The sequence below is a fragment of the Ranitomeya variabilis genome, chromosome 2, assembly GCF_051348905.1.
Source record: "Ranitomeya variabilis isolate aRanVar5 chromosome 2, aRanVar5.hap1, whole genome shotgun sequence".
Lineage (NCBI taxonomy): Eukaryota > Metazoa > Chordata > Amphibia > Anura > Dendrobatidae > Ranitomeya > Ranitomeya variabilis.
This window is the reverse complement of record NC_135233.1, coordinates 615,828,308-616,116,665: the sequence shown is the minus strand read 5'-3', so window position 1 is coordinate 616,116,665 and position 288,358 is coordinate 615,828,308. Positions and strand designations below refer to the sequence as shown.

Genomic DNA, 288,358 nt, shown 5'->3' with positions numbered 1-288,358 from the left:
CTGTGCTTTATTGAGAGGATTGTGTATTGCCGCTTGCCGCCAGAAGTTCCCGCCAAAAAACGCCGCCATTGCTACACTAAAGAAGAAGGAGGGCGTGCCATGGGAGGAGACTACTAAAGTGGCGCCAGAAGCGGCGACCGCCCCCTGCGCCTCTTGCTGCAAAGCGAAGACCTGCCTCAAAGCAGAGGACCACCCCTTGATTTGCAACGGCGGGAATCGGGTGACAGAGAAGCTCGACCCCGGAGAAATGGCGGAGCCAGATGCATGCACTGCCACCGACTATCAGACAGCGATGATGAACAGCAAGTGCCTGAACGAGGAAGGAGCAATCCTGGCTTGCCCTCATCCACCAGAGGCGGACCTACGTCCACCGCAGCAGAAGGACCTGAATTCCTTGGAGCCGGCAGCGGAGCTGAGCCTACCCATCCCGACCTCGGAGCCGCATCCGGAGTCCGCATCGGAGGAGCCGCGGTCCGGGCTGCAGCCGACTCCAGCGTCCTCGTTAGTGGACCGGATCGACATCGGTGGAATCACATCAGGCGCAGGTATGGAAGACGCCCCTGCTCCCCCGCTCGATCCCGCTCCCGCGACCGACCCTCACCCCAGTAAAAGCCGCCTCCTCTCGGCAGAGCTAGTGGTGTTACCCCCCGACGCAATGGGGAAGCTGGTACCACCGCTGCCGACCAGGATGGGAGAACCCATAGACGTGGGCCCAGACGGGGTGATTCTCCAGTGGGAAACCCCCCGGATGGGGCCAGATGGAGCTCGGGAGGAAGGCTTCACCCTTGCTGTGCTTACCTGGGAACAATACAAACAATGTTTGATCCTACATTGGAAAAGACAAAAAGAGGCAGAACTAACTGACCCACCGAGAGTACAACAACCACCTCTGGCGCGTGGTAGGAAGGACGTGGTAAAGCGGGGAACTGTGTTGGCCTTCCACCCGAAGAGGGGATGGGGCTCCATACAGGAACCGGGGCTACCAACTGACGTCTTCGTTACTAGTCACAACGTGAAAACTCCCTGCTGCAGCCGAGATGGTGACCCGTTGCAGAAGGGGGATCAGGTGACCTACACCCGTCATCGGAATGCACAAGGATGGTACGCTCGGAACGTTCACCGATGTGAGCCTGAGGGGGCGTCATCTGTTACTCCAACTAGGATTGAACCAGACGTGACAGACCTTACTACTATTGCCGCCGTACGTCTTATTGCAGCAACTGAGCTGGCGGCTAGAGTCCGCCTTCAAATCCAGACATCAGGTGGTCTGACTGCACCCGAGGGACCAACTATTGACACTGGCACCGCATCAGTCGTGGACCAGGGGCCTGCGCAGTCAGGAGGTGTCCACTTTCGGCTGATGTCGTGCACCCTACTATGAGGATAAACCTCGATACCATGAGAATGTAAATAGTTACTGTTCTACTGTTTTGCTGCTAAACCCGTTCAGGGTTAACTTTTAAAGGGATCCCCTTGTTGACCCGGGATCCCTATTGTTTCTTATTTTTGTTTATTTTATATGTTTCTTCCTCATTATCAAGAACTGCCGCAATCATGAACAGTGCATGATACAAACTGCTTGTAAATAGTTTGCACCTTCTTAAAGGTGCTCCCTACTGGTTTTACTTAAAGAGAGACTCTTTGCGAAGATACCGCACCGGAGCCTTTATTGTGTACGGACTGGTAGCTTGAGAAGATGTGCTACCTCATAAAGACTTGGTCCCCTCTTAAAGGGGATGTTCACTTGTTGCACTTAAAGAATGGTATTGCTTAAGACTGATAGATAGCAATAATGTCTTGACAAAAAGAAAGTGATGATGATGCCTACATGTAAAAGTTATATGTATCCAACTAGTTGATTGTAAGAAATGATTGATAATGTTGATAGAAGAATGAGGACAGAGAGTGGACCCGTACGGGGTTAGTCAGCGAGTCCTCTTAGGAGCCATGAAGGATGGCTCAGTGATTTCAAACTGAAAGTAAATGTTATGTTCTATACTGTGTATAGAAGTTGAAAAGGCAGAAGGCCCGGGCTGAAGGGGGCGGTCCTGTAAAGAAAGGAGAGGCAGTAGGCCTGGAGCAGTTAGGACAGGCGGTCCTGCAGATTTAACGAAGGAGAATGAAAGAGAAACAGTTAATTAATATTATAATGTTCAGCATAAGTCTTTAGTGGATAGGAAGTGTACGTCCTTAAAGGCAATGTTAACTTATTATTCAAAAGTTTGCACTAAGTAGAATACCCGGTTGGGTAACAGGAGTTGTTTATAGCCTGTAATTTATAATGTTTAACCATGTTTGTAATGTTCAAGTGTCCTCACCTCCCATAAAGGGAAGCTCTGTTCAAGCTTACTTATTGTTATTGCATTTTCAAAATTGTATGTCTTTTTGCTAACCTGTATTGTTGTTTTCTTCCCAGTCCAGGAGTACTGGATTTAACCGGGGGGGAGTGCAGCGCCCCAGAGTCCTGGTCGTTGCAGTACTGTGGCTCCGCCACTAAGGGGAGCTATGGTACGTCTGATGGCACTGAAGGAGTTCATCTGACCAGGTATCACAGACACCAATACATTTCACAGCCGGGCCTCCAGGGGGAGCTAAGGGTTCTATTCATTAGGCCACTCCTCACATACTGGTAAAACTGGGGGTCAGGCAGGAAGTTAGAGAGAAAGCTGACTGGGTTGGAACCAGGCAACACCTTGTGGCAGAGGGTGTTGTGGGAGAAGATTCGGTAGGGTCCCTGTCAGGGGTGGGATCCTGACAGAGGCCTGGCAACTTGAGAGAACGTAACGGGACCGTGCCTGCTCAGTATAGCGGCGGTACCCAAGGAAGGATTAGAGGCGAGATAGATTGTGCTGAGTGAGAAACGAGATCAAAGCAACAAGGAGAATGCCAGTAGGAGTCGTGCTGTGAGACCGAGGCAACATCCTACTGAGGCGCACAACCGGTGGCCGGAACGCCGAGGGAGTATTACAATATTCAGCTTCAGGCAATACTCTAAACCAACGGCAGGACAGTCAGTCTAAGGCGGGCTGTCTCACCTAAATCACCTATGCAGTCTTGGGGGGCAACTTGTGGAGAGGGGCGACTCTAGGGTCCCGGAAGAGCTCCGAGCCTACCCGTCATACGGGTGCCGTCCTAACCGTAACATCAGGGAGGGACGGAGGATTAGCAGAACATCATCTAATCGAGTTGTGAGGGAACTTAAGAAACGGACACAACAGTTGTGGGGACTTTCCGTAAGCACAGCAGGGAAGGACCGCAACACCTAGCGCTAGAAGGGAGGCACAGATTTCCACCTGCTAAGAGAACTCTGGAGGTGCCATTGGACCGATCGGACTTGCGCAGCCTGGTTATCCGGATTCCGGACTGAGGACCCAGAGATCTTCAGTAAAGAGGTAAAGAGACTGCAACCTGGTGTCCTCGTTATTTACCCGCGTCCGGCACCGCACCACCATCATCCACATCCATCATATCATTTACTGCGCGCCCCTCGGCAGGGTCACGGACCGGGGCCTAGCCACCGTGACAACCCCAGAGCAGAGACTCAGAGGCCCGGTACCGGGTACCCCTCGGCCCTGCGGCGGTGGGGGCGCTGCAATAATCCAGTACTGGATTGGAAATCAATGTCTGTGTCTAGTTGGGGTTGTCAAGGGATACATACTGATGTTCCTTTGATGTCAATTTCTTCTTCCACTCCTTCTGAAATTCCTGAGGTTTTGTCGGATTACCAGGATGTATTTGATGAGCCCAAGTCCAGTGCCCTACCTCCTCATAGGGACTGTGATTGCGCTATTAATTTGATTCCTGGTAGTAAGTTCCCTAAGGGCCGACTGTTTAATTTATCTGGGCCAGAACATGCCGCTATGCGGAGTTATGTAAAGGAGTCCTTGGAGAAAGGACATATTCGCCCGTCTTCGTCACCGTTGGGAGCAGGGTTCTTTTTTGTGGCCAAGAAGGATGGCTCTCTGAGACCCTGTATAGATTACCGCCTTCTCAATAAAATCACGGTCAAATTTCAGTACCCTTTGCCTCTGTTGTCTGATTTGTTTGCTCGGATTAAGGGGGCTAGTTGGTTTACCAAGATTGACCTTCGAGGGGTGTATAATCTTGTGCGTATTAAACAGGGCGATGAATGGAAAACAGCATTTAATATGCCCGAGGGCCATTTTGAGTACCTGGTGATGCCATTCGGGCTTTCTAATGCCCCATCTGTGTTTCAGTCCTTTATGCACGACATCTTCCGGAAGTATCTGTATAGGTTCATGATTGTATATTTGGATGATATTTTGATCTTTTCGGATGATTGGGAGTCTCATGTAAGGCAGGTCAGGATGGTGTTCCAGGTCCTTCGTGCTAATGCGTTGTTTGTGAAGGGGTCTAAATGCCTCTTTGGAGTTCAGAAGGTTTCCTTTTTGGGCTTCATTTTTTCCCCTTCTACTATCAAGATGGACCCTGTTAAAGTTCAGGCCATTTATGATTGGACTCAACCTACATCTGTGAAGAGTCTTCAGAAGTTCCTGGGCTTTGCTCATTTTTACCGTCGCTTCATCGCTAATTTTTCTAGTGTGGTTAAGCCTTTGACTGATTTGACGAAGAAAGGCGCTGATGTGGTGAACTGGTCCCCTGCGGCTGTTGAGGCTTTTCAGGTGCTTAAACGTCACTTTACTTCGGCCCCTGTGTTGCATCAGCCAGATGTTTTGCTCCCTTTTCAGGTCGAGGTTGATGCTTCTGAGATTGGGGCAGGGGCTGTTTTGTCTCAGAGAAGTTCTGATGGCTCTTTGATGAAGCAGTGTGCTTTCTTTTCTAGAAAGTTTTCGCCTGCTGAGCGTAATTATGATGTCGGTAATCGGGAGTTGTTGGCTATGAAGTGGGCATTCGAGGAGTGGCGACATTGGCTTGAGGGAGCCAAACATCGCGTGGTGGTCTTGACTGATCACAAGAATCTGACTTACCTCGAGTCCGCCAAGAGGTTGAATCCTAGACAGGCTCGATGGTCAATGTTTTTCTCCCGTTTTGATTTTGTGGTCTCATGCCTTCCGGGATCTAAGAATGTGAAGGCTGATGCCCTTTCTAGGAGTTTTTTGCCTGATTCTCCGGGAGTCTCTGAGCCGGCTGGTATTCTCAAAGAGGGAGTGATTTTGTCTGTCATCTCCCCTGATTTGCGGCGGGTGCTGCAGGAGTTTCAGGCTGATAGACCTGACCGCTGTCCAGTGGAGAAACTGTTTGTCCCTGATAGATGGACTAGTAGGGTTATTTCTGAGGTTCATTGTTCAGTATTGGCTGGACATCCTGGGATTTTTGGTACCAGAGATTTGGTTGCTAGGTCCTTTTGGTGGCCTTCCTTGTCACGGGATGTGCGTTCTTTTGTGCAGTCCTGTGGGACTTGTGCTCGGGCCAAACCTTGCTGTTCTCGTGCCAGTGGGTTGCTTTTGCCTTTGCCTGTCCCGAAGAGGCCCTGGACGCATATTTCCATGGATTTCATTTCTGATCTTCCTGTCTCTCAAAGGATGTCTGTCATCTGGGTGGTTTGTGATCGGTTTTCTAAGATGGTCCATTTGGTACCCTTGCCTAAATTGCCTTCCTCCTCTGATTTGGTTCCATTATTTTTTCAGCATGTGGTTCGTTTACATGGCATTCCGGAGAACATTGTGTCGGACAGAGGTTCCCAGTTTGTTTCTAGGTTTTGGCGGTCCTTTTGTGCTAAGATGGGCATTGATATGTCTTTTTCTTCAGCGTTCCATCCTCAGACAAATGGCCAAACCGAACGAACTAATCAGACCTTGGAGACCTATCTGAGATGCTTTGTCTCTGCTGATCAGGATGATTGGGTGACCTTCTTGCCATTGGCCGAGTTCGCCCTTAATAATCGGGCTAGTTCTGCTACTTTGGTTTCGCCTTTTTTTTGTAATTCTGGTTTTCATCCTCGTTTTTCTTCAGGGCAGGTTGAGCCTTCTGACTGTCCTGGTGTGGATTCTGTAGTGGACAGGTTGCAGCAAATTTGGACTCACGTGGTGGACAATTTGACGTTGTCTCAGGAGAAGGCGCAACGTTTTGCTAACCGCCGTCGCTGTGTTGGTCCCCGACTTCGAGTTGGGGATTTGGTTTGGTTGTCTTCTCGTTTTGTTCCTATGAAGGTTTCTTCTCCTAAGTTCAAGCCTCGTTTCATTGGTCCTTATAAGATTTCTGAAATTATCAATCCTGTGTCGTTTCGTTTGGCCCTTCCAGCTTCTTTTGCCATCCATAATGTGTTCCATAGGTCGTTGTTGCGGAGATATGTGGCGCCTATGGTTCCTTCCGTTGATCCTCCTGCTCCGGTGTTGGTTGAGGGGGAGTTGGAGTATGTGGTGGAGAAGATTTTAGATTCTCGTATTTCGAGACGGAAGCTTCAGTACCTGGTTAAATGGAAGGGCTATGGTCAGGAGGATAATTCCTGGGTTGTTGCCTCCGATGTCCATGCTGCCGATTTGGTTCGTGCCTTTCATTTGGCTCGTCCTGATCGGCCTGGGGGCTCTGGTGAGGGTTCGGTGACCCCTCCTCAAGGGGGGGTACTGTTGTGAATTCCGTTCTCGGGCTCCCTCCTGTGGTCGTGAATGGTACTTTGGTGAGTTCTGTCCTTGGACACCCTCTGGTGGCTTTAAGTGGAACTGCTGATCTTTGAGGTTGGCTTTCTCAGCTGTCCTCGTTTATTGCTGCTTCTGGCTTCCCTATTTAATTCTGCCCAGGTCGTTAGTTCATGCCAGCTGTCAATGTCTCAGTACTGGTTCAGATCTCTCTTGGATTTCTCAGATGACCTGTCTACTCCAGCAGAAGCTAAGTCCTCACTAGTTCATTTGCTGTTCATTGGTTTTTTGAATATATTTCTTAGTACATGCTATGTTTCAGTCCAGCCTGCTATTATGATATTTCCTTGCTAGCTGGAAGCTCTGGGGGTGCAGAGCTGCACCTCCACACCGTGAGTCGGTGTGGAGGTCTTTTTGCACACTCTGCATGGTTTTTGTAGTTTTTAATACTGACCGCATAGTTCCCTTTCCTATCCTCTGTCTGTCTAGAGAAGATTCGGCCTCCTTTGCTAAAATCTGTTTCATTCCTGTGTTTGTTACTTCCTCTTAACTCACAGTCAATATTTGTGGGGGGCTACCTTTACTTTGGGGAATTTCTCTGAGGCAAGGTAGGCTGCTATTTCTATCTTTAGGGGTAGTTAGCTCTTAGGCTGTGAAGAGGCGTCTAGGGAGAGTTAGGTACGCTCCACGGCTATTTCTAGTGTGTGTGATAGGATTAGGGATTGCGGTCAGTAGAGTTACCACTTCCTCAGAGCTTGTCCCAGGTTTTTCCATTTTAACCATCAGGTCATTTCGGGTGCTCCTAACCACCAGGTCCATAACAGTGTAGGCTCCTTCAAAGGCTTGCTGTGGTGCATAAACCTACTATTCAGCCATCCTTACACAGTGTTCACAAGGAGAAATAGTTCTATTGGGCCCACACATACATGAAGACTAATTTCCAAACAGTCTTGTTTACTGATAAGTGTTGAGCAACCCTGGATGGTCCAGATGGATGGAGTAGTGGATGGTTGGTGGATGGCCACCATGTCCCAACAAGGCTGCAATGTCAGCGAGGAGGTGGAGGAGTCATGTTTTGGGCCAGAATCATGGGAAACAGCTGGTAAGGCCCTTTAAGGTTCCTGAAGGTTTAGAGGATCATCAATCAAAAGATCTATGAGGGTGGGAGGAAGTTCACATCCAAACAGCAGCTCTGGGAGGCTATTCCAACTTCATGCAAAGAAATACAAGCAGAAACTCTCCAAAAACTCACAAGTTCAATGGATGCAAGAATTGTGAAGGTGACATCAAAGAAAGGTCCTATGTTAACATGTAACTTGGCCTGTTGGGATATTTTGGCGTTAAATAGCTTTTTTGTTCAGTGAATGTGACCTCCTAATGCTGCAAATTCCACAAATGAGCATTTTCAGTTCTTTAAAACATATCAAATGTTTAGAAATTCTACTGTGCATAATAATTTGGAACAGTACATTTTGAGTTTTTATTCATTCTGGAGATTATACTGTTATCATTGGGAGGTTTCTTCAATAAAATTCGATGTATAATCTAACGGGTGATGACTTTTATTAGACAGACTGTCATTTGCACCGACCATTTAGGAAAATCTGATAAAAATGTAATTTGCATAATAATTTGGAACATAGTGTAGTATATAACACAGACAGCCACGTAGTATATAACACAGACAGCCACGTAAAGTAGTATATAGCACAGCCACGTAGTATATAGCAGCCACATAGTATATAGCAGCCACATGGTGTATAGCAGCCATGCAGTATGTAACACAGCCCACGTAGTATACAAAAACAGCCCACGTAGTATAGAGCACAGCCACGTAGTATATAGCAGTGTGGGCACCATATCCCTGTTAAAAAAAGTATTAAAATAAAAAATAGTTATATAATCAGCACCGCCCCACACAGGGAGAGGCAGGCATGCGCCCCACACAGGGAGACGCCGGCACGCACCCACCCTACACAGGGAGACGCAGGCACGCACCCACCCCACACAGGGAGATGCAGGCACGCGCCTCACACAGGGAGACGCAGGCACGCGTCCCACACAGGGAGACGCAGGCATGCGTCCCACATAGGGAGACACACCACACAGGGAGACGCAGGCAAGCGCCACACACAGGGAGACGCAGGCACGCGCCCCACACAGGGAGACGCAGGTACGCGCCCCACACAGGGAGAGGCAGGCATGCGCCCCACACAGGGAGACGCAGGCACGCACCCACCCCACACAGGGAGACGCAGGCACGCGTCCCACATAGGGAGACACACCACACAGGGAGACACAGGCACGTACCCCATACAGGGAGACACAGGCACGCGCCCCACACAGGGAGACGCAGGCACGCGCCCCACACAGGGAGACGCAGGCACATGGCGCACACCCCACACAGGGAGACGCAGGTACACACCCACTCCACATGGAGACGCAGGCACGCACCCACCCCACACAGGGAGACGCAGGCACGCACCCACCCCACACAGGGAGACACAGGCACGCACCCACCCCACACAGGGAGACGCAGGCACGCGCCCCACACAGGGAGATGCAGGCACGCGCTCCACACAGGGAGACGCAGGCACGCGCCCTACACGGGGAGACGCAGGCTCGCGCCCTACACAGGGAGACGCAGGCACGTGCCCCACACAGGGAGATGCAGGCAAGCGCCCCACGCAGGAATGCGCACCACACAGGCAGGAGATGCAGGCACGCACCCCACACCGGGAGCAAACGCCGCACCACACCGGGAGGAGACGCCGCTCCACACAGGGAGATGCTGCCCATACAGGGAGACGCAGGCACGCACCGCACACAGGGAGTCATCAATGGCGGCACTTGACAGCAGCGGAGGACAATGAATGATTACAGCCATAAAGACATGGTCAGCATGTCATCACTAACGGAAAGTTAAAGGGAGGGGGCAGTGACTGGGGGAGAGTAGGGAGGGGCCAATTCACGGCCGGACTAAGCCTGGCGCTGATTGGTTGCGGCCGGCCGCAACCAATCAGCGACACGGGATTTCCTTGACAGACAGACAGAAGTGTACCTTAGACGATTATATAGATAGATGAGATCATCATTAATTGATCAGGTGATTTTCCATCAGAAGTGAACTGTGAATAGGTGTTTAATATTGTAATGTCCCAAAATCAATGTAATTATCCTCACCCTAGGGCCATGTGCACACGTAGGTTTGGGTCCCTGCGGGTTCTCCCGCAGCGGATTTGATAAATCTGCAGGGCAAAACCGCTGCGGTTATCCCTGCAGATTTATCACGTTTAGTCTTGCGGTTTCCGCTGCGGGTTTACTCCTATACTATTGATGCTGCATATGCAGCAATATGCAGCATCAATAGTAATGTTAAAAATAATAAAACATGGTTATATACTCACCCTTTGACGTCCCGATCTCCTCGGCGCTGCACGCGGCGGTCCGGTTCCAAAGATGCTGTGCGAGAAGGACCTTCGTGACGTCACGGTCATGTGACCGCGACGTCACAGTCATGTGACCGCGACGTCACCGCAGGTCCTGCTCGCACAGCAACTGAGACTGGACGGCCGCGTGTAGCGCTGAGAGGTGAGTATAGCATTATTTTTTATTTTAATTCTTTTTTTTTTACCACAAATATGGTTCCCAGGGCCTGGAGGAGAGTCTCCTATCCTCCACCCCGGGTACCATCTGCACATTATCCGCTTACTTCCCGCATCGTGGGCACAGCCCCATGCTGGAAGTTAGCGGATCAATGCATTCCTATGTGTGCAGAATCGCTGCGATTCTGCACAAAGAAGTGACATGCTGCGGGTTGTAAACCGCTGCGTTTCTGCGCGGTTCTTCCCGCAGCATGTGCACAGCGTTTTGCGGTTTCCATAGGGTTTACATGTAAATGTAAACGCAATGGAAACTGCAGCGGACCCGCAGCTGCAGAAACGCTGCGGGTCCGCGGTAAAACCCGCAAAGTGTGAACATGGCCTTATACAGTTTACAACCCGTTATCTGGCTAAATAGGTATCACCACCCATCACTAGCTTCCTCATATCAATATAACTTTCAGGCGTAGTAATGTCAGCCGCTCTAATCATAGGTCAGAATGACATAGGAAAGCTAGACATGTCTGAACATGCCTTGTTACAATTAGAAATATATATATAATTTAAGGAATATGTTAAGGTGGTCCCTGATTTCCCTATCAGTAGTTTGCATTAAAGGGATTCTTTGGTTAAAACACACTGATTCATGGGCTCCACAGAATAGGTGATGATAACTTATTGATCGGTGGTATCCAACTATTGGAAACTGCACCAATTGGAAGAATGGGGAACTTTTATCCCTGACAGGACACTTTTATCCTCATTTTAAAATGGAGCAGCAGGTGGGATGTCTAGTATTTAATCACTAATGGAAATAATCTTCTAATTAATATCAGAGAGAAGAAATGACCGCCATACATAGCACAATCCACTATACCAAGAACAATAATACCACATACAAGGGAGAAATACTGTTACCAAACCACATATTACCAGAATAGTGATCAAATAATTCCACATACAAGACAGAACTATCGCCACACAGTGCCCAGACCACATAGTGATTGAATAATGACACATACAAGGGAAGAGATACCACCACACCATGACTGGACTACATATTACCACCATACAGTGACTTAATAATACTGCATACTGTACAAGGGAGAATTAGCGCCACACTATGACCACCTGCCCCGTGTGATTGTAGGGTAAAGCATAGTGTATACTTACCGCCGGCTCCGTGTGATTATAGGGTTATACATGGCGTATACTGACCGTCCACTCCGTGTGGTGTAGGGTCATACATGGTGTATACTGACCGCCAGCACGATGTGAATGTAGGGTCATACATGGCGTATACTGACAACCTACTCCCTTTGATTGTAGGGTCATACATGGCGTATACTGACCGCCCGCTCTGTGTGATTGTAGGGTCATACATGGCGTATACTGACCGCTCGCTCCGTGTGGTGTAGGGTCATACATGGTGCATACTGACCGCCTGCTCCATGTGATTGTAGGGCCATACATGGTGCATATACTGCCTGCCCTCTCCGTGTGATTGTAGGGTCATTGTTAGCCGGAGTATTACCACAGCAGCGCGTGTTACTTCATATAAGCAGCAGAATCCAACGTAAGGCAAACTGTGTTTAATATATGCAGCTTGAACTGGAACAAAATAAGAAAGCTTTGACAGTAACTACTGATATAATCTAGTCCATGTAACACATGTCTCTCTGTGAAGGAAACAGCAGCAGACTGATGCAATCAGTGAGTGTCCTCTGACCCTTTTTTTTTTTTTTTACAAACTTTAACAATCACAGCATAGCTGACAAATGAACACTCATAGACATTCAATGCAGACTACAACAGGAATGGAGTTGTTGCATTTAAACTTATTCCAACACCCCCACTCAACAACTGCTTATCCTGTTAGTCCCATTGCAGTTCTGAATTCTTCAAACTTGGCTCTTGACAATGGCTTTGTCAAAACATCTGCTAACATCTTGTCAGATTCACAGTAAACAAACTTTAGAACTTCACGCTCTACTAAGTCACGCAAGTGATGATGTTTAACATCAATGTGCTTTGTTCTTGCACTTATCCTTTCACTGCTGGCGAGCTTGATACATCCTTGGTTGTCCTCATAGATAACAGTTGGTTCAGCTAGTGGTTTGCCGAATTCTTCCAAAAGTTGCTTCAACCAAATTAACTCTTGACTTGCATGAGCAGCTGATGTATATTCTGCTTCTGTAGAAGACAATGCAACTGACACTTGTTTTCTACTCGACCATGAGATTGAAGTGTGTCCTAACTTGAACAAGTAACCACTTGTTGATCTTCGATCACTTGAGTCTCCAGCCCAATCTGCATCTACATATCCTCTGAGAATTAGATCTCCTGATGCAGAAATCTTTAGACTTAACTCTTGGGTTGCCTTAAGATACTGAAGAAGTCTCTTAATTGCATTCCAATCTCTTTGGCGTGGCTTGCTTACACGTCGGCAGAGAATTCCCACTGTGGCTGAGATATCTGGACGGGTTGTGGTTGCTATGTATAGAAGTGCCCCCACTGCTTGTCTGTAACTGTCATTTGTGGGTAGCAGATCTTCTTCTCCTTCCAATTTTAGGTAAGATGGATCCATTGGAGTTGATATGCCTTTGGCTTCTGACATTCCAAACTGGTTTAGAACTGTGGAGATTTTAGAATTTTGATTAAGAAGAAAACTTCCATCTTCCTCTCTCTGGATTTGGATTCCCAAATAGTATGTCACATCTCCAAGGTCCTTGGTCTCGAAATGCTTGTTCAGAATTTGACCTAGTTTTGAAATTTCTCTCTCTTCTTGATGCGCTATTATTACATCATCCACATATAGAATAACATACATCCAATCTTGTGATACACTTTTTGTATACAAACATGGATCCGCTTGAGACCTTTTAAATCCTTCGTCGATTAACACTTTGTTCATCTTAGTGTTCCATGCTCTTGCTGATTGCTTAAGGCCATAGAGAGATTTTTGCATTCTGCAAACAAGGTTCTCTTTACCCCTTTTAACATAGCCTTCTGGTTGAGTCATGTACAGCTCTTCTTCAATGTCTCCATGTAGAAAGGCTGTTTTGATGTCAAAATGTCTTACTTTCATCTGCTGAACAGCAGCTATGGATAATAAAGTTCTGAATGTAGTTTGCTTGGCAACTGGAGCAAAAGTAGCATCATAATCTTCACCATATTTTTGTGAATATCCTTTTGCGACCAATCTTGCTTTAAAACGGTGAATATTACCTTCGGAGTCATATTTGTTCTTAAAGACCCACTTACATCCAATTGCTTTCTTGCCTTGAGGTAGCTCTGTGAGCTCCCATGTTTTGAGCTTATGAAGGGATTCCATTTCTTCATCAGCAGCTTTTATCCATTTTTGCTTCTTATGAATAGGCAGTTTTTGCATTTCCTGCCATGACTGTGGCTCTTCTTCTGGAATTGATCTGACCATATAAGAAAGGCGTTTAGCTGGAATTCCTTTATTTGATCTTTCTGATCTTCTGATCTCCTGAGGTTGGCTTGGTTCTTCTGTTTCTTTTTCAGTACTTTCAGAGCATATCCAGACTTCAGTATTTTCTTTGAGATTCTCTTCAATGTCTGGAATCACTGACTGAAATTCTTGTTCCTTAGGTTGAATTATTTGCGTAACCTCATGAAATTTGAGCGATACTGAGTTTTCATCAATCACTACATCTCTGCTGATTGTTACTGTGTTGGTCTGTGGATGCAGGATTCTGTATCCTTTCTGAGTTTCACTGTACCCCACAAGAACTCCTTCCTTTGCATGAGATTCCCACTTAGAACGTTTTTCTTTGGGAACATGCACAAAAGTTTTGCTTCCGAATATCCTGAGATGCTTCAGGTTGGGCTTCTCACAGTTCCATAGCTCATATGGAGTTTTACTTGTAGCTTTACTTGGCAGTCGATTTTGAAGATAGGTAGCAGTCATGATGGCTTCTCCCCAATATGTTGTAGGTAGGTTTCCATCAAATAGCATACTTCTTCCACTTTCACAAAGAGTTCGGTTCTTTCTCTCTGCTGTGCCATTCTGCTCTGGGTTGTATGGAACGGTTGTCTGGAACACGATTCCATTCTTTTTCAGGATGGTTTGCACTTTACCACTTGTATATTCAGTTCCATTATCTGCTCGCAGTACCTTTGGTATTCTTCCAAATTTGTTAAGAACTGCAGCAAGATATTCTTCAAGTTTCTGTGGAACTTCATCTTTACTTTGAAGTAGGTAAGTAACAGTATATCTGGAATAATCATCAATGAATGTGAGAAAATATCTCTTCTTGCTGGGAGTAAGAACACTCATTGGACCACACACATCTGTATGTATCAAATCCAGTATCTGTGCAGATTTAGTAGTGCTTACTTTAGGAAACGATTTTCTGGACATTTTCCCTTTTAGGCAACTTGTGCACTTCATTGTTTGATTACACTGGTTGATTGCAATACCATTTGCAAGTTGAGCTAGTTTCTTTACTGCTTCTGGATCTCTGTGGCCTAGGCGTCTGTGCCACACATGAATACAGTCCTTATGAAAATCTTGTCTAGCACTGTAAACAGTTTCATTGCATTTCAGCTGATAAAGTTCATCTTTGATTTTTCCTTCGGCAAGGGTATGACCCTTCTTTGAAATGATGCATCTGTCATCCTTAAATGTAACTATATTTCCTTGTTGTGCAAGCTTCTTTACAGATAAAAGGTTACTTTCAAGTTTGGGAACATACAGCACGTCTTTAACTGGGATTTTTCTGACTTGTGCTGAGGATTGAACTTGACAATGGAAATAACCATCTCCTATTCCTTCTGATGTCATATAGTGACCATTAGCTAAAATTACCTTTTCAGACTTGCTTTCATCTAGATTAATGAAGAAATCCTTATCACGTGTCATGTGAGCAGTCGCTCCAGAGTCAATACACCAAACATGGTTTGCATATGGGCTTGTGCTGACCCCAAATGCAGTCGCAATACATGCATCTTCCTTCTTTACAGCTGTTTTAACCTTTTGATGACTGTCCTGCTTTTTAAACTGATTCATTCTTGCTTTCCACACTCTGCAGTCTGCTTTAAGGTGACCAGGCTTTTTACAGACAAAACATTCACGAGTTTCCTTTAAATGACTCTGAGCTTTAGAAAAGTACTGTGTCTTTAATGCTGTTTCTGCTTTGCATATATTATTGCTAATAGTCTCTGACTTTCTCTTGTATTCATCTGCAAGTTTCCCTTTCACATATTCTAGTGTGAGTTCATCATCTGGTCTGGCATCTAATGCAGTCACAAGCGTGTCATAACTTTCTGGAAGACCACTTAATAGTAATGCAGCAACATGAAAATCTTTAATTTCTTCACCAATACCCCTTAGGCGCTCCACAATCTCTAGGGTGTTTCTGATATAGTCCTGCATATGCTGGCCATCACTTAATTTAGACTGATACAGCTTTCTCATAAGATATAGCTTATTGCTGAGATTTGACCTTTCATGCACTTTCTGTAATTCTTCCCACATTTTCTTTGCAGTATCACATTTGCATACATGTACAATCTGGTTATCATCTATGCTGAGGGAAATAGTGCTTTGTGCTTTCTGATCAGTCTCTAGCCAATCACCCGGTACTGGGTCAGGCACAGGCTGTTCAATACATTTCCATGTACCCTCTCTTATAAGTAACATCTTTACCTTGAATTTCCAGGAGCTGTAATTGTGATTTGTGAGACTTGGCACTGTGTACTTCACTGCATTCCTTTCTGTAGACATTCTTGTCTCTTGTACCTCTTTTTTTTTGTTTGTTACTGGCCCTTTAAGCTGCGCTGTCCGGTGCTCTGTACACTGCGGTACCTTTGCGTTCCGGTGTCCTTGTATTCCGGGGGTTCCTCTGTGCTGTCTGCGCTTGGCTCGCTGCTTATTCCGGTGACTGGGCTTTTTACCATTTACTTTCCGGTGGCTGGGCCCATAACCTGTTAGCCGGAGTATTACCACAGCAGCGCGTGTTACTTCATATAAGCAGCAGAATCCAACGTAAGGCAAACTGTGTTTAATATATGCAGCTTGAACTGGAACAAAATAAGAAAGCTTTGACAGTAACTACTGATATAATCTAGTCCATGTAACACATGTCTCTCTGTGAAGGAAACAGCAGCAGACTGATGCAATCAGTGAGTGTCCTCTGACCCTTTTTTTTTTTTTTTACAAACTTTAACAATCACAGCATAGCTGACAAATGAACACTCATAGACATTCAATGCAGACTACAACAGGAATGGAGTTGTTGCATTTAAACTTATTCCAACAGTCATACATGGTGTATTGTTATGACCCCAATGGCGAGGGTCTCAGAGGAACGTGGAAGTCTGCAGAATACAAAAATCCAGCTCATAGGGCAGTGGTAACTGGGTTGACCATATATCTACTCCTAACGCCAACACTAGAAGTAGCCGGGGATCATTCCTACGTTGATTCTAGATGACACGCGCCAGCCGGAGAATCTAGCTACCCCTAGTAGAGGAAAACAAAGACCTTTCTTGCCTCCAGAGAAGGGGACCCCAAAGCTGGATAGAAGCCCCCCACAAATAATAACGGTGAGGTAAGAGGAAATGACAAACACAGAAATGAACCAGGTTTAGCACAGAGAGGCCCGCTTACTGATAGCAGAATAAAGAAAGGTAACTTATATGGTCAACAAAAACCCTATCAAAATCCACACTGGAAATTCAAGAACCCCCGAACCGTCTAACGGTCCGGGGGGAGAACACCAGCCCCCTAGAGCTTCCAGCAAAGGTCAGGATACAGATTTGGAACAAGCTGGACAAAAATACAAAACCAAAACAAATAGCAAAAAGCAAAAAGCGGACTTAGCTGATATAACTGGAACAGGATCAGTAGACAAGAGCACAGCAGACTAGCTCTGATAACTTCGTTGCCAGGCATTGAACTGAAGGTCCAAGGAGCTTATATAGCAACACCCCTAACTAACGACCCAGGTGCGGATAAAAGGAATGACAGAAAAACCAGAGTCAAAAAACTAGTAACCACTAGAGGGAGCAAAAAGCAAATTCACAACAGTACCCCCCCCTTAGTGAGGGGTCACCGAACCCTCACCACGACCACCAGGGCGATCAGGATGAGCGGCATGAAAGGCACGAACTAAATCAGCCGCATGAACATCAGAGGCGACCACCCAGGAATTATCCTCCTGACCATAGCCCTTCCACTTGACCAGGTACTGAAGCCTCCGCCTGGAGAGGCGAGAATCCAAGATCTTCTCCACCACGTACTCCAACTCGCCCTCAACCAACACCGGAGCAGGAGGCTCAGCAGAAGGAACTACAGGCACAATGTACCGCCGCAACAAGGACCTATGAAATACATTGTGAATAGCAAACGACACAGGAAGATCCAGACGAAAAGATACAGGATTAAGGATTTCCAATATCTTGTAAGGCCCAATAAAACGAGGTTTAAATTTGGGAGAGGAGACCTTCATAGGAACAAAGCGGGAAGAAAGCCATACCAAATCCCCAACGCGTAGTCGGGGACCCACACCGCGGCGGCGGTTGGCAAAGCGCTGAGCCTTCTCCTGTGACAACTTCAAGTTGTCCACCACATGATTCCAGATCCGCTGCAACCTATCCACCACAGAATCCACCCCAGGACAGTCAGAAGGCTCCACATGACCCGAAGAAAAGCGAGGATGGAAACCAGAGTTGCAGAAAAAAGGCGAAACCAAGGTGGCGGAACTAGCCCGATTATTAAGGGCAAACTCAGCCAACGGCAAGAATGTCACCCAATCGTCCTGATCAACAGAGACAAAACACCTCAAATAAGCCTCCAAAGTCTGATTGGTTCGCTCCGTCTGTCCATTAGTCTGAGGATGGAAAGCAGACGAAAACGACAAATCAATGCCCATCCTACTACAAAAGGATCGCCAGAACCTGGAAACGAACTGGGATCCTCTGTCTGACACAATATTCTCAGGGATGCCGTGCAAACGAACCACGTTCTGGAAAAACACAGGAACCAGATCGGAAGAGGAAGGCAGCTTAGGCAAAGGAACCAAATGGACCATCTTGGAGAAGCGATCACATATCACCCAGATAACGGACATGCCCTGAGATAGCGGAAGATCAGAAATGAAATCCATGGAGATATGTGTCCAAGGTCTCTTCGGGACAGGCAAGGGCAAGAGCAAACCGCTGGCACGAGAACAGCAAGGCTTAGCTCGAGCACAAGTCCCACAGGACTGCACAAATGACCGCACATCCCTTGACAAGGAAGGCCACCAAAAGGACCTGGCCACCAGATCTCTGGTGCCAAAAATTCCCGGGTGACCTGCCAACACCGAGGAATGAACCTCGGAAATGACTCTGCTGGTCCACTTATCCGGGACAAACAGTCTGTCAAGTGGACAAGACTCAGGCCTATCAGCCTGAAATCTCTGCAACACACGTCGCAGATCCGGAGAAATAGCTGACAAGATAACTCCATCTTTAAGAATACCAACAGGATCAGCGACTCCAGGAGCATCAGGCACAAAGCTCCTAGAAAGAGCATCGGCCTTCACATTCTTTGAACCTGGTAAATACGAGACAACAAAATCAAAGCGGGAGAAAAACAATGACCAGCGGGCCTGTCTCGGATTAAGGCGTTTAGCAGACTCGAGATACATCAGATTTTTGTGATCAGTCAAGACCACCACACGATGCTTAGCACCCTCGAGCCAATGACGCCACTCCTCAAATGCCCATTTCATGGCCAACAACTCCCGATTGCCCACATCATAATTTCGCTCGGCAGGCGAAAACTTCCTAGAGAAAAAGGCACAAGGTTTCATAACAGAGCAACCAGGGCCTCTCTGCGACAAAACGGCCCCTGCTCCAATCTCTGAAGCATCCACCTCAACCTGAAAGGGAAGTGAGACATCGGGCTGGCACAAAACAGGCGCCGAAGTAAACCGGCGTTTCAACTCCTGGAAAGCCTCCACGGCAGCAGGAGCCCAGTTAGCCACATCGGAGCCCTTCTTGGTCATATCCGTCAAAGGTTTCACAATGCTAGAAAAATTAGCGATAAAACGACGGTAGAAGTTAGCGAAGCCCAAGAACTTCTGAAGACTCTTAACTGACGAGGGCTGAGTCCAATCAAGAATAGCTCGGACCTTGACTGGGTCCATCTCCACAGCAGAAGGGGAAAAAATGAACCCCAAAAAGGGAACCTTCTGTACACCAAAGAGACACTTTGAACCCTTGACAAACACAGAATTTTCACGCAAAATTTTAAAGACCAACCTGACCTGCTCCACATGCGAATCCCAATTATCAGAAAAAACCAAAATATCATCCAGATAAACAATCAAAAATTTATCCAGATACTTCCGGAAAATGTCATGCATAAAGGACTGAAAAACTGAAGGCGCATTGGAGAGCCCAAAAGGCATCACCAAGTACTCAAAATGACCTTCGGGCGTATTGAATGCGGTTTTCCATTCATCACCTTGCTTAATGCGCACAAGGTTGTACGCACCACGAAGGTCTATCTTGGTAAACCACTTGGCACCTTTAATCCGGGCAAACAAGTCAGACAACAGCGGTAAAGGATACTGAAATTTGACAGTGATCTTATTTAAAAGCCGATAATCAATACAAGGTCTCAAAGATCCGTCCTTTTTTGCCACAAAAAAGAATCCCGCACCAAGAGGGGAAGAAGACGGACGAATATGTCCTTTCTCCAGAGACTCCTTGATATATGAACGCATAGCGGTATGTTCAGGTACCGACAGATTAAACAGTCTTCCCTTAGGAAATTTACTGCCTGGGATCAAATCTATAGCACAGTCACAGTCCCTATGAGGAGGCAGTGCACTGGACTCAGACTCACTGAAGACATCCTGATAATCAGACAAATACTCCGGAACTTCCGAAGGCGTAGAAGAAGCAATAGACACAGGCAGGGAATCCCCATGAATACCACGACAGCCCCAACTTGAGACTGACATAGCCTTCCAGTCCAGGACTGGATTATGGGTCTGTAACCATGGCAGCCCTAAAACAACCAAATCATGCATTTTATGTAAAACCAGGAAACGTATCACCTCGCGGTGTTCAGGAGTCATGCACATGGTAACCTGTGTCCAATACTGCGGTTTATTTGCTGCCAATGGCGTAGCATCAATACCCCTAAGAGGAATAGGATTTTCTAATGGTTCAAGAGTAAAACCACAGCGCTTAGCAAATGAGAGATCCATAAGACTCAGGGCAGCACCTGAATCTACAAACGCCATGACAGGATAAGATGACAGTGAGCAAATCAAAGTTACAGACAGAATAAATTTAGGTTGCAAATTACCAACGGTGACAGGACTAACAACCTTAGCTATACGTTTAGAGCATGCTGAGATAACATGTGTAGAATCACCACAGTAGTAGCACAAGCCATTCCGGCGTCTATGAATTTTCCGCTCATTTCTAGTCAGGATTCTATCACATTGCATTAAATCAGGTGTCTGTTCAGACAACACCATGAGGGAATTTGCGGTTTTTCTATCACATTGCACCGAATTAGGTGTCTGTTCTGACAACACCATGAGGGAATTTGCGGTTTTGCGCTCCCGCAACCGCCGGTCAATTTGAATAGCCAGTGCCATAGTATCATTCAGACCTGTGGGAATGGGAAAACCCACCATAACATTCTTAGTGGCTTCAGAAAGGCCATTTCTAAAATTAGCGGCCAGTGCACACTCGTTCCAATGTGTCAGCACGGACCATTTCCGAAATTTTTGGCAATACACTTCAGCCTCGTCCTGCCCCTGAGACATAGCCAGCAAGGCCTTTTCTGCCTGAATCTCAAGATTGGGTTCCTCATAAAGTAAACCGAGCGCCAGAAAAAACGCATCAATATCAGCCAATGCCGGATCTCCTGGCGCCAGCGAAAAAGCCCAATCCTGAGGGTCGCCCCGTAAGAACGAAATAACAATTTTTACTTGCTGAGCAGAGTCTCCAGATGAACAGGGTCTCAGGGACAAAAACAATTTACAATTATTCACGAAATTCCTAAACTTAAACCTGTCTCCGGAAAACAGTTCAGGAATCGGTATTTTAGGTTCTGACCTAGGATTTCTGATAACATAGTCTTGTATGCCCTGCACACGAGTAGCCAGCTGGTCCACACTTGTAATCAAGGTCTGGACATTCATGTCTGCAGCAAGCATAGCCACTCTGAGGTAAAGGGGAAGAAGGAAAAAAAAAAAAAAAAACTCAGAATCTTCTTTCTTATAATCCCTCTTCTGCAATGCATTAAACATTTAATACTGGCCTGGCAAACTGTTATGACCCCAATGGCGAGGGTCTCAGAGGAACGTGGAAGTCTGCAGAATACAAAAATCCAGCTCATAGGGCAGTGGTAACTGGGTTGACCATATATCTACTCCTAACGCCAACACTAGAAGTAGCCGGGGATCATTCCTACGTTGATTCTAGATGACACGCGCCAGCCGGAGAATCTAGCTACCCCTAGTAGAGGAAAACAAAGACCTTTCTTGCCTCCAGAGAAGGGGACCCCAAAGCTGGATAGAAGCCCCCCACAAATAATAACGGTGAGGTAAGAGGAAATGACAAACACAGAAATGAACCAGGTTTAGCACAGAGAGGCCCGCTTACTGATAGCAGAATAAAGAAAGGTAACTTATATGGTCAACAAAAACCCTATCAAAATCCACACTGGAAATTCAAGAACCCCCGAACCGTCTAACGGTCCGGGGGGAGAACACCAGCCCCCTAGAGCTTCCAGCAAAGGTCAGGATACAGATTTGGAACAAGCTGGACAAAAATACAAAACCAAAACAAATAGCAAAAAGCAAAAAGCGGACTTAGCTGATATAACTGGAACAGGATCAGTAGACAAGAGCACAGCAGACTAGCTCTGATAACTTCGTTGCCAGGCATTGAACTGAAGGTCCAAGGAGCTTATATAGCAACACCCCTAACTAACGACCCAGGTGCGGATAAAAGGAATGACAGAAAAACCAGAGTCAAAAAACTAGTAACCACTAGAGGGAGCAAAAAGCAAATTCACAACAGTGTATACTGACCGCCTGCTCCGTGTGATTTGTAGGGTCATACATGGTGTATACTGACCGCTCGCTCCTTGTGATTGTAGGGTCATAAATGGCATATACTGACCGCCCGTTCCGTGTGATTGTAGGGTCATACATGGTGTATACTGACTGCTCGTTCCGTGTTATTGTAGGGCCATACATGGTGTATACTGACCGCCCGCTCTGTGTGATTGTAGGGTCAAACATGTTGTATACTGATCGCCCGCTTCTTGTGATTGTAGGGTCACACATGGTGTATACTGACCGCCACCTTTGTGTGATTGTAGGGTCATACATGGTGTATTCTGACCACCCTCCCCGTGTGATTGTAGGGTCATACATGGTGTATACCGACTGCCCTCTCCGTGTGATTGTAGGGTCCTACTGTCAGGACTCTGAACATTTTTTACCTTTTGTGCATTACTGCCCTTTTCCAAGATGGCGTCTTTGGTCTCATGTGCATTGTGTCTTCCTGCTATAAAACTCCACCCCAGCCTTCAGTCTGTGCTAGAGTATTCTGCCTTGCATCCAGCTCCTGACCTCTGATTACTCCCTGGCTATACACCTGCTCCTGTGAACCGTGTGGTGATCCTGCTACTCTGCTCTGAGTTCCTGCTGCATACACAAGTTTCCAGTAATCCTCCATCATCTGCTGTTCGTGTTTACTTCCATCTGCATTTTCTGGACATGTAAGCTGTTTCTGCTTTTCAATAACCTAAGACTATTAACCAGACCTCCCTGGTTGAGCTAAGATATGATTTGAACTGCCTAATAAGCACATCTATCTGTGCCTGGACTAAGACAAGGATTTATTCATGTCAAGTATCCACGCAAAGAGTCTCCTGAGTTATCCCCTATAATTATTACAGGATACTCTAGCCTAAAAAAAAAGGAGACTGCTGGAACAGTGACTGCAGAAAGCAAATTAGAGCAGGTGTTTTCCATAATTAGATCACTGCAGAAAGATGTGGAAGGTCTGCAAAAGAAGTTTGGAAGCTTTGAACACAATCAACAAGTGTTTGGACAAACTTTGCAGGACTTGAGCAACCGCATGGCAGCCCAGGAAAACAAACTTGCTGGCATAGAATCCCAGTATGGACGGGCTTTTCAGGACATAAGCACGCAAATAGCTGCACAAGTGACTTTACCCTCTGGGCAACCGCCACCAGCTGGCCCACCTAAGTTGCCCCCATTCAGATTTAATGGTGATCGCGACAAATTTCTTGGCTTTGTGAATCAATGTATGCTATATTTTGATGTGCATGCTGACTGTTTTCCTACTGATAGATCCAAAGTATAGTGTGTAATAATGCTACTGACCTCACGAGCGCTTGCCTGGGTGAATCCGATGATTGAGTCTCGTGACCCACGATTAAATGACTTGGATGATTTCTTGGCCGCTATGGCATTAATGTTTGATGACCCTAATCGCCGTGCAACCGCTGAATCTGCTTTGTTGTCTTTACGCCAGGCTAAACGTTCTGTTATTGAGTATGCCATTGAATTCAGGAGATTGGCAGTAGATTCCAATTGGGACAGTTATTGTTATGACCTGGTGGTTAAGAGGCCGCACTGATATGACCTGGTGGCTAAAACGCAACATGGGACGAGCTCTGAGAAGGTGGTATCTCTACTGACCGTAGTCCCTAATCCTAACAACAACACTAGTAATAGCCGTGGGATGTTCCTGACTCCCCTAGACACCTCTTCACAGCCTAAGAACTAACTACCCCTAAAGAAGGAAATAGAAAGCTATCTTGCCTCAGAGAAAACCCCAAAAGGAAAGATAGCCCCCCACAAATATTGACTGTGAGTGGAGAGGCAAATGACGTACACAGAAATGAAATCAGGTTTCAGCAAAGGAGGCCAATACTAAACTTGATAGACAGAGAGAAAAGGATACTGTGCGGTCAGTATTAAAAACTACAAAATCCACGCAGAGTTTACAAAAATGAACTCCACACCGACTCACGGTGTGGAGGGGCAAATCTGCTTTCCCAGAGCTTCCAGCTAGCCTAAATATGACATAGTGACAAGCTGGACAAAAAGAGACATATTTGCAGAGCAATAAAGTCCAAAACAAATGGACAAACAAGGACTAGCAAAAACTTATCTTTTGCTGACAAGGACAGGCCATATGAGAAATCCAGGGAGACAACCAAATCCAACCAAGAACATTGACAGCTGGCATGAACTAAAGCCCAGAGCAGGTTTAAATAACAAACCCAGGCAAGGCGATTAGTGAAGGCAGCTGCTACAGCCACCTAAAGGAGCAGCAGTTCCACTCGAAACCACCAGAGGGAGCCCAAGGGCAGAACTCACAAAAATACCATTAGCAACCACAGGAGGAAGCTCCAGAACGGAATTCACAACAAGTTTTGCACAATTGCCTATTTTTAAAAGGGGTCTGTCTAGTATTGTAAAAGATGAACTAGCCCGCTCTGAGTCACTACAAGAGCTAGAGACATTTATACAGCATTGTGTGCGCATAGACATTCGCCTTACTTTGCGTAGGCAGGAGAAATTTTGCGGCATATAACCGTGTTTCTAACTTTTCCCTTCCTTCCAAAGAGCCTGCGGGTAAAACCTCTCGGGAGGTGGAGGAGGTGCCCATGCAAATTGATTCTGTTCAGAGGCGCGAGATCAATGAGCGCCGGGAGTATCGCCTTCGTGAAAGTCTATGTTTCTACTGCGGCCAGTCTGACCACTTCTTGATCAATTGTCCTAAGTGTCCTAGACGGCCTAACAAGGTGCTAGCAGAAATAGGGGAGTATGACAACTGTGATGATGAATCTGACATCTCTGAATGTAGCCTGCCTTTAACGCCTTTCTGCCATTGGACGTACTATTCCGTCCATGTGGGGTGGGCCCTAATTCCCAAGGACGGAATAGTACGTCCAGCGCGATCGGCCACGCTCACGGGGGGAGCGCGGCCGATTGCGGCCGGGTGTCATCTGCCTATCGCAGCTGACATCCGGCACAATGTGCCAGGAGCGGTCACGGACCGCCCCCGGCACATTAACCCCCGGCACACCGCGATCAAACATGATCGCGGTGTGCCGGCGGTACAGGGAAGCATCGCGCAGGGAGGGGGCTCCCTGCGGGCTTCCCTGAGACCCCCGGAGCAACACGATGTGATCGCGTTGCTGCGAGGTTCTCTTACCTCCTATCCCTGCAGGCCCTGGATCCAAAATGGCCACGGGGCTGCATCCGGGTCCTGCAGGGATTACTTCCGGGTGCAGACCAGGCTCTGGTAAGCCTGCAGCGCTGGAACTGAGATCGGTGATCTGACAGAGTGCTGTGCAAACTGTAAGGTCAGCGATCTGTGATGTACCCCCCTGGGACAAAGTAAAAAAGTAAAAAAAAAAATTTCCACGTGTAAAAAAAAAAATTAAAAAAAAATCCTAAATAAAGAAAAAAAATAAAATTATTCCCATAAATACATTTCTTTATCTAAATAAAAAAAAATCACACAATAAAAGTACACATATTTAGTATCGCCGCGTCCGTAACGACCCCACCTATAAAACTATATCACTAGTTAACCCCTTCAGTGAACACCGTATAAAAAAAAAAAAAAAAACCGAGGCAAAAAAACAACGCTTTATTCTCATACCGCCAAACAAAAAGTGGAATAACACGCGATCAAAAAGCCGGATATAAATAACCATGGTACCACTGAAAACATCAACTTGTCCCGCAAAAAACGAGCTGCCATACAGTATCATCAGTGAAAAAATAAAAAAGTTATAGTCCTCAGAATAAAGCGATGACAAAATAATTATTTTTTCTATAAAATAGTTTTTATCGTATAAAAGCGCCAAAACATAAAAAAATTATATAAATGAGGTATCGCAGTCATCATACTGACCCGAAGAATAATACTGCTTTATCAATTTTACCAATCGCGGAACGGTATAAACGCCTGCCCCAAAAGAAATTCATGAATAGCTGGTTTTTGGTCATTCTGCCTCACAAAAATCGGAATAAAAAGCGATCAAAAAATCTCCCGTGCCCGAACATGTTACCAATAAAAACGTCAATGCGTCCCGCAAAAAACAAGACCTCACATGACTCTGTGGACTCAAATATGGAAAAATTATAGCTCTCAAAATGTAACGCAAAAAATATTTTTTGCAATAAAAAGCGTCTTTCAGTGTGTGACAGCTGCCAATCATAAAAATCCGCTAAAAACCCCACTATAAAAGTAAACCAAACCCCCCTTCATAACCCGCTTAGTTAGGGAAAAATTAAAAAAATTAAAAAAATGTATTTATTTCCATTTTCCCATTAGGGTTAGGGTTAGGGCTAGGGTTAGGGCTAGGGTTAGGGTTGGGGCTAGGGTTAAGGCTACAGTTAGGGTTGGGGCTAAAGTTAGGGTTAGGGTTGGGGCTAAAGTTAGGGTTAGGATTACATTTACGGTTGGGAATAGGGTTGGGATTAGGGTTAGGGGTGTGTCTGGGTTAGAGGTGTGGTTAGGGTTACCATTGGGATTAGGGTTAGGGGTGTGTTTGGATTAGGGTTTCAGTTATAATTGGGGGGTTTCCACTGTTTAGGCACATCAGGGGCTCGCCAATGCGACATGGCGTCCGATCTCAATTCCAGCCAATTCTGCGTTGAAAAATTAAAACAGTGCTCCTTCCCTTCCGAGCTCTCCCGTGCGCCCAAACAGGGGTTTACCCCAACATATGGGGTATCACCGTACTCGGAACACATTGGAGAACAACTTTTGGAGTCCAATTTCTTCTCTTACCCTTGGGAAAATAAAAAATTGGGGGCGAAAAGATAATTTTTGTGGAAAAATATGATTTTTTATTTTTACGGTTCTGCATTATAAACTTCTGTGAAGCACTTAGTGGGTCACAGTACTCACTACACCTCTAGATAAGTTCCTTAGGGGGTCTACTTTCCAAAATGGTGTCACTTGTGGGGGGTTTCAATATTTAGGCACATCAGGGGCTCTCCAAACGCAACATGGCGTCCCATCTCAATTCCAGTCAATTTTGCATTGAAAAGTCAAATGGCGCTCCTTCGCTTCCGAGCTTTGTCATGCGCCCAAACAGTGGTTTACCCCCACCTATGGGGTATCGGCGTACTGAGGACAAATTGTACAACATCTTTTGGCGTCCATTTTCTCCTGTTACCCTTGGTAAAATAAAACAAATTGGAACTGAAGTAAATTTTGTGTGAAAAAAAGTTAAATGTTCATTTTTATTTAAACATTCCAAAAATTCCTGTGAAACACCTGAAGGGTTAATAAACGTCTTGAATGTGGTTTTGAGCACCTTGAGGGGTGCAGTTTTTAGAATGGTGTCACAGTTGGGTATTTTCTATCATATAGACCCCTCAAAATGACTTCAAATGAGATGTGGTCCCTAAAAAAAAATGGTGTTGTAAAAATGAGAAATTGCTGGTCAACTTTTAACCCTTATAACTCCCTAACAAAAGAGAATTTTGGTTCCAAAATTGTGCTGATGTAAAGTAGACATGAGGGAAATGTTACTTATTAAGTATTTTGTGTGACATATCACTGTGATTTAATTGCATAAAAATTCAAAGTTGGAAAATTGCAAAATTTTCAAAATTTCCGTTTTTTTCACAAATAAACGCAGGTAATATCAAAGAAATTTTACCACTATCATGAAGTACAATATGTCACGAGAAAACAATGTCAGAATCATCAAGATCCGTTGAAGCGTTCCAGAGTTATAACCTCATAAAGGGACAGTGGTCAGAATTGTAAAAATTGGCCTGGTCATTAACGTGCAAACCACCCTTGGGGGTGAAGGGTTTAAACGCTGTATTCCATTCACTTTCTATGACTTCACCCCCCAAGGAGCTGAAGGAAAAGAACTCTCACTGTTCTCTCCCTATTAAGATCCTGTGTTCAGGACAGTGGATTTCCAGTTCAGCAATGATTGACTCTGGTGCAGGTGGCAATTTCATGGATATCTCATTTGCCAAGGAACATGGTATTAAAATTCAGCAAAGAGCCTCTCCAATTACCATGGAAACAGTGGATGGGTCACCTTTAATCTCTGGGCCTGTGGATCAGGAGACCGTACCCCTTGAAATTTTGTTGGAGCCTAATCATCAGGAGCAACTTTCTTTCTTGCTAATTTCTTCTCCTCATTTTCCTGTGATTTTAGGCATTCCTTGGTTGCGTTCTCAGAACCCAATTATCAACTGGGAGACCAAGGAGATTATCTTTCCAACAAGGAGCAACTCAGCGTTAACAGAAGCTGTTTCTGAGTCCACAGCTACGGAACCACATGTACAGGTATTTTCTTTACCTCCAGCTTATAAAGAGTTCTCTGACATCTGTGGCAAGAAGAATGCAGATTAGCTTCCTCCACACAGGCATTATGACTGTCCCATTGAGCTGCTTCCCGGGGCAGCCATTCCTTTTTCGTAACATATACAGTAACCTTTGGCGGCACCTGAGCTTCAAGCCTTAAAAGAGTATATTGATGAAAATCTGGCCAAAGGCTTCATACGTCCTTCTTCCTCACCAGCAGGGGCACCTATCTTTTTTGTAAAGAAGAAGGATGGGACCCTGAGACCCTGTGTTGACTATCGAGAACTCAATAAGGTAACCGTACGAAACCGTTACCCTTTGCCTCTGATTCCTGAATTAGTGGAAAGAGTCCGCCATGCTAAGGTGTTCTCTAAACTGGATCTTCGTGGGGCTTATAAGTTGGTGCGTATTCGTCCAGGGGATGAGTGGAAGACAGCATTCAGATGCCGGTATGGACACTTTGAATCTCTTGTTGTGCCCTTCGGGCTTTGTAACGCCCCTGCAACATTTCAACACCTTGCTAATGACATTTTCAGAGATTTGTTGGACCAGTTTGTAGTGATCTATTTGGACGATATACTAATCTTTTCTGTATCTCTACAGGAACATGAAGAACATGTCAAAACTGTTTTAAGACGTCTGAAAGAGAACCATCTGTATATTAAGCGAGTTCCATCGTTCTGAGATACAGTTCTTAGGTTACATCATCTCTCCCCAGGGGCTGAACATGGAATCTGGTAAGATTCAGGCTATCCTTGACTGGCCGGTACCCAAGAATGTTAAGGAGGTCCAACGTTTTATTGGTTTTGCAAATTTCTACAGACACTTAATTCGAAATTTTTCTGATATTGTCCGTCCCATTACTTCCTTGACAAAGAAGGAAAAGCCCTTTAAGTGGTCATAACAGGCTCAAGAAGCTTTTGATCGGCTTAAGATCTGTTTCACATCAGCACCGCTGTTGATACACCCAGATCCAACACTTCCTTTCATTGTGGAGGTGGACGCTTCTGATAATGCTTTGGGGGCTATTCTCTCCCAAAGAACTGGAGAGAAGGGTCTGCTACATCCTTGTGCTTTCTTTTCCCGTAGACTAACCTCAGCAGAGAAGAATTACGACGTGGGAGACAAGGAATTGCTGGCTATTATTGCGGCTTTCAAAGAATGGAGGCATCATCTGCAAGGAGCTGCACAACAGATCATAGTGCTAACTGACCATCGCAATCTAGAGTTCCTTAGATCCGCTAGATGTCTTTCTCCTCGTCAGGCTCGTTGGGACTTATTTTTAAATCAATTTAACTTTGTTATCTCGTACCGTCCAGGTTCTCGCAATGGGAAGGCTGATGCTTTATCCCGAATCCATGCTGCGGATTCCGTCCCTGGAGCCCCGTCCAAGACCATTCTATCTGATGCCAATTTCATCGGAGTTATCCACGATCAGGACTTGTGGAAAGGGTGCAGGGAGGCCTATGAAGGTGATGTATTTCTGGCCAACCCACCTGTGGATATTAATCTTGTCTTTAAGGGTGGCATGTGGTTCAGAGATTGACGTCCCGGAGATCGTCCGTTTGCAGATCAAGTTGGTGCATGACTTCAAGTTGGCTGGTCACAGGGGGGTACAGAAGACACAAGAGTTCCTGAGCCGATTCTTCTGGTGGCCAACTTGCCTGAAGGATACCAAGGACTATGTTCTCTCTTGCGAGGTATGTGCTCATTACAAGACTCCTCATGTGGCACCTACGGGTCTTCTACAACCATTACCTGTTCCGTCCCGCCCTTGGGGGTCTATATCAATGGACTTTATTGTGGAGCTGCCTACATCGGGGGGCATGAATACAATCATGGTGGTAGTTGATCGCCTGACTAAAGCTGCTCATTTTGTTCCGTGCACTGGCCTCCCCTCAGCTAAAGATACAGTGAACTTGGTTATACAGAATGTCTTTCGGTTGCACGGGGTTCCGGATGAGATCATCTCTGACCGTGGAGTACACTTCACTTCAAGATTCTGGAAGGGGTTTTGCTCTGCACTCAATATTAATGTCTGTCTCTCTTCTGCTTACCATCCCCAGACAAATGGTCAGACTGAGCGTACCAACCAGACGCTGGAACAATATCTAAGATGTTATGTCAGCCATTGCCAAGATGATTGGTTGGAGTTGTTGCCGTTAGCCGAATTTTCATATAATAATTCTCAGAGCGCCTCCAATAAATTTACACCTTTCTTTGCCAATCTGGGTTATCATCCGTGTATTTTACCTAGGTCTCCAATTAATTCTCCAGTTCCGGCAGTGAAGGAAAGGCTGACTGCGATGAGACAAAATCTGGAGGTTCTGAAGTAATCCCTGACCACAGCTCAAGAACGTTATAAGAGATTGGCTGATAGATTCCGTAAACCTGCACCCATGTTCAAGGTAGGAGATTCCGTGTGGTTAGCAACTAAGAATCTGAAGTTAAACGTTCCTTCACAAAAACAGAAATTCATTGGCCCTTTCAAGATCAACAGTATTGTGAGCTCTGTGGCCTGCCGGCTGAAGCTGCCTAGGACAATGAAGGTACACCCAGTTTTTCATGTATCTTTACTAAAGCCTGTATCTCCTAATACCTTCCAGGGACGTGTTGTGCCACCTCTGCAGCCTGTGGTGATTGATGGGCAAGAACAATTCGTGGTGGAGGAAATTATTGATTCCAGGATTCGCAGGAATCAGCTCCAATATCTGATAAGATGGCAGGGATATCCGCCTGAGGAAGACTCTTGGGAACCTGTGGAAAACATCAATGCCCAACAGAAGATTTCTTGTTTTTATCAGAGATTCCCTGATAAACCAGGTCCAGGATCGTCCTGAGGCCGCTTCTAAGGAGGGAGTAATGTCAGGACTCTGAACATTTTTTACCTTTTGTGCATTACTGCCCTTTTCCAAGATGGCGTCTTTGGTCTCATGTGCACTGTGTCTTCCTGCTGTAAAACTCCACCCCAGCCTTCAGTCTGTGCTAGAGTATTCTGCCTTGCATCCAGCTCCTGACCTCTGATTACTCCCTGGCTATACACCTGCTCCTGTGAACCGTGTGGTGATCCTGCTACTCTGCTCTGAGTTCCTGCTGCATACACAAGTTTCCAGTAATCCTCCTTCATCTGCTGTTCGTGTTTACTTCCATCTGCATTTGCTGGACATGTAAGCTGTTTCTGCTTTGCAATAACCTGAGACTATTAACCAGGCCTCCCTGGTTGAGCTAAGATATGATTTGAACTGCCTAATAACCATATCTATCTGTGCCTGGACTAAGACAAGGATTTATTCGTGTCAAGTATCCTCAAGAATAACTGTGCTTCATAGAATTTCTGCTTGATTGCATTTTCCTCTGAAGTTTCCTATAGACTGCTAAGCTGCGTTTATTATTTACACCAAGTGTTGTGGACTTGAGTTTCTCTCTGCACCTGTTTGAATCACCGTGTGATAATATAGACTTTACCATTTTTAAAACTGTGTCCTGTAGTTGTCTTGTTCCACGCAAAGAGTCTCCTGAGTTATCCCCTATAAATATTACACCTACATGGCGTATACTGACCGCCCGCTCAGGGTGATTGTAGAGTCATACATGGCGTATATACTGACGGCCCGCTCCATATGATTGTAGGGTCATACATGGTGTATACTGATGGCCCGCTCTCTGTGATTGTAGGGTCATACATGGTGTATACTGCCTGCCCTCTCTGTGTGATTGTAGGGTCATACATGGCGTATACTGACCACCCACTCCCTCTGATTGTAGGGTCATACATGGTGTATACTGACCGCCCGCTCTGTGTGATTGTAGGGTCATACATGGCGCATACTGACCGCTCGCTCCGTGTGGTGTAGGGTCATACATGGTGTATACTGACTGCCTGCTCCATGTGATTGTAGGGCCATACATGGTGTATACTGCCTGCCCTCTCTGTGTGATTGTAGGGTCATACATGGTGTATACTGACCGCCACTGCGTGTTATTGTAGGGTCATATATGGTGTATACTGACCGCCCGCTCTCTGTGATTGTAGGGTCATACATGGTGTTTACTGACCGCCCGCTCCGTGTGATTTGTAGGTTCATACATGGTGTATACTGACCGCTCGCTCCGTGTGATTGTAGGGTCATACATGACATATACTGGCCGCCCGCTCCGTGTGATTGTAGGTTCATACATGGCGTATACTGACCGCTCGTTCCGTGTTATTGTAGGGCCATACATGGTGTATACTGACCGCCCGCTCTGTGTGATTGTAGGGTCACACATGGTGTATTCTGACCACCCTCCCCATGTGATTGTAGGGTCATACATGGTGTATACGACCTCCCTCTCCGTTGTGATTGTAGGGTCCTACATGGCGTATACTGACCGCCCGCTCCGGGTGATTGTAGAGTCATACATGGCGTATATACTGACCACCCGCTCCATATGATTGTAGGGTCATACATGTTGTATACTGACCGCCCGCTCTCTGTGATTGTAGGGTCATACATGGTGTATACTGACCACCCGCTCTCTGTGATTGTAGGGTCATACATGGTGTATATTGACTGCCTGCTCCATGGGCTTTGAAGGGTCATACATGGTGTATACTGACCGCCCGCTCTCTGAGATTGTAGGGTCATACATGGTGTATACTGACCGCCTGATCCGTGTGATTTAGGGTCATACATAGCGTATACTGACTTCCCGCTCTGTGTAATTGTAGGGTCATACATGGCGTATACTGGCTGCCCTCTACATGTGATTGTAGGGTCATACATGGCGTATACTGACTGCCCGTTCCGTGTGATTGTAGGGTCAAACATGGTGTATACTGACCGCCCGCGCTCTGTGATTGTAGGGTCATACATGGTGTATACTGACCGCCAGCTCCGTGTGATTGTAGGGTCATACTTGGCGTATATACTGACTGCCAGCTCTGTGCGATTGTAAGGTCATACATGGTGAATACTGACTGCCCGTTCCGTGTGATTGTAGGGTCATACATGGTGTATACAGTCTGCCCTCTCCATATGATTGTAGGGTCATACATGGTGTATACTGACCGATAGCTCCGTGTGATTGTAGGGTCATACATGGTGTATACTGACTGCCCGCTCCTTGTGATTGTAGGGTCATACATGGTGTATACTGACCACCTGCTCCATGTGATTGTAGGGCCATACATGTTGTATACAGCCTGCCCTCTCCGTGTAATTGTAGGGTCATACATGGTGTATACTGACCGCCCGCTCCGTGTGATTGTAGGGTCATACATGGTGTATACTGACCGCCCGCTCTGTGATTGTAGGGTCATACATGGTGTATACTGACCGCCCGCTCCGTGTGATTTGTAGGGTCATACATGGTGTATACTGACCGCTCGCTCCGTGTGATTGTAGGGTTATAAATGGCATATACTGACCGCCCGCTCCGTGTGATTGTAGGGTCATACATGGCGTATACTGACCGCTCGTTCCGTGTTATTGTAGGGCCATACATGGTGTATACTGACCGCCCGCTCTGTGTGATTGTAGGGTCAAACATGTTGTATACTGATCGCCCGCTTCTTGTGATTGTAGGGTCACACATGGTGTATACTGACCACCCACTTTGTGTGATTGTAGGGTCATACATGATGTATTCTGACCACCCTCCCCGTGTGATTGTAGGGTCATACATGATGCATACCGACCGCCCTCTCCGTGTGATTGCAGGGTCCTACATGGCGTATACTGACCGCCCGCTCCGGGTGATTGTAGAGTCATACATGGTGTAAACTGACGGCCCACTCTGTGATTGTAGGGTCATACATGGTGTATACTGACCGCCCGCTCTGTGTGATTGTAGGGTCATACATGGCGTATACTGACCGCTCGCTCCGTGTGGTGTAGGGTCATACATGGTGTATACTGACTGCCTGCTCCATGTGATTGTAGGGCCATACATGGTGTATACTGCCTGTCCTCTCCGTGTGATTGTAGGGTCATACATGGTGTATACTGACCGCTGCTCCGTGTGATTGTAGGGTCATACATGGTGTATACTGACCACCCGCTCTCTGTGATTGTAGGGTCATACATGGTGTATACTGACTGCCCGCTCCGTGTGATTTGTAGGGTCATACATGGTGTATACTGACCGCTCGCTCCGTGTGATTGTAGGGTCATAAATGACATATACTGACCGCTCGCTCCGTGTGATTGTAGGTTCATACATGGCGTATACTGACCGCTCGTTCCGTGTTATTGTAGGGTCATACATGGCGTATACTGACCCCCGCTCTGTGTGATTGTAGGGTCATACATGGCGTATACTGACCGCTCGCTCCGTGTGGTGTAGGGTCATACATGGTGTATACTGACTGCCTGCTCCATGTGATTGTAGGGCCATACATGGTGTATACTGCCTGTCCTCTCCGTGTGATTGTAGGGTCATACATGGTGTATACTGACCTCCGCTCCGTGTGATTGTAGGGTCATACATGGTGTATACTGACCACCTGCTCTCTGTGATTGTAGGGTCATACATGGTGTATACTGACCGCCCGCTCCGTGTGATTTGTAGGGTCATACATGGTGTATACTGTTGTGAATTCTGCTCTTGGGCTCCCTCCGGTGGTTGTTGGTGGTAGTGCAGTTGTCTTGGGGTTGTAATCCAGGGCAGGTGTTTCTGCTGATTGCAGCTTTATTAGGTATTTAGGTGTGCAGGATCCATGAGTCAATGCCAGTTGCCCATTGTACTTGGAGGGATTGCATCTCTCTCTGGCTCCTCATGCCCTGCTGCCAATTCAACTAAGATAAGTGTCTGGTTTTTTGTCTCTGTGCACACATGCAGTGTGCTTTGAAATTCAGTCCTATTCATTGTGTTTTTGTCCAGCTTAGACTTTGTTTGGATTTTTCTGTCATGCTGGATTTTCAGGAGATGCAGATATACTTTCTATGTCTTTAGTTAGATGTGGTATATTTGTATTATCTGCTGTGGATATTTTTAGGATTTTAATACTGACCGCTTAGAATTCTGTCCTATCCTTTTCTGTTTAGCTAGAAGTGCCTCTTTTGCTAAATCCTGTTTTTCTGCCTGCGTGTGTTTTTCCTCTTATACTCACAGTCAATATTTGTGGGGGGCTGCCTATCCCCTGGGGTTCTGCTCTGAGGCAAGATAGAATTCCCATTTCCATCTATAGGGGTATTTAGTCCTCCGGCTGTGTCGAGGTGTCTAGGACGTGTTAGGTACATCCCACGGCTACTTCTAGTTGCGGTGTTAGTTTAGGGTTTGCGGTCAGTACAGGTACCACCTACTCCTGAGAAAGTCTCTCATGCGGCTCCAAGGTCACCGGATCATAACAGTATACTGACCGCCCGCTCCGTGTGATTTGTAGGGTCATACATGGTGTATACTGTTGTGAATTCTGCTCTTGGGCTCCCTCCGGTGGTTGTTGGTGGTAGTGCAGTTGTCTTGGGGTTGTAATCCAGGGCAGGTGTTTCTGCTGATTGCAGCTTTATTAGGTATTTAGGTGTGCAGGATCCATGAGTCAATGCCAGTTGCCCATTGTACTTGGAGGGATTGCATCTCTCTCTGGCTCCTCATGCCCTGCTGCCAATTCAACTAAGATAAGTGTCTGGTTTTTTGTCTCTGTGCACACATGCAGTGTGCTTTGAAATTCAGTCCTATTCATTGTGTTTTTGTCCAGCTTAGACTTTGTTTGGATTTTTCTGTCATGCTGGATTTTCAGGAGATGCAGATATACTTTCTATGTCTTTAGTTAGATGTAGTATATTTGTATTATCTGCTGTGGATATTTTTAGGATTTTAATACTCGCTCGCTCCGTGTGATTGTAGGGTCATACATGGTGTATACTGACCGCCCGCTCTCTGTGATTGTAGGGTCATACATGGTGTATACTGATCGCCCGCTCCGTGTGATTTGTAGGGTCATACAGGGTGTATACTGACCGCTCGCTCCGTGTGATTGTAGGGTCATAAATGACATATACTGACCGCTCGCTCCGTGTGATTGTAGGTTCATACATGGCGTATACTGACCGCTCGTTCCGTGTTATTGTAGGGCCATACATGGTGTATACTGACCGCTCGCTCTGTGTGATTGTAGGGTCATACATGGTGTATACTGACCGCCCGCTCTCTGTGATTGTAGGGTCATACATGGTGTATACTGACCGCCCGCTCCGTGTGATTTGTAGGGTCATACATGGTGTATACTGACCGCTCGTTCCATGTTATTGTAGGGCCATACATGGTGTATACTGACCGCCCGCTCTGTGTGATTGTAGGGTCAAACATGTTGTATACTGATCGCCCGCTTCTTGTGATTGTAGGGTCACACATGGTGTATACTGACCGCCCACTTTGTGTGATTGTAGGGTCATACATGGTGTATTCTGACCACCCTCCCCGTGTGATTGTAGGGTCATACATGGTGTATACCGACCGCCCTCTCCGGGTGATTGTAGAGTCATACATGGCGTATACTGACCGCCCGCTCCATATGATTGTAGGGTCATACATGGTGTAAACTGATGGCCCACTCTGTGATTGTAGGGTCATAAATGGTGTATACTGCCTGCCCTCTCTGTGTGATTGTAGGGTCATACGTGGCGTATACTAACCACCCACTCCCTCTGATTGTAGGGTCATACATGGTGTATACTGACCGCCCGCTCTGTGTGATTGTAGGGTCATACATGGCGTATACTGACCGCTCGCTCCGTGTGGTGTAGGGTCATACATGGTGTATACTGACCGCCTGCTCCATGTGATTGTAGGGCCATACATGGTGTATACTGCCTGTCCTCTCCGTGTGATTGTAGGGTCATACATGGTGTATACTGACCGCCGCTCCGTGTGATTGTAGGGTCATACATGGTGTATACTGGTAGCCCTCTCCATATGATTGTAGGGTCATACATGTTGTATACTGACCGCCCGCTCTCTGTGATTGTAGGGTCATACATGGTGTATACTGACCACCCGCTCTCTGTGATTGTAGGGTCATACATGGTGTATATTGACTGCCTGCTCCATGGGCTTTGAAGGGTCATACATGGTGTATACTGACCGCCCGCTCTCTGAGATTGTAGGGTCATACATGGTGTATACTGACCGCCTGATCCGTGTGATTTAGGGTCATACATAGCGTATACTGACTTCCCGCTCTGTGTAATTGTAGGGTCATACATGGCGTATACTGGCTGCCCTCTACATGTGATTGTAGGGTCATACATGGCGTATACTGACTGCCCGTTCCGTGTGATTGTAGGGTCAAACATGGTGTATACTGACCGCCCGCTCTCTGTGATTGTAGGGTCATACATGGTGTATACTGACCGCCAGCTCCGTGTGATTGTAGGGTCATACTTGGCGTATATACTGACTGCCAGCTCTGTGCGATTGTAAGGTCATACATGGTGAATACTGACTGCCCGTTCCGTGTGATTGTAGGGTCATACATGGTGTATACAGTCTGCCCTCTCCATATGATTGTAGGGTCATACATGGTGTATACTGACCGATAGCTCCGTGTGATTGTAGGGTCATACATGGTGTATACTGACTGCCCGCTCCTTGTGATTGTAGGGTCATACATGGTGTATACTGACCACCTGCTCCATGTGATTGTAGGGCCATACATGTTGTATACAGCCTGCCCTCTCCGTGTAATTGTAGGGTCATACATGGTGTATACTGACCGCCCGCTCCGTGTGATTGTAGGGTCATACATGGTGTATACTGACCGCCCGCTCTCTGTGATTGTAGGGTCATACATGGTGTATACTGACCGCCCGCTCCGTGTGATTTGTAGGGTCTTACATGGTGTATACTGACCGCTCGCTCCGTGTGATTGTAGGGTTATAAATGGCATATACTGACCGCCCGCTCCGTGTGATTGTAGGGTCATACATGGCGTATACTGACCGCTCGTTCCGTGTTATTGTAGGGCCATACATGGTGTATACTGACCGCCCGCTCTGTGTGATTGTAGGGTCAAACATGTTGTATACTGATCGCCCGCTTCTTGTGATTGTAGGGTCACACATGGTGTATACTGACCACCCACTTTGTGTGATTGTAGGGTCATACATGATGTATTCTGACCACCCTCCCCGTGTGATTGTAGGGTCATACATGATGCATACCGACCGCCCTCTCCGTGTGATTGCAGGGTCCTACATGGCGTATACTGACCGCCCGCTCCGGGTGATTGTAGAGTCATACATGGTGTAAACTGACGGCCCACTCTGTGATTGTAGGGTCATACATGGTGTATACTGACCGCCCGCTCTGTGTGATTGTAGGGTCATACATGGCGTATACTGACCGCTCGCTCCGTGTGGTGTAGGGTCATACATGGTGTATACTGACCGCCTGCTCCATGTGATTGTAGGGCCATACATGGTGTATACTGCCTGTCCTCTCCGTGTGATTGTAGGGTCATACATGGTGTATACTGACCGCTGCTCCGTGTGATTGTAGGGTCATACATGGTGTATACTGACCACCCGCTCTCTGTGATTGTAGGGTCATACATGGTGTATACTGACTGCCCGCTCCGTGTGATTTGTAGGGTCATACATGGTGTATACTGACCGCTCGCTCCGTGTGATTGTAGGGTCATAAATGACATATACTGACCGCTCGCTCCGTGTGATTGTAGGTTCATACATGGCGTATACTGACCGCTCGTTCCGTGTTATTGTAGGGCCATACATGGTGTATACTGACCGCTCGCTCTGTGTGATTGTAGGGTCATACATGGTGTATACTGACCGCCCGCTCTCTGTGATTGTAGGGTCATACATGGTGTATACTGACCGCCCGCTCCGTGTGATTTGTAGGGTCATACATGGTGTATACTGACCGCTCGTTCCATGTTATTGTAGGGCCATACATGGTGTATACTGACCGCCCGCTCTGTGTGATTGTAGGGTCAAACATGTTGTATACTGATCGCCCGCTTCTTGTGATTGTAGGGTCACACATGGTGTATACTGACCGCCCACTTTGTGTGATTGTAGGGTCATACATGGTGTATTCTGACCACCCTCCCCGTGTGATTGTAGGGTCATACATGGTGTATACCGACCGCCCTCTCCGGGTGATTGTAGAGTCATACATGGCGTATACTGACCGCCCGCTCCATATGATTGTAGGGTCATACATGGTGTAAACTGATGGCCCACTCTGTGATTGTAGGGTCATAAATGGTGTATACTGCCTGCCCTCTCTGTGTGATTGTAGGGTCATACGTGGCGTATACTAACCACCCACTCCCTCTGATTGTAGGGTCATACATGGTGTATACTGACCGCCCGCTCTGTGTGATTGTAGGGTCATACATGGCGTATACTGACCGCTCGCTCCGTGTGGTGTAGGGTCATACATGGTGTATACTGACCGCCTGCTCCATGTGATTGTAGGGCCATACATGGTGTATACTGCCTGTCCTCTCCGTGTGATTGTAGGGTCATACATGGTGTATACTGACCGCCGCTCCGTGTGATTGTAGGGTCATACATGGTGTATACTGGTAGCCCTCTCCATATGATTGTAGGGTCATACATGTTGTATACTGACCGCCCGCTCTCTGTGATTGTAGGGTCATACATGGTGTATACTGACCACCCGCTCTCTGTGATTGTAGGGTCATACATGGTGTATATTGACTGCCTGCTCCATGGGCTTTGAAGGGTCATACATGGTGTATACTGACCGCCCGCTCTCTGAGATTGTAGGGTCATACATGGTGTATACTGACCGCCTGATCCGTGTGATTTAGGGTCATACATAGCGTATACTGACTTCCCGCTCTGTGTAATTGTAGGGTCATACATGGCGTATACTGGCTGCCCTCTACATGTGATTGTAGGGTCATACATGGCGTATACTGACTGCCCGTTCCGTGTGATTGTAGGGTCAAACATGGTGTATACTGACCGCCCGCTCTCTGTGATTGTAGGGTCATACATGGTGTATACTGACCGCCAGCTCCGTGTGATTGTAGGGTCATACTTGGCGTATATACTGACTGCCAGCTCTGTGCGATTGTAAGGTCATACATGGTGAATACTGACTGCCCGTTCCGTGTGATTGTAGGGTCATACATGGTGTATACAGTCTGCCCTCTCCATATGATTGTAGGGTCATACATGGTGTATACTGACCGATAGCTCCGTGTGATTGTAGGGTCATACATGGTGTATACTGACTGCCCGCTCCTTGTGATTGTAGGGTCATACATGGTGTATACTGACCACCTGCTCCATGTGATTGTAGGGCCATACATGTTGTATACAGCCTGCCCTCTCCGTGTAATTGTAGGGTCATACATGGTGTATACTGACCGCCCGCTCCGTGTGATTGTAGGGTCATACATGGTGTATACTGACCGCCCGCTCTCTGTGATTGTAGGGTCATACATGGTGTATACTGACCGCCCGCTCCGTGTGATTTGTAGGGTCTTACATGGTGTATACTGACCGCTCGCTCCGTGTGATTGTAGGGTTATAAATGGCATATACTGACCGCCCGCTCCGTGTGATTGTAGGGTCATACATGGCGTATACTGACCGCTCGTTCCGTGTTATTGTAGGGCCATACATGGTGTATACTGACCGCCCGCTCTGTGTGATTGTAGGGTCAAACATGTTGTATACTGATCGCCCGCTTCTTGTGATTGTAGGGTCACACATGGTGTATACTGACCACCCACTTTGTGTGATTGTAGGGTCATACATGATGTATTCTGACCACCCTCCCCGTGTGATTGTAGGGTCATACATGATGCATACCGACCGCCCTCTCCGTGTGATTGCAGGGTCCTACATGGCGTATACTGACCGCCCGCTCCGGGTGATTGTAGAGTCATACATGGTGTAAACTGACGGCCCACTCTGTGATTGTAGGGTCATACATGGTGTATACTGACCGCCCGCTCTGTGTGATTGTAGGGTCATACATGGCGTATACTGACCGCTCGCTCCGTGTGGTGTAGGGTCATACATGGTGTATACTGACCGCCTGCTCCATGTGATTGTAGGGCCATACATGGTGTATACTGCCTGTCCTCTCCGTGTGATTGTAGGGTCATACATGGTGTATACTGACCGCTGCTCCGTGTGATTGTAGGGTCATACATGGTGTATACTGACCACCCGCTCTCTGTGATTGTAGGGTCATACATGGTGTATACTGACTGCCCGCTCCGTGTGATTTGTAGGGTCATACATGGTGTATACTGACCGCTCGCTCCGTGTGATTGTAGGGTCATAAATGACATATACTGACCGCTCGCTCCGTGTGATTGTAGGTTCATACATGGCGTATACTGACCGCTCGTTCCGTGTTATTGTAGGGTCATACATGGCGTATACTGACCCCCGCTCTGTGTGATTGTAGGGTCATACATGGCGTATACTGACCGCTCGCTCCGTGTGGTGTAGGGTCATACATGGTGTATACTGACTGCCTGCTCCATGTGATTGTAGGGCCATACATGGTGTATACTGCCTGTCCTCTCCGTGTGATTGTAGGGTCATACATGGTGTATACTGACCTCCGCTCCGTGTGATTGTAGGGTCATACATGGTGTATACTGACCACTTGCTCTCTGTGATTGTAGGGTCATACATGGTGTATACTGACCGCCCGCTCCGTGTGATTTGTAGGGTCATACATGGTGTATACTGTTGTGAATTCTGCTCTTGGGCTCCCTCCGGTGGTTGTTGGTGGTAGTGCAGTTGTCTTGGGGTTGTAATCCAGGGCAGGTGTTTCTGCTGATTGCAGCTTTATTAGGTATTTAGGTGTGCAGGATCCATGAGTCAATGCCAGTTGCCCATTGTACTTGGAGGGATTGCATCTCTCTCTGGCTCCTCATGCCCTGCTGCCAATTCAACTAAGATAAGTGTCTGGTTTTTGTCTCTGTGCACACATGCAGTGTGCTTTGAAATTCAGTCCTATTCATTGTGTTTTTGTCCAGCTTAGACTTTGTTTGGATTTTTCTGTCATGCTGGATTTTCAGGAGATGCAGATATACTTTCTATGTCTTTAGTTAGATGTGGTATATTTGTATTATCTGCTGTGGATATTTTTAGGATTTTAATACTGACCGCTTAGAATTCTGTCCTATCCTTTTCTGTTTAGCTAGAAGTGCCTCTTTTGCTAAATCCTGTTTTTCTGCCTGCGTGTGTTTTTCCTCTTATACTCACAGTCAACATTTGTGGGGGGCTGCCTATCCTCTGGGGTTCTGCTCTGAGGCAAGATAGAATTCCCATTTCCATCTATAGGGGTATTTAGTCCTCCGGCTGTGTCGAGGTGTCTAGGATGTGTTAGGTACATCCCACGGCTACTTCTAGTTGCGGTGTTAGTTTAGGGTTTGCGGTCAGTACAGGTACCACCTACTCCTGAGAAAGTCTCTCATGCGGCTCCAAGGTCACCGGATCATAACAGTATACTGACCGCCCGCTCCGTGTGATTTGTAGGGTCATACATGGTGTATACTGTTGTGAATTCTGCTCTTGGGCTCCCTCCGGTGGTTGTTGGTGGTAGTGCAGTTGTCTTGGGGTTGTAATCCAGGGCAGGTGTTTCTGCTGATTGCAGCTTTATTAGGTATTTAGGTGTGCAGGATCCATGAGTCAATGCCAGTTGCCCATTGTACTTGGAGGGATTGCATCTCTCTCTGGCTCCTCATGCCCTGCTGCCAATTCAACTAAGATAAGTGTCTGGTTTTTTGTCTCTGTGCACACATGCAGTGTGCTTTGAAATTCAGTCCTATTCATTGTGTTTTTGTCCAGCTTAGACTTTGTTTGGATTTTTCTGTCATGCTGGATTTTCAGGAGATGCAGATATACTTTCTCTGTCTTTAGTTAGATGTAGTATATTTGTATTATCTGCTGTGGATATTTTTAGGATTTTAATACTCGCTCGCTCCGTGTGATTGTAGGGTCATACATGGTGTATACTGACCGCCCGCTCTCTGTGATTGTAGGGTCATACATGGTGTATACTGATCGCCCGCTCCGTGTGATTTGTAGGGTCATACATGGTGTATACTGACCGCTCGCTCCGTGTGATTGTAGGGTCATAAATGACATATACTGACCGCTCGCTCCGTGTGATTGTAGGTTCATACATGGCGTATACTGACCGCTCGTTCCGTGTTATTGTAGGGCCATACATGGTGTATACTGACCGCTCGCTCTGTGTGATTGTAGGGTCATACATGGTGTATACTGACCGCCCGCTCTCTGTGATTGTAGGGTCATACATGGTGTATACTGACCGCCCGCTCCGTGTGATTTGTAGGGTCATACATGGTGTATACTGACCGCTCGTTCCATGTTATTGTAGGGCCATACATGGTGTATACTGACCGCCCGCTCTGTGTGATTGTAGGGTCAAACATGTTGTATACTGATCGCCCGCTTCTTGTGATTGTAGGGTCACACATGGTGTATACTGACCGCCCACTTTGTGTGATTGTAGGGTCATACATGGTGTATTCTGACCACCCTCCCCGTGTGATTGTAGGGTCATACATGGTGTATACCGACCGCCCTCTCCGGGTGATTGTAGAGTCATACATGGCGTATACTGACCGCCCGCTCCATATGATTGTAGGGTCATACATGGTGTAAACTGATGGCCCACTCTGTGATTGTAGGGTCATAAATGGTGTATACTGCCTGCCCTCTCTGTGTGATTGTAGGGTCATACGTGGCGTATACTAACCACCCACTCCCTCTGATTGTAGGGTCATACATGGTGTATACTGACCGCCCGCTCTGTGTGATTGTAGGGTCATACATGGCGTATACTGACCGCTCGCTCCGTGTGGTGTAGGGTCATACATGGTGTATACTGACCGCCTGCTCCATGTGATTGTAGGGCCATACATGGTGTATACTGCCTGTCCTCTCCGTGTGATTGTAGGGTCATACATGGTGTATACTGACCGCCGCTCCGTGTGATTGTAGGGTCATACATGGTGTATACTGGTAGCCCTCTCCATGTGATTGTAGGGTCATACATGGTGTATGCTTCCGCCCGCTCCGTGTGATTGTAGGGTCATACATGGCGTATACTGACTGCCCGTTCCGTGTGATTGTAGGGTCATACATGGTGTATACTGACCGCCAGCTCCGTGTGATTGTAGGGTCATACTTGTTAAATAAAGGACCGTATGCACTATCAAGTGAGGGTGCTCGGGTAGGATCCCACACCATTAACAGTAAAAATAAACCCGGCACTCAACTTGGGGTGAATTTCATAGGATTTAATAAAGAAACGTTTCGGCCTATCTGGCCTTCTTCAGTCAACGTGTAGCCTAAAAGGCTAGAAGAAAATTGGGGCAATATGTATTGCCAATGCTGGATATCCTGGAATGTCACTGTGAGTGAACTCGCTGCGTCCGGCTCAATAGAGCAAAGTATAGGTAAACAGCGGCCTTTGGAAGAAGGAGCGGTGTAGAAGCGAGTCCAGGCGACGCGGTATCCACCGCTTGTGGATACCGCGTCGCCTGGACTCGCTTCTACACCGCTCGCAGCGGACGCAGCGAGTTCACTCATAGTGACATTCCAGGATATCCAGCATTGGCAATACATATTGCCCCAATTTTCTTCTAGCCTTTTAGGCTACACGTTGACTGAAGAAGGCCAGATAGGCCGAAACGTTTCTTTATTAAATCCTATGAAATTCACCCCAAGTTGAGTGCCGGGTTTATTTTTACTGTAGGGTCATACTTGGCGTGTATACTGACTGCCAGCTCTGTGCGATTGTAGGGTCATACATGGTGTATACTGACCGCCCTCTCCGTGTGATTGTAGGGTCATACATGGTGTATACTGACCGCCCTCTCCGTGTGATTGTAGGGTCATACATGGTGTATACTGACCGCCCTCTCCGTGTGATTGTAGGGTCATACATGGTGTATACTGACCGCCCTCTCCGTGTGATTGTAGGGTCATACATGGTGTATACTGATCGCCCGCTCCGTGTGATTGTAGGGTCATACATGGTGTATACTGATCGCCCGCTCCGTGTGATTGTAGGGTCATACATGGCGTATACTGATCGCCCGCTCCGTGTGATTGTAGGGTCATACATGGTGTATACTGACCGCCCGCTCCGTGTGATTGTAGGGTCATACATGGCGTATACTGATCGCCCGCTCCGTGTGATTGTAGGGTCATACATGGTGTATACTGATCGCCTGCTCTGTGTGACTGTAGGGTCATACATGGTGTATACTGACCGCCCGCTCCGTTTGAATGTAGGGTCATGCATGGTGTATATTGCTTTCCCTTTCCGTGTGACTGTAGGGTCATACATGGTGTATACTGACCACCCGCTCCGTGTGATTGTAGTATCATACATGGTGTATACTGACCGCTGGTCCATGTGATTGTGTGGCCTCCTAGTTAAGTCACATAGTTACCCTAGCTTTGCTATCACTGGGTTCTTGCGCATCTTCACAATGTCAGCTATTCGCACACCCAGCTCTGCTATATCAATGCAGCTGTCTGCTAGCCTGGTTGTGGTCCTCCATGCTGTTAGTCTGCACATCCTCTGTCACAGTTCTAAGTGGCTTCCACCATCTCCAGCTCTACTGTTCCTCCTTCCCGTGCATCTCACCCTGACCTATGGCTTAGAGAATCGACCTCACCTGGTGAGCCATGAAATAGCCGGAAATACCGAGCGCTGGCACTGCCATACAGCTGGCTCCCTTGCACTGGTGAAGAGATCGGTCGTGCCTGCAGATATCATCCTATAAAAATCAAATAAGTGAATGAGAAATTACTAAACTTTTACTCTATGAAACAAATTAAATCCTGCTCAAGGGTTAAAGAGACACTGCATCCACCCTATAGTGTATGGGTACGAATCGGAAATGACATTGTGCACAGTGCACACAAAACACGGAAGAACATTATCCTCCGGGTGACTGCAGTGCACGGGACATGGAGAGTCTGCGGCATATTCTGCTTCTTACCCCCTTGTTTCTAACTGCAATCGGAACAGGTGAGAACCCGGGAGCAGGATGCTATAACATAGGAATGAAGGAGGAATACAGAGAAAGCAAATAACAATGTGCATACACGTGCAAACCCAGAATTTCTAATTGTCATTAATGATATTCTTTGTTTTTGCAATATACTGTATGTATTAATCTTTACTATAGACAGTTATAGTCTTGTACATTGGTGCTGTATTATAGTAGTTATATTTTTGTACATAGGGGCGGTATTATAGTAGTTATATTATTGTACATAGGAGCAGTATTATAGTAGTTATATTCTTGTACATAAGGGGCAGTATTACAGTAGGTATATTCTTGTACATATGAGCAGTATTATAGTAGTTATATTCTTGTACATAGGGGCAGTATTATAGTAGTTATATTCTTGTACATAGGAGCAGTATTATAGTAGTTATATTCTTGTACATAGGGGCAGTATTATAGTAGTTATATTCTTGTACATAGGAGCAGTATTATAGTAGCTATATTCTTGTACATAGGGGCAGTATTATAGTAGTTATATTCTTGTACATAGGGGCAGTATTATAGTAGTTATATTCTTGTACGTAGGGGGCAGTATTATAGTAGTTATATTCTTGTACATAGAGGCAGTATTATAGTAGTTATATTCTTGTACATAAGGGCAGTATTATAGTAGCTATATTCTTGTACGTAGGAGCAGTATTATAGTAGATATATTCTTGTACATTGGAGCAGTATTATAGTAGCTATATTCTTGTACATAGGGGCAGTATTATAGTAGTTATATTCTTGTACATAGGAGCAGTATTATAGTAGTTATATTCTTGTACATAGGGGGCGGTATTATAGTAATTATATTCTTGTACATAGGAGCAGTATTATAGTAGTTATATTCATGTACATAGGGGGGCACTATTATAGTGTTATAGAAATTTGTTTAGATAAAGCTATCCTGGTGTGTGCTGCGTCTGTTCCAAATTAGGCTGAGTTTTCGTGCTCGGACAAATGACACCGCACACCAAGGTGATAGAATAATATTTTCTCAACACCATACTTTATTATGGTAACATATGCTTTCATAGTTGCCTATAGAAGGGAGGTTAATTAATGATTATATGGTCAAGCTTCTCTGTTATTGGCTATCTAAATATATGAAATATTGAGGTTAAGGCATAGGAACAGGCTGATTAGGCAAATAACATGTAACTGTCACTTTTTCTGTAATCTGGCCAAAGTTCAAATATCTTGAGTTCCTCTTCATCTCTGGAAAGTCCAAGGCATTGTCTGGTCTGCAGCGGCCATTTTAAGCAATTTATTATAATCTATATTTTACCTGTTAGTTTAATGCATATATGCAAGTGAATCTATATATTTTATATATTTCCATCACAATAGTAGTTATATTCTTGTACATGGGGATCAGTATTATAGTAGTTATATTCTTGTACATAGGGGCAGTATTATAGTAGTTATATTCTTGTACACATGAGTAGTATTATAGTAGTTATATTCTTGTGCACAGGAGCAGTATTATAGTAGTTATATTCTTGTACATAGGGGCAGTATTATAGTAATTATATACTTGTACATAGGAGCAGTATTATAGTAGTTATATTCTTGTACATAGGAGGCAGTATTATAGTAGTTATATTCTTGTGCATACGAGCAGTATTATAGTAGTTATATTCTTGTACATAGGGGGCTGTATTATAGTAGTTATGCTCTTGTACTCAGGGGCAGTAATATAGTAATTATATTTTTGTACATAATGGCAGTATAATAGTAGTTATATTCTTGTATATAGGAGCGGTATTATAGTAATTATATTCTTGTACATAGAGGCAGTATTATAGTAGTTATATTCTTGTACATAGGAGGCAGTATTATAGTAGTTATATACTTGTGCATAGGGACAGTATTATAGTAGTTATATTCTTGTACATAGGGGCAGTATTATAGTAATTATATTTTTGTACATAATGGCAGTATTATAGTAGTTATATTCTTGTATATAGGAGCAGTATTATAGTAATTTTATTCTTGTACATAGAGGCAGTATTATAGTAGTCATATTCTTGTACATAGGGGGCAGTATTATAGTAGTTATATTCTTGTACATAGGGACAGTATTATAGTAGTGTAACAAAACACTCCGGGATCGCCTTTGCTGGGGTCAAAGGTCACGTGGTTTGTGCATTAAACTCTGAGGCGACAGCAGGTTTCCAAGTAGACTGACCTCGGGTCAGATTTATTAAAGTGAAAGCAAATACAGAAAACAAATCATAAAAAGAAATCCTTGCCTGTCCGGCGCTAACTATACAGATACGTTCCTATCTAACAACTGGGGGGGCTACTCCCACCCAGCAAACATAACACAGATCATGAGCACAGCTCTTACTCACATTGTCTCACACAGACAGGCGTTCTGTGTGCCCCAGGCTGACACCTGAAACCTCCAGCTGGTCAGCCTTTATTCCTGCAGTTATTAACCCCTCGGTATCCTGAAGATACTGAGCGGCCTAATTCACATAGGACAAATACCTGGGCGAGATATACCTGCCCCCGACTACCAGGCCGACATGACTCTTACATATCCTCCCCCCCTGCTCAGACCACTCCGGTCGAGCAAAGACACTCCTGAAACAGTGCACTCGGGACAGGGCATCAGCATTCCCCATCTGTACCCCGGGGCGGTGCTCCACCGTGAACGAGTAAGCCTGCAGGGCAAGGAACCACCGGGTTACCCGACTATTATGGTCCTTGTGGAGGTGCATCCATTTGAGAGGGGCATGGTCCGTGACCAGCCTAAACTTCCTACCTGCCAGGTAATATTTGAGGGAGTCGAGAGCCCATTTGATGGCTAGGCACTCTTTTTCAACCACGGCATACCTCTGCTCATGCACATTCAGTTTCCGACTGAGGTAGAGGACCGGGTGTTCGACTCCGTCCCTGACCTGGGAAAGTACAGCTCCAACACCAGTATCAGAAGCATCCGTTTGCACCACAAACTCGCTGCTGAAATCAGGAGTCACTAGTACGGGCTGAGAGCACAAAGCCCGTTTCAGGCTGTGGAAGGCCTCTTCAGCCGCTGAGGTCCATTTTACCATGACGGAATCCCTCCCTTTGGTAAGATCCGTCAAGGGGGTAGCCATGGCCGCAAAGTTGGGTATAAACCGGCGATAATAGCCGGCAATGCCCAGGAAAGCTTGAACTTGTTTCTTGTTCACTGGTTGCGGCCAGCCCTGAATTGCCTGTATTTTGTCGATCTGGGGTTTAACCAATCCTCTGCCAATCACATAGCCCAAGTATCGGGCTTCTTCAAGGCCGATGTGACATTTCTTGGGATTCGCCGTTAAGCCTGCATCTCTCAGGTCATCAATCACCGCCTGTACCTTCCGGAGGTGAGTTTCCCAGTCCACGCTGTAAATTATGATGTCGTCTAGGTAGGCAGAGGCGTACTGCCTGTGGGGCCTCAAGACTCGATCCATCAATCTCTGGAACGTTGCTGGTGCTCCGTGAAGTCCAAACGGCATGTAGATATACTGGAACAGCCCTTCCGGTGTAGCAAATGCCGTCTTCTCTCTGGCCGCCTCGGCCAGAGGGATCTGCCAGTACCCCTTTGTTAGATCCAGGGTCGTAATATATCGGGCTTTACCCAGCCGATCGATCAACTCATCGACCCGGGGCATAGGGTAGGCATCAAATTTAGAAACCGCATTCAGTTTTCGAAAGTCATTGCAAAACCGTATAGAGCCATGCGGCTTAGGTATCAACACGATTGGACTGGACCAGGCGCTGTGCGACTCTTCAATGACTCCTAAGTCCAACATGGCCTTCACCTCCCGGGAGACGGCTTCACGGCGTGCTTCCGGAATCCGGTATGGCTTCACATGAACTGTGACACCAGGCTCTGTGACAATCTCATGTTTCACTAGCCTAGTCTGGCCAGGTTTTTCCGAGAAAAACTGTTGGTTCTGTAACAAAAACTGCTTAACCTCAGATTTTTGTCGTTCAGACAGAGTCTCGGCAATCTGCACCTCCGGTATGGTAGGTGAGCAAACCGGACGGGGCAGATCCGCTGTTAGGGCAGCGCGGTCTTTCCAGGGTTTTATCAGATTCACATGATAAATCTGCTCTGGTTTTCTCTTACCAGGCTGGTGCACTTTATAGTTCACTTCTCCAACTCGTTCCATGACCTCAAAGGGGCCCTGCCATTTTGCCAGAAATTTACTATCCACCGTAGGGATTAGGACCAACACCCTATCCCCGGGTGCAAACGTACGGACCTTGGCGCCTCTATCATAACTTTGCCTCTGGGCTCCCTGGGCCTGTAACATATGTTCCCTAACAAGGGGCATGACAGCAGCAATCCGGTCCTGCATTTGTGTTACATGGTCTATTACCGTTTTAAAGGGAGTGACTTGACCTTCCCAGGTTTCTTTTGCGACGTCCAACAGTCCACGGGGACGACGGGCATATAATAGCTCGAAAGGCGAGAATCCTGTGGAAGACTGGGGAACTTCCCTAATGGCAAACAGCAAATAGGGTAACAAGCAATCCCAGTTCTTCCCATCTTTGTCTATCGCCTTCCGGAGCATCTGTTTTAAGGTTTTATTGAACCGCTCAACCAGGCCATCTGTTTGAGGGTGATAGACAGACGTACGCAACTGGTCTATTTGTAAGAGCCTGCAGAGCTCCTTCATCACCCTTGACATAAAGGGAGTCCCCTGGTCGGTGAGTATCTGTTTTGGAATTCCCACCCGACTAAACACGTGTACCAACTCTTTGGCGATCGTTTTGGTAGCAGTGTTACGCAAAGGGATGGCTTCGGGATAACGAGTGGCATAGTCCATGATGACGAGGATATGTTGATGCCCACGTGCGGACCGGGGAAGGGGCCCAACCAAATCCATCCCAATTCTCTCAAACGGGACCCCAATAACAGGGAGGGGTACCAAAGGGCTACGGAACCGAGGTTTAGGTGCCGAGATTTGGCACTCTGGACAGGACTCACAATAGTTACGCACATCATTGTGTATTCCGGGCCACACAAAACAATGCAATATCCTTTCTATGATTTTTTGTACCCCCAGGTGTCCCCCCATTATATGTCCGTGGGCCAGGTCCAGTACCTTCCGCCGATAAGTTTTGGGTACCACTAACTGTTGCACAGTGTCTTCCCCTTTTTTCTCTACCTGGTAGAGTAAATCATTCTCAAGAACCATGTACGGGTACGCTAGCCTAGTGTCAGGTTCCACGGGTACGCTATCTATCACTTTTACATTTTTCCTAGCCTGAGTCAGGGTAGGATCTTTCATTTGTTCGCTGTGGAAGTCATCCAACTGAACTCCCAAATCGGGTAGGCAGGGTGCTGGATGACTGTCTGCCTCCGCCTCTCGCTGAGTTTCCTCAGTTTCCCCCGCCATAACTGAGAAGGGGAACTGAAGGTTAGATTCAATAACCTCCCCAGCAACATCTTCCTGTGGGGTCTCGTCTAGGAACTCGGGACCTCCAGATGGCATGGGGGAAGATTCACGGTTACAGCTACCGTGAAGGAGCAACTGATTCTCCCACAACTGCCAGAAATGAGGAAAATCCCTGCCCAGGATTATATCATGTAACAGTGCGGGAACGAGTCCCACTTTGTGTTGCACAGACCCATAGGGAGTGGAAATCAGTATGACCGCTGTTAGGTACGAGCAGGTGTCACCATGCACACACGTTACAGAGAATTTGTCAGACGAACCAGACGGAAGTGCCACCAGACTAGCTTTCACCAGAGTCACCACACTTCCAGAGTCTAGTAACGCCACAACACTTTTCCCATCAACAGATAATTCACACAGATGTTTCGCTGCATCATTTTGACCCGCATTCACACTCACTAGCCGTGTAACCAAAGACATGCGTTTTTTAGAGTCTGTAACATCGCATTGCATGGGTTCAGCGGTAACAGGACAGTTCGCAGAAACATGGCCCTTCTCATGGCAGCGGAAACACCTAACAGGCCCCCTATTGAGACCATAGTCCGACACTCTCGGTCTTGGAGCGCGAGCAGTCCCGGGTACCTCCCCCACAGTTTTAGGTAATTTTCCTTCACCCGCAGTCCCTGGAACAGTCTTACCGGTTCCACGAGGAGGAGGCACAGACCGGGTGGTGGAGGTATCGTCAGGAAGTCCTTCCGCCACGGAATAACGCTCCACCAATTCCACAAGTTGATCCGCTGTCGCGGGATTTCCTTGGCTCACCCACTTTTTCAGCGCCGGTGGTAATACTCTCAGGTACTTGTCCAGAACGATCCGCTGGATTATCTCTGGAGTTGTCAGTACCTCGGGTTGCAGCCATTTCTTTATCAAGTAGATCAGGTCAAACATCTGCGATCGCGGCGGTTTATCAGGCTGATAGGTCCACTGATGTACCCTCTGTGCACGGACAGCCGTCGTCACACCCAGCCGGGCCAGGACCTCAGCTTTCAGCCTCTCAAAGTCCTGAGCGACTTCCGGGTCTAAGTCATGGTAAGCTTTTTGGGCCTCACCGGAGAGAAACGGAGCAATTAGATCGGCCCATCGTTCCTTCGGCCACTTCTCTCTCAACGCTGTCCGCTCAAACGTTGTCAGGTACGCCTCGACGTCATCTTCTGCAGTCAGCTTTTGCCAGTACCGACTCACATGGATTCTCCTGGACTCTGCTTCCGGGTTAGCCTCAGGCATGCTCACCAAGCGCTGCGCCACCTGTTGGAGAAGCTGGCGGTCTGCAGTCGTCACGTCTACCAACTCCTTCAGCTGTGCAGCCATCAAGCGGTTAGCTTCCTGCTGTGCGGCAGTGGCCTGCTGCTGTATGGCAGTGGACTGTACTAGGGCTTTCACCACGTCTTCCATACTGTCGCCTGTGCCACGGAATGCCCGCGTTCTCCACCACAATGTAACAAAACACTCCGGGATCGCCTTTGCTGGGGTCAAAGGTCACGTGGTTTGTGCATTAAACTCTGAGGCGACAGCAGGTTTCCAAGTAGACTGACCTCGGGTCAGATTTATTAAAGTGAAAGCAAATACAGAAAACAAATCATAAAAAGAAATCCTTGCCTGTCCGGCGCTAACTATACAGATACGTTCCTATCTAACAACTGGGGGGGCTACTCCCACCCAGCAAACATAACACAGATCATGAGCACAGCTCTTACTCACATTGTCTCACACAGACAGGCGTTCTGTGTGCCCCAGGCTGACACCTGAAACCTCCAGCTGGTCAGCCTTTATTCCTGCAGTTATTAACCCCTCGGTATCCTGAAGATACTGAGCGGCCTAATTCACATAGGACAAATACCTGGGCGAGATATACCTGCCCCCGACTACCAGGCCGACATGACTCTTACAGTAGTTATATTCTTGCACATAGGGGCAGTATTATAGTAATAATATTTTTGTACATAGGAGCAGTATTATAGTAGTTATATTCTTGCACATAGGGACAGTATTATAGTAGTTATATTCTTGTACATAGGAGCAGTATTATAGTAGTTATATTCTTGTATATAGGAGCAGTATTATAGTAATTATATTCTTGTACATAGGGGCAGTATTATAGTAGTTATGTTCTTGTACATAGGGAGCAGTATTGTAGTAGATATATTCCCGTACATAGGGACAGTATTATAGTAGTTATATTCTTGTAATAAGAGCAATATTATAGTAGTAGTTATTCGCTGAGCCACAGGTGTTAGTATTATAGCAGTTCTTGTCTGGGGTAGTGGGGGGTGCAGTAATTATAATCATTAATACTTGTACAGTAAAGATTAGCAAATATATATCAGTAGTACAAGGTGTAATAGCAGGAGAAGCCACTAATGAGAATATAAAACATTAATACTATCATTAATTATCCCCTATAATACCTTTGAGTTTAGATGTGAAAGTTGAAAGACCATTGGTAACCACTAAGTATGGAGACCTACGGGGCATGTCGGTGCCAGTGAAGGAAACATCTAGGGTCATAGATGCATTTTTTGGAGTTCCTTTTGCGAAACCTCCTGTGGGACCACTGAGATTTGGTAACCCCGAACCACCGGAGCCTTGGAAATCTGTCAGAGATGCCTCCTATCCTCCTCCCATGTGAGTGTCATGTATTTGTGATGAGGCTGTAGTGACATATTGTGTGTCCATATTTACTGTATGTATGTATAGAATTTCACGTTATCAGGTAGGCCTTAGGTAGCTTTCCCACAGGCAGTGGATTCTTGTGTCAAAACAATGTGACGTTTATTTCCGTAGGTTGCACAGCACCGAAATAAAACCATAACCACAAAATCCCTAGCCTTGTCCAGGCGCCATGGCTGTGATTTTTATTATATTTCTGACTTGAAAAAAGCCTGTTAGGGCCAAAATGTTGCATAGTCTACCTCATTTTTGTAATTTCACCATGCGTTTTAAAGGATGGAATCAAATCTACATTTTATCCAAACTTTCTATGGTGCTGTGGAGACACAGGGGTCAGTGGGTGCTCTAGTCCACTATCACATACCACTTAACACTTAGGGTACTGTCACACAGTGCAATTTTGATCGCTACGACGGTACGATTCGTGACGTTCTAGCGATATCGTTACGATATCGCAGTGTCTGACACGCAGCAGCGATCAGGGACCCTGCTGAGAATCGTACGTCGTAGCAGATCGTTTGGAACTTTCTTTCGTCGCTTGATCACCCGCTGACATCGCTGGATCGTTGTGTGTGACAGCGATCCAGCGATGTGTCCGCTTGTAACCAGGGTAAACATCGGGTAACTAAGCGCAGGGCCGCGCTTAGTAACCCGATGTTTACCCTGGTTACCAGCGTAAACGTAAAAAAACAAACAGTACATACTTACATTCCGGTGTCTGTCCCCCGGCGTCTCAGCTTCTCTGCACTGTGAGCGCCGGCCAGCCAGAAAGCGAGCACAGCGGTGACGCGGTGACGTCACCGCTGCGCTTTCCGGCTATGGTGCTTACACAGCGGAGAGAAGCAGAACGCCGGGGGACAGACACCGGAATGTAAGTATGTACTGTTTGTTTTTTTTACGTTTACGCTGGTAACCAGGGTAAACATCGGGTTACTAAGCGCGGCCCTGCGCTTAGTAACCCGATGTTTACCCTGGTTACCCGGGGACTTCGGCATCGCTCCAGCGCCGTGATTGCAACGTGTGACCGCAGTCTACGACGCTGGAGCGATAATCATACGATCGCTGCGACGTCACGGATCGTGCCGTCGTAGCGATCAAAATTGCACTGTGTGACAGTACCCTTACTCTCTCTTCCCGTGGGCAGAACACTACTCAGACAACTCAGGGTGTGGCAATAATTTATTGAACCACCAACAAACAATAGCATGTAGAACAGTCCCAGCAAAACAGCCAAGGTGGTGTAAATTACAGAGTCTCTCCCTTTCGCCAGGATTAGAGCTGCTTTCAGGGCCGATTACTCCCACCAGTGACACCCTGCTTTTTGTGGGCCCCCCACAGAGAGTAGGTAACGACACGCTTAGGAAGATAAACAAGATCAGTGAGATATATACCAGGTGGCCTGATTGTCCCAACCTGGATTCTTCGAGACATCCCTGGGGATCAGTGATGGTCAATAAAGCAGATCTGTGTTCTTCCAGCTGGGGCCGTGGTCTCCTAAGCTAACATTCTGTAGACTCCCCTGGAACAGAGGCACAATCTCGTTATATAGTTCACAACTTTCCTTCCTTAGATTATTTATAGTTTATCCTTGAATGTTTGCAAGTCAACAAACTGCATGGACCATTACAATGTGTAAATGACATAAAAGCAAACATCATTGTTCAGTGACTCTGCATCCCTTTTTTGCAAAGATAACAGTACAATAAACTGTAGGAGCTGATAAAAGAGGTAAATATTCATCCATTTACAAATTCGTTAATACACAAATATTAATTCAACCTACAAACAGAGTCAAAACTTCAGACAACAGTTTATGATTTGGGGCCTACTGAATTATGTCTGGCATAATTAATTAGAAATGCTGTGTCGTCACAGGTGCCTTGGAATCTTAGCAACCCCATAGGTACCTGCCACTGGGTTAGGAACTTGTGCTCTCCTGTCGGCTCTATCACAAGTCCCTGATCCCCAGGCTTACATATTCTCCCGTGAGCTTACTGATTATACCTCCTGGATTTTTCCTTTTGCGCCTTGAAGGAGGCACTTTTTTACCTTTCCCATAAAACATCAGATCATCATACCTGGCAAATTTTGGAAAGCGATTATCGGCTCCCAACTCCTGAGGAACACCATTTAACACGCATTTTCAAAACTATCTTCTACCTTTAATTACCTGAGCAGTTGTGCTGGGACTCCTCCAGGTCAGGGATATTAGTTTCATGGGATACTTCTTCATCCTCCTTTCTAGCCTGTAGAATGAACAGAAATTCACCTTTACATCATGTGCCTTTGTTACCATAGCCGACTACTGGCGGCATTCTGGACCACTGGGTGCTACCGCTTCAGCCCATGAGTCTCAGAACAAAGGAAAATCTCGACTGATAACAGTAGCATGCAACAAGTCCTTGACCGATCCCACTTGTTGAGACACGGAACCGCAGGATCTGAATATGTCAACTTGGGCAATGGGATAGTTCTTAGCGTCTCTGTGGACTCACCTTACCCCCACCCTCTTCCCAGAGAATAGCACATGCAGAACTGTGGACCTTGTCAGGGTCCTCCAGCTCCCTGAGTCCAGAAGTCTTGTCACTTGGACACAGTTCACACTCACCTGGCACTCTTGAGGCATTGGCAGGCAGGGTAGATAAAGTAGAAGTAGCTCCAGCCACAGACAATTAGCTGATATTTACTTCGGGGCACGACACCTCTAACAGATAATGACGCGAGGTTTACCCTTTGAAAACCCAGCTCTGACCCGTCCTGGGTCTTTCGGCATCCCACCAGACGTGGTCTTGGGCCCTTTGTTTTCTGTATCCCAGAACAGTAACCTCAAGCTCCCTTGACTACACAGGGTGTTCTTCATGGCCAAGTATCTTTCCACAAGGCTCACAAAGTCATCTGCATTCTGGGGATCTCCTTGGGCAAAACCAGCTTTGCATGGATTTAGGTAGTGAGTTGAAAAATCGGTCCACCACCATTGTGCCGGAGAGCAGGTCTCAGGCTGCAATCAATTTTGCTCCATATGTAACAGATCGAACAGCTGAGAACACGGAGGTTTGTCCAATTAGTAGCACCAGAGGTGCACCCGTTGCACCCAAACTGCCAGGGTGACACCCCAACCTGCCATAATCTCCACCTTTAGCTTGCTGAAGTCCTTGGCGTACTGCAGAGCATGGCCATAGTCTGCTTTCTGCTGTTTTCGGATAAGATAAGGAGCTAGAGCCTCTGCCCTTTGCTCTGGGGACAGTTTCTCCCTGTCTGCCACTATTTCAAAGACAGTAAGAAAAGCCTTAACCACATCCTCCAGAGTCATTTTCTACAAGGCCTCCCGTACAGTTCCCCTTACACAGATACCTTCACTTTGGTTGGGGTGAGGTGCTATCTCCCTGGCCTGGACAGTTTCTGCCAAGAGAGTCATCTGCTGCTGCTGCAGCTGCTGCTGAAACTGTTACTGCTGCTGTTGATACTGTTGGATCAGGAGTTTGTTGGTTTCTTGTTGGTCCTGCTGCTTCTGCAGCATATTAGCCTGGGCCAGTTGCTTAACAAGCTCCTCCATGGTTTCAGACTGTGTTTTCAATGCTGTAACCGCCTTAACCCAGGATATTTACTGTACTCTTTTGGACTCTGTTGTGCATTCAAACACCAATTTTAGGGATTCAAGCTCTCGGGTAGGTATTAGATAGCGTTCACTCACGAACTGGATTCTTGTGTCAAAGCAATGTGATGATTATTTCCACAGGATGTATAGCACCAAAATAAACAAAAAAACATAAACTCAAAATCCCTAGCCTTAGCCATGTGCAGACGCTAACTAAACAAATTAGACTTTGGCTACTCACAGCCGGCTGAGCTAGTCCCAGTTCAGTCAAACAAAACAGCTATCATCCATAGCAGCCACTGATACTTGCAGATTGGTGCACACAGTCTGTGCAGACTCTTCTTAAGGCCCCGTCTCACTTAGCGACGCTAAAGCGATCCCGACAACGATACGACCTGTCAGGGATCGTTGCTGCGTCGCTATGTGGTCGCTGGTGAGATTTCAAACAGTGAGATCTTCCAATGATCGCTGCTGCGATCTCACTGTTTGACATCTCACCAGCGACCTGTAGCGACCTGTACAACGATGTCACATGGGAGCTATTATGACGATTCAGTGTCTGAGTCGTCAACGAGGTCGTTGGTAAGGTGTCAAACACAGCGATGTGTGCTACCCAGCGGGACCTCAACGATCAAAAAAAGGTCCAGGCCATTCCGACACGACCAGCGATCTCACAGCAGGGGCCTGGTCGCTGCTACGTGTCTCACTAAGCGAGATCGCTACTGAGGTCGCTGTTGCGTCACAAAACTTGTGACTCAGCAGCGATCTCGCTAGCGATCTCGCTTAGTGAGACGGGGGCTTTAGAGAGAGACTCAGCTTATCTCTCTTCAGCTCCAACACAAATCCACTCTGGTCAGCTTCCCCCAGCTTACACTAAGCAGAACATAGAACATCTAGCATGCAGTTATGTCAGTGATTTTTTTTTCTACTATGGATTCTGTATATTTCAGGTGTTTACAGTTAGAAGACCATCGGGTAGAAGTAAATTACCCATCCTCTTCACGGCTGCCCCGTTCCTCAGAAGATTGCCTGTACCTGAATGTGTTCACTCCGGCCGACAGAGACAAGAAGTCTAAGTTACCTGTAAGTATCTGCAGTGTTTAAGTATACTAATGCCCCTAGCGTGTCCTCACATCTGTGTGCGCCCTGCTGGGAGTGTCAGTATGTTGTAAGTTTGTTCTTAATTATATGTTGTGAAACTTTGTTGATGTTAAATATTAGAGTTTCGTTCTGTGCTTTTCTATTAGTTTCCCACTTTTCTTCTTTGTTACATATTTTTAAATCAAATTAGTTTTTAATTTCAATTCTGCATTGATAAATTGCTTTACCCTCATGTCAGGTTTAGCTGACATTCCATGTGTTAAATCTGTACACTTACCTCAGGGTAGATGGGTATATATAGCCACATGACACACAAGGAGACAGGAGGACACTTTTCACTTTACACTACCAGGCAGAGAGTCTGGACGCTGAGCAGCTGACTTTTAAGCTAACCCGTTCCTATCCCTGCAACATCTTCAGCCATGATATTGACACAGACAGACGCAAGCTTCCATTCTGGATCCCAGGAAAGATGGAGAACAAACTTTGATATGGACAAATGGACAATCTCTTTGTAACTATTTCACCTATTTTATGTTTTGCTTCAATGATTCTTTTTGCTGGAGAATCCAATAAACCACCACATTTTTTTATAAGAAAGATTGTGACGTTTTCTTTGGAGTATCGCATCTGGTAAACAGTCCTGAATACATAAATATACAAATAAAATAAATATACGAAATAAGTATATTTAACAAATTTCTCCTGTAATATTAAGTATATGAGCGATATCTACTGCACTATATAACACTGTACTGTTTTCTGAGGAGGTTACTAGTGGTAGGCCTGGAAGAACAATGACTTTTCCCATAAATTTTATTCTGTTCCCCTTACCCCTAGGTAATGGTTTTCATACATGGTGGGAGGCTGCTGTTCGGGCTCGCCTGCATGTTTGATGGCTCCGCACTTAGTGCCTATGAGAACGTAGTGGTGGTGAGCATCCAGTACAGGCTGGGGATCCTGGGGTTCTTCAGGTAAAGATATTTCCAGTTATATCCTCCATTATTTATCATTTACCATCAGTACAAGATGAGTAATGTAATGTATGTACACAGTGATTGCACCAGCAGAATAGTGAGTGCAGCTCTGGGGTATAATACAGGATGTAACTCAGGATCAGTAATGTATGTACACAGTGTCATGATATGTACTTTTTTTTTTTCTCTGTCCTGTATTTTGTATAATATGTCATGATGTGGTGCGACTTCTCTTTGGTTGTATTTACTGTACACTTTGCAGTGTCATGGGATGTACTTGCAGCCCTGAGCTATAATGTAATTAAGCTTTGTCAACACCACTAGTGAAGGAATAGCCATTCTTCCTCACAGCAGGTGGCTAGTCAAATGCACAGACTGGATAGACTAAAGGTACCGTCACACTAAGCGACGCTGCAGCGATAGCGACAGCGATGCCGATCGCTGCAGCGTCGCTGTTTGGTCGCTGGAGAGCTGTCACACAGACCGCTCTCCAGCGACCAACGATGCCGAGGTCCCCGGGTAACCAGGGTAAACATCGGGTTGCTAAGCGCAGGGCCGCGCTTAGTAACCCGATGTTTACCCTGGTTACCAGCGTAAAATGTAAGTACATACTTACATGCGTCCCCCGGCGTCCGCTTCCTGTAATGACTGAGCGCCGGCAGTAGCAGGGCACAGCGGTGACGTCACCGCTGTGCTGTGCTTTCACTTTCAATTTGCGGCGCTCAGTCAGTGTGGGAAGCGGACGCCGGGGGAAGCATGTGAGTATGTGCTGTTTGTTTTTTTTTTACATTTTACGCTGGTAACCAGGGTAAACATCGGGTTACTAAGCGCGGCCCTGCGCTTAGTAACCCGATGTTTACCCTGGTTACCAGCGTAAAATGTCGCTGGTATGGTTGCTTTTGCTGTCAAACACGGCGATACACGGCGACCTAGCGACCAAATAATGTGCAGACCTTCTAGCAGCGACCAGCAATTTCACAGCGGGATTCTGATCGCTGCTGCGTGTCAAATACAGCGATATCGCTCCCTAGGACGCTGCAACGTCACAGATCGCTGGCGACGTTGCTTAGTGTGACGGTACCTTAAAGGTACCGTCACATTAAGCGACGCTGCAGCGATATAGACAATGATGCCGATCGCTGCAGCGTCGCTGTTTCGTCGTTGTGTGGTCGCTGGAGAGCTGTCACACAGACAGCTCTCCAGCGACCACCGATGCCGAAGTCCCCGGGTAACCAGGGTAAACATCGGGTTACTAAGCGCAGGGCCGCGCTTAGTAACCCGATGTTTACCCTGGTTACCAGTGTAAATGTAAAAAAAAACAAACACTACATACTTACATTGCCGTGTCTGTTGGGTCCCCCAGCGTCCGCTTCCCTGCACTGTGTAAGCGCCGGCCCTAAAGCAGAGCGGTGACGTCACCGCTGTGCTTTGCTTTACGGCCGGCACTGACACATTCAGTGCAGGAAGCTCTGAGCAGCAGCGTGGACGCCGGGGGACGTGACAGACATCAGAAGGTGAGTATGTAGTGTTTTTTTTTACTTTTACAATGGTAACCAGGGTAAATATCGGGTTACTAAGCGCGGCCCTGCGCTTAGTAGCCCGATATTTACCCTGGTTACCATTGTAAAACATTGCTGGCATCGTTGCTTTTGCTGTCAAACACAACGATACACGCCAATCTGACGACCAAATAAAGTTCTGGACTTCTAGCTCCGACCAGCGATATCACAGCAGGATCCAGATCGCTGCTGCGTGTCAAACACAACGATATCGCTATCCAGGACGCTGCAACGTCACGGATCGCTATCATTATCGTTGTTAAGTTGTTCAGTGTGAAGGTACCTTAAGCGGAGCAGACCAGTCTAGAATCTTCTGGTGGACCCAACCATTAAATAGAAGGTGTGACCCCTACCCCCTTCATGGGCGGATCCCAGGAGCTCAGACAATCCATTCTTATTTTGAGATCAGATGTGAGTTGACCCTTGAAGGAGAAGGAATGGGGATTCTTAGCCGAGGCAAGACCCCACGTCCATCTGTGACTGCGGAAGCGAGCGGGGCGAGACTTGAGCTGAGGACATATCTCGTCGTTCGTAAGATTGTTTTGGGATCCCTTGGACTCGTGTGGACTATTGCTTTGTTAGCTGGCACAAGGATTATTGGGAGGTGCCCCCGAATCTGTTCCGTTGGACTAATTGTGGATTCTGTAGATCTACCTGCATGTGCTGTTCCAGCGTTCTTGATAATAAATCTGTTGAATCATCCCTCGGCCTGTTGTCCCTTCTTGCTCTGCCGTACACCCCGTCACAAAAAGGTGGCAGCAGTGGGATCAGAGCAGAAGGAATGGAGGACAAAGGCCCATCAACATCGGGAACCAGCACCGCGGAGTACAAGAACTGGACTGCGGTGAACTGTCATGAATCCCAATGGCTAGGGATAGCACTGGACAAGCAAAGTACAAATAAATAACGGACGAGCTCTAGGGTGATGGAACCTGGGCTGACCGCTGCCCTACGCCTGACAAACGCAACTAGAGATAGCCAGGGAGCGTGCCTACGTTGGTTCTAGACGCCACGCACCAGCCTAAGAGCTAACTAGCACTGCAGAGAAAATAAAGACCTCACTTGCCTCCAGAGGAATGAACCCCAAAAGGTATAGTTGCCCCCCACATGTATTGACGGTGAAATGAGAGGAAGGCACACACATAGAGATGATATATAGGTTCAGCAAATTGAGGCCCGCTGTAACTAGAAAGCAGAAGGATACAAAAGGGGTCTGAGCGGTCAGCAAAAAACCCTAATCAAAAAACCATCCTGAGATTACAAGAACCCATGTGCCAACTCATGGCACATGGGGAGAACCTCAGTCCACTAGAGCTACCAGCTAGCATAGAGACATAATTAGCAAGCTGGACAAAAAAACCAAACAACTGAAAATCAGCACTTAGCTTATCCTGAAAGATCTGGGAGCAGGTAGTCAGGAACCAAACTGAGCACATCTGAATACATTGATAGCCGGCAAGGAAATGACAGAAAGGCCAGGCTAAATAGGAAACACCCAGCCTCAGATGGACAGGTGGAAACCAGAGACCGCAACCCACCAAAGTCACCCAGTACCAGCCGTAACCACCAGAGGGAGCCCACAAACAGAATCCACAACAGTACCCCCCCCTTGAGGAGGGGTCACCGAACCCTCACGAGAACCCCCAGGGCGATCAGGATGAGCTCTATGGAAGGCGCGGACCAAATCAGTCGCATGAACATCAGAGGCGACCACCCAGGAATTATCCTCCTGACCATAACCCTTCCACTTAACCAAATACTGGAGTTTACGTCTGGAAAAACGAGAATCCAAGATCTTCTCAACAACATACTCCAATTCTCCCTCCACCAGCACCGGAGCAGGAGGTTCAACCGAAGGAACAACGGGCACCTCATACCTCCGCAATAACGACCGATGGAACACATTATGGATAGCAAACGATGCTGGGAGATCCAAACGAAAAGACACAGGGTTAAGAATCTCCGAGATCCTATAAGGACCGATGAACCGAGGCTTGAACTTAGGAGAAGAAACCTTCATAGGGACAAAACGAGAAGACAACCACACCAAGTCCCCAACAAGAAGTCGGGGACCCGCGCGGCGACGGCGATTAGCAAACTGCTGAGTCTTCTCCTGAGATAACTTCAAATTGTCCACCACCTGATTCCAAATGTGATGCAGCCTGTCCACCACCACGTCCACTCCAGGACAATCCGAAGACTCCACCTGACCAGAAGAAAAACGAGGATGAAACCCCGAATTACAAAAAAAAGGAGAGACTAAAGTAGCAGAACTAGCCCGATTATTCAGGGCAAATTCGGCCAGTGGCAAAAAGGCAACCCAGTCATCTTGATCAGCAGAAACAAAACACCTCAAATAAGTTTCCAAGGTCTGATTAGTTCGCTCCGTCTGGCCATTCGTCTGAGGATGGAATGCAGACGAGAAAGACAAATCAATGCCCATTTTAGCACAGAACGTCCGCCAAAATCTAGACACAAACTGGGATCCCCTGTCAGAAACGATATTCTCCGGAATCCCATGCAAACGAACCACGTTCTGAAAAAATAAAGGGACCAACTCAGAGGAAGAAGGCAACTTAGGCAAGGGCACCAAATGAACCATCTTAGAAAAGCGGTCACACACAACCCAGATAACGGACATTTTCTGTGAAACAGGGAGATCAGAAATAAAATCCATGGAAATGTGCGTCCAAGGCCTCTTCGGGATGGGCAAGGACAACAACAACCCACTGGCTCGAGAACAGCAAGGCTTAGCCCGAGCACACACCTCACAAGACTGCACAAAGGTGCGCACATCCCTTGACAAGGAAGGCCACCAAAAAGACCTGGCCACCAAGTCTCTAGTACCAAATATTCCAGGATGACCAGCCAACACAGAAGAATGGACCTCGGAGATGACTCTACTGGTCCAATCATCCGGAACAAACAGTCTTTCTGGTGGACAACAATCAGGTTTATCCGCCTGAAACTCCTGCAATGCACGTCGCAAGTCTGGGGATACGGCGGACAATATTACCCCATCCCTAAGGATACCAGTAGGCCCAGAGTCTCCAGGAGAGTCAGGCACAAAACTCCTGGAAAGAGCATCTGCCTTCACATTCTTTGAACCTGGCAGGTATGAAACCACAAAATTGAAACGAGAAAAAAACAACGACCAACGAGCCTGTCTAGGATTCAGACGCCTGGCAGACTCAAGGTAAATGAGATTCTTGTGATCAGTCAAGACCACCACACGATGTCTAGCACCCTCAAGCCAATGACGCCACTCCTCAAATGCCCACTTCATGGCCAAAAGCTCCCGATTACCCACATCATAATTGCGCTCGGCGGGCGAGAATTTTCTAGAGAAGAATGCACATGGCTTCATCACCGAGCCATTGGAACTTCTCTGTGACAAAACCGCCCCCGCTCCAATCTCGGAAGCATCAACCTCAACCTGAAAAGGAAGTGAAACATCTGGTTGACACAACACAGGAGCAGAAGAAAACCGGCGCTTAAGTTCCTGAAAGGCCTCCACAGCCGCAGGAGACCAATCAGCAACATCAGCACCCTTTTTAGTCAAATCAGTCAAAGGTTTAACAATACTGGAAAAATTAGCAATGAACCGACGATAAAAATTAGCAAACCCCAAGAACTTCTGAAGACTCTTAACAGATGTAGGTTGTGTCCAGCCACAAATCGCCTGAACCTTGACGGGATCCATCTCAATAGTAGAAGGAGAAAAAATGTATCCCAAAAAAGAAATCTTCTGGACTCCAAAGAGACACTTTGAGCCCTTTACAAACAGAGAATTGGCCCGCAGAACCTGAAACACCTTCCTGACCTGTAGAACATGAGACTCCCAGTCATCAGAAAACACCAAAATATCATCCAAATACACAATCATAAATTTATCCAGATATTCACGGAAAATATTGTGCATAAAGGACTGAAAGACTGACGGAGCATTGGAGAGTCCAAAAGGCATTACCAAATACTCAAAATGGCCCTCAGGCGTATTAAATGTGGTTTTCCACTCATCACCCTGTTTTATCCGCACAAGATTATACGCACCGCGAAGATCTATCTTAGTGAACCACCTAGCTCCCTTAATGCGAGCAAACAAATCAGTCAATAATGGCAATGGATACTGATATTTGATTGTAATCTTATTCAGAAGGCGATAATCTATACAAGGCCTCAGGGAACCATCTTTTTTTGCCACGAAAAAAAAACCTGCTCCCAGAGGGGACGAAGATGGACGAATATGTCCCTTTTCCAAGGACTCCTTAATATAATTCCGCATAGCAGTATGCTCTGGCACTGACAAATTAAATAAACAACCCTTAGGGAACTTACTGCCAGGAATCAATTCTATAGCACAGTCACAATCCCTATGAGGAGGGAGCGAATTGAGCTTAGGCTCCTCAAAAACATCCCGATAGTCCGACAAAAACGCAGGGATCTCAGAAGGAGTAGATGAAGCGATTGAAATCAGAGGTGCATTATCATGAACCCCCTGACATCCCCAGCTTAACACAGACATTGTTTTCCAATCCAGGACAGGATTATGAGTTTGTAACCATGGCAGACCAAGCACTAGTACATCATGTAAATTATACAGTACAAGGAAGCGAATCACCTCCTGATGAACGGGAGTCATGCGCATGGTCACTTGTGTCCAATACTGCGGTTTATTCATAGCCAATGGTGTAGAGTCAATTCCCCTCAGAGGAATAGGAACTTCCAGAGGCTCCAGACTAAAACCGCAGCGTTTGGCAAATGACCAATCCATCAGACTCAGGGCAGCGCCCGAATCCACATAAGCATCGACGGAAATGGAAGACAGTGAACAAATCAGAGTCACAGACAAAATGAACTTAGGCTGCAGAGTACCAATGGCAAAAGATTTATCAACCTTTTTTGTGCGTTTAGAGCATGCTGATATAACATGAGCTGAATCGCCACAATAAAAACACAATCCATTTTTCCGCCTATAATTTTGCCGTTCACTTCTGGACTGAATTCTATCACATTGCATAGTCTCAGGTGCCTGTTCAGAAGACACCGCCAACTGGTGCACAGGTTTGCGCTCCCGTAAACGCCGATCAATCTGAATGGCCATAGCCATAGACTCATTCAGACCTGTAGGCGCAGGGAACCCCACCATAATATCCTTAATGGCCTCAGAAAGACCATTTCTGAAGTTAGCAGCCAGGGCGCACTCATTCCACTGAGTAAGCACCGACCATTTCCGAAATTTTTGACAATATATTTCTGCTTCATCATGCCCCTGAGAGAGGGCTAATAAAGCCTTTTCAGCCTGAATCTCCAGGTTAGGTTCCTCATACAGCAATCCCAGTGCCAGAAAAAACGCATCCACACTGAGCAATGCAGGATCCCCTGGTGCCAATGCAAATGCCCAATTCTGAGGGTCTCCCCGCAGGAAAGATATAACAATCTTGACCTGTTGAGCAGGGTCTCCAGAGGAGCGAGATTTTAAAGAAAGAAACAATTTACAATTGTTCCTGAAATTCAGGAAGGTAGATCTATCTCCAGAGAAGAACTCTGGAATAGGAATTCTAGGTTCAGACATGGGAGTGTGAACAACGAAATCCTGTATGTTTTGAACCTTTACAGCGAGATTACTCAGGCTGGAAGCCAAACTCTGGACATCCATATTAAACAGCTAAGGTCAGAGCCATTCAAGGGTTAAGAGGAGGTAAGAAGCAGCTAGACAGCAATTAAGGGCTAGGCAGCAAAACCTCTAAAGGAGAAAAAAAAAAAAAAAAAAATTTTCCCCAGAACACTTCTTTTTCTCCTGCTTCAGCCCAAACAATTAACACTTTGTGGGCTGGCTATTGTTATGACCCCAATGGCGAGGGTCTCAGAGGAACGTGGAAGTCTGCAGAATACAAAAATCCAGCTCATAGGGCAGTGGTAACTGGGTTGACCATATATCTACTCCTAACGCCAACACTAGAAGTAGCCGGGGATCATTCCTACGTTGATTCTAGATGACACGCGCCAGCCGGAGAATCTAGCTACCCCTAGTAGAGAAAAACAAAGACCTTTCTTGCCTCCAGAGAAGGGGACCCCAAAGCTGGATAGAAGCCCCCCACAAATAATGACGGTGAGGTAAGAGGAAATGACAAACATAGAAATGAACCAGGTTTAGCACAGAGAGGCCCGCTTACTAATAGCAGAATAAAGAAAGGTAACTTATATGGTCAACAAATCCCTATCAAAATCCACACTGGAAATTCAAGAACCCCCGAACCGTCTAACGGTCCGGGGGGAGAACACCAGCTCCCTAGAGCTTCCAGCAAAGGTCAGGATATAGATTTGCAACAAGCTGGACAAAAATACAAAACCAAAACAAATAGCAAAAAGCAAAGGGCAGACTTAGCTGATATAACTGGAACCAGGATCAGTAGACAAGAGCACAGCAGACTAGCTCTGATAACTACGTTGCCAGGCATTGAACTGAAGGTCCAGGGAGCTTATATAGCAACACCCCTAACTAACGACCCAGGTGCGGATAAAAGGAATGACAGAAAAACCAGAGTCAAAAAACTAGTAACCACTAGAGGGAGCAAAAAGCAAATTCACAACAGTACCCCCCCCCCTTAGTGAGGGGTCACCGAACCCTCACCACGACCACCAGGGCGATCAGGATGAGCGGCATGAAAGGCACGAACTAAATCGGCCGCATGAACATCAGAGGCGACCACCCAGGAATTATCCTCCTGACCATAGCCCTTCCACTTGACCAGGTACTGAAGCCTCCGCCTGGAGAGGCGAGAATCCAAGATCTTCTCCACCACGTACTCCAACTCGCCCTCAACCAACACCGGAGCAGGAGGCTCAGCAGAAGGAACTACAGGCACAATGTACCGCCGCAACAAGGACCTATGAAATACATTGTGAATAGCAAACGACACAGGAAGATCCAGACGAAAAGATACAGGATTAAGGATTTCCAATATCTTGTAAGGCCCAATAAAACGAGGTTTAAATTTGGGAGAGGAGACCTTCATAGGAACAAAGCGGGAAGAAAGCCACACCAAATCCCCAACGCGTAGTCGGGGACCCACACCGCGGCGGCGGTTGGCAAAGCGCTGAGCCTTCTCCTGTGACAACTTCAAGTTGTCCACCACATGATTCCAGATCTGCTGCAACCTATCCACCACAGAATCCACCCCAGGACAGTCAGAAGGCTCCACATGACCCGAAGAAAAGCGAGGATGGAAACCAGAGTTGCAGAAAAAAGGCGAAACCAAGGTGGCGGAACTAGCCCGATTATTAAGGGCAAACTCAGCCAACGGCAAGAATGTCACCCAATCGTCCTGATCAGCAGAGACAAAACACCTCAAATAAGCCTCCAAAGTCTGATTGGTTCGCTCCGTCTGTCCATTAGTCTGAGGATGGAAAGCAGACGAAAACGACAAATCAATGCCCATCCTACTACAAAAGGATCGCCAGAACCTGGAAACGAACTGGGATCCTCTGTCTGACACAATATTCTCAGGGATGCCGTGCAAACGAACCACGTTCTGGAAAAACACAGGAACCAGATCGGAAGAGGAAGGCAGCTTAGGCAAAGGAACCAAATGGACCATCTTGGAGAAGCGATCACATATCACCCAGATAACGGACATGCCCTGAGATAGCGGAAGATCAGAAATGAAATCCATGGAGATATGTGTCCAAGGTCTCTTCGGGACAGGCAAGGGCAAGAGCAAACCGCTGGCACGAGAACAGCAAGGCTTAGCTCGAGCACAAGTCCCACAGGACTGCACAAATGACCGCACATCCCTTGACAAGGAAGGCCACCAAAAGGACCTGGCCACCAGATCTCTGGTGCCAAAAATTCCCGGGTGACCTGCCAACACCGAGGAATGAACCTCGGAAATGACTCTGCTGGTCCACTTATCCGGGACAAACAGTCTGTCAGGTGGACAAGACTCAGGCCTATCAGCCTGAAATCTCTGCAACACACGTCGCAGATCCGGAGAAATGGCTGACAAGATAACTCCATCTTTAAGAATACCAACAGGATCAGCGACTCCAGGAGCATCAGGCACAAAGCTCCTAGAAAGAGCATCGGCCTTCACATTCTTTGAACCTGGTAAATACGAGACAACAAAATCAAAGCGGGAGAAAAACAATGACCAGCGGGCCTGTCTCGGATTAAGGCGTTTAGCAGACTCGAGATACATCAGATTTTTGTGATCAGTCAAGACCACCACACGATGCTTAGCACCCTCGAGCCAATGACGCCACTCCTCAAATGCCCATTTCATGGCCAACAACTCCCGATTGCCCACATCATAATTTCGCTCGGCAGGCGAAAACTTCCTAGAGAAAAAGGCACAAGGTTTCATAACAGAGCAACCAGGGCCTCTCTGCGACAAAACGGCCCCTGCCCCAATTTCCGAAGCATCCACCTCAACCTGAAAGGGAAGTGAGACGTCAGGCTGGCACAAAACAGGCGCCGAAGTAAACTGGCGTTTCAACTCCTGGAAAGCCTCCACGGCAGCAGGAGCCCAGTTAGCTACATCGGAGCCCTTCTTGGTCATATCCGTCAAAGGTTTCACAATGCTAGAAAAATTAGCGATAAAACGACGGTAGAAGTTAGCGAAGCCCAAGAACTTCTGAAGACTCTTAACTGACGAGGGCTGAGTCCAATCAAGAATAGCTCGGACCTTGACTGGGTCCATCTCCACAGCAGAAGGGGAAAAAATGAACCCCAAAAAGGGAACCTTCTGTACACCAAAGAGACACTTAGAGCCCTTGACAAACAAAGAATTTTCACGCAAAATTTTAAAGACCAACCTGACCTGCTCCACATGTGAATCCCAATTATCAGAAAAAACCAAAATATCATCCAGATAAACAATCAAAAATTTATCCAGATACTTCCGGAAAATGTCATGCATAAAGGACTGAAAAACTGAAGGCGCATTGGAGAGCCCAAAAGGCATCACCAAGTACTCAAAATGACCTTCGGGCGTATTGAATGCGGTTTTCCATTCATCACCTTGCTTAATGCGCACAAGGTTGTACGCACCACGAAGGTCTATCTTGGTGAACCACTTGGCACCCTTAATCCGGGCAAACAAGTCAGACAACAGCGGTAAAGGATACTGAAATTTGACAGTGATCTTATTTAAAAGCCGATAATCAATACAAGGTCTCAAAGATCCGTCCTTTTTTGCCACAAAAAAGAATCCCGCACCAAGAGGGGAAGAAGACGGACGAATATGTCCTTTTTCCAGAGACTCCTTGATATATGAACGCATAGCGGTATGTTCAGGTACCGACAGATTAAACAGTCTTCCCTTAGGAAATTTACTGCCTGGGATCAAATCTATAGCACAGTCACAGTCCCTATGAGGAGGCAGTGCACTGGACTCAGACTCACTGAAGACATCCTGATAATCAGACAAATACTCCGGAACTTCCGAAGGCGTAGAAGAAGCAATAGACACAGGCAGGGAATCCTCATGAATACCACGACAGCCCCAACTTGAGACTGACATAGCCTTCCAGTCCAGGACTGGATTATGGGTCTGTAACCATGGCAGCCCTAAAACGACCAAATCATGCATTTTATGTAAAACCAGGAAACGTATCACCTCGCGGTGTTCAGGAGTCATGCACATGGTAACCTGAGTCCAATACTGCGGTTTATTTGCTGCCAATGGTGTAGCATCAATACCCCTAAGAGGAATAGGATTTTCTAATGGTTCAAGAGTAAATCCACAGCGCTTAGCAAATGAGAGATCCATGAGACTCAGGGCAGCACCTGAATCTACAAACGCCATGACAGGATAAGATGACAGTGAGCAAATCAAAGTTACAGACAGAATAAATTTAGGTTGCAAATTACCAACGGTGACAGGACTAACAACCTTAGCTATACGTTTAGAGCATGCTGAGATAACATGTGTAGAATCACCACAGTAGTAGCACAAGCCATTCCGGCGTCTATGAATTTTCCGCTCATTTCTAGTCAGGATTCTATCACATTGCATTAAATCAGGTGTCTGTTCAGACAACACCATGAGGGAATTTGCGGTTTTTCTATCACATTGCACCGAATTAGGTGTCTGTTCAGACAACACCATGAGGGAATTTGCGGTTTTGCGCTCCCGCAACCGCCGGTCAATTTGAATAGCCAGTGCCATAGTATCATTCAGACCTGTGGGAATGGGAAAACCCACCATAACATTCTTAATGGCTTCAGAAAGGCCATTTCTAAAATTAGCGGCCAGTGCACACTCGTTCCAATGTGTCAGCACGGACCATTTCCGAAATTTTTGGCAATACACTTCAGCCTCGTCCTGCCCCTGAGACATAGACAGCAAGGCCTTTTCTGCCTGAATCTCAAGATTGGGTTCCTCATAAAGTAAACCGAGCGCCAGAAAAAACGCATCAAGATCAGCCAATGCCGGATCTCCTGGCGCCAGCGAAAAAGCCCAATCCTGAGGGTCGCCCCGTAAGAACGAAATAACAATTTTTACTTGCTGAGCAGAATCTCCTGATGAACAGGGTCTCAGGGACAAAAACAATTTACAATTATTCACGAAATTCCTAAACTTAAACCTGTCTCCGGAAAACAGTTCAGGAATCGGTATTTTAGGTTCTGACCTAGGATTTCTGATAACATAGTCTTGTATGCCCTGCACACGAGTAGCCAGCTGGTCCACACTTGTAATCAAGGTCTGGACATTCATGTCTGCAGCAAGCATAGCCACTCTGAGGTAAAGGGGAAGAAGAAAAAAAAAAAAAAAACTCAGAATCTTCTTTCTTATAATCCCTCTTCTGCAATGCATTAAACATTTAATACTGGCCTGGCAAACTGTTATGACCCCAATGGCGAGGGTCTCAGAGGAACGTGGAAGTCTGCAGAATACAAAAATCCAGCTCATAGGGCAGTGGTAACTGGGTTGACCATATATCTACTCCTAACGCCAACACTAGAAGTAGCCGGGGATCATTCCTACGTTGATTCTAGATGACACGCGCCAGCCGGAGAATCTAGCTACCCCTAGTAGAGAAAAACAAAGACCTTTCTTGCCTCCAGAGAAGGGGACCCCAAAGCTGGATAGAAGCCCCCCACAAATAATGACGGTGAGGTAAGAGGAAATGACAAACATAGAAATGAACCAGGTTTAGCACAGAGAGGCCCGCTTACTAATAGCAGAATAAAGAAAGGTAACTTATATGGTCAACAAAAACCCTATCAAAATCCACACTGGAAATTCAAGAACCCCCGAACCGTCTAACGGTCCGGGGGGAGAACACCAGCTCCCTAGAGCTTCCAGCAAAGGTCAGGATATAGATTTGCAACAAGCTGGACAAAAATACAAAACCAAAACAAATAGCAAAAAGCAAAGGGCAGACTTAGCTGATATAACTGGAACCAGGATCAGTAGACAAGAGCACAGCAGACTAGCTCTGATAACTACGTTGCCAGGCATTGAACTGAAGGTCCAGGGAGCTTATATAGCAACACCCCTAACTAACGACCCAGGTGCAGATAAAAGGAATGACAGAAAAACCAGAGTCAAAAAACTAGTAACCACTAGAGGGAGCAAAAAGCAAATTCACAACAGGCTATACTGTCATGAATCCCAATGGCTAGGGATAGCACTGGACAAGCAAAGTACAAATAAATAACGGACGAGCTCTAGGGTGATGGAACCTGGGCTGACCGCTGCCCTACGCCTGACAAACGCAACTAGAGATAGCCAGGGAGCGTGCCTACGTTGGTTCTAGACGCCACGCACCAGCCTAAGAGCTAACTAGCACTGGAGAGAAAATAAAGACCTCACTTGCCTCCAGAGGAATGAACCCCAAAAGGTATAGTTGCCCCCCACATGTATTGACGGTGAAATGAGAGGAAGGCACACACATAGAGATGATATATAGGTTCAGCAAATTGAGGCCCGCTGTAACTAGAAAGCAGAAGGATACAAAAGGGGTCTGAGCGGTCAGCAAAAAACCCTAATCAAAAAACCATCCTGAGATTACAAGAACCCATGTGCCAACTCATGGCACATGGGGAGAACCTCAGTCCACTAGAGCTACCAGCTAGCATAGAGACATAATTAGCAAGCTGGACAAAAAAACCAAACAACTGAAAATCAGCACTTAGCTTATCCTGAAAGATCTGGGAGCAGGTAGTCAGGAACCAAACTGAGCACATCTGAATACATTGATAGCCGGCAAGGAAATGACAGAAAGGCCAGGCTAAATAGGAAACACCCAGCCTCAGATGGACAGGTGGAAACCAGAGACCGCAACCCACCAAAGTCACCCAGTACCAGCCGTAACCACCAGAGGGAGCCCACAAACAGAATCCACAACAGTGAACCTACAAACAAAGGCACGTGAACTGGGAGTCAGCTACAAGGGACTCTCCAAGGAGCAGCTAATTGAGGCTTTGGAAGGAGTTCGCATGCAAGATTATGCTGAGGAAGGATCCCCACAGCAAACGGAGGAAAGACGGCAGCCGGAGGTAAATACCCAAAAAAGTCAGTGGGTTGTGTGGTACGAGGAGGAGTTGGCATTGCTGGGAGAAGAGGCCACCATAGACGATAAGAGGGAGGCCATTCTCAGAGCTCAGGAGATGGCATTGCTGGAGAGGCAGATCGCTTTGGAAGCAGCTAGAAGCTCCAGACAGACTGTAACCCCAGCACCCACCATGAGGGAACTCCCCAGAGTGTCCCGCAAAGACTTCAAGCCGTTTAATGAGGCTGCAGGTGACATTGAGGGCTTCTTCCAGGACTTTGAGCATCAGTGTCGATTAATGGAAGTCCCGGAAAGGGAGCGAGTCCGACATCTGGTGCGGCTCTTAGAGGGTGGAGCTGCCGCAGCCTATAGAGCTATGGTCCCTCGGGGGAACTGTGAGTATGCGGAGATTAAACAGACTATTCTAGAACATTATGCCGTTACCCCAGACACTTACAGGACTCAGTTCCGTACTTTTGCCTGTGATGAGGAAGTGTCTTTCAAGATGTATGCCCACAGACTCAAACAAATATGTCATCGCTGGCTGGAGGCAGAGGAGGCCTTAACCTGGGAGACCTTCCTCCAGGTTATCCTAAAAGAGCAGTTCTACTTCAAGTGCCCTGCTGAGATCCAGGAATGGGTGCGTGAGAAGAGACCAGCGACAGTGGAGCAAGCTGCTGCTTTAGCTGATGAGGTTCTCACTATCAAGCCTCATTGGAAAAATTTACTCGTGGATGGAGTAAAAAATACCAACACCCCACCACCAGTGGTCTCTTGTCCTTCAGTCCCCAAAAGTTTGCTGTCCCACTAGACCACCACCTCATGTTGATACCCATGTGACTCACCTTCCAGCTAGTCCTACCCCTTCCTCTGAAATGCTACAAGGAGAGAAAGTAGTAGAGCGCAGGTGTTATGGATGTGGGCATCTGCAGGCCACCTGCCCAGCTATACAGTGGAGAAATCGGTCTCAACCCCAACAACCACCGCATGCACCGTCACATAGATATCAGCCTCCAGGTTCTCTTACCTCCGTCCCCAGAGTGCACATGGGAAGGAGTGCGATACAGCGCAGATGTTACCGATGTGGGCAGGCTGGGCATCTGCAAGACGCCTTCACTCAGGGTCAATTGAGGAATGACCCTGCACCAAATCGGCCTATCAATTATTTACAGCCAAATACAATGGGGGAAGAGGTGCCACCGCTACAAATTGATTTGCCTAATAGCTCAGAAACCCATGTTCGACCATTAGGGGTTTATGGGGTGTGGGTTACAGCCACGAGTTCCTTTAATCCTCAAAGAAAGCATGTACAGGAGGTCATGCTGGACGGTCAGAGAGTTCTTGGTTTTTGTGACTCTGGGGCATTTCTCACCATAGCTGATCCCAGAGTGGTTCGGCCAGAGGCAATACAGCATGGACCTGGGATTACTATTGAATTAGCTGGAGGCCAATGGAAAAATATCCCAAAAGCAAGCGTAGAACTGGACTTTGGCTTTGGGGTCAAGCAATGCGTGGTTGGGTTGATGAGGGGCCAGCCTGCATATATTGTCTTAGGAAATGATGTGGGAGAGCTACAATTTCGAATTGTGGGTGCCGGTAGCAGAGCTTAAGTCAAAGAGGATGTACTGTAAAATGGAACCCGCCTTTAAGTCTACAGATGCACCATACAGTATAGAAGAGGCAGCCAACACCAAAATGCAGATGGACTGTCCAGGCAAGAGGAGCCCTGAGTCCGGTCAGCCATGCTTGTGTGTCCTTAACCAGCGACCTGTAGAGGTCCCTAGTACGTACACAAATTGGGAGGGGAAGGGATTGTCATGATATGTTCTTTTTTTTTTCTCTGTCCTGTATTTTGTAGATGTCATGATGTGGTGTGACTTCTCTTTGGTTGTATTTACTGTACACTTTGCAACGTCATGGGATGTATGTAACTTAACCTGTCTCCTTCCCCCAATACTTGCAGCCGTGAGCTATAATATAATTAAGCTTTGTCAACACCACTAGTGAAGGAATAGCCATTCTTCCTCACAGCAGGTGGCTAGTCAAATGCACAGACTGGATAGACTAAGCGGAGCAGACCAGTCTAGAATCTTCTGGTGGACCCAACCATTGAATAGAAGGTGTGACCCCTACCCCCTTCATGGGCGGATCCCAGGAGCTCAGACAATCCATTCTTATTTTGAGATCAGATGTGAGTTGACCCTTGAAGGAGAAGGAGTGGGGATTCTTAGCCGAGGCAAGACCCCACGTCGATCTGTGACTACGGAAGCGAACGGGGCGAGACTTGAGCTGAGGACATATCTCGTCGTTCGTGAGATTGTTTTGGGATCCCTTGGACTCGTGTGGACTATTGCTTTGTTAGCTGGCACAAGGATTATCGGGAGGTGCCCCCGAATCTGTTCCGTTGGACTAATTGTGGACTCTGTAGATCTACCTGCATGTGCTGTTCCAGCGTTCTTGATAATAAATCTGTTGAATCATCCCTCGGCCTGTTGTCCCTTCTTGCTCTGCCGTACACCCCGTCACACACAGTGACTGCACCAGCAGAATAGTGAGCGCAGCTCTGGAGTATAATATAGGATGTTACTCAGGATCAGTAATGTAATGTATGTACACGGTGACTGCACCAGCAGAAAAGTGAGTGCAGCTCTGGAGTATAATACAGGATGTAACTCAGGATCAGTAATGTAATGTATGTACACAGTGACTGCACCAGCAGAATAGTGAGTGCAGCTCTGGAGTATAATACAGGATGTACCCCAGTTTAGGTAATTTTTATGTAGATTTATTTGATGTATTCTGTAGGGATAGATATTACTTTCGGGCTTTATTTTCCTATCAGATTTATGTCATTCTTTTTTTCAGTACTGGAGACAACCGATTACGTGGCAATTATGGGTTTCTGGACCAAGTTGCTGCCCTCCAATGGGTACAGGAAAATATTGCAGATTTTGGGGGTGATCCCTCCTCTGTCACTATATTCGGTGAATCTGCTGGAGGAATCAGCGTTTCCGCTCTCGTAAGTTCTGTCCAATAATTGAGAACTTATCATCACTGGGATAATCTTCTATGTCTGCTCATTGACTTCATGAACTGATCTTTTTTTATTCTTACAAATGCATGAGAAAATGCTTATAGAGTTATTAACTTTTAGTTCACTCATTTTTTTTTCCATGATAGTAGTTAATAAAGGACAGGTCGATGTGCAAAAACTGTGCAAGAAAAATCAGAACAAAGAATAACAAATATGTCTAATCCATGGGATAAAAAAAACAATAACCTGGATTGTCTTCTCTTCTAGCTGGCATCTCCTTTAGCAAAAGGTCTGTTCCACCGTGCCATCTCCGAGAATGGAATCGTATCTACGTCAGGCTTTGTGGTCAGCACGTCTGAAGAGCTCATCTACTTCCAAAATGTAATTATTGCCCCGCTATATACGCCAATAGATATAACACCGGTGTCTGAGCAGTTACATATTAATAAAAGTTGGCGAGGAGAGTGCGACTGAATAAACTTTTTTTTGTATGCGATATCTGACTATAAGACCATTTTCCTCTGCAGATCATATCGGAGTTATCGGGCTGTGATCTCGACTCCATAGACTACTGTCTGATGAAGAAATCAGAGGAAGAAATTTACATGATTACCCAGAGAATGGTAGGTGCCGTGTCACACTACAGCAGTACCGCCGCACGGGAAACTACTTGGACAATGTTTAAGATCTAAATTCCTTTAATTGATCAATTTCTTTTAGTTTTCTGTTTCTTTTTCTGCGTATTAATGTTTTTTTTCCACAGACTAGTCAGCCCTCTTTACACATTACATAATTTGCACTAGCCGGCTTCATCACTAAGTCATGCAAATCTTGTGCATGCGCTGCTCATTTAGGCAGCATCACTGCACCTCTGTAGCCGGACGTACGCTTCACGGCTTCGGAGGAGCACTGCACATGATGGGAAGCCATCTTCTGATCTCCCGGTCATGTGCAGTGTGTATCTGTGACACTGCCGAAAAGAGCGGCGCATGCGCGAGATTTGCATGAGCGGCAATGTCGCCAAATCATGTTATCACGCACACAGGGGCTAACATGGAAAGAGGGCTGACTAGTCTGGGGAAACTAACACCCCATCGACTAGTCATACCCCTCATTAGCATAGGAAACGGGGACAATATAAATTCTTTTTTAAAAACATTTATTTAACTGAATAACATTATACAGGGCTGGTTAGGCAGGGCGTTTAGTAATACATATGTGAATGCTGCTAGATTGGAGAGCATGGGGGACCAAACGGCTTCCCATTAATAAAATTGTGTTGGTTACGGCAAATGCAAAGGCTGAGATTTTATAAAAAACGATCTACGAATTTCTTCACAGAAATTATGCATTAAATTGTTAATCCAGCACCATTATGGCCATACCTTTAGTTTAATATGTATAACCCTGATGACAGGTTCTCTTTAAATTGGTGGTGGAACCTGTTAATATCGGATGCGATTCACGTACAGAACGCCAGGGAGCAATTGAATTCTTAGTAAAACCGAGTGTTACCCCACAAGGGTGCTAAGGGGAGAAAATTTGAAATATTAGTAGAATTATATTTTAGGTCATCCTATATTTTAGGTGAGTGGGACACTTATGGGGAGAAGCAGATCTAGCTCAGATCGAGTGTGGTCCAGGTCTCGGTAAATTAAGGAGGATAGGGAGTTTGCCAACTGAGACTCAAGAGATAGCCCCTTTGTGATGGTGTGATATGCTATGTTGGTATCATTTTTGTGTATATTTCTATTTTACTTATTTTCATGGTGTTCTCTCGTAGAAGGAGTTATTTGCTAATTGCTGAATGGCTGTTGCTGCCATCTGATATCAGCCCCCACAGTACTGTATTGTTTGCTAATATGCTAATGACATGTTGACCTAGCTTGTTGAAACAATGAGCCTCTGAGACCCCCTCCCCTCCTGACCTGTGAATGAGGAGGGGGACTTTTGAGATGTCAGGGAGATGAGACACAGATCAGTCCTGTGTGGAATGATGATGTGTTCACAGCATCTCAGAGAGAAAGAAGAGTATATGGACTATGCTATCCTCTGTCTGCTGGATTGTTGGACTTTTATCCTATTAATGAACTGCAATCGTGTTCTGGACTATTTTAATCTTTGTGTGGTGGATCGTATATGGACCTTTCGTATTTTTGCCTAAATAAAGGTCTTGGAATTGTTTACTATACTCTAGCTCTGTTGATTGTGTGGTACCGGATAGGACCCCGTGACACCCTTACTTTCCAGATCTGTATTCTTGGTAAACGGGTGTTTTTTCTTATGAGCAACTTTCTTCTCATGACTGTATGTGCTTCTTAAAGGTAGATTGTGACGTTGCAGATTTTTTTTTTCAGAGAAAAGTATTTATTTATCTGATTGCCCAATCTCTGAAAGATTTCTGGGTAGGAGAGCAAAGAGTCGTCAAGAGCCCAGTTGCAAGACTATGGCGTGCGTGCAACGAGGAGCCGGATAATTGGATAGGAGGATGGTCCGACCAGGGAATGGTTTGAATAGAAATGAAAGAGATGTTTGGTGGACAAATATGTGATCAATCCTCATAAATACAGATTGGTGCACAGAGAAATAAGTATAATCTTTAACTGTTGGTTTTACTTCTCTCCAAGCATTAGAGAAGGAGAAGAGCATTAGAGAAGGAGGAAGAGTCAAAAGGAAAAGGTGTGAGGGAGGTATCTGATTGGTGGTTAGAGGACATGTCTAGTTTTAGGTTGAGTGTACAAATGGAGTTTCCGCAAAGTATCGTGATCCCTTGTGCATGTGCTGCTATTAGTTAAGTGAATAAGGATGATTCATGTGTATTTGGGGCATAGTATGATACAATTGAGATTGTCTTGTTTAAGATTGAGCCTATGACTAACATATAACGGCCATCTTTGTTGGTGAAAGGGAATGACTTTTTAAAACAAATGCCCACACCTTTATTTTGTTAGAGGCTTTCGCAGTATAGAAGAGTGGGTAAGAGGAGGCCAGGAAACGTGGGTATGTGGCTTTAGAAAAATGCATCTCTTGGAGGCAAACTACATCAGTTTGTAGACTTCTATAATAGCAAAACGTTTTTTGTACATTTATGCGGGGAGATAAGACCTCCCACATTGTGCAATATATTGATAACAGAGAAAGTTCTACCATTAATAAGAAACATTTGGTTGGGGCACAGTCAGGGCCTGTGAATGTCAAACTGATTTGGCAATGAGATAAGTCACCTCTTGGTCTAGGGGAAAGGTGTCACATGAGGCAGAACAAGGAGGTGAACTCTATGGGAAGGAAGGTCATAAAGAGCCAGAGGGGAGGGACAAGAAAAAAGGCAAGGCTGAGAGAAGATGCAGCTATTGCATCTGTAGACCTGAATGACCTTAAGCAGGGAACCATATAGTGGTAAATAGCATGGCTTGGTTAGAGCGGTCTTCTAGTTTAGTTAAAGACTCAGAAGGTAAAACTGGTGGGTTAGTTAGTCCAGACTCAGCTTTAAAGGTAAAACCTAAAGGTGCAGTATCATGAAGAAATCTAAGAAGTGTAGTAGTGAACACGAAGAGAGTCATTTGTTTTTTGGAGTTTGTTGGAACATTGTGAAGGTGGGAAGTTGGCTGGAGAAGTAGACTGTTCCAAAAATCGTCGTCTGGTCTGGTCTGGTGAGGCAATGCTTGGTGCCCTCAGGTGATAGGACTATGTGGACCACGTCCATGTATGAGAAGACTAGCCTGAATTGGAATCCCTAGCGGTATTTGATGTTTTTAGAACAAAGGACTTCCAAGAACAGTTTCATGGCTTGCCTCTTCGCATTTGTGATAGTAGCCAGGTTCGGGAACAATTCATATGAGTGTCATTGGACTTCCAGGTGTGAAAGTGTCCTTGGAGCATCGGGTGTGCGAGTGGCCTTGTAGTGTCAGGTGTGTGAGTGGCCTTGGAGCATCAGGTGTGTGAGTGGCCTTGTAGTGTCAGGTGTGTGAGTTGCCTTGGACTGTCAGGTGTGTGAGTGGCCTTGTAGTGTCAGGTGTGTGAATGGCCTTGTAGTGTCAGGTGTGTGAGTGGCCTTGTAGCGTCAGGTGTGTGAGTGGCCTTGGACTGTCAGGTGTGTGAGTGGCCTTGGAGTGTCGGGTGTGTGAGTGCCTTGGACTGTCAGGTGTGTGAGTGGCCTTGTAGTGTCAGGTGTGTGAGTGGCCTTGGACTGTCAGGTGTGCGAGTGGCCTTGTACAGTCAGGTGTGTGAAAAAAAAAAAAATCTGAATCAAAATGACATTGGCAGCTGCGCCTGTGCAGTAGCATCTATCATGTTCTGATAGATATTACTGCACAGGCGCCGCCAGCGCCATTTTAGCTGAGAAAAAAAAAATTATGCTTCATCAAGATGGCGGTGCCTGCACAGTAGCATCTATCGGAATGCGATAGATGCTACTGCGCAGTTGCGGACATCGGTGCAATTTTGATTACAAATTTTTTTTTTTTTTTTTTCAAACAAAAATATATGTCTAAATAAAATGAAAATATGCATATTATTTACCATATCATGCTACAGCGAAGGCGACGCCACAGGCGCCTGCCAACTGAATGTAATTTTATGTAATATTGTAATATTAATGTAATATTATATTCAGTATGTAAAACGGGGCAGGTCAGTAAGGGATCAGTGACCTGTCATAAGCCATAAGGATGAATATGTAAGCAGAGCACCACATGAAGACCCTGCACAGCCCCCACACTGGCAGCCCTGGATCACAAGAATTTCATTAGCTAAAAACTAAACTACAAATAAAGATTTAGCAACAACCACAAGATGGATTTCATCACCAGGTCTCATGTTAATCAGTATAATGGCACCAACCTGACAGTGTCTGTAGTTTACTCAGCAAAATCCTGCTGACAAGTTCACTTTAAACTACACAGTGTAACTCCAAGTCAATCACACTTATGTGAAATTAACCTGTCCAGTTATGAAGTAACACTGAATGTGAATCAATTTCTCCTTCTGTTGTGCAAATGGAACAGATAACAGGTAGAAATGATCGGCAATTAGCAAGACAACCCCTATAAAGGAGTGGTTCTACGGGGGAGACCACAGACCATTTCACTGTTCTTTTCCTTTTTGGCTGTTGTTTTGGCCACTTTTGCATTTTGTCATTGCTCTCATTCCTAGAGGTACAATAGCATGAGCTGGTGTCTACAACCCACAGAAGTTGCTCGGGTAGTGCAGTTCATCCAGGATGGCACATCAATGCTAGCTGTGACAAGAAGGGTAGCTGTGTCTGTCAGCACAGTGTCCAGAGCATGGAGCAGATACCAGGAGGCAGGCCAGTACACCAGGAGATGTGGAGGGGGCCGTAGGAGGGCAACAACCCAGCAGCAGGACCGCTACCTCCCCAGCAAGTGCCAGAACCCTGCAAAATTACCTCCAGCAGGCCACTAATATCCATGTGTCTTCTCAAACTGTGAGAAACTGACTTCATGAGGGTGGTATGAGGGCTCGATGTCCGCAAGTGGGATTTGTGTTTACAGCCCAACTCCTTGCCCGAGTGATTGTGTCACAAGAGTATCACGTCCCCCTGGAAGACCTGGAGTTAGATGGTTACATTGGGTAATGAATCGCAGGTCTTCTTTAGAGATGGTGTGATTTGTGTCCCATATTGAAGGCAGAATCACGTTATCAGGTCATTTCTACCGAACCGTGAAAACACAATAAAAACAACAACGGAATTTTGGGGGGTTTTTTACACCACACTTTAAGCTTTTTTTCCTCATTTTTCTTTATATGATAAAATGAATGGTGCCATTCAAAGCTACAATTTGTCTGGCAAAAAAATGAGCCCTCATACGGCTATGGGGGTAGAAAAATAAAATAATAAGGCTCTTGGAAGACAAGGAAGAAAAAGCAAAAGCACAATATCTTCAGGAGTGTAGGCGGTTATTTCTATATTCTTACATTGGTGGAAGTCGGACCTCAGTGTCAGGCAATGGAAGAGAAATATTCTGTTCTGCTTTCATATAACCAGTATTTATCAGTCGTATATCGGGGTGCACATACCCACTGATCCATCACAATATTCCGTCTCTGTAGGGCATGCTGTTTCTTCCTGGTTTTGTGGACGGTGTTTTTCTACCAAAACCAGTAGTGACGATGTTTGCTAACAAGGAAAGTAACAAGGTCCCGTTCCTCCTGGGAATGAGCAATCAGGAGTTGATCCTGACAACTCTATCGGTAGGTGGCAGCTCATTCATGAACGTTTCTGGTGGCGTTTTGAAAGCGATTTCCATGTTATGATAAACGATATATCTTTGTATTTAGCGATTAGACTTCTCAAATGTAACAACCGGAATGACGCGGGAGTCTTTGGTGATGAAGCTTCAAAATCTTCCTATACTGGTGAGATAAGATGACTGCGGCGCTTTTATGTTCTTATTACCAATTAGTTTTCTCTGAAAAATTATTTCTATGTTTTTGTCAATTTTTTAGTCTGTGAGCCCAGAAGAAATTCCTCACATCATGGACGAGTATTTTGCTTACATTACGGATCCAGCGGAGATTCGTGACCTCTACCGGGATTTGTGCCGCGATCTTGTGTTCGTTATACCGACTCTAGGAATTGCAAAATACCATCGAGGTACAAGCCGCTCACATTGTAGCTTGTTTTCTGCTAAGACATGCTGGGACTTGTAGTCTTAATATATTGCTAATGTTGTTAAAAGGAATCTGTCAGCTATATTCCTTCCACCAAACTATTTATATGCTCATGTAGCTCTCTAAGACAAGTCCAGCAATACACATTGTTCCCCGGTTACTGAGAAATAAGGGTTTCAATTGATATGCAAGTGAGAATGAACAGATATTTGTTGATCTGAAGCCTCCGTTGCACCAGCTCTATTCCCCGTCCAGCGCCGCCTCCTCCTATTTGATTGACGGCTCCTTTGCCTGAAGTCATACAGCATAGAGGAGCTGAATAAAGTTGAAGAACTATTTGTAGATCTGAAGCCTCAGTCACTCCAGCTCTATTCCTGGCCCTCTGTGGCTGTTTAACTTCAGACAAAGGAGTCGTCAGTCAAGCAGCAAAATTAAATTACTTACTATTTGTGTCACTTTTTAAAAGATAAGGACACTTTAAGGGTTTTCCCCCTTAATCCATATCTGAGCTTATTCTGCCGAGAGAGTTTTTAACTTTTATTTTCGTTTTTTTTTATGAGCTGTTCTCAGAATTAACTCAATCAACTCATTTTGCAGCTAACAAATAAGTGCATGTAAGTAAATAAATACATAATAAAATGACCAGAAAGGTGTCCATATAATTTAATAACAATAGGGGTGTACTAAACACCCCTACACCGTACCAGCAGCTGAGGACGCCCACAGATACCTCCCATTTTGCTCACTGCCTCAACAACTTCAAGATACCCAGTAGATGACTGTCCCAGTCTCATACAAGCACAGCAGCAGCAGCCCGTGGATGAGCATTATCCTTAGTAACATCTCAGACTGTACAATGTCATGGTGCGGACACACGACTCTTGATCTTCTTATTTCTCGATAGATATGGGGCTCCCTGTGTATCTGTATGAGTTCCAGCACTCGCCAAGCTTTTTAGAACACGTAAGACCACATCTTGTGAATTCCGCTCACGGCGACGAGCTATTTTTTGTGTCCGGGGGACCCTTCCTGAGATATGGTGTCTTAAACTCTGGTGAGTCAATGAAAATAAGTACATTGCATTTCTGCCCTTGATACAATGTATACGTGGGAAAAAAACCCAAAGTGACATGATTATAATAATAATCTTTATTTTTATATTTCGCTAAGATATTTCGCAGCGCTTTACAGTTTTGCACACATTATCATTGCTGTTGGGGCTCACAATCTAAATTCCCTATCAGTATGTCTTTGGAATGTGGGAGGAAACTGGAGAACCCGGAGGAAACCCACGCAAACACGGGGAGAACATACAGACTCCTTGCAGATGTTGTCCCTGATGGGATTTGAACCCAGGACTCCAGCACTGCAAGGCTATCCACTGAGCCACCGTGCTGCTTATTATTGTTTCCATAAGCCCCCCAATAACCAGACGGGTGTCTGCATGCGGTTTATTCCACTAGATAAGGAATCACAACAGCTTTCCTAGACAGAGAACCCATGCAAAAATGGTATGATGCTCTTATATATTTTTTTTTTTTTCCCATCATGACCCTATGGTGGTCCAAGGCCACAGTGTCCACCAAGTCAGCCCCACTATCAGATGTATCCCGGCTGGACCCACTGTTATATTTTTGGGGCCAGTGTGTGTGGATGAAGTCTTTATTCCCTCATGGCCCCGGTCTCTTTCACTGATTCTGTTTTCTTTCTCAGGTCCTGCAACCCAGGAAGAGAAACACCTGGCCAGAACCACAATGAAATACTGGGCAAACTTTGCTCGCACTGGGTAAGACCATGCTCCATACAAGAATGACAGCACATTCGCTGCTCTGGTGTCACCTAATTATCCTGCCCAATAATAATAATAATGCCACGTTGTTTACTGCAGGAACCCCAATGGTCCTGGTCTGACAACGTGGCCGGAGTATGGCGCAGATGAGCGCTATCTGGAGATCAATTTGAAGCAGAAATCGTCTTCGACGCTGAAAGAGGAGAAATTCAAATTCTGGACCGAGATCCTTCCAAAGAAAAAGAGCACAAAGATCTTTAATATCAGCAATCGCATAGAGCTATAAAATCTTACAAAGAAGTTTCTACAAGTGAGAAGAAAACGCACAATTTGAGGAGGCCGAGGTGCAGTATACCCAGAAATCAAAACCACACAGTCGTTGATTTCACTTTTTTACAAAATTCTATTTTTATTGAAAGGTTAAATCATTTTCAATCACTCTTTTTAATAAATTTTACTGTTATCAAACTTTACATCTTTTTATGTATTTATTTTTTGCACAATTAGCCTCTGTCCTCTAGATTATAATTGTCTGAGTCGACAGATGAGCTGTCCACAAATCTCACTATCCCTCCAGCTGCCTAATGGCTCAGCCTCCTGCCTCTTGGCTTGGTTGGTGGTTGACAGCTTTCCATGCCTGTCACTTTGGCTGACTATGGTTGGAGCTTCCTGCCTTAAGTTACAGTAGCAGTGAAAGCTCTGGAGCGCAAACCTTTCCAGTAAATGAAATGTTATGAACATATATAAGAACTTAGGAACATGCCTCTTGATGTGGCCTTGGCCTCCTACCTCTTGCAACAAGAACCCAAAAACGGATGATACTAGATCCAAGCTTAGAATATAAAAATTAATACTTTATTGTTAAAAGATTGACAACAGGTGAATTGGAGTGATGTCAAGAGCAGTATCTCAAGAAAGTGCTGTACAACAATTGGCAGGAGGCGTGTACACAGGAGGTCACAGAATTACCACATTATCATACAAGATCAATGACTATTAAAGTTAGATTGCACTGATGCCCGGTCCAATACAATATGGGATTAGGTTCAACTACCCTCAATAATCACTCTATGGTCACTTTAGTTATGGGGTAACAAGAATACATTGCATCATAACCATTAGTGTTACTGCATATAGCGGCCATTAGCCGAGGACACAGACCTTAAAGGGAACCTGTCACCCCGTTTTTTTCGTATGAGATAAAAATACTGTTAAATAGGGCCTGAGCTGTGCATTGCAATAGTGTATTTTGTGGACCCCGATTCCCCACCTATGCTGCCGAAATACGTTACCAAAGTAGTCGTTTTCGCCTGTCAATCAGGCTGGTCTGGTCAGATGGGCGTGGTGTCTTCCCCCAGATCTTGCTTAGTTTTCCGTTGGTGGCGGAGTGGTGTGCGCATGTCCAAGGTCCCGAATCCACTGCACAGGGGAGTGAAAAGAGCGCGATGTGCACTATTTCATTGGTGATCGGTGGGGGCGGCCATCTTCCTTTGGCCGCGTGTGCGCAGAAGCGGCGCTCTGATGGAGATCGCGGCGGCCATTTTCCTGAAGCAGAGTTCGCATCTGGAAGCAAAGGAAGATGGCCGCCCCCACCGATCACCAATGAAATAGTGCACATCGCGCTCTTTTCACTCCCCTGTGCAGTGGATTCGGGACCTTGGACATGCGCACACCACTACGCCACCAACGGAAAACTAAGCAAGATCTGGGGGAAGACACCACGCCCATCTGACCAGACCAGCCTGATTGACAGGCGAAAACGACTACTTTGGTAACGTATTTCGGCAGCATAGGTGGGGAAACGGGGTCCACAAAATACACTATTGCAATGCACAGCTCAGGCCCTATTTAACAGTATTTTTATCTCATACGGAAAAAACGGGGTGACAGGTGCCCTTTAATCATGATAATAATCGCAGTGCGCCGTCAGAGCAATTGTCCATATTTACCCAGCGCAGTGCAAGCAGACACCACCTGGAACGCGCCTCCACCCCAACGCGCGTTTCGGGAACAACCTTCGTCAGGGGCATTGTCCTCCTTCCCCTTGTCTTGGCGGTAGCTTCCTGTCCCTTAGCTTGGCTGTGGCCTACTGCCCCTTGGCATGGCTGTGGCTTCCTGCCCCTTGGCATGGCTGTGACCTCCTGCCTCTTGGCTTGGCTGTGGCCTACAGCCTACCATTTTGGGGCTTGGCATACTAACTTAGGGCTTGGGAGAGGGACCCAGCAAACCTATACCCTTTGATATAAGATTGAGTTCTCATTGGATCAGAAGATCTGTTCATTTGTACTTTCTAGAGCTCGCCTGTCCCTGACAGTCTTCTTGTGTGGACGGTATACTGCTCACTGTCTTGGGTATGTGCTGGTGCTAGGGCTGCAGCTCTTCCATGTAGGAAGTCTCAGTGTAAACTAGCAGGGTTTCTCAGTCTGTGAAAACCAGCAGGGTGTCCCACCAATGGCGCAGGTGATGAAGTTGCCGCTTATGCCTTGATGAATCAAACGTCCTTGTTAGGAAGTAGAAGGTTATGCTAAGTGAGACGAATACCCTTTTGGAAAGACCGAGGTAAGACTGTTCTGATTGTTACACAGGAACAGTATGAGGGGTCCATGAGATGACCTCCCTGTTGCTGCCTATGACATCTTGGAGTAAGTAAACTTTAATTTTTTTCACTTTCATGTTCTCGGATGTACTGGCGGACACAGACAGAAAAGGGCCCCTGTGCAAGAACAATATATAAACCCTTTGCTGCCCAAGGACTCCTAAAAATGCAAAATTGCACCTGCTTTGGAGGTTGAAATGGGCCCCCTTACCCCTTGGGCCCCTGTGCGGTGGCACAGGTTGCACCAATGATATGTCCACCCCTGCTCGGATGGTTCCAGAGGTTTTGCAAGCCACTTGTTGGAATCTGTCAACCCCCAGGCGAAATTTGTTAATGCACCACTATTAGATCTTATAGTATAGCCTATGTATAAATGGATATATCTACCATTGCCTGTTGGCTGTGTGAGACTGTTAACCAGGATTAAACAGTGTATATACTGTACCCTCTGTACCATTAAAGCTAAGATACAAATTAGAGTTAATGTGGTGCATAGTGGCCAAGCTTTCTCAGTCTATTTGTAACGTAGCGCGGGGGCAGTAGCCATGGGCGAGGTACTGTGAGGGCTCTACGCCCGTGCAGGCTGCATATAATCGATGAAGCTGATTTTTCAGGACCAGATGTTTCACAGTTCAATGAGGAAGACCACCATTCAAAAATAAACTTATTCCTGAACGGGAAATTGGCAATGAACATTTATGGGAGATACCGGGTAGACAACCTTATGAATGTTTCCTTCACAACTCGGAGCATTTTTCACACAGTTTCAATTCCTTCCTCTTTTTTTTTTCTCTCTTCTCACTGTTCCTCACTACGTCACCACATCCCAGCCTGATACTGTAGTTCTGGTTATCAAGAGTCCTTTACTCAACCCACGGTTCTGTGTTGTGAATTCTGCTCTTGGGCTCCCTCCGGTGGTTATAAGTGGTAGCGCTGCTGTCTTTGGATCGCTGCATTCATCAGGTGTGTCCACTTATTGCAATTCGGACTGGGCTATTTAGTCTTGCTTGACCCTTTAGTCAGTGCCAGTTGTCCATTGTTCCTGGAGGATTCACATCCCTGCCTGGTCTCTCCTGCTTTGCTGTTCATTTCAACAAAGATAAGTTCTGGCTTTGTTTTTTGCAGTCCACATGCTGTGGGCTTTATTGTTCAGTTCTTTTCCATGTTTTTGTCTTGTCCAGCTTGGTCTGCATAAGGATTTGTACAGCCAAGCTGGTATCTCTGGAGATGCAGATATACCCTCCATATCTTTAGTTAGATGTGGAGATTTTGTATTTTCTGTGGTGGATATTTTCTAGTGTTTTAATACCGACTGCATAGTACTCTGTCCTATCCTTTCTATTTAGCTAGAGTGGCCTCCTTTGCTAAATCCTGAATCAGTTTGCATATGTTTTTCCCTCTCCTCTCACAGTCAATATTTGTGGGGGGCTGTCTATCCTTTGGGGATTTTCTCTGAGGCAAGATAGTTTTCCCTTTTCTATCTCTAGGGGTATTTAGTCCTCCGGCTGTGTCGAGATGTCTAGGGAGTGTTAGGTACATTCCACGGCTACTTCTAGTTGCGGTGTTAAGTTCAGGGTCTGCGGTCAGTACAGGTACCACCTTCTCCAGAGTACGTCTCATGCTGCTCCTAGGCCACCAGATCATAACAGTTCTGCGTCTTCTCTCCCCTTAGGAAAGCTATAGTGCCATTTTGGCCGGTCCTTATCTTCTCTAATGTTGATGCTCTGGAACGCTCGCCCAGGACACTCTATTCATCTCACTCTCCGAGTCCTGTCTACGCCCATTACCTCTTGGAGTTATAAACTCTGGGCCTTTCTGCCAGATGTCCACTCCCAGGACAAGTCTCCAAAAAATAACTACGTCTCCCAGTCACTTCTGTTTCAGATCTCACTATCTCGTCCTTTTGGTCTCCTCTCTCTTTGGACACCCCATAATGTGATACTGATCATATTGGACCTTGGGTCTTTTCTCTTTGCACTCCATGCCCTATCTTTCTCCTTGACAGGAAATAGTCACATTCCCTTCAAGTTAGCCCCTCCCACTCAGGGCTAGGCCCAAACATTAACTCTCACTATCCCTAAGGTCAAACTACACTGATTGTCATCATTATTAACACAAGTCACAATTCACATTACACATTAGAACAATATAATTGTTCCTTCAAGGGAGAGTGTGGGCAGAATGTCCATTACCTTTAAACATTCTAAAAAAAAATAAAAAACATTTGGTCACTACTCCTAGTAGTGATGTATGATAGAATGTCATCTTGTACGCTAGTCAGGGTTCTATTCTTTCACGCCAATAAGAATCCCATTTATATACGCTTAGGTGGAGTTGTATGATGGATAAAATAGTAAGAATGGCAATCAGTGTCGGACTGGGGTGTCTGGTGCTCATGGGAGGAATTGACCCTAGGGACCCACCCTGCAGCTATATGCAAATACCTGTTAGCCGTTATCCCCGTTATAGTGCTGCATCAGCTGTAAGACACAGGTGGCTCCTGCACATCTACTGTGTGCCAGCATAACTGGGATGTACAATTACGGTAATTTGCATTAAAGGGTTATTTAGTTAAAACACACCGATTCACAGGTTAGGTAGGTGACAACTTATTGATCGGTGGTATCCGACCATTGGAAACCGCACCAATAGGAAGAATGGAGAACTTTTATCCCTGACAGGACCTATGTCCATTTTAAAATGGGATGCAGATGGGATGTCTAGTATTTAATTGCTAATGAAAATAAAGAATCTTCTAAGTAATATCAGAAAACAAATGACCGGCATACACAGCGCAATTCACTATACCAAGACCAATAATACCACTAACAAAGGAGTAATACAGCCACATTGTGACCAGACCAAATATTTCCAGCATAAAGCTACCTAATTATTCCAGATACAAGAGAGAACTACCGCTACATCGTGACCAGACCACATGGTAACTGAATAATACCACATACAGGGATAAATACCACTACACCGTGACCGGACTACATATTACGGCATAGTGACTGAATATATTACAATACTACTCATTAATAAAAACCATAATACTAACAACACTATTATCACCACTGGTCATATTATACACAGGAGCTCTATATATAGTGTACTTGTAATACAGTGATCATCAGCGACATTATACACAGGAGCTCTGTATATAGTGTACATGTAATACACTGACTCTAATACACTGACTCACCCGTGACATTTCTAGTTGAAGTCCTTCATCTTTTTTTTCTTCATCTAGGGCAGATCACCATCACTGCTTCTGGTTAGAACTCGTCTTTGCTGAAAATATACAGGAGCTCTGAATATAGTGTCAGTGTACAGGTAATACAGTGATCACCAGTGACATTATACACAGGAGCTCTGTATATAGTGTACAGGTAATACAGTAATCACCTGTGACATTATACACAGGAGGTCTGTATATAGGGGTCAGTGTACAGGTAATGGAGTGATTACCAGTGACATTATACACAGGAGCTCTGTATACAGTATATAGTGTACAGTTATACAGTGATCGCCAGTGGTATTATGAACAGGAGCTTTATGTATAATGTAAGTGTACAGGTAATACACCGACTCACCGGTGACATTTCTTGTTGAAGTCCTTCACCTTTCTTCATCCAGCACTGACCAACATCACTGCTTCCGGCCAGAACTAGTCTTTGCAGAAAATACACAGGAGCTCTGAATATAGTGTCAGTGTACATGTAATACAGTAATCACGAGTGACATTACACACAGGAGTTCTGTATATAGTGTACAGGTAATACAGTGATCACCAGTGATATTATACACAGGAGCTCTGTATATAGTGTCAGTGTACAGGTAATACAGGGACAAGTGACCTTATACACAGGAGCTCTGTACATAGTGTCAGTATACAGATAATACAGTGATCACCAGTGATATTATACACAGGAGCTATGTATATAGAGTCAGTGTATAGGTTGTACAGTGATCACCAGTGACATTATAAACAGGAGCTCTGTATATAGTGTATAGTGTACAGGTAATACAGTGATCACTAGTGACATTATACTCAGGAACTCTGTATATTGTGTATACAGTAGTAGAAATAAAGAAAATAAGGAGTACCAGGTAAAATTAGGTAAAATCAGATACAAATTATATTAACCCCTTTCTAACATATGACGTACTATCCCGTCGAGGTGGTATGGGCCCGTATGACCACCGATGGGATAGTACGTCATCACCAATTAGCCGCGCTCATGGGGGGAGCGCGGCCGATCGGGGCCGGGTGTCGGCTCATCGCAGCTGACATCCGGCACTATGTGCCAGGAGCAGTCACAGACCGCTCCTGGCACATTAACCCCTGGAACACTGCAAACATGTAAGAAAAAAAATATTTACACGTGTAAAAAAAGAAAAATCCTAAATAAAGAAAAAAAAAATATTGTTCCAATAAATACATTTCTTTATCTAAATTTAAAAAAACAATAAAAGTACACATATTTAGTATCGCCACATCCGTAACGACCTGACCTATACAACTGTCCCAGAAGTTAACCCCTTCAGTGAACGCCGTAAAAAAAAACCGAGACAAAAAACGCTTTATTATCATACTGCTGAACAAAATGTGGAATAACATGTGATAAAAAAAAAGGATATAAAAAAAATGGTACCGCTGAAAACATCATCTTGTCCCGCAAAAAAGGAGCCACTATACAGCATCATCAGCAAAAAAATAAAAACGTTATAGTCCTCAGAATAAATTGATGCAAAAATAATTATTTTTTATATAAAATAGTTTTTATCGTATAAAAGCACCAAAACATAAAAAAATGATATAAATGAGGTATCGCTCTAATCGTACTGACCCGAAAAATAAAACTGCTTTATCAATTTTACCAAACGTGGAACGGTATAAACGCCCCCCCCCCTGTTGTGAACTCTATTTTTAGGCTCCCTCTAGTGGTCACAAGCGGTACTGTGTAGTGTTTTTCTGCAGGTTGGCTGCATCAGCTGGTTCGTTATCCTTGGTTGGTTTCCTATTTAGCTCACCTGGATACTCAGTTCCTTGCCTGCTATCAATGTATTCAGTGCTCTTCAGATTCCTTGTGATTACCTTGCTCCCAGCCTCTCCAAGACAAGCTAAGTTTTTGTCCGTTCATTTTTTGATTATCAGCATCATCATGTTTCTTGTCCAGCTTGCTAAGATGTGATCTCCTCGCTTGCTGGTTGCTCTAGGGGACTGAGTTTCTCCCCCCACACCGTTAGTTGGTGCGGGGGTTCTTGAAATCTCAGTGTGGATATTTTGTAAGGGTTTTTTACTGACCGCACAGACCCCTTTACTATTTTCTGCTATCTAGTATTAGTGGGCCTCATTTGCTGAATCTGTTTTCACCCCTGTGTATGTGCCTTCCTCTTACCTCACCGTTATTATTTGTTGGGGGCTTCTATATCTTTGGGGATTATTTCTCTGGAGGCAAGAGAGGTCTTTCTTTCTCTCTAGGGGTAGTTAGTTCCTCAGGCTGGCTCGAGACGTCTAGGATTTTTAGGCACGTTCACCGGCTACTTCTAGTGTGTTTGGATAGGTTCAGATTTGCGGTCAGTCCAGTTTGCCACCTCCCTAGAGCTTGTCCTATGTTTGTTACTTAGCTGGAGTAATTCGTGATCCTCAACCACTAAGGATCATAACACCCCCCCCCCCAAAAAAAAAAAAGAAATTAATGAATTGATGGTTTTTGGTCATTGTGCCTCACAAAAATCGAAATAAAAAGCGATCAAAAAATGTCACATGCCCGAAAATGGTGCCAATGAAAACGTCAACTTGTGCCGCAGAAAACAAGACCTCACATGACTCTGTGGACCAAAATATGGAAAAATTATAGCTCTCAAAATGTGGAGACGCAAAAACAATTTTTTGCAATTAAAAGCGACTTTTAGTGTGTGACAGCTGCCAATCATAAAAATCCGCAAAAAAGACGCTATAAATAGTAAATCAAACCCCCCTTCATCACCCCCTTAGTAAGGGAAAAATAATAAAATTAAAAAAAGTAGTTATTTCCATTTTCCCATTAGGGTTAGGGTTAGGGTTGGGGCTAAAGTTAGGGTTAGGGTTAAAGTTAGGGTTGGGGCTAAAAGCAAGAGAAAAAAAGTGATCAGCACTCACCATTCCCGATGCTATAAAAAGTCTTTATTAGGACATGGACACGGACAGGGAGATCATGGTGTGCAGGGATGACAGCTGTTTCGCGCTACATGCGCTTCCACAGATCCCGAGGGTTGGGGCTAAAGTTAGGGATAGTGTTTGGAATACATTTACGGTTGGGATTAGGGGTGTGTCAGGGTTAGGGGTGTTGTTAGGGTTATGGTTGGGATTAGGGTTAGGGGTGTGCTGGGGTTAGGGGTATGGTTGGGATTAGGGTTAGGGGCATGTTCGTGTTAGGAGTGTGGTTAGGGTTATGGTTAGGGTTGGGATTAGGGTTAGGGGTGTGTTTGGGTTAGGGTTTCAGTTAGAATTGTGGGGTTTCCACTGTTTAGGCACATCAGGGGCTCTGTAAACGTGACATGACGTCCGATCTGAATTCCAGACAATTTTGCATTGAAAAGTCAAACGGCGCTCCTTCCCTTCCGAGCTCTGCCATGCGCCCAAACAGTTGTTTACCCCACATATGGGGTATCAGCGTACTCAGGACAAATTGCACAACAACTTTTGGGGTCCAATTTCTTCTGTTACCCTTGGGAAAATAAAAAATTGGGGGCGAAAAGATCATTTTTGTGAAAAAATATGATTTTTTATTTTTACGGCTCTACATTATAAACTTCTGTAAAGCACTTGGTGGGTCAAAGTGCTCACCACACAACTAGATAAGTTCCTTAGGGAGTCTACTTTCCAAAATGGTGTCACTTGTGGGGGGGTTCCACTGTTTAGGCACATCAGGGGCTCTCCAAACGCGACATGGCATCCGATCTCAATTCCAGCCAATTCTGCGTTGAAAAAGTAAATCAGTGCTCCTTCTCTTCCAAGCTCTCCCGTGCGCCCAAACAGTGGTTTACCCCCACATATGGGGTATCAGCGTACTCAGGACAAATTGGACAACAACCTTTGGGGTCCAATTTCTCCTGTTACCCTTGGCAAAATAAAACAAAGTAAATTTTTTGTGAAGAAAAGTTAAATGTTAATTTTTTTTAAACATTCCAAAAATTCCCGTGAAACACCTGAAATCTAATAAAGTTAATAAAGTTCTTGAATGTGGTTTTGAGCACCTTGAGGGGTGCAGTTTTTAGAATGGTGTCACACTTGGGCATTTTTCATCATATAGACCCCTCAAAGTGACTTCAAATGTGATGTGGTCCCTAAAAAAAAATGGTGTTGTAAAAATGAGAAATTGCTGGTCAACTTTTAACCCTTATAACTCCCTAACAAAAAAAAAATTGTTTCCAAATTTGTGCTGATATAAAGTAGACATGTGGGAAATGTTATTTTGTGTAATATATCTCTGTGATTTAAAGACATAAAAATTCTAAGTTGGAAAATTGCAAAATTTTCAAAATTTTCGCCAAATTTCCGTTTTTTTTCACAAATAAACACAGGCAATATCAAAGAAATTTTTCCACTATCATAAAGTACAATATGTCACGAGAAAATAATGCCAGAATCATCAGGATCCATTGAAGAGTTCCAGAGTTATAACCTCATAAAGGGACAGTGGTCAGAATTGTAAAAATTGGCCCAGTCATTAACGTGCAAACCACCCTTGGGGGTAAAGGGGTTAAATATCATATAAAAATTCTAAATTCATACAGTACAGTGACAGAACACCAAGACAGTACAATTGATCCAGGGTCACCCCATAAGGGTGATAAAATAGAATGTTATATATATGCACATAGCACAGCCAAAAGAATCACAAACCAGGTGGTGAGCCCAAATGGAGAAAATCCCAACATAGTAAAAAAGACATATGACAGTCAGTAACGCAGTATGGGATAATACCCAAGGGTAGAGCTTACCAACAGTGTGAGAGTGGCCCTGAACCGGATGTCTCGACATCTGATTATGTCCCTCCACACTGCCCTTCTCCATAATGTCTCCCCCACACTGCCCTTCTCCATAATGTCTCCCCCACACTGCCCTTCTCCATAATTTCTCCCCCACACTGCTGTTCTCCATAATTGTTTGGGTTATAATAGTCAAAACCAGAAAATTCTCAGTTGTGGTTGTATAATGGTGAAAATCACTGTCAGACACAGACAGAAGAGGCCCCTGTGCAAAAATAAAGTATGGGCCTTTGTAGTCAAAAAGATCATCATAATACACAATTCCACAATGGGCCCCTTTACATGTGGGGCCCCGGGGCGGCTGCCTAGGTTGCACCAATAATAATTCCACCCTTGGTCAAACTAGTACAGTCCGGGATTAGAATAGTAACCTCAATTAATGCTCCTCCTAACTTCAGTTTTGTTATGGTCAAATTGGTTAAATCTCAGTCACATTTTTAGTTGGGGTAGCATGATTTTACAATTGCTAAATGCTCCTCATTGGAGATATTTTCGGGAGAAAATAGAGAAATTGTAGTTATGCTTCTTGGTGGAGACAGAGCATGGTGAAAACTCTTAGAAAAAGTAGTACGGCAGTCATGTGAAAAAAGCGAATTTTTCGCCATACCTGGCCTTGTCTCTTAAGGGGACTGCAGAGGCGTTTGTGTTAGCCATATTGTTACCACTATTTGGGCGCTAGGAGGAAAGTTTGTTCTCTGGATGTAGGATGTCCTATGTATTTATGTATGGATAGGAGAATTCTGTCATCAGACTGAGAAATTTCATTTCTGTGGCTTGGAGGATTGAGATGTCTTTTCCCGGAGCTTAAATTTTGGTAAATAAATAAGGTTCTTCCTCCCGGTATTCCAGGTTCCGTCCTCCAGGAACTTCGGATGCTATTATTATTATACATTTTTTCCATTTATTCCATGGCGCTTTACATGTGAACGGGGGAAATATAGACACGTACAATAAACATGAGTAAAACAAGGCACACACAAGTACAGGAGGAGAGAGGACCCTGACCGCGAGGACTCACAGTCTACAGGGGATGGGTGAGGATACACTAGGAGAAGGTAGAGCTGGTCAGGCGGCGGTTCAGTAGACTGGGGATCACTGCAGGTTGTAGGCTTGTCGGAAGAGGTGGGTCTTCAGTTTCCTTTTGAAGGTTTCCGTGGTAGGCGAGAGCCTGATGTGTTGGGGTAGAGAGTTCCAGAGTATAGGGAAAGCACGGGAGAAGTATTGGATGTGGTTGTGGTAGGAAGAGATGAGAGAGGAGTAGAGAAGGAGATCATGAGACGATCGAAGGTTGCGTGTAGGTAGGTACCAGGAGACCATTTCACAGATGTTTGGAGCAGTCAGGTTGTGAATGGCTTTGTATGTCATTGTTAGTAAAGAAGCATTGGTCTGTGTTGAATGAACTGATCTCTCTGCTATTCAATCTTCAACCTGAGCTTTTCCCTAACTATCAGGGAATGAACTTCAGATTTTCACTGATCTCTCTGTTATTCAATCTTCAACCTGAGCTTTTCCCTAAATATCAGGGGGTGAACTTCAGATTTTTAGAGTTTTCCCTTTTGAGGAAATTATCACAACTGGTGGTCTTTCATTTGGGGTCATCTCTATTCTAATCTCTCATGGGTGAAGGAAAGAAAGGGAAACTTGACTTATAGTCATGTTGTTTTCTAGAACCCATTAGGGCGCCCTTCCAATTCCCTCCCTTTGGCTTGGGAACTGTTTAGCATTTCTGTAAACCTCTTAAGGAGATGGTGGGTGTAGCCTTTTACTTTTTGCTCTGGGCTTCCTAACCAGCTGAGGGCACAGACTCCTCTGTTATGGGTTCTGGAAAATAACATTACCGTAAGTAATTTTACATTTTAATTATAAAAACATTTCTTATGTGGTGTCTAATAATGGTAAATTAAATCCTGCCGTGAATTCAACCCAAAAGGCTGTCTTGTTTGTAACACAAAAATCCAAGGAGCTTCCCTGCTCAGTAATAGCGTCCTACCATCTCCCTATCTTACACCTTCATTAACCTTTTCTATCCCAATGGCCCTAAGATCGTCCATTTTCCCTGTGTGAAATTGGGCAGAGAGTCCGGAAACCGCAGAAATGTTTTTCCATAATATTTTTTCACAGTCAGGTAATATGTCTACGTAGCTTCTTTTTTTTAGGAAACAACTCATATACAACTTACTGAATATATCACAATATCGCTACTACAGTTAATATATGTTTCAATGCATAGGTAAAACCTGTTTTTATAAATGTGAATAACATAAAAGCTATCAAATATAGCTTTAATTTGCCAATATTTTGGCCATATTTATGATACAGCCTTTAATGTCAAGCAATAAATTATTCCCTCAGTCTTGACTACTAAAGAAACTTGGAAACAGATTCTGCTACAAGTTAAGAGCTTTTTCTGGCAGACATTGAAAAATATATTTGTTTTATTTCTTTGAACTCCAAACAATAGCATTATAATTTTTTATCAAAATTATTCTCTCCTTATTGCAACACATCAGAGCTATTTTTTTGTTAAACTTTCCTAATTGCTTTATCTACAGGCCAATTTGTTTCTTTAACCTCTTGCACACCTTGCTGCGTTCATTGTCCAAATCTTTACGATTGAAACAATTCCTTTTTGTCCATGTCATTTGGATGGCGAGACGATGCATGCAGATGTTTCTTATAATTTGATCAATCATTATGATTAGATCCAAAAATAATATTTATTCACAGGCTAATTCCATAGTGAAATTCCAATTGACTCCTTATTAATAAAATATTTCTATACATTTGGTACACTGCCTGACCAAATTATAATAATATCACCGATGTATCGGCCGTACCTGAACATGCCTCCCAAAAGGGCATAGCCAGAAAGAAAAACATAATGAAACTTAAACCTTAAATATATTTGTCATGGATGATGATATCTTATACCTAATTAAAGTGCCAGTCTTCTGCATTTAAACTGTTGGTCAAATATAATAAAATGATGGGTTAATAGAAATTCTAAGGTTGGAGGATCCAACATAACGATTATGCTAAGAAAAAGAATAGCGGATGTGCAGCTCAGCATCAAGGTGTCTTAGTGTAAAGATTATTATGCACTTAATTCTTAATGTATTTTTCCCGCAGTCTTGCCCTGTCTCTAGCCTCACAGCACAAGCATACCATATGCCTTCCTTACATTTTATCCTTTAATGCCTAAACACTCCCAGACACAGCAAGGCTGTTTCTTTTCATCCCTGCCAATATATATTTGCTTTGGGCCACCTGACAGCATTTTATGAATTGTAAGGGTATGTGTCCATTATCCTGAATTTCAGCATTTTGTAAATCCTGTTCCCACTGTGCTTTTGTTTGACACTGCATAAACTCGCCTATGGTGCAGATTTACTTGCAGCATGTTAATTATCTGCAGTGCAGACACTAGTCTCACCCATAGCCATTCACTAGATGTGGTAAATCCGCACAGTTCACTGAAAACATGTGGATTTACCTGCGTGATTAGAACACAGCGGTTTATATACAGCCAAAATATGCTGCATCCAAAACTGTTATGATCCGGTGACCTTGGAGCCGCATGAGACTTTCTCTGGAGTAGGTGGTACCTGTACTGACCGCAAACCCTAAACTGACACCGCAACTAGAAGTAGCCGTGGGGTGTACCTAACACGTCCTAGACACCTCGACACAGCCGGAGGACAAAATACCCCTATAGATGGAAATTGGAATTCTATCTTGCCTCAGAGCAGAACCCCAAAGGATAGGCAGCCCCCCACAAATATTGACTGTGAGTATAAGAGGAAAGACACACGCAGGCAGAAAACAGGATTTAGCAAAAGAGGCACTTCTAGCTAAATAGAAAAGGATAGGACAGAATTCTAAGCGGTCAGTATAAAACCCTAAAAATATCCACAGCAGATAATACAAAAATTCTACATCTAACTAAAGACATAGAATGTATATCTGCCTCTCCAGAGAATCCAGCATGACTGAAAAATCCAAACAAAGTCTAAGCTGGACAAAAACACAATGAATTGCACTGAATTGTAAAGCACACTGCATGTGTGCTGCAGAGACAAAAAACCAGACACTTATCTTAGCTGAATTGACAGCAGGGCATGAGGAGCCAGACAGAGATGCAATCCCTCCAAGAACAATGGACAACTGGCAAGGACTAATGGATCCTGCACACCTAAATACCTAGTAGAGCTGCAATCAGCAGAAACACCTGCCCTGGATTACAACCCCGAGACAACTGCACTACCACCAACAACCACCGGAGGGAGCCCAAGAGCAGAATTCACAACAGTACCCCCCCTTGAAGAGGGGTCACCGAACCCTCACCAGAGCCCCCAGGCCGATCAGGACGAGCCAGATGAAAGGCACGGACCAAATCAGCAGCATGGACATCAGAGGCAAAAACCCAAGAATTATCCTCCTGGCCATAACCCTTCCATTTGACAAGGTACTGAAGCTTCCGCCTCGAAAAACGAGAATCCAAAATCTTCTCAACCACATACTCCAACTCCCCATCAACCAACACAGGGGCAGGAGGATCAACAGAGGGAACAATGGGCACCACATATTTCCGCAATAAAGATCTATGGAAAACATTATGGATGGCAAAAGAGGCCGGAAGGGCCAAACGAAAAGACACCGGATTGATAATCTCAGAAATCCTATAAGGACCAATAAACCGAGGCTTAAACTTAGGGGAAGAAACCTTCATAGGAACATGACGGGAAGACAACCAGATCAAATCCCCAACCCGAAGCCGGGAACCAACACACCGACGACGGTTAGCAAAACGCTGAGCCTCCTCCTGAGACAACACCAAATTGTCCACCACATGAGCCCAAATCTGCTGCAACCTGTCAACCACAGAATCCACACCAGGACAATCAGAAGGCTCAACCTGCCCCGAAGAAAAACGAGGATGAAAACCAAAATTACAAAAGAAGGGCGAAACCAAGGTAGCCGAACTAGCCCGATTATTAAGGGCAAACTCGGCCAATGGCAAGAAAGCCACCCAATCATCCTGATCAGCAGACACAAAGCATCTCAAATAAGTTTCCAAAGTCTGATTAGTTCGCTCGGTCTGGCCATTTGTCTGAGGATGAAATGCGGAGGAAAAAGACAAATCAATGCCCAGCCTAGCACAAAAGGCCCGCCAAAACCTAGAAACAAACTGGGAACCTCTGTCGGACACAATATTCTCCGGAATACCATGCAAACGAACCACATGCTGAAAAAACAACGGAACCAAATCAGAAGAGGAAGGCAATTTAGGCAAAGGCACCAAATGAACAATCTTAGAGAACCGGTCACAAACCACCCAGATAACCGACATCCTCTGGGAAACCGGAAGATCTGAAATAAAATCCATAGAAATGTGCGTCCAGGGCCTCTCAGGAACCGGCAAAGGCAAAAGCAACCCACTAGCACGGGAACAACAAGGCTTGGCCCGCGCACAAGTCCCACAGGACTGCACAAAAGAATGCACATCACGCAACAAAGAAGGCCACCAAAAGGACCTACCAACCAAATCTCTGGTACCAAAAATACCAGGATGGCCAGCCAACACAGAACAATGAACCTCAGAAATCACTCTACTAGTCCATCTATCAGGAACAAACAGTTTCCCCACTGGACAGCGGTCAGGTTTGTCAGCCTGAAATTCCTGAAGAACCCGTCGTAAATCAGGGGAAATGGCAAAAAGGACCACCCCTTCCTTCAGAATGCCGACCGGTTCAAGGACCTCAGGAGAATCAGGCAAAAAACTCCTAGAGAGGGCATCAGCCTTAATATTCTTAGAACCCGGAAGATACGAGACCACGAAATCAAAACGGGAGAAAAACAGGGACCATCGAGCCTGTCTAGGATTCAGCCGTTTGGCAGACTCGAGGTAAATCAGATTTTTATGATCGGTCAAGACGACAATACGGTGCTTGGCTCCCTCAAGCCAATGTCGCCATTCCTCAAACGCCCACTTCATAGCCAACAACTCCCGATTGCCAACATCATAATTGCGTTCAGCAGGCAAAAACTTACGGGAAAAGAAGGCACATGGTTTCATCAAGGAACCATCAGAATTCCTCTGAGACAAAACGGCCCCTGCCCCAATCTCAGAAGCGTCAACCTCAACCTGAAACGGAAGAGAAACATCCGGCTGACGCAACACCGGGGCAGAAGTAAATCGGCATTTAAGCTCCTGAAAGGCAGAGACAGCCGCAGAGGACCAATTCGTCACATCAGCGCCTTTCTTCGTCAAATCGGTCAGGGGTTTAACCACACTGGAGAAGTTAGCAATGAAACGGCGATAAAAATTAGCAAAGCCCAAAAATTTCTGAAGGCTCTTCACGGATGTGGGCTGAATCCAATCATGAATGGCCTGAACCTTAACCGGATCCATCTCTATAGATGAGGGAGAAAAAATGAAGCCCAAAAAAGAAACCTTCTGCACTCCAAAGAGACACTTAGACCCCTTCACAAACAAAGCATTATCTCGAAGGATCTGAAATACTATCCTGACCTGTTTCACATGAGACTCCCAATCATCGGAAAAAATTAAAATGTCATCCAAATATACAATCATGAATTTATCAAGATAATTCCGGAAGATATCATGCATGAAGGACTGAAAAACAGATGGAGCATTAGAGAGCCCGAATGGCATCACAAGGTATTCAAAATGGCCTTCGGGCGTATTAAACGCAGTTTTCCATTCATCACCCTGCTTAATACGAACAAGATTATATGCCCCCCGAAGGTCAATCTTAGTAAACCAACTAGCCCCCTTAATCCTAGCAAACAAATCGGAAAGCAAAGGCAAAGGGTATTGAAACTTGACCGTGATCTTATTCAAGAGGCGATAATCAATACAGGGTCTCAAGGAGCCATCCTTCTTAGCAACAAAAAAAAATCCCGCTCCCAACGGTGAAGAAGATGGCCGAATATGCCCTTTCTCCAAAGACTCCTTAACATAACTCCACATGGCGGTATGTTCAGGCACAGACAGGTTGAAAAGTCGTCCCTTAGGAAACTTACAGCCTGGAATCAAGTCAATAGCACAATCACAGTCCCTATGCGGTGGAAGGGAACTGGACTTGGGCTCATCGAATACATCATGAAAATCAGACAAAAACTCTGGAATTTCAGAAGAGGAGGAAGAGGAGATTGACATCAAAGGAACGTCATTATGAACCCCCTGACAACCCCAACTAGTCACAGACATAGACTTCCAATCCAACACCGGATTATGTACCTGCAACCATGGAAAACCCAGCACAATAGCATCATGCAAATTATGCAACACCAGAAAACGACAATCTTCCTGATGGGCTGGCGCCATGCACATGGTCACCTGTGTCCAAAACTGGGGTTTATTTTTAGCCAAAGGTGTAGCATCAATGCCCCTTAAAGGAATAGGGTTCTGCAAAGACTGCAAGGGGAAACCACAACGCCTGGCAAATTCAAAGTCCATTAAGTTCAAAGCGGCGCCTGAATCCACAAACGCCATGACAGAAAATGATGACAATGAGCAGATCAAGGTCACAGATAACAGAAATTTAGGTTGTACAGTACTGATGGTAACTGAACTAGCGATTCTCTTTGTACGCTTAGGGCAGACTGAAATGACATGAGAAGCATCGCCACAATAAAAACACAACCTATTCTGACGTCTGAATCCTTGTTGTTCCGTTCTAGACAGAATCCTATCACACTGCATAGGCTCAGGCATCTGCTCTGAGGACAACGCCACAGCGCGCACAGTTCTGCGCTCCCGCAAGCGCCGATCAATCTGAATGGCCAGAGACATAGAATCACTCAGACCAACAGGCATGGGAAACCCCACTATAACATCTTTAACAGATTCAGAAAGACCCTTTCTGAAAATTGCCGCCAAAGCATCCTCATTCCATTTAGTCAGCACAGACCATTTTCTAAATTTCTGACAATACAATTCTGCCTCTTCTTGACCCTGAGACAGGGTCAACAAGGTCTTCTCCGCTTGATCCACAGAATTTGGTTCATCATATAATAATCCTAGAGCCTGAAAAAAGGCGTCTACATTAAGCAAGGCCGGATTCCCAGATTCCAGGGAAAATGCCCAATCCTGAGGATCACCACGCAGCAGGGAGATGACAATTTTAACCTGCTGAATGGAATCACCAGAGGAACGAGGTTTCAGAGCAAAAAACAGTTTACAGTTTTTAAAACTCAAAAAGTTGGACCTGTCCCCAAAAAAACAAATCAGGAGTAGGAATCCTAGGCTCTAAAACCGGAGTCTGAACAATATAATCAGAAATACCCTGTACCCTAGCAGCAAGCTGGTCTACACGAGAAGCTAATCCCTGAACATTCATGCTAGCACAAGACTCCTCAGTCACCCAGAGGAAAAGAGGGAAGGAAAGACAAAACATGCTACAGAAAAAAAATGGCTCAACACCTTTCTTCCCTTCTTCTGAGATGCATTTAACTCATTGTCGGCCAGTTGTACTGTTATGATCCGGTGACCTTGGAGCCGCATGAGACTTTCTCTGGAGTAGGTGGTACCTGTACTGACCGCAAACCCTAAACTGACACCGCAACTAGAAGTAGCCGTGGGGTGTACCTAACACGTCCTAGACACCTCGACACAGCCGGAGGACAAAATACCCCTATAGATGGAAATGGGAATTCTATCTTGCCTCAGAGCAGAACCCCAAAGGATAGGCAGCCCCCCCACAAATATTGACTGTGAGTATAAGAGGAAAGACACACGCAGGCAGAAAACAGGATTTAGCAAAAGAGGCACTTCTAGCTAAATAGAAAAGGATAGGACAGAATTCTAAGCGGTCAGTATAAAACCCTAAAAATATCCACAGCAGATAATACAAAAATTCTACATCTAACTAAAGACATAGAATGTATATCTGCCTCTCCAGAGAATCCAGCATGACTGAAAAATCCAAACAAAGTCTAAGCTGGACAAAAACACAATGAATTGCACTGAATTGTAAAGCACACTGCATGTGTGCTGCAGAGACAAAAAAACAGTCACTTATCTTAGCTGAATTGACAGCAGGGCATGAGGAGCCAGACAGAGATGCAATCCCTCCAAGAACAATGGACAACTGGCAAGGACTAATGGATCCTGCACACCTAAATACCTAGTAGAGCTGCAATCAGGAGAAACACCTGCCCTGGATTACAACCCAGAGACAACTGCACTACCACAAACAACCACCGGAGGGAGCCCAAGAGCAGAATTCACAACACAAAACACTGCTATATCTGATATGTATCATGGGGTATACTGACCACCCGCTCAGTGTGATTGTAGGGTCATACATGGTGTATACTGACCGCTCACTCCGTGTGATTGTAGGGTCATACATGGGGTATACTGACCGCTCACTCCGTGTGATTGTAGGGTCATACATGGGGTATACTGACCACCCGCTCAGTGTGATTGTAGGGTCATACATGGTGTTTACTGACCACCCGCTCAGTGTGATTGTAGGGTCATACATGGTGTATACTGATCGCCCATTCTGTGTTATTGTAGGGTCATACATGGCGTATACTGACTGCCCGCTCCGTGTGATTGTAGGGTCATACATGGCATATACTGACCGCCTGCTCTGTAAGATTGTAGGGTCATACATGGCATATACTGGCCGCCCGCTCCGTGTGATTGTATGGTCATACATCGTGTATACTGACCGCCTGCTCTGTAAGATTGTAGGGTCATACATGGTGTATACTGACCCCTGGCACTGTGATTGTGCGGTCTCCTTGTTAAGGCACATAGTTACCCTAGCTTTGCTATCACTGGATTCTTACTCCATTTTCACAATGTGTGCCTACTGACACATACATCTCTGCTGTTCCATGGTGCTGTCCACACACTCATCTTTGCTTTATCAAGATGCCTGTTTGCAATCTGACCCTGCTGTTCCCACAATCTGCTCTACTTCATGTAGATGCAGGGGCGGACATACCGCCGGTTCAACCGGTGCAGCCGCACCGGGGCCCAGAGCGGGGAGGGGGCCCGACCCGACGGACATGCACGGCACGTCGGCAATCGACAATTGTTGTGACTCAGTGTGCTGCTGCACTGCAGCCTGCCTGCCGCTGCGACGCGTGGATCATCATTCCTGAATTTCCTGCTCAGCTTGCTGTAATGAGCGCCGGGCCGGCGCCGCGGTACCCAGCGAGTGACATGACCGCTGGAGCAGCCTCAGAAGCTGCCGTGCCCAGCGCCCGCCACTGCCCGGAGTCTGCGGAGACCATGATCTGTCCACAGTCCGGGTCTGGGAGAAGGAGCCAGGAGCAGGAGGTGAGTATATTTACCTGTCCACTATCCACGCGCCGCTCCATCTTCCAATCCCGTCCCGTCTCTGCGCTCTGACTGTTCAGGTCAGAGGGCACGCGGATGACGTATAGTGTGCGCGCCGCCCTCTGCCTGATCAGTCAGTGCGGAGAGACGGGACGGTGAGGACCAGCGGGCGGGCAGAGACGAGAGTCGAGCCGAGGTGACTGAGTATGTCTTTTTTTTTTTATTGCAGCATTTATATGTGGCGCCGGCGGCACAGGCGTTATATATGGACGGAGCAGCATCACTCACTCAGCATCTATCTATGGGGCCCTGGGGGCCGGGCCCGGGGCCATAATGAATTGAGCGGCACAGGCGTTATATATGGAGCATCAGACACTCAGCATCTATCTATGGGGGCCATAATGAATTGGAGCATTATATCTGGCGGCACAGCTTTATAGGGAGGGAGTCCATATAAAGCTGTGCCGCCACATATAATGCTCCATTACTCATTATGGCCCCATAGATGCTCCATCCATATTATGGATGGAGCATCTATGGGGTAATAATGAATTGTATGGAGCATTATATGTGGCGGCACAGCATTATATGAAGCATCTGGGCTGGGCCATAATGAATTGTATGGACTATGGAGCATTATATGTGGCGGCACAGGCACAGCGTTATATGGAGCATCTATGGGGCCATAATGAATTGTATGGACTATGGAGCATTATATGTGGCGGCACAGGCACAGCGTTATATGGAGCATCTATGGGGCCATAATGAATTGTATGGACTATGGAGCATTATATGTGGCGGCACAGGCACAGCGTTATATGGAGCATCTATGGGGCCATAATGAATTGTATGGAGCATTACATGTGGCGCCACAGGCACAGCGTTATATGGAGCATCTATGGGGCCATAATGAATTGTATGGACTATGGAGCATTATATGTGGCGGCACAGGCACAGCGTTATATGGAGCATCTATGGGGCCATAATGAATTGTATGGACTATGGAGCATTATATGTGGCGGCACAGGCACAGCGTTATATGGAGCATCTATGGGGCCATAATGAATTGTATGGACTATGGAGCATTATATGTGGCGGCACAGGCACAGCGTTATATGGAGCATCTATGGGGCCATAATGAATTGTATGGAGCATTACATGTGGCGCCACAGGCACAGCGTTATATGGAGCATCTATGGGGCCATAATGAATTGTATGGAGCATTATATGTGGCGGCACAGGCACAGCGTTATATGGAGCATCTATGGGGCCATAATGAATTGTATGGAGCATTATATGTGGCGGCACAGGCACAGCGTTATATGGAGCATCTATGGGGCCATAATGAATTGTATGGAGCATTATATGTGGCGGCACAGGCACAGCGTTATATGGAGCATCTATGGGGCCATAATGAATTGTATGGAGCATTATATGTGGCGCCACAGGCACAGCGTTATATGGAGCATCTATGGGGCCATAATGAATTGTATGGAGCATTATATGTGGCGGCACAGGCACAGCGTTATATGGAGCATCTATGGGGCCATAATGAATTGTATGGAGCATTATATGTGGCGCCACAGGCACAGCGTTATATGGAGCATCTATGGGGCCATAATGAATTGTATGGAGCATTATATGTGGCGGCACAGGCACAGCGTTATATGGAGCATCTATGGGGCCATAATGAATTGTATGGAGCATTATATGTGGCGCCACAGGCACAGCGTTATATGGAGCATCTATGGGGCCATAATGAATTGTATGGAGCATTATATGTGGCGGCACAGGCACAGCGTTATATGGAGCATCTATGTTTACATAACTTTGTTGCAGTATGGGGGGGGGGGCCCAGGAAAATTTCTTGCACAGGGGCCCTCTGCAGTCTGTGTCCGCCCCTGTGTAGATGCCTATCTGCTGTTCGCACACCCAGTCCTGCTATATCAATGCGGCTATCTGCTAGCCTGGTTCTGGTCCTCCATGCTGTTAGTCTGCACATCCTCTGTCACAGTTCTAAGTGGCTTCCACCATCTCCAGCTCTACTGTTCCTCCTTCCCGTGCATCTCACCCTGACCTATGGCTTAGAGAATCCACCTCACCTGGTGAGCCATGAAATAGCCGGAAATACCGAGCGCTGGCACTGCCATACAGCTGGCTCCCCTGCACTGGTGAAGAGATCGGTCGTGCCTGCAGATATCATCCTATAAAAATGAAATAGGTGAATGAGAAATAACTAAACTTTTACTCTATGAAACAAATTAATTCCTGCTCAAGGGTTAAAGCGCCGCTGCATCCACCCTATAGTGTATACGGGCAGGTGCTCACACGTTGGATTATAGACATATTTGGTGTAGCTCCGTTACTGGCTATTATTGGCACTGGTGACTGATCAGAAATTATACTGTGATTTGTTAAACAGTAACAAGAACATTATCATCGTCTGTGACCTGAGATCACACTGCGAGGAAACACAGAACATTATCCACCGGGTGACTGCAGCGCACGGAACATGGAAAGTCTGCGGCATATTCTGCTTCTTACCCCCTTGTTTCTAACTGCAATCGGAACAGGTGAGAATCGGGGAGCACGGTGTTATGTTAGTTATATTCTTGTACATAGGGGGCAGTATTATAGCAGTTATATTCTTGTACATAGGGGGCAGTATTATAGTAGTCATATTCCTGTACATAGATGCAGTATTATAGTAGTTATATTGTTGTACATATGGGGCAGTATTATAGTAGATATATTCTTGTGCATACGAGCAGTATTATAGTAGTTATATTCTTGTAGATAGGGGACAGTATTATAGTAGTTATATTCTTGTACATAGAGGGCTGAATTATAGTAGTTATATTCTTGGACATATGGGGCAGTATTGTAGTAATATTCTTGTACATAGGGGCAGTATTATAGTAGTTATATTCTTGTACATAGGAGCAGTATTATAGTAGTTATATTCTTGTATATAGGGGCAGTATTATAGTAGTTATATTCTTGTACATTGGGGCAGTATTATAGTAGTTATATTCTTGTACATATGGCGCAGTATTATAGTAGTTATATTCTTGTACATAGGGGGCAGTATTATAGTAGTTATATTCCTGTACATAGGAGCAGTATTATAGTAGCTATATTCCTACACATACTCATTTAGGATAGCTGGCGCACTACTATAGTAAACAAAATCATCAATGGGGGTGCAAAAATGATGGCTGATATATGAAATCACAAAAGCACAAGAAGCAAGAGCCACCATAAATATCTGCACACCACCAGGATTAAAGTGAGAATAATATAAGCTTTATTGAAAACATCATTAAAAACAATTAAAACCATCTATAATACCCTCTGTACATCTGTACCTGTGGACCCTGTGTGCTGTACAACAACTCACATATAATAATGGAGCATGCACAAATGATGTAAACAGCTCTCAATACATTGCATTCAATATTAGCAATATAACTATCAGCAGTCCAGTTAATGCTGAAAAAGGCTATCACAAGCAATATACTGTAGCAGCATGCAAGCACACAATGAATCGTGTTAGAAACCCAATACCATGCGGCACCCCACCATAATATAACCTCCAACAGGATACCTATAGGTGAGAAGGAGCTGGTGACACATAATGCCCCAAAAACCAACAAGGGGGGAAGAAAAGATGAACAATATCTATATAATAGGCAAACAAGCCCTGCATAATTACCCTCCAAGTTGGTATGGTGGCAAAAAAGGTGCTATAAGGAGCACCAAAGAACCGTGCCAGCTGAAGGGGGCTGTGAGGCTGGGTCAACACAGGACAAATGCAACTGGAGGGAGAGCCCAACGCGTGTCGCTGTTCAAGGACAGCTTCGTCAGGGGAAGTGCTTCAAATATCAACAATGCAGCTTTTAAATACCTTATAATTACATGTGTGGTCTGCTCCGGTGTGTGGCTGGCAAGGAACGGAAGCCGGGGAACCGGAAATGACGTCAGGAAGAAGGGCAATGAAAGGAGTACTGAATAGAAAGGTGCGCATGCGCTGGTAAGAAGGTCAAAACAGCGCAAATGAATGCGAACAGCAATGTAAGAAAAAGGTGGGTATAACGGCTGTGCAGTTCCCGGGATTGGATCAGATGACAGTTCTGCATAGCACAACTGTCAGCGTATCCAGGGCACAAAGAGGAAAGTATGGCTCAGGTGGGCACAAGATTGAGGCAGAATACAGGGCCACAAGGATGGGAAATAATAAACCAACCACATAAGGTGAAAATATGACTGGACAATGATATCCCAAATGCTGCAAAAAAAGAGTTTTTATGAGGTTAAGGCACATCAAAGAAAACAAAATAAATATACGTATAGTTGGTAATGTACCAATGAAAATGCAATATATGATACTCATTACTGCAATGAACCTGTGACAAAAACTGTACATATATAATAATTTGTACCAATACACCACAGAAAAAAAATATATATATATTAATGAAAATTGTAAAACAAAAAAACTTTTTTCAATATACAAGAAAATGTCACAACAATGTATTGTAGGGATTCACTCGCTCAGGTGCGTTGGAGGAAACAGGAGGCACGTTCTCTTTAAAAGTTCACAGGTTTATTTGCACCATAAACCATACAGCAAAACAGAAAACAAATGGCCTTCAGCTCAGGAAAGGAAAATACAAGAGTCCAGTCCTTCAGGCTCAGTCCTGTGGAGGCTTTCTCCGCCACACACACAGACTCCTGTCTGTAGTGTCCCGCCTGGACACAGGGATCTCTGTCCACCATGACAGATTCCCACACTCCCTCTGGAGGCTAGCATTAGGCTTTCTTTAATAGGTCTAACCACACCCAGAACCCATCACATGATCAGACATGTGGTTGTGACCTCACCAAAGGTCCTGCAACAAGCATAGACAGGCATGGTAATGCCCCTTACCCAGGGGTGAGGTATATGGGTAGCCAGACCCTCCCATCTCTCATAGCTACCCGTAACCCAGACCCAAATATACTAAGCAACTCCTTATTGCTTTATGTGGAAACAGAAAACACTCCGGGTTACATCACAGCGACAAGCCTTCTCTGTGATACATACCTCCCGTCGATTAGACACCCTTTAGCCATGCTACAGTATGTACATCGATTTGGTATCACACGGGATTCACGGTGCAGGCTCAGTGCACATGCACTTTCAAAGTTCCATCATATGACATCACAGTCCAATCTCCATATGGAACAAAGGTCCAGCCAAGAAAGGTCCCATGTCATATTCCGTATAGAATCCAGAATGTTTCCTCCTCCCCAAAGTCTCAAAATGAAGAATTTGAAGAATTTCATCCAGTCTCCACACCCCCGTCTTGGAGACTTGTTGTCGGCCCATGTGACGTTCCGGAGAAAGGAGATGACCCAATGGTCAAAATGCCAAGAAAAGGTCCTGAGGAAGCGAAGACCAATTATCTCAGAAAACCTGTGAAGAGGAGATCCTCATTAATTCTATGGGGTGCCATAGAGTGGAGCAGGTAGATCCAACGGGATTCTACCTGTAACAACTTCCTGTGCAGTGTACCACCCCTGTCAGAGATCTTTAAATGTTCCAAACCAATCACCCTTGTGTTAGCGTAACTCCCAGCATGATGGGTCAAATAGTGTGCTGCCACCGTTGTTAGGGTCTTACCCTTATGCCTGTCAGCTGCCGCTGTATTGATTGTCGAAAAATGTCCCTGAATCCTTCGGCGCAGCTCCTGCGAGGTCTGGCCTACATAGATGCGAGGGCAAGTACAGATAATGGCGTAAATGACATTAGATGTTCTACAGTTAATATATGATTTCAGTCTATGTGACATCTGATCAGTGGGATTAATAAAAGGGTCACGCGTAGGGTGCATGTATGCACACACCGTACAGTTTGCACACGGAAAGGAGCCTTTCAGGACAATACCACGATTAAGTTTATACGTGGGCCTAGAGTAATGGCTCCTCGTGAGTATGTCCCTAAAATTAGGGGCCCTTTTAGCGGTCACTAAGGGTCGTGGACTGACTACCCGTGCTGTTTGTGTGTCAGTAGTCATGATTCTCCAATGATTGCTCAGGATATCTGTGGATTCTATACGGAATATGACATGGGACCTTTCTTGGCTGGACCTTTGTTCCATATGGAGATCCCTAAATTGGACTGTGATGTCATATGATGGAACTTTGAAAGTGCATGTGCACTGAGCCTGCACTGTGAATCCCGCGTGATACCAAATCGATGTACATACATTGTTGTGACATTTTCTGATATATTGAAAAAAGTTTTTTTGTTTTACAATTTTCATTAATATATATATATATTTTTTTTCTGTGGTGTATTGGTACAAATTATTATATATGTACAGTTTTTGTCACAGGTTCATTGCAGTAATGAGTATCATATATTGCATTTTCATTGGTACATTACCAACTATACGTATATTTATTTTGTTTTCTTTGATGTGCCTTAACCTCATAAAAACTCTTTTTTTGCAGCATTTGGGACATCATTGTCCAGTCATATTTTCACCTTATGTGGTTGGTTTATTATTTCCCATCTGCCTCAATCTTGTGCCCACCTGAGCCATACTTTCCTCTTTGTGCCCTGGATACGCTGACAGTTGTGCAATGCAGAACTGTCATCTGATCCAATCCCGGTGTAACAGGCCAAAGTAACCCCGTCCCAGATTAACCCCGGGTATAATTTGGCCTAGGCCAGAGTATACCCCGGGGTATAAACTGGCCTAGGCCAAACTATACCCAGGCATAAAATGGCCTAGGCCAAACTATACCCCGGGGTGTAAAATAGCCTAGGCCAAACTATACCCCTCCAGGCCACATTATACCCCCCAGGGTTAAAGTGGCCTAGGCTACATTTAACCCTGGGTATATTTTGGCCTAGGCCAAACTATACCTAAGGATGTAAAACAGCCTAGGCCAAACTATAACAGGCCACACTATACCCTCAGGCCAGACTATAGCCTTTTACTGGTTGCTATGGGATTTTACATGGCCACTTTATCCTAGCAACGCCCTGGATACGGTTGGAAAAGGGGTTTATCTACCTTGGGGGCACCCTCACAGCACTGCGGGGAAGCCGGGGAACCCTTTTACTGGTTGCTATGGGATTTTACATGACCAATTTATCCTAGCAACGCCTTGTATACGCTTGGAAAAGGGGTTAATCTACCTTGGGGGCACCCTCACAGCACTGCGGGGTGGGTGGGGATCCCTTTTACTGGTTGCTATGGGATTTTACATGGCCACTTTATCCTAGCAACGCCCTGGATACGGTTGGAAAAGGGGTTTATCTACCTTGGGGGCACCCTCACAGCACTGCGGGGAAGCCGGGGAACCCTTTTACTGGTTGCTATGGGATTTTACATGACCAATTTATCCTAGCAACGCCTTGTATACGCTTGGAAAAGGGGTTAATCTACCTTGGGGGCACCCTCACAGCACTGCGGGGTGGGTGGGGATCCCTTTTACTGGTTGCTATGGGATTTTACATGGCCACTTTATCCTAGCAACGCCCTGGATACGGTTGGAAAAGGGGTTTATCTACCTTGGGGGCACCCTCACAGCACTGCGGGGAAGCCGGGGAACCCTTTTACTGGTTGCTATGGGATTTTACATGACCAATTTATCCTAGCAACGCCTTGTATACGCTTGGAAAAGGGGTTAATCTACCTTGGGGGCACCCTCACAGCACTGCGGGGTGGGTGGGGATCCCTTTTACTGGTTGCTATGGGACTTTACATGGCCACTTTATCCTAGCAACGCCCTGGATACGGTTGGAAAAGGGGTTTATCTACCTTGGGGGCACCCTCACAGCACTGCGGGGAAGCCGGGGAACCCTTTTACTGGTTGCTATGGGATTTTACATGGCCACTTTATCCTAGCAACGCCTTGGATACGCTTGGAAAAGGGGCTTATCTACCTTGGGGGCACTGTCGCAGCATTGCATGGAGGCTGGGGAACTCTTTTCCTGGTTGCTAAGCGATTTCAAATGATCAATCTAAGGTACTTACACCATGTAAAACCCTATAGCAAGCAGGGTGCCCCCAAGGTAGATAAACCCCTTTTCCAAGCATATACAAGGCATTGCTAGGATAAAGTGGTCATGTAAAATCCCATAGCAACCAGTAAAAGGGTTCCTCGGTGTAACAGGCCAAAGTAACCCTGTCCCAGATTAACCCCGGGTATAATTTGGTCTATGCCAGAGTATACCCGGGCATAAACTGGCCTAGGCCAAACTATACCCCGGGGTGTAAAATAGCCTAGGCCAAACTATACCCCTCCAGGCCAGATTATGTAACTAATCTGGGGTTAAAGTTGCCTAGCCCAATTTATACCTCTCAGCTCATATTATACCCCAATGAAATCATTTGCATTGAGTGATATACACAAGAATTACTTAATGCTTCAACATTTTATTGAGAAACCAAACTGACAATTCTTAAAGAGTACCTCCCACTATACAAAACTTTTGCCCATGGCAAAAGTAGTTGTAAAGGGGGGTATTTGTAATGCATATGCATTACAAATACCCCCCCATTTTATAGTTACCTTAGGGGGGCTGCCCGATTACCCCCCCTCGCTAACCGCCGCTGCCCGTCTCCTGGTAGACGGGGTCCCCCTCCTGCCGCTAGGTGGCGCTGCCTCTCCATGCGCCGACGTCACAGCCAGGCGCCATAGAGGAGAGCGGCACCTGGCTAGTGCCGTTGGAGCTTGTAGAAGCAGAGCCAGCACCACCTAGCGGTGGGAGGGGGGGCAATAATTTCTCATTAGCTATAAGTCACTTATCATGCAATGCAATTATCTGGGGCAACAAATCGCCCAACAGTCATTCTGTGTATTATGACATTTAGTCTAGCATGTCCTTGCTACCAAATTAACGTTTAAAGCTAAACACTGATAACAACATTGAAATGATCGTGCTTATTTTCAAGATACAGTGCATGTTCAGTTGTTGACTGCAGATTGAAGCTTGCAGGATATGTCAACCAATCCATGGAGTCACCGACGTTTGTGTAGATTATTATGTCGCAACTCAACAGATTCGCCATGGTCATGATCTCTGCATCAGTTGCCCAGACTCCATCACGAGAGATTCCAGAGATGTTCACATATTCATTCACATTTTGGTTCAAGTAGTCCTGTAGTTTTTTTGTCAAGTCAGTTTTCATATGGTGGATGACTTTATCTCTGAGAAGGGAATGGTTGTCCTCTGTTCCTGTCAAGATGTAGCTGATGGCCCGGAAGAAGCAGTTTCCATCACCTTTGGTTTTATATGTACGCCGTGGTTGTTCAAGGTCTCGTCTGCATCCACAGTATACAACCTTACTAAACGTAAGGCCAAGAGTGGTGCTAAGATACTTCCTTCTTGAACTTGGTAGTAGGTTGAAAGCCTTAGTTTGCTTATTTTTCTGTGTGGCAGAGTCACTGGAATAATCATCATCGGATGGTGGAGAAGCCTCTTTATCCTGGTAAATCTTTAGGTTGCTGGTGTGGTATGTGTTGCTTAATATCTTGCCAGTTTTGTTGTTCTTAAGTTTTACTCGTCCCTTGGTCAAGGATTCCACAACTAAATAAGGTCCAATCCAGCGTGGTTCCATCTTTGAACCTATGCGTTGAATACGGCGCTGATTCTTGATATAAACTATGGTACCAGCAGTCATTTTTCATTCCCTTCCAGTAAAACCGGTCAGAGATTTTGGCTAAAGTTTTATCTCTGCCAAAATGGCCCCCAGATATTGGGTTGTCATGACAGGCCTTCAGGATATTTGGCAGTCGACTTTTAGTAAGAACCTCCTTTTCCCTATGATAAACAATTCCTCCTTGGGCTCGATATGGCTTTGCTGTTTGTCTAAACTGGGACTTGGCATTTGCACGTTTCTCAGGAGGTAGATCGTAGGTATACTGAGGGTACCTTTGTTCTGTTGCAGTGTAGAATCTCAAAAGCTGGTCATACAATTGATCTTCCATGGTTGTCAAAATTGGAAAAGATTTGGTGTCATAGAGAGCAGAGAGGTGTCATAGAGAACATACAAAACAAGTTATCATTAACTATGCACTGACAGGACAGCGCCATCTACTGTCAGTTCAGATCTGCACACTTTTCAACAAATAAGCAATAGGGTGAGAAAAACAGTGAAGTGATAACATTATGGCCTAGAGAAATACTATAAAAACTATTTTATACCCCCTGGTATAAAGTTTATCCCCCGGGGGTATACTATGGCCTAAGTCAGCTTTTGAATTTTTGTGCTGTTTCCTTCCTCAGTAAAAGGGTTCCCCGGCTTCCCCGCAGTGCTGCGAGGGTGCCCCCATGGTAGATAAACCCATTTTTTAAGCGTATCCAAGGCGTTGCTAGGATAGAATGGCCATGTAAAATCCCATAGCAACCAGTAAAAGGGTTCCCCACCCACCCCGCAGTGCTGTGAGGGTGCCCCCAAGGTAGATAAACCCCTTTTCCAAGCGTATACAAGCCGTTGCTAGGATAAAGTGGTCATGTAAAATCCCATAGCAACCACCTAAGGGGTTAACCACCTATCCTTAAGTGCTGCGAGAGTGCCCCCAAGGTAGATAAACCCCTTTTTCAAGCGTATTCAAGGCGTTGCTAGGATAGAGTGATCATGTAAAATCCCATAGCAACCAGTAAAAGGTTTCCCCACCCACCCGCAGTGCTGCAATGGTGCCCCCAAGATAGATAAACCCCTTTTCCAAGCGTATCCAAGGTGTTGCTAGGATAGAGTGATCATGCTATATCCCATAGCAACCAGTAAAGGGGTTCCCCACCCACCCCTCAGTGCTCGTCAGTGCCCCCTAGGTATACAAAGCCCTTTTCCAAGCATATCCAAGGCGCCAAGACAACGAGCTGGCACGAGCAGGGCTGAAGATTTCATGTCACATGTGACTATAGGGAGGGGGTGGGGCTTAGAAAGGGAGATCCCTGGCGTCACCAGAGGTGGAGGAGCTTGAAAAGGAGCAGTGCCCGATGGGAGGGGGAGCTGTGACCTAGAAGAATGAGCAGCTTTCCCTCAGCTTACCCTGGGGGGTATAATCTGGCCTGGAGGGGTATACTTTGGCCTAGGCTATTTTATACCCCGGGGTATAGTTTGGCCTAGGCCAAAGTATACCCGGGGTATAATCTAGCCTAGGCCACTTTAACCCCGGGTATAGTCTGGCCTGGGGGTATAATCTGGCCTGTTACACCGGGATCTGCACAGCCGTTATACCCACCTTTTTCTTACATTGCTGTTCGCATTCATTTGCGCTGTTTTGACCTTCTTACCAGCGCATGCGCACCTTTCTATTCAGTACTCCTTTCATTGCCCTTCTTCCTGACGTCATTTCCGGTTCCCCGGCTTCCGTTCCTTGCCAGCCACACACCGGAGCAGACCACACATGTAATTATAAGGTATTTAAAAGCTGCATTGTTGATATTGAAGCACTTCCCCTGACGAAGCTGTCCTTGAACAGCGACACGCTTTGGGCTCTCCCTCCGGTTGCATTTGTCCTGTGTTGACCCAGCCTCACAGCCCCCTTCAGCTGGCACGGTTCTTTGGTGCTCCTTATAGCACCTTTTTTGCCACCATACCAACTTGGAGGGTAATTATGCAGGGCTTGTTTGCCTATTATATAGATATTGTTCATCTTTTCTTCCCCCCTTGTTGGTTTTTGGGGCATTATGTGTCACCAGCTCCTTCTCACCTATAGGTATCCTGTTGGAGGTTATATTATGGTGGGGTGCCGCATGGTATTGGGTTTCTAACACGATTCATTGTGTGCTTGCATGCTGCTACACTATATTGCTTGTGATAGCCTTGTTCAGCATTAACTGGACTGCTGATAGTTATATTGCTAATATTGAATGCAATGTATTGAGAGCTGTTTACATCATTTGTGCATGCTCCATTATTATATGTGAGTTGTTGTACAGCACACAGGGTCCACAGGTACAGATGTACAGAGGGTATTATAGATGGTTTTAATTGTTTTTAATGATGTTTTCAATAAAGCTTATATTATTCTCACTTTAATCCTGGTGGTGTGCAGATATTTATGGTGGCTCTTGCTTCTTGTGCTTTTGATATTCCTGTACATAGGTGCAGTATTATAGTAGTTATATTCTTGTACATATGGGGCAGTATTATAGTAGTTATATTCTTGTACATAGGGGGCAGTATTATAGTAGTTATATTCTTGTACATAGGGGGCAGTATTATAGTAGTTATATTCTTGTACATATGGGGCAGTATTATAGTAGTTATATTCTTGTACATAGGGGGCAGTATTATAGTAGTTATATTCTTGTACATAGGGGGCAGTATTATAGTAGTTATATTCTTGTACATAGGGGCAATTTTTATTATAAATCCAAACATAAATACAATTATAATAAAAACAAAAATCACCCAGAATTACAAAACACAATTCACTTTGGTTATATATACACAAGTACTAAATAATCAGATCATATTCATACATAAATTAAAGTGTCCACACCTGGAGGTAGAAGAAAATGAAGCAAAAAAAACCCCAAAACCTAATTTCCTAACTGAATTTTACATTCCTCCATAACTTAATATTTCTCGGACTCCTCCCAACTTCTAGTGATTTTATCCACCGGAGTTCTGACATAACCTGACCAGCCGCAGCGTTGTGATCGAACAGCTCATTGTGCAGTGACACCCGGGTTCTCATGTGCCAATTATAGTATTTAATTACACTTATTATAATGTACATCGTCTCTCTGTCGATGTTACAGTGGAGGGGACACCATAGATTATGTCAGGATACTTTAGGGTCCGCAGTCTGGGGATTTTTAGATTATATGTGATTGCTGGGGAGGGAGGAAGATCTGGGAGGAAGTGTCAGATAAAGTGCTCCATAGTGTCCTCCTGCTGACAACCAAGGAGACAATTCCGATCAGAGACACTCAGATGTTTCAGGTTCCCCCTGACAAAAAGCCGACTATGCAGTGAAAGCCAAGTGACATCAAACAGTTTAGGAGGAAGTCGTTTCCTGTTTAGGAATCTAAGGCTTTCCTGCAGGGTGGTGGTGACCCAATCTCTCAGGGCCAGTGGAGAGTAGAAGGAAGTCCTACATACATGAGCATATAGGTCTCTTCTCGTACTGCTCTCAATGTAAGACTTATCCAGTCCCCACCTCCTAACACACTTCAGACCGTAGTCCAGATACTGGGGGAGGTGGTCACCTGTCCATCTCCTCCTCTTGAGACTGCCGCCTCTCACCCAAGATTCTGCAAAAGGAAATATCCAGTACCTGATACTATTTACCCACAGGGAGCTACTGATTGAGTCCATGTCCCCAAAATTTACCTTTAGAAACAAGGAGTCAAAGAAAACCCTTGGATTCAACATATCCAGCCCACCCTCTCTCCGCCGTAGGTACGTTATTTCCCTCTTTATTAGGTTCAACCTATTCCCCCAAAAGAGCTGGAAGAACAGGCTGAAGAGCCTCGCTGAGAAAGATTCTGGCAAAGGGAAAACGACAGAGACATACAAGAAAACAGGGACCAGGTAAGTCTTCAACATTGCGACCCCTTCCCTGTAGGTCAGCCTCCAGTTCTTCCATCGCTGAACCTTTGCATTTCCGGTTTCCAATTTCTCCTCCCAATTTAGCGTGGCATTATCATCCCTCCCAAATATAACCCCTAGGATCTTAATATGGGTGGAGGCTTTGGCAAACTGCCGCAGATCAAAGCTGGGATCAGTATCTAATGTCCACAGAGCTTCTCAAGGTTGACCAGAGACCCGGAGGCCTCTGAGTAACTTCTGATAGACGCAGATAACATCTGCACCTCTCCAGGATTAGAGATCACCAACTTCACATCATCCGCATAGGCAACAACATTCAGAGGCAGGCATTGGGGGATCGGCACCCCCTGAAAATCGCACTCCTGCAGTGACCTCAGAAACGGGTCTAGGGCAAAAACATACAGGAGCGGACTCAGTGGGCAACCCTGTCTCACCCCTGCCCCAACTCCAAAAGTGTCACCCTGCCAACCATTAATCAGAGGAAAGCTCACCGCCTCTCTGTACAATGTCTTCAGCCAATCCACAAATTGTCCCGGAATACCGTACTTTGACAAAGTGGTCCACAGATAGTCATGATCAACCCTGTCAAAGGCTTTAGCCTGGTCCAGACTAGCAATATATTTCCCACACCGCAGAGCTTTACATCTCTCAAACATCTCCCGTATCGAGATGACTGCTCCAGAGATGTTCCGCCCTTTTACTGTGCCAAACTGAGAGCCTGCCAACAGTGCTGGGGACAAACAGACTAATCTAGAAAACAGGATATTTGCTAGAATCTTCCTGTCCACATTCAAGAGGGCAATCGGCCTCCAGTTCTTGATGTCGCTCGGCTCTTTACCTTTAGACAGCAGAATCATCGAGGACACTCTCATGGATGGAGGCATCAGGTGATTTTCTAGACAACTTTTATACACATCCACGAGGATTGGAGCCAGGAGGTCTCTGAATTTCCTATAAAACTCTGCTGTTATGCCATCTAGACCTGGTGCCTTCTTCAGATGTAATTTATCAATAGCCTCCTTAACTTCCTCCACCGTTAACTCTGCTGTCAAAGGAGAAAAGTCCAGATCATTAGTATCAGGCGCCGGAGTTGCCTCCAAGAATTGAGCCATCTTATCTTTATCCAAAACTTTCCTCTGAAACAAGTCAGCATAGTAAGATCTCACCACCTCCAGGATACCCTCCCGTGAATCCTGCAATACACCCTGGAAGTCATTGAGACCCGTGGCCACTTTTTTTTGACTACCCTCTCCCTGCAATTCTCAAAGGGATCAGGGGCCCCTAAGGACCCATAATCCCGTTCAAGAACTAGGGGAGGTATACCTACTATACTGATACTGCCTTATCTCAGATTTCAGTCGGTCAATCTTCACTTTAAGAGGGATCTGATATCCTCCTTGACGTCCTCCCACCAGTCGGTCATGTTGTCATAGAAGTCAACCCTATCTACTGCTCCTGTTGGAACATGAATACGTGAATTTTGGCTGTCGACCTCCCTGTGCGAAAACGTCAGTTAGTCCAGCCTGCATTATAATGCTATGTAGGACCTTACCGTCCCTGGTCACTGTCCTGCCCAAGGAACTGTCACCTGATGTCAGTATGGCTTTAAAGTCCCCTGCCATCACCACCGGAAGAGAAGTGAAGAGGTAAGGCTTAACGTTATTAAATAGCTGAATCCTGTCAGTCACTGTCTGTGGCCCATAGATGTTAATAAGCCGGAGTCACCTCCCATGAATAGTGACTTCCAGGACCAAACATCTTCCCATGACCACCTCCGTCATCCTATGCACAGTCACATCATTGATGTTAAACAGGACAGCGACTCCGGCTTAAGGCTCCACAGCCAGTGACCAGAAAGAAGGACCGCACCGCCATTCCCTCTCAGCCTCTCTCATAAGCCCCAGAGATGTCAGTCGTGTCTCCTGCAGGAAAATGACATCGGTGTCCAGATGTGTGAGATGTTCATACACCACATGTCTCGTCCTCCTTGCCTTAATACTATTGACATTACTTGAGGTTTGTGTTAATGAGAACCCTGCCATCACAACACAATAGAGAAGGAGCAAAGTAACTGCCATCATCATGAGTCAGGGATGTTCTGCCCACCACCGGTGTCCATGTCAGACTCTACCTGAGAGTCTACAGATAAAGGCTTCCGCTTTGATGGAGGGTGGTCCTCTACGTCCCCGTCACACTCTGCATCAACTTTCCTCAACTCTTTTTCATAATCGTCATCATTAGACTCAGATAAAACTCCATACTTGTTGGACACAACCATCACTCCTGCAGAATTCTGAACCTTCCTAGTAGCACTCTGACCGGTGTCATATTCTGCCTCAGGTTTACGGGAGGACGTGCTCTTTTTCTTCCTTTTATGATGATTAACGCTCCAGTCATCAGATACAGACTGTGATGCTGAAGGGGGGGGGGCTACCTGAGGCTGCTGGACCTCCATGTTCCCCTCTGCACCCTCTATACCCTGCTTCTCTGGTGTTACATGAGTGGACTCCTGTTGGGCATCTGGGCTGGTCAACATCTCTCCTGACATTACATCCTCCCCCTCATGTGCCCCTGCCACCACATCCTTCTGAGCCTCTGCTCCTGCCAGTACAGCCTCATCAGGAATGACTCCGCAGATATTATGCCAGGCGTTTGGACAGTCCCTGTGAGGGTGGCCGATCTTACCGCAGAGGTTGCACCTAACATCCCGGCAATCTGCAGCGAGCGACATGGCCGATATCCCCACACAAGCTGCACTTCACCACAGTACAGGCATTAGCCAAATGACCTTTCCCACCACATTTGAAGCACTTTCTGGGCTGCCCGGGGTAATAACATCTTCCCTTCTCCCTCCCAATGAAGAAGGAGTTGGGTAAGTGGGCAGTAATGTTATTAAATTGCCGCAGTTTCACCACAGCTTTCCACCCCATTGTCCAAATATCATCCTCATCTCTGACCTTGGAGAGTCCAGAGGCGAGGTCACAGTGTCTCCGGAGCCACACCTCGATGTCCTGTGGTGGAACAGCTTCATTCCAGAAGGTGATATTTACCGTGACTGTGTCCGGCCTGGAGATAGGAACCAATATAAATTTATTCCAGCCTTCAGTGTCTCTGAACCTGGGGTAATTGGCCCAGAACCTGTCCAGGTCACACTGTAAAAACCAAAAAGAAAACAAGGATCCCTAAAATATAACTTTTAATAGAACCAGTATAAAAACTTTATTTAACATGATCATCAAAATTAAAAAAGTGAGAAGGTATTCAATGTACCTAAACAACCCTAGGTCGCACTACAGTGAGGACTGCCTGACAGTGGAGGTTGGCACCCTACTTTTTCTCGGTCTGCGCCCCCACTCTTCGACGGCTCACCCTTTTGTACCCTAGAAAATACCTATAATAAAGGAAAGAACTGGTGAACCCTAAAAATACTGTACCTATACTGCCACCTGCCTGGCAGTGGAGGTAGACACCCTAATTTACTGCGGTAGGTGCCCCCACTCAACGAAGACTACCCCTAGGGTCCCTCACAATCCCTACAGTAACAGATAGACAAAGGATAATGTCCCATATACACCTCTGATACCCAAAAGAAAAAAGAAAAACAAGGAAAAAATCAATAAGAAAAAATGAACAAAACAAAAATAATAAGTATAAGTTCAGTTTGATATTAGTACCCACAAGGGAATACCATCAAGTGCAATGACCTGAACCATACAAATATACGGGTACACAGAGTGCGGCAAATGTGTGTTTGTCCAGATACAATTTTTACAAAAGCACAGAAGTGCCTACAGAAATGCAGATAACAAATTTCAAACATGCACTCCTCTATCCAATAAATGAGTCCCATCTTGTCTTGCTATATGATGTCTTATAATATAAGAGTACTCAAAATGAGAGATTAGTTACTCAACGATAACCAGATATATACACCCATATGTCCACTATGATCTAATAATCAGCAGAATAATAACCGACATCCATTTTGCCACTACAAGATGTGAGCAGACCAAAAAATAGGTCCTCTGGGTAGTAAGGACATAATCACAGCCAATTATAGGCAAAAAATAAATAAAGGAGAACTCTCTGTCACAGCAAACAAGGAACACAATCGTCCTGCTAATACAAATAAATAAAGAGTATATAATACCACCGCTATACTCATCTATTTGCTGTGGTCTCCCAACCTATTTGTCCAACTCGACCCAGAAGTGCGGATAATTCAGATGTACGTAATCAACATCCGTTAGAAAGTCCCCAGACAATGCCCATAGGTTTTATGCCTCCCATCTGGTTGTTTGTGCCACAATGAATTACGTTTTACCAAACAGCAGCTGTATGGATTGGTAGTATATGACGCGCTGGAAGCAGAAGCGGGCAGCCTGTAACACAGCAATTTACTACGTCACTGGGCAATTTACTACGTCACTGGGCAATATACTATGTCACTGGGCAATATACTATGTCACTGGGCAATATACTACGTGGACATACATATTCTAGAATAGCCGATGCGTTAGAATCGGGCCACCACCTAGCAGTAGTTATATTCTTGTACATAGGAGCAGTATTATAGTAGTTACATTCTTGTACACAGGGGCAGTATTATATTAGTTATATTCTTGTACATAGGGGCAGTATTATAGTAGTTATATTCTTGTACATAGGAGGCAGTATTATAGTAGTTATATTCTTGTACATAGGAGCAGTATTATAGTACTTATATTCTTGTACATAGGGGCAGTATTATAGTAGCTATATTCTTGTACATAGAGGGCAGAATTATAGTAGTTATATTCTTGGACATAGGGGGCAGAATTATAGTAGTAATATTCTTGTACATAGGGGCAGTATTATAGTAGTTATATTCTTGTACATAGAGGGCAGAATTATAATAGTTATATTCTTGTACATATGGGGCAGTATTATAGTAGTTATATTCCTGTGCATAGGGGCAGTATTATAGTAGTTATAGTCTTGTACATAGGAGCAGTATTATAGTAGTTATATTGTTGTACATAGGGGGCAGTATTATAATAGTTATATTCTTGTACATAGGGGACAGTATTATAGTAGTTATATTCTTGTACATAGGGGCAGTATTATAAAGTAAACACATAACCCAAGCCCATTTTCCTATGCTGAGGATGGGCACCACTTCACTAGATATATGAACATAGTAATCAAAAGTTGGTTATTAAATCATATTCAATCAAGAAGTGTTTCTCTCTTTTTTTATTAATAAAATTGCACCTTTATTTAAACATGTTAAAATAAACACAAAGTTAAAAAACACCCTTATGTTGCCATATAAAATGTTCACACTGACGTTTTGTATCCTATTTACACCCAAATTTTTCTGGATCAATATGGGAATTCCCTTTAAAATGATCTAAAGTCCAAGGTATACAAATCACTTCATACCGCACTGAACTGCGCCAAAGTGGTTAATTCAGAAGGGAAATCCACAACATTAAGACTAGCGCTGCATGCGTCTATAACACAAGTGCATATCGCATTGATTCATGTGGCTAACAATTGGGCCACTTAGGAGGCATACGCTGGATCCCTTATCAAATGCATCCTAGTTCATACAAAATACTTCCTAAAGTTAGTGACATTCAGGGTTTGCAAAATCTAATAGGCACATATTACCTGGTTTCGTATGCTGCTTCCCAAACACTACTGCCGAGTGGCACGCTGTACCTCAAGAGACCCCGACGCGCGTTTCCCGATTGCTTCTTCCTGGGGGCGTGTCTATGGCTGGGCGTCATAAGATTTTATAGTATGAAGTGGCCAATAAGGTTGCAACGGGGCGGCGCTAATAGCGGTGTGTCATGAAAGAAAGCGTTTAGACCGCATTCTAAATAGGTATTCTAAGCTAGCCAATAAGGTACCAGAGCTGAACTCCGACCACCAATGAGGTTGTAGCAGGGCAGGACTATTAGTAGCATGTCACAAGAGGAAAATGCATATGCCGAACAGATATACCAAAACAAGCCTTAAAGGGAACCTGTCACCCCGTTTTTTCCGTATGAGATAAAAATACCGTTAAATAGGGCCTGAGCTGTGCGTTACAATAGTGAATTTTGTGTACCCTGATTCCCCACCTATGCTGCCGAAATACGTTACCAAAGTCGCCGCGGCCATTTTTCTGAAGCCGAGTTCGCATCTCGGCTTCAGGAAAATGGCCACCGCGATCTCCATCTGCGCACGCGCGGCATCCCGCGGTCATTTTCCTGAAGCCCCGGGCAGCAGAGCGCTCCATCTGCGTACGCGCGGCCTCAGGAAGATGGCCGCCCCCACCGATCACCAGGGGAATAGCGCAGATCGCACTCTCTTTCCTCACCTGTGCAGTGGATTCGGCAGTTAGGCTTGCGCAAACCACTACGCCACCAACGGAAAAATAAGCAAGATCTGGGGGAAGAAACAGCGATGTTACCACGCCCATTTGACCAGACCAGCCTGATTGACAGGCGAACACGGCGACTTTGGTAACGTATTTCTGCAGCATAGGTGGGGAATCAGGGTACACAAAATACACTATTGTAACGCACAGCTCAGGTCCTATTTAACGGTATTTTTATCTCATACGGAAAAAACGGGGTGACAGGTTCCCTTTAATATTGTAACGGCACAGAACTGCTGACAGCGCGTCATATACTACCAATCCATACAGCTGCTGTTTGGTAAAACGTAATTCATTGCGGCACAAACAACCAGATGGGAGGCATAAAACCTATGCTACTAATAAGACGCAAATTATTAAAAGGGTAAATTTTGCTTTTTTATATCTTTAAAAGGTGAACACACATAAGGTGAGTGCCAAGCGTCCATACTTATTGCATAAATAGTGTCACTGATATTTATAAATCTCCATACTGAAGCCAAAGATAACATTGGAGACGTGGGAAGTGAAACATCACATTGTATATCTAATATATAAAGCTGAATGTGTGTATATATGTGTGTGTGTATGTATGTCCGGGATTGGCATCTGAACCGTCGCAGCTACAGCCACAAAATTTTGCACAGTCACACGTCTGGACCCCGAGAGCGTCATAGGCTATGTTGTGAGGTGAAATTTTAACCCTATCTACATAATGAGGAAAAAGTGAAAGGAAAAGTGTTGGAGGCGTCGCAGCTACAGGAACAAAATTTTGCACAGTCACACACAGTCTGGACCCTGAGAGCGTCAAAGCTATGTTGTGAGGTGAAATTTTAAACCCGTGCTTTCCAATTCACCAAACAATTTTGCCCCTATCTACATAATGGGGAAAAAATGAAAGGAAAAGTGTTGGAGGCAAATTAACAGCTGCCAGATGTGAACAAGGGGGACTTAAAGAATGAGAGCGATGGCGCCTAAGAGTATATACTGTACAGTTGCTAAGGTGGGCCCCCGACATGGGATAATCACCACACCACCACGGGGATATGAACACACACACAAAATGCGCCACACACTACCACCACATATACCACCCTCAGCGCACATTTCACCACATATACACCAACCTCGCCACATAAAAGTTGAAACACAAAAGTCGCCGCTCAAAACTCGCCACGCGCAAAACTCTCCACATGCAAAACTCGCCACACGTGCAAAACTCACCTCATGGAAAACTCGCCACACGCAAAACTTGCACACGCGGAAAAATTGCCACATGCACAAAAGTTGCAACACATGCAAAAGTTGCCTCACACAAAACTTGCACATACTCAAAAGGCACCACACATAAAACTCGCCATGCGCAAAACTCGCCATGCGCAAAACTTGCTGCACACAACTTGCTACACTAACCTGTCACATGCAACTCGACACACAAAAAGTTGCTACACGCATGTCGCCACACAACTCATCTCACAAAAGTCGCTACATGCATGTCGCCACACACAACTCAACACACACAACTTGACACACGAAACTCGCCCTAAAACACACACAAGTCTGGTATTATCCTTCAAAAATAAAATCTCATTAATAAGCAGACAAACTACAAGAGCAACAAATGTACCATATAGGAATCCGGCAGCTGTCAGTCACATGACCAGTCTATTATGTGTATGTGTGAGCTAATATATACTGCCAGGGGGTGGGCTTACTGTTGGCTGGGGATTTATCAGGCTGCCAATTTAGCTTACAAATACTGAGGTAAAAATACTGACCAAATAACGTGTGAACGAGGTCTAATACAGGAGGAGATGACATACAGATATATACTATATACAGGAGGAGATGACACACAGGTATATACTATTTACAGGGGAGATGACACACAGGTATATACTATATACAGGAGAGATGACACACAGGTATATACTATATAGAGGAGGAGATGACATACAGGTACATACTACATACAGCAGGAGATGACATACAGGTATATACTATATACAGAAGGAGATGACACACAGGTATATACTATATACAGGAGCAGATTACCTACAGGTATATAGTATAAACAGGAGGAGATGACATACAGGTATATGCTATGTATAGGAGGAGATGACATACAGGTATATACTATATACAGGAGGAGATGACACACAGATATATACTATATATAGGTGAGATGACACACAGGTATATACTATATACAGGAGGAGATTACATACAGGTATATACTATATATAGGAGGAGATGACATACAGGTATATACTATATACAGGGGAGATGACACAGCAGGTATATACTATATACAGGGGAGATGACATACAGGTATATACTATATACAGGAGATGACATACAGGTGTATACTATATATAAGGGAGATGACAAACATGTATATACAGGTCCTTCTCAAAAAATTAGCATATAGTGTTAAATTTCATTATTTACCATAATGTAATGATTACAATTAAACTTCATATACTATAGATTCATTATCCACCAACTGAAATTTGTCAGGTCTTTTATTGTTTTAATACTGATGATTTTGGCATACAACTCCTGATAACCCAAAAAACCTGTCTCAATAAATTAGCATATCAAGAAAAGGTTCTCTAAATGACCTATTACCCTAATCTTCTGAATCAACTAATTAACTCTAAACACATGCAAAAGATACCTGAGGCTTTTAAAAACTCCCTGCCTGGTTCATTACTCAAAACCCCCATCATGGGTAAGACTAGCGACCTGACAGATGTCAAGAAGGCCATCATTGACACCCTCAAGCAAGAGGGTAAGGCCATGTGCACACGTTAAGTATTTTTCGCGTTTTTTTCGCGTTTTTTCGCTATAAAAACGTGATAAAAACGCGAAAAAAACGCTTACATATGCCTCCCATTATTTTAAGTGTATTCCGCATTTTTTGTGCAAATGTAGCCTTTTTTTCCGTGAAAAAATCGCATCGCGGAAAAAAAAGCAACATGTTCATTAAAATGCGGAATTGCAGGGGATTCCGCACACCTAGGGGTCCATTGATCTGCTTACTTCCCGCACGGGGCTGTGCCCACCATGCGGGAAGTAAGCAGATTATGTGCGGTTGGTACCCAGGGTGGAGGAGAGGAGACTCTCCTCCACGCACTGGGCACCATATAAGTGGTCAAAAAATAAGAATTAAAATAAAAAATAGCGATATACTCACCCTCGATGTCTTCCCGCCTCCACTGCACGCTGTCGCTTCGGTTCCTGTAGCTGATGTGCGGCGAAGGACCTTGCCGATGACGTCACTGTCCTGTGATTGGTCGTGAGCGGTCATGTGACCGCTCACGTGACCGTGACGTCACGGAAGGTCCTGTGCGCACAGACCAGCTATAGGAAGACGAACGGACGCCGCTGATGAGATGTCTGGGTGAATATAAGCATTTTTTTATTTTTTTTATTATTTTTAAACATTCTATCTTTTACTATAGATGCTGCATAAGCTGCATCTATAGTAAAAAGTTGGTCACACTTGTCAAACACTATGTTTGACAAGTGTGACCAACCTGTCAGTCAGTTTTCCAAGCGATGCTACAGATCGCTTGGAAAACTTTAGCATTCTGCAAGCTAATTACGCTTGCAGAATGCTAAAAAAACGCGAAAAAAACGGAAAAAAAACGCAAAAAAAAAATGCGGATTTCTTGCAGAAAATTTCCGGTTTTCTTCAGGAAATTTCTGCAAGAAATCCGCAACGTGTGCACATACCCTAAGACCCAGAAAGAAATTTCTCAACAAATAGGCTGTTCCCAGAGTGCTGTATCAAGGCACCTCAATTGTAAGTCTGTTGGAAGGAAACAATGTGGCAGAAAACGCTGTACAACGAGAAGAGGTGACCGGACCCTGAGGAAGATTGTGGAGAAGGACCGATTCCAGACCTTGGGGAACCTGAGGAAGCAGTGGACTGAGTCTGGTGTGGAAACATCCAGAGCCACCGTGCACAGGCGTGTGCAGGAAATGGGCTACAGGTGCCGCATTCCCCAGGTAAAGCCACTTTTGAACCATAAACAGCGGCAGAAGCGCCTGACCTGGGCTACAGAGAAGCAGCACTGGACTGTTGCTAAGTGGTCCCAAGTACTTTTTTCTGATGAAAGCAAATTTTGCATGTCATTCGGAAATCAAGGTGCCAGAGTCTGGAGGAAGACTGGGGAGAAGGAAATGCCAAAATGCCTGAAGTCCAGTGTCAAGTACCCACAGTCAGTGATGGTGTGGGGTGCCATGTCAGCTGCTGGTGTTGGTCCACTGTGTTTCATCAAGGGCAGGGTCAATGCAGCTAGCTATCAGGAGATTTTGGAGCACTTCATGCTTCCATCGGCTGAAATGCTTTATGGAGATGAAGATTTCATTTTTCAGCACGACCTGGCACCTGCTCACAGTGCCAAAACCACTGGTAAATGGTTTACTGACCATGGTATTACTGTGCTCAATTGGCCTGCCAACTCTCCTGACCTGAACCCCATAGAGAATCTGTGGGATATTGTGAAGATAAAGTTGAGAGACGCAAGACCCAACACTCTGGATGAGCTTAAGGCCGCTATTGAAGCATCCTGGGCCTCCATAACATCTCAGCAGTGTCACAGGCTGATTGCCTCCATGCCACGCCGCATTGAAGCAGTCATTTCTGCCAAAGGATTCCCGACCAAGTATTGAGTGCATAACTGAACATTATTATTTGATGGTTTTTTTGTTTGGTATTAAAAAACACTTTTATTTGATTGGTCGGGTGAAATATGCTAATTTATTGAGACAGGTTTTTTGGGTTATCAGGAGTTGTATGCCAAAATCATCAGTATTAAAACAATAAAAGACCTGACAAATTTCAGTTGGTGGATAATGAATCTATAGTATATGAAAGTTTAATTGTAATCATTACATTATGGTAAATAATGAAATTTAACACTATATGCTAATTTTTTGAGAAGGACCTGTACTGAGGTGAAAATGAGAGGTGTGAGGTGAAAATGAAAAGGTGTGAGTGCAAAATGAGAGGAGTGAGGGAAAATAGTGGAGTGATCGGAAAATGACAGATGTGAGGTCGAAATGACAAGTGTTAGGGGGGAATGAGAGGAGTGAGGGGGAAAATAAGAGGAGTGAGGGGGAAAATGAGAGGTGTGAGGGAGAAAATGAGAGATGAGAGGGGGAAAATGAAAGATGTGATGGGGAAAATGAGAGGCGTGATGGGAAAATAAGAGAAGTGAGGTGCTATAACTAACCACAGATATTTACTATGCCCAGGCAACGCCGGGCTCTTCAGCTAGCTTAGATTTACAATCTCCATGCTTTTCTCATGGTCAACTTTATGTGGCCTGTTCAAGAGTTGGAACAGCCAAAAATCTGTTTGTCTTTGCACCTGAAGGAAAAACTAAGAATGTCGTTTATCAAAAGGCTCTCTAATAAGTAGTAGAAGATTAATTCACATTACTTGGCCAATTTAGTTAAATCTGTGTGGAATATCTCTGGTGTTGAAATATATGTTGTAAAATGCTTCTATTAGCTTAGTTTTTGCCTTTTAATAATTACATTTCTATCTATTTGTTTTGTGGTTTTTTTGTGCAGAATAAATTTTTGTTAACACATTCTATTTTGCTAACAGCAGTTATTACCCCGGGCGAAGCCGGGTAGTACAGCTAGTAGAATAATAAAAAAGTAAAGAAATTAGAGAGGGTGAGATGAAATGACCTAAAAATGAAATGATTAAGTAAATAGGTACTAATGTGAAATAACAATAATTAATATGTGATTATATATGTACTAGATGGTGGCCCGATTCTAACGCATCGGGTATTCTAGAATATGCATGTCCACGTAGTATATTGCCCAGCCACGTAGTATATTGCCCAGTGATGTAGTATATTGCCCAGCCACGTAGTATATTGCCCAGCCACGTAGTATATTGCCCAGTGATGTAGTATATTGCCCAGCCACGTAATATACAGCACAGAGCCACGTAGTATATTGCACAGCGACGTTGTGAGGATTAGACGTGGAATCTATGAGGTGAACCCACTGGACCGTGACAACGAACCCCCCACGGGCGAGCTGGCCATGTGCACCACCCCCTATACAGGGAGCGTTAGGGGCAGGCCCGAGGGAGACTATCGCCACGGCAGCTGGTAGAAAGGACTGACGGGTAGACAGAAACAGGGAGAGCGTGGGTTAGCGGAGAGGATGGAGGAGACGAACAATAGGACTAACCACGAGAGCAAGGACCGGAGGAGGGACACGGAAGACAGGCTGGAGACTGGAACACGGATAGGAGAACGCCGGAGAACAAACTGGCAGGCAGGCAGGGAAACTGGAACGCAGGTTGGAAGGAAGACACAGGAGGAAATGCTGGCAGGAACACAGGAACTAGGAGGAAACAAGGAGAAGACCCAGATTAGATACGGAAGTGAGCGGTGAGCAACCAGGCAGGGTAGAACACCGAGCAGCCGGAATCACTTGACAGAGGCAAATGACAATCAGGCACCGCCGATAGGAAGAGGCGGCCTGATAAGGAGAGTACAGGCATACCTTCCAGGTCAGAGTGCAAAAGGCAGCACAGAGGACACGGCCAGGCTTCAACGAAAGCGGTGTGCGCGTGCGCCGACGAATCCAGAGCGCGCGCGCGCACCCGAGGAGGAGTGGGAGCCGAGCGCGCAGGGAGCAAGGACCGGAAGCAAGCAGGGACCCGCCGGGACACCGCAACGAGGTGAGTATGAGGTACATGCGGCGAGGAAGGCGGGACTGTGACAGACGTAGTATACAGCACAGAGCCACGTAGTATATTGCCCAGCCACGTAGTATATTGGCCAGTCACGTAGTATATTGCCCAGCCACATAGTATATTGCCCAGTGACGTAGTATATTGCGCAGCCACGTAGTATATTGCGAAGCCACGTAGTATATTGCCCAGTGACATAGTATATTGCCCAGCTATGTAGTATACAGCACAGAGCCACGTAGTATATTGCCCAGCCATGTAGTATATTGCCCAGTCATGTAGTATATTGCCCAGCCACGTATGTCACAAGTTAAAAAATAAAAAATAAACATATACTCACCTTCTGAGGGCCCCTTGTAGTTCTGTCGCCTGTGTGCGTGCAGGCGGCAGCTTCCGGTCCCAGGGTGTGATGACGTCACGGTCACATGACCGTGACGTCATGGCAGGTCCTTCGCGCATACCATCCTTGCCACCGGAACCTGCTGCTTGCATGGAGCGGTCACCGGAGCGTCGCGAGGAGCGGGAAATGCAGCGGAAGGTGAGTATATAATGATTTTTTTTATTTTTTTTATTATTTTTAACATTATATGTTTTTACTATTGATGCTGCATAGGCAGCATCAATAGTAAAAACTTGGTCACACAGGGTTAATAGCGGCGGTAACGGAGTGAGTTGCCTGCGGCATAACGCGGTCCGTTACCACTGGCATTAACCCTGTGTGAGCGGTGACTGCGGGGAGTATGGAGCGGGCGCCGGGCACTGACTGCAGGGGAGTAGGGAGGGACTAATCGGACTGTGCCCGTCGCTGATTGGTCGCGGCAGCCATGACAGGCAGCTGGCGAGACCAATCAGCGACTTGGATTCCATGACAGACAGAGGCCGCGACCAATGAATATCCTTGACAGACAGAAAGACAGACAGACAGACAGAAGGACAGACAGAAAGACGGAAGTACCCCTTAGACAATTATATAGTAGATATGTTTTTTATAATAATAATTGTATTAATTATATGTGATAACGAATAACTAAGAAAGAAAATAAAAATAATCGCTACCGACACCAGATCAAAACCCAATAGCGAGGAGCAACCACTACCTCCCCTGCAGGATGGAGGCAGATGGCCGCCACCATCACTCCTTGTATGATCCACAGTTGTATTGCTATTAGAAGCTATAGAAAAGAATCCATACACCAAGATACCAGAAAGTGCACACTATTTAATTATAATTATTAAATGTGTCTATGCAAGGCTCTAATGTGTTTGTACTTATATACGTCAGATACCTTACAGCGGTTCTTGGTATATGTTAAAGTGAACAAGCAGTACTCATATCCCATGTACTAGACCGCAATCCTTAACCTACCCAGAACTTGTCACCAGATGGTTGGTTGCCATCACTATACAAAGCCACCCTATTCTGGCACCGATCATATGTTCAATCTTGTCTTTGAGTCCTGCATTTAACCCCCAGTACTACAGTCCATATATTTTCAAGTGTTGGCATCATTCACAAGGCCTATGTCTTCAAATATTGACATCAACTCCTGGATCCTATGATTTTCACTCTAGAAAGGAGTCCAGCCGCGGAATCCCCACCACCGCTCCAACCCATTAGCACCCACCGATGTCCAAATCACTGATGGGATCTTTCTTGATGACCACAATGTCACGTGATTGTAAACAATATAATATCCTATGAAGAACAAACAAAAATTAAAATCTGAAAGGACAAAAAGAATTAAAACCGTGAAAGAACCCACTTTTACAAGACACATTAAAAACTGATGAAACAAATGCAGAGAAAGCAACAATATCTAATAGTTACAGAAAAGCTCCAAAGCCTAGACAGTTTCAACGATGCCGAAGTCGTTCCCTTGATTGTTGGTCGCTGGAGAGAGCTGTCTGTGTGACAGCTCCCCAGCGACCACACAACGACTTACCAACGATCACGGCCAGGTCGTATCGCTGGTCGTGGTCGTTGGTAAGTCGTTTAGTGCGACTCCAGCTTAAGTTTTCATTAAGGCCTTGGGGGACCAGAGTGCCTAGCTGGTAAATCCAGTGGTTCCCAACTTGAGCTAAACCTTTTCCTACATCCCCTCCTCTAGGGCCTACATTCACCATATCTGTACCCGTTACCGTCATAAGATGAGGATTGCAGTTGTGAAATTTCTTATAGTGTCTCGGAATTGTCTTCAAGCTGCTGATATCATCCACTGTTTTGGCTTTCTCAATGTCCAATAAATGTTTGCGGACACGTACCTTTAACTCCCTTGTGATGAGGCCTATGTATACTTTGCCACATGGACTCCATACTGTATAATGATCTCACATGATGCTCAATACTGTATAATGGCCACACATGATGCTCCATACTGTATAACGGCCACACATGATGCTCCATACTGTATAATGGCCATTGGCCACACATGATGCTCCATACTGTATAATGTCCACACATGATGCTCCATACTGTATAACGGCCACACATGATGCTCAATACTGTATAATGGCCACACACAGTTGTCCATACTGTATAATGATCCCACATGATGCTCAATACTGTATAATGACCCCCCCTCCTGTATGCATGGCTCATCTCCCTCCCATCCCATATGCATGGCCCATATCCCCCCTGTATGCATGGCTCATATTCCCCCCCTGTATGCATGGCTCATATTCCCCCCCTGTATGCATGGTTCATATCCCCCCCTGTATGCATGGATTATCTCTCCACCCCCCCCCGCCACCCCGATCCCATCTTGCATGGTGCGCCGGCTTATGTCCTCTTTCCTCCCCCCTCCCCTGTCCCCCGTCTCCCCGTCCTTCATACTCACCTGTCCCTCACCGCGTGGCCACGCCGACATCCCTCTGGCTCTGTCCCGACTCCCGACGCAGCACCTTCTTCCTGTGTGAGCGGTCATGTGGTACCGCTCATTAAGGTCATGAATATGCGCATATTCATGACCTTTAATGAGAGGAACCACGTGACCGCTCATTCAGGACGAGCTCCAGATGCCGAGACCAGGCATCACTGGAGCAGGGTGAGTATCGTCTTCAAGGAGGTTGAGTGGGAGGCGGGCGGGAGGTCGGTCGGTTGGGAGGTGACTAGTGTTGAGCGATACTTTCCGATATCGGAAAGTATCGGTATCAGAAAGTATCGGCCGATACCGTCAAAATATCGGATCCAATCCGATACCGATACCCGATCCCAATGCAAGTCAATGGGACGAAAATATCGGAATTAAAATAAACCCTTTATACACTTGTAGGTTCATTCTACATGAAGGAAAACAACTAAGAATAATGTAGGATGTATTGGGGGACGTGGCGGAGACATTAAAGGCACAGAGGTTTAGCCCAATGTAATAGAATAGCAGGATTTTTTTTTTTTGGGATGACGTTCGGCGTTAGAAAGAATTTGACTATGTTAATTTTTTTTTTTTTTTTATGCCACATATTGATGTTTCACTACTTCAACGCCCTTCACCTTCTTTTTTTCTTCTCCCACGCTTTCTTCTTCATTATCCTCATCATCAGCTTCTTTGACATCAACTTCTTCACCTTATTCATCTTCTTCTTCATCTTCTACCTATTATTTTTTGGGTTACATTGTTCATATTCTTTTTATTTTACTATTATCTTCATCATATTCTACTTCTTCATCATATTCTTATTTGTGACAGGCATTCCTGTAGTTGTTATCTATAAAAGTTTGAAGATTACACCTTCCGTTCTGCCTGTCACAAAACAGTTACATTTGTCCGCGTTCAGTTTGGCCTGCAGCATCAGGCTTTATCCAGGGGCACCACGAGGAGGAACGGACTCACCCCCATACACTGCTTAGTCTTCTTCTGCTTATAATTTAGATAATATTTTTTGCTCTGATATTTAGTGTTATGCTTAATGTTCTTCTGCTCTTTGTTCTGCAGCCTCTTGTTCTTCTGCTTCTCGGTCTTCCAGGTCGTCGTCGTCTCCAGGGTCGTCGTCTCCAGGGTCGTCGTCTCCCGGGTCATCGTCATCGGGGTGGTCTTCAGGGTCGTCGTCTCCGGGGTCGTCGTCATCACGGTGGTCTTCAGGGTCGTCGTCATCACGGTGGTCTTCAGGGTCATCGTCTCCAGGGTCGTCGTCATCACGGTGGTTGTCGTCTCTGGTGTCGTCGTCATCTTAGGGGTGTTCTTCCGGGTCATCGTGTTTAGTCTCTTGAACTTGGAAATGTAGCAGAAGGTACAAGAAGGCTGAGAAAATGCCGAGAACCAGCTGATGGAACTGGAACTCGGATGGCTACCCAAAGGTCCAAGAGCCAATGGAACTACCGAGGACCAGCTGACGTTACTGGAACCCGGTTACTAAGCAGGAGGTACCCGTGCCTGAAAGCACTACCAAGGACCACCTGACGTTGGTGGAACTCGGATACCCAGAGGGAGGCACCTAAGCCAAAGGCTCTGCCCGGAACCAGCTGACGGTACTGGAACCAGGATGGGGAGCAGAAGGTACAAGAGCAAAAGACAGTGCCGAGAACCAGCTGACGGTGCTGGAACCCGGATGGGTAGCCGAAGGTCCAAGAGCCAATGGAACTACCGAGGACCAGCTGACGTTACTGGAACCCGGTTACTGAGCAGGAGGTACCCGTGCCTGAAAGCACTACCAAGGACCACCTGACGTTGGTGGAACTCGGATACCCAGAGGGAGGCACCTAAGCCAAAGGCTCTGCCCGGAACCAGCTGACGGTACTGGAACCAGGATGGGGAGCAGAAGGTACAAGAGCAAGTGTCTGCGTGGCTTTTGCAGGACACGATGCCGGCTGCACAGCAGGGGAACAGCTGGCGGTGCTGAACCCCACTGACACATTGGCGAGGTGTTTTTCTCTGTGCAGCTAGCAGTACCGGGCCCCAACTGGCGGTGTTGGAGCCCGGGGTCAGCAGGAGGAGGAGAGGGAGCAGAGTGTAGGCCGAAGCCTGCACTGGCGGCAGCTTTGGGTCTGTTGTGCCTGCGTGGCTGTTGCAGGACACGTTGCCGGCTGCACAGCAGGGGAACAGCTGGCGGTGCTGAACCCCACTGACACATTGGCGAGGTGTTTTTCTCTGTGCAGCTAGCAGTACCGGGCCCCAACTGGCGGTGTTGGAGCCCGGGCTCTGCAGGGGGAGCAGAGTGTAGGCCGAAGCCTAATCGAACCAATTTCAAAGGTAACCTTTAACCCCCCCTCAGGGGTTACAAAGTAGAAGAGCCACAGCTTATGCAGCAGTAGTGGTGCACAAGTCAAAGGTTGCTCTTTTAATTTGGCTCCTTGCACACGCTGAATGGAACACGTATAACATTTAGCCCTTTATACAGTCAAACTGTGTTGGAGGCGCGAGTTCCCTTTGTAATGAGACGCAGCACAGATGTCAAGAATCCCACCTTGGTGCTGGGTGCAGCCTCCTGAGCGTTGTTATTTGCTGTACAGGAGTCTGCGCTGTCGTGTTATCCCCTGGCCTAGCGCTGTTAGCGCTGCCCATCTTCTGACCTCATTTAATGTTGGCTGGTGCGGTTCGCGATGCCCATGAATCACAGCCCCGCAGTGTATTGACATAGTTAAAACACTGCGGGGCTGGGATTCATGGCCTGGCGCAGTACATATGTTCGCCTCTCGCTTGGGTTCTTACACCTGCTTCAGACTATGTGGCGTCAGCTGATCCCTTATCGCATGCCACGGCCATGAAGCCGCACAGTCTGAAGAAGGCGGAAGGAGATGAGGGACAGGCGAACTGATGCACTGCTCATGCCCATCAAACACACCCTCGCAGTCCCAAGAAATAAGACACCGAGGGGCGTTGTGTGGGTCAGGGCGGCCGCAGAGGCGCAGGCAGCCAAACAATGATGCCAGAAGACGGGCAGCGCTACCAAGGGGGTTGCAGCGTGTCATTACAAAGGAAAGTCACACCACCGGGACGGTTAAATGGTCACACAGAGGACACATTTTAGACGTGTTTTCCGTTCCACATGTGCGAGGAGAATACGTTTATGAGCCACCTTGCACACATGCAGCATTACCGCTGTACAAGGTGGCCTTAAAAACGTACAAACGCCTGGGGGAGGGGGGACAGGTTCCCTTCAATTTCAGTTCTGGTGTCTGCGTGGCTTTTGCAGGACACGATGCCGGCTGCACAGCAGGGGAACAGCTGGCGGTGCTGAACCCCACTGACACATTGGCGAGGTGTTTTTCTCTGTGCAGCTAGCAGTACCGGGCCCCAACTGGCGGTGTTGGAGCCCGGGGTCAGCAGGAGGAGGAGAGGGAGCAGAGTGTAGGCCGAAGCCTGCACTGGCGGCAGCTTTGGGTCTGTTGTGCCTGCGTGGCTGTTGCAGGACACGTTGCCGGCTGCACAGCAGGGGAACAGCTGGCGGTGCTGAACCCCACTGACACATTGGCGAGGTGTTTTTCTCTGTGCAGCTAGCAGTACCGGGCCCCAACTGGCGGTGTTGGAGCCCGGGCTCTGCAGGGGGAGCAGAGTGTAGGCCGAAGCCTAATCGAACCAATTTCAAAGGTAACCTTTAACCCCCCCTCAGGGGTTACAAAGTAGAAGAGCCACAGCTTATGCAGCAGTAGTGGTGCACAAGTCAAAGGTTGCTCTTTTAATTTGGCTCCTTGCACACGCTGAATGGAACACGTATAACATTTAGCCCTTTATACAGTCAAACTGTGTTGGAGGCGCGAGTTCCCTTTGTAATGAGACGCAGCACAGATGTCAAGAATCCCACCTTGGTGCTGGGTGCAGCCTCCTGAGCGTTGTTATTTGCTGTACAGGAGTCTGCGCTGTCGTGTTATCCCCTGGCCTAGCGCTGTTAGCGCTGCCCATCTTCTGACCTCATTTAATGTTGGCTGGTGCGGTTCGCGATGCCCATGAATCACAGCCCCGCAGTGTATTGACATAGTTAAAACACTGCGGGGCTGGGATTCATGGCCTGGCGCAGTACATATGTTCGCCTCTCGCTTGGGTTCTTACACCTGCTTCAGACTATGTGGCGTCAGCTGATCCCTTATCGCATGCCACGGCCATGAAGCCGCACAGTCTGAAGAAGGCGGAAGGAGATGAGGGACAGGCGAACTGATGCACTGCTCATGCCCATCAAACACACCCTCGCAGTCCCAAGAAATAAGACACCGAGGGGCGTTGTGTGGGTCAGGGCGGCCGCAGAGGCGCAGGCAGCCAAACAATGATGCCAGAAGACGGGCAGCGCTACCAAGGGGGTTGCAGCGTGTCATTACAAAGGAAAGTCACACCACCGGGACGGTTAAATGGTCACACAGAGGACACATTTTAGACGTGTTTTCCGTTCCACATGTGCGAGGAGAATACGTTTATGAGCCACCTTGCACACATGCAGCATTACCGCTGTACAAGGTGGCCTTAAAAACGTACAAACGCCTGGGGGAGGGGGGACAGGTTCCCTTCAATTTCAGTTCTGGTGTCTGCGTGGCTTTTGCAGGACACGATGCCGGCTGCACAGCAGGGGAACAGCTGGCGGTGCTGAACCCCACTGACACATTGGCGAGGTGTTTTTCTCTGTGCAGCTAGCAGTACCGGGCCCCAACTGGCGGTGTTGGAGCCCGGGGTCAGCAGGAGGAGGAGAGGGAGCAGAGTGTAGGCCGAAGCCTGCACTGGCGGCAGCTTTGGGTCTGTTGTGCCTGCGTGGCTGTTGCAGGACACGTTGCCGGCTGCACAGCAGGGGAACAGCTGGCGGTGCTGAACCCCACTGACACATTGGCGAGGTGTTTTTCTCTGTGCAGCTAGCAGTACCGGGCCCCAACTGGCGGTGTTGGAGCCCGGGCTCTGCAGGGGGAGCAGAGTGTAGGCCGAAGCCTAATCGAACCAATTTCAAAGGTAACCTTTAACCCCCCCTCAGGGGTTACAAAGTAGAAGAGCCACAGCTTATGCAGCAGTAGTGGTGCACAAGTCAAAGGTTGCTCTTTTAATTTGGCTCCTTGCACACGCTGAATGGAACACGTATAACATTTAGCCCTTTATACAGTCAAACTGTGTTGGAGGCGCGAGTTCCCTTTGTAATGAGACGCAGCACAGATGTCAAGAATCCCACCTTGGTGCTGGGTGCAGCCTCCTGAGCGTTGTTATTTGCTGTACAGGAGTCTGCGCTGTCGTGTTATCCCCTGGCCTAGCGCTGTTAGCGCTGCCCATCTTCTGACCTCATTTAATGTTGGCTGGTGCGGTTCACGATGCCCATGAATCACAGCCCCGCAGTGTATTGACATAGTTAAAACACTGCGGGGCTGGGATTCATGGCCTGGCGCAGTACATATGTTCGCCTCTCGCTTGGGTTCTTACACCTGCTTCAGACTATGTGGCGTCAGCTGATCCCTTATCGCATGCCACGGCCATGAAGCCGCACAGTCTGAAGAAGGCGGAAGGAGATGAGGGACAGGCGAACTGATGCACTGCTCATGCCCATCAAACACACCCTCGCAGTCCCAAGAAATAAGACACCGAGGGGCGTTGTGTGGGTCAGGGCGGCCGCAGAGGCGCAGGCAGCCAAACAATGATGCCAGAAGACGGGCAGCGCTACCAAGGGGGTTGCAGCGTGTCATTACAAAGGAAAGTCACACCACCGGGACGGTTAAATGGTCACACAGAGGACACATTTTAGACGTGTTTTCCGTTCCACATGTGCGAGGAGAATACGTTTATGAGCCACCTTGCACACATGCAGCATTACCGCTGTACAAGGTGGCCTTAAAAACGTACAAACGCCTGGGGGAGGGGGGACAGGTTCCCTTCAATTTCAGTTCTGGTGTCTGCGTGGCTTTTGCAGGACACGATGCCGGCTGCACAGCAGGGGAACAGCTGGCGGTGCTGAACCCCACTGACACATTGGCGAGGTGTTTTTCTCTGTGCAGCTAGCAGTACCGGGCCCCAACTGGCGGTGTTGGAGCCCAGGGTCAGCAGGAGGAGCAGGGGGAGCGGAGTGTAGGCCGAAGCCTGCACTGGAGCAAGTTGAAAGGAAACCTTTAACCCCCCCCCCAGGCGTTTGTAGCTGGAAGAGCCATCGTGTACAGCACTAATGCTGGAAAAGGTAAACTTAGCTCTTTTAATTATGGTCCTTGCAGATGCTGAACCTAACACTTATGAAATGTGTCCCCTCACAGCGTTCAACCGTCCGGTAGGTGGAACTTTCCTTTGTCATGTGACGCAGCACAGCCGTCATTTTTACCCCCTTGTCGCCGTGCGCCGCCTCCTCAGCGTTGTTTGAATCTGTCCCGGAGCCTGCGCTGTTAGGTTACCCCTTGACCATGCACACATTTTGCGCTGCCCGTCTTCTGACATCATTTGCTGTCAGGCTGGCTGCGCCTGTGCGGGTGCGCTGTCCGAGATTCAGCCTCGCGGTGTCGTCTAATGTAATCCCACCGCGGGCCTGGGATCCGTGTCCATGCGCAGTGCATATCCTCGCCTCTCACTCCCCTCCCTACGGCTTCTTAAGACTGTGCGGTGTCACGGCCGTGGCATGCTATTAGGGATCAGCTGACACCGAACAGTCTTTAGAAGCCGTAGGGAGGGGAGTGAGAGGCGAGGATATGCACTGCGCATGGACACGGATCCCAGGCCCGCGGTGGGATTACATTAGACGACACCGCGAGGCTGAATCTCGGACAGCGCACCCGCACAGGCGCAGCCAGCCTGACAGCAAATGATGTCAGAAGACGGGCAGCGCAAAATGTGTGCATGGCCAAGGGGTAACCTAACAGCGCAGGCTCCGGGACAGATTCAAACAACGCTGAGGAGGCGGCGCACGGCGACAAGGGGGTAAAAATGACGGCTGTGCTGCGTCACATGACAAAGGAAAGTTCCACCTACCGGACGGTTGAACGCTGTGAGGGGACACATTTCATAAGTGTTAGGTTCAGCATCTGCAAGGAGCACCACGAAAAGAGGCACTTTTTCCCTTTGCATCATTACTGCTGCACAAGGTGGCTCCTTCAGTAACAAACGCCTGGGGGGGGGGGGACAGGTTCCCTTAAATTTAACTTGTTGTGCCTGCGTGGCGGTCGCAGTACACGTTGCCGTATACACAGCAGGGGAACAGCTGGCGGTGCTGAACCCCACTAACACATTGGCGAGGTGTTTGGCTCTGTGCGTACAGCACTTCTGGACGGCAACTGGCGGTGTTGGAGCCCAGGGGCAGGTGGAGGAGGAGGAGGTTGGAGGAGGTAGGAGGGATTGCCACACACACAGCAGGGGAACAGCTGACGTTACTGAACCCCAATAACAGAGGAGGGACTGTTGACTGTGCGTACAGCACTTCTGGACGGCAACTGGCGGTATTGGAGCCCAGGGACAGGTGGAGGAGGAGGAGGTTGGAGGAGGTAGGAGGGATTGCCACACACACAGCAGGGGAACAGCTGACGTTACTGAACCCCAATAACAGAGGAGGGACTGTTGACTGTGCGTACAGCACTTCTGGACGGCAACTGGCGGTGTTGGAGCCCAGGGGCAGGTGGAGGAGGAGGAGGTTGGAGGAGGTAGGAGGGATTGCCACACACACAGCAGGGGAACAGCTGACGTTACTGAACCCCAATAACAGAGGAGGGACTGTTGACTGTGCGTACAGCACTTCTGGACGGCAACTGGCGGTGTTGGAGCCCAGGGGCAGGTGGAGGAGGAGGAGGTTGGAGGAGGTAGGAGGGATTGCCACACACACAGCAGGGGAACAGCTGACGTTACTGAACCCCAATAACAGAGGAGGGACTGTTGACTGTGCGTACAGCACTTCTGGACGGCAACTGGCGGTGTTGGAGCCCAGGGACAGGTGGAGGAGGAGGAGGTTGGAGGAGGTAGGAGGGATTGCCACACACACAGCAGGGGAACAGCTGACGTTACTGAACCCCAATAACAGAGGAGGGACTGTTGACTGTGCGTACAGCACTTCTGGACGGCAACTGGCGGTGTTGGAGCCCAGGGACAGGTGGAGGAGGAGGAGGTTGGAGGAGGTAGGAGGGATTGCCACACACACAGCAGGGGAACAGCTGACGTTACTGAACCCCAATAACAGAGGAGGGACTGTTGACTGTGCGTACAGCACTTCTGGACGGCAACTGGCGGTGTTGGAGCCCAGGGACAGGTGGAGGAGGAGGAGGTTGGAGGAGGTAGGAGGGATTGCCACACACACAGCAGGGGAACAGCTGACATTACTGAACCCCAATAACAGAGGAGGGACTGTTGACTGTGCGTACAGCACTTCTGGACGGCAACTGGCGGTGTTGGAGCCCAGGGGCAGGTGGAGGAGGAGGAGGTTGGAGGAGGTAGGAGGGATTGCCACACACACAGCAGGGGAACAGCTGACGTTACTGAACCCCAATAACAGAGGAGGGACTGTTGACTGTGCGTACAGCACTTCTGGACGGCAACTGGCGGTGTTGGAGCCCAGGGGCAGGTGGAGGAGGAGGAGGTTGGAGGAGGTAGGAGGGATTGCCACACACACAGCAGGGGAACAGCTGACGTTACTGAACCCCAATAACAGAGGAGGGACTGTTGACTGTGCGTACAGCACTTCTGGACGGCAACTGGCGGTGTTGGAGCCCAGGGACAGGTGGAGGAGGAGGAGGTTGGAGGAGGTAGGAGGGATTGCCACACACACAGCAGGGGAACAGCTGACGTTACTGAACCCCAATAACAGAGGAGGGACTGTTGACTGTGCGTACAGCACTTCTGGACGGCAACTGGCGGTGTTGGAGCCCAGGGACAGGTGGAGGAGGAGGAGGTTGGAGGAGGTAGGAGGGATTGCCACACACACAGCAGGGGAACAGCTGACGTTACTGAACCCCAATAACAGAGGAGGGACTGTTGACTGTGCGTACAGCACTTCTGGACGGCAACTGGCGGTGTTGGAGCCCAGGGGCAGGTGGAGGAGGAGGAGGTTGGAGGAGGTAGGAGGGATTGCCACACACACAGCAGGGGAACAGCTGACGTTACTGAACCCCAATAACAGAGGAGGGACTGTTGACTGTGCGTACAGCACTTCTGGACGGCAACTGGCGGTGTTGGAGCCCAGGGACAGGTGGAGGAGGAGGAGGTTGGAGGAGGTAGGAGGGATTGCCACACACACAGCAGGGGAACAGCTGACGTTACTGAACCCCAATAACAGAGGAGGGACTGTTGACTGTGCGTACAGCACTTCTGGACGGCAACTGGCGGTGTTGGAGCCCAGGGACAGGTGGAAAAGCAGAGGAACACAATGTAGGCCGAAGCCTGAGAAAGTCGAAAGGGAACCTTTAACCCCCCCCCCAAGGCGTTTGTAGCTGAAAGAGCCAGCTTGTGCAGCACAAAAGATGCAAAAGGAAAAGGTGGCTCTTTTCATCATGCTCCTTGCAAACACAGAACTAAACACTTATAAAATGTGTCCCCTGCAACCGTAAAACCGTCCCGGAGGTGGGACTTTCCTTCGTAATGTGACGCAGCACAGCCGTCATTCCTACCCCCCCGGCGCCGCGCACCGGCTCCTCAGCGTTGTTTTATTCCGTCCCGGAGCCTGCGCTGTTATGTTATCCCGTGGCCAGGCACACTTAGCGCTGCCCGTCTTCTGGCATCATTTGGTGTCAGGATGGCTGCGCCTGTGCGGCCGCGCTGGCAGAGAGCCCGCCTCGCAGTGTCTTCTGATTTAATCCCACTGGGGGCCTGGGATCCATGGACATGCGCAGTGCATATCCTCGCCTCTCACTCCCCTCCCTACGGCTTCTTAAGACTGTGCGGTGTCACGGCCGTGGCATGCTATTAGGGACCAGCTGACACCGAACAGTCTGAAGAAGCCATAGGGAAATGAGTGAGAGGTGGAGGTTCAGATATGCACTGCGCATGTCCATGGATCTCAGGCCCCCAGTGGGATTAAATCAGAAGACACTGCGAGGCGGGCTCTCTGCCAGCACGGCCGCACAGGCGCAGCCATCCTGACACCAAATGATGCCAGAAGACGGGCAGCGCTAAGTGTGCCTGGCCACGGGATAACATAACAGCGCAGGCTCCGGGACGGAATAAAACAACGCTGAGGAGCCGGTGCGCGGCGCCGGGGGGGTAGGAATGACGGCTGTGCTGCGTCACATTACGAAGGAAAGTCCCACCTCCGGGACGGTTTTACGGTATCAGTGGACACATTTTATAAGTGTTAAGTTCTGCGTGTGCAAGGAGCTAAACAAAAATAGCTACCTTTTCCTTGTGCAGCATTACTGCTGCACAAGGTGGCTCTTTCAGTAACAAACGCCTTGGGGGGGGGGGACAGATTCCCTTACATTTCAGTTGTTGTGTCAGCGTGGCGGTCGCATGACACATTGCCGGCTACACAGCTGGGGATCAGCTGACGTTACTGAAACCCAATAACACTGGGTCGTATGTTTTGACTGTGCAGACGGCACTTCTGAGCCTCAACTGGCGGTGTTGGAGCACAGGAATTTAAGTTCAGGTGGTAGAAAGATGAACACAACAGGAGACCTGGATAACGTATACAGTGACCTAATTATTTAATCAGGAGGAGGAGTGGCAAATTCCTGCGAGATCCAGGCCTTGTTCATTTTCAGGAAAGTAAGCCGGTCAACGTTATCGGAGGATAGTCGCATGCGACGGTCAGTTAGTACACCACCTGCAGCACTAAAGACACGTTCCGATAATACACTGGCCGCAGGGCAAGACAGCACCTCCAATGCATACTGGCTTAGCTCTGGCCATGTATCCAGCTTTGAGACCCAAAACTTGAAAGGGGAAGAGCCGTCTGGGAGTACAGCAAGAGGGCAAGACATGTAGTCTGTCACCATCTGACGGAACCGTTGCCTCCTGCTGACTGGAGCCGTCTGTGATGGTGTAGACTTTTGTGGGGGGCACAGAAAACTGTGCCACAGTTGGGCCATACTGGTCTTGCCTTGGGCAGAGGCACTGCTTCTGCTCCCTCTTTGTGCAGAGCCTCCTCCACTGCCTGGACGCACTGAGCTGCTTTGTAATGCACTAGCAGCACTTCTCTCAGTTGGAATGGAGAAGATGATGGAATTGACCAGTGTGTCTTGGTACTCCCGCATTTTTCGCTCCCGGTTCAACGGTGTGATGAGGCTTTCTACGTTGTCCCGGTAGCGAGGATCGAGGAGGGTGAACACCCAATAATCAGACATGTTGAGAATGTGGGCGATGCGGCGGTCGTTTCTCAGGCACTGCAGCATGTAATCCACCATGTGCTGCAGACTGCCAACTGCCCAAGAAACGCTGTCCCCTGCTGGAGGCGTGATCTCTGCCTGCTCGTCATCACCCCACCCTCGCTGTACACACTGAGTACTGGACAATTCGGTAACTCCCTCCTCTGGACGGACGTCTTCCTCCTCCATTGACTCCTCCTCATCCTCCTCACAAACTGTCCCCTGCCTACGCGTTTGTGAGGAACCACGTGGCGCTGACTGTCCAGAAGATGATGGAAATGGTGAATCCTCATCCTCCACCTCTTCCACAACATCATCCCTTAGCGCTTGCAGTGATTTTTCAAGCAGGCAGATAAGGGGGACAGTCATGCTGACTAGTGCATCATCTGCACTCGCCATCCGCGTGGAATAATCAAAGGGACGCAAAACCTGGCAGACGTCATTCATAGTGGCCCACTCTGTGGTTGTGAAGTCTGTACGGCGCTGACTGCGACTTTTTTGCGCCTGAAGCAGCTGGTACTCCATTACAGCTTGCTGCTGCTCACACAACCGCTCCAACATATGTAACGTGGAATTCCACCTGGTAGGTAGGTCACATATGATGCGATGTTCCGGCAGGCGGTGTCGGCGCTGCAGAGCCGCAATGCGCGCTTTTGCCGTGCTGGAACGCCGCAAGTGAGCACACTCTAGGCGGACCTTGTGCAGCAGTGCATCAAGATCCGGATAGTCCCTCAAAAAGCTCTGCACGACCAAATTGAGCACATGTGCCAGACATGGGATGTGAGTGAGGTTGCCGAGGCCCAGAGCTGCCACCAGATTTCGGCCATTATCACACACTACCATGCCTGGCTGGAGATTCGCTGGCACAAACCACACATCGCTCTCCTGCTTGATGGCATTCCAGAGCTCCTGCGCTGTGTGGCTACGATTCCCCCAAAAAATTAATTTCAAGACGGCCTGTTGACGTTTGGCCACGGCTGTGCTCATGTCGGTCGTAACAGGTACACGTTCATCACGGGTCCATGTGGAGGTGGACTGTGACGGCTCCTGCAGCGATGATTCTGAGGAACTGGTGTAAGAGGAGGAGTCAATGCGTACAGAATGGATTCCTGCAATCCTTGGAGTGGGCAGGACACGTCCTGCGCCACTCGCACGGTCTGTACCTGGCTCAACGACATTAACCCAATGGGCAGTGAGGGAAAGGTATCGCCCCTGTCCATGTTGACTGGTCCACGCATCGGTGGTGAGGTGGACCTTGCTACTGACGGCGTTCAGAAGCGCGTGTTTTATGTGTCCCTCCACATGCTTGTGCAGGGCAGGGACGGCTTGCCTGCTGAAGTAAAAGCGGCTGGGCACATTGTACTGTGGGACTGCCAATGACATCAAGTCATGGAAGCTGTCAGTCTCCACCAGCCTGAATGACAGCATTTCCAGTGACAGCAGTTTGGCAATGCCTGCAGTCAGAGCCTGTGCTCGTGGGTGGTTTGACGAGAAAGGCCGCCTTTTCTCCCATGCCTGTACTACCGATGGCTGTAGACTGGGCTAGGAGTGTGTGGATGACTGGGAAAGTGGTGCTGCGGGTGGAATTACAGCGGGTCTCTGGACAACAGGGCCAGAGGTTCTTCCACGGCGATCCTGGGAGGAAGCCGAACCAGCTACGTGTGAGCTAGAGGAAGAGGCAACACGAGCTGAAGAGGTGGTAGCTGCCGCTGTTGGTTGGCCTACCTCTTCAGTGTGTTTTTCTAACTCCGCCGGGTGCCTGTTGCGCACATGTTTCCACATGTTGGAGGTATTGAGGTTGCTGACATTTCGACCTCTTTTGACTTTTTGATGACACACGTTGCATCTGACATAGCAAATGTCATCTGCAACTGTGTCAAAAAAGGACCAGGCACTGCAAGTCTTGGGAGCGCCCTTTTTGGCTTTTGGAAGAGACATGCTCCTAACGGGTGCCAAAGCGGAGGCTGCAGGATCCGCAGTCTTCCCCCTCCCTCTCCCTCTTTGGGCCGTACGGGGAATCTCTTCCTCAGAGCTGCTCCCACCACCTTCCTGTCCCTCACGCCAAGATGGGTCGAGGACCTCATCATCTACACTACCCTCTGCCCCCAACTGCTCCTCCTGGGTAGTCTCAGCAGCAGAGCACGCACCGGTAAGTGGCACCTGAGTGTCATCATCAGCTGATGCGGCCTGCGATGTGGTGACCGGAGCCACTGGCCCACCCGCCTCTTCAGAGGAAGACAGAAAAAGCTGTTGGGCATCACTGCACCCTGCCTCTTCTTCCATTTCTCCAATGCTGCTTGGCTGGCCCCCTGTTTCCAAGCCAAGAGATTCAGAGAACAGAAGTAGAGACGGCTCCTGTCCTGGGCTCTCTGTCTGCCTGGGCAATTTGGCAGGTGGTGAAGAGACAGATGGCTGCTCTCCAGTGCTCTGTGTCTGAGAGGATGTGGCACTAATGGAAGTTGATGCATTAGCTGCCATCCATCCGACAACAGCTTCAATTTGGTCTTGACGCAGCAGCGGTGTACGGCGCTCTGACACAAAGCTGCGCATGAACGACTGTTGCCTGGTGAAAGTGGGTGCTGATGAGTCACCGGTGCCCGCAGCAGGCACAGAATCCCCACGTCCCCTCCCTGCTCCGCGCCCACGCCCACGCCCACGTGCCTTACTCACTGCCTTCTTCATCTTGGTTGACTGATAAAGATAAGCAGAAAAGTACTAACGGATTTGTGTGCTTATTCCTGAGCAACTCCTCCTAACAGGTATAAGAAACACTAATTTTCTAAAGTGTGGACTAGACTTTAATATGAGCTAATGTGGCCTACAGAAATGTAAAGTGGTGTAACTGGTGTGTTTGGTGAACTTTATTATTTATTTCTTTTTTGGGGGCTGAACTGACAACAGATAGAGCTGCAGTCACACAGAGACCGTGCAGACAGACGTAAACGGCGCTGCAAGGCCCAAAAACCCTCCTCTACTTTATCCTATGTAGTGTTTTTCCACAAATTAGCTGGAGACGGGTGGAAAGACACTAATAGGATTTTTTAAAATTAATTAGCAGCAGACTACACTACTTGAAAAAAAATTAAAATTGATTTGGCGGTATGACGCAGTGAACAACCCTGAGCTGGAGACAACCAGGCTACGGCTGCTCACAGACTACAGGGCGAGCTGCAGTCACACGGAGACCGTGCAGACAGCCGTAAACGGCGCTGCAAGGCCCAAAAACCCTCCTCTACTTTATCCTATGTAGTGTTTTTCCACAAATTAGCTGGAGACGGGTGGAAAGACACTAATAGGATTTTTTTAAATTAATTAGCAGCAGACTACACTACTTGAAAAAAAATTAAAATTGATTTGGCGGTATGACGCAGTGAACAACCCTGAGCTGGAGACAACCAGGCTACGGCTGCTCACAGACTACAGGGCGAGCTGCAGTCACACGGAGACCGTGCAGACAGCCGTAAACGGCGCTGCAAGGCCCAAAAACCCTCCTCTACTTTATCCTATGTAGTGTTTTTCCACAAATTAGCTGGAGACGGGTGGAAAGACACTAATAGGATTTTTTTAAATTAATTAGCAGCAGACTACACTACTTGAAAAAAAATTAAAATTGATTTGGCGGTATGACGCAGTGAACAACCCTGAGCTGGAGACAACCAGGCTACGGCTGCTCACAGACTACAGGGCGAGCTGCAGTCACACGGAGACCGTGCAGACAGCCGTAAACGGCGCTGCAAGGCCCAAAAACCCTCCTCTACTTTATCCTATGTAGTGTTTTTCCACAAATTAGCTGGAGACGGGTGGAAAGACACTAATAGGATTTTTTTGAATAAATTAGCAGCAGACTACACTACTTGAAAAAAAAAAAAAAAAAGAACAGTATGAGGCAATGAACCACCCTCCCTGAACTGAATACAACCAGCTATGGATGGCCTATGTGGCTGCACTCAGACTAGAGAGTGGGCTGCACTCACACACACACACACACACACACACAGACCTTGCAGATCGCTGTGAAAACAGCGCTACAAGGCAAAAGCAAGGTGAATAGTAGGTGAACACAGCGGTTGCTAAATTAGCCTTTGGAAAGCACAAAGAAGCAAATCGCTATCTCTAAACTGTCCCTCAGTCAGCAAACAGCGTCCTGTCACTAACTGAATTCACAGCAGAGTGATCGCAAAATGGCGCCAGCGACTTTTAAACTGCATCATGACATCATTTCAGCAGCCAATCACAGCCTTGCCAGTAGTTTCATGCCCTCCATGCTAAACAGGATGTGCCCACACTTGGAATCATTCTCATTGGCTGAATTTCGGAATTTTGAATCTGGGAACTTCCGATTCCGGTATCCGATACGCGGCAAGTATCGGAATCCCGGTATCGGAATTCCGATACCGCACGTATCGGCCGATACCCGATACTTGCGGTATCGGAATGCTCAACACTAGAGGTGACCCATGGCTTCTTAAAAAAAAAAAAAAAAAAACCTTGCTCAGGTGCCGCCCCCTGCATTGTCCCCGCCCTAGGCACGTGCCCTCAAGTGCCTAGTGGCAAATACGGCCCTGAGGTCATTGGTACATTGGTAACCTCTTTAAGGAAGCTTTCTAGCTGTTTTTAAAGGGGTTGTCCACTACTTTCAATTAACCGCCCAATGTATCCCCCCGGGGCCCCTAATGAATTGTGCAAATACCTTCCGTTGCCGTTTTCGCCTGTGAGCGGCGCTATTCCGGCGGCTGAGTCCGGGTCACGTGACCCCCAGGCTGCAGCCGCCGCTTATTTCCGCCGACGTCACGTCACGTCAATTTCCAGACTCTGGAAATTGACGTGACGTCAGCAGCAGGCGTGACCCAGCCTCATAGTCAGCAGTTACTCATCAAGAGTGACTGGGCTGTGGGCGAGGCTGGGGGCTGCCTGCAGGGCTGTGCTGGGGGCAGGCGGGGCTAGGCAGGGATGATTGTGCGGACGGCGGGGGTATGTGTGCTGGGCCGGCACCGGTATGTGCGGGCCGGCGCCAGTATGTGTGGGCGCCGGGGGTCTGCGTGCCAGCGCCGGTATGTGCGGGAGCTGGGGGTCTGCGGGCCGGCGCCAGTATGTTCGGGCGGTGCTGGGGTCTGCGGTGGGTCTGCTGCAGGGGGTGGTCATTGGTGTGTGTGTGTGTGTCTCTGTGCAGGCATCTTCCGATGGGACTACAAGTCCCATCGGGCTCTGCCTGCTACAGTGACAGTGAGTGACACATTAGCCAATGATGGGACAGTAGTAGTGTTGAATGTAAAAAAAAAACACATATACAGTACATACCACACACCATGTGACATGTAACATGTGACATCATGTAACATGCGACATCATGCAACATGTGACAACATGCAACATGTGACGACATGTAACATACAACATGCAATGACATACAACATGTGACATGCACCATGCGATGACATGTGACGTGACAACATGCGACGACATGCACCATGCGACAACATGCGACATGTGGCGACATGCAACATACAACATGTGATGACATGCGACGACATGCAACATGTGACATACGACATGCGATGACATGCAACATGCAGAATGTGACATGCGATGACATGCAGCATGTGACATGCGATAACATGCGGCGACATGCACCATGCGTCATGCACAATGCGATGACATGCGACATGTGACAACATGCGACGACATGCACCATGCGACGACATGCACCATGTGATGACATGCAACATGCAACGACATGCACCATGCGACAACATGCAACATGTGACATGCAACATATGACATGCAACATGCGATGACATAGGACATGCTGCATGCAACATGCGATGACATGCAACATGCGATGACATGCGACGACATGCAACATGTGACATGCGGCGACATGTGTTATGATCCTAGTGGCTTAGGATCACAAATCTAACCAGCTAAGTAGAAAATAATAGGACGAGCTCTGGGGATGTGGTAACTGGACTAACCGCAAACCTGATCCTAACCGCACACACTATAGGCAGCCGTGGAACGTTTCCTGAAATCCTAGACGTCTCTTCACGGCCTGAGAAACTGACTACCCCTAAAGAGAAAGTAAAGACCTCACTTGCCTCAGAGAAATCCCCCAGAGATATAGAAGCCCCCCACAAATAATAACGGTGAGTTAAGAGGAAAAGACAAACGCAGAGATGAAACAGGTTAAGCAAATGAGGCCCGCTAACGCTAGATAGAAGAAAATAGCAAGGGATCTGTGCGGTCAGTAAAAAACCCTATGCAAAAATATCCACGCAGAGAATGGGAGAACCCCCACACCAACTAACGATGTGGGGGGAGCAACTCAGCACCCCAGAGCACCAGCAAGCAGGGAAATCACATATTAGCAAGCTGGACAAAAACTCATCATATACTAGGAAACATCTTGAACACAGATGAGCAAAAATAAGCAAACAGAACTTAGCTTCTCTTGGAGAGACTGATAACGGATGTAGACAGGAGTAATCAGAATAGCACTGAATACAACGGCAACAGGCAAGGAATGAAGGACCAGGTGGATTAAATAGGAAACCTAACTAGCAGATGACGAGACAGCTGATCCTGCCAGAAACCTGCAAAATAACAAAAAGAGCCACCAGGAGGAGCCCAAAGAGAGAACTCACACAGTACCACTCATGACCACAGGAGGGAGCCCGGAAACAGAGTTCACAACAGTACCCCCCCCTTGAGGAGGGGTCACCGAACCCTCACCAGAACCCCCAGGGCGATCAGGGTGAGCCACATGGAAGGCACGAACCAAATCGGCCGCATGAACATCAGAGGCGACAACCCAGGAATTATCCTCCTGACCATAGCCCTTCCACTTAACCAAATACTAAAGCCTCCGTCTTGAAATACGAGAATCCAAGATCTTCTCCACCACGTATTCCAATTCTCCCTCAACCAGCACCGGAGCAGGAGGCTCAACAGAAGGAACCACAGGCACCACATACCTCCGCAACAAAGACCTATGGAACACATTATGGATGGTAAACGATGCCGGGAGGTCCAAGCGAAATGACACAGGGTTGAGGATTTCCAAAATTTTATAAGGACCGATAAAACGAGGTTTAAACTTAGGAGAAGAAACCTTCATAGGAACATAACGAGAAGACAACCACACCAAATCCCCCACACGAAGTCGGGGACCCACACAGCGACGACAGTTAGCAAAGCGCTGAGCCTTCTCTTGTGACAACATCAAATTGTCCTCCACATGGTTCCAAATCTGCTGCAACCTATCCACCACAGAATCCACCCCAGGACAGTCCGAAGACTCAACCTGACCCGAGGAAAAACGAGGATGAAAACCAGAATTACAAAAAAAAGGCGAAACCAAAGTAGCCGAACTAGCCCAATTATTTTTTTTGTTTCAATCATTTTATTTAAAGAATAACACCAAGTACTCCCAACATAGGAGTCTTGATAAAAGTGTAAAGAAGTATAATTGCTTTTCCAACAATAGAAATATGGTAAAACATATAAAATAACTTTTTTATACATATTTATTTAAGACAGTACAAAGACAAGACAGATACAGGAGGGGAGGTAAATTAGGATATGAGCATTGTAAAACTACTGTATGTTGTTCACTCTTAGAATTGAAAATCGGGTTGACACCGACGCGTGTTGATTTTGGTTTATCAACTCACTAGATGAGTAGAAAAAAAAAAAAAAAAATTAAATAAAATATTTAGATATTCCGTCCACTAGGTCGATAGGTGTTTCCAATCAGGAGTTCAGGGAGAAAGTGTAAGGGCTTGCATCATTTGGTCTCCAGGGTTCAAGTCCAGCCACGGGGCCCATACTTTGAAAAAAGAGTTCCAGTCATCAGTTCTTGTTGCTTGGATACGTTCGTATATCATAATAGTGTTCATTCTATCTTTGACTTGGGATATCGAAAGTGACGGAGATCTCCATTTTGATGCTATATGTATTTTAGTTCCCATTCCCAATAGAATCATCAGTCTAAATATGTTTTTGGACATTCTTGGAGGCTTAAATCCAAATAGGAATGTCAGTGGGTCTAGGGGAATTTCACCACCAAACATTCTATCAATCAAGTGCTTTACCTCACGCCATAGTCCAGCAACCACCGGACATGTCCACCATATGTGTTTCATGTCTCCAGGCGCATCACAACCCCTGAAACATTTGTCTGTCATCTGAGGATAAATGGCATGTAATTTTGTGGGTACGTGATAAGTTCTGTGAAGGACCCTGATGGAAGATTCAACCATGGACACCTGATGGGTGCCCTTTGATAAAGCATCACAGCAGCGCTGCCACTCCTCTAAAGAGATTTCGAATCCCAGGTCCTCCTCCCACTGACGCATAAATCTTAGTTTAACCTCCTCTTGTGTTTCAGCAAATGAGGAGTACAATAAGGAAATTACCCCTTTCCCTAGGGGGTCACTTGTGCATTTTTGTTCAAACCCCGATAATTTAAAGGAGCTTTTGTTAGATATATTCCTTCCAACAAAGTCAAATATCTGATGTATACGAAATGCTTCTCTTATTGGGGGTTCGTATTTTTGTATAAACTCTTGCCTAGATAAAGCAACATTTAGTGGTGAACAAAGATGTTTTATTGTGGTTAATCCTTTCAGGATCCACCAGGAAAAAGGCCGGGGGTCCAGGCCCGGGGGGAACATTGGGTTATTGAATAGCGAGTTTAACGGTGAACCTTTAGTCTGCAGCTTAGTCTTGAACCTTTCCTTCCTCCAAAGGAGTAAGGACTGTGCAGCAAAGGGTGATATAATAGAGATTTGTCGTGGAAGTTTAGCCTCAGTCCATAGGAGACCTGAGAGAGAGTAAGGTTTGAGTAGAAATGATTCCAGGTGGACCCATCTAGGCTTATCTATTGTTGAGCAAATTCTGGTCAGCTGAGCGATTTGGGCGGATTTAAAATAATTAATAAAGTTAGGCAAAGAGAGTCCTCCTTTTTTTCTATGCATGAACATGACTTGTTGTTTGATCCTTGGCTTTTTCCCTTGCCATACAAATTTGGAAATCATGGAGTGTATGTCACGTAAAACTCCAGAGGGAACTGATATAGGGAGGGAGCGGAATAGATATAAAAACCTTGGGAGGGTGACCATTTTTATAGCATTTATTCTGCCTAGCCAAGACAGTGTTAATAACGACCACTTGGATAGATCCCTTTGGAAATTCTTTATCAGAGGTGCATAGTTCCATTTATATAGGGTCGATCTATTAGACGAAAGATTAATTCCCAGATAGGTTAGGTAGTGTTCCTTTTTTTCAAATCCAAATTGTGACACTAGATGTGCTTGTTCATTATCTGGTGTATTCAAGAAAAGGGCTTCTGATTTTTCTATGTTTATTTTAAGCCCTGAAACTAATTCAAAGTCATGTAGTAGTGAGAATAAATTTGGAAGGGTAGTATGGGGGTTAGTGAGGGTTAAAAGCAGGTCATCGGCAAATAAACTGACTTTGTATTGATCTCCTAGGTTAATTGGGCCTGATATGTTGGGATTGCTTCTTATGGCTTCCGCCAAAGGTTCCATTGCTAATGCGAAAAGAGCCGGTGAGAGGGGGCATCCCTGTCTGGTACCTCTTAGTATATTTATCGGGGCAGGATGCAGTGATGGAAGCTTAAGATAGGCGGTTGGTTTGTCATATAATAAAGTTAAGCAGTTAATTAACTTATGTGGTAGGCCGAATACCGATAGTGTCTTAAAGAGATATGACCACGAAACTGAATCGAATGCTTTTTCTATATCTAAAGCTAGAAGCATAGTGGGTTGCCTGGAATTGTTTGCTGAGTGTATTATATTTAGGTTTCGTCTTATGTTATCTGGTCCCTGTCTTCTTGGAATAAAACCAACTTGGTCTCTATGTACAAGAGAAGGGAGTAACCTATTGATTCTGTCAGTAATGATGGATGTGAATATTTTAAAGTCAATATTGAGTAACGAGATAGGTCTATAATTTTTAGTCAGCTGGCGGTCTTTTTTTGGTTTTAGGATTACTGCAATATGCGCTACATAAAATTCCGGGGGCATTTGAGATCCATTTAATAATGCATTACTAAATTTTGTAATATGTGGTATGAGAATATCTTTACATTTTTTATAATATGGTGCCGTAAGGGCCCAGGGGCTTTATCAGTTTTTAGTTTTTTAATTATCAACCCTACTTCTTCATCTGTTATTGGGGATTGTAATGATTGGGATGAGGATTCAGAAATTTTAGGAAGCGAGAGGTGTTGTAGGAAAGAATGTAGGAGATGTGGTGGAGGGGAACTAGGGGGTGAGTATAGTTTTTGGTAGAAGCTATGAAACTCCTTGTAAATGGCTTCAGGGTGAGCAGAAATACGATCATTACTGCCTTTGATTGAATAAATAGTATTTAAAGACTCTTTTTGACGCAATTGACGTGCCAGTAGCCTACTTGGTTTGTTCGCCTGCCTATAAAAGGAGGCTTTTGTCCATGCCAGAGCGCGTTCTGTTTTGTGAGAAAGGACAGCGTCCAGCCGAAGCTTGACGGATTGGATCTGTTTGATCAAGTATCGGGAGGGAAGTTGCTGATTAGCCTGCTCTAGGTTTAGTAATTTGGCTTCAAGTTTGGATTGTAATTCTGATCTATTCTTTTTTTTGTTGGAAGCCAGTTTAATTAGGGTGCCAGTGATAAATTTTTTGTGTGCTTGCCATACGATCCCTGGAGATGATTCCTCATTTACGTTAGTTTGAAAATAGAGTTTAAGATCACTGTTAATTTTGGCGGCAATCTCCGGGTCCGTCAATAGCGTTTCATTCAAACGCCACCTGAATAGATTTGATGAGTTTGTATTGAACTTATACGCCGTAAGGACCACGTCGTGGTCCGACCAGGATGACGGGACATGGCGGGAGAACAGCACACCCGGTAAAGTGTTGGCCGAAATCAATTGCATATCTATTCTGGAGTACGTTTTATGCATATTAGAGAAGAAAGTGTATCCCCTCGTATCCTCATTCGTTTCTCTCCAAACGTCCACTAGTCTGAACTCACTCATTAGCTTATGAATCTTTCTTCTGTCTCCCTTGGAAATGTCTGATCGTTTTATTGCTGTACAATCTAGGGTAGGGTCTAGAGTGAAATTAAAGTCCCCGCACCATATTAAGTGTTGATAAGGGATTGCCGTGATCTGGGATATTATTGATTTAAATACGAGAGTTTGGGTTGCGGATGGCATATAGCTATTCACTATGCAGATGTTTTGCCCTTGTAGATTACCATATAATATTATGAATCTACCATCTGGGTCTGCAATGGTATTGACTGTCTGAAATGCTAGGCTGTTCCGAAGGAATATGGCCACACCCCTGGTTTTATTTTCCCATGTGGATAAGTAGAAGCGAGAGTAGTCAGAATTGAAATATTTAGGGCTAGAAGTCTTAGAAAAATGGGTTTCTTGCAGGCATATAATATCCGGTCTATGTTTGCGATAATCTATAAAAGCTTTTTTGCGTTTTGTAGGTGAGTTGAATCCGTGAACGTTATGAGATAAAATTTTACACATAGGTGAGAATTTTGTTACCGCTAATCAGCCTCGTTTGACTTGGTGTTTTCATTGTCTTGTTGGTCGGTCGGTTTCCACGTAAATTGGGTAGTGAATCACCTTCTTGTCTGTAAAGATACAAAAGGGTAAAGACAACACAGGGGGGGACAAATACATAAAATGTAAAACATCCAAACAAGTGGGTAAAATACCCTCTGAGGGCGATACTCTGGGGTCCCATATTAGAAGGGTTTCCAGACATCGACCAAGTCGGGCAACATGCATTTAGTCCCAACAACCTAACCCTTACTAAAAGTTACCCTTATTGAGCAGTCTACTAAGAGAAAATATCTAAGATCATATTTAAAGGGTAAGTCAAATAGTGCTCAGAATTAAAAAATAAACTAGACCACCCGCCACGACAAGTCAATTCTAGCAATAAATTGCTGCAGGATTACATTAGAAATTTAAAGCCCTGAGGTCATGCCTCAGCAGTCCCATATAAAGGAAACCTTCAAATGATATACTGGATCACGTCAAGTATCCTGAGTGTTCTGGCTCCTGGTTCTGGGGGTCTGAACCCACTCCTTCTGTGGTCGCGGTTTCCGTTGCGGTTGAGGAGGTGCACTCTCTGTAATAGGAATTCCAGCTCGTTCAAGGGCTTTTCTGCCTTCCTCCAGAGATCGGCATATAAACGATTCATTATTGTAGGTGAATAGCAGGGCAAATGGAAAGCCCCATCGGTATTTGGTGTGTTTCGCTTGGAGAGCTGTGGTGATTGGTTTTAGCAATTTTCTCCTGGCGAGTGTAGCAGGAGACAGATCTGCATACAAACGTACTGAGTCTGTCAGACCTGGTAGTGAGGTTAATTCCCTGGTTGCTGCTAGTATTAAATCTCTTGATTCTTCATAGTGCATTTTTAGCACTACATCTCTGGGGAAATCCGTTGACCGAGGTCTGCCTAAGGCTCTATGGATCCTTGTGATGTGGAGTAGTGCAGGGTCAGTCTCTGGGAGAAGAGCTCTGAACAGCGTCGCCGCCGTGTCTTTAAGAGTTATTATGGACTCTGGAAGGCCTCTAATACGTATGTTACATCTACGAGACCTGTTCTCGTAGTCCTCGCATTTCATCTCAAGGTCACTTATGCGTTCAGCATGGGCTTTTATTGTCTCTTGGTCTTCTTCAAGGGCCTCAGCTGCCGCCTCCATTTTTTCTTCTAGGTTGGAGGTGCGTTGGATAATTTCTTGCAATTGCGCTGTAACGCTGCGCATGGCTGACTTCAGCTCAGTACGAAATGTCTCCTGTAATGTCTTAACTAGCGCTGCTGTGTGGGTCGCCATCTCCCCTGTAGCTACAGGAAGCTCCGTCTCTACTCCGTTGCTTGTTGCTGTGTGTGAGGCAGAAGGAGATGCCGCCGTGGCGGCCATCTTACCCGCTCTTCTGTCCAGGAGGAGCTCTTCTATTGTGCGGTTCGCTGTCTGCCCCGCACCTCCTTTTCTCGGCATGTTCACCTCTGGAATCCTCGGTGATGGGTACTTGCCGCTCCGGTGGTTTTCGCCGTGATCTCAGTGCTTTAAAGGGTTATAATGGTTAGGTGGGATGCGGAGCTCAGCCAGCCATGTCAGCCTCGGCTAAGGTCCGCGCATGCGCCCCCTAGCCCAATTATTAAGGGCAAACTCGGCCAATGGCAAAAAAGTCACCCAATCATCCTGGTCAGCAGAAACAAAACATCTCAAATAAGTTTCCAAGGTCTGGTTAGTTCGCTCGGTTTGGCCATTCGTCTGAGGATGGAAGGCCGACGAAAAAGACAAATCAATGCCCATCTTAGCACAAAAGGACCGCCAAAATCTGGACACAAACTGGGATCCTCTGTCAGACACAATGTTTTCAGGGATGCCGTGCAGACGAACCACATTCTGAAAAAATAACGGAACCAAATCGGAGGAAGAAGGCAACTTAGGCAAGGGCACCAAATGGACCATTTTAGAAAAACGATCACAAACCACCCAGATGACAGACATTCTCTGAGAGACCGGAAGATCCGAAATAAAATCCATGGAAATATGCGTCCAAGGCCTCTTAGGAACCGGCAAAGGCAAGAGCAAACCACTGGCACGAGAACAGCAAGGCTTAGCCCGAGCACAAATCCCACAGGACTGCACAAAGGAACGCACATCCCGCGACAAGGAAGGCCACCAGAAGGATCTAGCCACCAAATCTCTGGTACCAAAAATCCCAGGATGACCCGCCAACACTGAAGAATGGACCTCGGAAATAACTCTGCTGGTCCATCTATCTGGGACAAACAGTCTCTCTGATGGACAATGGTCAGGTCTATCCGCCTGAAATTCCTGTAACACCCGTCGCAAATCTGGGGAAATGGCAGACAAAATTACCCCCTCTTTGAGGATACCAACCGGCTCAGAAACTCCAGGGGAGTCAGGCACAAACCTCCTAGAAAGAGCATCAGCCTTCACGTTCTTCGAACCAGGAAGGTACGAGACCACGAAATCAAAACGTGAGAAAAACAACGACCAACGAGCCTGTCTAGGATTCAACCGCTTGGCCGACTCAAGATAAATCAAATTTTTATGATCAGTCAAGACCACCACACGATGCTTAGCTCCCTCTAGCCAGTGTCGCCACTCCTCAAATGCCCACTTCATTGCCAACAACTCCCGATTACCAACATCATAATGTCGTTCAGCCGGCGAAAATTTTCTTGAAAAGAAGGCACATGGCTTCATCACAGAGCAATCAGAGCTTCTCTGTGACAAAACAGCCCCTGCTCCAATTTCAGAAGCATCAACCTCGACCTGGAAGGGAAGAGAGACATCTGGCTGACATAAAACTGGAGCCGAAGAAAACCGGCGCTTCAGCTCCTGAAAGGCCTCAACGGCCGCAGGAGACCAGTTAGTCACATCAGAACCCTTCTTGGTCAAATCCGTCAAAGGTTTAACCACACCAGAAAAATTAGCAATGAAGCGACGGTAAAAATTAGCAAAACCCAAGAACTTCTGAAGACTCTTAACCGATGTAGGTTGAGTCCAATCATGAATAGCCTGGACCTTGACTGGGTCCATCTCAATAGAAGAAGGAGAAAAAATAAAGCCCAAAAAGGAAACTTTCTGGACTCCGAAGAGACATTTGGAACCCTTCACAAACAAGGCATTGGCACGCAGGACCTGAAATACCATCCTGACCTGCTTCACATGGGATTCCCAATCATCTGAAAAGACCAAAATATCATCCAGATACACAATCATAAATTTATCCAGATATTCTCGGAAGATATCGTGCATGAAGGACTGAAACACAGAAGGGGCATTAGAAAGTCCAAAAGGCATCACCAAGTACTCAAAATGGCCTTCGGGCGTATTAAATGCTGTTTTCCATTCATCGCCCTGTTTTATATGCACAAGATTATACGCACCGCGAAGATCTATCTTGGTGAACCAACTAGACCCCCTAATCCGAGCAAACAGATCAGACAACAATGGCAAGGGATACTGGAATTTGACCGTGATTTTATTTAGAAGGCGATAATCTATACAGGGTCTCAAAGAACCAACCTTCTTGGCCACAAAAAAGAATCCCGCACCAAGAGGGGACGAGGAAGGGCGAATATGTCCCTTCTCCAAAGACTCCTTTACATAGCTCCGCATAGCGGCATGCTCTGGTACAGACAAATTAAACAGTCGTCCCTTAGGGAACTTACTACCAGGAATCAAATTTATAGCACAATCACAATCCCTATGAGGAGGTAGGGCACTGGATTTGGGCCCATCAAATACATCCTGGTAGTCCGACAAAAACTCAGGGACTTCAGAAGGAGTAGAGGAAGCAATTGATACCAAGGGAGCATCGCTATGAATTCCCTGGCAACCCCAACTCAACACAGACATAGCTTTCCAATCCAGGACTGGATTATGAGCCTGCAACCATGGCCGAACCAACACGACAACGTCATGCAAATTATATAACACAAGAAAGCGAATCACCTCATGATGTGCAGGAGTCATACACATGGTCACTTGAGTCCAGTATTGAGGTTCATTCTTGGCCAATGGTGTAGCATCAATTCCCTTCAATGGAATAGGGAACTGTAATGGCTCAAGGATAAAACCACAGCGCTTGGCAAATGACAAATCCATCAGATTCAGGGCGGCACCTGAATCTACAAAAGCCATAACTGAGTAGGATGACAGAGAGCAAATCAAAGTAACAGACAAAATGAATTTAGGCTGTACAGTACCAATGGTGACAGATCTAGCAAAGTTTTTTGTGCGCTTAGAGCATGCTGAGATACCATGAGCTGAATCACCACAGTAAAAGCACAACCCATTCTGACGTCTATGATTTTGCCGTTCCATTCTGGTCAGAATCCTATCACATTGCATAGACTCAGGTTTCTGTTCAGAAAACACCGCCAGATGGTGCGCAGGTTTGCGCTCCCGAAAACGCCGATCAATCTGAATGGCCAAAGCCATTGACTCATTCAGACTCGCAGGCGTGGGGAACTGTCATGAATCCCAATGGCTAGGGATAGCACAGGACAAGCAAAGTACAAATATATTACGGACGAGCTCTAGGGTGATGGAACCTGGGCTGACCGCTGCCCTACGCCTGACAAACGCAACTAGAGATAGCCAGGGAGCGTGCCTACGTTGGTTCTAGACGCCACGCACCAGCCTAAGAGCTAACTAGCACTGCAGAGAAAATAAAGACCTCACTTGCCTCCAGCGGAATGAACCCCAAAAGATATAGTTGCCCCCCACATGTATTGACGGTGAAATGAGAGGAAGGCACACACATAGAGATGATATATATAGTTTTAGCAAATTGAGGCCCGCTGTAAACTAGAAAGCAGAACGATACAAAAGGGGACTGAGCGGTCAGCAAAAAACCCTAATCAAAAAAAACCATCCTGAGATTACAAGAACCCATGTGCCAACTCATGGCACATGGGGAGAACCTCAGTCCACTAGAGCTACCAGCTAGCATAGAGACATAATAAGCAAGCCGGACAAAAAACCAAACAACTGAAAATCAGCACTTAGCTTATCCTGAAAGATCTGGGAGCAGGTAGGCAGGAACCAAACAGAGCACATCTGAATACATTGATAGCCGGCAAGGGAAATGACAGAAAGGCCAGGTAAAATAGGAAACACCCAGCCACTGATGGACAGGTGGAAACCAAAGGCCGCAACCCACCAAAGTCACCCAGTACCAGCAGTAACCACCAGAGGGAGCCCACAAACAGAATCCACAACAGTACCCCCTGTTGTGAATTTGGTTTCTGGGCTCCCCCGGTGGTTACTGGTGGTACTGAACTTGTGTGCTTCATCTCCTCTGTTCACCTGTTTCCATCAGGATGTGGGAGTTTCTATTTAGCCTTGCTCCTCAGTCATTTCTATGCCGGCCAACAATGTTACCAGAAGCCTTTCTGTTGCATGTTCCTGCTCCTAGACTACTATCAGCTAAGTTGGACTTGTAGTCCTAAGATTGTTTTGCATTTTTGTTCCAGTTCTCTGTTTTTGAATATTTCTGAGGCTGGAAGCTCTTGTGAGCTGAAATTGCCACTCTGGTGTCATGAGTTGATATTAGAGTCTTAAAGTAATTTCAGGATGGTGTTTTGAAAGGATTTTCAGCTGACTGTGAAGTTCCCTTTTCTGTCTTCCTACTATCTAGTAAGCGGACCTCAATTTGCTAAACCTATCTTCATACTTCGTATGTCATTTTCCTCTAAAATCACCGACAATATATGTGGGGGCTACTGTCTGCCTTTTGGGGAAAATTTCTCTAGAGGTAAGCCAGGTCTGTATTTTCCTCTGCTAGGGTCAGTCAGTCCTCCGGCTGGCGCTGGGCGTCTAGGGATAAAACGTAGGCACGCTACCCGGCCACTGTTAGTTGTGCGGTAGGTTTAGCTCACAGTCAGCTCGAGTTCCCATCTTCCAAGAGCTAGTCCTTTGTATGCTTTACTACGGTCTCTTGCCATTGAGAACCATGACAGTTTGGCCGGCCAAGAGTTAAAATAATTGGCAGAAGAAAGGAGAGAAAAGAAGTCTGCAGAAATTTTTTTTTTTTTTTTTTTCTGAGTTTGCTCATTAGTTGATTCACTTGCATCTCTGCTTACTGCAGCCTTCGTCTCTCTCTCCTTCTAATCCTTGAATGGTTCTGATTTCACCTGATTAAAATGGATCCTCAGAGTTTAGCTATTGGTTTGGATAATCTCGCTATGAAGGTTCAAAGTTTACAGGATTTTGTAATTCATGCTCCTATATCTGAACCTAGAATTCCTTTACCTGAATTTTTCTCCGGGGATAGATCTCGCTTCCAGAATTTCAAACATAATTGTAAATTATTTTTGTCTCTGAGATCTCGCTCCGCTGGAGATCCTGCACAGCAGGTCAGGATTGTAATTTCCTTGCTCCGGGGCGACCCTCAGGATTGGGCATTTGCTTTGGCACCAGGGGATCCTGCGTTGCTCAATGTGGATGCGTTTTTCCTGGCTTTGGGGTTGCTTTATGAGGAACCTCATTTAGAGATTCAGGCTGAAAAAGCCTTGATGGCCCTGTCTCAAGGGCAAGATGAGGTTGAAATATACTGCCAAAAATTTCGTAAGTGGTCTGTGCTTACTCAGTGGAATGAGTGCGCCCTGGCGGCGAATTTCAGAGAGGGTCTCTCTGATGCCATTAAAGATGTTATGGTGGGGTTCCCTGTGCCTACAGGTCTGAATGAGTCCATGACAATGGCTATTCAGATTGATCGGCGTTTGCGGGAGCGCAAACCTGTGCACCATTTGGCGGTGTCTACTGAGAAGGCGCCAGAGATTATGCAATGTGATAGAATTCTGTCCAGAAGCGAACGACAGAATTTTAGGCGAAAAAATGGGTTATGCTTCTATTGTGGTGATTCAACTCATGTTATATCAGCATGCTCTAAACGTACTAAGAAGGTTGATAAGTCTGTTTCAATTGGCACTTTACAGTCTAAGTTTATTCTATCTGTGACCCTGATTTGCTCTTTATCGTCTATTACCGCGGACGCCTATGTCGACTCTGGCGCCGCTTTGAGTCTTATGGATTGGTCCTTTGCCAAACGCTGTGGGTTTAATTTAGAGCCTCTGGAAGTTCCTATACCTCTGAAGGGTATTGACTCCACGCCATTGGCTAGTAATAAACCACAATACTGGACACAAGTAACTATGCGTATTAATCCGGATCACCAGGAGATTATTCGCTTCCTTGTGTTGTATAATCTACATGATGTGTTGGTGCTTGGATTGCCATGGCTGCAATCTCATAACCCAGTCCTCGACTGGAAAGCAATGTCTGTGTTAAGCTGGGGATGTCAGGGGACTCATGGGGACGTACCTTTGGTTTCCATTTCGTCATCTATTCCCTCTGAGATTCCGGAATTTTTATCTGATTATCGTGACGTTTTTGAGGAGCCTAAACTTGGTTCACTACCTCCGCACAGAGATTGCGATTGTACTATAGATCTGATTCCGGGCAGTAAGTTTCCAAAGGGTCGTTTATTTAATCTATCTGTGCCTGAACATGCTGCTATGCGGGAATATATTAAGGAGTCCTTGGAAAAGGGACATATTCGTCCTTCGTCATCTCCCTTAGGAGCCGGTTTTTTCTTTGTATCTAAAAAAGATGGCTCTTTGAGGCCGTGTATTGATTATCGGCTTTTGAATAAAATCACGGTTAAATATCAGTATCCTTTGCCACTGCTTACTGATTTGTTTGCTCGAATAAAGGGGGCCAAGTGGTTCTCTAAGATTGATCTTCGTGGGGCGTATAATTTAGTGCGAATTAAGCAGGGGGATGAGTGGAAAACCGCATTTAATACGCCTGAGGGCCATTTTGAGTATTTAGTAATGCCTTTTGGTCTTTCAAATGCCCCTTCAGTCTTTCAGTCTTTTATGCATGACATTTTCCGTGAATATTTGGATAAATTTATGATTGTGTATCTGGATGATATTTTGATTTTTTCGGATGACTGGGACTCTCATGTCCAACAGGTCAGGAGGGTTTTTCAGGTTTTGCGCTCTAATTCCTTGTGTGTAAAGGGTTCTAAGTGTGTTTTTGGGGTTCAAAAGATTTCGTTTTTGGGGTACATTTTTTCCCCCTCTTCCATTGAGATGGACCCTGTCAAGGTTCAGGCTATTTGTGATTGGACGCAACCCTCTTCTCTTAAGAGCCTTCAGAAGTTTTTGGGCTTTGCTAATTTTTATCGTCGATTTATAACTGGTTTTTCTGATGTTGCTAAGCCGTTGACTGATTTGACTAAGAAGGGTGCTGATGTTGCTGATTGGTCCCCTGCTGCTGTGGAGGCCTTTCGGGAGCTTAAGCGCCGCTTTTCTTCCGCCCCTGTATTGCGTCAGCCTGATGTTACTCTTCCTTTTCAGGTTGAGGTCGACGCTTCAGAAATCGGAGCATGGGCGGTTTTGTCGCAGAAAAGTTCCGACTGCTCCGTGATGAGACCTTGCGCGTTCTTTTCTCGTAAATTTTCGCCCGCTGAGCGAAATTATGATATTGGTAATCGGGAGCTCTTGGCTATGAAGTGGGCTTTTGAGGAGTGGCGTCATTGGCTTGAGGGGGCTAGACATCAGGTGGTGGTATTGACCGACCACAAGAATTTGATTTATCTTGAGTCTGCCAGGCGCCTGAATCCTAGACAGGCGCGCTGGTCGTTATTTTTCTCTCGGTTTAATTTTGTGGTTTCTTACCTACCGGGTTCTAAAAATGTGAAGGCGGATGCCCTTTCTAGGAGTTTTGAGCCTGATTCCCCTGGTAATTCTGAACCTACAGGTATCCTTAAGGATGGAGTGATATTATCTGCTGTTTCCCCAGACTTGCGACGGGTCTTGCAGGAGTTTCAGGCGGATAGACCTGATCGTTGCCCGCCTGGTAGACTGTTTGTTCCGGATGATTGGACCAGTAGAGTCATCTCGGAGGTCCATTCTTCTGCGTTAGCTGGTCATCCTGGAATCTTTGGTACCAGGGATTTGGTGGCTATGTCCTTCTGGTGGCCTTCCCTGTCGCGAGATGTGCGAGGTTTTGTGCAGTCTTGTGATGTTTGTGCTCGGGCCAAGCCTTGTTGTTCTCGGGCTAGTGGATTGTTGTTATCTTTGCCTATTCCGAAGAGGCCTTGGACTCACATCTCCATGGATTTTATTTCTGATCTCCCTGTTTCTCAGAAGATGTCTGTCATCTGGGTGGTGTGTGACCGTTTCTCTAAGATGGTCCATTTGGTCCCCTTGCCTAAATTGCCTTCCTCATCTGAGCTGGTTCCTCTGTTTTTTCAAAATGTGGTTCGCTTGCATGGTATTCCGGAGAATATCGTTTCTGACAGGGGAACCCAATTCGTGTCTAGATTTTGGCGAGCGTTCTGTGCTAGGATGGGCATTGATTTGTCTTTTTCGTCTGCTTTCCATCCTCAGACTAATGGCCAGACCGAGCGAACTAATCAGACCTTGGAGACTTATTTGAGGTGTTTTGTGTCTGCGGATCAGGATGATTGGGTTGCCTTTTTGCCCTTGGCGGAGTTTGCCCTCAATAACCGGGCTAGTTCTGCCACCTTGGTTTCTCCTTTCTTCTGTAATTCGGGGTTTCATCCTCGTTTCTCTTCCGGTCAGGTGGAGTCTTCAGATTGTCCTGGAGTGGATGCTGTGGTGGAGAGGTTGCATCAGATTTGGGGGCATGTGGTGGACAATTTGAAGTTGTCCCAGGAGAAGACTCAGCAGTTTGCCAACCGCCGTCGTCGTGCTGGTCCTCGTCTTTGTGTTGGGGACTTGGTGTGGTTGTCTTCTCGTTTTGTCCCTATGAAGGTTTCTTCTCCTAAGTTTAAGCCTCGGTTCATCGGCCCGTACAAGATATTGGAGATTCTTAACCCTGTGTCCTTTCGTTTGGACCTCCCTGCATCTTTTTCTATTCATAATGTCTTCCATCGGTCATTGTTGCGCAGGTATGAGGTACCGGTTGTGCCTTCCGTTGAGCCTCCTGCTCCGGTGTTGGTTGAGGGTGAGTTGGAGTACGTTGTCGAGAAGATCTTGGACTCCCGTGTTTCCAGACGGAGACTTCAGTATTTGGTCAAGTGGAAGGGCTACGGTCAGGAGGATAATTCTTGGGTGACAGCCTCTGATGTTCATGCCTCCGATTTGGTCCATGCCTTTCATAGGGCTCATCCTGATCGCCCTGGTGGTTCTGGTGAGGGTTCGGTGCCCCCTCCTTGAGGGGGGGGTACTGTTGTGAATTTGGTTTCTGGGCTCCCCCGGTGGTTACTGGTGGTACTGAACTTGTGTGCTTCATCTCCTCTGTTCACCTGTTTCCATCAGGATGTGGGAGTTTCTATTTAGCCTTGCTCCTCAGTCATTTCTATGCCGGCCAACAATGTTACCAGAAGCCTTTCTGTTGCATGTTCCTGCTCCTAGACTACTATCAGCTAAGTTGGACTTGTAGTCCTAAGATTGTTTTGCATTTTTGTTCCAGTTCTCTGTTTTTGAATATTTCTGAGGCTGGAAGCTCTTGTGAGCTGAAATTGCCACTCTGGTGTCATGAGTTGATATTAGAGTCTTAAAGTAATTTCAGGATGGTGTTTTGAAAGGATTTTCAGCTGACTGTGAAGTTCCCTTTTCTGTCTTCCTACTATCTAGTAAGCGGACCTCAATTTGCTAAACCTATCTTCATACTTCGTATGTCATTTTCCTCTAAAATCACCGACAATATATGTGGGGGCTACTGTCTGCCTTTTGGGGAAAATTTCTCTAGAGGTAAGCCAGGTCTGTATTTTCCTCTGCTAGGGTCAGTCAGTCCTCCGGCTGGCGCTGGGCGTCTAGGGATAAAACGTAGGCACGCTACCCGGCCACTGTTAGTTGTGCGGTAGGTTTAGCTCACAGTCAGCTCGAGTTCCCATCTTCCAAGAGCTAGTCCTTTGTATGCTTTACTACGGTCTCTTGCCATTGAGAACCATGACAACCCCCCCCTTGAGGAGGGGTCACCGAACCCTCACGAGAACCCCCAGGGCGATCAGGGTGAGCTCTATGGAAGGCGCGGACCAAATCAGTCGCATGAACATCGGAGGCGACCACCCAGGAATTATCCTCCTGACCATAACCCTTCCACTTAACCAAATACTGGAGTTTGCGTCTGGAAACACGAGAATCCAAGATCTTCTCAACAACATACTCCAATTCTCCCTCCACCAGCACCGGAGCAGGAGGCCCAACCGAAGGAACAACGGGCACCTCATACCTCCGCAACAACGACCAATGGAACACATTATGAATAGCAAACGATGCTGGGAGATCCAAACGAAAAGATACAGGGTTAAGAATCTCCGAGATCCTATAAGGACCGATGAACCGAGGCTTGAACTTAGGAGAAGAGACCTTCATAGGGACAAAACGAGAAGACAACCACACCAAATCCCCAACAAGAAGTCGGGGACCCACACGGCGACGGCGATTAGCAAACTGCTGAGTCTTCTCCTGAGATAACTTCAAATTGTCCACCACCTGATTCCAAATCTGATGTAGCCTGTCCACCACCACGTCCACTCCAGGACAATCCGAAGGCTCCACCTGACCAGAGGAAAAACGAGGATGAAACCCCGAATTACAAAAAAAAGGAGAGACCAACGTGGCCGAACTAGCCCGATTATTAAGAGCAAATTCGGCCAGTGGCAAAAAAGCAACCCAGTCATCTTGATCAGCAGAAACAAAACACCTCAAATAAGTTTCCAAGGTCTGATTAGTTCGCTCCGTCTGGCCATTCGTCTGAGGATGGAATGCAGACGAGAAAGACAAATCAATGCCCATCTTGGCACAAAACGTCCGCCAAAATCTAGACACAAACTGGGATCCCCTGTCAGAAACGATATTCTCCGGAATCCCATGCAAACGAACCACGTTCTGAAAAAATAAAGGGACCAACTCAGAGGAGGAAGGCAACTTAGGCAAGGGCACCAAATGAACCATCTTAGAAAAGCGGTCACACACAACCCAGATAACGGACATTTTCTGTGAAACCGGGAGATCAGAAATAAAATCCATGGAAATGTGCGTCCAAGGCCTCTTCGGGATGGGCAAGGATAACAACAACCCACTGGCCCGAGAACAGCAAGGCTTAGCTCGAGCACACACTTCACAAGACTGCACAAAGGTACGCACATCCCTAGACAAGGAAGGCCACCAAAAAGACCTGGCCACCAAGTCTCTAGTACCAAATATTCCAGGATGACCAGCCAACACAGAAGAATGGACCTCGGAGATGACTCTACTGGTCCAATCATCCGGAACAAACAGTCTTTCTGGTGGACAACGATCCGGTTTATCCACCTGAAACTCCTGCAATGCACGTCGCAAGTCTGGGGATACGGCGGACAATATTACCCCATCCCTAAGGATACCAGTAGGCCCAGAGTCTCCAGGAGAGTCAGGCACAAAACTCCTGGAAAGAGCATCTGCCTTCACATTCTTTGAACCTGGCAGGTATGAAACCACGAAATTGAAACGAGAAAAAAACAACGACCAACGAGCCTGTCTAGGATTCAAACGCCTGGCAGACTCAAGGTAAATGAGATTCTTGTGATCAGTCAAGACCACCACACGATGTTTAGCACCCTCAAGCCAATGACGCCACTCCTCAAATGCCCACTTCATGGCCAAAAGCTCCCGATTACCCACATCATAATTACGCTCGGCGGGCGAGAATTTTCTAGAGAAGAATGCACATGGCTTCATCACCGAGCCATTAGAACTTCTCTGTGACAAAACCGCCCCCGCTCCAATCTCGGAAGCATCAACCTCAACCTGAAAAGGAAGTGAAACATCTGGTTGACACAACACAGGAGCAGAAGAAAACCGGCGCTTAAGTTCCTGAAAGGCCTCCACGGCCGCAGGAGACCAATCAGCAACATCAGCACCCTTTTTAGTCAAATCAGTCAAAGGTTTAACAATACTGGAAAAATTAGCAATGAACCGACGATAAAAATTAGCAAACCCCAAGAACTTCTGAAGGCTCTTAACAGATGTAGGTTGTGTCCAATCACAAATCGCCTGAACCTTGACGGGATCCATCTCAATAGTAGAAGGAGAAAAAATGTACCCCAAAAAAGAAATCTTCTGGACTCCGAAGAGACACTTTGAGCCCTTCACAAACAGAGAATTGGCCCGCAGAACCTGAAACACCTTCCTGACCTGTAGAACATGAGACTCCCAGTCATCAGAAAACACCAAAATATCATCCAAATACACAATCATAAACTTATCCAGATATTCACGGAAAATATTGTGCATAAAGGACTGAAAGACTGACGGAGCATTGGAGAGTCCAAAAGGCATTACCAAATACTCAAAATGGCCCTCAGGCGTATTAAATGCGGTTTTCCACTCATCACCCTGTTTTATCCGCACCAGATTATACGCACCGCGAAGATCTATCTTAGTGAACCACCTAGCCCCCTTAATGCGAGCAAACAAATCAGTCAATAATGGCAATGGATACTGATACTTGACTGTAATCTTATTCAGAAGGTGATAATCTATACAAGGCCTCAGGGAACCATCTTTTTTTGCCACAAAAAAAAAACCTGCTCCCAGAGGGGACGAAGATGGACGAATATGTCCCTTTTCCAAGGACTCCTTAATATAATTCCGCATAGCAGTATGCTCTGGCAGTGACAGATTAAATAAACGACCCTTAGGGAACTTACTGCCAGGAATCAATTCTATAGCACAGTCACAATCTCTATGCGGAGGAAGCGAATTGAGCTTAGGCTCCTCAAAAACATCCCTATAGTCAGACAAAAACGCAGGGATCTCAGAAGGAGTAGATGAAGCGATTGAAATCGGAGGTGCATCATCATGAACCCCCTGACATCCCCAGCTTAACACAGACATTGTTTTCCAGTCCAGGACAGGATTATGAGTTTGTAACCATGGCAGACCAAGCACTAGTACATCATGTAAATTATAAAGTACAAGGAAGCGAATCACCTCCTGATGAACGGGAGTCATGCGCATGGTCACTTTTGTCCAATACTGCGGTTTATTCATAGCCAATGGTGTAGAGTCAATTCCCTTCAGAGGAATAGGAACTTCCAGAGGTTCCAGACCAAAACCGCAGCGTTTAGCAAATGACCAATCCATAAGACTCAGGGCAGCGCCCGAATCCACATAGGCATCGACGGAAATGGAAGACAGTGAAAAAATCAGAGTCACAGACAAAATGAACTTAGGCTGCAGAGTACCAATGGCAAAAGATTTATCAACCCTTTTTGTGCGTTTAGAGCATGCTGATATAACATGAGCTGAATCACCACAATAGAAACACAATCCATTTTTCCGCCTATAATTTTGCCGTTCACTTCTTGTTATGACCCCAATGGCGAGGGTCTCAGAGGAACGTGGAAGTCTGCAGAATACAAAAATCCAGCTCATAGGGCAGTGGTAACTGGGTTGACCATATATCTACTCCTAACGCCAACACTAGAAGTAGCCGGGGATCATTCCTACGTTGATTCTAGATGACACGCGCCAGCCGGAGAATCTAGCTACCCCTAGTAGAGGAAAACATAGACCTTTCTTGCCTCCAGAGAAGGGGACCCCAAAGCTGGATAGAAGCCCCCCACAAATAATGACGGTGAGGTAAGAGGAAATGACAAACACAGAAATGAACCAGGTTTAGCACAGAGAGGCCCGCTTACTGATAGCAGAATAAAGAAAGGTAACTTATATGGTCAACAAAAACCCTATCAAAATCCACACTGGAAATTCAAGAACCCCCGAACCGTCTAACGGTCCGGGGGGAGAACACCAGCCCCCTTAGAGCTTCCAGCAAAGGTCAGGATATAGATTTGGAACAAGCTGGACAAAAATACAAAACCAAAACAAATAGCAAAAAGCAAAAGGCAGACTTAGCTGATATAACTGGAACCAGGATCAGTAGACAAGAGCACAGCAGACTAGCTCTGATAACTACGTTGCCAGGCATTGAACTGAAGGTCCAGGGAGCTTATATAGCAACACCCCTAACTAACGAACCAGGTGCGGATAAAAGGAATGACAGAAAAACCAGAGTCAAAAAACTAGTAACCACTAGAGGGAGCAAAAAGCAAATTCACAACAGTACCCCCCCCTTAGTGAGGGGTCACCGAACCCTCACCACGACCACCAGGGCGATCAGGACGAGCGGCATGAAAGGCACGAATTAAATCGGCCGCATGAACATCAGAGGCGACCACCCAGGAATTATCCTCCTGACCATAGCCCTTCCACTTGACCAGGTACTGAAGCCTCCGCCTGGAGAGGCGAGAATCCAAGATCTTCTCCACCACGTACTCCAACTCGCCCTCAACCAACACCGGAGCAGGAGGTTCAGCAGAAGGAACTACAGGCACAATGTACCGCCGCAACAAGGACCTATGAAATACATTGTGAATAGCAAACGACACAGGAAGATCCAGACGAAAAGATACAGGATTAAGGATTTCCAATATCTTGTAAGGCCCAATAAAACAAGGTTTAAATTTGGGAGAGGAGACCTTCATAGGAACAAAGCGGGAAGAAAGCCATACCAAATCCCCAACGCGTAGTCGGGGACCCACACCGCGGCGGCGGTTGGCAAAGCGCTGAGCCTTCTCCTGTGACAACTTCAAATTGTCCACCACATGATTCCAGATCTGCTGCAACCTATCCACCACAGAATCCACCCCAGGACAGTCAGAAGGCTCCACATGCCCCGAAGAAAAGCGAGGATGGAAACCAGAGTTGCAGAAAAAAGGCGAAACCAAGGTGGCGGAACTAGCCCGATTATTAAGGGCAAACTCAGCCAACGGCAAGAATGTCACCCAATCGTCCTGATCAGCAGAGACAAAACACCTCAAATAAGCCTCCAAAGTCTGATTGGTTCGCTCCGTCTGTCCATTAGTCTGAGGATGGAAAGCAGACGAAAACGACAAATCAATGCCCATCCTACTACAAAAGGATCGCCAGAACCTGGAAACGAACTGGGATCCTCTGTCTGACACAATATTCTCAGGGATGCCGTGCAAACGAACCACGTTCTGGAAAAACACAGGAACCAGATCGGAAGAGGAAGGCAGCTTAGGCAAAGGAACCAAATGAACCATCTTGGAGAAGCGATCACATATCACCCAGATAACGGACATGCCCTGAGATAGCGGAAGATCAGAAATGAAATCCATGGAGATATGTGTCCAAGGTCTCTTCGGGACAGGCAAGGGCAAGAGCAAACCGCTGGCACGAGAACAGCAAGGCTTAGCTCGAGCACAAGTCCCACAGGACTGCACAAATGACCGCACATCCCTTGACAAGGAAGGCCACCAAAAGGACCTGGCCACCAGATCTCTGGTGCCAAAGATTCCCGGGTGACCTGCCAACACCGAGGAATGAACCTCGGAAATTACTCTGCTGGTCCACTTATCCGGGACAAACAGTCTGTCAGGTGGACAAGACTCAGGCCTATCAGCCTGAAATCTCTGCAACACACGTCGCAGATCCGGAGAAATAGCTGACAAGATAACTCCATCTTTAAGAATACCAACAGGATCCGCGACTCCAGGAGCATCAGGCACAAAGCTCCTAGAAAGAGCATCGGCCTTCACATTCTTTGAACCTGGTAAATACGAGACAACAAAATCAAAGCGGGAGAAAAACAATGACCAGCGGGCCTGTCTCGGATTAAGGCGTTTAGCAGACTCGAGATACATCAGATTTTTGTGATCAGTCAAGACCACCACACGATGCTTAGCACCCTCGAGCCAATGACGCCACTCCTCAAATGCCCATTTCATGGCCAACAACTCCCGATTGCCCACATCATAATTTCGCTCGGCAGGCGAAAACTTCCTAGAGAAAAAGGCACAAGGTTTCATAACAGAGCAACCAGGGCCTCTCTGCGACAAAACGGCCCCTGCCCCAATCTCCGAAGCATCCACCTCAACCTGAAAGGGAAGTGAGACGTCAGGCTGGCACAAAACAGGCGCCGAAGTAAACCGGCGTTTCAACTCCTGGAAAGCCTCCACGGCAGCAGGAGCCCAGTTAGCTACATCGGAGCCCTTCTTGGTCATATCCGTCAAAGGTTTCACAATGCTAGAAAAATTAGCGATAAAACGACGGTAGAAGTTAGCGAAGCCCAAGAACTTCTGAAGACTCTTAACTGACGAGGGCTGAGTCCAATCAAGAATAGCTCGGACCTTGACTGGGTCCATCTCCACAGCAGAAGGGGAAAAAATGAACCCCAAAAAGGGAACCTTCTGTACACCAAAGAGACACTTTGAGCCCTTGACAAACAAAGAATTTTCACGCAAAATTTTAAAGACCAACCTGACCTGCTCCACATGCGAATCCCAATTATCAGAAAAAACCAAAATATCATCCAGATAAACAATCAAAAATTTATCCAGATACTTCCAGAAAATGTCATGCATAAAGGACTGAAAAACTGAAGGCGCATTGGAGAGCCCAAAAGGCATCACCAAGTACTCAAAATGACCTACGGGCGTATTGAATGCGGTTTTCCATTCATCACCTTGCTTAATGCGCACAAGGTTGTACGCACCACGAAGGTCTATCTTGGTGAACCACTTGGCACCCTTAATCCGGGCAAACAAGTCAGACAACAGCGGTAAAGGATACTGAAATTTGACAGTGATCTTATTTAAAAGCCGATAATCAATACAAGGTCTCAAAGATCCGTCCTTTTTTGCCACAAAAAAGAATCCCGCACCAAGAGGGGAAGAAGACGGACGAATATGTCCTTTCTCCAGAGACTCCTTGATATATGAACGCATAGCGGTATGTTCAGGTACCGACAGATTAAACAGTCTTCCCTTATGAAATTTACTGCCTGGGATCAAATCTATAGCACAGTCACAGTCCCTATGAGGAGGCAGTGCACTGGACTCAGACTCACTGAAGACATCCTGATAATCAGACAAATACTCCGGAACTTCCGAAGGCGTAGAAGAAGCAATAGACACAGGCAGGGAATCCCCATGAATACCACGACAGCCCCAACTTGAGACTGACATAGCCTTCCAGTCCAGGACTGGATTATGGGTCTGTAACCATGGCAGCCCTAAAACAACCAAATCATGCATTTTATGTAAAACCAGGAAACGTATCACCTCGCGGTGTTCAGGAGCCATGCACATGGTAACCTGAGTCCAATACTGCGGTTTATTTGCTGCCAATGGTGTAGCATCAATACCCCTAAGAGGAATAGGATTTTCTAATGGTTCAAGAGTAAAACCACAGCGCTTAGCAAATGAGAGATCCATGAGACTCAGGGCAGCACCTGAATCTACAAACGCCATGACAGGATAAGATGACAGTGAGCAAATCAAAGTTACAGACAGAATAAATTTAGGTTGCAAATTACCAACGGTGACAGGACTAACAACCTTAGCTATACGTTTAGAGCATGCTGAGATAACATGTGTAGAATCACCACAGTAGTAGCACAAGCCATTCCGGCGTCTATGAATTTTCCGCTTATTTCTAGTCAGGATTCTATCACATTGCATTAAATCAGGTGTCTGTTCAGACAACACCATGAGGGAATTTGCGGTTTTTCTATCACATTGCACCGAATTAGGTGTCTGTTCAGACAACACCATGAGGGAATTTGCGGTTTTGCGCTCCCGCAACCGCCGGTCAATTTGAATAGCCAGTGCCATAGTATCATTCAGACCTGTGGGAATGGGAAAACCCACCATAACATTCTTAATGGCTTCAGAAAGGCCATTTCTAAAATTAGCGGCCAGTGCACACTCGTTCCAATGTGTCAGCACGGACCATTTCCGAAATTTTTGGCAATACACTTCAGCCTCGTCCTGCCCCTGAGACATAGCCAGCAAGGCCTTTTCTGCCTGAATCTCAAGATTGGGTTCCTCATAAAGTAAACCGAGCGCCAGAAAAAACGCATCAAGATCAGCCAATGCCGGATCTCCTGGTGCCAGCGAAAAAGCCCAATCCTGAGGGTCGCCCCGTAAGAACGAAATAACAATTTTTACTTGCTGAGCAGAATCTCCAGATGAACAGGGTCTCAGGGACAAAAACAATTTACAATTATTCACGAAATTCCTAAACTTAAACCTGTCTCCGGAAAACAGTTCAGGAATCGGTATTTTAGGTTCTGACCTAGGATTTCTGATAACATAGTCTTGTATGCCCTGCACACGAGTAGCCAGCTGGTCCACACTTGTAATCAAGGTCTGGACATTCATGTCTGCAGCAAGCATAGCCACTCTGAGGTAAAGGGGAAAAAGAAAAAAAAAAAAAACTCAGAATCTTCTTTCTTATAATCCCTCTTCTGCAATGCATTAAACATTTAATACTGGCCTGGCAAACTGTTATGACCCCAATGGCGAGGGTCTCAGAGGAACGTGGAAGTCTGCAGAATACAAAAATCCAGCTCATAGGGCAGTGGTAACTGGGTTGACCATATATCTACTCCTAACGCCAACACTAGAAGTAGCCGGGGATCATTCCTACGTTGATTCTAGATGACACGCGCCAGCCGGAGAATCTAGCTACCCCTAGTAGAGGAAAACATAGACCTTTCTTGCCTCCAGAGAAGGGGACCCCAAAGCTGGATAGAAGCCCCCCACAAATAATGACGGTGAGGTAAGAGGAAATGACAAACACAGAAATGAACCAGGTTTAGCACAGAGAGGCCCGCTTACTGATAGCAGAATAAAGAAAGGTAACTTATATGGTCAACAAAAACCCTATCAAAATCCACACTGGAAATTCAAGAACCCCTGAACCGTCTAACGGTCCGGGGGGAGAACACCAGCCCCCTTAGAGCTTCCAGCAAAGGTCAGGATATAGATTTGGAACAAGCTGGACAAAAATACAAAACCAAAACAAATAGCAAAAAGCAAAAGGCAGACTTAGCTGATATAACTGGAACCAGGATCAGTAGACAAGAGCACAGCAGACTAGCTCTGATAACTACGTTGCCAGGCATTGAACTGAAGGTCCAGGGAGCTTATATAGCAACACCCCTAACTAACGACCCAGGTGCGGATAAAAGGAATGACAGAAAAACCAGAGTCAAAAAACTAGTAACCACTAGAGGGAGCAAAAAGCAAATTCACAACACTTCTGGACTGAATTCTATCACATTGCATAGTCTCAGGTGCCTGTTCAGAAGACACCGCCAACTGGTGCACGGGTTTGCGCTCCCGTAAACGCCGATCAATCTGAATGGCCATACTGTCATGAATCCCAATGGCTAGGGATAGCACAGGACAAGCAAAGTACAAATATATTACGGACGAGCTCTAGGGTGATGGAACCTGGGCTGACCGCTGCCCTACGCCTGACAAACGCAACTAGAGATAGCCAGGGAGCGTGCCTACGTTGGTTCTAGACGCCACGCACCAGCCTAAGAGCTAACTAGCACTGCAGAGAAAATAAAGACCTCACTTGCCTCCAGCGGAATGAACCCCAAAAGATATAGTTGCCCCCCACATGTATTGACGGTGAAATGAGAGGAAGGCACACACATAGAGATGATATATATAGTTTTAGCAAATTGAGGCCCGCTGTAAACTAGAAAGCAGAACGATACAAAAGGGGACTGAGCGGTCAGCAAAAAACCCTAATCAAAAAAAACCATCCTGAGATTACAAGAACCCATGTGCCAACTCATGGCACATGGGGAGAACCTCAGTCCACTAGAGCTACCAGCTAGCATAGAGACATAATAAGCAAGCCGGACAAAAAACCAAACAACTGAAAATCAGCACTTAGCTTATCCTGAAAGATCTGGGAGCAGGTAGGCAGGAACCAAACAGAGCACATCTGAATACATTGATAGCCGGCAAGGGAAATGACAGAAAGGCCAGGTAAAATAGGAAACACCCAGCCACTGATGGACAGGTGGAAACCAAAGGCCGCAACCCACCAAAGTCACCCAGTACCAGCAGTAACCACCAGAGGGAGCCCACAAACAGAATCCACAACAGGGAACCCCACCATAACATTCTTAATGGCTTCAGAAAGACCTTCTCTGAAATTTGCAGCCAGGGCACACTCATTCCATTGAGTAAGCACCGACCATTTCCGAAATTTTTGACAATACACCTCAGCTTCATCCTGACCCTGAGAGAGAGCCAGCAAGGCCTTTTCTGCCTGGTTCTCAAGATTAGGTTCCTCATAAAGCAATCCAAGCACCAGAAAAAACGCATCCACATTCAGCAATGCAGGATCTCCTGGCGCCAGGGAGAAGGCCCAATCTTGAGGGTCACCGCGTAACAGAGAGATAACAATTCTAACTTGCTGAGCGGAATCACCAGAGGAACGAGGTCTCAAAGAAAGAAATAATTTACAATTATTCTTAAAATTCAGAAACCTAGATCTATCTCCAGAAAAAAACTCAGGAATAGGTACTTTTGGCTCAGACATAGGACTGTGAACAACAAAATCCTGAATGCTTTGCACCCTTGCAGCAAGATGATCCACACTAGAAGTCAGACTCTGAATATCCATGTCTGCAGCAGAACTCAAAGCCACCCAGAGATTAAGGGGAGGAGAGAAGCAGGACAGACTGCAGAGCAGAAAAAAAAAATTGAACTCAGGATTTCTCTTATCCCACTTTTGCGATGCATTTAACACTTTAGGCCTGTTGCACTGTTATGATCCTAGTGGCTTAGGATCACAAATCTAACCAGCTAAGTAGAAAATAATAGGACGAGCTCTGGGGATGTGGTAACTGGACTAACCGCAAACCTGATCCTAACCGCACACACTATAGGCAGCCGTGGAACGTTTCCTGAAATCCTAGACGTCTCTTCACGGCCTGAGAAACTGACTACCCCTAAAGAGAAAGTAAAGACCTCACTTGCCTCAGAGAAATCCCCCAGAGATATAGAAGCCCCCCACAAATAATAACGGTGAGTTAAGAGGAAAAGACAAACGCAGAGATGAAACAGGTTAAGCAAATGAGGCCCGCTAACGCTAGATAGCAGAAAATAGCAAGGGATCTGTGCGGTCAGTAAAAAACCCTATGCAAAAATATTCACGCAGAGAATGCGAGAACCCCCACACCAACTAACGATGTGGGGGGAGCAACTCAGCACCCCAGAGCACCAGCAAGCAGGGAAATCACATATTAGCAAGCTGGACAAAAACTCATCATATACTAGGAAACATCTTGAACACAGATGAGCAAAAATAAGCAAACAGAACTTAGCTTCTCTTGGAGAGACTGATAACGGATGTAGACAGGAGCAATCAGAATAGCACTGAATACAATGGCAACAGGCAAGGAATGAAGGACCAGGTGGATTAAATAGGAAACCTAACTAGCAGATGACGAGACAGCTGATCCTGCCAGAAACCTGCAAAATAACAAAAAGAGCCACCAGGAGGAGCCCAAAGAGAGAACTCACACAGTACCACTCATGATGACCACAGGAGGGAGCCCGGAAACAGAGTTCACAACAGACATGCAACATGCGACGACATGCAACATGCGATGACATGCAGTATGCGATGTCATGGTTCCCAATGGCAAGGGAACGTCAGAGAACTTAAACAACAGACTAGCTCTTGGGTGATGGAATCTCGAGCTGACCGTGAGCTAAACCTACCACACAACTAACAGTGGCCGGGTGACGTACCTACGTTTTATCCCTAGACGCCTAGCGCCAGCCGGAGGACTAACTAACCCTAATAGAGGAAAAGACAGACCTGGCTTACCTCTAGGGAAATTCCCCCAAAAAGGAGACAGAAGCCCCCCACATATATTGACGGTGAGTTCAGAGGAAAAGACATACGCAGTATGAAGGTAGGTTCAGCAAAGCGAGGTCCGCTTACTAGATAGCAAGAAGATACAACAGGGAACTTCACGGTCAGCTGAAAACCCTATTAAAATACCATCCCGAAATTACTTTAAGACTCATGTGTCAACTCATGACACCGGAGTGGCAATTTCGGCCCACAAGAGCTTCCAGCTACAGAAAAATAACATAACTGTGAACTGGAACAAAAATGCAAAACAAACTTAGGACTAAGAGTCCAACTTAGCTGATAGTAGTCTAGAAGCAGGAACATGCAACAGAAAGGCTCTGGTTACATTGATGGCCGGCACTAGAATAACTGAGCAGCAAGGCTAAATAGGATACACCCATATCCTGATGGAAACAGGTGAACAGAGAAAGTGAAGCACACAAGTCCAGTACCACCAGTGACCACCGGGGGAGCCCAAAAACCAAATTCACAACAGTACCCCCCCCCTCAAGGAGGGGGCACCGAACCCTCACAAGAACCACCAGGGCGATCAGGATGAGCCCTATGAAAGGCACGGACCAAATCAGATGCATGAACATCAGAGGCTGTCACCCAAGAATTATCCTCTTGACCGTAGCCCTTCCACTTGACCAGATACTGAAGTTTCCGTCTGGAAACACGGGAGTCCAAGATCTTCTCCACAACGTACTCCAATTCACCCTCAACCAACACCGGAGCGGGAGGCTCAACGGAAGGCACAACCGGTACCTCATACCTGCGCAATAATGACCGATGGAAGACATTATGGATAGAAAAAGATGCTGGGAGGTCCAATCGAAAGGACACGGGGTTAAGAATCTCCAAAATCTTATACGGGCCGATGAACCGAGGCTTAAACTTAGGAGAAGAAACCCTCATAGGGACAAAACGAGAAGACAACCACACCAAGTCCCCAACACGAAGACGAGGACCAACACGACGACGGCGGTTAGCAAAATGCCGAGTCTTCTCCTGGGACAACTCCAAATTGTCCACCACCTGTCCCCAAATCCGATGCAACCTATCCACCACAGTATCCACTCCAGGACAATCCGAAGACTCCACCTGACCAGAAGAAAAACGAGGATGAAACCCCGAATTGCAAAAGAAAGGGGAAACCAAAGTGGCAGAACTAGCCCGATTATTGAGGGCAAACTCCGCCAAGGGCAAAAAGGCAACCCAGTCATCCTGATCCGCAGACACAAAACACCTCAAATAAGTCTCCAAGGTCTGATTAGTCCGCTCAGTCTGGCCATTAGTCTGAGGATGGAACGCAGACGAAAAAGACAAATCAATGCCCATCCTAGCACAGAACGCCCGCCAAAATCTAGACACGAACTGGGTCCCCCTGTCAGAAACGATATTCTCCGGAATACCATGCAAGCGAACCACATTTTGAAAAAACAGAGGAACCAACTCGGATGAGGAAGGCAACTTAGGCAAGGGCACCAAATGGACCATCTTTGAAAAACGGTCACACACCACCCAGATGACAGACATTTTCTGAGAAACAGGGAGATCAGAAATAAAATCCATAGAGATGTGAGTCCAAGGCCTCTTCGGAATAGGCAAAGATAACAACAATCCGCTGGCCCGAGAACAACAAGGTTTGGCCCGAGCACAAACATCACAAGACTGCACAAAAACTCGTACATCTCGAGACAGGGAAGGCCACCAGAAGGACCTAGCCACCAAATCCCTGGTACCAAAGATCCCGGGATGACCTGCCAACACAGAAGAATGAACCTCCGAGATGACTCTACTGGTCCAATCATCAGGAACAAACAGTCTACCAGGCGGGCAACGATCAGGTCTATCCGCCTGAAACTCCTGCAAAGCCCGTCGCAGGTCTGGGGAAACAGCAGATAATATCACCCCATCCTTAAGGATACCTGTAGGTTCAGAATCACCAGGGGAATCAGGCTCAAAACTCCTAGAAAGGGCATCCGCCTTCACATTTTTAGAACCTGGTAAGTATGAGACCACAAAATTAAACCGAGAGAAAAACAACGACCAGCGCGCCTGTCTAGGATTCAGGCGCCTGGCAGACTCAAGATAAATCAAATTCTTGTGATCGGTCAATACCACCACCTGATGTCTAGCCCCCTCAAGCCAATAACGCCACTCCTCAAAAGCCCACTTCATAGCCAAAAGCTCCCGATTACCAATATCATAATTTCGCTCGGCGGGCGAAAATTTTCGTGAAAAGAACGCACAAGGTCTCATCACGGAGCAGTCGGAACTTTTCTGCGACAAGACCGCCCCAGCTCCGATCTCGGAAGCATCAACCTCAAGCTGAAAAGGAAGAGTAACATCAGGCTGACGCAACACAGGGGCAGAAGAAAAGCGGCGCTTAAGCTCCCGAAAGGCCTCCACAGCAGCAGGGGACCAATCAGCAACATCAGCACCCTTTTTGGTCAAATCAGTCAAAGGTTTAGCAACATCAGAAAAACCAGTTATAAATCGACGATAAAAATTAGCAAAGCCCAAAAATTTCTGAAGGCTCTTAAGAGAAGAAGGTTGCGTCCAATCACAAATAGCCCGAACCTTGACAGGATCCATCTCAATGGAAGAGGGGGAAAAAATGTACCCCAAAAAAGAAATCTTTTGAACCCCAAAAATACACTTAGAACCCTTCACACACAAGGAATTAGCCCGCAAAACCTGAAAAACCCTCCTGACCTGTTGGACATGAGAATCCCAGTCATCCGAAAAAATCAAAATATCATCCAGATACACGATCATAAATTTATCCAAATATTCACGGAAAATGTCATGCATAAAGGACTGAAAGACTGAAGGGGCATTTGAAAGACCAAAAGGCATTACTAAATACTCAAAATGGCCGTCGGGCGTATTAAATGCGGTTTTCCACTCATCCCCCTGCTTAATTCGCACCAAATTATACGCCCCACGGAGATCAATCTTAGAGAACCACTTAGCCCCCTTTATTCGAGCAAACAAATCAGTCAGCAGTGGCAGAGGATACTGATATTTGACTGTAATTTTATTCAAGAGTCGATAATCAATACACGGCCTCAAAGAGCCATCTTTTTTAGATACAAAGAAAAAAACGGCTCCCAAGGGAGATGAAGAAGGACGAATATGTCCCTTTTCCAGGGACTCCTTAATATATTCTCGCATAGCAGCATGTTCAGGTACAGATAGATTAAATAAACGACCCTTTGGAAATTTACTGCCCGGAATCAGATCTATGGTACAATCGCAATCTCTGTGAGGAGGTAGTGAACCAAGCTTAGGCTCCTCAAAAACATCACGATAATCAGACAAAAATTCCGGAATCTCAGAGGGAATAGATGACGAAATGGAAACCAAAGGTACGTCCCCATGAGCCCCCTGACATCCCCAGCTTAACACAGACATAGCTTTCCAGTCAAGGACTGGGTTATGAGATTGTAACCATGGTAATCTGAGCACCAAAACGTCATGTAGATTGTACAACACAAGGAAGCGAATCATCTCCTGATGGTCTGGATTCATACGCATAGTCACTTGTGTCCAGTATTGTGGTTTATTACTAGCCAATGGTGTAGAGTCAATACCCTTCAGAGGTATAGGAACTTCCAGAGGCTCTAGATCAAACCCACAACGCCTGGCAAAGGACCAATCCATTAGACTCAAAGCGGCGCCAGAGTCGACATAGGCATCCGCGGTAATTGACGATAATGAACAAATCAAGGTCACAGACAGAATAAACTTAGACTGTAAAGTGCCAATTGAAATAGACTTATCAACCTTTTTTGTACGTTTTGAGCATGCTGATATAACATGAGTTGAATCACCACAATAGAAGCACAACCCATTTTTTCGCCTAAAATTCTGCCGTTCGCTTCTGGACAGAATTCTATCACATTGCATATTTTCTGGAGCCTTCTCAGAAGACACCGCCAAATGGTGCACAGGTTTGCGCTCCCGCAAACGCCGATCAATCTGAATAGCCATTGTCATGGACTCATTCAGACCTGTAGGTGCAGGGAACCCCACCATAACATCTTTAATGGCATCAGAGAGACCCTCTCTGAAATTCGCCGCCAGGGCGCACTCATTCCACTGAGTAAGCACAGACCATTTACGAAATTTTTGGCAGTATATTTCAGCTTCATCTTGCCCTTGAGATAGGGCCATCAAGGCTTTTTCAGCCTGAATCTCTAAGTTAGGTTCCTCATAAAGGAACCCCAAAGCCAGAAAAAACGCATCCACATTGAGCAACGCAGGATCCCCGGGTGCCAATGCAAATGCCCAGTTTTGAGGGTCACCCCGCAGCAAGGAAATTACTATCTTAACCTGCTGTGCGGGATCTCCAGCGGAGCGAGATCTCAGGGAAAGAAATAATTTACAATTATTTTTGAAATTCAGGAAACGAGATCTATCCCCGGAGAAAAATTCTGGTATAGGAATTCTAGGTTCAGATATAGGAGCATGAATAACAAAATCCTGTAAATTTTGAACCTTCGTAGCAAGATTATTCAAACCTGTAACCAAACTCTGAGGATCCATTTTAATCAGGTGAGATCAGAGCCATTCAAGGATTAGAAGGAGAGAGAGAGACAAAGGCTGCAATTAGAGCAGAAATGCAACTGAGTCAACTAAAAAGCAAACTCAGAAGGAAAAAAAAAAAAAAATCTGCAGACTTCTTTTTCTCTCCTTTCTTCTGCCAACGGTTTTAACCCTTGGCCGGCCATACTGTCATGGTTCCCAATGGCAAGGGAACGTCAGAGAACTTAAACAACAGACTAGCTCTTGGGTGATGGAATCTCGAGCTGACCGTGAGCTAAACCTACCACACAACTAACAGTGGCCGGGTGACGTACCTACGTTTTATCCCTAGACGCCTAGCGCCAGCCGGAGGACTAACTAACCCTAATAGAGGAAAAGACAGACCTGGCTTACCTCTAGGGAAATTCCCCCAAAAAGGAGACAGAAGCCCCCCACATATATTGACGGTGAGTTCAGAGGAAAAGACATACGCAGTATGAAGGTAGGTTCAGCAAAGCGAGGTCCGCTTACTAGATAGCAAGAAGATACAACAGGGAACTTCACGGTCAGCTGAAAACCCTATTAAAATACCATCCCGAAATTACTTTAAGACTCATGTGTCAACTCATGACACCGGAGTGGCAATTTCGGCCCACAAGAGCTTCCAGCTACAGAAAAATAACATAACTGTGAACTGGAACAAAAATGCAAAACAAACTTAGGACTAAGAGTCCAACTTAGCTGATAGTAGTCTAGAAGCAGGAACATGCAACAGAAAGACTGGTTACATTGATGGCCGGCACTAGAATAACTGAGCAGCAAGGCTAAATAGGATACACCCATATCCTGATGGAAACAGGTGAACAGAGAAAGTGAAGCACACAAGTCCAGTACCACCAGTGACCACCGGGGGAGCCCAAAAACCAAATTCACAACAATGCGACATGCGATTACATGCAGCATGAGACATGCGATGACATGCGACATGCAACATGTGACGACATGCGATGACATGCGACGACATGCACCATGCACCATGTGATGACATGCAACATGTGACATGCGACATGCAACATGCCACATACAGTACATACATACAGTACATACATACAACATACATATAGACATACAGTACATATAACATAGAGTACATACTCACCATCACTTGTCACCTTGATCCCCGAAGCCAGTGTCATCTGTAAAAAATATTAAAATAAACAAACACTATACTCCCTGATCCACAGAAATCCAATTAAAACGAGTGTCCCTCCACGATCTCCTGTGGAGAGCAGGAGCATCGGCTGATGCGACCGCTCTCCAGGGGCTCCAGGAAAACAATGATGGAAGGTGTCCTTCCACAATGTATTCCTCTCAATGTATTCCTACGCCCCTGTGAGAAAATAGTCTCTAGTCTCACCTATGGCATTGCTGTGTGAGAAATTTTCCCAGGCAGCAATTGCCATAAAGTGAGACTTTGTCCTAAGGTAACCTCTCAGTGATGCACTGCAGGAGCCATTGTCTCCTGTCAGTGTGTCACTGAGGGTCCTATAGAGCAGTGACATCACCCGATGTCACTGTTCTATAGGGGAGATCGTCGTAGGACACTCGTTATTAATTGGACTACGGCGGGCAGGTAGTATACGGTTTATTATTTTACGTTTTTTGCAGGTGCTGAAGTATGGTAAGTATGGTTAAATGAAGAATATTAAAATACTTTTTTCCTAATGTGTGTGTGTTTTATTAACCCTTTATTAGTATTGGATTAATAATGGATAGGCGTCTTATTGACGCCTCTCCGTTATTAACCCGGCTTAATGTCACCTTACGATAGCAAGGTGACATTAACCCCTTATTACCCCATATCCCACCGCTACACGGGAGTGGGAAGAGAGGGGCTAAGTGCCGGAATTGGCGCATCTTATTGCGCCATTTCCGGGGCGGCTGCAGACTGGTATTTGTAGCCGGGGGGGACCAATATCCATGGCCCCTCTCTAGGCTATGAATATCAGCCCGCAGCTGTCTGCGCAGCCTTTCTGGCTATAAAATATAGGGGGACCCCACATCATTTTTTTTGGGGGGGTCCCCCTATTTTAATAGTAAAGGCTACGCAGACAGCTGCGGGCTGATATTCATAGCAGGCTACAAATATTGGCCCCCGGCCGTCGGCTTTCCCCCTCTGGTGCAGAAAATTGCGCAGGAGCCCACGCCATTTTTTTCCGTTTTTTTATTAAATTAAACGCTCATTAAGGCCTTTTTCACACTTGCATTGGTACGGGTCCGTCGCTATGCGTCGTGCCTACGTACCGACGCACGTTGTGAAATTTGTGCACGACGTGGGCAGCGGATGCAGTTTTTCAACGCATCCGCTGCCCATTCTGAAGTCCGGGGCGGAGTTTTGGCCGCGCATGCGCGGTAGAAAATGGCGGATGCGACGGACAAAAACGGTCTGCCAAAACACGACGAATCCGTTGCACGACGGACACAACGTGTGGCCATCCGTCGCGATCCGTCACTAATACAAGTCTATGGGTAAAAAACGCATCCTGCGAGCACATTTGCAGGATCCGTTTTTTTTCCCAAAAGGACGGATTGCGACGGATTGCTGAAAACACAAGTGTGAAAGTAGCCTTAGAAACATTTCTATTATATATCTATGGATATATCTATCTATAGATATATTTATAGATAGATATATCTATAGATACATAGATATATCTATCCATATATCTGGCTGCTTTCACACATCAGGTTTTTGCCGTCAGGCACAATCCGGCGAGTTTTGATAAAAACGGATCCTTTTTTCCCGCCGGATTTTTTCTCATAGAATTGTATTAGCGCCCGGATTGCGCCTGATGGCTACACGTTTCATCCGGCGAAAAACGTATGAAACTGAGATGTGAAATGATGAATCCGGCCTCCAAATCCGTTTTTTCATGCATGTTTCCATTCAAATCATGCACATTTTCCGTTTATTTATTTATTTCCAAAAACTGCATGAAAACCGCGCAAAAAACGCACCAAAAACAGCATCAAAACTGCACCAAAAACTGCATCAAAACCTGGTGCCGTTTTGGGTGCGGTTTTGATGCAGTTTTTGGTGCGGTTTTGATGCCCCGCACACACCCGAACAGTCCCGCACACATCCGAACAGCCCGCAGACCCAGCACACACATACACGCACACAGTCACCGCCCACACACTTCCCTCCTCCCGAACTGCAGCGTTTCTCGGACCCACATCCGCATCTAAACTGCAGATCTTTTTTAAATCTGCAGTTTTGCTGCGAATGTGCCCGACTCAATGAAAGTCTAAGGCCGGCGTCACACTTGTGAGTTTTACGGACGTATGAGCGCATAAACTACGTCCGTAAAATTCGCATTACACACGGCCCAATGAATCTCTATGGCCCAGCTCATATCTGCCGTATATTACGCATCCGTAATATACGGTCTTGTACGGCCGTAGAAAATCGCAGCATGCTGCGTTTGTCACCATATTGCGCAAAAAAATCGCCAATGAAAGTCTATGGGGGCGAGAAAAATACGGATTACACACGGACCAGCAGTGTGACTTGCGAGGAATATTCACCGGTGTTAGTGAAAAGCCGGTAATTCAATTGCCGGCTTTTCATTTCTCCTTCACAAACCCGACAGGATATGAGACATGGTTTACATACAGTAAACCATCTCATATCCCCTTTTTTTTTGCATATTCCATACTACTAATGTTAGTAGTGTGTATGTGCAAAGTTTGGGTGCTGTAGCTGCTAAAATAAAGGGTTAAATGGCGGAAAAAATTGGCGTGGGCTCCCGCGCAATTTTCTCCGCCAGAGTAGTAAAGCCAGTGACTGAGGGCAGATATTAATAGCCTAGAGAGGGTCCATGGTTATGGGCCCCCCCTGGCTACAAACATCTGCCCCCAGCCACCCCAGAAAAGGCACATCTGGAAGATGCGCCTATTCTGGCACTTGGCCACTCTCTTCCCACTCCCGTGTAGCGGTGGGATATGGGGTAATGAAGTGTTAATGTCACCTTGCTATTGTAAGGTGACATTAAGTCAGATTAATAATGGAGAGGCGTCAATTATGACACCTATCCATTATTAATCCAATTGTATGAAAGGGTTAAAAAACACACACACACATTATTAAAAAGTATTTTAATGAAATAAACACACAGGTTGTTTTAATATTTTATTGCTCTCTCAATCCACCTGAAGACCCTCGCTCTGCAAAATAATAAACCAACAATATACATACCTTCTGGTGAACTGTCACGTCCCACGAAGTAAGTCCATCTGAAGGGGTTAAATCATTTTACAGGCAGGAGCTGTGCTAAAGCACTCGCTCGTGCCTGTAAACCCGGGTGCTGAAAGGAAAGCAGGATTGTCTGTACTTACTTGGGTTGAGCGAAACGGATCGTTCATTTTCATGACTTTTGGCAAAGTCGGCGTCTCATGAAACCGACCTGATCCCTGTGTGGGGTCTGCCATGCGGTACGCGACTTTCGCGCCAAAGTCGCGTTTCAATGACGCTAAAAGCGCCATTTCTCAGCCAATGAAGGTGGACGCAGAGTGTGGGCAGCGTGATGACATAGATCTCAGTCCCCACCATCTTAGAGAAGGGCATTGCAGTGATTGGCTTGCTTTCTGCTGCGTCACAGGGGCTATAAAGGGGCGTTCCCGCCGACCGCCATCTTACTGCTGCTGATCTGAGCATAGGGAGAGGTTGCTGCCGCTTCTTCAGAAGCAGGGATAGTGATAGGCAGGGTACATAAAGCCACAAACTGCTTGTGCTGTAGCGATTTCCACTGTCCAACACCACCTTTTGTTTGCAGGGACAGTGGAAGCTACATTTTTTTTTCCTCAGCGCTGTAGCTCATTGGGCTGCCCTAGAAGGCTCCCTGATAGCTGCGTTGCTGTGTGTGTACGCCGCTGTGCAAACCAACTGCTTTTTTCAAAGCACAAATCCTGTTGTTCCTTCCTTTCTGCACAGCTATCTTGTGTGTTTGTCCCCACTTTTGTGTGCAGCAGTCCTTTTTATAGCTGCCTCCCATACTTTCCTGAGATTACTGCAGGGAGATAAAGATTGGCAAGTCTGCCTCTGTGCCAGTGCTGCGTGTGGCATTTGTCTCTCATTGTGTGCCACCGAAAACCACTGTGTAATACTGGCCTTTTTTTTTCTTTTTTCTAAATTCTCCCTTTAAAAAAAAAAAAAATTAGTGGGAGATAAAGATTGGCAAGTCTGCCGCTGTGCCAGTCCTGTGTGTGGCATCTGTCTCTCATTGTGTGCCACCGAAAACCACTGTGTAATACTTGGCCATTTTTTTTGGGGGGGGGGTAAATTCTCCCTGTAAAAAAAAAAAATAATTAGTGGGAGATAAAGATTGGCAAGTCTGCCTCTGTGCCATTGCTGTGTGTGGCATCTGTCTCTCATTGTGTGCCACCGAAAACCACTGTGTAATACTGGCCTTTTTTTTTTTTTTTTCTAAATTCTCCCTTTTAAAAAAAAAATAATTAGTGGGAGATAAAGATTGGCAAGTCTGCCGCTGTGCCAGTCCTGTGTGTGGCATCTGTCTCTCATTGTGTGCCACCGAAAACCACTGTGTAATACTTGGCCATTTTTTTGGGGGGGGGTAAATTCTCCCTGTAAAAAAAAAAAAATTAGTGGGAGATAAAGATTGGCAAGTCTGCCTCTGTGCCAGTCGTGTGTGTGGCATCTGTCTCTCATTGTGTGCCACCGAAAACCACTAATACTGGCCTTTTTTTTTTTTTTCCTAAATTCTCCCTGTAAAAAAAAAAAAATTACTGGGAGATAAAGATTGGCAAGTCTGCCTCTGTGCCAGTCCTGCGTGTGGCATCTGTCTCTCATTGTGTGCCACCGAAAACCACTGTGTAATACTTGGCCATTTTTTTGGGGGGGGGTAAATTCTCCCTGTAAAAAAAATAAATTAGTGGGAGATAAAGATTGGCAAGTCTGCCTCTGTGCCAGTCCTGTGTGTGGCATCTGTCTCTCATTGTGTGCCACCGAAAACCACTGTGTAATACTTGGCCATTTTTTTTTTGGGGGGGGTAAATTCTCCCTGTAAAAAAAAAAAAAATTACTGGGAGATAAAGATTGGCAAGTCTGCCTCTGTGCCAGTCCTGTGTGTGGCATCTGTCTCTCATTGTGTGCCACCAAAAACCACTGTGTAATACTGGGCCATTTTTTTTTGGGGGGGGGTAAATTCTCCCTGTAAAAAAAAAAATAATTAGTGGGAGATAAAGATTGGCAAGTCTGCCTCTGTGCCATTGCTGTGTGTGGCATCTGTCTCTCATTGTGTGCCACCGAAAACCACTGCGTAATACTTGGCCATTTATTTTTGGGGGGTAAATTCTCCCTTTTAAAAAAAAAATAATTAGTGGGAGATAAAGATTGGCAAGTCTGCCTCTGTGCCAGTCCTGTGTGTGGCATCTGTCTCTCATTGTGTGCCACCGAAAACCTAGTGTGTAATATTGTTTTGTTTTTGTTTTTTTTTGTTTTTTTACATTCTCCCATAAAAAAAAAAAAATAGTGGGAGATTAAGATTGGCATTTCTGCTTGAGTGCTGGTCCTGTGTGTGCCATCTGTCTCAAATTATTGGGGCACCGAAAACCTAGTGTGTAACATTGGGCCTGATTTTCCTTTCAGTGTCAGGCACCTATAAAGGTATATATAAATTCAACAGAAGTTTGAGTTCACCTTATAAGTTGTTTTACAGTAACAAATACCGTTACTTTGGTTACGTTTTGCAAACAATGAGGAAGTCTAGTGGAAGAGGTCGTGGCCGTGGGCGGTCATTGTCAGCTGGTAATGATGGTAGTGGTGGTGGAGCATCAGGTGGTCGTGGTAAAAGCAGTACAGCACCTAAGTCTCGAGTTGTTGAGCCAGGTTCGTTGTCTGGCTACACAAGGCCTCGAACGCTCTCTTTTCTGGGAGTAGGAAAACCACTTTTGAAGCCGGAGCAGGAGGAACAAGTATTGGCTTTCATTGCTGACTCTGCCTCTAGCTCTTTCGCCTCCTCCTCGGAAAGTGCAAAATGTCAGAGCAGTGCATCGTCAGTGGATGCTCCCGGTCAGGAACAAGTCGCTTCCTTGTGTCCTTCACCCAGAACAACAGTGAAGGATGCGTCAGTCAACAGAACAGGTTACTCCATGGAGCTCTTTACACATACCGTTCCTGGGTTAGACAGTGAAACAGTTAACAGGCCATGCCCATTCGAAGTTGAATCGGACATGGAGTGCACAGATGCACAGCCACAGCCAGATTACTATGCTGTTCCTTTGACTCAGACCAGAACATTGCCCTCGCAGTGTACTGAGGCAGAATCAAACCCAGCGGAGACTATGGTGCCCCGTCACGAACGCAATACCACCGGCTTACACGGTGACACAGACGAAGTTGCACACGACATAGAAGAGGAGGTCATAGATGACCCAGTTGTTGACCCCGATTGGCAGCCATTGGGGGAACAGGGTGCAGGCAGCAGTAGTTCTGAAGCGGAGGAGGAGGAGCCGCAGCAGGCATCAACATCACAACAGGTTCCATCTGCCAGGCCCGTATCTGGCCAAAAACGCGTGGCAAAAACAAAACCAGTTGGAGGACAGCGTGGCCATCCGGTTAAAGAAGCTCAGTCTGCAATGCCTGAAAAGGTATCCGATAGTAGAAAGAGTGCAGTCTGGCATTTTTTTAAACAACATCCAAATTATCAGCGCAAAGTCATCTGTCAAAAATGTTCAACTACCTTAAGCAGAGGTCAGAATCTTAAAAGTCTAAATACAAGTTGCATGCATAGACACTTATCCACCATGCATTTGCAAGCCTGGACTAACTACCAAACGTCTCTAAAGGTTGCAGCACCCTCGGCCAATGAAGCTAGTCAGCAACGCTACATCCCTTCCCTCACTGTAAACCCACCATTTCCCGCACCACCTGCAGTATCTGTGCAGCCTTCGTCGCCAGGCCAAAGCAGTCAGGGAATCACCAGGTTTGCAGTAGGAAACACTGCATGTAGGGCACCGGCAAGAATACCATCTCCAACCCTCTCTCAGTCACCCATGTCCACCGGCACCACCGCTAGTTCCACGATCTCCAGCTCTCCAGTCCAGCTCACCCTACATGAGACTCTTGTTAGGAAAAGGAAGTACTCATCCTCGCATCCGCGTACACAGGGTTTGAACGCCCACATTGCTAGACTAATCTCATTAGAGATGATGCCCTACCGGTTAGTTGAAAGCGAAGCTTTCAAAGCGCTGATGGACTACGCTGTACCACGCTACGAGCTACCCAGTCGGCACTTCTTTTCTAGAAAAGCCATCCCAGCCCTCCAACAGCATGTTAAAGACCGCATCGTCCATGCACTCAGGCAGTCTGTGACTACAAAGGTGCACCTGACAACAGATGCATGGACCAGTAGGCATGGCCAGGGACGTTACGTGTCCATCACGGCACACTGGGTGAATGTGGTAGATGCAGGGTCCACAGGGGACAGCAATATTGGGACAGTTCTGCCTAGCCCACAGTCAAGGAAAGAGTTGGATGTAGGCGTTCGCCCCCCCCACCTCCTCTTTCTCCTCCTCCTGCAGAAGCGAGAGCTCATCCACAGATGCAGTCGCACATCCACTCCACCCGCAGCTGCCACTGTTGCACACCAGGTGTGCCATTATGGGACAGCTAGTGGCAAGCGTCAGCAGGCTGTATTGGCAATGAAGTGTTTGGGCGACAACAGACACACCGCGGAAGTTCTGTCCGAGTTCTTGCAGAAAGAAACTCAGTCATGGCTGGGCACTGTACATCTTGAGGCAGGCAAGGTAGTGAGTGATAACGGAAGGAATTTCATGGCTGCCATAGCCCTTTCCCAACTGAAACACATTCCTTGCCTGGCTCACACCTTAAACCTGGTGGTGCAGTGCTTCCTGAAAAGTTATCCGGGGTTACCCGACCTGCTCCTCAAAGTGCGCAGACTTTGCTCGCATATCCGCCGTTTGCCCGTACACTCCAGCCGTATGCAGAACTATCAGCGTTCTTTGAACCTTCCTCAGCATCGCCTAATCATCGACGTTGCAACAAGGTGGAACTCCACACATGCTTCAGAGAGTGTGCGAACAGAGGCGTGCTGTTATGTATTTGTGGGAGGATACACGGGCAGGCAGTTGGATGGCAGACATGGAGTTGTCAGGTGTGCAGTGGTCGAAGCTACAAGACCTGTGTCAAGTCCTTCAGTGTTTTGAGGAATGCACACGGCTGGTTTGTGCAGACAACGCCATAATAAGCATGAGCATCCCCCTAATGCGTCTGCTGATGCAAAGTTTGACGCACATAAAGGAGCAGGCGTCTGCAGCCAAGGAAGAGGAAAGCCTTGATGACAGTCAGCCATTGTCTGGTCAGGGCCGTGTAGAGGACGCGGTAGCGGGCGAAGAGGAGGAGGAGGACGAGGAGGATGATGGGGATGAGTACTTTTTTTAATGAGGAAGCTTCTCCTGGGCCAACAGAAATTAGTGGCGTTGCAAGGCCGGGTTCTGTTTTTTTAAGGGAGACAAGTGACGTAGATTTGCCTGTAACTGCCCCTCAAACCAGCACAACCGCAGATTTGCCAACTGGAACTTTGGCCCACATGGCGGATTATGCCTTACGTATCCTCAAAAAGGACCCACGCATTAATAAAATGATGAGCGATGACGATTACTGGTTGGCTTGCGTCCTTGACCCTCGCTATAAAGGCAAATTGCAAAATATTATGCCACATGAGAACCTCGAACAAATATTAGCAACCAAACAAGCTACTCTTGTAGACCGTTTGATTCAGGCATTCCCAGCACACAGCGCCGGTGATGGTTCTCACACAAGCTGCAGGGGGCTACAGGGCAGAGGTGTTAGAGGTGCACAGATCAGAAGTGGCGTTGGACAGAGGGGTTTTCTGACCAGGTTGTGGAGTGATTTCGCAATGACCGCAGACAGGACATGTACTGCAGCATCTATTCAAAGTGACAGGAGACAACATTTGTCCAGTATGGTTACTAACTATTTTTCATCCCTTATCGATGTTCTCCCTCAACCGTCATTCCCATTTGATTACTGGGCATCCAAATTAGACACCTGGCCTGAATTGGCAGAATATGCATTGCAGGAGCTTGCTTGCCCAGCAGCTAGTGTGCTATCAGAAAGAGTATTCAGTGCTGCTGGTTCAATATTAACCGAAAAAAGGACTCGTCTGGCTACCCAAAATGTGGATGATCTCACCTTCATTAAAATGAACCACTCCTGGATTTCAAATTATTTTGCCCCACCTTTCCCGGCTGACACCTAGCTTTCCTATAAAAAGGTCTTGCTTGTGGACTGGTCTTACTGAGTGTTCCAATCTCTTAATTTGCAGCAGCTGTTTGTCCAGCATATGACATGTTTACACCTCCCACAATGGGAAAATTCCCCCCACGGGGCCGTGGTCTCGCCACTTGGCGCAAGCACCCGTTACAGTGCTATTTATCTGAAGAGGTGGGTGTGCCCGCTTTTGGTCGACGGCACTGCCACTGGGTCCCTCATAGTACAATGAAGTGTCTCTGGCGGTGGTGGTGCGCACCCAACGTCAGACACACCGTTGTAACATGAGGGGCCCTGGGACGGTACCGCCGGCCACAAGAGAGTTCCTCCCCCCCCCCAAGCTCAAACTGTGCTCTACCACGTGCAAAATTATCTCACTCAGCTCCACCAATGTTTAGTCTATGCGCTGACATCATTCAATGCCTGGCACTGACAATACCAATTTGTTGACATCTATGATGCTAGTTAAAGTAGTCTGGGTCAGTGTCCTATATTGACACCAGTAAATACTTACTGCCAAATTACTTTGTCAGAAACTCAGCAGATGAGCCCACCCCTGTACCTAAGTATGCCACACTTTTTTTTTTGTTGTTTTGCGAGACATTAACATCTATTTATTTTTTGTGAGTACTAACTGTGTCAGACACTCCTTGCAATCCTCCTCCGCTGACCACAATGCTGCCTGTGTATCCATGTAACCGATTTAAAACTGCCTTGAGACTAATTTTTGTTATTTTAGGCCTTTGTTAGCCTGTCTGCTGTCCCTCCTTGCAATACTCCTCCACTGACCACAATGCTGCCTGTGTATCCATGTAACCGATTTAAAACTGCCTTGAGACTAATTTTTGTTATTTTAGGCCTTCGTTAGCCTGTCTGCTGTCCCTCCTTGCAATACTCCTCCACTGACCACAATGCTGCCTGTGTATCCATGTAACCGATTTAAAACTGCCTTGAGACTAATTTTTGTTATTTTAGGCCTTCGTTAGCCTGTCTGCGGTCCCTCCTTACAATACTCCTCCACTGACCACAATGCTGCCCGTGTACCCCTGGAACCTATTTAAAAGTTCATAGAGCCTATTTATATATTTTATTTAATATTAATAAAGCCATGATGGACTACGCTGTACCACGCTACAAGCTAACCAGTCGACACTTCTTTTGCGAGAAAAGCCATCCCAACCCTCCACCAGCATGTAAAAGACCGCATTGTCCATGCACTCTGGCAATCTGTGAGTACAAAGGTGCACCTGACAACAGACGCATGGACCTGTAGGCATGGCCACGGAAGGTTACGTGTCCATTACGGCGCAATGGGTTAATGTGGTGGATGCATGGTCCACAGGGGACAGCCTATTAAGTCTGTCTGCAGTCCCTAATTCAAATTGTCCTCCACTGTCTAAATCTGAGCTTCAACCTTCTGGCTCTCATTAAGTGCTTTTTTTTAAAAAAAAATTGGTGTTTGGGGCCTAATACCTCTGTTTGCCGCTCACTGGTGTTCTCCTCAACTGAATAAATCTGAGCTTCAACCTTCTGGCTCTCATTAAGTGCTTTTTTTAAAAAAAATTGGTGTTTGGAGCCTAATACCTCTGTTTGCCGCTCACTGGTGTTCTCCTCAACTGTATAAAGCTGAGCTTCAACCTTCTGGCTTTCGGCCTATAGTATCAGATATTAAACAGCATTTGGCCTTCAACTTTGGTTGTGGCCTACTAACGGTGTCTGCCGCTCCCTGGTGTTTTCCTCAACTGAATAAATCTGAGCTTCAACCTTCTGGCTCTCATTAATTGCTGTTTTTTAAAAAGCTTGGTGGTTACGGCCTACTAACGGGGTCTGCCGCTCCCTGGTGTTGTCCTCCACTGTATAAAGCTGAGCTTCAGTCTTTAGGCTTTTGGCCTATAGTAGCAGATATTAAACTGCATTTGGCCTACTAGTGTGGTTGGGCCCTTAAAACAGTGTCTTCTGCTCCTGGGTTTGCTCCTCCACTGAACAAAGCAATGCCGCCTGTTTAGTCCTGTTACCAATTTTGAACTGCATTTAGCCTACTTTATTCTTTGACCCTATATCTGTGTTTCCTCCTCATCCTGCCCAATGCCCAGCCACTGCTAGATGAGTCTGCTGGTACATTGACCTAGACCACTACATTCCCCTTGCACTCTACACAGACAGAATCTGACCCTGCTGAAAGTAAGGTTCCCCTTCCCGCATGTTATCCCACCTTACACAGGGACAAAGAGTACAGACAAAAAACAGAAACACAAGCAGCCATATGGTCCCATAAAATACATGCTTTATTAGATACAAAAGATAAAAATCACCAGACAAGAACAGGTGTACAGAGGGGAAATACCAGTACGCACGAATGATAATGGCAAAAAACAGGCCTGAGAACGGTCCATGAACCACAATGCTGAACTAGCAATATGCTAGAAAGAGGCTTTCCAGTGTAGGAGATAGCAATGTATTCCATATATATAGGGCAAGTGCCCTCATGTAGGAAACACTAACATCCCGGCACAGTGCAGCGGTGTACTTACAGCAACCAAAGGTGGTCCAGGGAACGAACAGACAGGCCTGACCCCAAAAACAGGCCTGAGAACGGTCCATGAACCACAATGCTGAACTAGCAATATGCTAGAAAGAGGCTTTCCAGTGTAGGAGATAGCAATGTATTCCATATATATAGGGCAAGTGCCCTCATGTAGGAAACACTAACATCCCGGCACAGTGCAGCGGTGTACTTACAGCAACCAAAGGTGGTCCAGGGAACGAACAGACAGGCCTGACCCCAACGCGCGTTTCGGAGCGCGCCGCTCCTTCCTCAGGGGGCAAAGAGGAAGGTGCAGATGAAAGTGCAGGTGTTACGGCTGCGACCACAAAACGTGGCCGAGCCGACACCTCCACGTCGCCAGACCAAGACGACGTGGGCAAGCGTCCCAAGAAGGAACGCAATGTGGACCCACTGGACCACAGAGTAACCTGGACCTACCCAGACTAGGGAACGGCAGCGAGCAGGGTCTGTGGCAGCTGAGCATGTGAACAAGATGTAGATATGCAGAACTAGACTACACCGCACAACTTCAGGTATGAAGAAACAAAGTTTACTTAAATGATAGCACAGTACATAACAAGAACATAATGATGTCAGGATCCCGATTCCACATGTCTAGGAAGGGTACACGACTCAGACGTCAGACAATGGCGGGAGTCATCACGGGTTGATGCAGTCCAGGGTCATCTGGCACGGGCATACTAGGACAGCCAATCTTTCAGGCCTAGGACGTAGCACAGGCTCAGCAGGAGAACATCAGACACCGATCCCAGAAGGACGTCATCTCGGGGTGGACCTCAGGACATCAGGAACACAGGCAGAACATCAGGATCACAGGCTGGACATCAGGAACACAGACAGGACATCAGGAACACAGACAGGACATCAGGAACACAGACAGGACATCAGGAACACAGACAGGACATCAGGAACACAGACAGGACATCAGGAACACAGACAGGACATCAGGAACACAGGCTTAGATGGACATCTGACGATGGCAGGAGTCATCACGGGTTGATGCAGTCCAGGGTCATCTGGCACGGGCATACTAGGACAGCCAATCTTTCAGGCCTAGGACGTAGCACAGGCTCAGCAGGAGAACATCAGACACCGATCCCAGAAGGACGTCATCTCGGGGTGGACCTCAGGAACACAGGCAGGACATCTGGGACACAGGCAGGACATCTGGGACACAGGCAGGACATCTGGGACACTGGCGTGGCAGCCCAGGTCATCGGCTGGGACACTGGCGTGGCAGCCCAGGAATCAGGACATCGGACACCGGAAGGACATCAGACACAGGCTGGACACTGGCGTGGCAGCCCAGGTCATCGGCTGGGACACTAGCGTGGCAGCCCAGGAATCAGGACATCGGACACCGAAAGGACATCGGGAATACCGGAAAGACATCTGGGACACTGGCGTGGCAGCCCAGGTCATCGGCTGGGACACTGGCGTGGCAGCCCAGGAATCAGGACATCGGAAGGACATCAGACACAGGCTGGACACTGGCGTGGCAGCCCAGGTCATCGGCTGGGACACGGAGGGCACAGGACCAAGTAGCGGAGGTCATCAGGTTCATAACTTCGGCCGTCAGGCTCCGGACATCAGACCTAGGAAGGAACTCAAGCGTGATGGTGCTAGCTCCGCTGGACTGGAACTGGGCCAGACAGGGTTAGCACCGCATGGAAGACTGAGCACAGAATAGTAAGCGCTCAGCAAGAACACCGAACTCCATCTTTAAAAGATGAGCCCGGAAAGTTCAGTCACAGGGTGCGGGGTGCCAGACACAATAGGACTTAAGAAACATAACAGAGACAGGTTCAGACAAGATCAGGTACTGGATATTCAGCCTCCAGGATAGGCGGATCTGGGTACTCTGCCCCCAGAACAGGCGGGTAAACAAGACACAAACGGATCTGGATATACAGCCTCCAGGATAGGCGGATCTGGGTACTCGGCCCCCAGAACAGGCGAGAGACAGGCATCACCTCTCCCAGAACATACTGCAGACAGAACGGGAGCTGGATACCTCACAAGGCAAGACACAGAAACACAATGCAATGCTCTGGCAACGCCCAGTAGCAAAGAGGAAGTTTATATAGGAGCTGCTCCTCAGCAATAGGCTGAGGAAGCAACACAGGTGCACACTCAAACCCTGATAAAAGCAGGGTAGGTGTGGCCGCGCGCACCCTAAGCACAAACAGAAACCATTATAGCACTGATAGCACAGGAACTGTGCCCTAGGGCACCTGGCAGCGGCTGCTAGCCTGGACACACGTGAGAAGCCATGCACCAGCTGCAGAGGACCTCGCAAGCAAAGGCTAGCTTCCAAGCGGCAGCCAGGGACCGCACATGCGAGTGGCCATGCAGCAGAGCAAAGTCATCACAGCACATGTACAGCTACGCAGCGGTGGCAGGGAACTGAGCAGCATCCATACAAGTAACAGACAACAGTATCCCTGCACATTAGGGGGAGAGGAGAAAGGGTTAAAGCAGAGAAATGCAAAAGTAACGCCGAAGAAACGAGGTATAAACCCAGCGGCGTTACAGCAGGTTCCTTCATCAGGTGGGGGGGCATACTCGTTGGCGACGTCACTGGCACAGGGCTCCTCAGAGTACGCAAAAGTGTCGCTGCTGGTGGGAGGCGCCCCCGCCGTGCAAACACACTGCTGTACTTTGAGGGGCCCTGTGCCAGTGCCAATGCCAACGAGTGGGCCCCCCCTGCTTGCTTAGGATCACAGCACTTGCAAACTTGACATACTTACCTCTCACTGCTCCACCGCCGTGACGTAGTCCACGTTTCCTGGGCCCACTAAAACCTTGAACCAGCCCTACCCCCCACAACTTTTGCCAAAAGACCCCCAATTTCCAATGCCCAACTATTATTATAAAGTTAATTAAGATTGACAAGCTTCAGAAAACAAGAATGGATGTTTTTGGCATTAAAATGGGCACTGTAGGTGTTTTCCTGGCCTCCACTCACTGCCGACTATGCTTCCCCATTGACTTGCATTGGGTTTCGCGTTTCGGTCGATCCCCGACTTTTAGCGATAATCGGCCGACTGCACTCGACTCGACTCTGGACAAAGTCGGGTTTCACAAAACCCGACTCGATCTTAAAAAAATGAAAGTCGCTCAACCCTAGTACTTATATTGAGTCGCGGTGAGGCGCCCCCTGCTGGATGTCCTCATGAACTGGAGCCTTGGAAAAGTTCCCACGCTCGAGTTCATATGAGTTCATCCAGCAGAGGGCGCCTCACCGCGACTCAATGTAAGTACAGATCACCCAGGTTTCCTTTCAGCACCCGGGGGTTTACAGGCACGAGCGGGGGTTTACAGGCACGAGCGAGTGCTTTAGCACAGCTCCTGCCTGTAAAATGATTTAACCCCTTCAGATGGATTTACTTCGTGGGACGTGACAGTTCATCAGAAGGTATGTATATTGTTGGTTTATTATTTTGCAGAGCGAGGGTCTTCAGGTGGATTGAGAGAGCAATAAAATATTAAAACAACCTGTGTGTTTATTTCATTAAAATACTTTTTAATAATGTGTGTGTGTGTTTTTTAACCCTTTCATACAATTGGATTAATAATGGATAGGTGTCATAATTGACGCCTTTCCATTATTAATCTGGCTTAATGTCCCCTTACAATAGCAAGGTGGCATTAACCCTTCATTACCCCATATCCCACCGCTACACGGGAGTGGGAAGAGAGTGGCCAAGTGCCAGAGTAGGCGCATCTTCCAGATGTGCCTTTTCTGGGGTGGCTGGGGGCAGATGTTTTTAGCCACAGGGGGCCAATAACCATGGACCCTCTCCTGGCTATTAATATCTGCCCTCAGTCACTGGCTTTACCACTCTGGTGGAGAAAATTGCGCGGGAGCCCACGCCAATTTTTTCCGCCATTTAACCCTTTATTTTAGCAGCTACAGCGCCCAAATTTTGCACATACACACTACTAACATTAGTTGTGTGGAATATGCAAAAAAAAAGGGGATATGAGATGGTTTACTGTATGTAAACCATGTCTCATATCCTGTCGGGTTTGTGAAGGAGAGAGCAAAAGCCGGCAATTGAATTACCGGCTTTTCACATATATCGCGCTGAATTAAATATAAATAGGGAATATATACACTCACTGGCCACTTTATTAGGTACACCTGTCCAACTTCTTGTTAACACTTAATTTCTAATCAGCCAATCACATGGCGGCAACTCAGTGCATTTAGGCATGTAGACATGGTCAAGACAATCTCCTGCAGTTCAAACCGAGCATCAGTATGGGGAAGAAAGGTGATTTGAGTGCCTTTGAACGTGGCATGGTTGTTGGTGCCAGAAGGGCTGGTCTGAGTATTTCAGAAACTGCTGATCTACTGGGATTTTCACGCACAACCATCTCTAGGGTTTACAGAGAATGGTCCGAAAAAGAAAAAAAATCCAGTGAGCGGCAGTTCTGTGGGCGGAAATGCCTTGTTGATGTCAGAGGAGAATGGGCAGACTGGTTCGAGCTGATAGAAAGGCAACAGTGACTCAAATCGCCACCCGTTACAACCAAGGTAGGCCTAAGAGCAGCTCTGAACGCACAGTGCGTCGAACTTTGAGGCAGATGGGCTACAGCAGCAGAAGACCACACCGGGTACCACTCCTTTCAGCTAAGAACAGGAAACTGAGGCTACAATTTGTACAAGCTCATCGAAATTGGACAGTAGAAGATTGGAAAACGTTGCTTGGTCTGATGAGTCTCGATTTCTGCTGCGACATTCGGATGTTAGGGTCAGAATTTGGCGTAAACAACATGAAAGCATGGATCCATCCTGCCTTGTATGGAGCATCTTTGGGATGTGCAGCCGACAAATCTGCGGCAACTGTGTGATGCCATCATGTCAATATGGACCAAAATCTCTGAGGAATGCTTCCAGCACCTTGTTGAATCTATGCCACGAAGAATTGAGGCAGTTCTGAAGGCAAAAGGGGTCCAACCCGTTACTAGCATGGTGTACCTAATAAAGTGGCCGGTGAGTGTATATATGTGTCTCAATGACATATATATATATATATACTGTATATATGTTTTAACGAACATTTGAGCACATAAATCCATTAGATGTCGGTTTTGCAAGCCTGCGAGAAAATATCGCAGTACGGATGCCATACGGATTACATACGGAGGATGCCATGCGCAAAATACGCTGACACACCCTGGCTACGGATGACATACGGACCACTATTTTGGGGACTTTTCTGCGTATTACGGCCATAAAAAAGGGACCATATTTACATACGCTGAGTGTGACGCCGGCCTAAGGGTGCAGAAACGCTGCAGTTCCGCACAAAAGAAGTGACATGCTGCGGGGAAAAAAAGCGGCGTTTCAGTGCGGCTTTTTCCGCAGTGTGCACAACAAGTCTGCGGCTCCCATAGACTTTCATTGGTTGTGCACTACTCTGTGGATTTGATGCAATTCTGCGCGGCAAAAACCGCTGCGGATCTGCAATCAAATCCGCAACGTGTGCACACAGCCTTAGCATGTAGTGAACCTGTCAAAAAAGCCAAGCAAAAAACAAGTGTGGGATTGCACTTTTTTGCAATTTCATCGCACTTTGAATTTTTTTCCTGTTTTCTAGTACACGACATGGTAAAACCAATGGTGTCGTTCAAAAGTAGAACTTGTCACGCAAAAAATAAGCCCTCACATGGCCATATTGACGGAAAAATTATGGCTCTGGAAAGAAGGGGAGCGATAAACAAAAACAAAAAAAGCTCCAGGGGTGAAGGGGTTTAGAAACATGGATATGGACATATCTATGGAAATAGACATAGATATATAGATATATCTGTATGTATTCATCTATCTATCTATCTATCTATCTATCTATCTATCTATCTATCTATCTATCTATCTATCTATCTATCTATCTATCTATCTGTGTGTAATGGAGTGTGGGTTGGACAGAAATGACATCACAAATCTTTTTGAAGATAGCGGGGAGAGGAGGGAGGGGTTGGGGTGTGTTTTGGAGTGGGTGTGCCAGGTGCAGAGTTACAGGTGAGTGCAATGCATCATGGAACTTGTAGTATTAGAGCACAGTCAGGAGAAAGGAAGTTGTCGATTAACCCCATGAGAGCTGGATCCAGTACTAAAGATGTGTTGCTACAGCATGATAAAAGGTAATATTGCTAAAATAAACACAGTAGATGTTTTCAGTGGCACATAATGGCAAGATTTATGAAAAAAAAAAAAGTTATAGTAGTGGACAACTTCTTTAACATCCTTCTTTAATGTGTGCTCCAATCTTGTAATTTCATCCTCTATTTTCTTTATAGATGAGGTGTTACTCTGTAATTATTTGGAGAAACTCCAAAGAGCATATCGAAACAGCTGCTGTCCAGCGTCAATTAGTTGTTGGTCACCTAGATCAAAAGTCGCATAAAGCTGCACCCTTAAGGTACCTTCACACTGAACAACTTAACAACGATAACGATAGCGATCCGTGACGTTGCAGCGTCCTGGATAGCGATATCGTTGTGTTGGACACGCAGCAGCGATCTGGATCCCGCTGTGATATCGTTGGTCGGAGCTAGAAGGCCAGCACCCACTGACATCGCTGGATCGGTGTGTGTGACGCGGATTCAGCGATGTCTTCACTGGTAACCAGGGTAAACATCGGGTTACTAAGCGCAGCCCTGCGCTTAGTAACCCGATGTTTACCCTGGTTACCCGGGGACTTCGGCATCGTTGGTCGCTGGAGAGCCGTCTGTGTGACAGCTCTCCAGCGACCACACAACGACGAAACAGCGACGCTGCAGCGTCGCTTAATGTGACGGTACCTTTAACCCTCTAGGGATTTTTTTTTTTTTATTCACATAGTTCTCCAGAGTAATCTTAGTCCACCATACTTTAGTTTTCTTATGTACATAATTCTTATATTGTTTCATCAAATCCTTCTCCACATTTTAAACATCAGTAGTTGTTTGTGAGGCACTTGTACGAAAAATATTCAATGCTTTTTGACGCCAGGTTAATTATCTGGCTGAAAAATCCATACTGGAAAAATGGGTATACTGCCTGAAGACAGAAATAAATTTAGTAAACACATAACCCAAGCCCATTTTCCTATGCTGAGGATGGGCACCACTTCACTAGATATATGAACACACTGATCAAAAGTTGGTTATTAAACCATTTTGAATCAAGAAGTGTTTCTCTCTTTTTTGAACAAAATTACACCTTTATTTAAAAATGTTAAAATAAACACAAAGTTAAAAAAAGTGCCTCTACACCAAAAACAATTGTGTATATGAGGTCAGCTAAAGCACATACATATTAGAATCAGTCAAAATATGAAAGTTGCAAACACCCTTATGTTGCCATATAATATGTTCACACTGACGTTTTGTATCCTATGTAAGGTATACAAATCACTTCATACCGCACTGAACTGCACCAAAGTGGTTAATTCAGAAGGGAAATCCACAACATTAAGACTAGCGCTGCATGCGTCTATAATACAAGTGCATATCGCATTGATACATGTGGCTAACAATAGGCCACTTAGGAGGCATACGCTGGATCCCTTATCAAATACATCGTAGTCCATACAAAATACTTCCTAAAGTTAGTGACATTCAGGGTTTGTAAAGTCTGACAGGCACATATTACCTGGTTTCGTATGCTGCAGTATTATAAAGTAGTTATATTCTTGTACATAGGAGGAGTATTATAGTAGTTATATTCTTGTACATAGGAGCAGTATTATAGTAGTTATATTCTTGTACATAGGAGCAGTATTATAGTAGTTATAGTCTTGTATATAGGGAGCAGTATTATAGTAGTTATATTCTTGTACATAGGGGCAGTATTATAGTAGCTATATTCTTGTACATAGGGGCAGTATTATAGTAGTTATATTCTTGTACATAGGGGGCAGTATTATATTAGTTATATTCTTGTACATAGGAGCAGTGTTATAGTAGTTATATTCTTGTACATAGGGGCAGTATTATAGTAGCTATATTCTTGTACATAGGGGCAGTATTATAGTAGTTATATTCTTGTACGTAGGGGCAGTATTATATTAGTTATATTCTTGTACATAGGGGCAGTATTATAGTAGTTATATTCTTGTACATAGGAGCAGTATTATAGTAGTTGTATTCTTGTACATAGGGGCAGTATTATAGTAGCTATATTCTTGTACATAGGGGCAGTATTATAGTAGCTATATTCTTGTACGTAGGGGCAGTATTATATTAGTTATATTCTTGTACATAGGGGCAGTATTATAGTAGTTATATTCTTGTACATAGGAGCAGTATTATAGTAGTTGTATTCTTGTACATAGGGGGCAGTATTATATTAGTTATATTCTTGTACATAGGGGGCAGTATTATAGTAGTTATATTCTTGTACATAGGGGCAGTATTATAGTAGTTATATTCTTGTACATAGGGAGCAGTATTATAGTAGTTATATTCTTGTACATAGGGGCAGTATTATAGTAGTTATTCTTGTACATAGGGGGCAGTATTATAGTAGTTATATTCTTGTACATAGGGGCAGTATTATGGTAGTTATATTCTTGTAGATAGGAGAAGTATAGATATATTTTTGTCCTCAGGGGTAATATGGTAGTAGTTATTCTCTCCTCCACTTGAGTTAGTATTATATAATTTCCTTTCTAGTGTTTGAAAGTGTCAGTAAGGATTACTACATATATATCAGAGGTAGGGAAACCAGTAATCCAAACAGAAATTCTAAAATAAGTAAGAGCACACAGATCAAACCTAAATTATCATACAAGTATTACTCCATGATATTCATAAATCAAACCATCATTATAAACAATAAATATTTTATTGAAGTAGAGAACTATAAAATAAAAATAAAAATGTAAAAGATAATAATTAAAATCAACAAGCAATTAAATCAAGGGGAGGCCGATGAGAGATGTAGCATAATGAAGGGAAGACAATTCAAGGGGTAGACACTTGTCACAAGAAGGTTTTTGTAAGTGTCACCAACTGTCATGGTGGAATCAGGGTCTGTGTAATCCACAGAGTCTTACACTCTTCCATCTATCTCCTTTCATAGCTCTGATCAGCGCAGGGCGACTCTGGCATGACTCCTAGTCAGGTTAGCAAGAGTTATTTTTTCCTGAGCTAAGCTTGTTTATCTTATTTAGTCACTTGCTGTGGGAGAGCCAGTCATGTCTGCTGTCCTTCTATATAAAATGCAGGTAATACCAGCTATAGCTAGACTATCATCATCTGGAGGAGTGGATTCATCCTGTATAACTGGTGGTTATTCCAATGTAGTTGTAAGCGGTATTTGGTGAAACCTCTCCTTTTCACTTGGTGTCTTTGTTGCCCCCAGGCTCTAGACACTTTTGAACCTTAGTGTTTTTCCCTGTGAAAGTGCAGTGTGACTGAATATGTTTTGCCCTGTCTGTTTTGTTTATGTTCTCCCCATACACTTGTAAATTAGGGAGACAAAAAGCGCATACAGGGTCTTATCCTCAGATTAAGTGCGTTTTTTTAACAGGGAGCTACTCACCTGATGGTAGAAAGCAAAAGCATGTGTGTATCGGCTGCTGCAGATCCACGGGCCGCCCACACGACCTTCTCAGAGACGGTGTACAGGATAGTTTGTGGATTAAGTCCGCGAAAGCCATACATAAATGATACTAGCGCTAGTATAATTTATGTATGGCTATCGCGGACTTAAACCACAAACTATCCTGTACAACGTCTCCCCATACATTTAACAAACTAGTGCTACTCAGGGGCATAGTGAGATACGAGACCAAGGCGTCCCTACCATCAGGGGTAATCCTGGGCACAGGGATAGTTAGAGACCCCTCAGTATAGGAGCACATTCGCTATTCCACAGTTACACTGTGACACCACTGGATAACAGAACATATATATATATATATATATATATATATATATATATATATATATATATATATATATATGCACAAAGTTAATTTCCAAGCAAATCTAAAGGTAGATCCATAGAAATGTGGTTGGGTGTAATTCCCACAAATAGTGCAATGTAAGACACACAATTAAATCAATAGTAAAGAGATAAAAATGCATTATAGTCAGACATACCCAAAAATAGAGACAGAATGCGCCACCATATCAGTCTCCACCTAATACAGCAGAGAAGCCACTGACACATTTCTTTTTTTATTGCTGCAAACTTGGACAGCTAGACTGGGCCGGGCTGGGTGTTGCAACCTTGGGCTGACCTGAACTGGGCTGGGCCAGGCTGGGCACTGGGACCTTGGCCTGAGCTGAGCAGGGCTGGGCGTGGCAACCATGAGCTGGGCGCCGCAACCTTGGGCTGAGCTTGGCCAGGTTGGGCGCTGTGACCTTGGGCTCAATTGAGATGAGCTGGGCTGGGTGCTGCAACCTTGGGCTGAGCTGAGTTAGACTGGGTGCTGCAACCTCGAGCTGAGCTGTGCTGGGCAGTGTGACCAAGATTAGAATAACCTGCCTGTTTTCTTCTAAAAACATTGTCACATTTGTCCGTCGGCGTCGGTTGGGTAGTATTCTGCCATCCGGTGGCTAGCCCTTGTATTTTATACCCTTCATTATTTTGTGTCTCTCATCTGCCTCCCATTGTTTTCATTATTTCTTGATTTTAATCATTATTTTTTTACTTTTCTTCAATAGTTGTGTACCTTAGTAAAATATTTATTGTTTATATACAATTGCTTGAATTCTGTTTATTATGGAGTTACACTTATATAATATTTTAAATAGATATATCAGTAGTACGAGTTGTATGTAATACCAGGAAGAGCCACTGAGGACTGGAGAATATTAAAACATTAATAGTATAGTTAAATGTCCACAATAATATCTTTCATTCTAGGTCTGAAAGATGGAAGACCATTAGTAACCATCAAGTATGGAGACCTGCAGGGCATTACGGTGCCAGTGAAAGAGACATCTAGGGCCATAGATGCATTTTTCGGAGTTCCTTTTGCAAAACCTCCTGTGGGACCACTGAGATTTGGTAACCCCGAACCTCCGGAGCCCTGGAAATCTGTAAGAGATGCCTCAGAGTTTCCTCCCATGTGAGTCTCATATATTTGTGGTGATGTATCTGTTTATGGGACAAAATATTCTTATTCTAATTGATTCTGTGTATTTCAGGTGTTTACAGGTAGAGGAAGCCATGAGCTCGTTTGGACAATATTACCAAACCTCTTTTAAGCCTCCGCGTTACTCAGAAGATTGCCTGTACCTGAATGTGTTTACTCCAGCCGACAGAGCCAAGAAATCGAACTTACCTGTAAGTATTATTATTATTTATTATTATAACTCCATTTATTCCATGGCGCTTTACATGTGAGGAGGGGTATACATAATAAAAACAAGTACAATAATCTTAAACAATACAAGTTATAACTGGTACAGGAGGAGAGAGGACCCTGCCCGCGAAGGCTCACAATCTACAAGGGATGGGTGAGGATACAGTAGGTGAGGAGAGAGCTGGTCATGCAGCGGTTTGGTGGATCAGTGGTTACTGCAGGTTGTAGGCTTGCCGGAAGAGGTGGGTCTTCAGGTTCTTTTGGAAGGTTTCGATGGTAGGCGAGAGTCTGATATGTTGTGGTAGAGCGATCCAGAGTAGGGGTGATGGGCAAGAGAAATCTTGTATGCGATTGTGGGAAGAGGAGAAAGAGGGGAGTAGAGAAGGAGATCTTGTGAGGATCGGAGGTTCCGTGCAGGTAAGTACCGGGAGACGAGGTCACAGATGTATGGAGGAGACAGGTTGTGGATGGCTTTGTACGTCATGGTTAGGGTTTTGTACTGGAGTCTATGGGTAATGGGGAGCCAGTGAAGGGATTGACAGAGGGGAGAGGCTGGGGAATAGCGGGGGACAGGTGGATTAGTCGGGCAGCAGAGTTTAGAATGGATTGAAGGGGTGCAAGAGTGTTTGAAGGGAGGCCACAGAGCAGGAGGTTGCAGTAGTCCAGGCAGGAGATGATGAGGGCATTGACTAGGGTTTTTGCAGATTCTTGGTTGACGAATGTACGGATCCGTGAAATATTTTTGAGTTGAAGTCTGCAGGAAGTGGAAAGGGCTTGGATATGTGGTTTGAAGGAGAGGTCAGTGTCAAGGATTACACCAAGGCAGCGAGCTTGTGGGGAGAGTGGGCAGCCATTTACTGTAATGGATAGGTCCGTTGGGGAGGTTGCGTGAGATGGGGGAAAGATGATGAATTCAGTTTTGTCCATGTTAAGTTTCAGAAATCTAGCGGAGAAGAAGGATTAAATGGCGGATAGACATTAAGGGATTCTAGTTAGTAGGGTGGTGATATCTGGTCCAGAGATGTAGATCTGTGTGTCATCAGCATAGAGATGATACTGAAAACCGTGAGATTCTATGTGCTGTCCCAGGCCAAAGGTCTAAATGGAGAAGAGCAGGGGCCCTAGAACTGAACCTTGTGGGACTCCGACAGATAGGGGGAGAGGTGAAGAGGTGGGGTGTGAGTGGGAGACGCTGAATGTCCGGTCTGTTAGGTATGATGAGATCCAGGATAGGGCCAAGTCTGTGATGCCAAGGGATGAGAGGGTCTGTAGTAATAGGGAATGGTCCACTGTGTCAAAGGCAGAGGACAGGTCCAGGAGGAAGAGGACAGAGTAGTGTCGCTGGCTATTGGCATCTAATAGGTCATTGGTGACCTTAGTTAGGGCAGTTTCAGTGGAGTGGTGTGACCGGAAGCCAGATTGTAAGCGGTCGAAGAGGGAGCCGTAAGAGAGGTGGGAGGACAGTTCAAGATGGACGTGTTGTTCCAGTAGTTTTGAAGCATAGGGGAGAAGTGATATAGGGTGATAGCTAGATACAGAGGATGGGTCAAGAGAGGGCTTTTTGAGGATAGGTGTGATTGAAGCATGTTTAAAGCTTGAGGGGAAAACACCAGTTGTTAGTGATAGGTTGAAGAGATGGGTTAGGGTTGGGATGAAGATTGTGGCGAGGTTTGGGATGAAGTGGGAAGGGATTGGGTCAAGTGCACAGGTGGTGAGATGCGATCTTGAGAGTAGAGTGGAGAGTCGATCTTCTGTAATGGTGGAGAAGTTGGTTTTGGAGGTGGAGGGCTGGGTAGTTGGGAGGAAGGGCTCTGGGAGTTGTCGACCAAAACTGTCTCTGATGTTATCAATCAAGTATTTGCGGGGTTTCCCCATACTAATGCCCAGAACCTGTCTTTACACCTGTGAGCGCCCAAGGCCTGTTGGGAATGTCAGTATTTGCAAATTTGTGCTTATGCTTGTTGACAAGTTTTGAATGACTATTATTAGAGTGGTTGTCTCATTCCTACATTTTTTTTCCCATTTAGCTACTTTAAAAAAAAAGTATTACTTCCGCTCCCCAGGTCCAGCGCTGAGTCTCTGTCACTGATTTGGTTTCTGTTTATTGCCTGCTGCAGTGATATCATGTCGACAGTGCAGTAGCCAATCATGCCATCTACATTAGCAGACCCACAGAGCTCAGTGATTGACTGCAGCCAAACAAGAGACCGGGCAGCAAAGACCAGTAGTGGACCAGGGGAGGTTGAGTAAATCTCATTTTGTGAGGGGTTTTATTTTGCAACTAACTGAGAAAATCATCATAGTTTCTTCCTTTTAAGTTTACAGCCCAGTCTTTAATTTAGTGCATTTATCCTAGTTTCCTACTTTTTTTCTTTGTTACATAATTGGAATCAATGTGAACTGCACCTTATAGAGTAACATGAAAGTAAGGAACTCTGTAACAAATCTTACCAGAGAGTTCTGCCTCTCTCTCCTACAGGACTGATGTTTCACTTCTGTTCTTCATATTCTCAATTCATTAGTAAAATCTGTCGTCATTGAAAACAAACTTTCTAAGTCTTGACGTAGTAGATGACAGTTGGTGCTCACGAAGCTCTATGGAGGTGGAGAAGCTGGAGGCTACACAGACATCCTGCCGCGTGTTCTCCTGAAATCACAGATAGCTACACTCTAAGACGACTTTCATCATAAATTTTATTCTGTTCCCCTAGGTCATGGTTGTGATACATGGTGGAGGGCTGCTGTTCGGGCTCGCCGGCTTGTTTGATGGATCCGCACTTAGTGCCTATGAGAATGTAGTGGTGGTGAGCATCCAGTACAGGCTGGGGATCCTGGGGTTCTTCAGGTAAAGATATTTCCAGTTATATCCTCCATTATTCATCATTTACCATCATTACCGGATCAGTAATGTAATGTATGTACACAGTGACTGCACCAGCAGAATAGTAAGTGCAGCTCTGGGGTATAATACAGGAGGTAACTCAGGATCAGTAATGTAATGTATGTACACAGTGACTGCACCAGCAGAATAGTAAGTGCAGCTCTGGAGTATAATACAGGATGTAACTCAGGATCAGTAATGTAATGTATGTACACAGTGACTGCACCAGCAGAATAGTGAGTGCAGCTCTGGAGTATAATACAGGATGTAACTCAGGATCAATAATGTAATGTATGTACACAGTGACTGCACCAGCAGAATAGTGAGTGCAGCTCTGGTGTATAATACAGGAGGTAACTCAGGATCAGTAATGTAATGCATGTACACAGTGACTGCACCAGCAGAATAGTGAGTGCAGCTCAGGAGTATAATGCAGGATGTAGCTCAGGATCAGTAATGTATGTACACAGTGACTGCACCAGCAGAATAGTGAGTGCAGCTCTGGAGTATAATACAGGATGTAACTCAGAATCAGTAATGTAATGTATGTACACAGTGACTGCACCAGCAGAATAGTGAGAGCAGCTCTGGAGTATAATACAGGACGTAACTCAGGATCAGTAATGTATGTACACAGTGACTGCACCAGCAGAATAGTGAGTGCAGCTCTGGAGTATAATACAGAATGTAACTCAGGATCAGTAATGTAATGTATGTACACAGTGACTGCACCAGCAGAATAGTGAGTGCAGCTCTGGAGTATAATACAGGATGTAACCCAGGATCAGTAATGTAATGTAGGTACACAGTGACTGCACCAGCAGAATAGTGAGTGCAGCTCTGGAGTATAATACAAGATGTAACTCAGGATCAGTAATGTAATGTATGTACACAGTGACTGCACCAGCAGAATAGTGAGTGCAGCTCTGGGGTATAATACAGGATGTAAGTCAGGATCAGTAATGTAGTGTATGTACACAGTGACTGCACCAGCAGAATAGTGAGTGCATCTCTGGAGTATAATACAGGACGTAATTCAGGATCAGTAATGTAATATATATACACAGTGACTGCACCATCAGAATAGTGAGTGCAGCTCTGGAGTATAATACAGGATGTAACTCAGAATCAGTAATGTAATGTATGTACACAGTGACTGCACCAGCAGAATAGTGAGTGCAGCTCTGGAGTATAATACAGGATGTAACTCAGGATCAGTAATGTAATGTATGTACATAGTGACTGCGTGAGCAGAATAGTGAGTGCAGCTCTGGGGTATAATAAAGGATGTAAATCAGGATCAGTAATGTAATGTGTGTACAGTACACAGTGACTGGACCAGCAGAATAGTGAGTGCAGCTCTGGGGTATAATACAGGATGTAACTCAGGATCAGTAATGTAATGTATGTACACAGTGACTGCACCAGCAGAATAGTGAGTGCAGCTCAGGAGTATAATGCAGGATGTAGCTCAGGATCAGTAATGTATGTACACAGTGACTGCACCAGCAGAATAGTGAGTGCAGCTCTGGAGTATAATACAGGATGTAACTCAGGATCAGTAATGTAATGTATGTACACAGTGACTGCACCAGCAGAATAGTGAGTGCAGCTCTGGGGTATAATACAGGATGTAACTCAGGATCAGTAATGTAATGTATGTACACAGTGACTGCACCAGCAGAATAGTGAGTGCAGTGCAGAAACATAATGCAGGATGTAACTCAGGATCAGTAATGTAATGTATGTGCACAGTGACTGCACCAGCAGAATATTGAGCGCAGCTCTGACGTATAATACAGGATGTAACTCAGGATCCGTAATGTAATGTATGTACACAGTGACTGCACCAGCAGAATAGTGAGTGCAGCTCTGGTGTATAATACAGGAGGTAACTCAGGATCAGTAATGTAATGCATGTACACAGTGACTGCACCAGCAGAATAGTGAGTGCAGTTCTGAAGGATAATGCAGGATGTAACTCAGGATCAGTAATGTAATGTATGTACACAGTGACTGCACCAGCAGAATAGTGAGTGCAGTGCAGAAATATAATACAGGATGTAACTCAGGATCAGTAATGTAATGTGTGTACAGTACACAGTGACTGCACCAGCAGAATAGTGAGTGCAGCTCTGGGGTATAATACAGGATGTAACTCAGGATCAGTAATGTAATGTATGTACACAGTGACTGCACCAGCAGAATAGTGAGTGCAGTGCAGAAATATAATACAGGATGTAACTCAGGATCAGTAATGTAATGTATGTACACAGTGACTGCATCAGCAGAATAGTGAGTGCAGCTCTGACGTATAATACAGGATGTAACTCAGGATCCGTAATGTAATGTATGTACACAGTGACTGCACCAGCAGAATAGTGAGTGCAGCTCTGGAGTATAATACAGGATGTATTAGAGAATTGTTATACTTGATTTTTTGTGGTCTATGGAATGGTGATCAGAGATAATTTTAGGTTCTTCATTTCAGTTCTGGAGACAAACAATTATGTGGTAATTATGGGTTTCTGGACCAAGTTGCCGCTCTCCAATGGGTACAGGAAAATATTGCAGCTTTTGGGGGTGATCCCTCATCTGTCACTATATTCGGTGAATCTGCTGGAGGAATCAGTGTTTCTGCTCTTGTAAGTTCTGAGTAATGCTTGTTGACCTCTGACCCTTGGGGTTACCATCCAGCCGACGTCTCCTAACAGACCTCATAAAGGGATCGTCTCTATTCTTTTAAGTAGGAGGATGATGCTGACGGGGAGAATCTTTCGATTATTTCTATAAAGGGAATTATTCAAGTTTCAAAAACTGACGAATAATTGATGAGAAATGTGTCCAGTCCTGGAGATAAAGCGCACGGTAATGTGGATTGTCTCCTCTTCTAGGTGTTGTCTCCTTTATCGAAGGGTCTGTTCCACCGCGCCATCTCCGAGAGCGGAACTGCGGCCATGGCCAGCATGGTGGTCAGCACATCTGAAGATGTCAGCTACTTCAGAAATGTAATTATAACCCCCCGGGAATTACATATTAATAGAGGTGGGGGTAACACTGAGAACAAAGAAAAGTTAAAATAAAATGATAATAAACCCCATTCCTGAACCGTCTGTATGCGATATCTGAGGCTATGTGCACACATTGCGGTTTTTACCACAGAACCGCAACGATTTTGACGCTGCGGGTCCGCAGTAGTTTCCATTGCGTTTACAGTTACATGTAAACCTATGGAAACCGCAATCCGCTGTGCACATGCTGCGGGAAAAACCGCGCAGAAACGCAGCGGTTTACATTCCGCAGCATGTCACTTCTTTGTGCAGAATCGCGGCGATTCTGCACACATAGGAAAGCATTGATCCGCTTACTTCCCGCATGGGGCTATGCCCACGATGCGGGAAGTAAGCGGATCATGTGTGGATGGTACCCGGGGTGGAGGAGAGGAGACTCTCCTCCAGGCCCTGGGAACCATATTTGTGTTAAAAAAAAGAATAAAAATAAAAAAATAATGATATACTCACCTCTCAGCGCTGCACGCGGCCGTCCGGTCGCAGGGTTGCTATGCGAGCAGGGCCTGCGATGACGTCGCGGTCACATGACCGTGACGTCACGAAGGTCCTTCTCGCACAGCATCTTTGGAACCGGACCGCTGCGTGCAGCGCCAAGGAGATCGGGACATCAGAGGGTGAGTATAACCATTTTTTATTATTTTTAACATTACTATTGATGCTGCATATTGCTGCATATGCAGCATCAATAGTATAGGAGTAATCCCGCAGCGGAAACCGCAGAACAAACCGCGATAAATCTGCAGGGATAGCCTCAGCGGTTTTGCCCTGCAGATTTATCAAATCCGCTGCGGGAGAACCCGCAGAGAACCCTCCCTACGTGTGCACATAGCCTGAATATAAGACCATTTTCCTCTGCAGATAATATCAGAGTTATCGGGCTGTGATCTCGCCTCCATAGCCGACTGTCTGATGAAGAAATCAGAGGAAGAAATTTACACTATTTCCAAAAAAATGGTAGGTATTGTGTAACACAGATATAAAATAATGGTAAATTGCTCAATTTTTAAAAAAAATTATCCTCGTTATTAATATAGCCTCCCCTCTGATGCCTCTTCCATGTGCATCCGAAGAGCTACCGTCAGATTCACTTCCTTTGTAAAGGGAATTTAGGGTATGTGCACACATTGCGGAATGTTGTGCGGATTTTGATAAATCCACGTAAATTCGCACTGCGGATTTACTGCGGAATTGCCGCGGATTTACAGCGGTTTTTTTGTGCGGATTCCACTTGCGGTTTTACACCTGCGGATTCCTGTTGAGGAGCAGGTGTAAAACGCTGCGGAATCCACACAAAGAATTGACATGCTGCGAAATAAACAACTCAGCGTTTCCGCGCTGTATTTTCCGCAGCATGTGCACTGCAGATTTTGTTTTCCATAGGTTTACATGGTACTGTAAACTCATGGAAAACTGCTGCGAATCCGCTGCGGCCAATCTGCTGCGGATCCGCAGCAAAATCCGCAGTGTGTGCACATAGCCTTAATGTAATCTAAGAGCAGCATGATATTGGGGCAGATGGCAGATACCCTTATTCCAGCAATGTGTCACTTAGTGGGCTGCTTGTTGTACTTTAAAAAAAGAAAGTGTTTTCTCAGCAGGAGATTATCACTGGAGGACTAGTTACCTTGTGACATGTAGTCGTCTTTTGGAGTAACCACGCCCCATCACTGATTGGCAGCTGAACAATGTACACTGTTCAGCTGCCAATCACTGGAATCAGGGTCTCTTCCCCTTCATCATACTGAACACAGATGGGGAAGCAAGAATATGTTGGCAGATTCCCTGTAAATACGATAATGATAACCATTTATCCCCCATACAATTTTTTTCTTTGTTTTTCATAAAAATGTCTTCAGACTTTTTTTATTATTTCAAAATACTACTATTTCCAGGACGTCCCTCCTGACAGCACCCTGGAGAACGTCCTCCTCCTCCTTGCTGGGACAGGAAACACACGAGAGTTCAAATGTCCGGTCCCACCCACAAATCCTCAGTGTTTTTCCTGTCCCTGCATGGAGGGACACACGAGGAAGAGCTGCGCAAGCTTACCGAGCTCAGGGGGATCATGCCGTCCTCCAATATCCTTCCCCCTGTCAAGAGGCTCAGGGTCGAAACTTCCCAGTGGGGAGTCCCTCTACCCCAAAGGCCTGGAGCGGGACGAGGCTCCGGGATTGAGCCGCTCCTCCCGGTGGGAGGCTCTCAGCTCAGGAGGCGGCAGTGATCCTGGCGGGGCGTTCCTCCAGTCAGCGAAGGCGCGCTGTCCTGGCGACGCTACACCCGGCGTGCGGCTTCCGGAAACCAGAGGAGCCGCGTCACTTCCGGTTTCACCGGGGCCGGTGAAACGTCACTTCCGGTGGCGTTCTGAGAGCGGGGAGAGCAGGCGCTCTAACAGGAGAACGCACAGCAGCGCGGTCGCTACTGACATTAGCGTCCAGCATCGTGCAGAGGGTGCTTTGGTGGCTCCGGCTTCAGTCCAGCTATGGAAGGGGACATGTTCGAGGATGGAGGGGTAAGTCCGCCTTGTGCAGTCCACCCTCACCTCAGATAAAACCACAGCACGCCATCTAGCCTATTACTCCCTATCTTATGTCGTTTAGGATAAGGGAAACCCCGCTGCTCCCCCAGCCATGGCTAAAAAACCCGGAAAGGTCTCAGCAAAGTCCAACAGATGTCCTGTATGCCACGTAAAACTCCCAGACTCCCATGGCAACACTCACTGCGCACCCTGTACTTCTAGGGTCATGAAGGACGAGCAGTCATCACTGCTTTCAGAGATGAGATCCCTAATCCGTGAGGAGGTTCAAGCCTCTATGTCCAGCCTTTCACATTCACGCCCGGCCAGTCCCATCTCGGGTCGTAAGCAGGGCAGACGGGAGAAAGACCATGGGGAGCCAGAGTATTCTTCTGATGAAGGTTCCGATCTAAGGGACTCTCTGTCAGAAGAAGAGGGAGAGATTCCAGCAGAAAACCAGGATCGAGCCAGGAAGTACCTTTTCCAGTCTGAGGAGACAGATGAGCTTGTCCAGGCAATGAGGAATACTATGCAGATCGAGGACACCTCTAAGCCACAGTCCAGAAAGGACTTGAGGTTCGGAGGACTTGTGTCGTGAAACCAGACTGTTTTCCCTATAAGTGATCATATTAAGGCCATGGTTCTAGAAGAGTGGAAAGATGCTGAGCGCCGGCTGGTGCTATCTCGTGACTTTAAAGGTCGTTTACCATTCGACCCTGAGGAAGTCAAGTTATGGGAGGAGGTCCCTAAAATTGACGTTCCTGTTGTGAAGGTCACCAAAAAGACTGCTATACCTTTCGAGGACTCTTCTAATTTGCGTGATCCTATGGACAGAAAAGCTGACATTCTCCTAAAGAGGGCCTGGGAAGCTTCTGCGGCCCTAATTAGGACAAACATAGCAGCCACTTCGGTGGCCAGATCTATGTATTTATGGATGGGTCAGTTGGAAGAGCATCTATCCAATAAGACCCCTAGATCAGATATTCTGAGTTCCCTGCCTATTATGAAGTCAGCCATGGCATTTTTATCTGATATGACAGCAGAATCGGTTAGATTCTCAGCTCGTAACAGTTCCCTATCTAATGCGGCTAGGAGGGCTGTATGGCTGAGGTCCTGGTCAGGAGATAATGCCTCTAAGACCAAACTCTGCTCCATTCCGTTCTCTGGGCAGAGGGTGTTTGCACCAGCGTTGGACACTATCCTTGAGTCAGCCTCTGATAAAAAGAAGGGGTTCCCTGAGGACAAACCTAAGCGGTCCAGCCCTTTCGGAGAGGATTCTTCTCCAGAAAGCAGTTTGATTTCAGGGGACAGAGTAGGTCCAGCAGAGGATCCTACAGAGGCTCCCGTGGACAGGGTAATAAGAGCAGAGGTCTTTTCTTAGTCCAACCTCCAGAACTAAGTCACAATGACGCCACCTGCATTGGGGGAAGGCTTCGTCAATTTGCAAAAAATTGGGCCCAGATCACTCAAAATCAGTGGGTTCGCAGAACCGTGTCAGAGGGATACAGCATAGAGCTTTACTCCCCTCCTCCAGAAAGGTATATTGCATCGACTATAGTTACAGCAGACTCTGCCATACTAATAGATTTACAGGACATGCTCAGTGCGGCAGTAATAATCCCGGTCCCTCCATCAGAGATAGGAAGGGGGCACTATTCATCGCTATTCACTATCACAAAACCATCGGGCGACACTGGCACTATAATAAATCTAAAGCCTTTGAATGCCTGGGTGAGATACAAAAGGTTCCGAATGGAATCTATCCGGTCAGCAGTTCATCTTATAGATCAGGATGCTGTGATGTGCACACTCAACCTAAAGAGTGCCTACTATCAGGTCCTGGTGTATCCCTCATCACAGAATCTGCTGAGGTTTGCAGTAGCACTGCCAACCCGGACCTGCCACTACCAGTTTCAAGGCCTCCCCTTCGGGCTGGCTTCTGCTCCCCGTATTTTCACAAAACTGGTGTCAGAGATGGTGGCCTACTTGAGAAGAAAAAAACACCAGAGCACAGGCATGCTTACCTGTTCAAGGCCTCCAACAATTGTACACTGTGGCCTCTGTTCACACAGGATGCATCATGGTTAGCCCGCTATATTTATGGCGTCATTAATAGGCTATTCACCATATACTTTGCAGTCCTGTGTGAACATGCCACATACAGACTATTTTTTTTTTTTGCATGGGTGCTCCAAGCAGCCAATTCCTGATTGTAGGTTGGCTGCATCGGTATTATTTGCACCTGTGTTGTTTGCTATCTTTACTTGGGCCTGGTGCACTCTGGGTAGTGCAATTGCAGCGCCCCAGAGTCCTGGTCGTTGCAGTACTGTGGCTCCGCCACTAAGGGGAGCCATGGTACGTTCGATGGCACCGAAGGAGTTCCTCCAATCAGGTATCACAGACACCAATATGTTTCACAGCTGGGCCTCCGGGGGGAGCTAAGGGTGCTATTCATTAGGCCACTCCCCACCATAGTGGGTAAACTGGGGGTCAGGCAGGAAGTTAGAGAGAGAACGCTGACGGGATTGAACGGAGCAACACCCTGTGGCAGGGGGTGTTGTGAAGGGAGAGACTGTAGGGTCTCTGCCAGGGGTGGGATCCTGACAGAGGCTTGGCATTGAAAGAACGTAACGGGACCGTGCCTGCTCAGCATAGCGGCGGTGCCCAAGAAAGGACTAGAAGCGAGACAGATTGTGCTGAGTGAGAAACGAGATCAAGCAGAAGGAGAATACCAGCAGGGGTTTTGTTGAAAGAGGCAGCACCTTGCTGAGGCGCAATACCGGTGGCCGGAACGCCGAGGGAGTGGATTAGAATACAGCTTCAAGCCATACTCCAAACAGCGGCAGGACAGTCGGTCTAAGGCGGGCTGTCTACCACATATCACCTATGAAGTCTTGGGGGGCAATTGCGGGAGAGGGGCGACTCTAGGGTCCCGGAAGAACTCCAGGCCTACCTGACAAACGGGTGCCATTCCAACCTGAATACAGGGAAGGGTGTCATGTTCTCAATGGCAAGAGAACATAGCATCAGCATATATAGGAACTAGCTCTTGGAAGATGGGAACTGAGCTGACCATGAACTAAACCTAACGCACAACTAGCAGTGGCCGGGTAGCATGCCTACGTTGATTCTAGATGCCCAGCACCAGCCGGAGGACTAAATAATGCTAGCAGAGGAAAATATTAGTCCTAGCTCACCTCTAGAGAAATACCCCGAAAGGAGACAGAGGCCCCCCACATGTATTGGCGGTGAATTAAGATGAAATAACAAACGTAGTATGAAAATAGGTTTAGCAAATTTGAGGTCCACTTACTACATAGCAGAAGACAGAAAGGACACTTTCATGGTCAGCTGAAAACCCTATCAAAACACCATCCAGAAATTACTTTAAAACTCTGGCATTAACTCATAACACCAGAGTGGCAATTCCTGTTCACAAGAGCTTTCCAGACACAGTAACGAAACTTCAGCTGTGAACTGGAACAAAAATGCAAAAACAAACATGGACAGAGTCCAACTTATCTAGTAGTTGTCTAGGAGCAGGAACAAGCACAGAGAGGCTTCTGATAACATTGTTGACCGGCAAGCAACTAACAGAGCAGCAAGGTTATATAGCGACTCCCACATCTTGATGGGAACAGGTGAACAGAGAAGATGACAACACCAGTTCAATTCCACCAGTAGCCACCGGGGGAGCCCAGAATCCAAATTCACAACAGTACCCCCCCCTCAAGGAGGGGGCACCGAACCCTCACCAGAACCACAAGGATGGGCCCTATGAAAGGCACGAACCAGATCAGAGGCATGAACATCAGATGCATTCACCCAAGAATTATCCTCCTGGCCGTATCCCTTCCACTTGACCAGATACTGGAGTCTCCGTCTGGAAACACGAGAGTCTAAGATTTTCTCCACAACGTACTCCAACTCACCCTCAACCAACACCGGAGCAGGAGGCTCAACGGAAGGCACAACCGGTACCTCATACCTGCGCAATAATGACCGATGAAAAACGTTATGAATAGAAAAGGATGCAGGGAGGTCCAAACGGAAGGAAACAGGGTTAAGAATCTCCAATATCTTATACGGGCCGATGAACCGAGGCTTAAACTTAGGAGAAGAGACCCTCATAGGGACAAAACGAGAAGACAACCACACCAAATCCCCAACACAAAGCCGAGGACCAACACGACGGTGGCGGTTGGCAAAAAGCTGAGTCTTCTCCTGGGACAACCTCAAATTGTCCACCACCTGCCCCCAGATCCGATGCAATCTCTCCACCACAGCATCCACTCCAGGACAATCCGAAGTTTCCACCTGACCAGAGGAAAATCGAGGATGAAACCCCGAATTACAGAAAAACGGGGACACCAAAGTGGCAGAGCTGGCCCGATTATTGAGAGCGAACTCCGCCAATGGCAAAAAAGCAACCCAATCATCCTGGTCAGCAGACACAAAACACCTCAGATATGTCTCCAGGGTCTGATTAGTCCGCTCGGTCTGGCCATTCGTCTGAGGATGGAAAGCGGACGAAAAAGATAAATCTATGCCCATCCTAGCACAGAATGCCCGCCAAAATCTAGACACGAATTGGGTCCCTCTGTCAGAAATGATATTCTCAGGAATACCATGCAAACGAACAACATTTTGAAAAAACAGAGGAACCAACTCGGAAGAAGAAGGCAACTTGGGCAGAGGAACCAAATGGACCATCTTAGAGAAACGGTCACACACCACCCAGATGACAGACATCTTCTGAGAAACAGGCAGATCTGAAATAAAATCCATCGAGATGTGCGTCCAAGGCCTCTTAGGAATAGGCAAGGGCAACAATAATCCACTAGCCCGAGAGCAACAAGGCTTGGCCCGAGCACAAACGTCACAAGACTACACAAAGCCTCGCACATCTCGTGACAGGGAAGGCCACCAGAAGGACCTTGCCACCAAATCCCTGGTACCAAAAATGCCAGGATGACCTGCCAACGCAGAAGAATGAACCTCAGAGATGACTCTACTGGTCCAATCATCAGGAACAAACAGTTTATCAGGTGGGCAACGATCCGGTCTATCCGCCTGAAACTCCTGCAAGGCCCGCCGCAGGTCTGGAGAAACGGCTGACAATACCACTCCATCCTTAAGGATACCTGTGGGCTCAGAGTTACCAGGCGAGTCGGGCTCAAAACTCCTAGAAAGGTCATCCGCCTTAACATTCTTAGAACCCGGCAGGTATGACACCACAAAATCAAACCGAGAGAAAAATAATGACCAGCGCGCCTGTCTAGGATTCAGGCGCCTGGCGGTCTCAAGATAAATCAAGTTTTTGTGGTCAGTCAATACCACCACCTGATGTCTGGCCCCCTCAAGCCAATGGCGCCACTCCTCAAAAGCCCACTTCATGGCCAAAAGCTCCCGATTCCCAACATCATAATTCCGCTCAGCGGGCGAAAATTTACGGGAAAAGAAGGCACAAGGCCTCATCACGGAGCAGTCAGAACTTTTCTGCGACAACACTGCCCCAGCTCCGATCTCAGAAGCGTCGACCTCAACCTGAAAAGGTAGAGCAACATCAGGCTGACGCAACACAGGGGCAGAGGAAAAACAGCGCTTAAGCTCCCGAAAGGCCTCCACAGCGTCAGGGGACCAATCAGCAACATCAGCACCCTTCTTAGTCAAATCGGTCAATGGCTTAGCAATATCCAAAAAACCAGCAATAAATCGACGATAAAAGTTAGCAAAGCCCAAAAATTTCTGAAGACTCTTAAGAGAAGAGGGCTGCGTCCAATCACAAATAGCTTGAACCTTGACAGGATCCATTTCAATGGAAGAGGGAGAAAAAATATATCCCAAAAAGGAAATCCTCTGTACCCCAAAAACACACTTAGAACCCTTCACACACAAAGAATTAGACCGCAAAACCTGGAAAACCCTCCTGACTTGCTGGACATGAGAGTCCCAGTCATCCGAAAAAATCAGAATATCATCCAGATACACAATCATAAATTTATCCAAATAATCGCGAAAAATATCATGCATAAAGGACTGGAAAACCGACGGAGCATTTGAAAGACCAAAAGGCATCACTAAATACTCAAAGTGGCCCTCGGGCGTATTAAATGCGGTTTTCCACTCATCCCCCTGCCTGATTCGCACCAAATTATACGCCCCACGAAGGTCAATCTTAGAGAACCACTTGGCCCCCTTTATGCGAGCAAACAAATCAGTCAGCAACGGCAATGGGTATTGATATTTTACAGTGATTTTATTCAAAAGCCGATAATCGATACATGGTCTCAAAGAGCCGTCTTTTTTTGACACAAAGAAAAAACCGGCTCCTAAGGGAGATGACGATGGACGAATATGTCCCTTTTCCAAGGACTCCTTTATATATTCTCGCATAGCAGCATGTTCAGGCACAGACAGATTAAATAAACGACCCTTTGGGTATTTACTACCCGGGATTAAATCTATGGCACAATCGCACTCTCGGTGCGGAGGTAATGAACCAAGCTTGGATTCTTCAAAGACGTCACGATAGTCAGACAGGAACTCAGGAATTTCAGAGGGAATAGATGATGAAATGGAAACCACAGGTACATCCCCATGAGCCCCCTTACATCCCCAGCTCAACACAGACATAGCTTTCCAGTCGAGGACTGGGTTGTGAGATTGCAGCCAAGGCAATCCTAGCACCAAATCATCATGTAGATTATGCAGCACCAGAAAGCGAATAATCTCCTGGTGATCCGGATTAATACGCATAGTTACTTGTGTCCAGTATTGTGGTTTATTATTAGCCAATGGGGTGGAGTCAATCCCCTTCAGAGGAATAAGAGTCTCCAAAGGCTCTAAATCATACCCACAGCGTTTGGCAAAGGACCAATCCATAAGACTCAAAGCGGCGCCAGAGTCGACATAGGCGTCCGTGGTAATAGATGACAAAGAGCAAATCAGGGTCACAGATAGAATAAACTTAGACGGTAAGGTGCAAATGGAAACAGATTTATCAAGCTTTTTAGTGCGCTTAGAGCATGCTGATATAACATGAGTAGAATCACCACAATAGAAACACAACCCATTTTTCCGTCTAAAATTCTGCCGCTCGCTTCGGGACAGAATTCTATCACACTGCATACTCTCTGGCGACTTCTCAGTGGACACCGCCAGATGGTGCACTGGTTTGCGCTCCCGCAAACGCCTATCGGTCTGAATAGCCATTGTCATGGACTCATTCAGACCCGCAGGCACAGGGAACCCCACCATAACATCCTTAATGGCATCAGAGAGACCCTCTCTGAAAGTCGCCGCCAGGGCGCACTCATTCCACTGAGTAAGCACAGACCATTTACGGAATCTTTGACAGTAAATTTCCGCTTCATCTTGCCCCTGAGATAGGGACATCAAAGTTTTTTCTGCCTGAAGCTCCAAATGAGGTTCGTCATAAAGCAACCCCAAGGCCAGAAAAAACGCATCCACATTGAGCAACGCAGGATCCCCTGGTGTCAATGAAAAAGCCCAGTCTTGAGGGTCGCCCCGGAGCAAGGAAATCACAATCCTGACCTGCTGTGCAGGGTCTCCAGCAGAGCGAAATTTCAGGGACAAAAATAATTTGCAATTATTTCGAAAATTCTGAAACCCAGATCTATTCCCCGAGAAAAATTCCGGCAACGGAATTCTCGGCTCAGATACAGGTGCATGACAAACAAAGTCTTGCAAATTTTGTACCTTCGTGGCGAGATTATTCAAACCTGCAGTTACACTCTGAAGATCCATTACAAACAGGTGGACACAGAGCCATTCAAAGATTAGAAGGAGGAAAAAAAAAAAAAAAAAAAATTCTCAGCAGACTTCTTATTTCTCTCCTTTCTCAGCCAAGGATTTTAACCCTTTAGTGGGCCGGTCAAACTGTCATGTTCTCAATGGCAAGAGAACATAGCATCAGCATATATAGGAACTAGCTCTTGGAAGATGGGAACTGAGCTGACCATGAACTAAACCTAACGCACAACTAGCAGTGGCCGGGTAGCATGCCTACGTTGATTCTAGATGCCCAGCACCAGCCGGAGGACTAAATAATGCTAGCAGAGGAAAATATTAGTCCTAGCTCACCTCTAGAGAAATACCCCGAAAGGAGACAGAGGCCCCCCACATGTATTGGCGGTGAATTAAGATGAAATAACAAACGTAGTATGAAAATAGGTTTAGCAAATTTGAGGTCCACTTACTACATAGCAGAAGACAGAAAGGACACTTTCATGGTCAGCTGAAAACCCTATCAAAACACCATCCAGAAATTACTTTAAAACTCTGGCATTAACTCATAACACCAGAGTGGCAATTCCTGTTCACAAGAGCTTTCCAGACACAGTAACGAAACTTCAGCTGTGAACTGGAACAAAAATGCAAAAACAAACATGGACAGAGTCCAACTTATCTAGTAGTTGTCTAGGAGCAGGAACAAGCACAGAGAGGCTTCTGATAACATTGTTGACCGGCAAGCAACTAACAGAGCAGCAAGGTTATATAGCGACTCCCACATCTTGATGGGAACAGGTGAACAGAGAAGATGACAACACCAGTTCAATTCCACCAGTAGCCACCGGGGGAGCCCAGAATCCAAATTCACAACAGAAGGGGTGGATTACAGAGGAACATCAAATCGAGTTGTGAGGGAACTTAAGAAACAGACACAACCGTTGTGGGGTTACTTTCCGTGAGCACAGCAGGGAAGGACTACAACACATAGCGCTAGAAGGAAGGCACAGATTTCCACCTGAGAGGAGAACTCTGGAGGTGCCATTGGACCGGCCGGACTTGCGCAGCCTGGTGAACCGTGTTCTGGACTGAGGACTCAGAGATCTCCAGTAAAGAGGTAAAGAGACTGCAACCTGGTGTCCTCGTTATTTACCGCGACTTACACCCCACAACTGCACCGCTACCATTACTACCACCTATTACACCGGACGTCCCCCACTGACGGACAGGGCCACGGACCGGGTCTAGCCACCGTGACAACCCCGAGACTGAGACCTAGAGGCCCGGCTCCGGGTACCCCTCGGCCCTGCGGCGGTGCGGGGGCGCTCCAAACTTGGCGTCACGAACAGGATCTACTTAAGCCTGAAGAATCGGGTCATGTGTGCCTAGAGACTGTGATTTGTTGTGCTTGGACTGTACTTTATTGAGAGAACGGTGTGCTACTGCTTGCCGCTAAGAGTTCGCGCCAAAATCCGCCGCCATTACAGCGCTGAGGAGAGCGCAGGAAGAGAAGAGGGGCGTGGAGTGGGCGTAGGCAAGCTGGAGAGCGCGAATAACAATGGCCGCCCAGTCTAAATATTTCTGCACGGTGAGGACGTGTCCGTCAGCAGCAGAGATCCGCCTCCTAATCCTTAATGGGGGGCGGAGGCAGAGAAAACGAAACTGCTCACGAAGGAGAGAGCGGGAAAAAGACCAGGAAGCGACCCACGTGGAGGACGCTATGGCCAGCAGCTCCGAACCCGACAGCGGGGTTGAAGTGGAAGTCTCCCCTGACTACCCGGATGAGCCCAGCAGCCTGTCCTCCGTGGATAACACCAGATTCCTGAGAGCCGAGATGGAGGACTTATATAACCAGCTCCTTCAACTGAATGTGAAAGTCCAGGCCCCGCACCCGGTGGTGCCGGCAGAGGATTCCCGGACATCGGAGTTCTCACCGGAAGAACCAGCGGGACCTGTCGCGGGAAGTGGATTCGTACCAGTGGGTGAGTCCGCCGATCCTGCCCCGCCAGCCGAGGGTGTGTTAGTGGGCCCCGTAGCGGCACCACCTCTCCCGGGAACCCATAGACTCCAGCGCCTGTTACCGTGGGAGGAAGCCACGGGCATGGAGCACCGTATGCGAGCCCCAATCACCCCTACTCCCTTACCGTGTGAGGTCAGTGCGGAGCGCACGGTGTGCCGCTGGGTGAACCCTGGATCCAATCTTATGGGGTTCCCCGGGGTGGAGACCCAGAAGGGAGAAATGGTACAGGCCCTAAGCTGGGACGAATACCAGATCCAGCTAGAACAACGGTGGCGAGAGGAGGAGAAAACACATCAGGCTAGACGGGAGGCCTACCATCAAAAAGATTTGGCGGTCAAGGACCGGGCCCGTAAGGACCCCACCACTCACCAGGCCCCGCGCAGGCAGGGCATCGTCACCATCTTTAAACTCCAAGGAGGCTGGGGCTTCATTAAAGAACCGGGGCTATACGCGGAGGTCTTTGTTAACCGACGAGATGTCGAGTCACACCTGAGAGAGGGTCACCCCGATCGAGACCTCTATCCGGGGGACAGTGTTACTTACACCCGGCATTTTGGGGAAAAGGGGTGGTTCGCCCTGAACGTCTACAAGAAAGAGAAACCAGCCCCTGTAGCCAAAGTGCCACCGTGTGACCGACCTGTAGCTACCCTGGTAGCCCCCACCTGCCCGACCACAGAACTTGCGATCTGCCGCCCGATCGCCGCAACCACCGTAGTGGCTAAAGAAGTTCCTCTTCGGGTGATCAATGTCCCTGATGTACCAGCACAAAGAGAAGTGGGGACACAGACCTTTATCGCCGCGCACGACCTGTTCGTGCAACAGACCCGAACCCATGGGGTGTATCTGGCCGCGGGAGTGGACCTGAAACCTGAATTGCAGGGGTCCGCCCGCCAGGTGGCGCCTCATGGAAACTTCTGAAAGAAGAGTAAGATTTCAATGCTTATGAAAATGTAAATAGTTACTGTTTGTTCTTTTAAGTTGCTGCTAAACCCGTCCAGGGTTAATGGATCCCTTTGTTGACCCGGGATCCCTGTGTTTGTTCTGAGTTTTCCTAAAATTTTGCACAAGTTTAAAAACTGTAGTAATCATGGACTGTGCATGATTCGAACTTTCTTTGTAAATAGTTTGCACCTTCTTAAAGGTGCTCCCTACTGGTTTTAGCCAAAGACACTTTGCGAAGATACCTTTCCTACTGGTCTTGGTTAAAGACACTTTGCGAAGATACCTTTCCTACTGGTCTTGGTTAAAGACACTTTGCGAAGATACCTTTCCTACTGGTCTTGGTTAAAGACATTTTGCGAAGATATCAGTACCGGAACCTTTGCATAGACTGGTAGGCTGAGAGGACGAGCTACCTCAGAAAGACTTGGTCCCCTCTTAAAGGGGATGTGAAGAATTGAACTTGAAAGTGATACTGTTGTAGAACAGTAATGCCGTGATGATGCTTTGAAAAGAAATGTAACTGTTTTACATGAAAAGTTAAATGTGTTTAACCTGTTTAAAATGTGAAGTATAGATAATGTTCTTTAAAAAGAAAGATGCAGAAGGCCTGTGGAGCTAGACTTAGAGTCCTGCATGATTAGAAATAAGAAAGTAATAATGAAAGTGAGGATAGAAGGTCAACCCTGCGTCCCCATAGAAAGTTACTTTGTTACTAAGGACAGAAAGTGAACCCGTAGGGGTTAGAGAGTGAGTCCTTAAAGGAGCCGAGTAGAGCGGGCTCAGAGTTCTTTAAACGAAAGGAATGTTATGTCTATACTATGTATAGTAGCGAAAGGCAGTAGGCCCTGGCTGAACGGGGCGGTCCTGTAAAAGAAAGGAGAGGCAGTAGGTCTGGTGCCATAGGGACAGGCGGTCCTGCAGGTTCAAAGTAGGAGAATGTGAAGTTACCTTACCCTGTAATGTGATTATAGGAAGGCACTTGGTAAACTAACAGTGTATGTTTCTTAAAGGCAATGTTAATTTATTGTTCCAGAATTTGCACTAAGTAGAATACCCGGTTGGGTAGCAGGAGTTATGTATAGCCTGTAATTTATAATGTTGACTATGTTTGTAACGTTAAAAGTGTCCTCACCTCCCATAAAGGGAAGCCTGTTCAAGTATACTTATTGTTTTGCACTCAACAAAATTGTATGTCTGTTTACTAATCTGTATTGTTGTTTTTCTTCCCAGTCCCGGAGTACTGTGTTTAACCAGGGGGGAGTGCAGCGCCCCAGAGTCCTGGTCGTTGCAGTACTGTGGCTCCGCCACTAAGGGGAGCCATGGTACGTTCGATGGCACCGAAGGAGTTCCTCCAATCAGGTATCACAGACACCAATATGTTTCACAGCTGGGCCTCCGGGGGGAGCTAAGGGTGCTATTCATTAGGCCACTCCCCACCATAGTGGGTAAACTGGGGGTCAGGCAGGAAGTTAGAGAGAGAACGCTGACGGGATTGAACGGAGCAACACCCTGTGGCAGGGGGTGTTGTGAAGGGAGAGACTGTAGGGTCTCTGCCAGGGGTGGGATCCTGGCAGAGGCTTGGCATTGAAAGAACGTAACGGGACCGTGCCTGCTCAGCATAGCGGCGGTGCCCAAGAAAGGACTAGAAGCGAGACAGATTGTGCTGAGTGAGAAACGAGATCAAGCAGAAGGAGAATACCAGCAGGGGTTTTGTTGAAAGAGGCAGCACCTTGCTGAGGCGCAATACCGGTGGCCGGAACGCCGAGGGAGTGGATTAGAATACAGCTTCAAGCCATACTCCAAACAGCGGCATGACAGTCGGTCTAAGGCGGGCTGTCTACCACATATCACCTATGAAGTCTTGGGGGGCAATTGCGGGAGAGGGGCGACTCTAGGGTCCCGGAAGAACTCCAGGCCTACCTGACAAACGGGTGCCATTCCAACCTGAATACAGGGAAGGGGTGGATTACAGAGGAACATCAAATCGAGTTGTGAGGGAACTTAAGAAACAGACACAACCGTTGTGGGGTTACTTTCCGTGAGCACAGCAGGGAAGGACTACAACACATAGCGCTAGAAGGAAGGCACAGATTTCCACCTGAGAGGAGAACTCTGGAGGTGCCATTGGACCGGCCGGACTTGCGCAGCCTGGTGAACCGTGTTCTGGACTGAGGACTCAGAGATCTCCAGTAAAGAGGTAAAGAGACTGCAACCTGGTGTCCTCGTTATTTACCGCGACTTACACCCCACAACTGCACCGCTACCATTACTACCACCTATTACACCGGACGTCCCCCACTGACGGACAGGGCCACGGACCGGGTCTAGCCACCGTGACAACCCCGAGACTGAGACCTAGAGGCCCGGCTCCGGGTACCCCTCGGCCCTGCGGCGGTGCGGGGGCGCTCCACAATTGTTGGAGGCCTTGAACAGGTAAGCATGCCTGTGCTCTGGTGTTTTTTTGTTTAGTTTAGTGGAGGTTTTCCTCCAATGGTGTTTTTTTAGATTAGGACTGCCAAGATACAAGGACCCTTGACGTCTGTTGGCAGCTTCAATATTGTGGCCATAATATCAACCAATACCTTGCATACATTGTTATGTTTTTGGTGCACTGTACATTTTTCCAGGGTGCGCCTGGGCCCTAGATGGCTCTGTACACTGTGGCCTCTGTTCACACAGGATGCATCATGGTTAGCCCGCTATATTTATGGCGTCATTAATAGGCTATTCACCATATACTTTGCAGTCCTGTGTGAACATGCCACATACAGACTATTTTTTTTTTTTTTGCATGGGTGCTCCAAGCAGCCAATTCCTGATTGTAGGTTGGCTGCATCGGTATTATTTGCACCTGTGTTGTTTGCTATCTTTACTTGGGCCTGGTGCACTCTGGGTAGTGCAATTGTTGGAGGCCTTGAACAGGTAAGCATGCCTGTGCTCTGGTGTTTTTTTGTTTAGTTTAGTGGAGGTTTTCCTCCAATGGTGTTTTTTTGGCCTACTTGAGAAGCCAAGGCATTATAATAATTCCGTACCTGGACGACTTTCTTCTCGTGGCAAGTTCAGCAGAGATCCTGGCGGATCACAGGACTCGGATGATTTCAGTAATGGAACATCTAGGATGGGTAATAAACTGGCAGAAGTCCGACCTGCTACCAGAACAGAGGAAGATCTTCTTGGGAGTATGTCTGGACTCCAGACGCAGAATATCCCTATTACCAGAGGTCAAGTAAGTGACAGTTCAAATTCGAGTCAGGTACTTACTGGAACATCGAATTTCCATAAGGATCGCGATGAAAGTACTTGGCCTAATGACGGCCTGCATACCATGTGTCAGATGGGCACAGTCACACTCAAGACCCCTGCAGAGACAAATTCTGTCTGTTTGGGATCGCCGTCAGACTTCTCTAGATGCCCCCTTGAAGCTGGCAGGTCCAGTACGGAGATCTCTCTACTGGTGGACTCAGGCAGAGAACCTAAAGGTGGGCGTTTTATGGTCCACCTCCCCCTACGTAGTGGTCACCACGGACGCCAGCGCATGGGGCTGGGGAGCTCATCTACAAGGCAGAATCTTCCAGGGCAAGTGGCCAGCAAGCATCGGAGACAGATCCTCCAATTTCAGAGAACTATATGCCGTATGTGAAGCGTTGAGGCGAAATCGGCTCACGCTTTCAGATCGTCATGTCAGAATTTTTTCCAACAATGTGACGACGGTCTCATTCCTGAATCATCAGGGAGGCCCAATATATCGACCACTGCAGGATCTAGTGGAAACGATTTTCAGCTGGGCGGAAGATACAGTTCTTTCCATAACGGATATCCACCTGGAAGGTTCTTAGAATGTGATAGCAGATTATCTGAGCAGACGGCGAATATGTCCAACAGAGTGGGAACTGAATCAGAATATCTTCCTGAAGTTATGTCATCTGTGGAGAACCCCCAATACAGACCTATTTGCAAACAGAAGAAACTCGAAGGTCTCAAGATTCTTCTCTCTGAACCCCTCGGATCTTCCAGACGGGGTAGATGCACTGAGTCATCGGTGGGTGGAGCCTCTCTCATATGCATTTCCACCCCTGGCATTGATTCCAGCCGTTGTACGGAAGATCAAGGAGGATCGAGCAAAGGTCATTTTGATTGTTCCATACTGGCTAAGAAGAAGCTGGTTTCCCCTACTGGGGACTTTAGCGATTGACAACCCAATCAAGTTGCCCCTCCAGGGGAATGTCATTCACCAGGGACCAGTTTGCCATCGGAACCCAGGCAAACTCCGTCTTTCAGCTTGGATCCTGAAAGAGACATCCTGAAGTCTAAAGGCTTGTCAGATCAGGTCATAGCCACTATCCAGGCTAGTAGGAAACCTGTAACGTCAGCCATTTACAGCAAAATTTGGAAACAATTTTGTCTAGAAGGTGGCAGGTCCGACATTGTGTCAGGCTCTCCGGACGTGCCCGGTATCTTAAACTTCCTACAAAAAGGGTTCAACAAGGGTCTTAGACAAAGCACATTAAAAGTTCAGGTGTCTGCACTAAGCTCCTTTTTAGACTATCCTTTGGCATCTCACCCATGGATAATAAGGTTCATTCGGGCCACCCAGAGAATGCGTCCCACCATTAGGCAGTTGTCCCCATCCTGGGATCTTAGCTTAGTCCTCAGGACCTTTGTGTAAAGGTTCTTACGCTCTGGGTGAGGATATGCCTATTTCAATTCGCACACGGAAAACTGCTTTTTTAGTGGCGATCACCATGGCCAAGAGGGTTGTAGAAATCCAAGCTCTATGTACCAGAGACCCGTATCTCCAGATCAGGGATGATAGTTTAATTCTGAAACTAGACCCAGCATTTATCCCAAAGGTAGGCTCTGCCAAAAATAGGGATCAAGAGATAGTGCTTCCTTCTTTTTGTAATAATCCTTTCAACGTGAAGGAAAAAGTCCTCCACTCGCTGGATGTCAGACAGGCGGTTTTAGACTATTTGCAGGCTACAAATACTTGGCGTATAGATCCAAACCTCTTTATTCTTTTTGGGGGAAAGAACAGGGGTAAGAAGGCCTCTAAGGCCACAATTGCGTGTTGGATCACAACGGTAATCTCAGATGCTTATCAGTCTGAGGGGATTTCCCCTCCAGTAGGCTTAAGGGCCCCCTCTACACACGGTGTTTCTGCTTCCTGGGCTGAGCGGGCAGGAGCATCAGTGGAACAGATCTGTAAGGCCGCGACATGGGCCAGTGCTAGCACCTTCTGTAAACATTATAAACTTGATGTTATGTCTGGTCAGCACACTGCTTTTGGGAGGAAGGTCCTCCAAGCGGTAATCCCACCCTAAGGAGGTGCTTTGGTACTCTCCAGGGTGCTGTCAGGAGGGACATCCTGGAAAATAGGCATTAGACCTACCGGTAATTATGTTTCCAGGAGTCCATCCTGACAGCACTTATAGTTCCCCCCCAGTCTTCTCATATATATATTTATTAGGATGTAATGAGATTCTGTCATTAAAGGTTTTATTTGCATTATTCCATGAGATGGTTCTTGTTACAACACTGAGGATTTGTGGGTGGGATCGGACATTTGAACTCTCGTGTGTTTCTTGTCCCAGCAAGGAGGAGGAGGACGTCCTCCAGGGTGCTGTCAGGATGGACTCCTGGAAACATAATTACCGGTAGGTCTAATGCCTATTTTTGTTGATATTTTGTGAACTGTGACAGGCAGCGTATGGGTCATCTGTGGCAGGCATTGTACGGGGCATCTGTGGCAGGCAGCGTATTGGGCATCGGCGGCAAGCAGCATATGGGGCATTTGTGGCAGGCAGCGTACGGGGCTTCTGCGGTAGGCAGCATACGGGGCTTCTGCAGCAGGCAGCTTACAAGGCATCTGCGGCAGGCATTGTACGGGGCATCTGTGGCAGGCAGCATACAAGGCATCTGTGGCAGGCAGCATACAAGGCATCTGTGGCAGGCAGCATACAAGGCATCTGTGGAAGGAAGCGTAAGGGGCATCTGCGGCAGGCAGCGTAGGGGTCGTCTGTGGCAGGCATTGTACGGGGCATCTGTGGCAGGCAGCGTATTGGGCATCGGCGGCAGGCAGCATATGGGGCATCTGCAGCAGGCAATATACGGGGCATCTGCGACAGGCAACACACGGGGCATCTGTGGCAGACAGCGTACGGGGCATCTGTTGCAGGCAACGTATGGGGCATCTGTGGCAGGCAGCGTACTGGGCATCGGTTGCAGGCAACGTACGGGGCATCGGTGGCAAGCAGCGCACGGAGCATCTATGGCAGGCATTGTACGGGGCATCTGTATCAGGCTGTGTATGGGGCATCTGTGGCAGGCAACGTACGGGGCATCGGTGGCATTCAGTGTACGAGGCATCTATGGCAGGCAGTGTACGGGGACATCTGTGGATCGTAAATCTATTTGCAAAAAATAAAACCACTAGAAATGGAGCAATTAGCCTGTCCTTCGCTGTCTCTACCTCCCACTTCTGTAATGTAACATATTCTCCTATATGGAGCAATTTCACATCAACAATGTCTGTGTGTTGCATATGTGTATGCATTTACCCACTGATCCATTACAGATATGACTGGATCAGTGTCCTGCCTGACATGTCGCCTGTCTCTGCAGGGCATGCTATTTCTTCCTGGTTGTGTGGATGGCGTTTTTCTACCTAAACCAGCAATGACGATGTTTGCTAACAAGGAAAGTAACAAGGTCCCGTTCCTCCTGGGAATGAACAATCACGAGTTTGGCTGGTTAACCCTATTGGTAGGTGGCTGCTCATTAATAAGGGTGACCTTATGATGGGTACAATGTGTTCATCGAGAACAAGGAAAGGAGTTGCAGAAAATGCAAAGTGGAAACCCAATGGTATCAAGCTTTACAAAGTGTAGCAAAAAGTATAAAAAAAGGCACCGGTAGGTCAGCAGGATGGAAGTCAGTGGGCAGACAAATAATGGAGGCTCACCTTTAGTGTTGTGCAGGTATAGGCACAACGTGGGGGGCCGTATATTCGGTAAGTGTAGCCTGTCAAGACGCTTCCTGAAGGAATTGCTGAGGTCAGAGCAACTAGATACATGACTTGGATAAGTTTTAGATCTGACCAAGATTGGTGTAAATGATCAGGAAATAGGATGTATAATATCCTCTATAATAATCCGTACATCGTTACTCCGATCATCAAAGGCGCCAATAAGATGATAGTGCCACATTGTGACAAGACCACACATTACTACCACATGGTGACTCAATACTACAATACTGATCATTAATAATAATAATAACAATAAAAAAACACATTGTTAATATTACCATAAGTGCCATTTTGTACAGAAGCTCTGTACATAGTATGTCTCAATCCTGCTCCCTCATATGTCTCCATCCTGCTCTCTCATATATCTCCATCCTGCTCCCCATATGTCTCCATCCTCCTCCCCATATGTCTCCATCCTGCTCCCCATGTGTCTCCACCCTGCCTCCCTCATATGTTTCCATCCTGCTCCCCCATATGTCTCAATCCTGCTCCCTCATATGTCTCCATCCTGCTCCCTCATATATATCTCCATTTTGCTCCCTCATATGTTTCCATCCTGCTCCCTCATATGTCTCCATCCTCCTCCCCCGTATATCTCCATCCAGCCCCCCATGTGTCTCCACCCTGCCTCCCTCATATGTTTCCATCCTGCTCCCCCATATGTCTCCATCCTCCTCCCCATATATCTCCATCCAGCCCCCCATGTGTCTCCACCCTGCCTCCCCATATGTCTCCACCCTGCCTCCCCCATTTGTCTCCATCCTGCTCCCTCATATGTCTCCATCCTCCTCCCACATATATTTTCATCCTGCTCCCCCATATGTTTCCATCCTGCTCCCCATATGTCTCCATCCTTCTCCCACATATATCTCCATCCTGCTCCCTCATATGTCTCCATCCTGCTCCCTCATATCTCCACCCTGCTCCCTCATATCTCCACCCTACCTCCCCCATGTGTCTCTATCCTGCCCCCATATGTCTCCATCCTACTCCCCCATGTGTTTCCATCCTGCTCCCCCATATGTTTCCATCCTGCTCCCCATATGTCTCCATCCTTCTCCCACATATATCTCCATCCTGCTCCCTCATATGTCTCCATCCTGCTCCCTCATATCTCCACCCTGCTCCCTCATATCTCCACCCTACCTCCCCCATGTGTCTCTATCCTGCCCCCATATGTCTCCATCCTACTCCCCCATGTGTTTCCAACCTGCTCCCCCATGTCTCTCCATCCTCCTTCCCATGTGTCTCCATCCAGCTCCCCTCATGTCTCCATCCTGCCTCCCCCATGTGTTTCCATCCTGCCTCCCCATGTGTCTGCATCCTGCCTCCCCATGTGTCTCCATCCTGCCTCCCCATGTGTCTCCATCTTGCCTTCCCCATGTGTCTCCATCCTGCTCCCCATGTGTCTCCATCCTGCTCCCCATGTGTCTCCATCCTGCCTCCCCATGTGTCTCCATCCTGCTCCCCCATGTGTCTCCATCCTGCCTCCCCATGTGTCTCCATCTTGCCTCCCCCATGTGTCTCCATCCTGCCTCCCCATGTGTCTCAACCCTGCTCCCCCATTCGTCTCTATCCTCCTCCCCATACGTCTTCATCCTCCTCCCCATACGTATCCATCTTGATCCCCCATATATCTCAATCCTGTTCCCCCATATGTCTCCATCTTGCTTCCCCCATATGTCTCCATCCTGCTCCCTCATATCTCCACCCTGCTCCCCATATGGCTCCATCCTGCTCCCCATACGTCTCCATCCTTCTCCCCCATATGTCTTCATCCTCTTCCCCATATGTATCCGTCCTGTTTACCCATATGTCTCCATCCTGCCTCCCCCATATGTATCCATCCTACTCCCCCATGCCTTCATCCTGCTCCCCATGTGTCTCCATTCTGCCTCCCCCATGTGTCTCCATCCTGCTCCCCCATGTGTCTCCATCCTGCTCACCCATATGTCTCCATCCTGCTCCCTCATATCTCCATCCTGCTCCCCACGTCTCCATCCTCCTCCCCCATATGTCTCCACCCTCCTCCCCCATATGTCTCCATCCTGCTCCTCATATGTCTCCATCCTGCTCTCCCATTCGTTTCCATCCTCCTCCCCATATGTCTTCATCCTCCTCCCCATACGTATCCATCTTGATCCCCCATATATCTCAATCCTGTTCCCCCATATGTCTCCATCTTGCTTCCCCCATATTTATCCATCCTGCTCCCTCATATGTCTCCATCCTGCTCCCTCATATCTCCACCCTGCTCCCCATATGTCTCCATCCTCCTCCCCATATGTCTCCATCCTGCTCCCCCATGTGTTTCCATCCTGCCTCCCCATGTGTCTGCATCCTGCCTCCCCATGTGTCTGCATCCTGCCTCCCCATGTGTCTCCATCCTGCCTCCCCATGTGTCTCCATCCTGCCTCCCCATGTGTCTCCATCCTGCCTCCCCATGTGTCTCCATCCTGCTCCCCCATGTGTCTCCAACCTCCCCATGTGTCTCCATCCTGCCTCCCCATGTGTATCCATCTTGCCTCCCCCATGTGTCTCCATCCTGCCTCCCCATGTGTCTCCATCCTGCCTCCCCATGTGTCTCCATCCTGCCTCCCCATGTGTCTCCATCCTGCTCCCCATACGTCTTCATCCTCCTCCCCATACGTATCCATCTTGATCCCCCATATATCTCAATCCTGTTCCCCCATATGTCTCCATCTTGCTTCCCCCATATGTCTCCATCCTGCTCCCTCATATCTCCACCCTGCTCCCCATATGTCTCCATCCTCCTCCCCATATGTCTCCATCCTGCTCCCCCATGTGTTTCCATCCTGCCTCCCCATGTGTCTGCATCCTGCCTCCCCATGTGTCTCCATCCTGCCTCCCCATGTGTATCCATCTTGCCTCCACATGTGTCTCCATCCTGCCTCCCCATGTGTCTCCATCCTGCCTCCCCATGTGTCTCCATCCTGCCTCCCCATGTGTCTCCATCCTGCCTCCCCATGTGTCTCCATCCTGCCTTCCCATGTGTCTCCATCCTGCTCCCCCATGTGTCTCCAACCTCCCCATGTGTCTCCATCCTGCCTCCCCATGTGTATCCATCTTGCCTCCCCCATGTGTCTCCATCCTGCCTCCCCATGTGTCTCCATCCTGCCTCCCCATGTGTCTCCATCCTGCCTCCCCATGTGTCTCCATCCTGCTCCCCATACGTCTTCATCCTCCTCCCCATACGTATCCATCTTGATCCCCCATATATCTCAATCCTGTTCCCCCATATGTCTCCATCTTGCTTCCCCCATATGTCTCCATCCTGCTCCCTCATATCTCCACCCTGCTCCCCATATGTCTCCATCCTGCTCCCCCATACGTCTTCATCCTCCTCCCCATACAGTTAGGTCCATATATATTTGGACAGAGACAACATTTTTCTAATTTTGGTTATAGACTTTACCACAATGAATTTTGAACAAAACAATTCAGATGCAGTTGAAGTTCAGACTTTCAGCTTTCATGTGATGGTATCCACATTAAAATTGGATGAAGGGTTTAGGAGTTTCAGCTCCTTAACATGTGCCACCCTGTTTTTAAAGGGACCAAAAGTAATTGGACAATTGACTCCAAGGCTCTTTCATGGACAGGTGTGGGCAATCCCTTTGTTATGTCATTCTCAATTAAGCAGATAAAAGGCCAGGAGTTGATTTGAAGTGTGGTGCTTGCATTTGGAAGATTTTGCTGTGAAGTAAACATGCGGTCAAAGGAGCTCTCCATGCAGGTGAAACAAGCCATCCTTAAGCTGCGAAAACAGAAAAAAAAACATTTGAGAAATTGCTACAATATTAGGAGTGGCAAAATCTACAGTTTGGTACATCCTGAGAAAGAAAGAAAGCACTGGTGAACTCATCAATGCAAAAAGACCTGGGAGCACAAGGAAGACAACATTAGTGGATGATCGCAGAATAATCTCCATGGTGAAGAGAAACCCCTTCACAACAGCCAACCAAGTGAACAACACTCTCCAGGAGGTAGGCGTATCAATATCCAAATCTACCATAAAGAGAAGACTACATCAAAATAAATGCAGAGGGTTCACTCCATGGTGCAAGCCACTCATAAGCATCAAGAATAAAAAGGCTAGACTGGACTTTGCTAAAAAACATCTAAAAAAGCCAGCACAGTTCTGGAAGAACATTCTTTGGACAGATGTAACCAAGATCAACCTCTACCAGAATGATGGAAAGAGAAAAGTATGGCGAAGGCATGGTACAGCTCATGATCCAAAGCATACCACATCATCTGTAAAACACGGCGGAAGCACTGTGATGGCTTGGGCATGCATGGCTGCCAGTAGCACTGGGTCACTAGTGTTTATTGATGATGTGACACAGGACAGAAGCAGCCAAATTAATTCTGAGGTATTCAGAGACATACTGTGTGCTCAGATCCAGCCAAATGCAGCCAAACTGATTGGTCATCGTTTCATACTACAGATGGACAATGACCCAAAACAAAAAGCCAAAGCAACCCAGGAGTTTATTAAAGCAATGAAGTGGAATATTCTCGAATGGCCAAGTCAGTCACCTGATCTCAACCCAATTGAGCATGCATTTCACTTGTTAAAGTCTAAACTTCAGACAGAAAGGCCCACAAACAAACAGCAACTGAAAACCACCGCAGTGAAGGCCTGGCAGAGAATCAAAAAGGAGGAAACACAGCGTCTGGTGATGTTCATGAGTTCAAGACTTCAGGCAGTCATTGCCAACAAAGGGTTTTCAACCAAGTACTGAAAATGAACATTATATTTAAAATTATTGAATCTGTCCAATTACTTTTGGTCCCTTTAAAAACAGGGTGGCACATGTTAAGGAGCTGAAACTCTTAAACCCTTCATCCAATTTTAATGTGGATTCCCTCAAATGAAAGCTGAAAGTCTGAACTTCAACTGCATCTGAATTGTTTTGTTTAAAATTCATCGTGGTAATGTCTATAACCAAAATTAGAAAAATGTTGTCTCTGTCCAAATATATATGGACCTAACTGTATATATCCATCCTGTTTACCCATATGTCTCCATCCTGCCTCCGCCATATGTATCCATCCTGCTCCCCCATGTGCCTCCATCCTGCTCCCCATGTGTCTCCATCCTGCCTCCCCATGTGTCTCCATCCTGCCTCCCCATGTGTCTCAATCCTGCTCACCCATATGTCTCAATCCTGCTCCCTCATATCTCCATCGTGCTCCCCACATGTCTCCATCCTCCTCCCCATATGTCTCCATCCTGCTCCTCATATGTCTCCTTCCTGCTCCCCCATTCGTCTCCATCCTCCTCCCCATATGTCTTCATCCTTCTCCCCATACGTATCCATCTTGATCCGCCATATATCTCTATCCCATTCCCCCATGTGTCTCCATCCTGCTCCCCCATGTCTCCATCCTGCTCCCCCATTTGTCCCCATCCTACCTCCCCCATGTGTCTCTATCCTGCCCCCATATGTCTACATCCTGCTCCCCCATGTGTCTCCATCCTCCTTCCTATGTGTCTCCATCCTGCTCCCCCATGTGTCTCCATCCTGCTCCTCCATGTATCTCCATCCTCCTCCCCATATGTCTTCATCCTCCTCCCCATACGTATCCATCTTGATCCCCCATATATCTCAATCTTGTTCCCCCATATGTCTCCATCTTGCTTCCCCCATATGTATCCATCCTGCTCCCCATGTCTCCATCCTGCTCCCCATATGTATCCTTCCTGTCTCCCCATATGTATCATCCTGCCTCCCAATGTGTCTCCATCCTACTCCCCCATGAGTCTCCATCCTACTCCCCCATGTGTCAGGACTCTGAACATTTTTTACCTTTTGTGCATTACTGCTCTTTTCCAAGATGACGTCTTTGGTCTCATGTGCACTGTGTCTTCCTGCTATAAAACTCCACCCCAGCCTTCAGTCTGTGCTAGAGTATTCTGCCTTGCATCCAGCTCCTGACCTCTGATTACTCCCTGGCTATATACCTGCTCCTGTGAACCTGTGTGGTGATCCTGCTACTCTGCTCTGAGTCCCTGCTGCATACACCAGTTTCCAGTAATCCTCCTTCATCTACTGCTCATATTTACTTCCATCTGCATTTGCTGGACATGTAAGCGTTTGCTGCTCTGCAAAAACCTGAGACTATTAACCAGGCTTCCCTGGTTGAGCTAAGATATTATTTGAACTGCCTTATAAGCTCATCTATCTGTGTTTGGACTAAGACAAGGATTTATTCGCGGTCAAGTATCCTCAAGAATAACTGTGCTTCATAGACTTTCTGCTTGATTGCATTTTCCTCTGAAGTTCCCTATAGACTGCTAAGCTGCGTTTAATATTTACACCAAGTGTTGTGGACTTGAGTTTCTCTCTGCACCTGTTTGAATCACCGTGTGATAATATAGACTTTACCACTTATGAAACTGTGTCCTGTAGTTGTCTTGTTCCACACAAAGAGTCTCCTGAGTTATCCCCTATAATTATTACAGGATACTCTAGCCTAAAAAAAAAGGAGACTGCTGGAACAATGACTGCAGAAAGCAGACTAGAGCAGGTGTTTTCCATAATTAGATCACTGCAGAAAGATGTGGAAGGTCTGCAAAAGAAGTTTGGAAGCTTTGAACACAATCAACAAGTGTTTGGACAAACTTTGCAGGACTTAAGCAACCGCATGGCAGCCCAGGAAAACAAACTTGCTGGCATAGGGTCCCAGTATGGACGGGCTTCCCAGGACATTACCCTCTGGGCAACCGCCACCAGCTAGCCCACCTAAGTTGCCTCCTTCAGATTTAATGGTGATCGCGACAAATTTTGTGGCTTTTTGAATCAATGTATGCTATATTTTGATGTGCATGCTGACCGTTTTCCTACTGATAGATCTAAAGTATTGTGTGTAATAATGCTACTGACCTCACGAGCGCTCGCCTGGGCGAATCCGATGATTGAGTCTCGTGACCCACGGTTAAATAACTTGGATGATTTCTTGGCCGCTATGGCATTAATGTTTGATGACCCTAATCGCCGTGCAACCGCTGAATCTGCTTTGTTGTCTTTACGCCAGGCTAAACGTTCTGTTATTGAATATGCCACTGAATTCAGGAGATTAGCGGTAGATACCAATTGGGACAGTTATGCACAATTGCCTATTTTTAAAAGGGGTCTGTCTAGTATTATAAAAGATGAACTAGCTCACTCTGAGTCACCACAAGAGCTAGAGACATTTATACAGCATTGTGTGCGCATAGACATTCGCCTTACTGAGCGTAGGCAGGAGAAATTTGCTGCTTATAACCGTATTTCTAACTTTTCCCTTCCTTCCAAAGAGCCTGCAGGTAAAACCTCTCGGGAGGTGGAAATGGTGACCATGCAAATTGATTCCGTTCAGAGGCGCGAGATCAATGAGCGCCGGGAGCATCGCCTTCGTGAAAGTCTATGTTTCTACTGCGGCCAATCTGACCACTTCTTGATCAATTGTCCTAAGTGTCCTAGAAGGCCTAACAAGGTGCTAGCAGCAGTAGCGGAGTATGACAACTGTGATGATGAATCTGACATCTCTGAATGTAGCCTGCCTTTAAATGCTGTATTCCATTCACTTTCTATGACTTCACCCCCCAAGGAGCTGAAGGAAAAGAACTCTCACTGTTCTCTCCCTATTAAGATCCTGTGTTCAGGACAGTGGATTTCCAGTGCAGCTGTGTTTGACTCTGGTGCAGGTGGCAATTTCATGGATATCGCATTTGCCAAGGAACATGGTATTGAAATTCAGCAAAGAGCCTCTCCAATTACCATGGAAACAGTGGATGGGTCACCTTTAATCTCTGGGCCTGTGGATCAGGAGACCGTACCCCTTGAAATTGTGTTGGAGCCTAATCATCAGGAGCAACTTTCTTTCCTGCTAATTTCTTCTCATTTTCCTGCGATTTTAGGCATTCCTTGGTTGCGTTCTCAGAACCCAATTATCAACTGGGAGACCAAGGAGATTACCTTTCCAACAAGGAGCAACTCAGCGTTAACAGAAGCTGTCCCGGAGTCCATGGCTACTGAAACACATGTACAGGTATTTTCTTTACCTCCAGCATATAAAGAGTTCTCGGACATCTGTGACAAGAAGAATGCAGATCAGCTTCCTCCACACAGGCATTATGTCTGTCCCATTGAGCTGCTTCCTGAGGCAGCTATTCCTTTTGGTAACTTATACCCTTTGGCGGCACCTGAGCTTCAAGCCTTAAAGGAGTATATTGATGAAAATCTGGCCAAAGGCTACATACGTCCTTCTTCCTCACCAGCAGGGGCACCTATATTTTTTGTAAAAAAGAAGGATGGGACCCTGAGACCCTTTGTTGACTATCGGGAACTCAATAAGGTAACCGTACGAAACCGTTACCCTTTGCCTCTGATTCCCGAATTACTGGAAAGAGTCCGCCATGCTAAGGTGTTCTCTAAACTGGATCTTCGTGGGGCTTATAATTTGATGTGTATTCGTCCAGGGGATGAGTGGAAGACAGCATTCAGATGCCGGTATGGACACTTTGAATATCTTGTGATGCCCTTCGGGCTTTGTAACGCCCCTGCAACGTTTCAACACCTTGCTAATGACATTTTCAGAGATTTGTTGGACCAGTTTGTGGTGATCTATTTGGACGATATACTAATCTTTTCTGACTCTTTACAGGACTATGAAGAACATGTCAAAACTGTTTTAAGACGTCTGAAAGAGAACCATCTGTATATTAAGCCGGAGAAATGCGTGTTCCATCGTTCTGAGATACAGTTCTTAGGTTATATCATCTCTCCTCAGGGGCTGAACATGGAATCTGGTAAGATTCAGGCTATCCTTGACTGGCCGGTACCCAAGAACTTTAAGGAGGGCCAACGTTTTATTGGTTTTGCAAATTTCTACAGACGCTTCATTCGAAAATTTTCTGATATTGTCCGTCCCATTACTTCCTTGACAAAGAAGGAAAAGCCCTTTAAGTGGTCATCACAGGCTCAAGAAGCTTTTGATCGACTTAAGATCTGTTTCACATCAGCACTGCTGTTGATACACCCAGATCCAACACTTTCATTCATTGTGGAGGTGGACGCTTCCGATAATGCTTTGGGGGCTATTCTCTCCCAAAGAACTGGAGAGAAGGGTCTGCTACATCCTTGTGCTTTCTTTTCCCGTAGACTAACCTCAGCAGAGAAGAATTACGACGTGGGAGACAAGGAATTGCTGGCTATTATTGCAGCTTTCAAAGAATGGAGGCTTCATCTGCAAGGAGCTGCACAACAGATCATAGTGCTAACTTACCATCGCAATTTAGAGTTCCTTAGATCCGCTAGATGTCTTTCTCCTCGTCAGGCTCATTGGAACTTATTTTTAAATCAATTTAACTTTGTTATCTCGTACCGTCCAGGTTCTCGTAATGGGAAGGCTGATGCTTTATCCCGAATCCATGCTGCGGATTCCGTACCTGGAGCCCCGTCCAAGACCATTCTATGTGATGCCAATTTCATCGGAGTTATCCACGATCAGGACTTGTGGAAGGAGTGCAGGGAGGCCTATGACGGTGATGTATTTCTGGCCAACCCACCTGTGGATATTAATCTTGTCTTTAAGGGTGGCATGTGGTTCAGAGATTGACGTATCTACGTCCCTGAGGTCGTCCGTCTGCAGATCCTCAAGTTGGTACATGACTCCAAGTTGGCTGGTCACAGGGGGGTACAGAAGACACAAGAGTTCCTGAGCCGATTCTTCTGGTGGCCAACTTGCCTGAAGGATACCAATGACTATGTTCTCTCTTGCGAGGTATGTGCTCATTACAAGACTCCTCATGTGGCACCTACGGGTCTATATCAATGGACTTTATTGTGGAGCTGCCTACATCGGGGGGCATGAATACAATCATGGTGGTAGTTGATCGCCTGACTAAAGCTGCTCATTTTGTTCCATGCACCGGCCTCCCCTCAGCTAAAGATACAGTGAACTTGGTTATACAGAATGTCTTTCGGTTGCATGGGGTTCCGTATGAGATCATCTCTGACCGTGGAGTACAGTTCACTTCAAGATTCTGGAAGGGGTTTTGCTCTGCACTCAATATTAATGTCTGTCTCTCTTCCGCTTACCATCCCCAGACAAATGGTCAGACTGAGCGTACCAACCAGACGCTGGAACAATATCTAAGATGCTATGTCAGCCATCTCCAGGATGATTGGTTGGAGTTGCTGCCGTTAGCCGAATTTTCATATAATAATTCTCAGAGCGCCTCCACTAAATTTACACCTTTCTTTGCCAATCTGGGTTATCATCCGTGTATTTTACCTAGGTCTCCAATTACCATATTTTCCGGCGTATAAGACGACTTTTTAACCCCTCAAAATCTTCTTAAAAGTCGGGGGTCGTCTTATACGCCGGGTACAGACAAATGTGCATATGGTGGGTGGGGGGGGGGGAGTGGTCCCGATGATGAAGAGAGGGGGCGTCTCACAGGAAAGTGTGAGTGGAGTAGCCCTGTTACCTCATTGCGGCAGCGTGGGGGTCTCTGTGCTGGGGAGCGGCGGCTCCTCATTGCCGTAGCATAGGGTTTCTGTGCTGGGAGCGGCAGCTCCTCTTCGTGCCGTGGGGGCTCTGTGCTGTGGGGCGGAGCATCTTCTTGCAGCGCCGGGGCTCCTCCGGCATCTGCTCAAGGCCCGGAGGCACCGGCAGCTCCATTGCTGCGATGCGGTGGCCTCCGGGAAAATGGCCGCTGGGGGCGGCGCATGCTCAGATTCAGATCTCGTCCCGAGATCTCGGTAGACGAGATCTGAATCTGAGCATGCGCCACCCCCAGCGGCCATTTTCCCGGAGGCCACCGCATCGCAGCAATGGAGCTGCCGGTGCCTCCGGGCCTTGAGGAGATGCCGGAGGAGTCCCGACGCTGCAAGAAGATGCACCGCCCCTCGGCACGAAGAGGAGCTGCCGCTCCCAGCACAGAAACCCTATGCTACCGCAATGAGGAGCCGCCGCTCCCCAGCACAGAGACCCCCACGCTGCCGCAATGAGGTAATAGGGGGCTACTCCACTCACACTTTCCTGTGAGACGCCCCCTCTTCATCATCGGGACCACTCCCCACCCCAAAAGGCACATTAGTCACCGGCCCAATAAGACGACATACGGCATATAAGAAGACCCCCGACTTTTAAGAAGATTTCATATTTTAACTGGAAAAGTTGGGGGGTCGTCTTATACGCCCAGTCGTCTTATATGCCGGAAAATACGGTAATTCTCCGGTTCCGGCAGTGGAGGAAAGGCTGACTGCGATGAGACAAAATCTGGAGGTTCTGAAGGAATCCCTGACCACAGCTCAAGAACGTTATAAGAGATCGGCTGATAGATTCCGTAAACCTGCACCCATGTTCAAGGTAGGAGATTCCGTGTGGTTAGCAACTAAGAATCTGAAGTTAAACGTTCCTTCACAAAAACTTGGACAGAAATTCATTGGCCCTTTCAAGATCAACGGTATTGTGAGCTCTGTGGCCTGCCGGCTGAAGCTGCCTAGGACTATGAAGGTACACCCAGTTTTTCATGTATCTTTACTAAAGCCTGTATCTCCTAATACCTTCCAGGGACGTGTTGTGCCACTTCCGCAGCCTGTGGTGATTGATGGGCAAGAACAATTTGTGGTGGTGGAAATTATTGATTCCAGGATTCGCAGGAATCGGCTCCAATATCTGATAAGATGGCAGGGATATCCCCCTGAGGAAGACTCTTGGGAACCTGTGGAAACATCAATGCCCAACAGAAGATTTCTCGTTTCCATCAGAGATTCCCTGAGAAACCAGGTCCAGGATCGTCCTGAGGCTGCTTCTAAGGAGGGAGTAATGTCAGGACTCTGAACATTTTTTACCTTTTGTGCATTACTGCCCTTTTCCAAGATGGCGTCTTTGGTCTCATGTGCACTGTGTCTTCCTGCTATAAAACTCCACCCCAGCCTTCAGTCTGTGCTAGAGTATTCTGCCTTGCATCCAGCTCCTGACCTCTGATTACTCCCTGGCTATATACCTGCTCCTGTGAACCTGTGTGGTGATCCTGCTACTCTGCTCTGAGTCCCTGCTGCATACACCAGTTTCCAGAAATCCTCCTTCATCTGCTGCTCGTATTTACTTCCGTCTGCATTTGCTGGACATGTAAGCGTTTGCTGCTCTGCAAAAACCTGAGACTATTAACCAGGCCTCCCTGGTTGAGCTAAGATATTATTTGAACTGCCTTATAAGCTCATCTATCTGTGTTTGGACTAAGACAAGGATTTATTCGTGGTCAAGTATCCTCAAGAATAACTGTGCTTCATAGACTTTCTGCTTGATTGCATTTTCCTCTGAAGTTCCCTATAGACTGCTTAGCTGCGTTTAATATTTACACCAAGTGTTGTGGACTTGAGTTTCTCTCTGCACCTGTTTGAATCACCGTGTGATAATATAGACTTTACCACTTATAAAACTGTGTCCTGTAGTTGTCTTGTTCCACGCAAAGAGTCTCCTGAGTTATCCCCTATAATTATTACACCATGTGTCTCCCCCATATGTATCCATCCTGCCTCCCCATGTGTCTCCATCCTCCTCCCCATGTGTCTCCATCCTGCCCCCATATGTCTCCATCCTCCTCCCCATGTGTCTCCATCCTGCCTCCCCATGTGTCTCCATCCTGCCCCCATATGTATCCATCCTGCTCCCCCATGTGTCTCCATCCTGCCTCCCCTTTGTGTCTCCATCTTGCCTCCCCCATATGTCTCCATCCTGCCTCCCCTCATGTCTGCATCCTGCTCCCCCATATATATCCATCTTGCCTCCCCCATGTGTCTCCATCCTGCCCCCATATGTATCCATCCTGCTCCCCCATGTGTCTCCATCCTGCCTCCCCTTTGTGTCTCCATCTTGCCTCCCCCATATGTCTCCATCCTGCCTCCCCTCATGTCTGCATCCTGCTCCCCCATATATATCCATCTTGCCTCCCCCATGTGTCTCCATCCTCCTCCCCATATGTCTCCATTTTGCTCCCCTCATGTCTCCATCCTGCCTCCCCATATGTCTCCATCCTGCTCCCCTCATGTCTCCACCCTGCTCCCCCATATGTCTCCATCCTGCTCCCCCATGTGTCTCCATCCTGCCTCCCCATATGTCTCCATCCTGCTCCCCTCATGTCTCCATCCTGCTCCCCCATATGTCTCCATCCTTCTCCCCTATGTGTCTCTGTCCTGCCCCATAGGTCTCCATGTTGCTCCCCCATGTGTCTCCATCCTGCCTCCCCATGTGTCTCCATCCTGCCTCCCCATATGTCTCCATCCTGCTCCCCCTTGTGTCTCCATCCTGTCCCCATATGTCTCTATGCTGCTCACCTATGTGTCTCCGTCCTGCCCCCCATATGTCTCCATCCTGCCACCATATGTCTCCCATTATTGCAGATTTCAATTTAAAAAAAAGTTTCTCTGTACCCGACCGGGGTCCAGCTGTGTCCCGTCCTCTTCCTCAACCATTTGAGGTGCGAACGCGATGGCACATGACAGTGACGGCACATGACAGTGACGTCATATGCTGGTAAAGTGCACGCCAATGTCAGCTGAAGGCCTCTGATTGGCTGGCGGCTCCTATAGCAGTATAGGAAGCTGGTCCTGCTGGCAATAAATTGCAATTGGACTTCTGTCTGAGGATCCACATCCAGTTACTGACAGAACAGCTGAATATTGCCCCGTACACCAGTAAGGGCAGTAATACCCTGATAATATATGCAAATAACTCCAGTTAGAAATGTAGTATAGTTTTTCTGATTCACTTTGTCTTATTCCTCATGTGCAGGCATTGCAAGACCATGGTTACGATCAGAAGCAACTAGTCAACTAACTGTCCCTATATCAGTGGCCGTAACCATGGATACCCAAGGTCCTGCAAAGCCTGCACACGAGGATAGAGACATGGCAAATCAGAAGAACTATACTACATGTCTAATTGGAGGTATTAGCATATATTATTATTATTACACCTACTACATATCGGGATAGGATCTTGGAGATGGGAATAACCCTTTAAGTTACAAGAGGAAAAATAGATCTGAAGCACAAACTGCTGCTCCAATAAATAAAAATACTGTGCGGAATCAGAATACAGGAGGACTCCTGAGTATGGAGGAAGGTGAAGTTTTTGTAAGTTGTTTCTGTGCTGTAAAACACGATTTACCTTTGTGTTTAGTTCTTGAATATAACGGAGGTAGCAGCCGGGATGACGCGGGAGTCAGTGGCGGTGATACTACATAACGCTCTGCTGCTGGTGAGAGACGACGAGCGCGGAGCGCTTATGCTCCTATTATCCGACTCCTTTTCTGGGTCCATGATTCTTGCTGTCTTTTGTTTAGGGTCAGAGGCCAGAAGCCATTCCTCACGTGGTGGACGAATATGTTGGTGATGCCACGGACCCAGAGGAGATTCGTGACCGCTTCCAGGATTTGTGTGGCGATCTCATGTTCGTTATACCGGCTCTAAAGACTGCAAAATCCCATCGAGGTACATAGAGAATAATTTCACCTTCTATAGTGTCTATTACTGAAGAATGATCTATCTGAGAATTGGTCAGTGAGCTGCTCTCCCCTGATTTATGAAAGCGGAGCTGAGAGGAGCTCAGAAGAACAAAGGTAAGAGTTACCAACTCTCCAGCTCACTATAAGGTTCTCAGTTAACTCGTTCTGCAGCCAACAGTCAGAATAATAATAATAAGTGTGCAGACTGTATATTATCTTTATTTCTCGATAGATATGGGAGTCCCTGTGTATTTCTATGAGTACCAGCACCCACCAAGCTTACTAGATCACATGAGACCAGACTTTGTGAAGGCCGATCACACCGATGAGCTCATTTTTGTGTCTGGAGGACCCTTCCTGAGGGACGGCACCATCTACTTCGGTGAGTCGTGATATAGTATCGGGATAGAGGTTCAGCGCATTTCTGCCAGACGTGTCATGTAGGCAAGATGGTGAAGCTCCTGATGGAGGTAGAAAGAGAGGCTGCGCATGAGATTTCTTATCCAGAGGCCACTTCAAAAATGAAGTCTACTGTACGAAGCAACTCCGTAATAAATGGTTCTGTCCAGCTCTGATGTTTTGGTCCTTCTTATGGAGCCACAAGTGTGTGATGGTAACGTAATCTGAACATGGACTTATGCTGATTCTGTTTTCTTTCTCAGGTCCTGCAACCCAGGAAGAGAAAAGCCTGGCCAGAACCATAATGAAATACTGGGCGAACTTCGCTCGCACTGGGTAAGACCATGCTCCATACAAGAATGACCGCACATGGCGTCACCTAATTATCCTGCCCAATAATAACACTGGTCAACAGCATTTTTGGTGCCAAAGATATTTCATCGAATTTAGGGTATTTTTGGGGTGCTGATTCTGAATATGTCATCAGTTTTGCCAGATTGGCTCAAGTTTTTGAGATTTTTGGTATCTTATTTATAGCACTTGTTGGTAAATGCGACGCATCATCTCATTAATTTCTTTGGATTAGTACTTGAACTGAGCAGTTCTCAATATAGTTTTGTGTTAATTAGTGTTCTAAAAGTTTGTTCATAGCTTGATTTTTGCACTAACTTTATGTTGTTGTCTGTTTTCCAGTGAAAAGCATGAACTCATCAAGAAGAAGTTGTCTTAACGATCCAGACTCATTCTGTTACATTTGTGGTGAATACACACTGCCAAAACATAGAAGAAACATAACAGACTTCGTAAAAAAAGTGTATTTTGCCTATTTTGGGGTTATGCTTGGGGACCAAGACAAGTTTTGGGCACCACACATAGTGTGCAAAGCATGTATCGAATTATTACGAAAATGGAGCAAAGGACAAAGAAAAAGCTTCAAATTTGGTGTTCCAATGGTGTGGAGAGAGCCAAAAAATCATCATGATGACTGTTATATATGGTAAACACAGGTACAGGCACATCTTCACAATGAGGGACAGGCCTTCTTGCAGATTCCATGTTACTCCAATTTTCGTTTCTTATGCTTATTGAATCCTTGCACTTGCACTGCACAGAAATAACAGTCATCATGATGATTTTTTGGCTCTCTCCACACCATTGGAACACCAAATTTGAAGCTTTTTCTTTGTCCTTTGCTCCATTTTCGTAATAATTCGATACATGCTTTGCACACTATGTGTGGTGCCCAAAACTTGTCTTGGTCCCCAAGCATAACCCCAAAATAGGCAAAATACACTTTTTTTACGAAGTCTGTTATGTTTCTTCTATGTTTTGGCAGTGTGTATTCACCACAAATGTAACAGAATGAGTCTGGATCGTTAAGACAACTTCTTCTTGATGAGTTCATGCTTTTCACTGGAAAACAGACAACAACATAAAGTTAGTGCAAAAATCAAGCTATGAACAAACTTTTAGAACACTAATTAACACAAAACTATATTGAGAACTGCTCAGTTCAAGTACTAATCCAAAGAAATTAATGAGATGATGCGTCGCATTTACCAACAAGTGCTATAAATAAGATACCAAAAATGTCAAAAACTTGAGCCAATCTGGCAAAACTGATAGCATATTCAGAATCAGCACCCCAAAAATACCCCAAATTCATTAAAATATTTTGGACACCAGAAAAAAAAATTTTTTTTGTTGACCTGTGTAATAATAATGCCACGTTGTGTACTGCAGGAACCCCAATAGTCCCGGTCTGACAACGTGGCCGGAGTACGGCGCAGATGAGCTCTACCTGGAGATCAATTTGAAGCAGAAATCGTCTTCGAAATTGAAGGAGGAAAAATTCAAATTCTGGACTGAGATCCTTCAAAAGAAAATCCTCTCCAAGACCTTGGATGGAGGCGATCGCACCGAGCTGTAAAATCTTACAAAGAAGTTTCTACGCGAGAGGAGGCCATGGCATGGTAAACTCTGAATCAGAACCACACATTTTTGCACTTTTTAATTTTACATTTATCAAATTTTACTTAAGTTTTTTTTGCACATTGATTTCTGTCTTCTATAATAAAATTGTTTTAGCCAAAAGATCACTGATCTCTTAAAATATGCTGTGATGCTTGAGACCAGGGCTGAACTGGGACTAAAATTCAGCCCTGGCATTTGAAGTTACACAGGCGCACTTGTCACATGGTGATTTATTGCTTTTAGTTGCAGTACCATGAAAAGCCGCTACTTTACCTACATAACTGGATCTCGTAGATAATGGAGGGATGAGACGATCAAAGGCTATGGAACCTCATTCTGATGCTCCATAAACGTTGCCTACAGCCACTTTTGAGACACGGTGACTCTGAAGAGCGGTGACATCAGTAACGTCACCGCTCTTCAGATATTCCGGGTCTTGAGCTGAGCTCGGCGACTGTGAAGAGCGGTATTGTTACTACCGTCACCGCTCTTCAGAGTTGCTGGGTCTCGCCAGGTCTGGGCTAGTAGTGGGGGTGTCTGATAGACACCTCTCCATTACTTACACCAGGGATTGATAGCAGCTGACATTACGCAGCTGACATCAACCCTAAAAATCATTACACATACCAGAATTAAATGCTCTGGCGGCTGAGAACAGCAGTAGAGTTGCCCTATTCTCAGGCGCCGGGTGCTAACTGCAACTGTCATCATCCTTGCCTGGTCTCCCTGCAAAGCATTTCTGCTGTATTTACATGCGCTGATCTCAGGCCGCTAAACGAGTGTGATCGACAATAGTGAAGTCGTTTGCTTGTTTCCCGGCCTCTTTACACCAATTGAGAAAGAATGAAGGGAACAGAACAATCACAATTAGATCAATCTGTCCCCATACAGTATCATGTTATCAGCAGCACGACTACAGTTTACACCGGCGATGTGCTGCTGAGAACAAGGATTTCTGTTCCCACATAAACAATCCAATCACTCGATGAATAGGCAGCATTTTGCTTTTTTAGTATAATACACCCCATAGTCTTCCATATATTATAATGGGCACCTCGGTCATCCATATAGTATAATACAGTCCTCAGTCCTCCATATAGTATAATACACTCCTCAGTCCTCCATATAGTATAATACACTCCTCAGTCCTCCATATAGTATAATACACTCCCCATAGTCCTCCATATAGTATAATACACTCCTCAGTCCTCCATATAGTATAATGTACTGCCACAGTCCTCCATATAGTATAATACACTCCTCAGTCCTCCATATAGTATAATGCACTGCCACAGTCCTCCATATAGTATAATACACTCCTCAGTCCTCCAAATAGTATAATACATTCCTCATAGTGCTCCATATAGTATAATGCCCCGCCATTGTCATCCATGTAGTACAATTCACTTGCCATAGTATAATGCACCCCATAGTTCTTCATATAGTATAATGTATTCCCCATAGTCCTCGATACAGTATAATGCAGCCCACATATAGTATAATGATGCCACCCCAGAGTATAATGCAGCAACCCCACAGAATATATTGTAGCCCCTTGAGTATAATGTAACCCCCCAGAGAATATAATGCAGCCCCCTCATATAGTGTAATGCAGCCCCTGCATATATAATATATGGTAGCCCCCTCATAGAGCATAATGCAGCCTCCCATAGAATATAATGTAGCCCCTCCATAGAATATAAAACAGCACCCCATAGAATGTAATACAGCCCCCCATAGAATGTAATACAGCTCACCTCCCCATAGAATATAATACAGCCCCCATAGAATATAATGTAGCCCCCAGAGAATGTAATACAGCCCCCCATATAATGTAATACAGCCCCCTCATAGAATGTAATACAGCCCCCCATAGAATGTAATACAGCCCTCCCAAATAGAATGTAATACAGCCACCCAAAGAATGTAATGCAGCCAGCCCCCATAGAATGTAATGCAGCACAGCCCCATAGAATGTAATGCAGCCAGCCCCAATAGAATGTAATAAATCCCCCCCATAGAATGTAATACAGCACAGCCCCCATAGAATGTAATACAGCCCCCCCAATAGCCCCACAATCCAGTTATCACTCATTGATATATTAAAAAAAAAAAACACTCTCCTCGTGCCCCGCATTGCTCCCTGTTCCGGTCTGAGCAGCTGCAGTCTGCCCGCCCGACACACAGCAAGTGCGCGATGATATGACGTCATCGCACACCCGCAGTGTCAGAGGCAGAGCGGGAAATGATGGGAGAGGGAGCGACAGCGGACGCTTTCTCCTCCATCATTGCATTCAACTGTACTGGCGTCATAGACGCAGGTATAGCTGAATGCGGTGGCGCTGGCGGGGGGGTGAGTCGGCGCTGGCGAGCGGCCTACGACTGCCACCGGCCCTTCTGGTATTTGCCAGAACATGCCCGATGGCCAGTCCGGCCCTGCTTGAGACCCTGCTCTTTCTGCTATATCAGTGGCGGCATGTAGCCTCCCATTCTATTAGATACCCTTCTTCTAAAATCCTCCATGATACTAATGATCCAGATCTTGACAGTATATGAGTCAGTCAGTGACCCCCCACAATATCCGCACACACGTCTCTCCTGCAATACTCTGTGCTGCTGTGAACCCTGTTGCTTCATTCTGAGGCACAGGAACTATATGTTCTGCCACAAGGAGGATGACAGCAATAACAGAAAAATGTATCCTCCTGTGCAGACTGCGCCTGCCTCCTGCACAGAGTTAGCATGTCATCAGGCTTCCTGGATTGCTACGCTTTTACCTGGTCTCCAATTCACACTTATAACCAAAAAACATACAAAAACGAAACCAAAATGGATTTTGCTGGGAAATATGTTACGGTACATCCTTTCCAGGGTAATGACTTGTATATAAGGCAAAATAATTTACCCCAGACCAATATGCTCCTCCACCACTTGGGCTATGTTCACACGCAGCGTTTTTGATGCGTTTTTCAACTTTTACATTGCTTTCAAACAATACAAATGCATTCACTGGGAAATGTCATTGTAACATTTAACAACCCTAGCTAGCCATGTGGTGTGTGTCACATAAGGAGACACATCTTGTTTCATTTATGAAAGAGGGACTCTTAAAGTCTCAAAGCCTATTTTTAGAGGGGCATCAGGCGGCATTAATATTCTTAAAGGGCCATTATTAAACAGTGGGTCTCCTATGCTGTTATTGCCTATGAAGTGAGTGGCTGGGCTGCCAACAAATACAACGCACCCCAATACCCCTTTCACGAGAGGTACAGGAGGACTTCCTGAAAAAAAGTTGCATTGAATGCAAGGGCTGCCCTGCTATCAAGTCATATGCACCCCAATAAGCCTTTGAACCCAGGTACTGGATGGCCACATGAAAAGCCACTTCACATTCTTCAGATGGTCCTGCAACACTGTTTCCTTATGCATTGAATGCAAGGGCCGACTTGACCCAAATTTGCACGCATCTCAATCCCCCTTGGAAGAAACATGGAAGAGGGACTCATAAAAAACTGTCCCATTACAAAGGAGCGGGTCTCCTAGACTCGTAATGCCCATACACTAAGTGCATGGGCTGACAAACATTTCCCCATGGGGGGTAAATTTTAAAAAAATATTTAATGGGAATCACAGACACCCTTGCCAAAAAATTGACTGTCTGTAGCAGCATGGAGCACGTGAACCCTGGTGATCTAGTGGTGGTAAATGATGAGAGGTGGAGGTAGGCCTCATTAAAAACTAGGCTCAATTTAAAGGAGCGGGTTTCCTAGACTTGTAATGCCCATACACTAAGTGTATGTGCTGACAAACATTTCCCCATGGGGGATACATTTAAAAAATAAAAAAAAATATTTAATTGAGATCAGAGACACCCTTTCCAAAAAAATTAACTGTCTGTAACAGCACGGAACACGTGAACCCTGGTGATCTAGTGGTGGAAAATGATGAGAGGTGGAGGAAGGCTTCATTAAAAACTAGGCCCAATTTAAGGGAGCGGGTCTCCTAGACTTGTAATGCCCATACACTAAGTGCATGGGCTGGCAAACATTTCCCCATGGGGGTTACTGCTTTAAAAAATTATTTATGGGTAGTATCATAGACACCCTTGCCCAAAAATTGAATGTCTGTAGCAGCATACAACATGTTCACCATAGTGATGAAGTAGTGGAGAATGAGGGAACATTGATGAAGGCCTCATTAAAAACTAGGCTCAATGTATAGGAGTATGTCTCCTAGACTAGTAATGCCCATACATGCAGTGCATGGGCTGACAAACATTTCCCCAAGGGGGATACATCTTGAAAAAATATACTATGGGCATCATAGACACCCTTGACAAATATTGGACTGCCTATAGCAGCACAGAACACGTTAAGCGTGGTGAATGGTGATCTAGTGGTGGAGAATGAGGAGACATTGCTGAAGGCCTCATTAAAAACTAGGCCCAATGTAAAGGAGTATGTCTCCTAGACTTGTAATGCCCTTACATGCAATGCATGGGCTGACCATCATTTTCCCAAGGGGGATACTATGAAGAAAACTGGTTCCTCCCAAGTAACCAATCCGTGGCGTAACTACACAGGCACAGCTCTCCGGCACCCCCTGTGTCTCTCAGGTCAATAAGGGAACTGCACCTAGAGCAAATGGCCGCTGGGGAGACTGCCCTGTTACCCACGCTAGGTATTCGCAATCAGAGTAAAAGGATCAGCCCAAAATTAATTTATGGTTTAATTGCCTAAAGGGCGCACTAGATAATTACAAGAAATATACAGTAAAAATATACCAAGAGTTACAGTCAGAGTAAAATACAACAATAATAGTACAAGGCTTAGAGGTACAAAGCTGGAGGTCAATTTACCAGGTTGAAGGTCGCTTGTGGAGGCCGGGGAGCTCTGCGTTCCACAGGTACAAGACTTCTAGTTGCCGGGCAGCCCCCAAAAAGCATGTGCTTGCTCCCCTCTGGCTGGCATATGCCCTGTTCCTTATTTCATCATCATCATCATCTTCTTCTGTTGTGTCTCACTCTCCATGTTCCTCAGATATTAATCTTTCTGTGTCCCTCCCCCCTGTACCTGGGTGGGCTAACAATCCCCACCCTTCAGCTTCCCTGCAGAATCTATTCCCAATACCTAATACATGGAATAACTTCTCTCAGGATGATCGGATCAGTACACGAGTGGTACTGGCACATGTGGTTTGTTCTGCTGGTCGTATAGGGATCAAACATGGACCCATTCGATCGCTGTGGGAGGCTAATCTCTATATCTCAGGTTCCAGAACGCTCACTGACCCGGGGGTTGCACTGTCAGATGCGCATTTTCTTCAGGGCTATGAGGATATTTTTTGTGAGCCTGTACCTCGGACGATGCATCCATAATTCATAATTTCATGTTGTAGACGGTCCAGCTGGGAAGACAATTAGACGTGTCCTCCTGTAGCCACGTGACATGTATGCTTTAATTTAGCCCCCAGGCACCTCCATGCCCCCTGCTGGCGTGGCTTCCTCAGTCAGCTTTGAAGTGCCATCTGCCTGCTACACTGGTCTCAGTCCATTACCATACTAAAGGGTCTCCATTCAAGTAGGAAAAAGGTGGGGGCTAGGAGTGCTCATGTCCCTGCAGACGTGTGACAAGGTGAATTCTGATAGGAGACAAAATGGAGTCAAGCCAATCTCTGATAGGAGGCCAGCATTATGCCCCATATCCAAGATGGCGGCTGCTCCCTCATCACAGATACATTTTTTTTTAAATATACTATGGGAATCATAGTCACCCTTGCCAAATATTGGACTGCCTATAGCAGCACAGAACATGTTAAGCGTGGTGAATGGTGATCTAGTGGTGGAGAATGAGGAGACATTGCTGAAGGCCTCATTAACAACTAGGCCCAATGTAAAGGAGTGTGGCTCCTAAACTTGTAATGCCCATACACACAGTGCATGGGCTGACAAACATTTCCCCAAGGGGATACATTTTAAAAAAATATACTATAGGCATCATAGACACCCTTGCCAAAAATTGGACTGCCTGTAGCGGCACAGAAGACGTTAAGCCTGGTGACCTAGTGGTGGAGATTGAGGAGACATAAAGATAAATCATGCTAAAATAGTAAAATTAAAAAAAAAAGGATGTGAATCCACCGATGAAAGTAGATAACAAAAGGGAGGGGTGAACACAGGTTCATGTATATGATGCCAGATTGTGTCCAACGAGATATGTTTGTCCCTAGCAACAGCTCAGAGACAGGAATATGAAAAAAAATATATAGTAGTATTTCAATATTTTCATATTGTAGAGGTATACACTGGGTCATAAACAGACGGAGCAGAGATATTAAAACTGGAATATATAAGAATAAATGGGAAAAATATACGTACATCTCGTTTTGATGACAGTTCCCCTTGGGGGAGTTTATTTTGGTTTCTAATTAGTAACGGGCATCTGAAAAACACCCTTGCACAAAAATTGAGTGACTTTTGCATCACGGAATACGTTCACCCTGGTGTTGTACTGGTTGTGGCTGATGAGGATGAGAATAAGGAGGAGGATAAGACCAAACAGACGAAATCAGGAAGCGGATAGCCATGTGTGGTTGGGGAGAGGTGCATGACGATACATCTCCACAAAAAAAGACAATGTATTACAGGTTATGTTTTGCTGTTTTCACTTGGTGGTGTACAGAAATCTTGCCCAATCCAGTCCTTCTTCTTTTTTAATAGGAGTCAGCCTGTCAGCATTTTCAGTTGACAGGCGGATGCGCTTATCTGTTCCAACATCGGCACTAAAAACCCGCTCTGACAGAATGCTAGCAGCAGGGCAGGCCAGGACCTCCAAGGCGTAGAGAGCCAGTTCATGCCATGTGTCCAGCTTGGATACCCAATAATTAAAAGGCCCAGAGGAATCACGAAGGACGTTTGTACGATCTGCATGGTACTCCCTCAGCATGTTCCCAAACATTGCACTTCTTGTGACAGCACCCCTTGCCTCTGTGCCAGCATGATGGGAGGGTCTGAGAAAACTGTCCCAGAACTTTGCCATTGATCCCCTGCTTGAGTTGGATTGTACTTCTGTCTCTCTCACTTGGACTCCTTGGTTGTACAACAAACTCTGAAGTCTGCTGCCAGCGTTCTCACATGGGAAGTTTCTAAGTAATTCCGCTACAAGGGCCCTCTGGTACTGCAACATTTTAGTACACCTCTCTGCCTCTGGCAGAAGAGATTGAAAGTTCTCCTTGTAGCGTGGGTCTAGAAGTGTCACCAACCAGTAAGGAGTGTCACCAAAAATGTTTATAATGTGAGGGTCCTATGAAACGCAGCGCAACATAAAGTCAGCCATGCGTGCAAGACTGCTAACAGGCAAGACTTCCATGTCCTCACCAACAGGATGACTGACCATGCTGTCCTCTTCCTCCTCATCCTCCTCCTCCTCCTCCCTGTCCTCAGGCCTTCCCCGCTGAACAGACAGTATGACAGCTGTGCTTGTAGTACCATCTATAGCGCATGAAAGTAGCTCCTGTTCTTCCTCCTCCTCATTGCCTACCAATCCACGTTGGGAAGACATGAGGCTGGGCTGAGTGTAATCCCCCTGTATGGTTCCTTGGTCCATGTCCTCATGCTCTGCCTGTAATGCATCCTCTTTAATTCTGAGCAGAGAGGTTTTCAGAATGCTGAAAAGCAGGATGGTGACGCTAATTATGGTGTCATCGCCGCTCACCATCTTGGTGCAGTCCTCAAAGTTGTGTAGGATGGTACATATGTCTGACATCCATGTCCACTTCTGAGGTCTTATGTGTGGAGTCTGAACTGAATATCGACAGCCTTGTTGATATTGGTATTCAACAAGTGTCCTCTTCTGCTCACAAATCCTTTACAACATATGCAGCGTAGAGTTCTAACGCTTGGGGACATCACACACCAGTTTTTGAGACGGAAGCTGCAAACGCTGCTGAAGCATGGCAAGGGCGGCTGAAGCTGTAGCTGACTTTCTAAAATGGGCAGACAGAGGGCGGACCTTCACTTGCAGATCCAGCAGCTCCGGGTAGCTTTTAAGAAAACGTTGAACCCACGAGGTTAAGTAGATGGGCCAGGCAAGGTACGTGTGTGAGCTCACCTTGCCTCAGAGCCACCACCAGGTTCGTCCATTGTCACACACGACCATGCCTGGCTGTAGGTTCAGCAGTGTCATCCAAATATCTGATTGCTCTTTCAGCACTGTCCACAACTCTTCTGCATTGTGCGGTTTGTCTCCTATGCAGATTAGTTTCAACACAGCCTGTTCCAGCTTCCGACTGATGTGTTGATTTCAGAGATGGAGGCTGAAGAGGAGGAGGAGGTGCAGGAGCTGTAGACTGTGGGAGCAACTCTGATTGACGTAGGGCCCGCAATCCTCAGCATGGGGAGGATCTGTTCCACCCCAAGGTCCAACTGGGTTCTGTCTTCCACTATGTTAACCCAGTGTGCCATCAGTGAGATGTACCGTTTCTGCCCACAAGCACTTGTCCATGTGTTCTTGGTTAGGTGGACTTTCCCAGTAACAGCATTGTTGAGATCATGGTAATGTTGTGGGACACATGCTGGTGTAATGCCGGTACGGCACACCGGGAGAAATAGTGGCGACTGGGGAACGAGTACCTTGGGATGGCCGCCGCCATCAGGCTGTGGAAAGCTTCCGTCTCAACGAGCCTAAAAGGCAATGTGGCGCCCCAGGGTCCTGGTTGTCACAGTGGTATTGCTTTCCTCCCTGGAAGAGTGATGCTACGTTTGGAGGCAAGGAAGGATAATTGCATCCAGGTACCACAAACATGCAACATTTCACACTCCAGGCCACCAGGGGGAGCTTTTGATCCTATTTACTAGGTGACTCCCCACATATATAGAACTGGTAGTCTGTATGGAAAGTTAGTCAGTCCTTCAAGGAAGCTGTTCCTGGCAGGAGCAAATTCCTGTCAGAAGACAGAGGAGAGGGTTCACGAAGCTGTGCATGCCCACAGAGCTGCAGCTCCCAGAAAGAGACATTTGAAGGCCGAATTGTTTGCAGCAAGCGTGCAGGAGAGGAAACACAGGAGAGGATATCAGAAGGGGACCAGCCCCGAGCAGGCTGCCTCCTTCTGAGGTGCAGAGACCGGTAGCTGGAGCACCGAGGTTGTAAGGACCTCTATGACTTTCATAAGAGACCGGCAGGACAGCTGAACTCTATGTTACCTGTCCGACCTAACACCCAGGAGGCACGGTTGACTACCTTAGAGGCTGGGACATGCTAGAGTCCCTATAAACCTCCTCAAGCCACCAGTCATACGGGTAGGTCCTATCCAATCCGGGGGACAGAGAGATAACATCTGTGAGGACCTTATGAGAAGCTTAGCAGTAAGGGACTACACCACCACAGTGCTAGAGGAAAGGCTTTTATTCTCCACCTGAACAAGGGGACTCTGGACTTGCCTCCAAATCGATCAGACTCTGCCTGCCTTGTGATCTGGTGCTCTGGACTGTGGATGCTGAAGTCTTCAGTAAAGGTAAAGAGACTGCAACCCTGTGTCCTCTTTCTTCTCTGCGCCACTCACCATTCACCATCTATACACTGGGAAGCCCTGCGGATACACTTCACCTGTGGGAAGGTATACCATCTAGCTGCCATAACATCACCCCAGTGGACCCCTTAAAGCAGCGTCGGTCACCCTGACCGAATACCACAGGTGGCGTCACGAACATAAACTATCCCTTTAAAGGCCTTTCCCTTTTATATGGACGTCCCAGGGCCACGTACCGGGTCAGACACCGTGACATCCCCCTGTGAACACTGGATCCGGTACTGAGTACCCATTGCCCTGACAGGGCGCACCAAACTTGGCGTCAAGAACAGGATGGACTAAACCCTGTAAATCGGGTCATGTGCGCCTAAAAGGACTGTGGCTAACTGTTTTGTGCTCAGAGACTGTGTATCGCAAAAGACCACCAAAATTGCCACCAAAACCGCCGCCATTACAGTGCCATGAGGAGCGCCGGAGAAGAAGGGCGTGCCAGCATGGGAGGAGACTACCAAAGTGGCGCGAACAGTGATGAACGCCCCCACGAATGCTATTACTCGATCAGAACCTGCCCATCTGCCAAAGAGGTCCACCTCCTGATATGAAATGGCGGGAACAAGGAGAAGGTGCCCAGCCCCCAAAGAAATGGAGGAGCAGCGTGCGCTTGTGGCCGCAGATCTGGAAGAAGAGATGGTGACCAGCGGGTACCTGAACAACGGCGAAATGACCCGGGACCATCCCAAGCCACTGGAGGAGGACCCGAACTCACCACTGCCGGAGGATCCGGACTTCCTGGAGACGCTGAGCCGCCAGCTCCTGGACACAGAGTTGACCGCAGTGAAGAAATGGAAGTCGGCCCTGTGCAGGAAGAACTTATTGGAGAAGTCACGGTCCGTGCAGCAGCCGATTCTAGTATCCTCATCCGCGGAGTGGACCTACATCGGTGGAACCACATAAGACACAGGTACCGAAAGCGACCCTTCCCCGGTGACTGATCCCGCTCCAGCGACCGCTCTTCCCCCAGTTACTGACCCTGCACCAGCGACAGCTCCTGCCCCAGATGAAGGCCCTGTTCCAGCGACTAGCACCACCGACGACGAGACGCTGACAGGCCCGCTCCCAACACCCATGGGCACACCGCTGAAGGTGAGCCCTGGGGAGGTAGTTTTCCAATGGGACAATCCAAGAGCAGGGCCAGTTGGGTCCCCTGGGGGGGTCCAACCGGAAGGGTCCCATATTGAAGCCCTCACCTGGGAGGAGTATGACTGACGACTGGTGCTAAAGTGGAAGGAGGAAAAAGGGAGCGGGGCCCAACATAAAGCGCAGACCCACAAAACCAAACAATGCAACAAGAGCCCAGCGAAACGGGGGATAGTAATGGCCTTCCACCCAAGATGGGGTTGGGGCTTCATTAAGGAATCAGGACTGCTGGCAGAAGTCTATGTCACCAGCAGTGACATGGAATCCCATCTCCGGGAAGGACATCCTGAACGAGATCTATGCCGAGGGGATTATGTGACCTACACCCGTCACTGGAGCGAGAAAGACTGGTATGCCATGAACGGTAAAAGATGTGCATCTGCAGTAGCGCCACCTGGTGTTAAAACCAAACCCACTAGCGCTATCCCTCCAGTCCCTGAGACAGCAATTCCTCCAATTAAACACTACTACAACTGTGTGCACAATTACCACCACTGAGACAACTGCTGTGGCAAATGCAATAGCTTATATATGCACTCAAGCCACGCAAACTCTGATAGCAGCTAATGACTTGACCATACATGAGAGGCAAACCCATGACGTTGATATAGCATCACATGACGACCGGGATACAAATCTTTCCGGGCCAGGACGTGTTCGATACCGACTGGTGCCTTGGCAACTACTACAGTAAAACAAATGTGAAAATGACTGTACGTAGTTAATTTAACTCTTCACTGCAAATTTAAAAATGTCTGTTGCTGTTCACAAGTTCACCATTTAAAAGTTCACAAACCCTACGAGGGTTTCTTCTTAAAGGGGACCCACGTTTAAAGGGATCCTATGTTTGCACAAGTTGTTTTAAAGAACTGTGAATCATGAACTGTGCATGATCAAGACTTTGCTGGTAAATAGTTTGCACCTTCTTAAAGGTGCTTCCTACTGGTTTTACAAAAGAAGCTTTTAAAGTCAAGAGACTGCTTCTAACATTGTTGTGAGAACTGCTTTGTCTTTCAGAGACCTGAAGAAAAACCCGTTTGGCGCGGCAGGATTCCAGGTCTGGATACACACTCCTTGTAGCCTGCCCAAGCCAACGTTGAGGGTTAATGACGTGTCCCTCGCTACGTTGCTGCTGTTCTAATGTATTGATTGACTTGAGTATTATTTGCACTACCTCATTGAAAGACTTGAATATTGTTAGAACCCTTAAAGGGAATGTTGAATTGGGGCAATTTGCCAGTTAGCCTTATATGTTGCCAGATAGAAAAGTTAATATATTACAGAGTTAATATAGTGAATAATAATTAAATTGAGATATAGAATTGAAGTTAGTGTGCAGCTGATATTATGATGCACTTTTGAATAAACTGAAGAAAATATAGTGGGCCCGTAGGGGTTGATACACAGTTCTGCACCTGAATAAAGAAAATGCTTGTTTGCACTTTAAAGTTTTAGATAGCATACCCGTAGTGGGTAATCGTATTTCATAGCTAGTTCATAGTCCTATTGTTTTATTAAATTTCTCTATTCCTGAAAAGTGGATCCACAATGTAAATAGTTATTGCAACGTTCAAGTGACCTCAACTCCCGTAACGGGAAGCTTAGATATAATGTTAGTTTGTTTTATAAGTTTATTGCATTCCAAAAATTGTATGTCTTTTTGCTAACCTGTAACTGTTGTTTTTCTTTTCCCAGTCCAGGAGTATTGGATTTAATAGGGATGGGAGTGTGGCGCCCCAGGGTCCTGGTTGTCACAGTGGTATTGCTTTCCTCCCGGGGAGAGTGATGCTACGTTTGGAGGCAAGGTACGATAACTGCATGCAGTTACCACAAACATGCAACATTTCGCACTCCAGGCCACCAGGGGGAGCTTTTAATCCTATTTACTAGGTCACTCCCCACATATATAGAACTGGTAGTCTGTAGGGAAAGTTAGTCAGTCCTTCAGGGAAGCTGTTCCTGGCAAGAGCAAATTTCTGTCAGAGGACAGAGGAGAGGGTTCACGGAGCTGTGCATGCCCACAGAGCTGCAGCTCCCAGAAAGAGACATTTGAAGGCCGAATTGTTTGCAGCGAGCGTACAGGAGAGGAAGCACAGGAGAGGATATCAGAAGGGGACCAGCCCTGAGCAGGCTGCCTCCTTCTGAGGCGCAGAGACCAGTAGCCAGAACACTGAGGTTGTAAGGACCTCTATGACTTACATCCAAACACAGTTGGTTCCGACCTTCCTATAAATGCAGGCTTTACCATGTTATTAGCCATAGGTAAGTGTTCATGCAGCGCCCCAGAGTCCTGGTCGTTGCAGTATTGTCGCTCTTCCACCAGCGGGAGTGATGGTACGTCTGATGGCACTAAAGGAGTTCACCTGACCAGGTATCACAGTCACACACTACACTTCACACTCCGGCCAGCAGGGGGAGCAAAGGGTCCTATCTATTAGGCCACTCCTCACACTCTGGTAAAACTGGGAGTCAGATAGGAAGTTAGAGAGAAGCTGACTGGGCTCGGCCCCGGTAACATCGAGTCAGAGAGAGAAAACTGACTGGGGAGACCCAGGGAGGACCTGTCAGGGGTGGGATCCTGACAGTGGCCTAGTACGAGAGCGAGAGTGGCCTAGTAGAGCGTTACGGAGCTGCGCCTGCACCTGATTGCGGCAGCATCCTAAGAAAGGACAAGAACCGAAGTATATTGTGGAGAAGTGAGAAACGAGATCACAGCACAAGGAGATAATACCGGGAGGAGTCTTGCCTTAAGATCGTGGCAACATCCTTCTGAGGCGCGTAGCCGGTGGCCAGAACATCGAGGGAGTAATAGGCTCTACGCATTACTTCAGATAACGGCAGGGCAGTTAACTCTAGGTTGGCTGTCTAACCTTTACACCTATGAAGACAACGGAGGCAATTGTGGGAGAGGGGCGTCACTAGGGTCCCTATAAACTAACTCCAGGCCCACCCCGTCAAACGGGTGCGTCCTAACCATATCATCTGGGGGACGGAGAGAGAATATCAGAAACATTCACAAGAGTTGTGAGGACTATCCCGTAGTGCTCAGCAGGGAAGTACTACAACACACAGGCGCAAGTAGGAAGGCTACTGATTTCCACCTGCAAAGGGAACTCTGGATGTGCCTTCGGACCGGCCGGATTCAGCCAGCCCTGTTAGCAGTGCTCTGGATTGTGGATGCTGAAGCCTACAGTAAAAGGTAAAGAGACTGCAACCCTGTGTCCTCGTTATTTACTGCGACCTACACCATCATCACCTACTTTACTGGGAAGCCCTGGGGACATACTTCACCTGTGGGAAGGTATTCCATCTAGCTGCCATAACATCACCCCAGCGGACCCCTAAGCAGCGTCGGTCACCCTGACCGAACACCACAGGTGGCGTCACAAACACTTGACAAACTTTCAACTACTCCGCCTTTTAATTGGGCGCCCCTTAGCAGGGCCACGGACCGGGTCGGGCCACGTGACATCCCCAGAACCGAGACAGAGCGACCCGGTACCGAGTACCCCACTGCCCTGCGCCTGGGGGCAATCCAAATCTTGGCGTCACGAACAGGTTCTACTCAAGCCTGAGAATCAAGTCATGTGTGCCTTGGAACTGTGATTTGCTTAAAGACTGTGTATTGCCATTTGCCGCCAAAAATTCCCGCCGAAACCGCCGCCATTACAGCGCCACGAGGAGCGCAGAAGAAGAAGAAGGGCGTGGAGTTGTGGGCGTGAGCAAACTGAGAAGCGTGAAAAACAATGGCCGCCCAGTCTAAATATTTGTGTACCTTGAGGACGTGTCCGTCAGCAGCCGAGATCCACCTCCTGATCCTCAATGGAGGGCGGAGACAACGAAAAAGAAACCGCCCACGAAGGAGAGAGCGGAAAAAGGACGAGAAAGAGGCCAGCCACGTGGAGGACGCCATGGCCAGCCGCCCGGGACCAGAGCGTGGGGTCAGAGCAGATGACTCCCCCAGCCACCTGGAGGGACACCATGGCCAGGCATCACCCGTTGGCCCTGACCTCCTGCAGGCCGGAGTGGACGAGCTCAGCGACCAACTCCTGCAGATGCAGCTGAGCACTGAGGCCTGGTGGAAGAAGACCTTCATCGGGAGCCTCCCCAGACGCCTGTCGGCAGCCTCATCTGGTCCGGAGCAAGAAAGAAGTTCCAGCGCTCCGAAGCCAGAAAGCACGGCCCTGTCGGAAAGCGAGATGCTGCAAACAGAGATGACAATGTCGCAGCACAAGGCCCTGCAACCAGCGTTCCAGACCCCAGCGGAGACAGAGCAGACCGTTACCGGAGGGACCACATCTGAAGCAGGTATGAAGAACGACCCTGCCCTGATGACCGACACCACTCCAGCGACTGCTAGTGCCACAGCTGCTGACTCCGTTCCAGAGACTGATCTTGCAGCAGCCACTACCTCTGCTGCAGCAAATGCCCATACTCAAGCTACGCAGACCCCCATCGCTGCGCATGACTTAACCGTACATGAAAGACGGATTAACGGCGTTTATCCAGCACTGGGTGTAACCCTGGGCCTCACCCTTCCCAGGCCAAGAAGTGTTAAGTGCCAGGTGCAGCCCTGGAAGCCGTCCAACTAAACCTCTGAGAACCGAAAACTGTAAATAGTTAACTGTTTGTTTTCCTGTTTTTGCTGCTAAGACCTGTCTAGGGTTACTTCTTAAAGGGACCCTTTGTTGACCCGGGATCTCTATTGTTTCAAGTTTGCACCAAGTTCATCACTGTTTTGCTAAAGAACATTGGAATCATGAACTGCGCATGATTACAAACTGCCTGTATATAGTTTGCACCTTCTTAAAGGTGCTCCCTACTGGTTTTACACAAAGAAGAGCTTTTTGAAGAGACTGTTCCTGATTACAGCGTGGAAGTTCTTACTTTAAACAGACTTGCAAATTGATAGTTTGCACTACCTCAAAAGAGACTTGGTTTCCTCTTAAAGGGAATGTTTATTTGTTGCACTTAGCCTAAAACATGATAATGTTGCCTTAAATAGTTAGACAGTGATAAAGGTTTACTTAGTAGTAGTATGTAGTTAGCCAGCTAGTAATAAGAAATGTTTAATGACGTACTTTAGAAATTGAGGACAAAAGAAAGTTGAAAGCCGAATTTCAATAAAGTGAACCCGTAGGGCCTCTCCTGGACCTGTCAGAGATTCTTCAGAGGTCATCCTCTTTTCACCACAGGGGTCACTGGTTTTTGCGGTTTGCACAAAACCCTCAGGGGCTACTTTGGCCCACTTCTACCAGACCTCCCTCTGGGCTCTCTACTGTAGGACTTCCTGGTCCCTCTCCCTCACATCCTCATAGGTGTGAAGACATACCATGACCACCACGTACCAGCTCCTTCAGCACTCACACATGATGAATTCCATGATCTCACTCGAATACAGACTGTGGAGTCAGGAGGGCAAATACTTTCGCTTTACCACATCATGGATCACAAAGACCTCGTGCCCAGTCCACTCCTCTTTTAGGAACCTGAACCCCTTCTTGATGTTGAACTCTATTAAATGACCTCTGATCTGGGCATCTTCTACTGCCTCCCATCGGGCACTGTTAGACCCCTCCAGCCAACCCCTTAGGTAAAGATCAGTCTACTTTCTATGGGCCAACAAGTCATCCATCTTGGGTGGACGTTCAGTCACCGACCTTGGTCGGTAGTCATGTAGTCAATATTACCTTTTGTGCATTACTGCCCTTTTCCAAGATGGCATCTTTGGTCTCATGTGCACTGTGTCTTCCTGCTATAAAACTACACCCCAGCCTTCAGTCTGTGCTAGAGTATTCTGCCTTGCATCCAGCTCCTGACTCTGATGACTCCCTGGCTATATACTTGCTCCTGTGAACCTGTGTGGTTATCCTGCTACTCTGCTCTGAGTTCCTGCTGCATACACCAGTTTCCAGGAATCCTCCTTCATCTGCTGCTCGTATTTACTCCCATCTGCATTTGGTGGACATGTAATCTGTTGCTGCTCTGCTTAAACCTGAGATTATCACCCAGGCTTTCCTGGTTGAGATAAGACATTGCTTGAACTGCCTTATAAGCATATCTATCTATGTCTGGATTAAAACAAGGACTTATTCGTGTCAAGTATCCTCAAGAATAATTGTGCTTCATAGACTTTCTGCGTGATTGCATTTTCCTCTGAAGTTCCTTATAGACTGTTTAAGCTGCGTTTAATATTTACACCAAGTGTTGTGGATTTTAGTTTCTCTCTGCACCTGTTTGAATCACCGTGTGATAATATAGACTTTACCACTTATAAAACTTACTTCACATCTTTCAGTCATTACAATCAGGCATATAGAATAGGATCACGCCCCCAGAAGAAGTGTGTATGAAACGCGTGTTGGAGAAGAGGGTCATCTGACAGCCCTGGCCATTGCAGGAAAAACCTCCACTATACTAAACAAAGAAACACCAGAAAACAGGCAGAGATGCTTACCTGTTCAGGGCCTCCAACAATTGCACTAACCAGGGTGCATCAGGCCCAAATAGAGATAGCAAATACACAGGTGCAAATAATACTAATGCAGCCAACCTAAAATCAGGAATTGGCCGCTTGGAGCACCCGTGCAACAAATAGTCTGTATGTGGCATGTTCACACAGGAATGCAAAGTATATGGTACAAAGCCTATTAATGACGCCATATGTATAGCGGGCTAACCATGATGCACCCTGTGTGAACAGAGGCCACAGTGTACAGAGCCATCCAGGGCCCAGTCGCACCCTGGAAAAATATAATGTGCACAAAAACATAACAATGTATGCAAGGTATTGGTTGATATTATGGCCACAATATTTAAGCTGCCAACCCACGTCAAGGGTCCTTGTATATTGGTAGTCCTAATCTAAAAAAAAAAACACCACTAGAGGAAAAACAGGTTGGCTGCATTAGTATTATTTGCACCTGTGTATTTGCTATCTCTATTTGGGCCTGGTGCACCCTGGTTAGTGCAATTGTTGGAGGCCCTGAACAGGTAAGCATCTCTGCCTGTTTTCTGGAGCCCTGGCCATTGCCATGAACCAGCTCCTCACTATAAGTAAAACTTCTCATTAATATTACATTGGTTAACACACCATTTCTGTTTCAGCACTGACACTATAACCCACTTTTACTGAGGTGGACACTTCATATGTTACTGTTATTATTGTGAGAATGTTATTATATACTCATGTGGAATGTTTTATATGTATGGTTTGTTTAACTTGCATATTTGAATAAAAATTGATTATTTAACCCCTTAACGACCGCCGATACGCCTTTTAACGGCGGCCGCTAAGGGTACTTAAACCACAGCGCCGTTAATTAACGGCGCTGTGGAAAAAGTGAATAGCGCCCCCCAGAGTCGGATTTTCTCTGGGGTCTCGGTTGCCGAGGGTAGCCGAGACCCCAGAGAACATGATTCGGGGGGTTTTTACCGACCCCCGAGTTGCGATCGCCGGTAATTAACCGTTTACCGGCAGTCGCAACAAAAAAAAAAACCGCGATTTGCCATTTAATTTCTCTGTCCTCCGATGTGATCGCACATCGGAGGACAGAGAAATAGGGTCCCCGATGGCCCCCAATAGCCCCCCAATACTCACCTATCTCCCCCGGTGCTCCTCGTGGCTCCCGATGGGCGCCGCCATCTTTTTCCGGGGAAAAAATGGCGGGCGCATGCGCAGTGCGCCCACTGCCCGGCACCTGGAAGATCTTTGGGGTCTCGGCTGCCGGGGGTAGCCGAGACCCCAAAGAACATGATCGGGGTCGGTTTTTACCGACCCCTGTTTTGCGATTCCCAGTAATTAACTGTTTACCGGCGACTGCAAAAAAAAAAAAAGCGATCTGTAATTCTCTGTCCTCTGATGTGATTGCACATCAGAGGACAGAGAAATAGGGGGATTCGGGGACCCTATCATACTCACCCGGTGTCCCTTGGTCCTGCTGCGTCTCCTCTTGCCGGCCGGCTTCTTCCTCAGGAAAGAAAATGGCGGGCGCATGCGCAGTGCGCCCGCCATCTGCTGCCATCTGCCGGCCGGCAGGAGAGACGAGTTGGGGCTAAAATTAGGGTTAGGGTTAGGGCTAGGGTTAGGGTTAGGGCTAGGGTTAGGGCTAGGGTTAGGGTTAGGGTTAGGGCTAGGGCTAGGGTTAGGGTTAGGGCTAGGGTTGGTGCTAAATTTAGGGTTGGGGCTAAATTTAGGGTTAGGGCTAGGGTTAGGGTTAGGCTACTTTCATACTAGCGTTTTTTGGCTTCCGTCGCAATGCGTCGTTGGAGAAAAAACGCATCCTGCAAAAGTGCTTGCAGGATGCGTTTTTTCTCCATTGACTTGCATTAGCGACACATTGTGACGGATTGCCACACGTCGCATCCGTCGTGCGACGGATGCGTCGTGCTTTGGCAGACCGTCGGCACAAAAAAAGGTACATGTAACTTTTTTTGTGCGACGTGTCCGCCATTTCTGACCGCACATGCGCTGCCGGAACTCCGCCCCCACCTCCCCGCACCTCACAATGGGGCAGCGGATGCGTTGAAAAAACAGCATCCGCTGCACCCGTTGTGCGGCGCTTACAACGCTAGCGTCGGTACGTCGGCCCGACACACTGCGATGGGCCGAGTACGACGCTAGTGTGAAAGTAGCCTTAGGCTTCTTTCACACTTGCGTCGGTACGGGGAGGTCGCAATGCGTCGGCCCGACGTACTGACGCACGTTGTGAAAATTGTGCACAACGTGGGCAGCGGATGCAGTTTTTCAACGCATCCGCTGCCCAGTCTATGTCCTGGGGAGGAGGGGGCAGAGTTACAGCCACGCATGTGCGGAAATGGAGGATGCGACGTACAAAAAAAAGGTTACATTGAACTTTTTTGTGACGACGGTCCGCCAAAACACAACGGATCCAGTGCACGATGGACGTGACGTGTGGCCATCCGTCGGTAATACAAGCCTATGGGCAAAAAAGGCATCCTGTGGGCACATTTGCAGGATCCGTTTTTTGTCCAAAACGACGCATTGCGACGGATGCCACACGACGCAAGTGTGAAAGTAGCCTTAGGGTTAGGGTTGGGGCTAAAGTTAGGGCTAGGGTTAGGGTTAAAATTAGGGTTAGGGTTGGGGCTAAAGTTAGGGTTAGGGCTAGGGTTGGGGCTAAAATTAGGGTTAGGGTTAGGGATGGGGCTAAAGTTATGGTTAGGGTTGGGGCTAAAGTTAGGGTTAGAGTTGGGATTAGGGTTAGGGTTTGGATTAGGGTTGGGATTAGGGTTACGTTTGGGATTAGGGTTGGGATTAGGGTTAGGGTTGGGATTAGGGTTAGGGGTGTATTGGGATTAGGGTTAGGTTTGAGGTTAGGGTTGAGATTAGGGTTAGGGGTGTGTTGGATTTAGGGTTTTGATTAGGGTTATGGTTAGGGTTGAGATTAGGGCTGTTTTGGGGTTAGGGTTGTGATTATCGTTAGGGTTGTGATTAGGATTATGGATTGGGTTGAGATTAGGGTTAGGGGTGTGTTGGAGTTAGGGTTGGAGTTAGAATTGGGGGGTTTCCACTGTTTAGGTACATCAGGGGGTCTCCAAACATGACAGCCAATTTTGCGCTAAAAAAGTCAAATGGTGCTCCCTCCCTTCTGAGCTCTGCCGTGCGCCCAAACAGTGGTTTACCCCCACATATGGGGCATCAGCGTACTTGGGATAAATTGGACAACAACTTTTGGGGTCCAATTTCTCCTGTTACCCTTGTGAAAATAAAAACTTGGGGGCTAAAAATCTTTTTTGTGGGAAAAAAAATATTTTTTTATTTTCACTACTCTGCATTATAAACTTCTGTGAAGCACTTGAGCATTCAAAGTTCTCACCACATATCTAGATAAGTTCCATAGGGGGTCTAGTTTCCAAAATTTGGTCACTTGTGGGGGGTTTCTACTGTTTAGGCACATCAGGGGCTCTCCAAACGCGACATGGTGTCCGATCTCAATTCCAGTCAATTTTGCATTGAAAAGTCAAATGGCGCTCCTTTGCTTCCGAGCTCAGCCATGCGCCCAAACAGTGGTTTACCCCCACATATGGGGGTGTCGGCGTACTCAGGACAAATTGTACAACAACTTCTGGGGTCCATTTTCTCCCGTTACCCTTGGTAAAATAAAAATTTGGAGGCAAAAAGATCATTTTTGTAGAAAAAATGCGATTTTTTTATTTTCATGGCTCTACGTTATAAACTTCTGTGAAGCACCTGGGGGTTCAAAGTGCTCACCACACATCTAGATAAGTTCCTTAAGGGGTCTAGTTTCCAAAATGGTGTCATTTGTGGGGGGTTTCTACTGTTTAGGCACATCAGGGGCTCTCCAAACGTGACATGGCGTCCGATCTCAATTCCAGACAATTCTACATTGAAAAAGTAAAACGACACTCCTTCTCTTCCAAGCTCTGCGGTGCGCCCAAACAGTGGTTTACCTCCACATATGGGGTATCGACGTACTCAGGAGAAATTGCACAACAACTTTTGTGGTCTAATTTCTCCTGTTACCCTTGTGAAAATAAGAATTTGTGGGCGAAAAAATCATTTTTGTGAAAACAAATGCGATTTTTTATTTTCACGGCTCTACGTTATAAACTTCTGTGAAGCACTTGGGGGTTCAAAGTGCTCACCACACATCTAGATAAGTTCCTTAAGGGGTCTAGTTTCCAAAATGGTGTCACTTGTGGGGGGTTTCCACTGTTTAGGCACATTAGGGGCTCTCCAAACGCGACATGGCGTCCGATCTCAATTCCAGCCAATTCTGCATTGAAACAGTCAAACGGCACTCCTTCTCTTCCAAGCTCTGCGGTGCGCCCAAACAGTGGTTTACCTCCACATATGGGGTATCAGCGTACTCAGGAGAAATTGCACAACAAAATTTGTGGTAAAATTTCTGTTTTTACACTTGTGAAAATTAAAAAAAATGGTTCTGAAGTAAAATGTTTGCAAAAAAAAGTTAAATGTTCATTTTTTTCTTCCACATTGTTTCAGTTCCTGTGAAGTACGTAAACGGTTAATAAACTTCTTGAATGTGGTTTTGAGTAGCTTGAGGGGTGCAGTTTTTAGAATGGTGTCACACTTGGTTATTTTCTATCATATAGACCCCTCAAAATGACTTCAAAGGTGATGTGGTCCCTAAAAAAAACATGGTGTTGTAAAAATGAGAAATTGCTGGTCAACTTTTAACCCTTATAACTCCCTAACAAAAAAAAATTTTGTTTCCAAAATTGTGCTGATGTAAAGTAGACATGTGGGAAATGTTATTTATTAACTATTTTTCGTGACATATCTCTCTGATTTAAGGGCATAAAAATACAAAGTTTGAAAATTGCAAAATTTTAAAAATTTTCGCCATATTTCGTTTTTTTTCAAAAATAATCGCAAGTAATATCGAAGAAATGTTACCACTAACTTGAAGTACAATATGTCACGAAAAAACAATCTCAGAATCAGCGGGATCCGATAAAGCGTTCCAGAGTTATAACCTCTTAAATTGACAGTGGTCAGAATTGTAAAAATTGGCTCGGTCATTAAGTACCAAATTGGCTCTGTCACTAAGGGGTTAATTATCTAAAGTGTTTACTATTGTTTACCTAACCACTACGGGCCCATTTACATTTATTTAATATAGGATAAGACCCGACTGGTTACAGTCTTTCCCGCAGACTTAACTTCAGCCCCAGTTCTCAGTATGCGTAGAGCATCCCTCCTGCCAACTCCTCTAGCACTAGGAATTCTTTTCCATCACAAGCAGTGCACCTGTATACCATTACATCCGCCTCTGAGAGTTTGAATCCATCTTTTCCTGCAGCTCAGAAGGCTTAGTACACCCAAAGACCCGTGTGTCCATCTCGAGGTTCCCAGACCAACAGATAGATTCACACTGAAGGGTTCTTTAGCAATCCACTGCCCTGAGTAACAGGCCCACGCTGTCTTTAGCAGCCTATCACCTGTGACAGCTGCTGTCACTTCACCACACTTTCTCTAACTGAACTTGACACTTCTTGAACTTGGCACTAACTCTCAGTTCTCCCTCCTTAATCCGGGTCGGCCGTTACAGTTAACCCTGTCTAGGCTAAACTGCAGCCCCAGAGGCTTTTACCTGCTAGATAACATATACTACTATTAAACACATTTACCCACTTTGGGAGTCAAAGAGTAGAACATCATCTCTTCCTCTCCTACAACTGCAACAGCAGAATAGTGAGTGCAGCTCTGAAGTATAATACAGGATGTACCCTAGTTTAGGTATTTTTTTTATGTAGATTTATTTGATGTATTCTGTAAGGGATAGATATTACTTTCAGGTTTTATTTTCATATCAGATTTATGTAATTATTTTTTTCAGTACTGGAGACAACCGATTACGTGGCAATTATGGTTTTCTGGACCAAGTTGCCACTCTCCTATGAGTACATGAAAATATTGCAGATTTTGGGGGTGATCCCTCCTCTGTCACTATATTCGGTTAATCTGCTGGAGACATCAGCGTTTCCGCTCTCGTAAGTTCTGTCCAGTAATTGAGAACTTATCGTCACTGAGATAATCTAATCTTCTAGTCTGCAGTGTGATTCCTAGAAGTGTGTCCTAAAAGTGTGAAGTTTACAGTAGAATTAAAACCTGAAAGATGTATACAGACTGTACCCTGCTACCTGCCACCATCGCACTCTAACAAGCATCTCTATTCTTCCGACAGGTATGTTCATCCACCCAGCTCTCCTGCTCTCCTGCTGTCTGTCTATGAAGTGCACATAGTACATCACCCAGCTTTGCACACAGACTTTCCTCTGCTCCTAGCATTCTCATGGTATGTTCATCCACCCAGCTCTCCTGCTGTCTGTCTATGAAGTGCACATAGTACATCACCCAGCTTTGCACACAGACTTTCCTCTGCTCCTAGCATTCCCATGGTATGTTCATCCACCCAGCTCTCCTGCTGTCTGTCTATGAAGTGCACATAGTACATCACCCAGCTTTGCACACAGACTTTCCTCTGCTCCTAGCATTCTCATAGTATGCCTTTCAGCTAACCCCAGCTTTACCTCACCCGTGTTATTTATGACCTTGTTTACTTAATGCTTGATTGTATGCATCTGGTCCACTCTTAATTCTCTGACCAAGATGAACAGAGACCACTCCTCTCTGCTTCACACCTGAACGCACTTAGTTTTACATATATTGCATAGCTAAAGTCTGCAATGACTTTAGTCTTCAGTGTGATTCCTAGAAGTGTGTCCTAAAAGTTTGAAGTTTACAGTAGAATTAAAACCTGAATTGAACCTGAAGGAAACTGAAGGTAACTGGCCAGTCACTGTAAACAATGTTTCTGTTTATTTTCACTCTCACCCCTATAATCCTTCACTTCATGCTACCTCCCCTAATCCCCACACCAAGTAAGGAACTGTCTATCTCTGCTTCAATCCTCCCCATCCATCTCACCTCCTCCTCAGAACTGTTCCTTAACCTACAATCCTCTGCCTCCAAACACAGACAGCCCCCTCACGCCCTCTACTGCTCCCACCTGCTAACACTTTCTCTGCTCCTCACTGCTGGTGATATCTCTCCAAATCCTGGTCCTCCTCACCACATTCCCACAGTCATTTCTACCTCCCATCCACGCTCTATCACAAACTTCTGTAACCTCTCTAACCTTATACCCATTCACCCAGCCCCCACTTCCCCAGTCCCACTAACAGGAGCTCTGTGGAACGCTCGCTCTTGTCTGCAACAAGCTTTCCTACATCCATGATCTTTTTGTTACTACCAAACTTTCCTTACTCGCCATCACTGAAACCTGGCTCACCCCTTCTGACACAGCCTCCCCTGCTGCACTCTCTTACGGTGGCTTCCACCTTTCTCACACACCCCGCCCCAGCAGCAAACATGGTGGAGGAGTTGGTTTTCTCCTGTTAGATAACTGCTCCTTCACCCCAATCCCACTGCCACCCTCTGTTACCCTCCCTTCCTTTGAGGTGCACTCTAGGCGCATCTACTCCCCCTCCAACTTCCAACTGGCTGTCATTTACCGCCCCCCAGGGCCAGCCACCACCTTCTTTGACCACTTCACCACCTGGCTACTTCATTTCCTTTCCGCAGACATCCCCACTATCATCATGGGCGACTTCAACATCCCCATTGACACTTCCCTCTCAGCTGCCACTAAACTTCTATCTCTCACTTCCTCCTTCGGCCTCACTCAATGGTCTTCTGCAGCCACTCACAAAGATGGTCACACACTGGACCTCATCTTCACCCGCCTCTGCTCCTTATCTAACCTGTCTATCTCACCTCTTCCTCTCTCTGACCACAACCTTCTCACATTCTCTTCCCTCTCCACTCCATGTTTACAATCCCCACCCCACAAACTTTCACACCCTCGCAGAAATCTTAAACATCTTGACCTACATTCATTCTCTGAATCCCTCCTCCCTCTCACAGACATAAGTTCCTTACACAACTGCCACAATAGCTGTAGCTTTGGAATCTGCTGCCCCACTTACACATACCAAAGCTCGCAAAATCAACAGACAGCCCTGGCACACCAGCCTGACCAAAGAACTGAGGCGAGCTTCCAGGGCTGCTGAGCGCAGATGGAAAAGATCCCACTCCAACGAGCACTTCATCGTATTCAAACAGTCCCTCACTACTTTCAAGACCACACTTGCCACAGCTAAACAAACCTACTTCTCATCTCTCATATCCTCCCTGTCTCACAACCCTAAACAGTTATTCAACACCTTCAATTCTCTCCTCCGTCCCCCAGCACCTCCTCCCTCCCCACTTATCTCAGCTGAAGACTTTGCCTCATTTTTCAAGCAGAAGATTGAGAACATCAGAGACAGTTTTGGTCAACAACCCCCAGAGCCCTTCCTCCCGACTTCCCAGCCCTCCACCTCCAAAACCAACTTCTTCACCATTACAGAAGATCAACTACACTCTACTCTCAAGATCGCATCTCACCACCTGTGCACTTGACCCACTCCCATCCCACTTCATCCCAAACCTCACCACAGTCTTCATCCCCACCCTAACCCATCTCTTCAACCTATCACTAACATCTGGTGTTTTCCCCTCAAGCTTTAAACATGCCTCCATCACACCTATCCTCAAAAAGCCCTCTCTTGACCCATCCTCTGTATCTAGCTATCACCCTATATCACTTCTCCCCTATGCTTCAAAACTACTGGAACAACACGTCCATCTTGAACTGTCCTCCCACCTCTCTTACGGCTCCCTCTTTGACCGCTTACAATCTAGTTTCCGGTCACACCATTCCACTGAAACTGCCCTAACTAAGGTCACCAATGACCTTTTAACCGCCAAGAGCAAGCGACACTACTCTGTCCTCCTCCTCCTCGACCTGTCGGCTGCCTTTGACACAGTGGACCATTCCCTATTATTAGAGACCCTCTCATCCCTTGCCATCACAGACTTGGTCCTATCCTGGGTCTCATCATACCTAACAGACCGGACCTTCAGCGTCTCCCACTCACACACCACCTCCTCACCTCGCCCCCTATCTGACGGAGTCCCACAAGGTTCAGTCCTTGGGCCCCTGCTCTTCTCCATTTACACCTTTGGCCTGGGACAGCTCATAGAATCTCATGGCTTTCAGTATCACCTCTACGCTGATGAGACACAGATCTACATCTCTGGACCAGATATCACCTCCCTACTAACCAGAATCCCTCAATGTCTGTCCACTATTTCATCCTTCTTCTCCGCTAGATTTCTGAAACTTAACATGGACAAAACAGAATTCATCATCTTTCCCCCATCTCACGCGACCCCCCCCAACGAACCTATCCATTACAGTACATGGCTGCCCACTCTCCCCAGTCCCACAAGCTCGCTGCCTCGGGGTAATCCTTGATGCTGATCTCTCCTTCAAACCACATATCCAAGCCCTTTCCACTTCCTGCCGACTTCAACTCAAAAATATTTCACGAATCCGTACATTCCTCAACCAAGAATCTGCAAAAACTACTGCAACCTCCTGCTCTGTGGCCTCCCCTCTAACACTCTCGCACCCCTCCAATCTATTCTAAACTCTGCTGCCCGACTAATCCATCTGTCCCCCCGCTATTCCCCGGCCTCTCCCCTCTGTCAATCCCTTCACTGGCTCCCCATTGCCCAGAGACTCCACTACAAAACCCTAGCCATGACGTACAAAGCCATCCACAACCTGTCTCCTCCATACATCTGTGACCTCGTCTCCTGGTACTTTCCTACACGCAACCTCCGATCCTCACAAGATCTCCTTCTCTACTCCCCTCTTATCTCCTCTTCCCACAATCGTATACAAGATTTCTCTCGCGTATCACCTCTACTCTGGAACCCTCTACCACAACACATCAGACTCTCGCCTACCATCGAAACCATCAAAAAGAGCCTGAAGACCCACCTCTTCGGACAAGCCTACAACCTGCAGTAACCACCGTTCGACCAAACCGCTGCATGACCAGCTCTATCCTCACCTACTGTATTCTCACCCATCCCTTGTAGATTGTGAGCCTTCGTGGGCAGGGTCCTCTCTCCTCCTGTACCAGTTATGACTTGTATTGTTTAAGATTATTGTACTTGTTTTTATTATGTATACCCCTCCTCACATATAAAGCGCCATGGAATAAATGGCGCTATAATAATAAATAATAATAATAATCTTCTATGTCTGCTCATTGACTTCATGAACTGATCTTTTTTTATTCTGACAAATGCTTGAGTAAATGCTTATAGAGTCGTTAACTTTCAGTTCACTCATTTTTTTTCCATGATATTAGTTAATAAAGTACAGGTTGATGTTCAAAAACTGTACAAAAAAAAATCAGAGAAAAGAATAAGCTGTATTGTCTCCTCTTCTAGCTGGCATCTCCTTTAGCAAAAGGTCTGTTCCACCGCGCCATCTCCGAGAGCGGAATCATATCTACGTCAGGCTTCGTGGTCAGCATGTCTGAAGACCTTATCTACTTCCAAAATGTAATTATTGTCCCCCCCACTATTTACCCCAATAGAAATAACACCGGTATCTGAGCAGTTACATATTAATAGAGGTTGGCGAGGAGAGTGCTACTCAATAAACTTTTTTTGTATGCAATATCTCAACATAAGACCATTTTCCTCTACAGATAATATCGGAGTTATCGGGCTGTGATCTCGCCACCATAGACTACTGTCTGATGAAGAAATCAGAGGAAGAAATTTACACTATTACCCAAAGAATGGTAGGTGCCATATCACACTACAACAGTACTGGGGAACTACTTGGGCAATGTTTAAGATCTAAATTCCTTTAATTGATAAATTTATTTTAGTTTTCCATTTCTTTTTCTGCGTATTCATGTTTTTTTTCCCAGACTAGTCAGCACTCTTTCCACATTACATAATTTGCACTAGCCGGCTTCATCACTAAGTCATGCAAATCTTGTGCATGCGCTGCTCATTTCGGCAGCGTTACTGCACCTCTGTAGCCGGATGCTTCACGGCTTCGGAGGAGCACTGCACATGATGGGAAGCCATCTTCTGATCTCCCGGTCATGCGCAGTATGTATCTGTGACACTGCCGAAAAGAGCGGCGCATGCGCGAGATTTGCATGAGCGGCAATGTCGCCAAATGATGTTATCACGCACACAGGGGCTAACATGGAAAGAGGGCTGACTAGTCTGGGGAAACTAACGCCCCATCGACTAGTCATAGCCCTCATTAGCATAGGGACAAAATAAATTATTTTTTTAAAACATTTATTTAACTGAATAACGTTATACAGGGTTGGTTAGGCAGGAATTTAGTAATACATATGTGAATGCTGCTAGATTGGAGGGCATGGGGGACCAAGCAACTTCCCATTACAGTAATAAAAAGGTGTTGGTAACGCCGCACGTGAAGATTGAGATTTTATAAAAACGATCTACGGATTTCTTCACTGAAAGTACAGTATGTATTAAATCGTTATACCATCACCATTATGGCCATGCCTTTAGTTTAATTTGTATAACCCTGATGACAGGTTCTCTATAAATTAGTGGTGGAACCTGTTGACATCGGATGCGATCCACGTACAGAGCGCCAGGGAGGAATTGAATCCTTAGTAAAATTGAATGTTACCCCACAAGGGTTCTAATGGGAGAAAAGGAGAAATAAGTGTAGAATTATATTTTAGCTCATCCTATATTATAGGTGAATGGGACATTTATGGGGAGAAGTAGATCTAGATCAGGTCAAGCGTAGTCCAGGTCTCGGTAAATTAAGGAGGATAGTGAGTTTGCCAACTGAGACTTGAGAGATAGCTCCTTACTTTCCAGATCTGCAGTCCTGGCCAACCAGTTGTTTTTTCTTATGAGCAACTGTCTTCTCAGGATTGAATGTGCTTCTCAAAGGTAGATTGGTGAAGTTGCAATTTTTTTTTCAGAGAAAAGTATTTATCTGATTGCCCAATCTCTTAAAGATTTCTGGGTAGGAGAGTATGGAGTTGTTAAGAGCCCAGTTGGTTGCAAGACTATGGCGTGCGTGCAACGAGGAGCCGGTTAGTTGGATAGGAGAATGGTTCGACCAGAGAGTGGTTAGAATAGAAATGAAAGAGATGTTTGGTGGACAAATATGTGATCAATCCTCATAAATACAGAGTGGTGTGGAGAGAAATAAGTATAATCTCTAACTGTTGGGTTTACTTCTCTCCAAGCATTAAAGAAGAAGAGCATTAGAGAAGGAGGTTGAGTCAAAACGAAAAGGTGTGAGGTAGGTTAGAGGAAAATACGTCTCTTGGAGGCAAACTACTTCAGCCTGTAGACTTCTATAATAGCAAAATGCTTTTGCACATTTATGCGGGGAGATAAGACCTCACACATTGCACAATATTCTACCATTAATAAGAAAAATTTGGTTGGGACACAGTCAGGGCCTGTGAATGTCAAACTGATTTGGCAATGGGATAAGTCACCTCTTGGTCTAGGGGAAAGGTGTAACATGAGGCAGAACAAGGAGGTGAACTCTGTAGGAAGGAAGGTCATAAAGAGCCAGAATGGAGGGACAAGAAAAAAGTTGAGGCAGAGAGAAGATGAAGCTATTGCATCTGTAGACCTGAATGACCGTAAGCAGGGAACCATATAGTGGTAAATCGCATGGCTTGGTTAGGGCGGTCTTCTAGTTTAGTTGAAGATTCAGAAGGTAAAACTGGTGGGTAAGTAAGTCCAGAATCAGCTTTAAAGGTAAGACATAAAGGTGCAGTATCTTGAAGAAATCTAAGAAGTGTAGTAGTGAACAGGAAGGGAGTCATTTGTTTTGAGTTCATTGGAACATTGTGAAGGTGGGGACTTGGCTGGAGAAGTAGACTGTTCCAACAATCGTCGTCTGGTCTGGTGAGGCAACGCTTGGTGCCCTCAGGCGATAGGACTATGTGGACCATGTCCATGTATGAGAAGACCAGCCTGAATGAGAATCCCCAGTGGTATTTGATGTTTTTGGAACAAAGGACTTCCAAGAATGGTTTCATGAATCACCTCCTCGCATTTGTGATAGTAGCCAGGTTCGGGAACAATTCATATGCGTGGCCTTGTAGTGTCAGGTGTGTGAGTGGCCTTGGAGCGTCGGGTGTGGGAGTGGCCTTGTAGTGTCGTGTGTGAGTGGCCTTGGTGCGTGGGGTGTGTGAGTGGCCTTGTATTGTCAGGTGTGTGAGTGGCCTTGGAGTGTCAGGTGTGTGAGTGGCATTGTAATGTCAGGTGTGTGAGTGGCCTTGGAGTGTTAGGTGTGTGAGTGGCCTTCGAGTGTCAGGTGTGTGAGTGGCCTTAAAGTGTCAGGTGTGTGAGTAGCCTTGGAGTGTCAGGTGTGTGAGTGGCCTTGGAGTGTCAAGTGTGAGTGTCCTTGGAGTGTCAGGTGTGTGTGTCCTTGGAGTGTCAGGTGTGTGAGTGGCCTTGGAGTGTCAGGTGTGTGAGTGGCCTTGGAGTGTCAGGTGTGTGAGTAGCCTTGGAGTGTTAGGTGTGTGAGTGGCCTTGGAGCGTCGGGTGTGTGAGTGGCCTTGGAGCGTCGGGTGTGTGAGTGGCCTTGGAGTGTTAGGTGTGTGAGTGGCCTTGGAGTGTCAGGTGTGTGAGTGGCCTTAAAGTGTCAGGTGTGTGTGTCCTTGGAGTGTCAGGTGTGTGAGTGGCCTTGGAGTGTCAGGTGTGTGAGTGGCCTTGGAGTGTCAGGTGTGTGAGTAGCCTTGGAGTGTCAGGTGTGTGAGTGGCCTTGGAGTGTCAAGTGTGAGTGTCCTTGGAGTGTCAGGTGTGTGAGTGGCCTTGGAGTGTCAGGTGTGTGAGTGGCCTTGGAGTGTCAGGTGTGTGAGTGGCCTTGGAGCGTCAGGTGTGTGAGTGGCCTTGGAGCGTCAGGTGTGTGAGTGGCCTTGGAGCGTCAGGTGTGTGAGTGGCCTTAGAGCGTCAGGTGTGTGAGTGGCCTTGGAGTGTCAGGTGTGTGAGTGGCCTTGGAGCGTCGGGTGTGTGAGTGGCCTTGGAGCGTCGGGTGTGTGAGTGGCCTTGGAGCGTCGGGTGTGTGAGTGGCCTTGGAGCATCGGATGTGTGAGTGGCCTTGGAGCATCGGGTGTGTGAGTGGCCTTGGAGAGTTGGGTGTGTGAGTGGCCTTGGAGAGTCGGGTGTGTGAGTGGCCTTGGAGTGTGGGGTGTGTGAGTGTGTGAGTGGCCTTGGAGTTTCAGGTGTGTGAGTGGCCTTGGAGCGCCAGGTGTGTGAGTGGCCTTGGAGCGTCAGGTGTGTGAGTGGCCTTGGAGCGTCAGGTGTGTGAGTGGCCTTAGAGCGTCAGGTGTGTGAGTGGCCTTGGAGTGTCAGGTGTGTGAGTGGCCTTGGAGCGTCGGGTGTGTGAGTGGCCTTGGAGCGTCGGGTGTGTGAGTGGCCTTGGAGCGTCGGGTGTGTGAGTGGCCTTGGAGTGTTAGGTGTGTGAGTGGCCTTCGAGTGTCAGGTGTGTGAGTGGCCTTAAAGTGTCAGGTGTGTGTGTCCTTGGAGTGTCAGGTGTGTAAGTGGTCTTGTAGTATCAGGTGTGTGAGTGGCCTTGGAGTGTCAGGTGTGTGAGTGGCCTTGTAGTGTCAGGTGTGTGAGTGGCCTTGGAGTGTCGGGTGCATGAGTGGCCTTGGAGCGTCAGGTGTGTGAGTGGCCTTGTAGTGTGAGGTGTGTGAAAAAAAAAATCTGAATCAAAATGCGCTGGCAGCCACACCTATGCAGTAGCATCTATCCCTTTCTGATAGATGCTACTGCACAGGCGCCGCCAGCGCCATTTTAGCTGAGAAAAAAAATTATGCTTCATCAAGATGGCGGCGCCTACGAAGTAGCATCTATCAGAACGTGATAGATGCTACTGCGCAGTCGCGGACGACGGTGCAATTTTGATTAAGAATTTTGGGTTTTTTTTTTCAAACAATAATATATGTCTAAATAAAATGAAAATATGCATATTATCTACCATATCATGCTACAGCGCAGGCGATGCCACTGGCGACTGCCAGCTGAATGTACTTTTTTTTTCCCAAACCATAATATATTCAGTATGTAAAACAAGGGGCAGGATAATTGTATTTTTTGTCTGTCTTGGCATTGTTGTTGTAATAAAACCTCTTTCTATTTATTATTGCCTTGTGTGCACTATATTTTGCGCTCTTTTTCTTTACTATTTACAACTCTTGTTGCTCATTGAGTATCACCTGGCTGTATGGTGTAATTGTATTTTATTAAGTTGTGCCCACCTTCTTTCCATTTCAAGTGGCAGGTCACTGACGGATCAGTGACCTGTCATAAGCCATAAGGATGAATATGTAAAAAGAGCACCACATAAAGACCCCCACACAGCCCCCACAAAGGCCGCCCTGGATCACGATAATCTCATTAGCTGAAAACTACAAATAAAGATTTAACAAAAACCACAAGACGGATTTCATCACCAGGTATCATGTTAATCCGTGTAATGGCATCAACTGGACAGTGTCCTTAGTTTTCTCAGCAAAATGCTGCTGAAAAGTTCACTTTAAACTACGCAATGTAACTTCAAGTCAATAACACTTTTGTGAAATCAACCTGTCCAGTTATGAAGCAACACTGTTTGTGAATCAATTTCTCCTGCTGTTGTGCAAATGGAACAGATAACAGGTAGAAATGATTGGCAATTGGCAAGACAACCGCTATAAAGGAGTGGTTCTGTGGGGGAGACCACAGACCATTTCACTGTTCTTTTCCTTTTTGGCTGTTGTTTTGGTTACTTTTTAATTTTGTTATTGCTCTCATTCCTAGAGGTACAATAGCATGAGGCGGTGTCTACAACCCACAGAAGTTGCTCAGGTAGTGCAGTTCATTCAGGATGATACATCAGCTTAGCGAGCTGTGCTAAGAAGGGTAGCTGTGTCTGTCAGCACAGTGTCCAGAGTATGGAGCAGATACCAGGAGGCAGGCCATTACACCAGGAGATGTGGAGGGGGTCGTAGGAGGGCAACAACCCAGCAGTAGGACCGCTACCTCCCCAGCAAGGAGGAGCAGTGCCAGAGACCTGCAAATTGACTTCCAGCAGGCCACTAACATCCGTGTGTCTGCTCAAACTGTGTGAAACTGACTCCATGAGGGTGGTATGAGGGCCCAATGTCCACAAGTGTGTTTTGTGTTTACAGCCCAACCCCTTGCAGGGCGATTGTGTCACAAGAGTATCGCGTCCCCCTGTAAGACTTGGAGTTAGATGGTTACATCGGGTAATGAATCGCAGGTCTTCTTTAGAGATGGTGTGATTTGTGTCCTATATTGAATGGAGAATCACGTTATCAGGTCATTTCTGTCGAACCGTGAACACCATAAAAGCAACAACAGAATTTTTGCTTTTTTTTCACATTTTTCTTTATATGATAAAATGAATGGTGCCATTCAAAGCTACAATTTGGCAAAAAAAGAGCCCTCATACAGCTATGGGGGTAGAAAAATTAAAAAATAAGGCTCTTCGAAGACAAGGAAGAAAAAGCAAAAGCACAAAATCGTGAGGCATGAAGGGGGTTATTCCTATATTCTTACTTTGGTGAAAGTCGGACCTCAGTGTCAGGCAATGTAAGAGAATATCAGCGATCCAGTGTCAAATATTCCATTTTGCTTTCATATAACCAGTATTTATCTGTTGTATATCCGGGTGCACATACCCACTGATCCGTCACAAAATTCTGTCTCTGGAAGGCATGCTGTTTCTTCCTGGTTTTGTTGACGGCGGTTTTCTACCACAACCAGTAGTGACAATGTTTGCTAACAAGGAAAGTAACAAGGTCCCGTTCCTCCTGGGAATAAAAAATAAGGAGTTCATCCTGACAACTCTATCGGTAGGTGGCAGCTCTTTCATGAACATTTCTGGTGGTGTTTTGAAAGGGATTTCCATGTTATGATAAACGATATACAGTATCTTTGTATTTAGTGATTAGACTTCTCAAATGTAACAGCCGGAATGACGCGGGAGTCTGTGGTTATGAAGCTTCAAAATCTTCCTGTACTGGTGAGATAAGATGAACGCGGCGCTTTTATGTTCTTATTATCCAATTCGTTTTCTATGAAAAATTATTTCTTTGTTTTTGTCAATTTTTTAGACTCTGAGTGTGTCACCCCGGGGTCCTGGTCGTCACAGTGACATTACTTTACTCACAGGGAGAGTGATGTTACGCTTGGAAGCGATGAAGGATATCTCTTTATCAGGTAACCACAATGCACACAACATGTTCACACTCCAGGCCACAAGGGGGAGCTTTTGATCCTATTCCTAGGTGACTCCCCTATATATATTGTGGTTTGAAGGGAAAGTGAGTCAGTTC

General features: G+C 46.5%; 2 protein-coding genes and 1 long non-coding RNA gene across 5 annotated transcripts; 2 read left to right on the top strand and 1 right to left on the bottom strand.

Moving 5' to 3' along the window:
• Positions 1-46,228: 46,228 nt before the first annotated feature.
• Positions 46,229-86,350, top strand: LOC143807351 (fatty acyl-CoA hydrolase precursor, medium chain-like). Its single transcript, XM_077288796.1, has 13 exons — positions 46,229-46,558; positions 54,442-54,646; positions 59,237-59,369; positions 60,228-60,361; positions 77,290-77,443; positions 77,726-77,839; positions 77,986-78,081; positions 83,528-83,668; positions 83,756-83,833; positions 83,924-84,071; positions 84,993-85,142; positions 85,802-85,874; positions 85,977-86,350. The coding sequence occupies exons 1-13, from the start codon at positions 46,498-46,500 to the stop codon at positions 86,161-86,163; spliced, it is 1,674 nt and encodes a 557-aa protein (XP_077144911.1). The 5' UTR covers positions 46,229-46,497; the 3' UTR covers positions 86,164-86,350.
• LOC143807353 (uncharacterized) lies at positions 55,860-109,031 on the bottom strand. Of its 2 annotated transcripts, none has more exons than XR_013221707.1 (3): positions 108,940-109,031; positions 56,862-56,937; positions 55,860-56,210 (listed from the first exon to the last, which is right to left on the bottom strand). It is a non-coding gene; the product is annotated as an uncharacterized LOC143807353 (long non-coding RNA). The 2 variants fall into 2 exon arrangements; XR_013221706.1 differs by lacking the exon at positions 108,940-109,031 and adding an exon at positions 57,300-57,614.
• On the top strand, positions 98,279-253,959 carry LOC143807350 (fatty acyl-CoA hydrolase precursor, medium chain-like). Of its 2 annotated transcripts, XM_077288794.1 has the most exons (14): positions 98,279-98,352; positions 109,260-109,410; positions 210,294-210,498; positions 210,578-210,716; positions 213,447-213,580; positions 216,108-216,261; positions 216,511-216,624; positions 217,546-217,641; positions 236,535-236,675; positions 251,146-251,223; positions 251,309-251,456; positions 251,703-251,852; positions 252,133-252,205; positions 253,613-253,959. In XM_077288794.1, the coding sequence occupies exons 2-14, from the start codon at positions 109,350-109,352 to the stop codon at positions 253,797-253,799; spliced, it is 1,680 nt and encodes a 559-aa protein (XP_077144909.1). In that variant the 5' UTR covers positions 98,279-98,352; positions 109,260-109,349; the 3' UTR covers positions 253,800-253,959. The 2 variants fall into 2 exon arrangements, with proteins under 2 accessions (XP_077144909.1, XP_077144910.1); XM_077288795.1 differs by lacking the exon at positions 216,108-216,261 and having other exon boundaries at positions 98,280-98,352; positions 213,447-213,539.
• Positions 253,960-288,358: the final 34,399 nt, after the last annotated feature.

Bases quoted from the DNA above. Each gene is read 5' to 3' on its own strand.
- LOC143807350 (XM_077288794.1), top strand. From the start codon at position 109,350: ATGGAAAGTCTGCGGCATATTCTGCTTCTTACCCCCTTGTTTCTAACT. The intron at 213,581-216,107 runs GTAAAGATATTT...TCTTCATTTCAG, and splicing joins GGGATCCTGGGGTTCTTCAG to TTCTGGAGACAAACAATTAT. The intron at 216,262-216,510 runs GTAAGTTCTGAG...CTCCTCTTCTAG, and splicing joins GAATCAGTGTTTCTGCTCTT to GTGTTGTCTCCTTTATCGAA.
- LOC143807351 (XM_077288796.1), top strand. From the start codon at position 46,498: ATGGAGAGTCTGCGGCATATTCTGCTTCTTACCCCCTTGTTTCTAACT. The intron at 83,834-83,923 runs GTGAGATAAGAT...TCAATTTTTTAG, and splicing joins TTCAAAATCTTCCTATACTG to TCTGTGAGCCCAGAAGAAAT. The intron at 85,875-85,976 runs GTAAGACCATGC...TGTTTACTGCAG, and splicing joins GCAAACTTTGCTCGCACTGG to GAACCCCAATGGTCCTGGTC.